At 41.6% G+C, this 229340-nt stretch overlaps 9 protein-coding genes across 18 annotated transcripts; 1 reads left to right on the top strand and 8 right to left on the bottom strand.

Annotated features, from left to right (window-relative positions):
* Window positions 1–5838: 5838 nt before the first annotated feature.
* On the bottom strand, window positions 5839–15841 carry LOC132771823 (veficolin-1-like). Its single transcript, XM_060770290.2, has 8 exons — window positions 15273–15841; window positions 14242–14379; window positions 13813–13875; window positions 13094–13129; window positions 11395–11528; window positions 9627–9756; window positions 9322–9456; window positions 5839–6114 (listed from the first exon to the last, which is right to left on the bottom strand). The coding sequence occupies exons 1-8, from the start codon at window positions 15373–15375 to the stop codon at window positions 5864–5866; spliced, it is 990 nt and encodes a 329-aa protein (XP_060626273.2). The 5' UTR covers window positions 15376–15841; the 3' UTR covers window positions 5839–5863.
* A 246-nt stretch (window positions 15842–16087) lies between these two features.
* On the bottom strand, window positions 16088–25929 carry LOC132771810 (veficolin-1-like). Its single transcript, XM_060770265.2, has 8 exons — window positions 25667–25929; window positions 25223–25360; window positions 24022–24084; window positions 23699–23734; window positions 21312–21445; window positions 18555–18684; window positions 18249–18383; window positions 16088–16797 (listed from the first exon to the last, which is right to left on the bottom strand). Exons 1-8 carry the CDS (start codon window positions 25767–25769, stop codon window positions 16547–16549), a joined length of 990 nt encoding a protein of 329 aa, XP_060626248.2. The 5' UTR covers window positions 25770–25929; the 3' UTR covers window positions 16088–16546.
* A 3694-nt stretch (window positions 25930–29623) lies between these two features.
* Window positions 29624–39434, bottom strand: LOC132771815 (veficolin-1-like). The gene is made up of 8 exons (XM_060770279.2): window positions 38932–39434; window positions 37794–37931; window positions 37378–37440; window positions 36657–36692; window positions 33685–33818; window positions 32502–32631; window positions 32176–32310; window positions 29624–29890 (listed from the first exon to the last, which is right to left on the bottom strand). Exons 1-8 carry the CDS (start codon window positions 39032–39034, stop codon window positions 29640–29642), a joined length of 990 nt encoding a protein of 329 aa, XP_060626262.2. The 5' UTR covers window positions 39035–39434; the 3' UTR covers window positions 29624–29639.
* Window positions 39435–40581: 1147 nt separating this feature from the next.
* LOC132771802 (veficolin-1-like) lies at window positions 40582–51717 on the bottom strand. Its single transcript, XM_060770252.2, has 8 exons — window positions 51604–51717; window positions 51156–51293; window positions 50450–50512; window positions 49405–49440; window positions 47292–47425; window positions 46502–46631; window positions 45674–45808; window positions 40582–42470 (listed from the first exon to the last, which is right to left on the bottom strand). The coding sequence occupies exons 1-8, from the start codon at window positions 51704–51706 to the stop codon at window positions 42220–42222; spliced, it is 990 nt and encodes a 329-aa protein (XP_060626235.2). The 5' UTR covers window positions 51707–51717; the 3' UTR covers window positions 40582–42219.
* A 3330-nt stretch (window positions 51718–55047) lies between these two features.
* LOC132771796 (NACHT, LRR and PYD domains-containing protein 12-like) lies at window positions 55048–73008 on the bottom strand. Its single transcript, XM_060770240.2, has 12 exons — window positions 72735–73008; window positions 70030–71683; window positions 68676–68762; window positions 66882–67052; window positions 64681–64854; window positions 62684–62854; window positions 61063–61233; window positions 59634–59804; window positions 58320–58490; window positions 57931–58101; window positions 57017–57187; window positions 55048–55447 (listed from the first exon to the last, which is right to left on the bottom strand). Exons 1-12 carry the CDS (start codon window positions 72742–72744, stop codon window positions 55360–55362), a joined length of 3210 nt encoding a protein of 1069 aa, XP_060626223.2. The 5' UTR covers window positions 72745–73008; the 3' UTR covers window positions 55048–55359.
* A 2366-nt stretch (window positions 73009–75374) lies between these two features.
* Window positions 75375–103306, top strand: PGGHG (protein-glucosylgalactosylhydroxylysine glucosidase). Of its 9 annotated transcripts, none has more exons than XM_067462562.1 (15): window positions 75375–75597; window positions 79389–79662; window positions 80962–81172; window positions 82667–83102; window positions 84854–84973; window positions 86186–86317; window positions 86656–86767; window positions 88111–88183; window positions 92285–92421; window positions 95038–95171; window positions 95312–95416; window positions 95533–95630; window positions 99750–99949; window positions 100431–100503; window positions 102460–103306. In XM_067462562.1, exons 2-14 carry the CDS (start codon window positions 79422–79424, stop codon window positions 100484–100486), a joined length of 2055 nt encoding a protein of 684 aa, XP_067318663.1. In that variant the 5' UTR covers window positions 75375–75597; window positions 79389–79421; the 3' UTR covers window positions 100487–100503; window positions 102460–103306. The 9 variants fall into 9 exon arrangements, 8 of the variants coding, with proteins under 8 accessions (XP_067318663.1, XP_067318664.1, XP_067318665.1 ...); XM_067462563.1 differs by having other exon boundaries at window positions 102880–103306; XM_067462564.1 differs by having other exon boundaries at window positions 103189–103306.
* Window positions 103307–114352: 11046 nt separating this feature from the next.
* Window positions 114353–120130, bottom strand: LOC132771776 (interferon-induced transmembrane protein 5). Its single transcript, XM_060770190.2, has 2 exons — window positions 118947–120130; window positions 114353–115489 (listed from the first exon to the last, which is right to left on the bottom strand). The coding sequence occupies exons 1-2, from the start codon at window positions 119130–119132 to the stop codon at window positions 115268–115270; spliced, it is 408 nt and encodes a 135-aa protein (XP_060626173.1). The 5' UTR covers window positions 119133–120130; the 3' UTR covers window positions 114353–115267.
* Window positions 120131–130420: 10290 nt separating this feature from the next.
* LOC132771767 (dispanin subfamily A member 2b-like) lies at window positions 130421–137253 on the bottom strand. Of its 2 annotated transcripts, XM_067462569.1 has the most exons (3): window positions 137012–137253; window positions 134056–134254; window positions 130942–130986 (listed from the first exon to the last, which is right to left on the bottom strand). In XM_067462569.1, exons 1-2 carry the CDS (start codon window positions 137216–137218, stop codon window positions 134078–134080), a joined length of 384 nt encoding a protein of 127 aa, XP_067318670.1. In that variant the 5' UTR covers window positions 137219–137253; the 3' UTR covers window positions 130942–130986; window positions 134056–134077. The 2 variants fall into 2 exon arrangements, with proteins under 2 accessions (XP_060626152.2, XP_067318670.1); XM_060770169.2 differs by lacking the exon at window positions 134056–134254 and having other exon boundaries at window positions 130421–130986; window positions 137012–137251.
* An 11424-nt stretch (window positions 137254–148677) lies between these two features.
* LOC132771747 (uncharacterized) lies at window positions 148678–181929 on the bottom strand. The gene is made up of 5 exons (XM_067466314.1): window positions 181092–181929; window positions 173595–173789; window positions 156046–156549; window positions 153015–153316; window positions 148678–148764 (listed from the first exon to the last, which is right to left on the bottom strand). The coding sequence occupies exons 1-4, from the start codon at window positions 181341–181343 to the stop codon at window positions 153098–153100; spliced, it is 1170 nt and encodes a 389-aa protein (XP_067322415.1). The 5' UTR covers window positions 181344–181929; the 3' UTR covers window positions 148678–148764; window positions 153015–153097.
* Between the last annotated feature and the right edge of the window lie 47411 nt (window positions 181930–229340).

Raw genomic sequence — 229340 nt, forward strand, 5'->3', positions numbered from 1 at the left:
TGTATAAGTTTCTTTTCCTTTATCTCATTGCTGTATTAGATAGAAGTTCTTCTTCCTGGATCTTATATATTATTGTTCACTCTTACTCACTTTCTGTCTATGTCTTGTTTGCCTGAGTCATAATGATGAGTGAAGCAACCTATACTGGATTTTATAGTTATTTGTTATCGTTTTTCCTCTGTAGCTATTTCTCCCCACCTCTAAGTATTATCTATAGAAGGCCATGACCTGTTTGTAGAAGCTGTGAAAAGATCCTCAGGGCTCTCAATCCCTAGAGGCTGTCGCACAGGCTATCTACCATGCCTAAATGAAGAATTGCTAAACCAGATACAGGAATATTTCAGACTATTTCAAGAGAATCCATATAGCAACAAGACTATAGCAGCAAGCCAAAACCTATCTACAGCCCTAACTAATGCTAAGAAAAACTTTTGGATAGAGCTGCTTGAGAATCTTGTTATGTCCAAGAGTAGCGAAAGAGCCTGGTAATTGCTGAGATACCTGGATAGACCCTCTGGTCAACTGTGGATATGCAAATGTAACACCAACTGCTGATGATCTCGGCCTAACAACACAAGCAAAATGCTTTGAAACAGTCGAAATCCAACTTACTAATGCCTTGAAAACAATGCCGGTGAAAACAAGACCCGAGGCTGACTGTAGCTCAGATCACGAACTTCTTATTGCCCAATTTAGAATAAAACTAAAGAGATCAGGGAAAATACACAGACCAGTTAGATATGATCTCACTAACATTCCTAGCGAATATACAGTGGAAATGAAGAACAGATTTGAAGGACTAGATTTAGTAAACAGAGTCCCAGAACTATGGGCAGAAGTCCGAGACATTGTTCAGGAGGCGGCATCAAAGTACGTCCCAAAGAAAAAGAAAACCAAGAAGGCAAAATGGTTGTCTGCTGAGACACTGGAAGTAGCCCAAGAAAGGAGGAAAGCAAAAGGAAACAGTGATAAGGGGAGATATGCCCAGTTAAATGCGCAATTCCAGAGGTTAGCCAGAAGAGATAAGGAACTATTTTTAAATAAGCAATGCATGGAAGTGGAAGAAGACAACAGAATAGGAAGGACAAGAGACCTCTTCCAGAAAATTAGAAACATTGGAGGTAAATTTCAGGCAAAAATTGGTATGATAAGAAACAAAGATGGCAGGGACCTAACAGAAGCTGAAGAGATCAAGAGAAGGTGGCGAGACTATACAGAAGATCTGTATAGGAAGGATAATAATATTGAAGATAGTTTTGACGGTGTGGTGAATGAATTAGAACCAGACATCCTGAGGAGTGAGGTTGAATGGGCCTTAAGAAGCATTGCTAACAACAAGGCAGCAGGAGACGACGGGATCCCAGCTGAACTGTTTAAAATCTTAAAAGATGATGCTGTCAAGGTGATGCATGCCATTTGCCAGCAAATATGGAAAACACAAGAATGGCCATCAGACTGGAAAAAATCAACTTATATCCCCATACCAAAAAAGGGAAATGCGAAAGACTGCTCAAACTTCCGTACAGTGGCCCTTATTTCTCATGCCAGTAAGGTAATGCTCAAGATCCTGCAAGGAAGACTCCAGCAATACATGGAGAGAGAGTTGCCAGATGTTCAAGCTGGGTTTAGAAAAGGCAGAGGAACGAGAGACCAGATTGCCAATATCCGCTGGATAATGGAGAAAGGCAGGGAGTTTCAAAAAAACATCTACTTCTGCTTCATTGACTATTCTAAAGCCTTTGACTGTGTGGATCATAATAAATTGTGGCAAGTTCTTGGTGGGATGGGCATACCAAGCCAACTTGTCTCTCTCCTGAGGAATCTGTACAAGGACCAAGTAGCAACAGTAAGAACTGACCACGGAACAACAGACTGGTTCAAGATTGGGAAAGGCGTACGGCAAGGCTGCATCCTCTCACCCAACCTCTATAACTTGTATGCAGAACACATCATGCGATGTGCGGGGCTGGATGAATGCAAAGCTGGGGTGAAAATTGCTGGAAGAAACATTAACAACCTCAGATATGCAGATGACACCACTCTGATGGCCGAAAGCGAGGAGGAGCTGAGGAGCCTTCTAATCAAAGTGAAAGAAGAAAGCGCAAAAGCCGGGTTGCAGCTAAACGTCAAAAAAACCAAGATTATGGCAACAAGAATGATTGACAACTGGAAAATAGAGTGAGAAACCGTGGAGGCCGTGACAGACTTTGTATTTCTAGGTGCAAAGATTACTGCAGATGCAGACTGTGGCCAGGAAATCAGAAGACGCTTACTTCTTGGGAGGAGAGCAATGTCCAATCTCGATAAAATAGTAAAGAGTAGAGACATCAGACTGGCAACAAAGATCCGCCTAGTCAAAGCCATGGTATTCCCTGTAGTAACCTACGGATGTGAGAGCTGGACCTTAGGGAAGGCTGAGCGAAGGAAGATCGATGCTTTTGAGCTGTGGTGCTGGAGGAAAGTTCTGAGAGTGCCTTGGACTGCGAGAAGATCCAACCAGTCCATCCTCCAGGAAATAAAGCCCGACTGCTCACTGGAGGGAAAGATACTAGAGACAAAGTTGAAGTACTTTGGCCACATCATGAGGAGACAGGAAAGCCTAGAGAAGACAATTGTGCTGGGGAAAGTGGAAGGCAAAAGGAAGAGGGGCCGACCAAGGGCAAGATGGATGGATGGCATCCTTGAAGTGACAGGACTGACCTTGAGGGAGCTGGGGGTGGTAACGGCCGACAGGGAGCTCTGGCGTGGGCTGATCCATGAGGTCACGAAGAGTCGGAGACGACTGAACGAATGAACAACAACAACAAATGCCTTGTAAGGTCTCTCCAGCTACTGCAAAGATAACCACCTGAAGCCTAACCCTGCCAAGGCACAATGTGTGCTTTTCATGTATGGAAACGTGAAGTCAACAGGAAATTGAAAGTTACCAGGGAAAGTCAAGAGCTTGAACATTGTTTCCATGCTAAATATCTCAGTGTCACCTTAGATAGAACACTAACTTAGATCGAACACTAACACTGCATGAACACCAAGCACAAAGTAGCTGCACGCAATAACACCCTGCCGAAACTTACTGGCAGCACATGGGGAGCAGACCCAAAATTAATAGGAACATCAGCCCTGGCTTTGTCTTACTCCACTGCAGAGTATGCCTGCCCTGTTTGGCACAAGTCTGCATATGCAAAGCAGGTGAACATAGCGTTGAATAAAATATGCAGAATAATCACAGGATGTCTTAAACTTACACCTGTTGATAAACTCTACAAGCTAGCTGGCATTGCCCCCCTCCCCCGATGTGCGACAGGAAATTGCTGCTAAGTGTGAGAGGAATAAGATTGAACACCGTGAAAGCCATCCACTGCATGGCTATCAGCCTCCTCCCAGTAGACTCAAATATTTTTTTGGTCATATATCTTTTATTCACATAGATTACTATCTGCTTCTTTTCTTCTTCATTAAAATTGAGAAATGTAGCCTCAGTTTCAAATTAAAAGGCAATCTCTCACCTTTTTCTTAATGTGTGTCTTTTGTAGGCACATCTTGCTTCCTGTTTTTCCAAATAGTGGAATGTCTGTCTTCATTTATGGGTCTCATTCAACCCTCGGACATTCTGGTTCAATAATGTTATATCATCATTTTGCTTTATCCATTTGTATTTATTTCACCTTGTCCACATGAGCCTGTGTCATCCCTTGCCTTTTTTGTCCACAAGCTTAATTCTCCTGTTTTTCCCCCTCTCTTTTCCTTTCATATGGACCAAAGCGATCTCTGTATATTTCCAGGAATTCTTTCACCTTTGAAATTTTTTGACTGGAGAGAAATTTTCTCTAATTTCTTCCATCTAAATGGGATGTCCTTTCCCTTCATCTTTTGTGTCATGAAGAGCTCTATCCTTAAACAAAATCAGCTACTGAGTATTAACTATCAACTTATTTAGAGAATGTTACTCTCGTACCAAATCGCAGTTCTCAGATCTAACAGAATTAACCACCATGTCTCTGGACAAAATTCTGTCTAGTCACATAGGAATTCAGTCTGTAGATCTTATCAATCTCACAACTGAAATCTTTATACAGAACATAAAAAAAAATCAGTGAGGGCTTCAGTAGTTTTTGCAGAGATATCTTCATTCTGTCATTCTGGCACACATGAACTCTTGTGGATTTCCCCCTCACTTTGAGGTATTAAAGTGGCACTCATGAAAAATACCAATCCAATCTCTGTTTAAAGACCTCCAGAGATTGAGAGTTTGTTCTGCTGTTGAATAGCTCATACAATAAAAAGAAAGTCTTAGACAGAGCAATTAGAGCTTTGGTGCACATGCAAGGCCCAGATCCTGTTGAGGGGAAATGGAGCCCTGTGGCCATCAGACTCGGTTCAGAATCCTCTTTTGGGACATTGAGATCATGGGCAACCAGGATTTTGATCAATTTGAGGGCATGAGGTCCATATTCAGGTGGCAAAGGAACCACTACATTTGACCTTTACTCACATTGAATTCTCCATGCATCACCCCAGATTTACCCAGCAAGCGGGCTGGATGAGTTGGTTGCCATTGATCATCAGGCAGATTGACTCAAACCTGGATGCAGAACCATGCTGGCCCCAACCCATTAAAATAGTCTGTTTTACACTAATGATTGTAATATGTGTCTATTTCCAGTGAGACCTCACTTGCAGCTGATTTCAGAAAGGACACAGAGAATATCTTTAACCTCAAGCAGACTACATAAATTAGATAGAGTGGATTTTGCTTTTTAGTGCTGAGGTAACACATTTTGAACAACGGACATGCCTTCTTGTTTTACTATTTCTCCTTCTCTACCCCCAGCCTGTAATCTAAGTAGCCTTGCTGCAAGAAATACTTCTTGCTTGGAGGGCAGAAACCCATTTGCCCCTTTGACAGTGCAGTTGCCAGACTAGTGACAATAGGAGACTGAAGAATAGTCACTTGAGATAGCATTTATTAATTTAATTTTTTAAATTCCATTTCTTGCCCTCTACCTAGAAATCTCAAAGAAGTGTACATTAAAAACAATTCAACAATTTTTAAACACTTAAAAAATAAGAAATGATTTTAAAAGGCTACAGAATATTAAACTATTAAGAAATTAAAAAGACAAATTGAAATAAGTTAAAAGACACAGAAATGGTTAACTGGCAGACCACCCTGAGCTCGTTTGATGATCAGGGTAGACTTGTTAAGAGAGAAGTCCTTCAGCAAAACACATCTTTCCCCATGTTTCCAATCCAAAAATGATATCAAAATGACTTCAAGTAAAAATGTCCATATATTCAAACTTAATTGCCAGTTCAAACTTATCTATGTATGTATTCACAATGTTTCCTTAGCTTTAGAGCGGGTTATTGTCTTGCTTCCCTTGCCATAACTTAAGGAATGAAGTTTTTGAAAATGGAAATTTTGTTGTTTTTTAAAAAGTAGTTACCTCAATTCTGTATAATTTTTGTTTCTGAGGTCACTATGGTATCGATATGTGTGCTTGTGTGTGTTCTAAACAAGTGGCCAACTCTAATTCATTGGAAGATTGTTTCCAGTGCAGGCCATATCTCAAGCTATGTAAAATGAAACCCAACACAAAGTACAACTGAGCAAACATCACCACCAAACCACCTTTTCCAATCAAACTACAATTGTCCCTCTGTCTCATATAGAGATTCCATGTACAAGTTAAAAAGAGAGTGCTTGCCTATATTCTCACTGTATGGGGGTGTTAAGGGCTTTGCACTCAATATTTCAAGTGGCAGATTCAATGTTTTTCTGTTCAGCGCACACTTAAAACAATTCTATGAGTAAATTTAAGGACCATGTCTATATAATAGTCTGAAGAGAGAGATATTTCATTTATTGAGGTCGCATTTTCATATCTGCATATTTGTAAGAATAATGGTGCCCCTTTCCAGCGGCCCAGTTGATGCCATCAGCATAAGAGGTGTGTTCCCCTCTGAGGTACAGGCCATTCAGGTTAGAAGAGTGGCAGACACCATACCACCAGCCTCCCTTATACGTCACAGCACAGCTTCCTGATTCATGGACATCATTGTCCCTGTCTCGTGTGGAGAATGCAAGGCCCCTGTGTCCTGAAAATGAATCACCTAAAAGAGAATGAAAAAGGGAAAATCAATATAATATATTGGACTGTTCAGAATCATATCCCTTATTTCTACCTAATGGAGATGGTGTTAGACATACATTCAATATTTGGTTCCTCCTAAACTTTCTGAGGGCCCTGTCCCTGTTCTTGTGACTAGGTGGCTATTCATTTATATCCTGCTCTTCTCCTGATAAAGGAGCCTTGGGACCAAACCCCATAGTTATGGCACTCTACGTATTGCAGTTGAAGGGAGCTGACAGGCAATCCTCCTCATAGAGATGCTTGTTATGGTTTAGCCAGATGAAGACGAGTGGATTGGTATTTCAGAGCCTGAGAGAGTGGTGGGTGGTTTTTTTCAATGAGGACATTTTAGAGCAAAATTCTGTCTATGAGAATAGGCTTGAAAATGAAACTGTGTTGGAGTTTCGCACACAGGGAGATGTAGGGATTGATAGAGACCTTTTGCTTACTGGTAGCATAGCAACCCCAGATAACAAAGTGGATGGGTGAGAAAGCTCAACGGAAAGAACACCTGTGCTCGACAGGCGTATCAAGCATGATCTTAGAGAGGAATCAATGAAACTGAAAAGATTGACCTTGACATATGCGAGTTGTAGTTACTGGGATGTATAGTTCACCTACAATCAAAGAACATTCTGAACTCCACCAATGATGGATTTGAACCAAATATGGCACACAGAACTCCTACAACGAACAGAAAATATATATCAGTGATTGGTTGGGGGTGGGGGTGCCAAAATACTGTTTGCTTACCATTGAAAATTACCTAGGGCCACCTCTGAGCATAGCAACCCCAGATAACGAAGTGGATGGGTGAGGAAACTCACCAGAAAGAACACCTGTGCTCGACAGGCGTATCAAGCATGATCTTAGAGAGGAAACAATGAAACTCAAAAGATTGCAAAGGAAGAGCGTCTAAAATCTCACAGGCAAGGGAATCAGCATCACAAGAATGCCTTCAAGTTTTGCAGTCCTTAAATCAGAGCAGCGTCTCTTTGGGAATGCTGCGAAGCAGTGAGGACCTAGTTTCCAGTTCATGTTTTGGGTTTTAGATCTTGAGAGTTTATATTCATATTTTAAGAAGTTTGCTTTTGGATTCATGTTCTTGGTAAGATTGTTGTTTTCCTGGATTATGCTCATGTTTTGCTTTTGGTTTTTCCCGTACTTTGTTATATTGAACAGATTTGACCTGTTTGGATTATTGTCTTTGGAGTATTTTCCCCTATTGCCAGTTAGGATTGCCTTATTGTTTGATGACTGCAGCCAGGAAATCAGAAGACATTTACTTCTTGGGAGGAGAGCAATAACCAACCTCGATAAAATAGTGAAGAATAGAAACATCACACTGGCAACGAACATCCGCATAGTCAAAGCAATGGTATTCCCCATAGTAACCTATGGATGTGAGAGCTGGACCATAAGGAAAGCTGAGCGAAGGAAGATAAATGCTTTTGAACTGTGGTGCTGGAGGAAAATTCCGAAAGTGCCTTGGACCACAAGGAGATCCAGCCAGCCCATACTGCTTATTGGAGGGATGGATATTAGAGGCAAAGATGAAGTACTTTGGTCACATCATGAGAAGACAGGAAAGCTTAGAGAAGGGAATGATGCTGGGGAAAATGGAAGGAAAAAGAAAGAGGAGCCGACCAAGGGCAAGATGGATGGATGATATTCTTGAAGTGGCTGGACTCTAAAGGAGCTGGGATGGTGACAGCTGACAGGGAGCTCTGGTGTGGGCTGATCCATGAGGTCATGAAGAGTCAAAAGTGACTGAATTAATTAACAACAAATTTTCCCCATCATCTATTGAATATACAGTTCTTATTTCTTATGGTGACTTTTCCGTTTTATATGTACTTTTCTTAATAAACAGTTTTATTACCACTTTTGAGATTTTATCTAGCGTTGAGGGCAAGATGAATCCTGGCTGGGATGCACCAATGCACTGTGTGCATCCCTGGCTGGGATGCACACAGTGCTTCTGTGTTTTGTTTGTGACCCGTCACATGAGGACAAGTGTGGAATTTTCCACTTGTGGCATCATGTCATGGCTCTTAAAGTTTCCATTTTTCAAACAAGAGATGATCATTCTTTAATATTGTACATCCAGTTTATGCTATAGTAAATATCAAAAAGGATGCCAGCAAATGTGTATTCATAAAACTATTGATTCTGGCCACTAGGGCTTCTTACAATGGGTTACAGACTGGAATGAAATAACAAAAGGACCAAATAAAGCACTGACTTATAACATTAGAATGTAAGAGTCACCTGATCAAATCAGCTGAAAAGCAGTACTTAGTGATCTCCAAGTAAGTGAGTGGTGGAACCACTTCAGATTGTGTTCTTATAATAAAAACCCAATTCTTATATGCCCTAGCATTCTGTTTGGGGCACATCTGGGCTCCTGGGGATTTCTTCAGCACATCCAGAGGATACGCTTACAAGATCAATCTCCAGACATTGTGTTTCTATTGTTACCAGGGCACAACCTCATAAGGTTATCCAGGTTTCCCTGGGGAAAGGGAAGCTTCTAAAGTCAGGTCTCCTTCTCAGCAGACACTTTTCTCAGTACAATTGCAACTAAAAAGAAACTCTACAGTACGTTATTATGTTTGAGCTAGTCAACCATCACTAATGGTAGAGGTTTCCTGACAAGATTTGATCAAAGGAGAGTGGATATTGCCTTCCTCTTGGGCTGAGAATGTGACTTGCCCAAGATCATCCAGTGAGTTTCCACAAGGATCCAAATCCTGATCTCCCAAAATCCTAATCCAACATTCAAACCATGAAACCACACTGACACACATTTCCATATGCAAAATGTAATGATTGAATTCACAATACATGATATTTGAAGAAATATTTATACAGGATGCTTGCCATTCCTTTCCTCTGAGGCTGAGAAAGCGTGACTCACCCAGTGGGTTTCCATGATGATCCAAACCCTGGTCCAACAGTTAAGCCACAAAATCACTCATACACATTTCTATATACAAAATGCAATTATAGAGTTCACTAAGCATGATGTTTTAATAAAAGTTTGGGCAAATTTATGTAGGATAGAGAGTACACATCCACCAATGGCAGTAATACTTGAATAAGCTGAACTAAAATTACACATTTCTCTCCATATCCTTATCGGTAGATATAATACAGATCCTCCATGCTCAAAAGAGTAACTTACCCATATTGCCATCTACATAAGAACCCACTGACAGGGTATAATTTTCTTCCTCACTTGAGATTTTGAAACTAGTGTACTTTGCATAAGTTCTAGTATCATTCATGTCCTTCACATCAATCCGCAGCTGCTGTGTTCCTGGTAAAAAATGTCAAAGAGTAAGTATTGTCTGCAAAAGAAACCCCTGGACCATGCTTATAATCATTTTGCATACAGAGAAATCTCTCTCCGGGTTTCACGTTAGGTTAAGTGTGTAATTTCAATCCAAAAATATGGGGATTTTTTTAGCAGTCTAAGAATATTGTTACCTGAACTTGTGAGAAGATGGATTTTATCATTGCCCAACCAAAATTCTGATGCTTGGTTTCCAAACCCAGTTTTGTAGGACTGCCAGTCACGATAGAAATCTACTGATCCATCCTGTCGCCTCTGGAAAACCTGGATGGGGAAAGAGGGAATTTATATTTTAGCATTTTTACCGATAATCGATTGAGATTTTTTTATTATTCAGAGCTAGATGGGTTATCTTAGGCTGGCTTAATGACTTTGAAGAGGCTTCTCTTAGAAAAATGAGGCATTATGGGCACTAGCTAACAAAAAGAACCACACGGTGTAGTGGTATAAGCATTACGTAGATTATCCTTAACAAGTCATTCTTTCAGCCTAATTCATCTCATAAATTGGTTGTGCTGATCCAAGGAGTAGAGGAAATAATCTTGATTTCTTACTTTTAGTCCAACTAAGGAACAGAAGAATAAAAACAAAATGAGGCTTTAATGAGATTAAGGCAGAGGCTGAACACCAACCCAACCGTGTCTATTTGACACTAGGAGCACAATCTACACAAGCCTCAAAGAGCGATGCTGGGGTACTCCAGCCTTGCTCTTTGAAGCCATAGTCTGCATGGCCAGCCACCAAGCAGCCTTGGGGGTTGGATGGCAGCTGCACTGCACTCCTCCAAGCTTGCCTGGTGGCTGGATGGTGTCTAGGTAGCCTAACTTACCTGGAATTGGTTCACCATCACTGGATTGCTACCCTTACCTTGCCCCATCATTTTGGATTTTGCAGTACCCACTAAGCACAAAAATCGTAGAATCATCGAATTGGAAGAGACCACACAGGTCATCCAGTCTAACCCGCTGCCATACCTGAAAAGCACAATCAAAGTAACTCTGACAGGTGGCCATCCAGCCTTTGTTTTAAAAGCCTCCAAGGAAGGAGCTTCCACAACACTCCAAGGCAGAGAGTTCCACTGCTGAACAGCTCTTACAGTCAGGAAGTTCTTCCTAATATTCGGGTGGAATCTCCTTTCCTGTCATTTGAACTTAATACTACAGGTCCTAGTGTCCCGTGTAGCAGAAAACAAGCCTGCTCCCTCATGACATCCTTTCAAATATTTTAACATAGCTATCATGTCCTCTCTCAATCTTCTCTACAGCAGGCTAAACATACCCAGCTCTTTAAGTCGCTCCTCATAGGTTGTGGTCTCCAGACCTTTGATCATTTTAGTTACCTTCTTCTGAACAAGTTCCAGCTTGTCAATATCCCTCTTGAATTGTTGCCCAGAATTAGACACAGTATTATTCCAGGTGAAGTCTGACCAAAGCAGAATATTGGGGCACCATTATGGTGTTCATTGCTTGGCACTTGCAGTGATGATAACTGGAGCAATTAAACAATATGACAGAAGGGAGAAGCAAAGGAGGAATCACTCTGTCTTTTTGGTCCTTCCTTCTTTGATTACTTTTTTTGCTCTGGCTAACATCACTCCAAGCCCCAAGCAACAAACACAGATTAAATTACTGGCAACACTGGCAATTACGTGAGCAAAATAATTCAATTGGCAATGATGTTAAAAGGATTGTAAAAGAGAAATTTGCACATACCCTCATGGCCCCCTTCTTCTCACTCATATGACAATTGATTCAGGTGAACTGTTTTGGGATTCAGGCAGTATGCACCATATTTTCCTTTGGGAAACTTCAGTGAATTTTACTCCTCCTTACATATTTGTCAGTGTAGATTGTGGGCACATCTATGACACATAGCAGTTTTGCACCATTTGTTCAAGCTTACCAGCCAGCCTCCTCCATCAGTCTCCATGTCACAGAAGACGCTCATTGCTTTCCCAGTGGCAGGATAGATTGTATACCAACCACTCAGTGTCTCTCCACGCTCCAGAAGCTCTTTGCAGTCTTTGGCTCCTGCCTCTAGATGAAATATCATGGAGGAAAGTCTGAACTTTAAGAAAAACTGAGACTTTGTTCAATATTTTTTCACCACAACAAATGGGGCATCTGTCAACTGTAGGGTTTATGAATTAGTGGAATATTCGTATGCTTGCTTTACTACCATCAGATCTTCTGAAGATTCCAGCCACAGATGCAGGTGAAACATCAGGAGAAAATGCTGCTAGAACACAGCCATACAACCTGGAAACCACACAACACCTTTAGAATATTGCTAAAAGTAAAGGTGTGACTCCATAATATCATTTAAGGGGAATAGACTACTGCAACTAATGACAATAAGCATCAGATAGAGTGGGGAGTCTGTAGATTCTTTTAAAAACCTGTGGGGTTTTTTGTTTTTGTATTTATGTATGTGCATGCGTGTTTTGTGTATTTTTTCTGTTTTGTTATTTGCAATAGTAACTTGGTTGTAGTGTTATAATAATAGATAGTATGTACTTGTGTCATTTTTTAGTTTTAAATACCTAACAATCACTTGCGTGTGTTTATCTTTCTTTTTCTTGAATAGCAGTTACTTTTAATTTTTTAAAAAAAATCATATCTCACAATCCTCTGAAACTGTGTAGGAGATCAGTTAAGATGGAGTGTTTGCTCAAAGGAGTGAAAGCTTGAAAACTTTTGCCTTATAGTATCAGTGTTACTTTCCTATTCATGAACCTCTATCTGTGACCTTAGCATCACTTTTGACATGGCCAAAGAGCTGCATATTTAATACCTTGCATGTGGTTGAACAATGAGAGAACAAAATGTGTTATGTGCAGAGGATCCTGATAAGCATGCTCTCAAGCTTGTTTGGTGCGAACAAGAGAGAGGGCCTTCTCAGTTGCTGCTCCCAGACTTTGGTACTCCCTCCCTAGAGAGTTCAGGATAGACTCATCCCTGCACACCTTATATATATACACACACACATACATCTGTACATATACATATACATACGCATTCTCTGCCATCAGTTATGTACACATTTCCAAGTGACTGAGATTTTAAGTGTTTTAAATTTATTTTTTAAATGTTATTTGTTTTGTTAATGTTTTATATTTATATCCTTGTATTGCTTTTAGTTATCATTGTTTTACATTCATTGTTATCTGCCACGAGCTCCTATATTGGGAGAAGAGCAGGATATGAAATAAATAGCAATAATAATAATAATAATAATAATAATGGGTTGTTGTAGGTTTTTTCGGGGTATATGGCCATGTTCTAGAGGCATTCTCAGGAGAGAGAATTTTTTCAGCCATATAGCCCGAAAAAATCTACAACAACCCAGTGATTCCGGCCATGAAAGCTTTCGACAATAATAATAATAATAATAATAATAATAATAATAATAATAATAATAATGGTCCACATGAATTCCTAATGAGTTTCATCTGCTTTGATCTTGGTGGTGCAATATGCCTGATTATTTGTGAAAGAAGCTCATAACCCTCATCCTTGTCTATAGGAAGCACACCCATACAAACCGTGCACCCACCCAAGGTTGGGTTCATGATGAAGATGGTAATGAAGACAAGACATACCTTGGTGTTGACAGCTAGCAAGACTGCATGCCTCTCCTGTAGGAAGAAAAAGCCATTTCTGAATGAGCAAATGTGGTTCCTGTGTCAGAACTAAAATGAAAATGAGAGCAGTTTCAAGTGCTCTGTATAGTGGTACAGTATTTTATTTTATTTAACCTGGAGAAGTAGAGGTAAGCAAAAGTGTTTTTTTTTCTACTCTGGCCCCGTTTTTCTTGACAAATTTAATAAACTAAAGCCTGAAGGCAAATATAGGTGATGGTTTCATTGAAAATTGCTCTGAAATTGGCCAGTTCCTTGGGCTGGTCAGTGCATGAACAGAGGGTGCTTTTTGCCTGACATCCCATTTAGGAAACAGGAAGCTATACAAACTGAATCCATGAATGCCCTCTGGCCATATATGTTGCGGAGAAAAAGCTATAAAATTCTCATTAACCAGCTAGGGCATGAGATAATGCTAGCTGCTAGAGATAAGGTGAACTATCAAACCATTTGTTCCTCCTACAACTAGGCTAGGCAACCACACACATGTGAGCTTTTCATTTTTTCTTTTCTTTTCTGCAAGCCTGAATCAACCCTAATCTTGATCCAAACACCTGGTTCTTTTGGCAATTCTTGAAGCTTCTGAACCTGTTCATTCCTGGCCTGATGGTGACGACATGGGCCAAGTTTCACCTGTGAGCCCTCTTCCACTTCTTCAAATGAGGTTGTGTGGGACTCACCTTGATCTCCTTTCTCTCCTTTGGGTCCAGCTTTCCCAGGTGCTCCAGCAGAGCCTCTCTCACCTGAGAAGAAGAGATCAGTGGCCTTTCAGAGAACATTTGAAACACCTCTAGAAGACATTCATTCCCCTTTTTTTGTAAGCAGTCCACCCCACCCCTCCCCACCACCTTTCCTGTAATGGAGTACATTAGAGAAAACAGGGAGTTGAATTTTCTCCATTCAAATCACTCTGCTACTTTGTATGTGTGCCAAAAAGAATGCAATTCCAATTGTAATTTATATTTTAAGTGCTAATAACCTCCCCCCTTATAGAAACACCTTATATCTGATGTTAATATTAATCTGTTAGTGATGAAACATAGAAAAGAAAAGAAAACTGCAGCCTCTGGTTTGCAACAGATCTGTGGTCCAGATGGTCCTTGTCTCACCTGGGGGTCCCTGGGGGCCGAGGTCTCCCTTCATGCCGGGCAACCCATTTGTTCCTGGGATGCCGGGTATTCCTGGGGTGCCTGGCTGGCCTTGGAAAAAGACCTTGTCCGTTCCACACTGCGATGAGCCCTTCAGCTCTGCAACAAGGTGAGAAAACACAAACAAAATTGTACATCATAAACCTGAGTGAGGTATAGCAAACAATGATGGGTTTGCACTACTAGCTCTATGCTATCCATTTCTCACATTCTTTCTAAGAATGAAAATCCTTGTCCTCAGTAGTTGGAGGCATAAGAAAGAGTTCTTGTGAAATTGCTACAGCAGTTTGAGCAATGCCCACATTCTCTTTCTGCACAAACGATTCCAGCCCAGCTTATCTGTCCAAATGTATCTCCCTCTATGAACCATCATGGAGGTGAAGATCATCTGGGGAGGTCCCACTCTCGGTCCTGACTCCTTCGTGAGCATGGTTGGTGGGGACGAGAGACAGGGCTTTCTCAGTTGTGGCCCCTCGACTCTGGAACTCCCTCCCCAGCAGGATTCGATCAGATTCGATCAGATTAGATTAGACCCTCCTGACCTTTAGAAAGAGAAAAAAATGTGGTTGTGGGATCAAATCTTTAGCTAATAAATAATGCAGGACAAAGAATAATTTAAGGAACGTGTGCAATGACAATTTGGAATGGCTATAGTATATGATTTCTAGATCACGTGATTTAAACGTTTATACTTTGTCTGAATGTTTAAATTTTATGTATGTCTTATGTTTAATGTTTTTAATTGATTAAAAGTTCATAGTTATATGTAGTAATTCGTTATTATGATTTCTTTGAGTACTGTATGTTGGCATTGAATTTTGCCATTAGTATGTTGTAAACTGACTTGAGTCCCCTCAGGGATGAGAAAGGTGGTATATAAATACAGTAAATAAATAAATACTTGAAAGTTATTAGAGCCCTCTCCTCCAGTAACCTGACTCCAATCCATGAGAAACAACCATCATTTTCCCATCTCTCCCAGTTTGACTCACGTGCACAGCAGCTGACTTCTGTTTCTTCTCCAAAGCTTCCTCTCCCCATAGACATGAGAGCAAAGCAGGTCACAGCCAGGTGAAAGCCCACCCATCCAGCCATCTTGTCTTGCGGCACTGACTTGGCCACTTACAGGGATTGGTTTCTGCATCTAGGTTTTTGTGCCCCTTATATAGAGAGCAAAAAGTTCTGTAGATAAGGGCATGAGGAAGTGCTTTTATCTGTTGGCAGAGGGGGACTGTCTTGAAACCTGTATTGAAACAATTGCTGACATTTCACTTTCTACAGCAACATTTGAAACCCCTGAATTGTGCAACCTTCTATTCAGGAGGGATTTCCTCTTGCTGAATAATGTGAACCTTTGAGCTTTGGACCATCAGCAAGAATTTCAGTTCCTGGAGTCTTTTGGATTTCCAGATAAGAGAGATTTATGCTCCTTCTATACTGTCAAGTAAAATCCAGTTTATCTGTTTTCAACCAGTATTATGGCACTGTAGACTCAGATAATCCAGTTCAGAGATAATGTGGATTATATGGCAGTGAAGAAGAAGCCTTAGCCTGTGTTGTTACCACATATCATAGGCGTCTTCTACACTGCCATATAATTAAGATTATCAAATCAGATAATCCCTATTTGAACTGGATTATCTTAGTCTACACTGTCACATAATCCGGTTCAAAGCAGATAATCTGGATGTTATATGGCAGTGTAGAAGGGGCCTTAGATAAGAATTCTTGGGGATTTTTTTCTTCTATTAGATTTAATGAGGCAAGAATCATGTTGATTGTAGACCGCTAGTTCAATTGGCTCGCGTTTACATTTTTAAATGATTTTATTCTTGATACAAACAATTTACAATCAAAGTAATATACATTCAAAAATTAAAGAGACAGAAAGAAAAAAGAGAGAGACAGATTGAGAGAGAGAGAAAGAAGATCTATAACTATGACATAGTAAGGCTCTGATATCCCATCCCCACCCTGAATGTAATGAATGTAAAAGTAAAAGGGGGGGAAGCAATTGTTATTCCACCATTACAGATCTAGCTAAATAATTCTATTAACATTTCTTAAAACCATGACTACAGATCATGATGTTAATTTATAATGACTCAAAATCCATAAATCATTTCCAGTCTTTCAAAACTGGTTTATTCTTTAAGACCTACATTAATTTGGTAGTTTGGATTAGCCCTGCACACTTAAAAACAAAATCTACCAGTAAATTTAAGGACCATGCCTATAGAATAGTCTGAAGAGAGAGATATTTCATTTACTGGGGTCGAATTTTCATGTCCACATATTGGTAAGAATAGTGGTATCCCTTTCCAGCGGCCCAGTTGATGCCATCAGCAAAAGTGGTGTGTTCCCCTTTGAGGTACAGGCCATTCAGGTTGGAAGAGTGGCATTCACCATACCACCAGCTTCCCTTATACAACACAGCACAGTTGTCTGTTTGAAGGATATCATTGTCCCTGTCTCGTGTGGAGAATGCAAGGCCCTTGTGTCCTGAAAGTGAATCACCTAAACGAGAATGAAAAAGGGAAAATCAAATACAATCTCTCAGACTGCTCGGAATCTTATCCTTTATTTCAACCTAATGGACACAAAGATAGCCATACATTCAATATTTGGTTCCTCCTAAGCTTTCTGAGGACTCTATTCCTATTTTTGTTACCAGGGTGGCTATTCATTTATATCCTGCTCTTCTCCTGATAAAGGAGCCTCGTGACAAAACCCTATAGGCACGCAAGGCTCACTCGACAAATTGCAGTTGAAGACACCTGATAAGCACTCTTCCCTATGGAGATGCTGTATAAACTTTCTGTTGTGCACCAATGTTTTGTTTGTGAGCCGTCACAAGTGTGGAATTTTCCACTGGTGGCATCATGCCAGGGCTCTTAAAGTTTCAGATTGTGGAATATTTCTGTTTTTCAACCAAGGGTTGATCATCCTATAATATTGTACATCCAGATTATTATATTGTAAGCATTGAAAAGGATGCCAATCAATGTGTATTCATAAAACTATTGATTATGGCAACTAGGGCTACTTACAATGGATTGGAGTGAAATAACAAAAGGACCAAATAAAGCACTGACTTAAAACATTAGAACCTGAGAGTCATCTGATCATATTAACTGAACAGCAGTAGCCAGTGATCTCCATGTAAGTGAGTGGTGGAACCACTTCAGATGGCATTCTTATAATAAAAACCCAATTGTTATATGCCCTAGTACTCTGTTGGGGGCACATATGGGCTCCTGGGGATTTCTTCAGCACATCTAGAGGATACGCCTACAAGATCAATCTCCAGACATTGTGATTCTACTGTTATCAGGACACAACCTGAGAAGGTTCTCCAGGGGAGCTTCTTAAGTCAGGTCCCCTCCTCAGTGGGCACATTTCTCAGTACAACTGCAGCTAAAAATAAACTTTACAGTGTTTTATTATGTGTGAGCTAGTCAACTCTGACTTTCCCCACAAGATCTGATCAGAGGAGAGTGGATATTGCCTTCCTCTTAGGCTGGGAGTGTGACTTGCCCAAGATCATCCAGTGAGTTTCCACAAAGTTCCAAATCTTGATCTCCCAAAATCCTAATCCAACATTCAAACCATGAAACCACACTGACACACATTTCCATATGCAAAATGTAATGATTGAATTCACTATACATCAGTGGTTCTCAACCTGGGGTCCCCAGATGTTTTTGGCCTACAACTCCCCGAAATCCCAGCCAGTTTACCAGCTGTTAGGATTTCTGGGAGTTGAAGGCCAAAAGCACCTGGGGACCCCAGGTTGAGAACCACTGCTATACATGATATTTTAAGAAATATTTTTGCAAATTTACGCAAGATATGACACCTTTATCAAGGGCAACGACACATGAAGTTGACTAAAATTACAGCCTCCTCTCCACATTGTTATTGTTATCTGCTATACAGATCCTCTATGTTCCAAAAATGTAACTCACCCATATTGCCATCTATATAAGAGGCCACTGAAAGTGTATACTTTTCTTCTTCGCTTGAGATTTTGAAACCATTGTATGTTGCATAAGTTCTGGTGTTACTGAAGTCCTTCGCATCAATCCGCAGCTGCTGTGTTCCTGATGAAACATGTCATAGAGTAAGCATTGTTTGAAAGAGAAACCCATTGACTTATTTACAATCACATTAGAGATAGAGTACTCCATAATCCCATTGAAGACCTCATTTTGTTTTTCAGCAATCTAGGAATACTGTTGTATCTGCAACAAGCAGCAGCAACATGGGATTACCTGAGTTTGTGAGAAGATGGATTTTATCATTGCCCAACCAAAATTCTGATGCTTGGTTTCCAAACCCATTTTTGTAGGACTGCCAGTCACGGTAGAAATCCACTGATCCATCCTGTCTCCTCTGGAAAACCTATATGTGGGCAGAGGGGAGTGATATTTCAGTGTTTCTACTGAGAGGCAAACTGTTTTCTGATTCAGTGCTAAATGGACTCTTTTAGGCTGGCCTAATGCTCTGAAGAGGCATCTCCTGGTACAAGGAGGAATTAGGCACACTATCTAGGACAGAGATCCCCAAACGAAAGCCTGCCAGCCAAATGAGGCCCTCCTAGGTCACTTACTAGCCCCTGCCCTAAATTTTAGACTTAGGGTTGCCCAAAGTCTGAAATGACTTGAAGACACACAACAACAATAATCCCAATTAACTTGACTATCTCATCAGCCAAAAGCAGGCCCACATTTCCTATTGAAATACTGGTAAGTTTATGTTGGCTAAAATTGTTCTTCATTTGAAATATTGTATTGTTCTTTCATATTTTTTGCTCTACAAATAAGATATGAGAAGTGTACTTGTGCAGGTACAGCTGTACCAGGAGCTCCAATTTTGTTTGCTTTGCATTGAATGTTTTTTGTAGTCCTAAGTTTCAGGGACTCTGCAGATAGGTGGCTTCTTTTGGATGCAATCATAGGGCAAGCCACCTGTCAATTATAGCTAGGTTCCTTGGTCCTGCCCCCTTTGGGTTTTTGGAGGGAATAGGAGCCTTTTTGGGTTCAGTCCACACAGAGCAGCTTTCTATGCAGGACATAATACCAAGAGCTCCTGTAGAAAGCTTCGTCTTCTACAACTTGGCCAAGGTTATACAGCCCATAGCTTGGCTGAGGATCATACAGCATTACAGCTCCTTTGCTGAGGGAATCCGGTCCCACAGCACTTCAGCCAGCCATCATGGAAACCTGAATTCTTTTTCCCCTGGAAGTCTACAAAGCTCTGCTTGGTAAGGGTCGCACGCGGAAGCCAGACGCGGGTGGTACCGGGTGCAGGGGGTCCACGCCAACAGAGGCAAGTACAGACTGCCCAGATTAGAAGTTGGGGATTTCCCCATTAGTTAGTATACAGTTATGAAAATAGTGCCTGTTCCCTGTGGACAAGATTGAAAGAGAGCCAATAGACTGTTAAGAAAGCTTTAAAGTCCTGTTTATTTTCAACAATAAAGAACTTTGTTGAACCTTTAAGAAATCTAAAGACTCTGTTTTAAGGAAATCCAAGGGCCTTTAATCTGAGGCAGCCCCAGCGTCCCATTGGGCACACAGAATTTATGTTCTTTCTACAGTCTTATGCACAGGTCCAGCGTGCGACAGCACAGTACTTAGTAATTTGTTCATTTTCCCCCAAACTTTTATCTGCCCCCCCCCCACCTAGCAGTCTGAGGGATTGTGAATTGACCCTCTGCGTTAAAAGTTTGAGGACCCCTGGTCTAGGAGAACGAACCATGTGGTATAATTATTAGAATGTTCTTCAGTAGATGATTGCTACTTTTAGTCCATTGAAAGAACAGAGAAATAAAAAGAAAATACATTATTGATGAGAACATAGTCTGAACACAAGCCAGACTTCCTCTATTTGACACTTGGGGGGACTTTTCCACAGGCCACAAATGGTAATGCTGGGGTACTCTGTATGGACATCTGTCTGTATGGACAGCCACTGAAAAGGCTGAAAGTCTGGATGGAAGCTGCATGGCCCCAAGCTTGTCTGGTGGTGGGATTGTGTTCATGCTGTCCAGCAGTGCCCCATCATTTTGGATTTTAGAGTGCACATCAAGCACAAAAATTGTGTTCATCACTTGGTGCCTGGAGTGATGATAAATGGAGCAAGTAAGCAACACGAGAAGGTCAAAAGCTTCCCCCTTTTGTCCTTTTCTACTCTGATGGTGTTGTTGTTCCAGCCACTCCTTGCCCAAAGCAACATACACTGCCACTTTTCTGCCAGGTGGACACTACAAAGTCCAAACTAGATGCTATTCCTGTCCAGGGAAAACTGGAAGGTGCTATAAAAAGCTAAAGCAGCTTCCTGAATGGAAGTGGTACAAAACGTTGAAAAAGTGATGGAGCATCACATGACTTTAATTAATGAGGTTCAAGACTACATTGATCCAAATCAACCCTATACATCACACAGTCACCATAAAGCTGATTTGCAACCCTTTCAGGATAAAGGGTCCCTTGTAGATGTGCCCTAGGTCTAAGGCCATGCTGTCTGCTTACTGAGTAACACTGGTTACCAGGAGGATGGCAGCAGCCAGCAGCAGCCAGAATAATGGTGTCAGGATCTTCTGGTATCCCCAGAGCAGGCTGGGTGCTTTTGGTGCTTTTGGTGTCCTGCTCTCAATCAATGATTGCTTCTCTTGTCTCCTGGTGTATGTGTAGGGTGATAGAAGAGGTATTTCTGATCAACATGAAGACTAGGGCAAGTGTGCAAGGTGTAAGAAGATTAAATTACTGGTCACCACTGTCAATTATGCGAGCATAATGATCCAATTGGCAATGATTTTAAAAGGGTTACAAAAGAGAGATTTGCACATACCCTCATGGCCCCCTTCTTCTCATTCACATGACCATTGATTCAGGTGAGTAGTTCTGGGATTCAGGCAGTAAGTACCATGTTTTCCTTTGGGAAAGTTCAGTGATCTTCCCTCCATTTTACATGGTTGCCAGTTCAGATCATGGGACAGCAATTTTGCATCATTTGTTAAAGCTTACCAGCCAGCCTCCTCCATCAGTCTCCATGTCACAGAAGACGCTCATTGCTTTCCCAATGGCAGGATAGATTGTATACCAACCACTCAGTGTCTCTCCACGCTCCAAAAGCTCTTTGCAGTCTTTGGCTCCTGCCTCTAGATGAAATATCATGGAGAAAAATCTGAACTTTAAGAAAAACTGAGACTTTGTTCAATATTTTTGGAGTTGAGAGTAAAGGCTTATGCACATAATCCTCTATTGCAAGGATGGACAAGTGGTGAGGATGCACCATCTCTAGAAAGACATGTGCTTATCCGATGCTCCACCACTCTCTACCAGCCATGGAAAGGCTCCTGGGTGGCGTGGGGGTTCTATTTAGGAAGAGAACCACTCCCATGTTGTGGTAGCTCCACTGGCTGCCGGTATGCTTCTGAGCTAAAAACAAAGTGCTGGTTATTATCTTTAAAGCCATAAATGGTTTGGGCCCAGACTATTTTGCAAATCACATCTGCTCATACAAACCAACTCAGGCATTACGGTCAACGGAGGAGGCCCTGCTCTCGGTCCCACCCCTATCTCAAGCGCAGCTAGTGGGAACAAGAGAGGGGGCCTCCTCTGTGATTGCCCCCCCCCCCAACTCTGGAACTCTCTCCCCAAAGAACTAAAATGGTTCCCTCCTTATTCTCTTTTGAAAACCCCCCTGATAAAACACATTTATGTTCCTTAGCATTTAGAGAGAAGGAGGTTTAGAATATCATGTATAATTACCCCAGACTGGAAATGACATTTCATTCTAGCTTGACTGGCTGTATAAAATTCTTAATAATTTTAAATGGATTTAGATTTGCTTACATTTCTGTTGTGTTTTAATGTTAGATATGCAGTGGTTGATTGGTTATGTTATTACTTAATTATTGTTTGTTATAATCTTAATTTTGTTATAGTTGTAATTTTTCTTTTGGGACTGGGGGGGGGGGAGGTGTTTATTTCTCTTTATTAGTGTATTCTGGCATTGAATATTTGCCATTTTTTGTTGGAAACCTCCCTGAGTCCCTTTGGGAAGCTAGCGTGGTATATAAAGAAAGTTTGATTGTTGTTGTTGTTGTTATTATTATTATTATTATTATTATTATTATTATTATTATTATCTTCTGCATTTTCACTTCAGTGAAGGGAGGGAAAGGCATGTCTGATACATAGCTGACAATAAAAATCTATGATTCTCAGGGCTTCATCACATGGGACCCCCCCCCCCCCCCCAAATGCTGTTTTGCCAGCCTTCATCACACAGTAGAAACTGCACAGAAACCTCCCATGTTGCAAGGGAAGCATTATACAACACTTCAATTCCGGTTGTGGACAGGGCATCCGCCAAAAATCCAGTTACGTCATGTGACAGGTGACATGACCACCCATTGCTGGATTGGCTGGGAAGCATCCTAGGATGCTAAAAAGCCCTGTGTGATGAAGCCATCTTGCTCCTCTAAGTGTTTGGAAGCCTGAAGAAGTGAGATGGGAAACTCACCCCCGGGTAGTTCCTTGTAGTCCTCGAACAACCCATGGGTGAAACTCCGCAGACCCAATACGCCATTAGTCCAGGGCCTTTCAGGAAGGCCTGGAACTAATGGGGTATCAAATTAATTTGGGACGAGCAGGGTTTACCTGCTTTGACCTGAATGACCTGAATGACCTGAATGACCTGGGACGTCATTTGGATGCCTCAGGTAGAAGTCTGACAAGCCCTGCATTTTGGGATCAGTCTGGAAGAACCCTGAGATTTTACTATAGTAACAGTAATACTAATACTAATATTCCACGATCAGTTGCAGATCTGTTTTGTGTATGTGTATGCTTCATCATTAAATACATTTTTAATGTATAAGTCCTTGGACCTCTTCACACGGCCCAAAATTTTGTGGTGGTGATAGGTGTTTCTCAGTTCTGCCATGGAGCCCGATGTCTCCCATCACACCCTGGAAAATTGCTTCCGTGGTGGCTCCATGGAGTAACTATTGGCCAAACCCTGTTGCCACTGAAAAAGGCTTCCCGTTTTTCAATGGCAATCTATGGAGACAGCTGGCTTCTTCATGCAGGGCTTGTCAGACTTCTACCTGAGGCATCCAAATGACATCCCAGGTAAAAGCAAATTAATTCAGGTCAAAGCAGGTAAACCCTGCTCATCCCAAATTAATTTGATACCCCATTAGTTCCAGGCCTTCCTGAAAGGCCCACTTCATGCTTCCCTGAGATCACAGCAATCCACGGTGATTCCAGCAGCACGCGTGGCAAGGTCCCTAATGAGTCTCATCTGCTTTGACTTTGATGGTGCAATATGCCTGATTATGCCTTTCACCATTGTTGAAAGAGGGCTCAACCATATTGTCTGTGGTAGTGATGACAAAACGTACCTTGATGCTGACACCTAGCAAGAGTGCATGCCTCTCCTGTAGGAAGAAGAAAGCAATTTCTGAATTTCACAAAGATAGTGTTCATGTGGGAATTAAAATGAGAATGAGAGCAGTTTTGGCAGCCCTGTATATTGGTACTGCATTTTTAAAAAAAATAATACAAATTTATTTTATCTGGACAATCAAAAGTAAGCAAAAGTTTTTTCACTCTAGCCCCATTTTTGCAAACACATCTAATCAGCTAAATCATAAAGTCTAGTGCAGCTTGTGATGTTTGCTTGGGCTATGTTTCACCTGCAATCCCCTGCTATAGGGGAACTTACCTTGCTTTCCTTTCTCTCCCTTGGGTCCAGCTTTCCCAGGTGCCCCAGCAGAGCCTCCCTCACCTGAGGGGAAGAGATCAGAGAACATTTGAAACTTCTCAAGACACCATATTTTCACGTCATCCAATGTAATGGTAAAATGCAGGTATCAGTAGAGATTAGCCTGAGTAATGAACAAGGAACTGGAGTTGGTTGGTTTTCAGAACCTGGATTAGGGGCCTCGTCACAGTGAGATTGTAATTCATTGGACAGTGGTGGGATTTGCCATGCAGCACGGCAAATCCATGGAGCAGTGGGGAGAAACCGTTGCCTCACGACCTTCATCACCTGCTGCACCCCATGGTGGGTAGCGTCACTGCCTGGCTTCCAGTTTCTCTCTTTCTCTCTCTTCTTTCTATGGTTTTGTTTCCTCTCTTTTCACTTCCTGTCCTCTTTTTATTTTCCCCCTTTCCCTCAATCTGGGATCTGAGATCTGGGCTCAGATCTGTTCAGGTCCGATTGGTCTTAACTCCTCCTCTTACCTTTTTGCATTCTTATAGAAGAGAGTCTTTTCCCCTTCACCTTCTGATACTCTTTCGTTGCTATGTTTCTGGTATTTCCTCCTCTTCTTCAAAATTAAAATGTGCAAGGCCGGAGATTTGCAGGTATGTATCCTGCGCTCTTCTGATGTGGCCTGCTGTGCCTCAGGGGTCGGATACCAGATTCTTTTGGTGGCCCCCTCTTGAGGAGAGGGCCCCTGTTTGGACCATCGGCTGACCCCCTTTTGGTTCCGCAGTTTCTCCCAACTCTGTCCATGAGAGAAAGGGAGCTTTGCTCTACTCAGCCACAGTTCAGAGCTGGCATGCTCTCAGAGAGCTCTAATTGTCCATCTCTCCACCATACCTGCACACCCGGAAGTCTCAAGCTTGCAGGGATTCTAACACCCCCTTTAATCTGCTGCTTGAATAGGTCTGTACTTTATTATAGAAAATGGGGAGTTGAACATTATCTAGACAATTATATCCTGATCTGTTAAATTGTGCATGTGTTAAACACAATTAAAATTGTAATTTACATTTTAAATAATTATGCTAATAACCTCCCTCCTTCTAGATGCACCTTCATCTGATGATAATATTAATCTGTTAGTGATGAAACACAGAAAGAAAACTGTTGCCTCTGGTTTTCAACAGATTTGCAGTTCAGAAGGTCCTTGTCTCACCTGGGGGGCCCTGGAGTCCAGGATCTCCCTTCATTCCGGGCAACCCATTTGTTCCTGGGATGCCAGGTATTCCTGGGGTACCTGGCTGACCTTGGAAAAAGACCTTGTTCATTCCACACTGCGATAAGCCCTTCAGCTCTGCAACAAGATGGGAAAGCACAAACAAAATGGTAGATCAGAAACCTAAATGAGTCAATACAGTGCAGCAAACATTACTGGGTTTGCACCAGCTCTACACTACCCATTTCTTACATGTAATCTAGGAATGGAGTTGGATGCAGAAGTTCAGCCAGCATCTCTTGTGAAATTGCTACAGCAATGTGAGCAATGCTCAAATTCTCTTTCTGCACATGCTAGAAAGGCACAGGAGTCCTCTCCTCCAGTGACCTGAGTCCTGCCCAGAAAAACAAATACTATTTGTCCTTCCCTCCCGGTTTGACTCACGTTCACAGCAGTTGGCGTCTGTCTCTTCTCCAAAGATTTCTCTCTCCATAGACATGACAGCAAAGCAGGCCACAGCCAGGTGAAAGCCCATCCGGCCAGCCATCTTGCCTTATAGAACTGACCTGGCCACCTTTCTGGATTTGTCTCCAAACGGAACTACAATGAATGGCCTACTACATCATATTTAGAGAGCAAATAGTTTTGCAAAGAATGGCATGAGGAAGTGGTCATATTTATTGTCTGAGTGGTGCCGGGCTGAAAACCTGTTTTGAAATGGCAGCTTTCACAAGAGTTGGTATACTTGATGCTATGTTATTGAAATATATGTTCCCTTTCTACAGCAAACATTCAAAGTCCCTGAATTGTGCAACCCCTTTATTCAGCAAGTATTTCCTCTTGTTGAACAGCATGCATCTTTGAGTTTTGATCCCTTTGCTTAGTCATAAAGGTTTCCTTTGTTTTGCCTCAGTGCAATATTAGATAGAAGTGCTTCCTGGAGCCCACATATTGTTCTTCACTCTTATTCACTTTCTGTCTATCTCGTGGTTGCCTGTGTAATTAGTAAGTTGACCATTACTACATTAATGTTGTTATTCTTATTAATCTCAGTAATTGGATCTCCACTGTTTTATGCTAATAACTGTTAAGGTAAAGGTTTTCCCCTGACATTAAGTCCGGTCATGTCCAACTCTGGAAGTTGGTGCTCATCTCCATTTCTAAGCCGAAGAGCCGGCATTGTCCATAGACACCTCCAAAGTCATGTGGCTGGCATAACTGCATGGAGCACTGTTAACTTCCCACCAGAGTGATACCTATTGATCGATTCACATTTGTATTTTTTCGAACTGCTAGGTTGGCAGAAGCTTCAGCCCTCCCCCCCCCCAAATTCCCAGGGCGGTCCGCGAGAAGGCCTTACTGGTACATTATTTAAACTGTTATGTTTATTCATATCATGATCTGATCACCATGCTCAATATATCCCATATGCATGGGGATATTGGGTTAACAATACAAAAGGTTTGCTAGGGCAGATCCTCTCTCACTCAGACTCAGCCCTCTCCCCCCAATCAAAATCCTGGCTATGGGTCTGGATAGAGGGCAATCTGTTATTTTTAGTGCTATGATTCTATATTTTGAATACTAAAGTGCAAGTATTCAAGGCTGCATAACTATTGCATAAAACAACTAGGGACTAGGCAGTCTTAAAAACTTGTTTAAACAGCCAGGTCTTCAGGTCCCTATGGAAGGAGAAGAGTGTGGGGGTCTACCTAATCTCCCTGGGGAGGGTGTTCCAAAGCCAGGGGGCCATCACCGAGAAGGCCTTTTCTCTCGTCCCGATCAACTGCGCTTGTGACAGTGGCAGGACCGGGAGAAGGGCCCCTCTGGTTGATCTTAGAACCTGCACCAGTTTATGGGGGTGGGGGATGTAATCACAAAGATAGCCAGGACCCGAATCATTTAGGTTTTTATAGGCAATAAGCTATAAAGTATTAGGGGAAATCCAGCCCCGAATAGGGAAACAAATCATCCAGGAATACCTGGCTGCTCTAAACAAATTCAAGTCCCCAGAGCCAAATCAATGACATCCAAGGAGTGCGACTAAAATGATCAAGGGTCTGGAAAACAAGCCCAATGAGGAGGGCCTTTTTGGCAGTGGCCCCGTGGCTCTGGAACACACTCCCCAAAGAAGTGCCTTTCAATCCCCTTGTTATTGGCCTTTCGCTCTCAGGTTAAACCTTTTTATGGAAGCAGGCCTTCCCCGACAACCCAAAATAAGCAGACCATCTCTGTCAGGCAAGGCTCATGTGGCCAAAGATTAGGAGCTTCGAAACTTCTTAGTACAATGTTTTCAGGACAACTTCAGTGGCTGAAGGCCCAGGGATTTTGAATGACAATGATAAATGTTGTCCGCTTTATGCTTATTTTATATTTTATATCTAAATGAATCCAAGTCCTCAGGGCCATATCAACTACATCCAAGAGTATTAAAGGAACTAGAGGAAGTCATTTCGGAACCACTGTCAATCATCTTTCAGAGTTCTTGGAGAACGGGACAAATTCCAGCAAACTGGAAGAGAGCAAATGTGGTCCTTATCTTCAGTAATGGGAAAAAGGACAACCCAAACAATTAGCATCCGGTCAGCCTCATGTCAATACCAAGCAAGATTCTGGAAAAGATTGTTAAGGAAGTGGACTGCAAACACTTAGAAAAAAATGCAGTCATCACTAATAGTCAACACAGATTTATCAAAAACAAGTCATGCCAGACTAAACTGATCTCTTTTTTCAATAGAGTTACAAGCTGGGTAGATGCAGGGAATGCCACGGATGTGGCATATCTGGTCTTCAGTAAGGCCTTCGACGAGGTCCCCCATGACCTTCTAGCAAACTAGTCAAGTGTGGGCTAGGCAAAAAAGGAAAATCAAATGTTAGATGGATCTGTGATTGGTTAAGTGAATGAACCCAGAGGGTGCTCATCCCATAACTTCCTCTTCATCCTGGAAAGAAGTGACAAGTGGAGTGTCGCAGGGTTCCATCCTGGAGCAGCCTGGTCCTGTTCAACATCTTTATTAATGATCAAGGGCCTGGAGAACAAGCCCAATTAAGAGCAGCTTAAAGAGCTGGGCATGTTTAGCCTGCAGAAGAGAAGGCTGAGAGGAGACATGATGTCCATGTATAAATATGTGAGGGGAAGTCATAGGGAGGAGGGAGCAAGCTTGTTTTCTGCTGTCCTGAAGACTAGGACGCAAACAATGGCTTTAAACTACAGGAAAGGAGATTCCACCTGAACATTAGAAAGAACTTCCCGACCATGAGGGCTGTTGAGCAGTGGAACTCTCTCTCTTCTCCGGAGTGTGGTGGAGGCTCCTTCATTGGAGGCTTTTAAGCAGAGGCTGGATAGCCATCTGTCGGGGGTGCTTTGAATATGATATTCCTGCTTCTTGGCAGGGGGTGAGACTGGATGGCCCATGAGATCTCTTCCAATGCTATGATTCTGTGAATAATGAACATGCCTTCTTGTTTTATTATTTCTCCCTCCCTAACTCCACCTTCCAGATTGTGATCCTGGAATTTTAGTAGCAAAAAAAAGACCTTCCTTGGCGGGCAGAAATGTATTCGCCCTTTAGTTCTGCAATTGCCCAGACCTGATGCCAGTAGGAGCTGGGAATAACTCACTTCAAATAGCATTTATTTATTATTATTTTCTTTCTTGTACTGTGCCTAGACATCTCAAGGAGGTGTACAGTAAAACCAGTCCAACAAATTTCAAACTGTTTCAATAAATAAAAATGCTTTCAAGGGATTAAAGGCATATTAAACAATTTAAGGAGTTAGAAAGACAAATTGGAAAAAGTTCAAAATTTTAAAACACTTTAAAACCTTAAGCATGAATGCACATGCATGCAAACTAGTTTGCCAATTCAAATTGATATTTCTGTGTTTTCCAAAATGTTTCCTTAAGCTAAGCTTTGACTCGGTCATAGCCTTGCTTCTCTTGCATTAGCTTGAGGAATGATTTCTTAAAAATAGTCATTATTTTGTTGTTATTTTAAAAAGCAGTTGCACCAATACAATATGATTTTTGTATCCAAGGCCACTACAGTATTGGTATGTGTGTTTGTGTGTGACTCAAACAACTGACAATCTCTAATTCATTGGAAGCCAGCTTTCATGACATTATAGAAGGTTGTATCTCAAACCAGACAAAAGGAAATGCAACTCAAGGGACAATTGGGCAAACATCACCATCAAATTGCCTTTCCCCAATAATTATATTGGGACTATGAATGTCTCCTCTGTCTTTTATGTGCAGGAGGGTTCACCTACATGCACAATGTGTGGGGATGTTAAAGCCCTTGCACCCAGTATTTTTAAGGCCCAGCATTCAACATTTGTAATATCAGGTGACACTTTAAAAATTATTTGCTTTTAAATTTAATGACAGAACAGTCTGGATAGAAACAGATTTCATTTATTGAGGTCGAATTTTCATGTCTGTATATTTGTAAGAATAATGGTGGCCCTTTCCAGCAGCCCAGTTGATGCCATCAGCATAAGAGGTGTGCTCTCCTCTGAGGTACAGGCCATTCAGGTTGGATGAGTGGCAAGCACCGTACCACCAGCCTCCCTTAAACATGACTGCACAGCTTGCTGTTTCGTGGCTATCATTGTCCTTGTCTCGTGTGGAGAATACAAAGCCCCGATGTCCTGAAAATGAATCACCTGAAAGAGAAAGGGGAGCGGGGGGGAGGGGGGGGGGAGGAAAATCAAATGTAAACCCTTGAATGGCTCAGAACTAACACAATATGTGCCATGGATGTGATGAAAATGCACCAGAACAATATTATACCCAAAGCAAACCAAAACTTGTAGTTTCAGTTCCCGGCCTCTCTCATCAGTGAGGGAAATACTCCCTTTCTTGAACCAGAAAGAACCGCTGCCACTCAATGTAGACTTGGGTGTGGGCATCTTTTGAGGGGTGAGAATGGGATCCCATATCCCTCACTTCAACCTATGGGGGGGGGGGCAGATATACATGAACATTTGGTTACTCCAAAGCTTTCTGGGGGTCCTATTTCTTTTCTAATTCATATATATCCTGGTCTTCTCCTGATAATGGGACTCAGAACCCATGATGGTGGGTCCACTTCAAAGTTGAAGGGAGCTTATTGGCAGGGGATTGGACTGAATGGCCCACGAAGTCTCTTCCAATAATAAACTTTATTTATTGCCTCACCACCATCTCCCCAATGGGGACTTGGAGTGGCTTACATTTGGGCCAAGCCCAAATGACAATTACAATAAAGAAAAACCAAAAACAAAACTGAAAACGCGAACAATAAACAATAACATCATAGTTACATAAAACACATGAATACATAACAATATATAATAAATAAATAAATTTAAAAAATAAAATAAATATACACAGACACAATAATAATGGGCGGGCTACATGTAGTGATTAAAAGGACAAACTGATTAAAACTAATTAAAAACTCGGGCGAGTTAAAAGAGGGAAGCAGGTAATTTGATTCTATGAGAAGGACTTTTCCCCCTTAGAGATGCAGAATAAACTTTCTTTTGTATGCCCATGTTTTGTCTGTGGCCTGTCCAATGATGACAGGTATGGGATTTTCCACTCGTGGCATCATGTCAGCATTCACAAAGTTTTGAATTGTGGAATTTTTCAGATTTTCAAAAAAGAGATGCTCATCCTATAATATTGTAAATCCAGTTTATGCTGCTGTAAATAGTGAACAAGATATCATTTATTCACCAGAGTATTGTTTCTGACCATTTTGGCCCCTTATGGTGTCTTATGGAGTGGAGTGAAACATCTAGGGGACCAAATAAAGTACTGACTTATAAGAACTTGAGAGTCATCTCAGCTGAAAAACAGTGTTCAGTGGCGTCCATGTAAATGAGCTGTGAAACTACTGTAGATCTGAATCTGATAAACCCAAACTTGTATATACCATAGCAATCTGTTGGACGGATATCTTGGCTCCCGAAAATTTAATCAGCACCCACAAGGACTATTAGGCCTGGGTAACAACGGAAAAATTTGTTTCTAAAATTGATTCATTTTTTGGGGTTTTTTGCGTTTCGATATTTAAAAGAATTCTGAAATTTTCCTTAAAAAAAGTTCGATATTTATGAAATTTCGTAAATGGTAAAAAAATTACAAAACAATAACGAAACAATAACGAATCGATTCGTCAATGGCGGCCGCGATCGCACAATACGCTAAAAAAACTTCTGAAGCTTCCCTCTCCCTCTGTTGTTGACTGTTGGTGTGATATTATAATTTTTTTTCACTAATTAAACAAAAAACTATAAAACTTGCCCCAGACATGCGGAAATAATAACGAAACGACCTCAAACCAATAACGAAACGAATACATAACGAAATACGAAGCATTTACGAAATGAATTGAAAAATTCGTTTCGTTTTTAAGTTGCTCCAGAGTGGTTCGTTATCGCTTCGTTAACAAAAAAAAATAACGAATTTCTAACGAATTACGAATTAACGAAACGAAACCGCCCAGCCCTACAGACTATTACAAGAGCTACAGCATTGGGAGGCATAACCTGAGAGATTTCTCCAGGCTACCTGGGGGAGGGGGAGCATTTAAGTTAAGGTCTCCCCTTAACTGTCACTGATGAAAATCCCATTATAGAGCTTTCTTTGAAAGATTTGGTCACAGGATGCTTGCCTTTGCCTTCCTCTGACCCACCCAGCGGGTTTCCATGATGATCCAAACCCTGGTCTAACAGTTAAGACACAAAACCTCTCACAAACATTTCTACATACCAAATGCAATAATAGAGTTCATTATGCATGATGTTTTAATAAAAGTTCAAACAAATTTATGTAGGATCGATAGCACACTTTCATCAAGGGCAATCATACCTGAATAAGCTGTACTAAAATTACACATTTCTCTCCATATCCTTATTGGTAGCTATTATACAGATCCTCCATGCTAAAAAGAGTAACTTACCCATGTTGCCATCTACATAAGAACCCACTGACAGGGTGTAATTTTCTTCCTCACTTGAGATTTTGAAACTAGTGTACTTTGCATATGTTCTAGTGTCATTCATGTCCTTCACATCAATCCGCAGCTGCTGTGTTCCTGGAAAAAAATGTCATAGAGTGAGTATTGTCTGCAAGAGAAACCCCTGGACCATGCTTATAATCATTTTGCATACAGAGAAATCTCTCGTCAGAGTTCAAATTAGGTTAAGTGTGTAATTTCAATCCAAAATTATGGGGAATGAAAGATTAAAGTGGTGATTTTTTTTAGCAGTCTAAGAATATTGTTACCTGAATTTGTGAGAAGATGGATTTTATCATTGCCCAACCAAAATTCTGATGCTTGGTTTCCAAATCCAGTTTTGTAGGACTGCCAGTCACGATAGAAATCTACTGATCCATCCTGTCGCCTCTGGAAAACCTGGATGGGGAAAGAGGGAGTTTATATTTTAGTGTTGTTACTGAGAATCAATAGTTTTTTTTATTCAGTGCTAGATGGGTTATTTTAAGCTGGCTTAATGACTTCGAAGAGGCCTCTCTTAGAACAATGAGGCATCATGGGCACTCTCTAGGAAAAAGAACCATGTGATGTAGTAGTATAAGTATTATGTAGATGATCCTTAACAAGTCACTCTTTCAGCCTAATTCATCTCATAAATTGGTTGTGCTGATCCAAGAAGTAGAGGAAATAATCTTGATTTTTTAAAACTTTTAATCCATTCAAGGAACGGAAGAATAAAAACAAAATGGGGCATTAATGAGATTAAGGCAGAGACTGAACACCAACCCAACCGTGTCTATTTGATACTAAGAGCACAATCTACATGGGCCACAAAGAGTGATGCTGGGATACTCCAGCCTTGCTCTTTGAAGCACGATCTGCATGACTGGCCACTAAGCAGCTTTAAGGGTTGGATGGCAGCCACACTGCACTCCAAGCTTGCCTGGTGTCTGGATAGTGTCTAGGTGGCCCAACATATTTGGAACTGGTTCACCATCACTGGATTGCTACCCTTATCTTGCCCCATCATTCTGGATTTTGCAGTACCCACTAAGAATGAAAATCATAGAATCATCGAGTTGGAATGAAGGGGCAAAGATTCAAAATACTCCTTAAATTCAAACCCAAAAAGCAGGAGCCATCTTTCCAGGGGGGGGGGGGGCAGGCACCACGGAAGTTGAATCTTCCAACTGCAAAAAATATTTTATTATGTGGCCATAGCAAGATGACAAATATGCATACAGGAATGCAATCAAAGGTTCTGTCGCACCCCCAATGGAGCTGCAGAGCTTTTATCACTTTGGCGGTAAATTGAATAGACATTCTCATTGGTGTCCAAAGATCAATCATTTCATTGGTCTATGCTAGCTATACAGATGCTCATTGGTTCTTTATGATTTTGACTGGCATGAAAGCACACGTTGTCAGTGCAGATTGTCATTTAGCAGTCTTGCATCATTTGTTAAAACTTACCAGCCAGCCTCCTCCATCAGTCTCCATGTCACAGAAGACGCTCATTGCTTTCCCTGTGGCAGGATAGATTGTATACCAACCACTCAGTGTCTCTCCACGCTCCAGAAGCTCTTTGCAGTCTTTGGCTCCTGCCTCTAGATAAAATATCATGGAGTAATTCTGAATTGGTAAGTGCAATCTCCCTTCTGGTAATATAGTATGCATGAGGAGAACAACAGGTTTCTCATAGGGGTGAACAATTTCTAGAAGTGGTGTAGCTACACAGCTCTCTGCTTGAACTACTGGGGGTTGCACCCTCTCTAGGAAAAGGTCTACTGCTCTGACATCATCACACACCCAGCCACCCCATCCTGCCCCCCAGCAGTCTCCATTCTAGTAATATAATTTGCATGTTTACACAGGTAAACTTTGACTGGAGAAGTTGATGATTTCTAGAAGTTGTTGCAGCAACATAGTGAGTCCTGTGGTTGGCTACAGGGAAATTGTATCAGTGTTCTGCATGCCAGATTGTACAGGCATGCAAAATCTCAGCCTACATGTGCATGCACAGAATTTTTAATGCAATGATTTGAAACTGATATCGTGGACTATGCTCATTTTTTAAAAAACCAGTGGCAATTTAATTGAAAAGTGACAATGGGTAAACAAATGGACAATGGGTAAACAAATGTGTATCAGTCAGTTGTAACCTATGGTATATATCAGCTTTACTTCCAAATCAGTGTCCTCCTGACTGAAAGAGTGAGAGGGAAGGTCTGGTTGATGCATCACTGACAGTCTGTGACTCTCAGGGACCTCCAACAGCTTTCACAGACCATCCGAACAAATAGTTTATAGAGCCTAAGTTGTTGGCTGATGTTTTTGTTTAAGGTTTAACTTCCTGGAATTTTAAAGAGAAGAAATGAATGGCAAGGAAGATACAGGCCCAAATGGATGAGGTGAAATGAAGATGCTCCCTGATAATACCTAGTGAAGATTTATCATTTAGCCAAGATGGACAAATTGACTATGGCTACATCTGCACTGACCACTTAATGCAGAAGGGCCACAGCGAAGGACCACATGGATTTGATTGGGATAATGTTGGGTGATCCACATTAACCAAACTCAGGGGATAGCCCAAATTCTGATCCCAATTTGGGGTCTGTGTAAATAGTTGGGCCAGTTTTGAAATGGAACCAAACACAACTGTTTTCCCTGCCATCCCATGTCTCCCAAGCTTCAGCAGTTAAGAGACACAGGATGGCACTTGCAATCCCATCCTATTCTGCATGTCACGGTGGTCTGCAGCTACAACGTGGGTCCTACCAGTCGGCTGTCCCCTGCAGTGATGTCAATCAGAGAGATGGGGAAATCATGGCAGGGAGATGAAGGAGCTATTCTTCCTCTCCCCTCCCCTCCGCACCGCTCATTGCCCCAACAGATTTCAGTGCAGATGATGGCCAACTGGTAAGACCCATGTCACAGCCAGAGATGACCACAAAATGGAGAATGGAAGGGGAGAGTAAGAGTGGCTGTCCAGCAGCACCAAAATGAGTTCAGCACTCCTGAGCGATTAGGACTCCCTTCTGACCCTGCAATAGCTAGTATGGGTTGATGGCAGCAGCTGTGGTAACCATCCTAGAACCAGTCTAATGTTTACCTCAGGATAGCAGATCACTGCTGGTCCACCCTATGTTGACTAAGGAGAAAATTATGACTAACTTTAAGAAAAATTGAAACTTGTTCATTTTTTTTTACCACAACAAATGGGGCACCTGTCAACTGTAGGGTTTATGAATTAGTAGAATCTTAGTAGACTTGCTTTACTACCATCAGATATTCTGAAGATGCCCAGCCACAGATGCAGATGAAACATCAGGAGAAAATGCTGCTAGAACACAGCCATACAACCCAGAAACCATATAAAACCCTTAGTAGAATTTTGCTAAAAATAGAGGTGTGACTATATCGTATCATTTAAAGGGAGTAGGCTAGTGACAATTACCATCAGATAGAGAGTGGGAAATCTGTAGATTCTTTAAAAAAATCTGTTTGTTTGTTTTCATATTTATGCACGTGCAAGTGTGTTTGTTTATTGTTTTCTGTTTTGTTGTTTGCAATAGCCCTTGGTTGTAGTATTGTAATAATAGATAGTAAGAAAGCTTTTGCCTTATTTGCTACTTTCCTATTAATGAACTTCCACCTGTGACATAAGCATCAGTTTTGATATGGTCAAAGAGCTGCATTTTTAATATCTTGCATGTGGTTGAACAATGAAAGAACTAAAGGTCTTTGAAAGACTCATCTGCTATATGCAGAGGGATCCTGATAAACATGTTCTCGAGCTTGTTTGGTGCGAACAAGAGAGAGGGCCTTCTCAGTGGCTGCTCCCAGACTTTGATGCTCTCTCCCTAGGATAGCCCCATTGCTGCGCACATTTCATTTGAATATATATATAAAAAACATTTCTCTGCCATCTGTTATTTACAAATTTTCAAGTATTGGACTTATAATACTGAATGACTCAGATTTTAAGTTTTTCTCAAGTATTTTAATTTTTTTAATCTTCAGTGGTTTTAACAGTAAAAAATTGTTTTGTTAATGCTTTACATTTATTTTATATTTATGATTTATATCCTTGTATTGTTTTTAGTTATCATTGTTTTACATTCATTGTTAACTGCCATGAGCTCCTATACTGGGAGAAGAGCAGGATATGAAAGAAATATTAGTAGTAGTTATAATAATAATGGTCCACATGAAGTGGCAAGTCTATTTTGCATATGTGCATCCTTGATCACTTAATACATTTTAAATTGATAATTCCTAATGAGTCTTATCTGCTTTGATCTTGGTGGTGCAATATGTCTGACTATTTGTGAAAAAAGGTTATAACCCTCAGCCTTGTCTATGAGGAGCACAACCATACAAACCGTGCACCCACCCAATGTTGGGTTCATGCTGAAGATGGTAGCGATGACAAAACATACCTTGGTGTTGACAGCTTACAATACTGCATGCTTCTCCTGTAGGAAGAGAAAAACCATTTCTGAATGAGCAAATGTGGTTTCTGTGTCAGAATTAAAATGAGATAAGAGCACTTTCAAGTGCTCTGTATAATGGTACAGTATTTTATTTTATTTAACCTGAGGAAGTTGAGGTAAGCAAAAGTTTTTTTCCCACTCTGGCCCCGTTTTTTTCCTGACAAATTTAATAAACTAAAGCCTGAAGGCAAATATAGGCAATGGTTTCATTGAAAATTGCTCTGAAATTGGCCAGTTCCTTGGGCTGGTCAGTGCATGGATAGAGGGTGCTTTTTGCATGACATCCTATTTAGGAAACAGGAAACTATACAAACTGAGTCCATGAATGCTCTTTGACCATATATATTGCAGGAAAAAAAGCTGTAAATTTCTCATTAGCCAGCTAGGCCATGAGATGATGTTAGCTGCTAGAAATAAGGTGAACTATCAAACCATTTGTTCCTCCTACAACTAGGCTAGGCAACCACACACATGTGAGTTTTTGGTTTTTCTTTTCTTTTTTGTAATTCTGAATCAACCCTAATCTTGATCCAAGAAACATCTGGTCCTTTTCCCAATTCTTGAAGCTTCTGAAGTTGTTCATTCCTGGCCTGATGGTGACCGCATGGGCCAAGCTTCACCTGTGAGCCCTCTTCCACTTCTTCAAATGAGGTTGTGTGGGACTCACCTTGATCTCCTTTCTCTCCTTTGGGTCCAGCTTTCCCAGGTGCTCCAGCAGAGCCTCTCTCACCTGAGAAGAAGAGATCAGTGGCCTTTCAGAGAACATTTGAAACACCGCTAGAAGACATTCATTCCCCCTTTTTTGTAAGAAGTCCACCCAACCCCTCCCCACCACCTTTCCTGTAATGGAGTACATTAGAGAAAATGGGGAGTTGAGTTTTCTCCATTCAAAGCACTCTGCTACTTTGTATGTGTGTCAAAAACAATGTAATTTTCATTTTAAGTGCTAATAATCTCCCCTTTACAGAAGCACCTTATGTCTGATGTTAATATTAATCTCTTAGTGATGACATATAGAAAAGAAAAGAAAACTGCAACCTCTGGTGTGCAACAGATCTGTGGTCCAGAAGGTCCTTGTCTCACCTGGGGGCCCCTGGGGGCCGGGGTCTCCCTTCATGCCGGTCAACCCATTTGTTCCTGGGATGCCAGGTATTCCTGGGGTGCCTGGCTGGCCTTGGAAAAAGACCTTGTCCGCTCCACACTGCGATAAGCCCTTCAGCTCTGCAACAAGGTGAGAAAACACAAAACAAAATTGTACATCATAAACTTGAGTGAGGTATAGCAAACAATGATGGGTTTGTACTAGCTCTATGCTATCCATTTCTCACATATATTCTAAGAATGAAAACCATTGTCCTCAGTAGTTGGAGGCATAAGAAAGAGTTCTTGTGAAATTGCTACAGCAGTTTGAGCAATGCCCACATTCTCTTTCTGCACAAATGATTCCAGCCCAGCTTATCTGTCCAAATGTATCTCCCCCTATGAACCATCATGGAGGTTAAGATCATCTGGGGAGACCCTGCTCTCGGTCCCGACTCCTTCGTAAGCGTGGTTGGTGGGGAAGAGAGACAGGGCCTTCTCAGTAGTGCCCCCTCGGCTGTGGAACTCCATCCCCAGTGAAATTAGATCAGCAGCCTCCCTCCTGACCTTTAGAAAGAGAACAAAGATGTGGTCATGGGATCAAGCCTTTGGCTAATAAATAATGCAGGAGAAAGGATAATTTAAGGAATGTGTGCAATGACAATTTGGAATGGCTATAGTATACGATTTCTGGGTCATGGGATTTAAATGTTCATACTAGGATGATTTTATGCTTTGTCTGAATGTTTAAATTTTATGTATGCCTTATGTTTAATGTTTTTAATTGATTTAAAGTTCATAGTTATATGTAGTAATTCATTATTATGATTTCTTTGTGTACAGTATGTTGGCATTGAATTTTTGCCATTAGTATATTGTAAACCGCCTTGAGTCCCCCCCAGGGATTAGAAAGGCTGTATAAAAATATAGTAAATAAATAAATAAATAAATACCTGAAAAGTATGAGAACCCTCTCCTCCAGTAACCTGACTCCTATCCATGAGAAACAAAGCAGTTTGTGCAATGTCCATATTCCCTTTCTGCACATACCTGAAAGGTATGAGAGCCCTCTCCTCCAGTGATCTGACTCCTATCCGTGAGAAACAACCATCATTTCCCCATCTCTCCCAGTTTGACTCACGTGCACAGCAGCTGACTTCTGTTTCTTCTCCAAAGCTTCCTCTCCCCATAGACATGAGAGTGAAGCAGGTCACAGCCAGGTGAAAGCCCACCCATCCAGCCATCTTGTCTTGCGGCACTGACCTGGCTACTTACAGGGATTGGTTTCTGCATCTAGGTTTTTGTGCCCTTATATAGAGAGCAAAAAGTTCTGTAGATAAGGGCATGAGGAAGTGCTTTTATTTGTTGGCAGAGGGGGACTGTCTTGAAACATGTCTTGAAACAATTGCTGACATTTCACTTTTTACAGCAACACTTGAAACCCCTGAATTGCGTAACCCTCTATTCAGGAGGGATTTCCTCTTGCTGAGTAATGTGTGGACCAGTAGCAAAAAGTTTCAGTTCCTGGAGTCTTTTGGATTTCCATATAATAGAGATTTATACCCCTTCTATACTGTCAAATAAAATCCAGATTATCCGACTGAAACCAGGATTATGGCAATGTAGACTCAGATAATCCAGTTCAAAGGAGATAATGTGGATAATTTGGATTATATGGCAGTAAAGAAGGAGCCTTAGCCTGTGTTGTTACAATATATCATAGGCTCCTTCTACACTGTCATATAATCCAGATTATCCAATCAGATAATCCATATCTGAACTGGATTATCTGAGTCTACACTGTCATAATCCGGTTCAAAGCAGATAATCTGGATGTTATATGGCAGTGTAGAAGGGGCCTTAGATAAGAATTCTTGGGGAATTTTTCTTCTATTGGATTTAATGAGGCAAGAATCATGTTGATTGTAGATCGCTAGTTCAATTGGCTCGAGTTTACATTTTTACATGATTTTATTAATTCGTGATACAAATAATTTACCATCAAAGTAATATACATTCAAAAATTAAAGAGACAGAAAGAAAAGAGAGAGAGAGACGAAGAATGAAGATATATAACTATGACATAGTAAGGCTCTGGCATCCCACCCCCACCCTGAATGTAATGAATGTAAAAGTAAAAGGGGGGAAAGCAATTATTATTCCACCATTACAGATCTAGCTAAATAATTCTATTAAATTTCTTAAAACGATTACATATCATTATGTTACTTTATAATTACTTAAAATCCATACATGGTTTCCAGTCTTTCAAAACTGGTTTATTCTTTAAAACCCACATTAATTTGGTTGTTTGGATTAGCCCTGCAATCTTAACAATCCATTCAACTTCCATTAGTACTTCAATCTCTTTACAAATTTGAGCAACCAATATTCTGGCTGCTGTCTCATGATTCAAGTTTACTTTTGATTTAATCCGACTGCATAGGTTTCCCAGTAACAAATAAGTTTTCATCCTATACATTCCTGTCTCTTCTCATCTCTTATAGTTAGGTCAGTGTAGAAGGGGGCTCAGTGTGCATGAATTAAATGCAAGGGCCATACTTGAGTTTGATACTCCAGAGGAACTGAGACTGTATTATTACTAGAAGGTTTGTGTTGAAGTTGCTGTTTTTTCCGTGAATTCTGCTGCACAAGAGTAAAGTTTAAGTTTTGCATTTCTTCTACATGTGTTACTCTTTTTTGAATATACAAAGGACTCATGTTCTGCTGGTCTGTATGCATCGTCATACCGTAACAACCTATTTCTGTATTTTATAGTTCTTTGTTATTGTTTCCCCCTGTAGTTATACCTCTCCACCCTTAAGAGATTGTCCATCATCATACTGGAAAATCTTTTTGGTCACATATCTCTTATTCACATACCACTTCATGACATTGACTAAATTTCACTGAGTTCTGCACTTAAAATTTGGGAAGCCCCTGTTCCCATCACATTAGTTTGGCCTCAAGTGTAGGCGAGAGCATTCTTTGCGTAGTTTTAAGCGTGGAGGCCAGCAATATTTTACAATGTTTCAGGAGGTGACCCTCAACTATCAATTTGTTTTTAGAATGTTACTGTAGAACCAAATCACAGGTCTGAGATCTAAAAAATAATAACCACAATGTCTCTGGACAAATTTCTGTCTAGTCACATAGGATCTTATCAGTATCACAGTTGAAATCTGTGTACAGAACATCAAAAACTTAGTGAGGGCTTCAGTAATGTTTGCAGAGAGATCTTCATCCTGTCATTCTAGCAAACATGAACTCTTGTGGATTTTCCCCTTACTTTGAGGTGCTGATGTACCATATTTTGAATAACGGACATGCCTTCTTGTTTTACTATTTCTCTTTCTCTACCCACAGCCCCACATTGTGAGCCTGTAATCTGAGTAGCCTTGCTGCAAGAAATAGTCCTTGCTAGAAGGGCAGAAACCCATTTGCCCCTTTGGCAGTGCAGTTGCCCAGACCAGTGTCAATAGGAGGCTGGGGAATAGTCACTTCAGACAGCATTCATTAATTTAATTTTTAAAATTCCATTTCTTGTCCTTTACCTAGAAATTTCAAAGAAATGTACATTAAACACATTTCAACAATTTTAAACACTTGAAATTAAAAAAATGAAAGGCTACAGAATATTAAACTATTAAGAAATTTTAAAAAAACCAAATTGAAACAAGTTGAAAGACCCAGAAATGGTTAACTGCCAGGTCATCCTGAGCTCGCTTGATGATCAGGGTAGCTTTGTTAAGAGAGAAGTCCTTCAGCAAAACACATCTTTCCCCACGTCTCCAATCCAAAATTGACAAAATGATATCAAAATGACTTCAAGTACAAATGTACATATATTCAAACTTAATTACCAATTCAAACTTAACTATGTATGCGTTCACAATGTTTCCTTAATTTAAGCTTTAGACCCAGTCATAGTCTTGCTTCTCCTGCCATAAATTAAGGAATGGGGTTTTTGAAAAATTGAAATTTTGTTGTTTTTAAAAAGCAGTTGCCCCAATTCTATATAATTCTTGTGTCCAAGCTCTCTACAGTATTGGATATATGTGTTTGTGTGTATTCTAAGCAAGTGGCCAACTCATATTCATTGGAAGATAGCTTCCAGTGCAGGCAGTGTCTCAAGCTGGGCAAAATGAAACCCAACACAAGGTACAACTGAGCAAACATAACCATCAAATAACCCCTTTTCAATCAAACTATGGTTGCCCCTTTGTCTCATATAGAGATTCCATGTAAAAGTTAAAAAGAGAGTGCTCACCTACATTCTCACTGTATGGGGATATTAAAGGCTTTGCATCCAATATTTCAAGTGGCAGGATTCAACATTAGCTCTGTTAGGCACACACTTAAAAATAAAATCTACCAGTAAATTTAAGGACCATATCTATAGAATAGTCTGAAAAGGGAGATATTTCATTTACTGAGGTCGAATTTTCATGTCCCCATATTGGTAAGAATAGCGGTATCCCTTTCCAGCGGCCCAGTTGATGCCATCAGCAAAAGAGGTGTGTTCCCCTCTGAGGTACAGGCCATTCAGGTTGGAAGAGTGGCATTTACCATACCACCAGCCTCCCTTATACAACACAGCACAGCTTCCTGATTCGCGGACATCATTGTCCCTGTCTCGTGTGGAGAATGCAAGGCCCCTGTGTCCTGAAAATGAATCACCTAAAAGAGAATGAAAAAAGGGAAAATCAAATATAATGTCTTGGGCTGCTCAGAATCATATCCCTTATTTCAACCTAATGGAGATGGTGTTAGATATGCATTCAATATTTAGTTCCTCCTAAGCTTTCTTAGGGCCCCATCCCTGTTCTTGTGGCTAGGTGGCTATTCATTTATAGGGTTGTTGTAGGTTTTTTCAGGCTTTATGGTCATGGTCTAGACTAGAGGCATTCTCTCCTGACGTTTCGCCTGCATCTATGGCAAGCATCCTCAGAGGTAGTGAGGTCTGTTAGAACTAGACAAAAGGGTTTATACATCTGTGGAATGACCAGGGTGAGACAGACCAACAGACCTCACTACTTCTGAGGGTGCTTGCCATAGATGCAGGCAAAACGTTAGGAGAGAATGCCTCTAGACCATGGCCATATAGCCCGAAAAAAACCTACAACAACCCAGTGATTCCGGCCATGAAAGCCTTCGACAATACATATTCATTTATATCCTGCTCTTCTCCTGATAAAGGAGCCTTGGGACCAAACCCCATAGGTATGGCACTCTACATATTGCAGTTGAAGGGAGCTGAGAGGCAATCCTCCTCATGGAGATGCTTGTTGTGGTTTAGCCAGATGAAGATGAGGGGATTGGTATTTCAGAGCTTGAGAGAGTGGGTGATAGTTTTTTCAATGAGGGGATTTTAGATCAAGATTCTGAAAGTGAAACTGTGTTGGAGTTCAGCACACAGGGAGATGTAGGGATTGATAGAGACCCTTTGCTTACTGGTAGCATAGCAACCCCAGATAACAAAGTGGATGGGTGAGAAAGCTCACCGGAAAGAACACCTGTGTTCGACAGGCCTATCAAGCATGATCTTAGAGAGGAATCAATGAAACTGAAAAGATTGCAAAGACTCTGTGAGAAGGAAGAGCATCTAAAATCTCACAGGCAAGGGAGTCAATGTCACAAGAATGCCTTCAGGTTTTGAGGTCCTTAAATCAGAAAAGTGTCTCTTTGAGAATTCAGATCAGGCAATGCTGCAAAGCAGTGAGGATCTCAAACCTAGTAGTTTCCAGTTCATGTTTTGGGTTTTAGATCATGAGAGTTTATATTCATATGTTAAGAAGTTTGCTTTTGGATTCATGTTCGTGTTCATGGTGAGATTTTTGTTTTCCTGGATTATGCTCATGTTTTGCTCCTGGTTTTTTCCTGTATTTTGTTATATTGAACAGATTTGACCTGTTTGGATTATTGTCTTTGGAGTATTTTCCCCTATTGCCAGTTTGGATTGCCTTATTGTTTGATGACTGCAGCCAGGAAATCAGAAGACATTTACTTCTTGGAAGGAGAGCAATGACCAACCTCGATAAAATAGTGAAGAGTAGAGACATCACACTGGCAATGAAGATCCGCATAGTCAAAGCAATGGTATTCCCTGTAGTCACCTATGGATGTGAGAGCTGGAACATAAGGAAAGCTGAGCGAAGGAAGATAGATGCTGTTGAAGTGTGGTGCTGGAGGAAAATTCTGAGAGTGCCTTGGACCACAAGAAGGTCCAACCAGTCCATACCTCAGGAAATATAGCCCAACTGTTTATTGAAGGGAAGGATATTAGAGGCAAAGATGAAGTACTTTGGCCACATCATGAGCAGACAGGAAAGCTTAGGGAAGACAATGATGCTGGGGAAAATGGAAGGAAAAAGAGGGGCCGACCAAGGGCAAGATGGATGGATGTTATCCTTGAAGTGACTGGCTCGACTCTGAAGGAGCTGGGGGTGGTGACAGCTGACAGGGAGCTCTTGCATGTGCTGATCCATGAGGTCATGAAGAGTCAGAAGCGACTGAATGAATAAACAACACATTTTCTCCATCATCTATTGCATGTACAGCTCTTATTTCTTATGGTGAGTTTATATGTACTTTTCTTAATACACAGTTTTACTACCACTTTAGAGATTTTATCTAGAGATTTTGAGGGCAAGGTGAATCCTGGCTGGGGTGCAACAATGTTGAATAAACTTTCTGTTGTACACCTTGTGACATCATGTCAGGGCTCCTAAAGTTTCAGATTGTGGAATATTTCAGTTTTTCAAACAAAAGATGATCATTCTTTAATATTGTACATGCAGTTTATGCTATAGTAAATATTGAAAAGGATGCCAGCCAATGTGTATTCATACAACTATTGATTCTGGCCACTAGGGCTTCTTACGATGGGTTACAGACTGGAATGAAATAACAAAAGGACCAAATAAAGCACTGACTTATAACATTAGAACTTAAGCGTCACCTGATCAAATCAGCTGAAAAGCAGTACTTAGTGATCTCCAAGTAAGTAAGTGAGTGGTGGAACCACTTCAGATTGTGTTCTTATAATAAAAACCCAATTGTTATATGCCCTAGCATTCTGTTGGGGGCACATCTGGGCTCCTGGGGATTTCTTCAGCACATCCAGAGGATACGTCTACAACATCAATCTCCAGACATTGTGCTTCTACTGTTAGCAGGGCACAACCTCATAAGGTTCTCCAGTTTTCGCTGGAGAGAGGGAAGCTTCTAAAGTTAGGTCTCCTTCTCAGTGGACACTTTTCTCATACAATTGCAGCTAAAAAGAAACTCTACAGTATGTTATTATGTTTGAGCTAGTCAACCCTCACTAATGGTAAAGCCATTGCAGAAATTTCCTCACAAGATTTGATCAAAGGAGAGTGGATATTGCCTTCCTCTTGGGCTGAGAATGTGACTTGCCCAAGATCATCCTGTGAGTTTCCACAAGGAACCAAATCCTGATCTCCCAAAATCCTAATCCAACATTCAAGCCATGAAACCACACTGACACACATTTCCATATGCAAAATGTAATGATTGAATTCACAATACATGATATTTTAAGAAATATTTATGCAGGATGCTTGCCATTGCCTTCCTCTGAGGCTGAGAAAGCATGACCCGCCCAGTGGGTTTTTATGACGATCCAAACCCTGGTCTAACAGTTAAGCCACAAAATCACTCATACACATTTCTATATACAAATGCAATTATAGAGTTCACTATACATGATGTTTTAATAAAAGTTCGGGCAAATTTATGTAGGATAGATAGCACACATCCATCAAGGGCAATGATACCTGAATAAGCTGCACTAAAATTTCTCTCCATATCCTTATTGGTAGCTATTATACAGATCCTCCATGCTCAAAAGTGTAACTTACCCATGTTGCCATCTACATAAGAACCCACTGACAGGGTGTAATTTTCTTCCTCACTTGAGATTTTGAAACTAGTGTACTTTGCATAAGTTCTAGTGTCATTCATGTCCTTGACATCGATCCGCAGCTGCTGTGTTCCTGGTCAGAAATGTCATAGAGTAAGTATTGTCTGCAAGAGAAACCCCTGGACCGTGTTTATGATCATTTTGCATACAGAGAATCTCTCTCCAGGCTTCACATTAGGTTAAGTGTGTAATTTAAATCTGAAAATATGGCAAATGAAAGCTTAATGTAGTGACATTTAGTCGTCCAGAGGAGGGCGACTAAAATGATCAAGGGTCTGGAGAACAAGCCCTATGAGGAGCGGCTTAGGGAACTGGGCATGTTTAGCCTGAAGAAGAGAAGGCTGAGAGGAGATATGATAGCCATGTATAAATATGTGAGAGGAAGCCACAGGGAGGAGGGAGCAAGCTTGTTTTCTGCTTCCTTGGAGACTAGGACACGGAACAATGGCTTCAAACTACAAGAAAGGAGATTCCATCTGAACATTAGGAAGAACTTCCTGACTGTGAGAGCCGTTCAGCAGTGGAACTCTCTGCCCCGGAGTGTGGTGGAGGCTCCTTCCTTGGAAGCTTTTAAACAGAGGCTGGATGGCCATCTGTCAGGGGTGATTTGAATGCAATATTCCTGCTTCTTGGCAGGGGGTTGGACTGGATGGCCCATGAGGTCTCTTCCAACTCTTTGATTCTATGATTCTATGATTCTATGATATTAAGCAGCCTAAGAATACTGTTCTATTTGCCACAAGCAGCAACAACAACATGGGATTACCTGAACTTGTGAGTAGATGGATTTTATCATTGCCCAACCAAAATTCTGATGCTTGGTTTCCAAACCCATTTTTGTAGGACTGCCAGTCACGATAGAAATCTACTGATCCATCCTGTCGCCTCTGGAAAACCTGGATGGGGAAAGAGAAAATGTATATTTTAGCATTTTTACTGAGAATCAATCGTTTGGTTTTTTTTTTTAATTCAGTGCTAGATGGGTTATCTTAGGCTGGCTTAATGACTTTGAGGAGACCTCTCTTAGAACAATGAGGCATTATGGGCACTATCTAGGAAAAAGAAGCATGTGATGCAGTGGTATAAGTGTTACCTAGATGATCTTTAACAAGTGACTCTTTCAGCCTAATAAATTGGTGGTGCTGATCAGAGGAGAAGAGGAAATAATCTTGATTTTTTTTTTACTTTTAGACCAATCAAGGAACAGAAGAACAGAAACAAAAATGAGACATTGATGAGATTAAGGCAGAGGCTGAACATCAGCCCAACACCCTCCATTTGACACTAGGAGCACAATGTACATGGGTCACAAAGAGTGATGCTGGAGTACTCCAGCCTTGCTCTTTGTAGCCATGGTCTGCACATACCCTCATGGCTCCCTTCTTCTCACTCATATGACAATTGATTCAGGTGAATATTCTGGGATTCAGGCAGTATACACCATATTTTCCTTTGGGAATCTTAAGTGAATTTTCCTCCTCCTTACATGTTTGTCAGTGTAGATGGTGGCCATATCTATGACACATAGCAGTTTTGCAACATATGTTCAAGCTTACCAGCCAGCCTCCTCCATCAGTCTCCATGTCACAGAAGATGCTCATTGCTTTCCCAATGGCAGGATAGATTGTATACCAACCACTCAGTGTTTCTCCATGCTCCAGAAGCTCTTTGCAATCTTTGGGTCCTGCCTCTAGATGAAATATCATGGAGGAAAGTCTGAACTGGTAAATGCAATCTCCCAGTATACATAAGGAAAGCAACAGGTTTCCCATAGGGGTGAACAATTTCTAGAAGTGGTGTAGCTCTCTGCTTAAACTACTGAGGGCTGCATCCTCTCTAGGAATTAAGCTGCTTCTCTGACCGAAATGAGTTCTGCACTCCTGAGCAATCAGAACTCCCTTTTGCCTCTGCAATAGCTGGTGTGGATTGGTGGCAGTGGCTGTGGTAACCATTCTCGAACCAGTCTGATGTTTGCTCCCAGAATAGTGGGTTCACCCTACATTGACTAAGGGAAAATAATGACTAACTTTAAGAAAAATTGAGACGTGTTCAATATTTGTTCACCAGAACAAATGGGGCATCTGTCAACTGTAGGTTTTATGAATATTAGTAGACTTGCTTTACTACCATCAGATTTTCTGAAGATGCCAGCCACAGATGCAGGTGAAACATCAGGAGAAAATGCTGCTAGAACACAGCCATACAACCTGGAAACCACACAACACCCTTAGTAGAATATTGCTAAAAGCAGAGGTGTGATTCCATAATATTGTTTAAAGGGAGTAGACTACTGCAATTAGTGACAATAACCATCAGATAGAGGGGGGAGTCTGTAGATTCTTTTAAAAATCGGTGGGGGTTTTTTTGTATTTATGCATGTGCATGCATGTTTTATGTATTTTTTCTGTTTTGTTATTTGCAATAGTCACTTGGTTGTAGTGTTATAATAATAGATAGTATGTACTTGTGTAGTTTTTGTAGTTTTAAATACCTAAAATCACTTGTGTGTGTTTATCTTTCTTTTTCTTGAATAGCAGTTACTTTTAATTTTTTAATCATATCTCAAATTCTGTGATATTGTTTAGGAGATCAGTTAAAATGGAGTGTTTTCTCAAAGGAATGAAAGCTTAAAAACTTTTGCCTTATGGTGTCAGTGTTACTTTCCTATTCATAAACCTCCACCTGTGACCTAAGCATCACTTTTGACATGGACAAAGAGCTGCATTTTTAATATCTTGCATGTGGCTGAACAATGAAAGAACAAAATGTCTTTGAAAGACTAATCTGCTATATGCAGAGGGATCCTGGAAAACATGCTCTCGAGCTTGTTTGATGCAAACAAGAGAGAGGGCCTTCTCAGCGGCTGCTCCCAGACTTCGATACCTAGAGAGTTCAGGATAGCCGCACCTTTCACTCACACACACACACACACACACATATATATATATATTCTCTGCCATCAGTTATTTACAAATTTCCAAGTGTTGGGCTTATAATACTGAGTGACTGAGATTTTAAATTTTTCTTAAGTGTTTTTAATGTAATGTTTCAATGTTCAGTGGTTTTAATAGTAAAAATTATTTGTTTTGTTAATGTTTTATATTTATATTTTATATCCTTGTATTGTTTTTAGTTATCATTGTTTTACATTAGTTGTTAACTGCCATGAGCTCCTATACTGGGAGAAGAGCAGGATATGAAATAAATACATAAATAAATAAATAATGGTCCACATGAATTCCTAATGAATCTCATCTGCTTCTTTTTAATAATAATTTTTATTATTTTATCGTGGTTTAATACATTTGTTATACATTATTTGTTTTACAGCAGATACATATTATTATATACAACCTACCATACTTTTGGTATCTAGTGTTATTTTTCTGCTTATACATATTTTCTCCCCCGCTCCCAAGCCACAGCTTTTACATGTCATCTGTCCAAAATTTCAATTCTTCTTGTGGAGGTAACTTTCCTTCTTTATTTTTTTAATCCTTTTTCAATAAATTTTCTCATTTGCTTTGAACTTGGTGGTGCAATATGCCTGATTATTTGTGAAAAAAGGTTATAACCCTCAGCCTTGCCTATGGGGAGCACAGCCATACAATCCGTGCACCCACCCAAGGTTGGGTTCATGCTGAAGATGGCAGTGGTGACAAGACATACCTTGATGTTGACAGGTAGCAAGACTGCATGCTTCTCCTGTAGGAAGAGAAAAGCCATTACTGAATGAATAAATGTGGTTCCTGTGTCAGAATTAAAATAAGAATGAGAGCAGTTTCAAGTGCTCTGTATAGTGGTATAGTAAGGTAAAGGTTCCCCCTTGACATTACAGCTAGTCGGGTCCGACTCTGGGGGTGGTGCTCATCTCCATTTCTAAGCCAAAGAGCTGACATTGTTTGTAGACGCCTCCAAGGTCATGTGGCCTGCATGACTGCATGGAGTGCCGTTACCTTCTCACTGAAGTAATACCTATGGATCTGCTCACATTTACATGTTTTCAAACTGCTAGGTTGGCAGCTCCTAAGAACAGGAGCTGACTTCGTCCCATGGAGTCGAACTGCCAACCTTCCAGTCAGCAAGTTCTGCAGCTTAGAAGTTTAACCCACTGTGCCACTGCTACCCCCTAGTGGTACAGTGCTTTATTTTATTTAACCTGAGGAAGTAGAGGTAAACATAAGCAAAACTTTTCCACTCTGGCCCTGTTTTCCTGATAAATTTAATAAACTAAAGTATAAAGTCGAATATAGGTTTGCATTGAACATTGCTCTGAGATTGGCCAGTTCCTTGGGCTGGTCAGTGCATGGACAGAGGGTGTTTTTTGTGAGAGATCTCCTGATTTAGGCAATAGGGAACTATTCAAACTGAGTCCATTAATGACCTTTGACCATATATGTTGCAAAGAGTTGTAAATTTCTCATTAGTCAGCTAGGCCATGAGATGATGTTAGCTGCTAGAGATAAGGTGAACTATCAAAACATTTGTTCCTCCTACAACTAGGCTACGCAACCCCACACATGTGAGCTTTTGATTTCTTTTCTTTTCTGTAAGCCTGAATAAACCCTAATCTTGAACCAAGAAATATCTGGTCCTTTTCCCAATTCTTGAAGCTTCTGAAGTTGTTCATTCCTGGCCTGATGGTGACGGCATGGGCCAAGCTTCACCTGTGAGCCCTCTTCCACTTCTTCAAATGAGATTGTGCAGGACTCACCTTGATCTCCTTTCTCTCTTTTGGGTCCAGCTTTCCCAGGTGCTCCAGCAGAGCCTCTCTCACCTGAGATGAAGAATCATAGAATCATAGAATCAAAGAGTTGGAAGAGACCTCATGGGCCATCCAGTCCAACCCCCTGCCAAGAAGCAGGAATATTGCATTCAAATCACCCCTGACAAATGGCCATCCAGCCTCTGCTTAAAAGCTTCCAAAGAAGGAGCCTCCACCACACTCTGGGGCAGAGAGTTCCACTGCTGAATGGCTCTCACAGTCAGGAAGTTCTTCCTAATGTTCAGATGGAAGAATCCTAATGTTCAGATGGAACAAGAGATCATTGGCCTTTCAGAGAACATTTGAAACACCTCTAGAAGACATTCATTCCCCTTTTTTGTAAGCAGTCCACCCCACCCCTCCCCACCACCTTTTCTGTAATGGAGTACATTAGAAAATATTGGGAGTTGAGTTTTCTCTATTCAAATCACTGTTACTTTATATGTGTGTCAAAAACAATGCAATTCCAACTGTAATTTACATTTTTTTAAAGTGCACCTTATGTTTTCATTTTAAGTGCTAATAACCTCTCCCTTACAGAAGTACTTTATGTCTGATGTTAATATTAATCTGTTAGTGATGAAACATAGAAAAGAAAAAAAAATGCTGCCTCTGGTTTGCATCAGATCTGTGGTCCAGAAGGTCCTTGTCTCACCTGGGGGCCCCTGGGGGCCGAGGTCTCCCTTCACACCAGGCAACCCATTTGTTCCTGGGATGCCGGGTATTCCTGGGGTGCCTGGCTGGCCTTGGAAAAAGACCTTGTCCGTTCCACACTGCGATAAGCCCTTCAGCTCTGCAACGAGGTGAGAAAGCACAAACAAAATTGTACATGATGAACTTAAGTGAAGTGCAGCAAACAATGATGGGTTTGCATCAGTTCTATACTATCCATTTCTCACAGGTATTGTAGGAATGAAAAACATTGTCCTCAGTAGTTGGAGGCATAAGAAAGCATTCTTGCGAAATTGCTACAGCAGTTTGAGCAATGTCCATATTCCCTTTCTGCACATATCTGAAAGGTATGAGAGCCCTCTCCTCCAGTGATCTGACTCCTATCCATGAGAAACAACCATCATTTTCCCATCTCTCCCAGTCTGACTCACGTGCACAGCAGCTGACTTCTGTGTCTTCTCCAAAACTTCCTCTCCCCATAGACATGAGAGTGAAGCAGGTCACAGCCAGGTGAAAGCCCATCCAGCCAGCCATGTTGTCTTGCAGCGCTGAGGGATTAGTTTCTGAATCAAGGTTTTTGTGCCCCTTATATAGAGAGCAAAAAGTTCTGTAAATAAGGCCATGAGGAAGTGCTTTTATTTTTTTGCAGAGGGGGACTGTCTTGAAACCTGTCTTGAAACAATTGCTGACATTTCACTTTCTACAACAACATTTGGAACCCCTGAATTGTGCAACCCCTTATTCAGCAAGAATTTCTTGCTGAATAATGTGAACCTTTGAGTTTTGGACAAGCAGCAAAAAGTTTCAGTTCCTGGAGTCTTTTAGATTTCTAGGTAAGAGAGATGTATGCTCCTTCTATACTGTAAAATAAAACCAGATTATCTGCTTTGAACCAGATTATATGGCAGTGTAGACTCAGCTAATCCAGTCCAAAGGAGATCGTGTAGATTATCTGTTTTGATAAACTGGATTATATGGCAGTGTAGAAGGGTGCTTAGCCTGTGTTGTTACAATTTTTTCATAGGCCCATTCTTCATATCCATATAATCCAGATTATCAAAGCAGATATTCCACATTATCTGTTTTGAACGGGATTATCCAAGTCTACACTGCCATATTATCCAATTCAAAGCAGATAATCTGGTTTTCATATGGCAGTGTAGAATTGGCCTTAGATAAGAATTCTTGGGGGATTTTTCTTCTATTGGATTTAATGAGGCAAAAATTGTGTTAATTGTAGACAGCCAGTTCAATTGGCTCAAGTTCAAACTTTTAAATGATTTTTTACTAATTCTTGATACAAATAATGTAATTTACAATCAAAGTAATATGCATTCAAAAGTAAAAGAGACAAAGAGAGAGAGAGAGAGAATGTGTATAACTAGGATATAGTAAGGCTCTGACACCCCACCCCCACCATGACTGTAATTAATATAAAAGTAAATGGGGAAGGGGGAAGCCATTATTATTCCACCATTACAGATCTAGCTAAATAATTCTATTATATTTTTTAAAAATCATGACCACAGATTATTACATTAATTTATAATTACTCAAAATCCATAAATTGTTTCCAGACTTTCAAAACTGTCTTATTTTTTAAGACCCACATTAATTTGGTAGTTTGGACTAGCTTTGCAATCTTAACAATCTATTCCACTGTCATTAGTGATTCAATCCATATACAAATTTGAGCAACCAATATTCTGGCTGTTGTCTTATGGTTCAAACATACTTTTGAGTGAATCAGACTGCATTTGTTTCCCTATAACAAATAGGTTTTCATCCTTTCTCTTCTCATCCCTTATAGTTATTGTTTTTAAAAACTTTTTGTTTAGAGAAAACCCTTAAAAACAGGCAGAAGTAATGGACCGAGTTTTCATACATTTAAGCCCTATATGAAATATCTCTTCATTAAAAGGGGTTGGTTATTTTCTTACGTTGTTCTTTAATTTGGATGTCAACCTCATGTAGTACTTATTCAGCCTCTCTTTCCTATGGTATTAATTGTTAGATTGTAGCAATTTATCTATTTAACTCAAGGTGAATGTCTCATGCTCTATATTGAGATTAGATACAGCTGTATCCCTTCATGATGTGAGATTTTACTTAGTATTATTAATACATCGGTTGCTTTACTTATTTCAAGAAATGTCTGCTATATATTCAGCTTTGCATTGGTGAGCTAGATTTCAGCAAAAGAATGTCACTATCCAAAAACTGTCATAAACAGCATGAAGACCATATAGCAAAGATACTTGTTTTATAAAAAGGAAGAGATAAGTGTATAATCCTCATACAACAATTCGAGTGAACATCATTTTACGTAGATGATAAAAACTGTATTATGGACAGTAGACTAGATAGCCCAGTATTTACTTATTTATTTTATACTTGTGACGATGGTTGGACCATGAGAAGGGCCTCTCCTGGTGATGCTAGGGCTTGTGCGGACTGATAGGAGGAGATGCGGCTCCTCAGGTAGACTGGGTCTGAACCATGTAGGGATTTATAGGCTAAAGCCAGCACCTTGAATTGCACCTGGAAACTAATTGAAAGCCAGTGTAGCCGTTTGAAGAGTGGGGTAGCTTTTTCCCTATATCCCGCTTCCGTAAGCAGTATAGCTGCTGACCTTTGTAAAACAAGTTCCCTTTTGTTGGCTGATTTTATTTTGTAACTGTATAAAATGTTCTTGTGTCCATCAACTCTGAAATGCTACCGTGGAATGTATAAATGATTGTTGCTTCATTACCTTGCTTCCCTCATTTTGAAAGAACAGTGGCTTGTTTTAGAGATCATTTGGCACATCTCATAAAAGTATCTTGGTGATATTAATGATTATTTTTGTATTGCAAGCTTATTTTTCACTTTACATTTCACCAGCACTCTATGGATCTGCATCTGTTCTGTCATCTCCAGTGCTTATTGATTCATTGTTCACCCTGAAAAGGAAGAAGTAATTTGGTTTTGAAAGGCAACACAATATCAACAAAGCCCTTAATCACATTTTTCATTGCATGAACTGCTACATGGCTGAAAGCAACAGGTAGAGAACTTAGGCTGGATCTACACTGCCCTATGTCCCAGGATCTGATCCCAGATTATCTTCTTTGAACAGGATTATATGAGTCCCCACTGCTATATAATCTGGGTTAAGGAGATAATTTGGGGTCAGATCCTGGGATATAGGGCAGTGTAGAAGGGGACTTAGTGTAAAAAGATTGCCGAATAATTCAAGATTTTTAGAAGGCTGCTATTTCCAACATCATCTAGTATGTTCCAAGCACTTGGAACCAGTCTCCTGGGGATGAAAGTAACACAGGACTGGGTGGTAGGGGAGCTTTACACTGACTGTTAGAGATAATGAGCCAAAAAAAGTAAGATGATGAGCCAATGAAAAGGGATCCTATACACCCACCATACCATGAAATAAAGAGGATTTGGATCCCCTTTCATTGGTATTGTATAAGTGAGGCATGACATATTCATTCTAAGAATGAGCTCCAATCAAGGATGGGCCATTGTCAGCCGATGGGAACGTTTGCCATGGGATTCAGGTTGGCCTTACATGCCCATTTTCACACAAGCAAACCCATGTGTCTTTCCCACATTTGTTGGGGGGGGAGGGTACAGCTCTTCTTCAAAATCGGTTCCCCCCCCCCCATATGTTTTCATACAATTAGTGGTAGGATCCAGCCACTAAAGTTGGGGGGGTGGGGGTGGAGAAAGCCCAGCATGGGTCCTGAAGTAGGAAGTCTGACCTCTGGGCTCCTGGAGTTTCCCTCTTCCTTATTTAAAAGCCAAGAACAACCCATCATCAGTGAAAATGAATGTGATTCACCCACAACATAAATCAAACCACACAGAACAAAAGGTTGAATAAAAAGTATTTAGATTTATTATTTGCTTAGCAAACAAAGGACAATTAGTTCCTATATCAATAAGGAAACCTGCAAAAATGAAAGAAAGAAGTCTTATGAAGAGGTACAAGGGATAGAATTTATGAAGATCCAAAAGAGCTTTGCTTTCCAAGTTTGGCTTTTTATTCAGATGCTCATTACAAGGTTAGTCTGAATGTTGGTTTCTTCCTTATTCATCCCTGTCAGTAGCTGACATGCTTCAGCAAAGGTGCTCTGGACCTCTGTAGTTGTCCACATCTCAGCCTTCCAGCATCACGACTGCCCCATCTATGTGTCTATGATCAGTTCAGGTTTCATCCGTTTCAGATACCTAAGCTCTTGCATTGTGTCTTCACTCAGTTCTTCTATATCAAGTCTGTAAACATGAGAAAAAAGACAAATGCTTATGCCTGTCAGTTGCAACAGGGAGCCTATACAATGTAAGGATCTTTTTTAATATACAGTACTATAAAATGTATGTGACGTAAAATCAAAAATAGGGAACCTTTTCAGTCCAAGGGCCCAGTTCAATTTAAGGAAACTTATTTTACATGTGTGGTGTGTGTATTTGTTTTGTGCCTTCAAGTTGTTTCTGACTTAGGGTAAGATTTGCCATTGCCTTGCTCTGAGGCTGAGTGAGTATGACTTGCCCAAGGTCAACAAGTGAATTTCCATAGCTTATAACCTGAGGAGATCTGAGTGGAGTGGACTGGCAAACAATAAGTTTGAATCTCATGACTCAAACTCATAGGCTAGCTGGGGATAAGCTGTTTGGGGGTGGATGTGTGTAAAAATCAGATGTTGTGAACCTCTCCAGGCAATCACTTTCCAGCTTGCTATCTACCCACCCACCTCTAATGTGACATGCTGCATAATGCTGTTCATGGCTGTTTATCTTTGTCATAACTTTAGGGGAGTGGTAGGGCCCTTGATCTGGAATAAAGCTGAAAGGGGAGTCCCAACCAGCGACGGGACAAGTGCCTCTGCAGTACTCCCTGATGGCAGGAAAAGAAGACCAAGCAAGTACGTATCACCTGGACTTTCCCTATCTCATTTCATGGGTTCTGTCACCGTCCAGAGAACCAGGAACATCAATCAGCAGGTGGGTTGGTTGATGCCAACATGTTGGGTCAGCCAACAGTTATTGTCAGTAGTAACCAATAAAGCTGTGGTCTTTTTTGTTATTCCAAATGTACATATTGTGTACGTGTGGTTATTCTAAAAGGACCAATCTTGCCTTGGGCACACAATATAGAAAAAGACAGAAGTGCAAACAGCCTTATCTGGCTATTTGTGATCTTTCATAGCCAAGGAGATGGGAATCCCTGGCCCCTATCTTATAGGGGAAGGAAGTGGAGAGTCTCATCCAAATCACCAGTCTCTCCTGTTCTCTGACAAGGAAAACCTCTTATTTCCATTTAGAGAGAAAAGATTCCTGTGGTCTATCACAACTGCCTTTAGGCTTTCAAAAAACCTCTAGTTTTCATTTTGGAAGTGTGTCTGTGTATACAGGTTTGGATAAGACAATCACATGCTGTTTTGTTTTGTTTTTTTGTGTCAGGAGCAACTTGCAAAACTGCAAGTTGCTTCAAGTGTGAGAGAATTAGTGGCCCAGGGGACACCTGGATGTTTGATGTTTTTACCATCCTTGTGGGAGACTTCTCTCATGTCCCCACATGGGGAGCTGGAGCTGACAGAGGGAGCTCAACTCACTCTGCCTGGATTTGAATCACTGACCTGTTGATCAGCAATTCTGCCAGCACAAGGGTTTAACCCATTGTGCCACTGGGAGCTCCATCACATGCTGTTGATAGCATAGATCTCCCAATGTCCTTGCTTGAATCTAATTCCTTCATCCTGTTTCCTATGGCAAGGCATTTTCATTATCTAGCATGAGTTCCCCAAAGGAAGGTTGAGTGTCAAGGAAACTTGCAGGAAAACTCACCCTATTAACTTCAGTCTACAGTTGGGGTGCTTTAGTCCTTCACACAGCAACATCACCCCTAAATCTCCCAGTTTGTTATTCTCCAGCTGCAGCTTCTTCAGGCTCTGGTTGGTGCTGAGAACACACTGAAGGTCCCCACAGGAAGCTGCTGTGAACTTACAGCCCCACATCCTGTGAAAGGACAAGAACAATGAATGGCTGCTATTTGTTAAAGATTTCTCTTTAAACTGCAGGGTATGGCACCCATTTTGGGGAACTCCATTACTTCTTAATTTTGGTGGATTTCTTATGCTTTCTTTCCTACATTTCTTTCTATCTCCACATTTCTGCTATCTTCCATTCATATCAGGCCCGTAGCCAGGATTTTTTTTGGGGGGGGGGGGCTGAGTTTGGTTTGGGGGGGGTGAGTCTGAGTGAAAGAGGGTCTACCCTAGCAAACTTTTTGTATCATTACCCCAATACCCCCATGCATATGGAATATATTGAGCATGGTGATCAGATCATGATATGAATAAACATAACAGTTTAAATAATGTACCAGTAAGGCCTTCTCGCAGACCATCATGAGAATTGGGGGGGGGGGGGGGCTCAAGCCCCCCAAGCCCCCCCCCCCCCCCCCGGCTACATGCCTGATTCATATATTAATGGAATGAAATGGAGGAGAATTTCAAGTTTATGTTATGTTTGTGGGAGGGACAGGAGAACAGATCAATATTTCTGGATCTTTTCAATTGAAGTGAATTTTAATCCAATCATTCCCAGTATTGCTTTTTATTGCTGGTTTATTAAGCACAACATTTTGGATTTTTTTTTTTACAATTATTTGTGATTCAGGGAGACATTGAGGAAATGATATCTGTGGTGATTGATAAAACTGATGTTGCAAATATGCTTCACATCATGCATGTACTTACGACAAAACTTCCAGCTTGCAGTCTGGGTGTTTGAGCCCCTCACACAGCAACCTTAGTCCTGAGTCCTCCAGTGTGTTCTGCCATAAATCAATGTCTTCCATCACCTGGCTTGTGCTGAAGACAGAAGAGAGCTCCACACAACCAGCTGCTGTGATTCCAGAGTTGCACAAGCTGCAATGTACAAGAGAAAACCTGTTTGGACTGTTCTGGCTATGGTGATGTGTTTTTTTGAGGAGTGGGGATGGGAAGCAACCCGAGTGCCAGAGAAGGAAGACAAGTAGGGTGACAATTAGCTCTTCCTCAGGAAAACTGTACGGTTCTTGAACATGTCACAAAACACAATGTCAGTGCTCACAATTAGAATCAGAAGGACTCTGACTCTCACTTACCACAGTTTTTTAATCTTGCATTGGGAGTGTTTCAGTCCCTCACACAGCTGCTTCACACCCAAATCCCCAAGTGTGTTACCCCCTAGGAACAGTTCTGCAAGGGTCTGGTTGCAGCAAAGGAAGGAGGCAAGATCCTTAGTGCAAGTAGCTGTAAGATCACAAGTGAACAAGCTGCAGGAGACAGAAAGGCTGAGTTATGACCATGCAAAATCTAGAAAGAATTTCTGAGTGTTCCCCCACCATCTCTTTTTCATTCTACACTTTTGCACCGACACCAGTTTCTCCAGAACATGGGTGAACAACCTTAGCAATTTAGTGGACCAGTCCGTCATCCCAGAAGTTACCTGTTTCCATTCTACACTTTCCAAATTCAGTAGCATTTCATTCTAAGCAAGATATACATTTTGGGGCAAGTTACTAAATACATAAACCCTTTTTCCTAGTTCCAACAGACCTCACTACCTCTGAGGATGCTTGCCATACATGCAGGCGAAACGTCAGGAGAGAATGCCTCCAGACCATGGCCATATAGCCTGAAAAAACCTACAACAACTGAGTTACTAGAAATCACTTAATGCAAGCAACAAGTTCCTTGAAATGGGATTTCTTTAGTTGCTATCAATATCTGGTAGTACATTTTATCATTGAGTTGCAGCAACACTGTTTGTGGTGATGCCTTGGAGGGCACTAGTTGCTTACCCATCCCATAGAGAACATAATTCCTTACGGCATGACAGAACAGTGTTGAAAGAGCTTGATTAGTATTGCAGGCCAATCTATTATCTATTATTTATTATCTATTATCACAGCTTGATTGAGTTTGAGCTGATGTTTCTATATGTGCATGAGTTTAATTTTGTTGTATTTTATATTGTGTTCACTTTTATGTTTGTTTTTAGACACTTTGTGCCATCTGTAAGCCATCCCAAGTCCCTTTGGGGAGATGGTGGCAGGATATATAAATAAAGTTGTAGTTGTTGTTGTTGTTGTTTTCTGGAATTCTGAAATGCTCCAAAATTGTCTAGATGGTTGGTTGAAATAGTGATGCTTTTGATTTAGTGTACACACAAATTGTGTTTCACGCAAAACATGATTTGTTTTACATAAAACACAATTTTTCACGCAAGTGGGGGGGGGGATGGAATGAGGAGAAAGAAACGGTGATGGTTTAAAAAGTGAGAAGACTGATAATTAATTGTGACAATCCCTGCCAAATTTGGACAGATGGAGAGTGTGAGTACTGAAAATTGTGCCAGAACATAGGCCTTGGTTGTGCCATCTACCCATGAGAAACAAACCAAGTTTGCTACTTGCTTTAATGTCTCCATCCTGCAATGCGGGTGCTTCAACCCTTCACACAGCAGCTTCACTCCTGAGTCACCAAGTTTGTTATATTCAATATCAAGATGTTTCAAAGTCCATTTGACTGCCAGGACACATGCGAGATCCTCACAAGAGGCTGCTGTAATGCCACATCCTGCCAACCTGAGGAAAACAGAAAAAGCTCACTAAAGGGTGCTTCCAGACAGGGCCAAAATCCTGGGACCTGTCAGCAGGTCCACACACATAACTATCAGTTCCAGGAAATGGTCCTCCTGCTGTCCTTCCTGCCATCCTTATATCTTCCTTTGAAGGGCGGATGGGGGGGACGGGGGACATTTACATAAAATAAACATTTCTCTATAAATTCTAGTCCCAAAAAAGAGGGTTGAGGGAAATACTGATCTTCTTACTCTCATAGAAAGGCCCAAATCTTGTGGTTATCAACAATTGGTTTTCTATTAGGGGTTTGACCCTGTCAAAACACGTTCTCATCAAGAATTAAGAAAGGGGAAATTGGTGACTTTTCTTTCCCTAGAGGCTATAGTGACACGATTCTTTGAAGTTTTAGCAACTTCAGTCATATTTTTTCATACTGAAAGAAAAAAATGTTGAGTGATTCATCAAGACAACTTGATCTGCCACTAAGAGCCAAAATCTATATAGTTAATCAGGATACACAAATGCTGAACAATTTATTCCTGTTCGCTTTCATGCTATTTTCTTGTTCTTCCTTTGTCTTTTCTTTCTATAATTTCTCTCAATGTGCTTATTAAAACTGTTGTCTCTTTGGTGCAAAATAAGTCAGTCCTCCACATTTGTGAGTTTAACTTTTGCAAATTTGATTATCTGCAGATTTGCTTAATATGTTCTCCCTAGGAAATTTTTGGTCCTCTGGCATGACTCTGTAGTCAGCTTCCTGTAGACCTAAACATTAACACTACAGAGAAAAAAATCCATTTTAAATCTCGTTTCTGCCTCCTGCAGAATTCTGGGGTTTGTAGTTTAGTGAGATTGTTAAAGGCTCCTCCCTAAACTACAAACCCTTGAATTCTGCAGGAGGCAGAAACCAAATCTAAAGTGGATTCATTCTCTAGTGTGATGAAGTAGCTAGAGAGGTGTTCTCTCAGGTAAAAAAGAGTGGCTTTTTAATTCATTTTTTTCCCATTTTTGTGGAGGTGCTGCAGCCCTAACTCTCTTGAGCTAAAGTTATCTTTCAAGATTTTTTTTTTACAAACCGCAGTTCTGCATGCAAATATACTTAACTGAAATTGCCTTATGCGATCAATTCATTTCTATAATTTCCCTTACAGGCATTCTTGTTTTGCAGCTCTCTGTATTCTTTATTGGAACACACCAAATCGTGACAACACCATAACAATAAGTTGAGATGGAGGTTGAAAGAAGCCAGCTCTTTGCTCACCCTAATTTTTCCAGTTTGCATTTGGGCTGCTTCAGTCCCTCACAGAGTAGTCTTAGTCCAGTATCTTCCAGTTTGTTATACTCCAGTTCTAGCTCTGTCAGTGTCTCACTGATGCTGAGAACAGAGGAGAGATCTCCACAGCAAGCTGAGCTGAGCTCACATGTAGCCAGTCTGTAAGATAAAATGGAGTGACACAGTGACATCCAGCACTTGTTGGTTTCCCTAAGCCAGTGGTTCTCATCCAGTGGGTTGTCCCCAGATGTTCTGGCCTTCAACTCCCAGAAATCCTAACAGCTGGTAAACTGACTGGGATTTCTGGGAGTTGTAGGCCAAAACAATTGGGGACCCACTGGTTGAGAACCACTACTCTAAGCCCTTAACATTTCTTCCTCTGATGTTAAAGAGCCATTTAATCAGCATCAACACAAAACAAAAGTCTTTCCCTCTGACATTTTCAAAAAGATCATCAAATATTTTTCACAAAAAAACAAAATTGGGTAGCTTTCCCAATCTATGAGGCAAGTGATGCACAAAAAATGTAGGGAAGGAAGGAGGAAAATCAATCATTTTCATGTTTCAAATTTTCAAACTGTTTAAATTGTATGATCTTTTCTCTTGTTTAGGAAGGAACTTTAAATGTTGATCTTATCAACCTACTGTTCTGAAGAAAAACTACCCATCTCCAAGGACATGGTTCAGCAGTTCCGTATTGTTCTAGGATGGAGAAGACCAAATGAGACCTATTTGCCATGTTGATGCAAAAAGATGGGAAGTCTCTCCAAGAAAGTGTAAGGATGGGAGATGAATCCAATCCAAATTTCCAACTGAACTTTAAAATAGCCCTCTAAGGTGCGGAGCTTATTTGAGGAACTAGAGCACCTTGGGACATTCCATTAAAGTTCAGTCTAAAATCTGAATGAATTCACAGCTTCACTGTCCTCCTCAGAGCCATCAGCTTCCACAAATTACATTACCACCGCAAATACAACTGAATACACCAAGAGGCAAACCCAGCCATTTATGAGCCAAACATTCAAAATATTTTACCTGGAAAAACAAAACATTCAGTTTTACATCCTCCACACTCATTAAGAACAATCTCAGTGTTTTCATCCTATTTACAAGGAAATTGGCAAATTTGGGTAAGTTCTTCAATAAACAAACCAAATAAAAAGTCCCACTCATTACTTTGCAGGAACGTCTGCCTGCCTTGTACTTGTATTGCATTTCTATCTATATATAATATTATGATATCTACTTAATTCAAGCATTGCATTTGTCTCCCATATACTCTAGCATATGCAACTGCCACTTTCTGTTCTGGTTCCAGAAAACTCCCATGTGTGAGAAATTATTGTATTCGAATAATATTATGCCAGTGATAAATTCAGCAGTTCTGCTATATGACAAAGAAGAAAATAGTGATGATTTCCCGGCATTGAGGGCTGATTTAAACATGTAGCACAGTCTCCATCCATCACACCGCAACAATTGCAGTTCAATTCTGCAGCAGTTAAACACTGGAAATTTAAGGTATGATCTGCAAAGCTGTTGAGCTGCACAGGTTGCTCTAGAGAAAGCTTTTTAATGATTTTAGGTAGAAAGGAACCAACTCTCTTACGATAAATTTTCCAGTTGGCACTGTGGATGTTTCAGGCCCTCACACAGCACTTTCACTCCCACATCTCCCAGTTTGTTGCTGTCCAAGATGAGCTTCCTTAGTATCTGGCTGGTGCTGAGGACAGGGATGAAATGCTGGCAGCCAGCTGAATTGAGATCACATTCATCTAGCCTAGATGTGAAGAGGGTGTGAAATGAATTATCCCTCCTTTTTAAGACCCTGGTTGAATCAGTTTTAGACTGTCAGCTGCAGTCACAATGAGCCACCTTCAGCTTGATTTATGCCACAGGAGGGACAGTTGTTAATACCCACCATTTTCTTTTCTGACAAGAATATGATGATTCCCTCTGTATAGAACCTGAAATGAACAAATCCCTTCTATGTATGACCGGTCAGGGTTGTCTTTGAGCAGATATAAATCCCTTTCCTTCTTCTCACTGAATCTGCACTCATATGAACAAATGTCATCACTGTTTTTGTGAGGGCGATTAAGATGTGGCTTTTGTGCTGACTACACACTTTATCTGCTGCGCTTTCTGCTCACCCACATAGAGTTCCCTGGCTAATGAGGGCATGTGTGGAAACCTGCTATGACCCTTTTTCTGTAATCCTTAAGAGTTACATTGGTATAACCTTGGTGTGAAATCCTTAACAGGCATCTCTAGGAAGGGAGTTCAACTAGGCGGGCACTCCCATTGAACATGTCCTTTATTTCAGCACCTGCTTCACCTCTTTGGGCACGTGCATCTGGAAGAGGGCCTCAGAGGGTTATCTTATCAGCTGGGATACAAATATAGGCATCTTTTTTCTTTACATCAGTGGTTCTATAGATCAATGATTCTCAAACTCTAGTCCTTTGAGGGTGGTTCCAGACAGTGGAAAAGTCTGGTCCGACCCAGGTTTAAAAAACCCGGGTCAGGCTGGACTTCTGTCCCCACACCAGGAAAAAATCCCAAGCTTTCCTGTGCTGGTATCCAGATGCCCTGTCAGATCTTCTGGCAGGACACCTGGACACCAACAAAATCCCCCCTCCGAAAAGCTTTAAAAAGTAAAAACTATATACCCAGATGGCATTTCCCTGCTGCCCGCCCTCTCCCGCTATGTAGAAATGACACACCAGGAAAAGGGGGAGGGTCAGGAGCTTTTTTCCTACACCCCCGCTTCTCCTGGTGCATCATTTCTACATGCCAAGAGAGGGCTGGCAGCAGGGAAATGCCAGCAGGGTAAGTAATTTTTTTTTCTTTTTAAGGCTTTTCTGGGGCGGGGGGGGGGGGGTTGTGGAGGGCTTTGTCCAGGACTTCCAAGGGGGCAGTCCAGAAACTGGTCATACTAGAGTAGACTTGATTAGACCCAAGTTTTCCAGGACTTGGGTTTAATCCAGTATCAAATTAATTCCCCACAAAGCATGATTTTCCTGCTTTGTAGCAAATTAATGCATTTTGATGTGAGGCATCGTTTGGATGCCCCATGTAAAAATCCAGGAGGGCACACGTTTTCCACCCTGTGTGGATGTGTCCTGAGTGTTTTGGACTTCAACTCCCAAAAACTTCGGCCAATAATCAGTTATTATTGGAGTTGAAAAACATCTATTTTGAGTATTAGCTTTAAAACAGCAATTCTCTTCACTTGGATAGTCCTAAACTACTATAATTCTATGACTGCTTGGGTTATTAGGGGGCATATTTGGATGATAGACATATTTGATTATTTTTAATTGAGAGACGGAGAGACTTTATGTGTCTCAAGACAAAGCCACAAATGGTTCACCTTCTGCGCTATGACACCCCCATTGTTAAGTCGCCATAGTTAGTCCTGGTCTCAACTTCTGCATACTTAGAAGAGAAAAAAATATCTAAGCCCAATTAAAAGTTTTGGCCTTTCTTTTATTTAAAAGCCTATCCCTTTAAAGAGCTCCCTTCCTTATAAGCAACATTTTGTCCTCCAAGCAACATACTTTGGCTGTTTGTTTATCCAGAAGAAGGCCTCCTCCTACTCACCACAGGCTCTGTAGCTTGCAATCTTGGTGTTTTAGACCTTCACAGAGCTGCTGAACTCCTTGGATTCCCAAGGAAGAATTGCAACCCAGCTTGAGCTCCATCAATGTCTGACTGTGGCTGAGAACAGTGAAAAGGTCATCACTGCAAGCATGAGTCAGATTACATCCCCACAACCTGAGAGAAAGACAGAAGTTCAATGAGGAGAATATAAAGCAATATGACTTTTTAATATTCTTTTGAGGCTCATGAAAGAAAAGAAGCAAATGCATCATAAAAGGATCTTACATCATTGCAACCCTTTTAACAGTACAGGGCAACTTCATACTGATTTTAATCCCCAAAGGATGTGCTGACAGCTGTGAGAGGACAGGACAATATTATACAACTTTTGTGCTCTGGAAACCTTCTAAGGCAAGCCTTAGATGTGTGTGGGGTGTGGGGTAACTCCCAGAGCAAAATGCATAATAAAAAATGATCTGGAAGAGAAGGGGCTGCAACTTTTAACCCTTGCCTGGACACCAAAGAGAGGGGTTAGGAAAAGAGACTCCAACAGGGAGTTCAAAACTGCCTTTTGAAGTGGAATCTCATTACAGTGGGTGCATGCATCTACACCAGTGTTTTCCCCAACTCTAGTCTTCCAGGTGTTTTGGACTTCAGCTCCCAGATCATGGGCACTGCAAACCCTGGTTATCAGGTTCACATCCAAAATTGAAGACTTGTATTCCAAAATGCGAACTATTCTGAAGATAAAACACTGCAGAACTGGAACTGCCAGTTTCCTTGTTGCAGATTGTGAAATGAACAAAAGACCTATTATGCATCACAGATCACATACTAACAGTCTACATTAAAAAAATAGTTTTGTTGAACTGTACAGTGTGGTGGTGAGAACACTTGAAGAACTAAAAGAGAGTCCTCTATACAACAGTGAGATGTTTTCCCAAGCTGGACACCTTCTTTTAGCTGTTCTGAATGCTGAATTTGTAGTAACCATACACATCCTAAGAAAGTTTATGTCACCATCCCTTCAGCTTAGCAAAATATTACAAAGAGTAGATATGGACATTTTATGTAGATTTTATGTCAACAGTCTCTTAGAAAAAGCTAGGGAGATGCACAGTATCTGTGAAAGAATTTCAGCAGATCTTTGACACAGCAGGATCAGTGGTGGAGAAGTTAGCATTCCTCACATCTGTTCAAGGCAGATTTGTAAAAGCAACATGCAGACAACTTCACCAATACCAATGGAATATTGTAGGCTAAATGTGTACATCACATTTCTGGACTTTTTCTGCTGTCAGCTTCAAAAAAGATTTAAAAGGCACAGGAAAGTAATTCATGAACCTCCCTATTAACTATGGCCATTTAAAATCCAACTTGAACAAGTGCAGAAAAGTGTACAATGAATACCTTCAAGATTCTGACACACTGATGGAAGACTTTGACCTGAGATGAATAAAATGGAAAAAGAGTACACCTGCAGAAAAACAATCAATAGCACTGGAAGCACATCTTGTTTATGATAGACAGTTTTTTTTCCGAATGTGAAGAAACTTCTTCAGACTTCTGTGATATTGCCAGCTTCAACAGCTACAAATAAAAAGTCATTTTGAACTCTAAAGCATTTGAAAACATACATAAGAAGCACAATGGAGCAAAAAAAAAGACTGACTGGACTTATACTCTTGAGTATCTATTGAAGTTTATCGATGGAGCCTGATTTCTGTCGAAGTGTATTGACACAGTTGTCAAGTATTTCCAACAGGTGTTGTAGTATTTTTTAACCACTAATTATCAATTAAGAATCATTTTCAGTTTTTTTACTTGAAATTTTGTAGCTAAAATAGAAATATGATTTAATTAATTCTATATAAAATATAGAATGACTCATACAATTTAAATTATTTTGTGTTCTGGACCTTCTCTTCATGATTCGCTAAAATAAATAAACATTGTTCCAACACTCCTCCTTTAAAATGATAGTAGCACAAAGTTGTGACAAAGAAGCACAAAGCACAAAGTGAAGTGAGGAGTACATATTGGCAGTGATAAATACCAAATAATAGTGAAGGGGAAAAATAACTCCAAATCATGAGTGTCTAGAAGTCCACTTCTGTTTGCCTCTACTTTGCACATTTTGCATACACAAAGCAATATAATTACAGTATGTTGAAAGCATGGTGGGTGTTTTTAGTGCTCACCCCAGTTTGTTTAGTTTGCAATTTGGATGAATCAGTCCTTCACGCAGAAACCTGACTCCAGAGTCCTTCAGATTAGTCCACTGCAAATCAAGCTCCGCCAGCACCATGTTTGTTGAGAGAACAACAGACAGATCTTCCCAGAATTTGTCTGTGAACTGGCATCCATCAAGCCTGCACAGTGAGACAGAAACAGTTCTATTAGCCCAGCCCTTTCTCTGAACATCAAATACACAAATTCCTTTAAATATTCTATTCTATAAAGGACATCTGCTTGCATGACAATCTCTTTCTATCTCTCCCAGTTCTTTGTCTTCTGTATTTTGTTTCTGAAAAGGTGCAAATGCCTACAAGATTTTACTTAGAATTAAAGAATTTTAGAACTGAAAGAGATCACAAGGGTCATCTAGTTTAACACCTAGTCTTGCAGGTCTAAGGTGCAAATACACATCTAAGGTGCTCCCCAAAGACACCTATTCTCTAACTAAAGAGATTTACATATGGAGAGTCCTCCAATCACCAAGATAATCTATTTCACTATTGAACTGCTCCCACACTAAAAAAAAAAGTTATTCCTAATGTCCTTATCATTTGAATCTGTTTGATCATGTTCAAGAGGCTCTGTGTTCCACATGACATTCGCCCAAGATATTCAAATCTCTTTCCTCTGGCTTCAAATTTCATTTTTTCCTATGGATTAACCAAACATGTTTCCTTTAGACTTTGTTATTCTTGTGTGCTTTCAAATTGTTTCTGATTTGTGGCAACCCTAAGACAAACCTGTCAAAACGGTATTTTGGCAAGATTTCTTTAGATACATTATTTGAGTATACCATGCCCAAAGTCACCCAGTGGGTTTTCAAGGCTGAATGGGAATTCTTCCTCTGGTCTCCACAGTTGCAGTTCAATGCACAAATCACTATATCACACTGGCTCTCTGGGATTAAGGGCCCCTCCACACAGCCCTATATCCCAGAATATCAAGGCAGAAAATCCCACATTATATGGGTGTGGACTCAGATAACCCAGTTCAAAGCAGATATTCTGGGATATAGGGCTGTGTGGAAGGGTTCTAAGAGATTGTATACATAGTATGAAATATAAGAGAATTGGCCAAGACAAATAAGGCCCTTCTACACCCCCATATAATACAGATTGTCAAAGCAGATAATCCACATTATCTGCTCTGAACTGGATTATATGAATCTACACTGTCATATAATCCAGTTCAAAGAAGATAATCTGGACTGTATATGGAAGTGTAGAAGAAGCCTAAGAAACACTTGAAATGCTCACCATGGGTAAGTTTGCATTATAAAATTTAACTCATACATATGGAATTGATTTATCAACCTGCCCCTAAATCTTAACAAAGAAAATGTGAGATGAGGAGAAATCCCTAGAAGCTGGTGACTCTAATGTGAGTGAAACACTGCATACATGCAGAGTCTCAGTCCATTTTTTTTTAAAAGCAATCCTAGTGCTGAATGCTATTTTCTAAAACATATTCAGAACACTGGATAGCTATTTTAAAATTTCAACTTAAATCTGGAAACTGACAGCTTCACATGTAATCTTTATTGACAGCTTGTTGCCTATCATGGAATCATCTATGCTGATCCATCTTTGGACCTGCACTTCTCCCCTGTAACACCGCACTGTTTAAATTGGTTTTAATAGAACTGACATAGCAATGAAGTGGAATAATCTGGCCAGATGTGGTGGGTATTTCAGCTCTGGAATCACCAAACTGGCACATCACTTTGGAAAAGTAACCAAATTGGTTCAGTGACTTACTCCACTTTCTTTATTTTACCATCTGGATCCTTCAGTGTTTGACAGAGTAGGTTAATTGCTGAATGCTTCTCTGTCTTCTGAAGTTGCCTGGAAATGCAGAAATGATTAGTTTGACTCGCCTCTGCTGAATAGCAAGAAAAACATGGAATTTGTGAGTTCCGTATTTCACGACAGGAAATCTCTCTTCGGCTGTGGCAGGCTTACTCTGAGGTTCACGCCATCGCAGTAGGAAGGTGCAAGCCCCTACTCTCACTCAGATCATAGGTTGTCAGTACTCTTGGTGTTTCTCTATAGTGCACACTTCAATGTCCTTTGAAAAAAGTTTTACTATCACTGATTCTTTGGAAACCAAAAAGCAAAACACTTACAGGGATTTTAGTCTGCAAGGAGGCTTGCTTCATGTTCCCTTGGTAGGTGGCCTTACTATTTCCTCCAATCTAGAGTTTACAAAGCTTTTTGGCTGAAAGATCCATCATGAAGAACATGTTTGGCATAAGATCTAGACTAAGTTCCCACTTCTCAGACTAAAACTAAACTAGTTTTATTCCCTAGACTACGTTCTTACATCTTACTTCCACTGAAATCAGTGGGGTTAACGTTAACTATAACTGATCTGAGCTATGGATTTAAATATGACTAAAGCACAATTGATTTGCCTGGCTCATGCTTTGACTCATACTGATGTCCATGCTTGCTTGGTAGATCCCTGCAAGTTTTCTCATGGGGTGCCCATATACACTTTCCAGTTCTCTATGCATTCATACACCTGGTGTATGCCAGGACATACAGTGGTGCCAGGACATACAGAGACAGTTATGACTTATCTTCTGAATAAAGATATGCTTTAAGATCTCCCCAGAAAGACAACTATATAAATATGGTTTAGGACTAAGCTGAGCAGCTTTTCTTGATGGTATTCCCAAAAAGTTGCTATACCAAATAGGGCAGAAAAAGTCTAGCACATGCATGGGCAAACTTCAGCTCTCCAGCTGTTTTGGACTGGCTATTAGGAATTGTGGGAGTTGGAGTCCAAAATATCTGAAGGGCTGAAGTTTTCTCCTGCCTGGTCTAGCAGGTGATTATGCCTAATGCCCACAATGTCAGAGTCATCTATGTGAGAAAACCCTGAAGCTCAGCATAATGACATCATCCAACTATGGAGAGAAGAAGCATGGAAAAGATCATTGTACAGTCCAAAGAAATATAAAAGGAACCAAAGAAAAGTTTTCCTGTTTTGCAAACTGCAGTTGTAATTTGCAGAATTGTTCCTCAACAAAATAACTATCAGAAAGTCAGAAAAGTAATATTACTTCTGCTAAATGTTCATAAATGGAAAAACTTCAACACTACTTACTGATGTGGATAACTTGGGAGCCTTTGAAGTACTTCTGCTTCACGTTCTTCCAACAGAAACAAACATCTATACAGGGAAAGAGTTTCTAAATTCATACAATTATTTATGCAATAACAGAGAACCACTTGATCCATTTGCGTAAAAGTCAAGTCTTGTAAAGTTAGTTCAGTTAAGTGATTTAGTGCATGCTTAACAAATTCTTCTTCTTTGATCTCATACAAAGAATGAAAGCGCTCTAGTTGCCCATAATCTGGACGAATGAACTGAATCTGTGTGTCTAATTGAAACCACTCTATTAAGTCAGTCTTAATTTTAGGTGAAATGCTCCACTCAAATTGTTCTTTTAAATATTTCATTATTTCTTTGTTTAAAAGGCCAAAGACAAACTGTATTGTTAACGTTAAATCTCCTCGAACTTCGTTACAAGCATCCAAGAAATATTTGATGCTTTTCTTAGTAGTCTCAGTATCTCTGGATACGTCTTCAGAAACATAGAACAAAGCTGCAAGAAACTCTTGTATACTGGGGTGGAAGAAACTGTAGATGCCTTCACAATCAGGATCTTTCCGAAAGAGAGTTCCATGGAAAGCCAGCTGCTTTTGAATGTCCTGTTCCTTCAACAAGGTTTTCTTTTCCCAGATTCTATCAGCAGCCAATGAACAGAGTCCTATCAGATTTAATTGCTCAGAGCCAGTGCAAAGAGACTTAGACAAATGGGAAAGATAAAGTGCATACACTCCTGTGAGTGTGTCTGAAAGTAGCATCAGATCTTCCTCAGCTCTGTCCAGCTGCTGTTTCAATGCCATGCAGATGATCCAGCATACATTAGGGACAAAGGAGATAGCAAGGAGTGCTTCATTCTTTTTAATGTAGCTCAAAGCCTGTGCTGCTAATTTTTCCTCCCCAAAGAACTTGCAGAAATATTCTTTTTTGCCTTCTTCAGAAAATCCCAGGTGCCTGGCATAGCGTGGTGACTGCAAACAATCCTCAAGGCTCTCCAGAGCATTTGGCCTAGTAGTGATGATTAAGCAGGACTCAGGAAGGAGGGTCTTGCAAAACAAACTGCTCAGGAGCAGCTCCACCGGCTTCTTCTCAAAGGGATTGATGCTCAGGTTATTCTCCTGTTGTTTAATGGAACAATTCAGTTCCTCAAAACCATCAATAATGAAAAGGCATTTGCCTGGATTCATGAGGAGTTTGTTAATTGCTTCTCCAAGTCTAGGTTCAGAGTGATTATTTAAAATAAGTTCAGCTAAATTAGCCTCTACCACAATGAAATTCATTTGACGACAACTCAAGTAGAAAATAGAATCAAATCTTTCTGGAGATTGTCTTCCAGTTGCCCAGTCTTGCATGATCTTTCTAGCCATCACAGTTTTCCCAACCCCAGCCATGCCAAAGAGCACAACCGTCTGCGGTCCATCATTCTCAGTATCAAAGAGCGCATCTATGGTTGTCACAGGCATTTGCTCAGACAGCGATTGTGTGTGTCTCCATGGCCTATTCAGTATTTCACATTCTTTTTCTTTTCCACTGGCAACAACCACTTTAGTGTATTTCTCATTTGGAGGTATCTGGACCATCAAGCAAGGGTTCCCATCTTCAGGTGAACAATATTTTTTTCTAATGTGTTCTCTGTATCTTTCCCTGTAATCTAATTCAAACAATACTTATTGTTATTTATCATTCCTTATTTAAGAAACAATCAAGCTATTGAGATATCTAAAAATATGCCAAAGATCTAAAAATGACTGGTGAAAGCAAAAGATGATGATGATGATGATGATGATGATGATGATAACAAACATTATTTATACCCCGCCCCATCTCCCCAAGTGGACTTGGAACAGCTCACAACAATGTAAATAACACAACAATAATCAAAATAAAATAATGATAATAAACCAATAAACTAATAACCAATTTAAATAGAATCAATGCAAGTAATTGGACAATCCATAAAAGTGAAAAAAGCAAACTAAATATATAAATTAACAGACATCATCCTTTAAAACCAGAATTATATGGTATAAAACACTTTATACCATTATCCGTTATTGTTCCCATTCCTCCACAACCAATTAATTTCCATGCCTGTTTTTGAAAACGACTCATGGGAGGACTAAAATTGCAAAAATTACACATTACTTCCTTCATGAAGAAAATTAAGAATTACCTCCCTAGCTAGAAAGAGCAGCGTCTTTCACATAATTTCTATGGAGGTGGTGGTGGGGTATTCCTATCTGAACTAGTATGAGTTTAGAATCAGTTGTCTTTAAAGAACAGTGGTAAATAGCTAGCTGCCCCTCTCTGCCCAGAAGCAGAACTATAATCTTACCAGTCCCCTCCCAAAATCAATGCATGCATGCCAGCTCACACTGGTCCAAAGGAAAATCTCTGTGCAGGAAGGGAAGCTAACACAATTTGCATGGAATGACTTGTCCTTCTTTTCAATCTACTTTTCTCTTTCTAATATCTCCAATTCCAAGTAATATCAATGACAACATCCTTCTCCCATTTCAACTTTGATTTTTTTCAGTAGCTACTCCCCTTCACACACACACACATTTTTGTAATGTTCAACCTCTTATAGCTACAAAGAACATCACAATCTCATTATTTGCATATTACAGCAATATATTGAAACAGGACTAAGGTAAGCAGCATACCCTTCCTATAAGTAACCCCTCCATTCCCTCACTTACCTGGTGACATATCTGGGTTTGGAATTTAAACCCACAAGGTGGAGTCCTTTGGTGTACAGAAATATAATAACTTCAATTAACTGAAATACAGAAAAGTGTTTCTTTTAGATCTGTCAGATAAACACTTTTATCTGCTTTTCCCTTTGACGTTTTTGACCCAGAGCCTGAAGCCTAGTTCCCTTAATTTCTTCAACGTCTGTGTTAACAAGTAAGGACGGCATTCAGCAACCAGGAAGTGGATTTTCATAACAGGAGGGAGGATCAGTACTGCAAAGTTTCCAGTAACGCTACAACAAAACAGCAGCATCTAGTGGCAGAAGTAAAACCTTGGTGATGACAAGACCAAGACCATAGTTCAAGGATATTGGCAAGCTGGGATATGTTCAGAGAAAAGTGACTAAAATGATCAGAGGTCTGTAGACCATACTCTATGAGGAGCATAAAGAGATGGGTATGTTTTGCCTGCAGAAGAGAAGGTTGAGAGGAGACATGACAGCCAATATGTATAAATATATGAAAGGATGTCATAGGGATGAGGGAACAGGCTTGTTTTCTGCTGCCTAGGAGACTAGGACTTGGAGCAATGGGTTCAAATTACAGGAAAGTAGACTCCAACTGAACATTAGGAAGAACTTCCTGACTGTAAGAGCTGTTCAACAGTGGAACTCTCTGCCTTGGAGTCTGGAGGAGGCTCCTTCTTTGGAGGCTTTTAAAGAGAGGCTGGATGGCCATCTGTCAGGGGCACTTTGATTGCATATTTCCTGCATGGCAGGGGGTTGTACTGGTAAGGTAACAGTCCTACCTTTCTGCTATCCATGCTACCTAGTGGTGAGCAGCCAAGCAATTACTCTATGTAATTGAGTTATAAAGTTTTGTGAGGTGTCCCAAGTCCCTTCAGGGAGATGGTGGCAGAATATAAATATACTATTATTATTAATAATAATAATAATAATAATAATAATAAGCAATAAAGAGTTTAAAATATAAAACTGTCAGTGTAAGGCTCCAAAAAAGTAACAACAAAACCTAACAAGAAAATCAAACAAACTGCAGTGGTCCTGGCAGATCTACCATTTCCATTGCCATGTTGGATCTACCTCCAGATGTCCGATTGCATTTAAGAGTGGCAAGAATTCAGTAGGAAATATTCTTCTCCAAGAACAGTGGGAGATTCATTGTTGCAAAATGTTTCTGATTTGCATATTTTAGGCTGTTGCAATCAGACCAGAGGAAAAGGCAATCAGTGTTTGCTAGCAACATAATAACAAGGAGAAGATTCTGGGTGTAAGATCTGTGTCCTATTTACTGCTCCAATAAAAAGTATGAGTATGTAACAGAATAGTAGGAGTGATGATGGTAATACAATCAAAATATCAAAATAGTGTTTATTAGACACTTCGTAGTCTAAACCAGTACTACTTCAGGTGGTAGTCTGTAAACCATTGCTTGTCAATGAGCCATCTGCTACTGGTCCCTGGAGGCATTCCAAGAAAGATGGATCTGGATTCGAACTGCCGACCTTTTGGTCAGCAAGTTCAGCAGCTCAGCAGCTTAACCCGCTGCGCCTCCAGGGGGCCCATGTTGTTGTTGTTTATTCATTCACTTCCAACTCTTCATGACCTCATGGACCAGTCCACACCAGAACTCCCTGTTGGTTGTCACCATGCCCAGCTCCTTCAAGGTCAATCCAGTCACTTCAAGGATATCACCCATCCATCTTGCCCTTGGTCATCTTGCCCATCTTACCTTTGGTTGGCCCTTCTTCCTTTTGCCTTCCATTTTCCCCACGTTACAGGTTTAAGGTAAAGGTAAAGGTTTTCCCCTGACATTAAGTCCAGTCATGTCCGACTCTGGGGTGTGGTGCTCATCTCCATTTCTAAGCCAAAGAGCTGGCATTTGTCCATAGACACCCCCAAGGTCATGTTATTTTCCTGCTGGAGCAGTACCTATTGATCTACTCACATTTGCATGTTTCCGAACTTCTAGGTTGGCTGGGGCTGACAGCGGAAGCTCACACCGCTCTCTGGATTTGAGCCTGTGAACTTTCGGTCAACAAGCTTAGCACTGCGACTGTGGCGCAACTGGCTGGGAGTCAGCTACATTAAGATCACTACTGACTGAAAGGTCATGAATTCGAAGTGAGCCTGGGTTGGAGTGAGCTTCCGACTAAAATTGTGTAGCTTGTCGTCGACATTTGCAGCCTGAAAGACAGTTGCATCTGTCAAGCAGGAAATTTAGGTACTGCTTATGCAGGGAGGCGAATTTAACTAATTTACGACACCATAAAAATCTCCAGCAAGCATTCAAAGAATGAGGAAGTACTCCATTGTTGTCACTAACAGACAGTGAAGCGACAGCACCCCTGGTGGCCAGAATACCCTCATGAAGCTGGAATGTTAAATAGCTTCTGTGTGTCTGTCTATATCTGTTGTGTGTCTATAGCACTGAATGTTTGCCCTGTATATGTGAATTGTAATCCTCCCTGAGTCCCCTGTGGGGTGAGAAGGACGGAATATAAATACTGTAAATAAATAAATAGATAAATAAATAAATATGCATCTAAACTCAGCATGACTGTGATTACAGCTGCACTTGAACCAGGAGGGCGGGGGTGGCGCCGAGGGGCTGGCCAAGGCGAAAGGCGAGGCGGAGCCCAAGGGCCGACTTGGTCCAAAGTCTGCGCTCCCCTCCCCGCAGGAGCGGGCCACCCCTTCGAAGCCCTTCCCCGAGGGACTCCCACGCCGAGGGCCCAGCCATTGGAGGCGGCGCTGCTCTGCCAGGGCCCCAACTCCCCGCTGCCTCGCCCTGGTTCTCGAAAGCGGCGACGGAGGAGGAGGAGAGAAAGGGGTCGCTCTCGTCGGAGGTGAAGGCAGAGGAGAGGCGGGCGGAGTTTTGGAGGCTGCCAGCGTGGCGGGAGGAGCGCGAGAAGCGAGAAGCAAGGGCTGCTGGCGCTCAGCTTTCAAAGTCGTTTGCTCAGAGTCCCGAGACAAGAGGAAAGAGCGTCTTAGGGGGCAATTCGACCCCACTTTTCCTGCCCTGGCTCACGGGAGCTGTAGTTTGACAAGGTCTTGCGCCTTGCACCAAACTCCAGCTCCCGGGATTCTGTGGCATTGAGTCAGGGCAGGAAAAGTGGGGTCAAACGGGACTAACTCCATACTTTAGGTGCCCCCTGGGTCAGTGCAGAAATGCAGGCCCTCGTTGGGAATGTCCTTGCACCAAAGTGGCTCCAGATCAACAAACCCATTGCGCCTTTCTTTCTCTCCACTCGAAGCAGCTCCTTTGTCTGGCCGAGGAATTTGGCTCACCCGTTCAGGACTCAGGCTGGATCTTCACTCCATATAAAATCCAGATTATCTGCTTTGAACGGGAGATATGGCAGTGTAGACTCATCTAATCCACTACAAATGTGGATTATCTGATAATCTGGATTTTACATGGCAATGTAGAAAGGGCCTCAGAAGTCCTTCATACTAGGTATTTCTAACACTATAGTTCCACTTTAAATGCCATGGTTCCATTCTAAGGGATGCTGGGATTTGTGTTTTCGAGAAGGGTCTAAATGACTTCTCAGACATAGAGCTCTAGTCCTTCAAGGCACTGCAAACGCCAAGATTCCCTAGGGTGGGACTATGGCAGTTAAAGTGGAACCATACTGCATATTTTTTGCACATGGGTGCATTATATAATTGCACCTTGTTTATAGTGAGAATAGCCAACCCATGCAGGTAAACTCAGGGCCCTTCCAAACAGGCACAATATCCCAGGATCTGATCCCAGGTTTTCTGCTTTATTATTTATTTATTTATTTATTTATTTCTTGCATTTATTGACCGCCCCTCTCAGCCCGAGGGCGACTCGGGGCGGTGAACAGCGACAAAGAAAGACAGTGTACAGTGAATCACGACAATACAAACCAGACAAATACAACATAACATATACTATACTAAAAATCCGCTTCGTCAAGTCCTGGGGTCATAGCCGAAATTCGTAGTCCTAGTTCATTCCAGTGTCATTCCCAGATACACTCAGTTGAAGGCCTGCTCGAAGAGCCATGTTTTCAGGCCCCTACGAAAGGCCATCAAGGAGGGCGCCTGTCTAACTTCAGCAGGGAGGGTGTTCCACAGCCGGGGGGCCACCACCGAGAAGGCCCGCTCCCTCGTCCCCGCCAGACGTGCCTGTGAGGCAGGCGGGACCGAGAGAAGGGCCTCCCCGGATGATCTCAAGGCCCTCGTGGGCTCGTAGGCCGAGATGCGGTCTGCAAGGTATTTTGGGCCGGAACCGTTTAGGGCTTTGTAGGATAACACCAGCACCTTAAATTGGGCCCGGTAGCAAATCGGCAGCCAGTGGAGCTGGGACAGCAGGGGCGTTGTATGCTCTCTGCGTCCTGGATTATATGAGCCCACACAGCTAGATAATCTGGGGAAAACAGAAAAACTGGGATTAGATCCTGGGATACAGGGCCTGTCTGGAAGGGCCCTCAGAAGATAAGCAGAATACAAGTAAGCTCACAAGAAAAGCATATTTGGGGAGAGGGAGCAGGTAGCAGATATGTTCATGATTATGATGTCCTGGCATTCCAACTCAGGCTGGATCTACACTGCTCTATATCCCAGGATCTGGTCCCAGTTTATCTGCTTATTCCAGATTATTTGGCAGTGTAGACTCATATTGTTTATTCATTCAGTTGTTTCCGACTCTTCGTGACCTCATGGACCAGCCCATGCCAGAGCTCTCTATCCACCCTCGCCGCCCCCAGCTCCTTCAAGGTCAAGCCAGTCATTTCAAGGATAACATCCATCCAGACCCATATAATCCAGTTCAAAGTAGATAATCAGGAATCAGATCCTGGGATATAGTGCAATGTAGATCCAGCCTGACAGAGACTGTCTGACTCCATAGAAAGCACCCCTTTGCCACCAGAAACTATTGTTGCCTGGTGCACTTCATCCACATCTGGTGATACAACTTTATAAGTCTTTTTAGCAGTGTTGCTTCCAACTGGTCCTTAAACGAATGTCATCTTTCTTACTTAATTGAGCTCCCTTCTACACTGTCATATAAAATCCCAATGAACTGGATTGTATGACAGTGTAAACTCATACAATCCAGTTCAAAGCAAACTCATACAATCCAGTTCAAAGATAATATGGATCATCTGCTTTGAAAATCCAATGGTGTAGAAGGGGACTAGTAGAGGCATCATGGATGCTCCTCAGTGTTGTAACAAGAAGGGAGGCAAAAATGAGCACATTCACCCTCAAGTAAATAGTCTCTCCCGCCCCACATGACATTTTCATCCAGTTCCCAAACTTTTAGCACCACAGTAATTTATAATTTCAGCTAAGAAATAGTTTAGGCATTCAAAGAAACAGGCAGGCACATTTATCAAGGGAATACGATTGCTGCAAACATATTAATTATAGATGATAGTGAGTGATTTTCAGTGTCTCTCATCTATACTGGAAATTTGGGGACTGAAGGAAAATATTGGGGAAAGGGACAGAATTAATGTTTTGGTGGGGGGAGGAGTATCCTCATTCTCCCTTTCTCCTGCACCTATGCCTATTATTATTATTATTATTATTATTATTATTACTATTACTATTAGTAGTAGTATTATTATTCTGATTTTTCTCTCCACAAGATGATCTAAAGCAGCCAAGGAACCTCAAAGCCCGCAAGACTCACCCATCTTGTCTCTGACCTCCTTTCCAGCCCAGTTTAGTACTGGGGAACAAAAAAATCTCATGAATATATATCTTTGCAGCAAAAACTATACTTGTTTTATTTTATTCAAAACAACGGCAAAATGAACTAAATTTTTGCTCCCCCTTCATGACATTTAAATCTGCTGCCTCGCTTTGTCTTTCTACCAAATGGGAGGGCCAACCCTGATGATTTGATTTCAATCTATTTTATCTCCTGTAAGAAACCAGGGAAAGAAGCAGGGTTATTAGGGGAGAGACCGGCTAGGCTGCTGGTTTTAGATGTTGCCATAAGGAAACAATGGCCATACAGCTTGACACAGGAGGAATCATGGAATCCTAGAATCATAGAGTTGGAAGAGACCTTGTGGGCCACCCAGTCCAACCCTCTGCCAAGAAGCAGGAAAATTGCATTCAAAGGAATCAGGCAGCATGCTAGATTTCAACATGACCAATGTAAAAACATACATTCATCCTTTTACATTTGTGGTTTTGACATCTGTGGATTAGATCATTCATGGATTTTATTTAAAATGTTATCTCTAGGTCCTTCAGTGTGACTCTATGGTCAACCTCCTTCAGCCATGCTGAAGGAACTAGAGATTTCTAGGGAGAAGTCCTCACTAGGAATCTGTAGGTCCTCCAGTGCAATTCTATGGTCAGATTCCAGCCGATATTGACCATAGAGCAATGCTGAATTCCTGGACGGTGTTCTCTCAAGTAAAAAGAAAAAGCTATATAATTATTTCTGTTTTTTCACTTTAATGGGGCCCCTTTGCCCCTAAGCCCAGTTAATGTAGTCTGTTGTTTATTTTATCTCTCTTTTCTTAGCATAATTTCCATTCAGCTTCATAGCTGCTTTCCAGCATGCAAACATTAGTTGTTTATTATGACAGTATCAGTATTTCACCTGACAGAATAATCACTGTTTGCATTGTACTGCTTTCAGCTGGAGAGACAAGCATTCCTTCTTCCCAGGCTCATGGAAGACCCCACAGTGTTTTCATGTAGCGTCCTGCCCTCTGATCCCCGTCTTCTTGCAACGGTGACCAATGCCTACCTGGGCACTCGTGTCTATCGGAATATCCTCCATGTGAATGGTGTATATAATGGAGCAGCTGGAGACACACACCGTGCAGATATCCCTAGCCCTGTTAATGTCAAAATGAGTGTGGCTGCTGGAAACAGCCTGAGTGAGACTTTCTCTTTGGTCACTAAGACAGGTAAGTGGCTACAATGGCTTCATTCATGGCCTCATAGTGTTTATGACAAATACAACAGTGCCATTGTAGCGGGTCTAATTTATTAAACAGATACACTGGGACTAATCTTTTGGAAAGATATTTCAGGTTCTTTCTCTTGAAGAAACAAAAGGGTCTTTTGGACTTAGACTGTTGGACTTGGGATGGGGTGTTCCTGGGTTCAAATGGTGATTTAATCTTGGGTGATCACTTATTCTGAGTCCAGCCAATTTATAGAGAATGAACTTTAAGAGAGCATACAACTTTGCAGGAATATTTTCACGGTGGGGATAGAGTTTTAGTTACTTGCCAAAGTGGTTCAGACTTTGGTAATACTTTTGTGTTTTCAGTAACTCATGGGAAAATTTCCAGTTCTGAGGAAAACAGCACAAAATTCTTCTTCCCGGAACCATTATTAAGTTCTGTAATTTGCCCTATATGAATAGTAAGAAAAGAGATAATAAGAGGCACTTTTTCTCTTTGGGCTCTCCCACACAGTAAAATAACTCAGAATATCAAGGCAGAAAATTCCACAATGTTTGCTTTGAACTGGGATTTCTGAGTACACACTGCCATATATTCTAGTTCAAAGCAGATAATGTGAGATTTTATTCAGCTGTTTGAAAGGAGCTTTCAACACTATTGTCTCACTGAACCATTGATGATCTGGTCAAGGATATAAATTGGATATAGACCATTTTTAATAAATAATAATGTGAACAATTATTAACATTATGAACATTCACTAGGGTTAGGGACTCAGAACACTGTGAATTTTTTAAAAATGTATTACAACATTTCTGTTTTTTGTTTTTTTTTTACTGTGAGAACACCTGTCTTGGAATCTCTAGGTCCTCCAGTAAACTTTATAATTAACTTCCATCAGATGTTTATCATAAAATTGCATTGGAAGGTATAATGAAGATATCTAGGGAAGTCTTTTGTTTAGGAATCTCTAGGTCCTCCGGTGTGACTCCACGAGAAGTTCACCATATAGTCACAATGTAGGACCTAAAGATTTTAAGAGAGAACATTTTAATCAAATCTGCAAATAATCAAATCTGCAAAAGTCAAACCTGAAAATATGGAGAGCTGAGTGAAGTTCGTTAATAATGTAATACAGACCATATTTCAGTGTCCTTGTTACACCAATAAACGTCAATCCAAATGAACTATCTTTTAATACTTTGCATGGTTAGACTGGTTGACAACACAATCAAATGAAAGACATTTGACAATATGATTAAGATAAATCTCTTTCTTTTTATCTCTTGACTGCAGGAACATATACCCATACCATCAAGTCCTCCGATTATACAGCCACTCACAGAATCTATGCTCACCACTCTCTTACTCACCTTGTGGCTTTCAGTATAACCATCCAGAGGTCAACTCTCAATGCTCAGCCCATCACAGTGAACCTCCAGGCACAATTCACACCAGAGAGTCCAGACCTGGACTTGCATAGAGGGCCAGATTTCCAGGGCGCTCAGTGAGTACTATCATGTGAGGGCTTGCCCAGTCTTTTGTTGGAAGGAGCTTTCTTTCCAAGGAGCTTTTAAAAAATAGTAGCAGGAGGAAGTGGATATTTTCTTCCCTGTGGTTTGGAATGCCATCCTCAGCTGTGCCCAATATATGGGCTGCAGTCCTGTTCAGAAAATGAGGACAGGCTGAGTGACAATACCAAGAACCACAAGCAGGAAGAGAATTTGGATATGCTTTGGAATGGTATCTGTAATCTTGGTATTCTAGGAGAACTGCCACTGAATCTCTTTTAACTTTCATCCTTTGGTGTTTTCTGTTCTTCTCTTTCTTGGTGGTGTTCAAAGGGCTTTGTGTATAAATAGCTCTCAGCTTAGCTTGCTTCAAATTTCTTGCTTCCATGTTTTGCCATGACTGAGAAGTAAATGCCATTTTTTCAGGATCCTTCCACACAGTCATATAACCCAGAATATCAAGGCAGAACATCTAAGTCCACACTGCCATATATTCCAATTCAAAGTAGATAATGTGGGGTTTTATTCAGCTGTGTGGAGGGGGCCTCAGCTCCCATTCAGATGCAATCATGTTTTCAGTTGATGAAAGTCGGGAGGGAATTATGTATTTCTTCGACAACGAAGACTTGATATTTCCCCCCATATCCAATTGATGTAAACATTATGACTGCATATAGAATGTTAAAATATTTGATTAGATATCATAGCACTGAGGCTTAATTACATTACATAACAGTGTACCCCTACAGTACAATTATTAACAGATGCTTCTGAACACAATTCTTGTTTTCTCTAATATCTATTTATATTCAGTTTGAAATGAGTCAGGAAATGCATTGCCTTTTGTTGCAATCAACATCTGTGGGGTCATGATGATAAGGAGAGTGGGGAAGGAATGGGAATGAAATGTAACACTAGCACAAATTAATGTACACAGTGGATAATATAGAATGTTCGATGAGTGAAGGTTGAATAAGCGAGACTCTACTATATGTCCATGTGCATGTTTTCAAGTTGTCTGTCAACCTATGGTGACCTCGCAAATTTCAAAAGGGTTTTCCTAAGCAAGGAAACTCAGGTGTGGTTTTGCCACTTCTCTTGGTTATAGGCTACAGCACGGTATTTGTTGGTGGACTCCCATCCAAGTACTAATGATAGCTGACCCTGCTTCGCTTTCGCTTTAAGACGGCATCTGGCACATTTAGAGTATGTAAGGTTCCCCACAAATTATTATCTGGAGCATAATCAGGTGTTCTCGACATAATTCTGAGTATAAGGGAAAGCAACATTTAATATTAGGGATGAAAAAGCACAAAAAGAACAGAAAATGGGAGAGAATTTCAGATGGCAGAATAGTCCAGGACTTCACACTGGATGGGAATGATAGGAAGCCAGTGGATGGTTTAATGGTGGGGAGCAAAGATGGGATTATTTCCTTTGTGGTCAGTTGACAGAAACCTAAGCTTTCATTTTTCCTCTCCCTCTGTCAGCTATCTCTATGGAAAGACATTGGTCCCTGAAGTGGAAGGTGGTCCTCAGCCTACTGTACACATGATCTGGACCTCTGTGCCACATACAATGACACTCTCTGAGAAGGAAGAGGAGAAATGCTGGGACTTCCTCACTGCCATTGCAGAGACTGAAGAAGATGCCAAAAGGAGCTTTGTAGAAGGGATGTCACTGATTGGCTCTGGATCCTTATATTTGTCTCACACCGAAGCTTGGGCAGCCCTCTGGCAAGGATGCTGTGTGGAGGTTGATGGACCTCTTTCACTCAGCCAGACCCTCTATGGCTGCCTTTATTACCTGCTAAGTGCCATCCCGCCTCTGGGTGCCCCTGATGTCTTGTTCTCTGGGATCAGCCCTGGAGGCCTTTCTAATGGCACTCAAGATGAAGATTACTGGGGTCATGTCTTCTGGGACCAGGTGAGCCAAAAATCACAAGAGTCTCTCCAGTTGTTCCCTACCATATAGAGCAATGTCCACATGAGTTGGAGAAGCCATGACAATCCAGGAGGAGTTACCCATCTTGTTTGGAGTGTACTCTTTTGTTACTTCAGAAGTTTTTGATGTTTGGGTGTGTATAAAATTGCCAGAATTAAAACTAGACAGGGCTTCCTTTAATGGGACCTAGTCATGCAATCAGGTAACATATCTGCTCCTGCTGAAGTTGCCTCCTCTTGGTGGTTGTCTGCCTTCAAGTCTTTCTGACATATGGTGATTCTAAGGCAACCCTATTGTAAGATTTTCTGGGAATGAGAGTGTGTGACTTGTCCAAGGTCACCCAATGGGTTTCCATGGCCAAACAAGGAAACAAGTGTTGGCCTCCAGAGCTCTACACAGGCTGCTGTTTCTACATAACTATTAAAAATATAGCAGCTCTCTCCAACTTTATCTGGCAACCTTAGAGATGACTAATTATAGCACACTAGAAATAGGATGTGGCTTGGATTTTGGAGAATTTTACATCAACTACTTGTTCCAAGATAATCATGGTATTCTACTTACCTTGTGTCACCTTTTAAATGCAATGAAATTTCATAAATGGTTTTGTTTATGAGCATCTGAATCTGCTCTGCACCCAATTTCTTGCTTTGTTTCTCCCAGTGTTCTGGAAGTTTTATGACACACAAGGTGATTACTAATAGTCATAATAACAATAATATTTTAAAACAACAGTAATATAAATAATTGGAGAGATACTACAACAAATATATTTAATTTGTAGAAATGTGCTATGCATGTGATAGTGAAGTAGTTTGAGCATTGGACTACGATATTGGAGATCAGATTTCAAATCCCCCTCTGCTATGGAAACCTATGATGACAAAGCCAAACTCCCTCTGAAGAAATGTTGCCAAAAAAACCCTGTGATAGATTTGCCTTAAAGGTAAAGATTTCCCTCTGACATAAAGTCTAGTTGTTTCCACCTTTGGGAGGTGGTACTCATCTCCATTTCTAAGCCAAAGAGCCGGCGTTGTCTGTATGCCTTCAAGGTCATATGGCAGCATGACTGCATAGAGTGCTGTTACTTTCCCGCTGGAGCGATACCTATTGATCTACCCACATTTGCATGTTTTCGGACTGCTAGATTGGCAGAAGCTGGGGCTAGCAGCAGGAGCTCACTCCACTCCCTAGATTTGAACCATCAACCTTTCAGCCAGCAAGTTCAGCAGCTCAGCGGTTTAACCCACTACACCACCAGGGGCTCCTTAGAGTTGGCATAAGTTGGGAGATATCTTAAAGGCACACAACAATAATAACACTGTCCTTATGCTTATGGGTACATGTTAATGTTTCAGGACTGAGTCCTGGCATGAGGGAGAGCTGGGCCTATTGAACTGACAGAAGAGCCCTGTTCCTCCATAAGTTGGTAGGGAAGGTTGTTTGCCTTGTTTCCAACCAACCAAGCACCTTCCAAATACATTTACTGTGTTATCATTATTTCCAGGCATAATGGGTCTGGTGGATATGGTCAATTGTATCTGATGGGCAGCTACTTGAGGAAGGCTAATACAGATTCAGGGATTCGGGCATTGTGCACAGACACAAACACAATTTTTTCAAGCTCTGAGTCCAAATGCTTCCTGCTCTTAACTCGTGCCAGCATTTTATTTCACTTATTGACCACATATTCATATAATAGTATTTATGTGTGCTCTTCTTGTTAAACTCAGGATACCTGGATGTACCCAAACATCTTACTTTTCTACCCTGAAGCAGCTCGTGCTATTCTGAAATATCGGATCAAAACACTAGAGGGAGCTCTGTTCAATGCGCAGAAAGGAGGATACAAGGTAGGGGCAGCAGGTGGTGCAGAATGACAAAAAGTGATTTCAGCTATAGATGTACCCAGGTTTTATTAATGCTGCTTAATAAAGTTGTTATGTATCTGATTTGAAAGTGGCCTGATGATTTTTCATATCACCTATTTAGCATTGTTTAAAAACAAGCAGTAAAAATTCACTGCCATCAGAAGGCATTTTGAAACATGCATGCATATGACTGAATTTCTGTGACATTGGAAGGGGCTGATGGCATATTTTGCACATTAAAGTGGCAGTTATTCAATGTGGGGAAAAGGATGCATCAAAGTTGCATTTGCTAAGTAGTAGCATTAGTCTTTAGGTTTGCCTGGAAAATGTTCTCACCCATTTAAACACTATTCTATAGGGAGGAAATTCCACTCCATTTCTGGTTAAGCCTGGAGAGCCAGAAGAGGAAATTCTCAACATAAGTTTCAGCAGAAACAACTTTTAAAAGAAGGACTAGAAATGAGCCGCAGAAGGATTAATGGGAATTTTGCATCTGGAATTTATCTGGAACTCCTTAACTATCATGACTTGGTTCAGGGGTCAGTAACATGTGACAAGTTTGTGACCTTCTTGGGATTCACTTGGGATTCACTTGGAATAACTAATCAGCTCCAAGTTATGGGGTTAGAGTTGAAACTATAGTGACTGTTTCCTTAAAATAGTGATTATGTAATTTCAATGGTTCATCTCTATTATACCTCTATTATGCTATTAGATATTATTGTTTCCAAGCAGACCTTATGATTTTACAGATCTTAACTTTTGAGTACCCTCTGATATACATATCTGTATATTTACTTATCCAGAAGAGCTGGAATCCTAGTGGTAATTGCAGAAATTAAAATGCTGAAGTTCTGCAATCTGGTATTCATTGCTGATCTTGAGTGTCACTTATTAATTTAAACCTTAACAAATGTGTTTGTCTAGATTTGAGCAAATGAAGGCCTAAATAAACTGTGACCCTGTAGTATTCCCATTTCAATAATTTTAGGAGTCTCATGCATGCATAATATATAGTTTAGAGTAGGATACAAGTCCAACCTTGACTTTCACACAGTGGAAAACATTTCATTCCTTGGTTTTGAAGCTCCTATGGAAACAAAAAACCCCTTAATTTTGACTTGTTAGTTCTATGTGAGCTGTTGAGTACAAATTGTGTTTTTTCTCCCTTGGATTGGGTTTTGCTTGTGGCAGGGTGCAAAGTTCCCCTGGGAGAGTGCAGCAACAGGCCAAGAGGTCTGCCCCGAGGAGGTTTATGGAGCTGAGGAAATTCATATCAATGGGGATATTATGCTGGCATTTGAACAATATTACTACATCACACAGGTAATATTGGCATTGTCTTCTCTTGATTTACAGCTTTGCAGTGACATTTCTTTTGGCTTCAAGCATTTGTGCTGGAAATTTAAGAAAGGCTTGGCATTCAAGTGCCACTTTTATTGTCATATTTCCCTCTCATATTGCTCATTTCTTTCTCCCTTTTCTTAAAAAAAGTTGGGGGGGGGGGATATTTGGGACTCTGTTGGTGTTGAAAAACCACTATTCTCCCTGGGCAGTATAGCTGGGGGCAGTGGAAAGTGTAGCACAAAAACAAGTTCTCTGTCTTGTCCTAATCCCTGCTCTAAGGCAGGAGATGGAGCTATTTTCTTTCTATGTGATTCCAGGACTTGATTCTCTTTCAAGAGGAAGGTGGCTGGGATGTGGTCTGGGCTGTTGCTCAGTACTGGTGCAGTCGAGTGGAGTGGAATTCAGAAGAGCAGAATTATCACATCAATGGTAAATTGGGGGGCAAGGATTCCTTAGAAAGTGGAAATCCTCCAACTCTTTGTTGAAACTTTGTAATCCTCCATGGATACCACCCCCTGGACTGAATAGAGAAACTTGTGTGTGACAGAGTCTTTCCAAGTGATGGAAGCCACCAGGTGTGGGAGATGGGTCACATGCCTAGCATTTTCATCCTGCATCCGGAGTAACTAGTTTCTGAACACCTGAATGTTACTAAGTATGTATATCCATTGATTAAAATAAATTTCTTGGCTCAGGAAGAAGCTTAGAACTGCACTGAATTGGCAAAATCTTCAAAACTATCTAGTTACCTGTGAAATCTAAGGACCTATCCACACAGGGCCCAAAATGCATGAGTTCGCTCACTTTTACCTGAGGCTTCCAAACAACACCTCAGGTAACAGCAAATTAGTTTGGGACAAAGCAGACAAGCCCTGCTTTGTCCTGAATTAATTAATTACTGAAAAACCCAGGTCTAATTGAGTATGGGCCCTGTGTGGACCTCCCCCTCAGAAATCCTGGGACTTCTGAGTGGGCAGTTCACACAGCCCTCTCACGTTTTCTGGGCTGGATCAGCCCAGAAAACCCAGAGGGCTGTAACTCTCTCCCCAAAACCCCTTAAAAACCCCTTTAAAAATAAAATAACTTCTCCAGCTGCCATTCCCCCTTTTTGGAGTTCTCCTGGCATGTAGAAATGATGTGCCAGGAGAAAGGGGGTGAGGAGGAAAATTGCTCCTCCCCCCTTTCTCCTGGCATGTCATTTTTATGTGCCATGAGATCTCCGAAGAAGGGGAAATGGCAACCGGGTAAGTTATTTTATTTTGTAAGGGGTTTTAAGGTTCTGGGTGGGCACCCAGACACCCAGCAGCAAAAGCGTGGGTTTTTCAGGCTGGTGTGAGGAAAGAAGTCCACCCAACCCGGGTTTTAAACCCAGGTTGGAACACACTTTTTCGTTGTGTGGAATCGGCTTCAGTAACAATCAAGAGGCTGACTGTGAGGAGCTATATTTACAGGTATGCCTCTGTACCTCACCTAACAGTGGAACAAATAGTGCTAGATTGGTGTATGTATGGAAATTAGGCTCAACCTACACACAATTTAATCTCATCACAGAATTTAGTTTTTCATGGCTTGGACTTGGCTGGCTTGGGTCAGATTTTGAATATGTGTTTCTTTTTAGCTTCTTCCTTATTATTATTATTATTATTATTATTATTATTATTATATTTTATTGATACCTCACTTTATTTACCCCCAAGGGGACTCCACGTGGCTATTCATAGTAAAAAGATGGAGGAAGTCTCATATATTCTGAATTGTTTGCTTTCTCCTAGGTATCATGCCCCCAGATGAATATCATCATGCTGTAAATAACTCTGTTTATACTAATGTTGTTGCCCAAAAGAGGTGAGAGACTTCATAGAAACATAATGGCATTTGCTTGTCAAGCTCTTCTGATGTTGGCCTTCATCTATATATATAAATTTGTTAGGGGCATCCAACGAGGAAACAAAACTCAAAAACCCCCCAACGAAACTTAACCAAAATTCCCATGCCCATAACACAACCCACAAGGTACAAACATATCTACTCAAAATGAAAAACAACACAACAACACACTCACAAAACGACAAAACAACAAAACTCAAAAATCCCCCAACGAAACTTAACCAAAATTCCCATGCCCATAACACAACCCACAAGGTACAAACATATCTACGCAAAATGAAAAACAGCACAACAACACACTCACAAAACGGCAAAACAACAAAACTCAAAAATCCCCCAACGAAACTTAACCAAAATTCCCATGCCCATAACACAACCCACAAGGTACAAACATATCTACTCAAAATGAAAAACAACACAACAACACACTCACAAAACGGCAAAAGAATAAAACTCAAAAAAACCCCAACGAAACTTAACCAAAATTCCCATGCTCATAACACAACCCACAAGGTACAAACATATCTACTCAAAATGAAAAACAACACAACAACACACTCACAAAACAGCAAAACAAGAAAACTCAAAAATCCCCCAACGAGACTTAACCAAAATTCCCATGCCTATAACACAATCCACAAGGTACAAACATATCTACTCAAAATGAAAAACAACACAACAACACACTCACAAAACAGCAAAACAACAAAACTCAAAAATCCCCCAACGAAACTTAACCAAATTTCCCATGCCCATAACACAACCCACAAGGTACAAACATATCTACTCAAAATGAAAAACAACACAACAACACACTCGCAAAACAACAAAACTCAAAAATCCCCCAACGAAACTTAACCAAAAATCCCATGCCCATAACACAACCCACAAGGTACAAACATATTACTCAAAATGAAAAACAACACAACAACACACTCAAAACGGCAAAAAAACAAAACTCAAAAAAACCCCAACGAAACTTAACCAAAATTCCCATGCCCATAACACAACCCACAAGGTACAAACGTATCTACTCAAAATGAAAAACAACACAACAACACACTCACAAAACGGCAAAACAACTGAGCATGTGCATTGGCGCCCAGCCGCAAGTTCCCTGGCGCGCGCACATGCCCTTCCGACCAACGTTCCCTCTGCGGAAACCATGCCCACTCCAAGCCCCGCCGCGCCGCTTCCCGCACACACACACACCCCTGCCGCACACACACACACAACCCCACACTCCATCACTCCCCCCGCCGCCGCACACACACACGCAACCCCACGCTCCATCACTCCCCCCGCCGCTGCACACACACACGCAACCCCACGCTCCATCACTCCCCCACCCCAATCTTACCTCCTTTTACTTCACGCCCCCTCCAAACCCCACCCCGCCCCTTCCCACCCTGTCAAAATCTAGGAAAGACAGGAAGGAAGGAAAGAAGGAAGAAAGAGAAAGGGAGGTAAAGAAAAAGGGTGAAGGAAGGAAAGTTAGAGAAAGAAGGAAGAAGAAAAGGAAAGAAAAGGAAAGATGGAAGGAAAGGAAAGAGAGACAGCAGAAAAGAAAGAAAAAGGGGGAAGGAAGGAAAGAGATAGAGAAAGAAGAGGAGAAGGAAAGATGGGAGGGAAGGAAGGAAGGAAGGAAGGAGGGAAAGAAGGAGAGAAAGAGGGAAGATTGGCCACAGCAACACGTGGCGGGTAAAGGTTGTTATTTCTATTATTATTATTATTATTATTATTATTATTATTATGCTATTGTTCCTCTGAGACCCTTTTAGGGGGAATGGGAGAGGTGTCAGGTCCCAGAGGTAATGCATTGCATTATTGTTATTGTTATGATGGTGGTAAAATAAAAGGGAATAAAAAGTGAAAGAAGGAAGCAAACAGGGAGGGAAGAAAGGCAAAGGAAGAAAGGGGGAGGGAATGAAGGAAAGAGAGAAGGATGAAACCAAGTAGTGAAAGAAAGAAAGAGGTAGAGAAGGAAGAAAGGAGAGAAAGGGGGAGGAAAAGGGGGAAGGAATAGGTAGGTACCTCTCTTTCATAATAGTCCAGATAGTTACCTCAACTTTGATAAGTTTTACTATAGGCCACAGCAACGCGTGGCAGGGCACAGCTAGTTTTTATATAAACAGAGATGAATACAAACAAAGATTGATCTCTAACTTATATTTAAGTGTTTTTAAATAAAAAACACAGAAATCAACATAGCAATTCAATTACAATATAGCATATATTACACTGTACAGAATGTCAAAATAAATGAAGACACACTTAAATAATTATCTTGTAATAAAATAATTAATGCAGTTCCAGAAAATGAGACAAAATATTTGGGGGGGGGGGGGACAATGCACATGAAGAAACATCAAAAATTTATAATGGAATCTCCGTAAGACTCAGAAGATTAGTTGTTGAGTTCAGCTCTGAATGGCTGGTTTATGTACGGTCAGTCCTCTACATTTACTGAGATTAGGAGCTAGAAGACATTTAAAATCTGGGAGGCTCCTGTTGGAAAGACAAGAATTTGGTGTGGGGGAGGGGATGAGGCAATCCATGAATAATCAAATACATGGAGGAGGAAGCCGTAATGTGGATGATCAAAAATGGAATAACTCCACTAGACTTTCTGTTCCAAATGCTGTTAAGCTAATTGCCTTAAAAGAAGCATCCAATATTGTGCCTTGTTGCACTTGGCTAAGTGAAAGAGGAAAGAGCACTTGCTACTATTTGCAATGCTCCCATTAGTTCTAACCAATGGAACAAGCTGTAGTAGATTATGGGAGTTGCAGTCCAGCTGAGGAGTTGCAGTCCAGTTGAGTAGCCACAAGTTCCCTTTCCCTGTAATATGACTTCTGCTTTTTCTCTCAGTTGTCAGATCCTTTCAGATAGCAAGTGCCTGGTTTGAGGTATTGACAGTTAAGATTGGTTTTTCACCTTAATTTGGAGGAGAAATTGCTGGCTCAGCCATCTTAACTGAGCTATTTAAAACCCATATTTGAATTATGGTACTTCCAGATGGAGGAGTTTCTGAGCACTGAGTGTGCTAATTGAATTGTCCTGTTTATCTAACAAGAACCAAGCTTGCATTTTCATAAAATGTTTGTTGATTTTCCAGGGTATGAAGAATTCATCTCCTGGTTTTCAGGAAAATATGTAATTTGGCATAAGATACAACAAGGAAAGGAAGTAGACTTTCAGTAGACAATTTCCCTAGCATTTCTTGAGAGTTATACAACCCCAACATTGTGTTGCCATGTGCCAATGTGCAAATCCTGATTTGTTTATTTTTTTCTGTCTTCCTCCCAAAATGAGACTCAAAGCAAAATACATATGCTGTTTCGAAAAAAGATGAACCCAAAAAGGTGATATTTTCAACACTTTCCCTGTATCTCCTTAAGTGGAAATCTCTTACTAACAACAATTTAAAAAGCACTGTAAAGCTATTTTGCCTTTTTCCCAAGTGCATGTAGAGTGGATGCAGGGCACTGTGAAGAGAGTATCATTTCACTTGGACCACCCATAACATTTTGTTAGGGAGGCAATTGCAAGAGAAAAGCCTCACTTGGAAGGGAGCTCTCTGGGGAAATGGTGGGTGGGCAGTTAAAAATATTATTTAGATGGAAACCATCTGTTCCCAGGGAAACACAAGCAAAATAGTACATCTTGCACATGCATTCTGATTGAGCTCTTGTTGCTACACATGAAACCTGTCTGCCACAACGAGTGATTTTAGTGTTCAGAACTGTGTTTAGAGACATGCATGGAATCACTGTCACACAGTCAGCAACTGCACTTAAATTGTACCATAGTTTAAAAGGGATGAAAACAAAGCCTGATGTTTGATTACTGCAGCATCCTAAGTGAGCCCCGGAGAAAAATATTCAAGGAGCCCTTTAAAAACTGGTCTGTGGGACAGTTGTACCTGTTGTGGAACTACTGTGAATTCTGACTTCTTCTTCTTTTTTTTTTAAAGGATTCTATCATCTTTTTTCGTTTGTTCTTTTTTATGCTTTGTTAACCTAGCCTAAGTTTCCATTTTCTCTGCTCTTTTTCCAGTTTGAATTTTGCAAGTTACTTGGCCTCCCAGTTGCATATTCCTATCCCTAAAGAGTGGAAAGAAGTTGGAGAGAAAATTAAAGTGCCTTTTGATAACAACAGGCACTACCACCCAGAGTATGATGGGTACTGCCCAGGTGAGTGGATGTAGGCCAAAAAAGCAGGCAATACAACCTGTCCTTTTAGTGCCACCTGCAGTGGAGGTCAAATCATATAATGACAGTGATGCAACAATAACTCATTCTAGTAATATAATTGAGCTATAAATGCAGGTTCTACTGCATTTTAGGAATTTTATAATTTTTTATAATTTTATAAATGAGTTTTTTATGCACTGTTGATTATACTTATGTCATTGTATTTATACTTATGCATTATTGTCTGCATGTGGCACTTGGAGTGCTTCTGTGAGCCACCCCAAGTCCCTTTGAGGAGATGGTAGCAGGGTACAAATAATAATAATAATAATAATAATAATAATAATAATAATTATTATTATTATTATTATTATTGTGGGTGAATATGTAGCTTGAATAATGCATGCTGAGGAAGACCACGTATACATTCAGGAACAGTTTGTATTTTGTTTTAAAAAGACCCCACTATGTATAAAACCACAACATAATGGGGGCTGATGTGTGTGTGTGGGGGGTGGTGGGGAGGAGCTGTGACACAACAAGTGAGACGGTAGATTCATCTAGCTCACAGTTGTCTACAGTGTCTCTTTAGGGTTTCAGACATGAATCTTTCACAGGTCTGTCTGGAGACACAGAGACTAGCAAAACAAATAAACAAACACACGAGCTTCTAAACTACCAAAGTGGTATTTAGCTATAGTTTTCTTGTGCCTGAAAAGGAAATGTGGAAGGAATTCAGATCAGAAGAGGCACACAGTCAGCTGCACCACTTGATTCCAGTTCTAAAATTGTTTTAAACTGCAAAAAGGACCATACTTTCAGGATTATGTGGAGAGTGGGTGACAAAGTGAATTGATCACAGAGTGCAGAGCCTAAAAGAGGTTTAGTTTCCCCTTTATAAATACTAGAACCACGGGATCGTTAGCTTGTGACATTTTTTTAGAGAATGTGCTCCAAGCCAATTTTCCTTGCTTCTATAACAAAGGTCTTTGGAGGTCCAGAATGTTTCAGTCTTGGGGTGGTTCCAGACAGCGGGGGGAAAAACGTGTTGGGGCAAACTGTAGTCCACACACTGCCCCAAAAGCCTACGCTTTTTGTGGGCATTGCCTACATGTCCTCCTGTTACCTTCTGAGAGAACAGGGAGACACTCCCCCCCCCCCAACCTTTTAAAAATAAAAGAACGTACCCGGCTGCCATTAAAGTGCTGTCGGCCTTCTCCAGGTGCTTAGGAATGATGCCTCAGGAGAACAGGGGAAGGCGAACAGGAGCAATTTTCCTTCTCTCCCCTCCCTTCTCCTGGCATGTCATTCCTAAGCACCAGGAGAGGGCCAGCAGCACTGTAATGGTGGCCAGGTAATTTTTTATTTTTTAAAGGGGTTGGGGGGGGGGGGCTTGGAGAGGGGGTTGGTGCCCTTGCAGTTTTGCAGGCTCATTCAGCCCAGAAAAACATGAGATTGCTGACTGGACTGCCCTCTCACAAGTTAAGGACTTCTGAGGGGGCAGTCCAGATAGCATCCATAGTAGGTTCAACCCACACCTTTCAATAAGGCGCAGATCAAACCCACTATCAAATAATCAAGGCACAAAGCAGAGTTTTCCTGCCAAAAGCATTTACGATTTCATGTCAGCTGGAAGCCCCCCACAAATATTTTTTGCCCTGTCTGGATGTGCCCTTGGTTAACGATGAGTTTGTTTGCAAAGCACTCATTACGCTAACTTTAATATGTAGCCATTTAATCTTCTTTTGTTCATGTGATGGGGAATATGATTTTATCTTCTCAGGCCACCTTATAAGGAGTGTATTAAAGAGGAAAAGCATTGCTTTACCATCGGCTGGTTTGCAAGTTGGAAACTTTCTTCTAGTTGCTTTTAGGCAGGGCAACTGCAGGAGCAGGACAATGTGGCATCTGCTGAATCTTCACTGCTTATGCATAAAACTTCCTGACCTTTTAAATCTGAAAATATTGCAGTCTTTCTACACTGTTTTCTTGCCACCCAAGAGAAATTGGCCTTGAGCAATGAAAGGATATTTCTTGTAGCAGTCACTGCCAAGAAATTTCTCTTGTGCAATACTTCTTGGATATTTTCTCTCTTTTTGGTAATGTTTTTATGGAGGAGAAAAGAAAGAAAACCATAAAGAGACAAAGGAGAAAAGACACTCACAAACCAAGCAAACATAACGTAACCCAATTAAACAATACATAATACAAAGACACTAGTTCCTTTCCTCGCTTTGTGGTAGAGGTCCTTCCTAAATCTTCTGGCATTCAATTTGGTAAAAAGAGAAATGCGAATACCCAATGCTTACTTTTGTTTACAGAGAAACTTGATTTGTTGTTGTTTATTCATTCAGTCGCTTCTGACTCTTCGTGACCTCATGGACCAGCCCACACCAGAGCTCCCTGTCAACCATCACTGCCCCCAGCTCCTTCAAGGTTAAGCTAGTCACTTCAAAGATACCATCCATCCATCTTGCCCTTGGTCACCCCCTCTTCATTTTTCCTTCCATTTTACCCAGCATCATTATCTTCTCCAAGCTAGACAACTTACTCTTTAAAATACTTCCCTACTTTCTCCCACTCTTTCCATACTTTACTTCCTTGATATTTTCATAGGTGAACCGGTGAAACAGGCTGATGTTGTCTTGCTCGGATTCCCTGTCATGCATCCCATGGACCCAGAAGTCAGAAGGAATGACCTGGAGATATACGAACCTGTGACAGACCCTCAGGGGCCAGCCATGACCTGGGTAAAGAGCTGACCATGAGCAAGAAGGGGAAAACATATGGGTTTTGATGTGTGGAGAGCATTTGAATGGATTCTCTGCAGAGATTCATCTCCTAGTATGGGGTACAGTGACAGTAGTGCCATTCCTTCACCTCTTTTCAGAGCATGTTTGCTGTTGGATGGCTGGAACTGAAAGAGACTGAAAGAGCACAACACCAGCTGAACAAGTGCTTCAGCAACATCACCGAGCCATTCAAGGTCAGGCAGGTAGCAAGTATCTCTTTCTCCCCTGCGCCCAACTTTTCCTTTATATTGCTTGTATCACAGACACCTCTTTTCCTCACATCATCTTTTAATAATTCCTTATTGTTTAACTCCCTCAGATCTGGGTAGAAAATTCTGATGGTTCGGGAGCGGTGAACTTCCTGACAGGGATGGGTGGATTTCTGCAAGCCATTCTTTTTGGATACACTGGGTTCAGGTACAAAATGTATATAGATTTATGAAACCAGTATTTGTTGGAATCATGAAGATGGCAGATCATATCTGAAATAGTTATTAGAACACTGAATACAGATAAATACTAGAACTGACCAGACTGGCACACAACAGGCATCACTTGTCACATTATATCACATTTCTAGCAGGGAGAAGATAAATTTTAAAAAGCATTTCACAAAACATCAATTGACCATTTCCATATGATATCAGTATAAGTCTCCTCTAACACCACATTTCAAATGCATTATTTTCTTCCTGCATAGCTTTCAAAACATTCATAGAAATCAGAAATACTATGGCATGGATACCCCTTATTTGGTATTAAATAATGTATCCTTACCCTTGAGTATCTTATCTAGTTCCTTCATAGCAGCCCTTCCAAAATTGTTCTTGTGATTCCTTGAGTACTATCTAAATTTTGATTTAGAAATTAGGCACAGTATAGAAAGTCTTTGTTTACTTGGATGTCTTCACCACCCACTTTAAAACTGCTAGACTAATTCTATTTCTTTCTTTTTTTTTGATAGAATTACAAGCTTGGTAGATGCAGGGAATGTTGTGGATGTAGTATATCTTGATTTCAGTAAGGCCTTTGACAGAGTTCCCCATGAACTTCTTTCAAGCAAACTAATCAAATGTAGGCTAGGCAATGGGACTATTAGGTGGATCTTTAATTGGTTAAGCAACAGAGGGTACTCACCAATAGTTCCTCCCCATCTTGGAAAGAAGTGACTAGAGGAGTGCTGCAGGAGTCGGTCCTTCATTAATAACTTAGACTTTAGAGAGCATAAATTTGCAAATGACACCAAATTAGGAGGGATAGCTAATATTCCAGAGGACAGGATCAGAATTCAAAATGACCTTAACAGATTAGAGAGCTGGACCAAAGCTAACAAAATTAATTTCAACAAGGACAAATGTGAGATACTACACTTAGGCAGAACAAATAAAATGCAAAATATAGAATGGGTGATGCCTGGCTCGACACCAGTACATGTGAAAAAGATTTTGGAGTCTTGGTGAAAAACAAATTGAATCTGAGCCAACAGTGTGGTACAGCAACTAAAAAAGCCAATGGAATTTTGGGCTACATCAAAAGGAGTATAGTATCTAGATCGAGGAAAGTCATGGTGCCTCTCTATTTTGTTTTGGTCAGATCCCTATAAGGAGTGGCTTAAAGAGCTGGGCATGTTTAGCCTTCAGAAGAGAAGGCTGAGAAGAGACATGATAGCCATGTATAAATATGTGAAATGATGTCATAAGGAAGAGGGAGAAGGCTTGTTTTCAGCTGCCCTGAAAACTAGGACTTGGAGCAATGGTTTCTAATTACAAGAAAGGAGATTCCACCTGAACATTGGGAAGAAGTGGAACTTTCTGCCTTGGAGTGTGGTGGAGGCTCCTTCTTTGAAGGATTTTAAACAAAGGCTGGGTGGCCACTTGTCAGGGGTACTTTGATTGTGCTTTTCCTACATTGCAGGGGGTTGGACTAGATGACCCATGTAGTCTCTTCCAACTCTATGAATCTATGATTCTATGAGAACTGTAAATCATCTGTGGTTGCAATGTTTGTGTCTTAATGCTAACAGCAAGCCTGCTTTAGTACTTTCTTCTTTGACTATTTCCTCAATAGTAATTTCAGGGGTTTTTTTTGCTTTTTTTCAGCTGTTATCATGGTATTATCTGAATATCTCAAATTGCTGGTGCTCCTTCCTCCAATTTTCATGCCACCTTGCTCTACGGACCTCTTCACATGGGCTAAAAATCAGCAGCATTTTTTTTTTTGCACTTTCTCCACAAAGTCTGCCAGCTCCCATCACACATTGGAAAAGTACTTCAGTGGCAAAAGTGCCAAAAATCCCTGCTACCCCCAAAAATGAGCCGATGGTGCATGTTGGGAGGCTTCCTGTCTTTCTATGGGGAAAGATGGGTTGAGCCGACTAACTGAGACTTCCCACTGCGCGATGAGGGTATCCAGGATAATGTGGGGCAACAGATTCCCACGCCCCCTTGGTGGGTGCCGCCAAAATCACTGCAATCTGCAGCAATACTTTTACCGCGTGCGTGAAGAGGTCCTCAGTCTAATCCAGGTTTATATATTATAGCTTCAGTAAACAGGCAGAGTGATAAAGTGTAGCCTTGACCAACCCTCTGCCAGTTTTATTTTATTCCTTCATATTTTCGCATGGTGGTGGCCTCTTGTCCCATGTATAGATTATACATCAGGAAACAAAATGTTGTGCCGCACCCATTTCTTTTATAGCGACCCATAATTTTAATGATCTACACAATCAAAGGCTTTGCTAGACTATAAAGCACAAACTGATTGCCCTCTCCTGAATTTTTTTTGTTGCATTCCATTATCCAATGCATGTTTGTAATATGAGCCTTAGTGCCTCTTCCTTTTTCTGAACCTATCTTGGGCAACGTGTCAGGGGATTTGAGAAGTTGTAATCCTAAAAAAGGAAATTGTTTAATCTCTGGGTTAGTAATCCTGTTTTTTCCAGTATGATTTGCATCCTGAACAAAATGTCATGATTGAATCACCTACATTTTAGACTAGGACCAAAAATATGCCTGCAAAAAGGCATTACAGGGAAGAACTATTGTCCCTGGAATGGTGTAGGTTTGGTTTCAGCTGGCCAAAGTTAGAATGGAGTCCTGTTTCCTCTATGATTGTTTCTCATTTGTTTGCAATCTTGATATTTGGGGAGCACAGTTAAAGCTACCACGTTTGTCCTCAACAGCTGAGTCAATACTGGAGGGGCATTGAGCCTCTGACACCACAAGTAAAATTAACACTACTGACATCCCTGTAGCAAAGGAAGTAGATCCGAAAACAACTAAAGCATCTTAAAATAAATCCAGTGCAGAGAGCCCTTCATTGTGATGCGTGAGTAGGTGGGGAAACTGGGTCTGACTTCCTTGTTTATTTTTTCAGCTGTGCCCAGAATGCTCCAGTATTAATGCCAAATAACTATTATGCTTATGCATTTATACATATATTAGAAACCCAGGAGGTAGTTGTCATAACAGATGAATATTTTTAGAGGCAGTATTGACAAACTAGCACATATGTTGTAGCTATGCTGGGGCATTTGCCAGATGGTTGTAATTATGCTTTTAATATCTCCCATCCATTTGGCTGATTCTGACTTTTCCTGGCCCTTGCAACTGGTAAGAACTGGCTTTAATTGTCCGGTCTGTGTATTTGACTTCCCACAGTGGGGACTAAACTACACATTGTGCTAACTGTTATGTAGCTTACGGCATAAGAGCTCTTTTATGTTTGCTCTCAAATTTGTGTGCCCCCAGTTCATATCAGGACTGTTGCATGCAGATGGGAGGCTTTCTTCCACAGCTTGTTTTTTTTTTTTTTAATCTCAGAATTCCTTTCACCTTCCCTGGCAAAAATATGGAGACTAAAATAAAACCTCTCCTTTGGTGCCAAATGGAACACTTTTTTCTCTGTTTTTTAACTACTAATAGAGAAAGGGGTGTTTGACATTTTTTAAAAAAGCAGCTATGGAGAGGCATAAACCTCCCCTGGTCAGATACAGTGGTTCTGATTCAGATTGGGCCTGTGAACACATGTGAATAAAGGTTATACTTGCCTTCAGCACAGCGTGTTGTTTAGGTCTATAGATGAATACCTTCCTGTCTTTACTGGGGAAGATCCCCTATAGTTATTTGTCCATGGTAACATTCAGGACCAACAAAAATGTAGACTTGAGGATTACAATCCCAAGTATCCCTTGAGTCACCACAGGGAGATGGGGTGGGATATAAATAAAGTGTTTTTGGTGTTTTTGTTGTTGTATTTAGACTCATTGGAGGAAAGGTAGAATACAAATTTTGAACACAAACAAATCAATATATGGTAGCTGTCAAGACATCAAATTGTGCCGACTTGTTCGCTGCCCTGAGTCGCCTTCGGGCTGATATGGGCGGGGTAGAAATAGTGTAAATAAATAAATAAATAATACTGTGTGGCAAGTGCCTTTAATTTGTTTCATGTTTCTTTTTTACTTAGAGCTTCATTTGTTATGATCTGTAATAATTTATAGGATTTAGTACTGTGTCTCATTTCTACCTGTTCCAGGATCACAAAGAGGCATCTGTACTTTGACCCTGTTTGTCCTGATAATATGGAGGAGTTAAAGATCACTGGAGTATGCTACTTAGGAAGCAAGCTGAATTTCACCTTGACCAAAAAAATGATCACCATCAAAGTGACAAAGTCCTCATCGATGCTGGAGGCTGTATTGCCAAGAGAAGGCATATGCCGTGCCCTCAATGAAGGTAGGACATCTTCATTTCTTCCAACAGAATCTTCATTCCAGGTTGCTGGTCTCTACCACCAAGAAATCCACATCTGCTTTAAAATTTTATGGGAAGGCTTAGCCATTTAGGATTGAAACAGGACTCGTCATAAGCTCAAGCTGCACGTGCTTGTTGAAGATGGCACTGGGCCTGTCTGGAAGCTGACAATTCAGCCCTCTTTTCCCATTCTCTCTAACAGAAACCAGTTGGATCATTCAGCCTGGAAATATGTTTTATTTTCACTGAAGGAAAACTGGCTTGACAAAAACCTAGCTGGATGTATTATGTAGACATCCTTAACTGGATGAGGGCAACTTTTGTTTGTTGAGATCTTGTTGGATATAAACCCCATCAGTTCTAGCTGTGGTACATCAAAAAGAAAAAACCCAAGAATAATAAAAATCATAGGAAGGTTTATTGCTGTGTAATGACCACAACAATTGCTTGCCTTTCTTTTCAGAAGAAAGCGTCTCCTTCCCTGTAGCTGATGGCTGGATCCAGAAAAGGACCTCTTGACCCATTTTGCATGCCTGGTATGTGATGGCAGAGAGATATAGTCTGAGCCTTCCAAGACCCTAAATATCCGGCCTCACAATGGGGTCTGAATGTTTACTGTCTTCTGGGTATATAAACAACCTGCCTTATGAGTGATCATTTGGAAATTGCCACTACTGCCATTATATTGGAGAATTATTTTACTGCCCCAGAGAGGGCAGTAAAATAATAATAATAACAACAACAACAATAACAACACCTTCATTTTTGTACCCTGCCTCCATCTCCCCGAAAGGACTTGGGGCGGCTTACATGGAGCCAAGCCCAATCAACAGTTAAAAACGTAGCACATTAGAATGCATAACATCCATTTAAAACAATGTAAACAGCATTATAGGGGCCCCCGGTGGTGCAGTGGGTTAAAGCACTGAGCTGCTGAGCTTGTTGATCGAAAGGTCGCAGGTTCGATTCCAGGGAGCGGTGTGAGCTTCTGCTGTCAGCCCTAGCTTCTGCCAACCTAGCAGTTCGAAAACATGCAAATGTGAGTAGATCAATAGGTACTGCTCCGGTGGGAAGGTAACGGCACTCCATGCAGTCATGCTGGCCACATGACCTTGGAGGTGTCTACGGACAACGCTGGCTCTTCGGCTTAGAAATGGAGATGAGCACCACACCCCAGAGTCAGACATGACTGGACTTAAAGTCAGGGGACTACCTTTACCTTTACCTTTAAACAGCATTATAACAAAATATAAAACAATCATCAAAACAAAAAAAAACAATAGGATAATTCAAGTCTCAATATGGGTGGGCAGACTGGTGCATAACAATTCAAAGGATAGGGCTAGTGAGTAAAGTGCATAGGCCGTGTAGCAGCATTAAGAATAAGACCAATATAACTGGGTCATTCTAACTTTGGATACAGCAGTAGAAAAGTGCGTGGCCAAGATTTTAGATCCTAGCTGGGGCCAGTTATCAAGGGAATTATCGTAATAGGATGAGATAGTCTGAGTAGCCCACAATGTCCCCCATTCTTGCTACCTATGACATTTTCCAACTCTTCTCTTCCTGCCTGTTCTCTCTCTGTTCTCTCTTAACACGAAGCTAGATTAATACTCTGAGTAATATTCCTATCTGAGAATAGGATTTCTATAACAAAGCCTTTAGTTTTCTTCTCGAAGCCACCCATGTCTTTGCTCCTTCATTAGGGTCTCTAACTGCTGCATACACTCTGTTACATAGATCAGTGAGATATGTGCAGGATAGTTTTCCTCTCCCACCATTTGCACTTCCTCTGAAAACGAGGCTATTCTGTATTTCTTTTACAAAATTAGAAGGGACCCAACATTCACTGCTGGCTTTTCACAAAGACTGATAAACTCCATGGTATCAGCGGTAGCACACATGTCCACAGTACAAAAATAGGCAGGAGTCTTCATACTGGCCAGCCCTATCCTGGCTGGAGAGTTCATAGTGATGTTGGAAAATCCCTGTCGTAAAACCAAAGTATGTTAGCTTGAATATTAGTGTTATCAAAAGTAGTCTCACCAATAATTTTTGCTTGCCTGGCTTTATTGAGTTAAGCCTGTGCCAGTGTTGTTGAAAACAGAAACACCCCCGGCCGGGGGGGGGGGGGATATTATATTGGTACAGTTGGCACCACAGTGGGGAGTTCTGCAAGTGATGAGTGTCTTTTGAATTTAAAAGATATACTTATGTAGACATCCAGTGGTCTGTAGGAATCCAGCAGCAGCTACCTGCACACAAGAGGCTCATTGATCCCCCATATATAGTTTTCAGTTCCTAAATAAAAGGGTTATCCTTAACTTTTGCTCTCTGGTGTTTTTTCTCTCCATTTCCGCATTTTGCCACTGGCCCGCATGGCTTATCCATCCTAGAGAACAGTGCTTTTCTTCTCATTTCCCCCTGCATGTACCCTGTACCTGCCTAACCCATGCTCCAATAACCCTGGGAATGCCCTCCTTGTTCCACAGATACCAAAACCTGATTTTTCGCCCCAGTATCCATGGATCTATCTTCTATGTCTCCTTCTCACCTCTGCAGTCCCTGTTGCCAACTCTCCACCTCCGTGGGTGTCCTGGTTTCTCCAAAGGAAGCCCCAAGTCCACAGAACTTTTCCCCTCTCTTTTTTGTATATCCTACCCTATCTCATTATCTCACTGCACACATCTCACTCTAAGCCCCATAACTCAGCATTGACTCCAATCTTCATGGATACTGAAACCCATTGGGGTCCCCCAGTATTCACAGATCTCATGTGTATGTTTTCCCACTTTTCCCATGGATATCAATCTATCTATTAGCTAAGTTTCCTCAATATCCATGGACCCTTGCGTATGTTTTAACCTGTCATGTTTTGTATTTTACTGTAAAAAAAAAATCCTTTGGAGAAGTTTGCCACCGACCAAGTCTTGTGATGACCTTTTGCCCTCACCTACTGACCCGGGAAGGCCAGCCAGCTATCTTCCTGAGCTTCATCAACATGAAACAGGAATCAATCACCCATCATCTTTGGATCAGTCCATCTCTACTGGTCCCATAGACCCCCCAACTGGGCAAATGACAACAGAATCCATCTGCTGGGTTGCCTGTCTTTTGTTCCTGTCATCTGGACATATAATCCACTCATCACCCAGTATGACCATCCAGGACACCAGGGGATCATGCCCCATTCTCACACAATATGATTTCCCCTTTCCCAGGAACTTGCCACTTAATCCCATCAGCATGGACTTTATGGACATCAGCACCAGAACTGTTGCATCCATTCAGTGGGGACTCAGATTGCAATCAACTTAACAATAAAAGACTTGGTCCCTTTGTTTGTCTTTTGGTGGCACTTGATAATCAATTCATAACTCATTTCAGCATCTTTGTCTTCTGGACCTGCCGGCCCCTCGTCAGCTATTGGAGAGCAGGAATCTACATCAAGAGCAGGGGACGCTTTCCCATTGGCTGGCAGGTTCCGCAGTCTTACCCCACAAGGGAATCCCTGTCCAGCTAATCGTGATGTCAACTAGGATTAGCCAATCATTGTGAAGCCATCTTCAGCTGGGGAGGCATGGGTAATTCAAAGAATTTTATTATATAAAAATGCATGCTTTGTACGATATGGTATCTCATCTTATTTTGGCAGATTACCACAGGTTGGTATCACTTCAGCTGATTTAATAAACTACTTTGGTGGCTTCTTCTTCAACTTGGAATATTGGGCTTCTTTGCTCACCATGTGCATGAACCTACAGGAAGGCCTGACACAGGTACTGGTTGCCACATATCAGGTCTTGGTAACCACAGCTCAGGTTCCGGTATCCATGGCTTGCATCTCACTGTCTGCAGCCATTTTAAATTGCTCTATTTCACCAGCATGCTCAAAATTATAAAGATCAGCAGCATGCTAGGACAGGTCTCTTTACAAGAAGCACACTAGTTCAGCTGAGTTCATATACTGGGGCTCTGAAAAACAACTATTTTGTGTATATTTTGGTTTCCTTGCTAGGGGTGTTTAATTTCTAAAAGGAGATGCGGGGGTTTATTCCTGCCTCCAAAAATCACATCCTCTCATATAGAAGCCCTACCTCTTAATCCTAGATGTGTGAAGGCAGGTTTGTGGTTAGGGGAAAATTTTCTTTGCTCATGTTCTGAGGCTTAATCACATTTATTATTTGGATCTAATTCCAACTCTGGTTATAAAGGGTTCCCTTGTCTTCACAGGGTTTGGAAAAAGTCATTGTCGTGTCATTTCGTAATGAGCTCCTGGGGTTCCTTTGGGTAGAGGAGGGAAATCTGTGAATTTCAGGGTCAACGTGGATCCATCGCTGAGATGAAGAAAGCTATTCATTCTGTCCAAATAGTGGAACAGTGTCTGAGACACAGCCAGCCGCTATAGAGCTGTATATGAATGGGAGTTGGTGAAGGCAGATAATTATTTAAAGGAATTTGAGGGTCATAACTTGTTTCCACTTTTAGCCTTTGAAAAGTCAACAGAACAACCACAAGATGGCATCAAAACCAGAAATTCAGGGTGGGGGGGGGGCACTCCATGGGGGAAAACATCTAAAGGGGAAAGGCTGCTTGTGTCATGGCTTTGCCCTCTGGTCACTCTAACCAGGATTACATAAACTGTCCTTCGCAACCTTTGGCTCTTAAATGCTGTTAGACTAGAGCTCCCAGCAATTCGTTTCTAAAATGTTTTAACTTTACTTTAATTTTTTTAGTTACATTAAAAGTAAAAAAAGAATCAAGAAAAGAAATATAGAGTGGAAACACAAAAAAGGCCAAAAATAAAAAAGAAAGAAAAGAAAACGTAGATTGCCTTCCATCTATCCTCACCTAGCCAAAAGGAACAACATAAGCTTCACCCCCTAGACCTCCCAATGTTGACTTCTTTCTCAAAAAAGAACACCCCCCCCCCAATTATTCTTCAAAACTCAAAATTGCCAAGTCCTTCGCTTCCTCATGCAAAAAGTGAATAAAAGGTTTCCAGTTTTTCATCCCCCCCCCCCCCCCCCCAGTATCCCTTCTTTTAGTAAACAGGTGAATTTGTCCATCTCAGCCAATGCCATCATCCAATCGTCCATTGGTGGTGCTACTGAATTCTTCAATTTCTGCGTACAGAGAAATCTGGCTACTGTGATAATATATTGCAACAGTCTATCATAGTCATTTATATTAGTCAGAGAAAGTAGAATAATCTCTGGTTTTGACTGGATATCTTCTCCAAAATATTGGATACCCTTATGTATTTGAGTCCAGTGTTTCCTGGCAGACAAGTGCACCACATATGGTAGAGATAGACCCCACTTTCTGTTTACATTTCTGAGCTCCCATCAATTCCTGATCATCATCCCTGGTGGCTGGGGATAATTCCATCCAAGGCATTAAAATCCAAGCCCTTTGCTATCATAGCTACTGTTGTTGTTTTATTAAGTTCCAAGCAAAGTTGCAAACTCCCCAGCCAGCCTTGGCAGAGGCGTTTCTGTGTATGTGTGTGCATTTTATGTGTATACTACATATATAAAACCTTTTCCAGATCCCCTGTAAGCTTCAACTCCGCATGTGGAAATGTTTAAGCAGTGAGAGCAATTGGGCTCCTTGCCTTCTAATTAGAATGACTGAGGCCCAGGACTCGCCTTTTTAAAAGAAAAGAAAAGTGCCCAGCTTCTAATCACCAGGGGGCCATAATGCTTGGGTGGCTCCGTGGAAGGGGTATTGCCCTTAGTATTGCCCCCTTCCACTTTATAACAGATTTCATTTTTCACTGAGAATAAATCTTCATGCATATTATTGTTAGTAGGACCCTTTGAGACCAGAACTTTGGGAATCATAGGAAATTATGGGACAGAGGTCAGGGCACTTCCACACAGACATATAACCCAGAATATCAAGGTAGAAAACCCCACGGTATGTGCTTTGAACTGGGTTATTTGAGTCCACACTGTCGTATATTCCTGTTCAAAGCAGAAAATGTGGGATTTTATTTAGCTGTGTGGAAGGGGACTCAGTTTCAACCTCACTTCGGTTTAATCAGTTGTTGCTTGGACTGATTCAGGACAAGTCTGCTTCAAACTCAGTCCTAACCCAGGGCCCATCCAGACAGGGCTTTTATTGTGGGAACTCCTGCAATAAAGGAGGGGCTGTCCAAACAACGTTCTGGACAGTCCCGCATTAATTTGCTACAAACTAGGAAAACCTTGGTTTGTTGCAAATTAATTTGATTGTGCATTTATTCTGTGCTTTTTGGAAGGTGCAGGATGAATGCACTATTTCCGGGTCTGGACTGCAGAATACTGCAGTCCAGACAGTATTCCCACAGTTTACTGGACTAAATAAGCCCGGTAAACTGTGGGAATACCCACCCACCCCCTCCTCCCAAAACCCAAGACCCCTTAGAAAACAAAGAAAAACGTATGTGCCCTCCATTAGAAGCCCTGGTGAGCTCTCCTGGCATGTAGAAATAACATGACAGGAGAGCGGGGAGGGGGGAGGGAGGAAAATCACTCCCCCCTCCGCTCTCCTGGTGCATCATTTCTACGTGCTGGGAGAGCTCGCCAGGGCTTCTAATGGAGGGCACATAGGTTTTTCTTCATTTTCTAAGGGGTCTGGGGGCTTGGGGGGAAGTGGGGGGGCCTCCACACGTTCTCTCAGGCTAGTCCCGAGAGAACATGTGGACAAGGTATGGACAAGCCCCCAGAAACATCTGCATTTTTAAACACAGGTGCTTCTGGGACAAGGGCCTGTCTGGATTTGGCCCCAGAGACTTATCTGGAAATCTGTGGAGTTAATATGGCAAGGTCCCTCCCATTAATTATGAGGGGATGTGAGCACTAATACACATGTGCAAAGATCCATGAGGTTTAACAATGGTGCAGTGTTATGTAGATTCAAGTAGTGACCATTGTGTAAATTTGCATAATAAAATGTATAAATAGCTATCTTCTTTATGCTGGCTTTGTGCTAGCTTTGAAAAATATTCCCTAGCATCTTTCTTCTGTGCAGAGAGAAATAAAAGAGAGTTGGATCTCCACTCTGGTCTATTTTTCATTGAGCTAGCTGCATCAGGCCTGAGAGCAACAAGTGATTTTTGACATCAGAGTTGATGTTTCCTGTTTAGATTATGGGAAATACAAAAGTGGTAATACTTATCCTGCTGGAGGATCTACTGATTTTGTTTGTTTGTTTGTTTGTTTGTTGTGCTCCTTCAAGTCATATCTGAATGATGGTGATCCTGGTCTCTAGAGCCATAATGCAGTGCTCAAACCACTACATCACATTGGTTCTCATTCCTGATCTAGGAGGAGTTAACTTGGATCAAGATAATCTCCATTCCCAGCAGAAAAAAAACCCACACTCTTTCGAAATTACCAATACTCCAGCTTGATTGCCTCACTGTTGTTGTTCCTGTGTGCCTTCAAATTATTTCCTAAAGTAAACTTTTCACAGTGTTTTCTAAGCAAGGGTTATCCAAGGAGGTTTGCCATTATTTTCTTCTGAGGCTGAGGGAGTACTAGTGAATATCATAGCCAAATGTGGATTCCAACCCTGGTCTCCAGAATTGTGGTCCAGTGCTCAAACTACTGCATCACCCACGTTATAAATAGGTGCAAGGGATTTTTCATAGGAGCAAACTTTTCTTCTGCATATTATCTTTAAAAAGGACATTTAGTGCCCCCCCCCTCCACCCTATTCCATGTAGACCATTGCTATGAAAACAATAAATAGCCTAGAGATGGCCCTAAGTATCAAGGTTGCAGAATTTCAGGAAAGCTGTGTCAGTTGAAGTGGAGGGGGAATTCTCAATGTTTGGGGGGATTATATGTATTCCCTTCCCATTCCCATTATTTCAGAAATATTTTGTGTGGAAATGACTGATCTCAAAGAGACTAAAAAGAAGAAGTTGCAGAAGGACAGAGGAATACTGAGTATTGATGTTTGAAAACTAATTTAAGGTTTTTTAAAAAGTGAAAAATGGTGGCATGAGGAAAGAAGAACCTACTATCACTTCCTCAAAGAAATTTGACAGTTCCACATTGAACATAGTCAAGTATTAGAAAATGTATCTGACAATCATTTGATCTCATTTTCTTCCTTTCTCACCTTGAATGTAGCCAGGACATTTTACTGTATTCAGCTGTCTATCTTTCTAAAACAGAAACTCTGTTGAGATTTCAATTTGGGTTTGGCTCTGTTAGCTATAACACGGTATTAAAAAAGTCCACTATCTCAGTGTGAAAAAAGCCTTGGAAATCCATAACAGGGCACCCTATGTAACCAACAAAGTTTGATTATGCCCAGAAGAGATGTGTAAAACAGCTGAAATCTGATTAGTAATTCGGTTTGGAGATTCGGATGTCCCCCACTTCAGTTAATAAAGTTTGAAGGGGGTCCCGTTTCAATTCGTAATACAAATTTCCGAAGCTTCATAATTGCCTCATCAAGATTTGTGAAGTCTCGGCCTAGTTTTTACTCCCCTCTGTTTGCTCCCTGGAGTTGAACTGTTCCATTCTGCTAAGTTTTAGAGTGGGAGCTTAGGTTCCCCCTATAGGCCCACTCTTTTGGTTCAGCCCATTCTGGCTCATAGCCTGGTGGAAGGACCTTTTGGACATAGTTTTTAGTAGTTAGCCAGAACGTGTCTGGTCTGGCTTAGCAGTCTGAACAGGCCATCCTTAGCACATATATGCCATAGAATTGACCAATATTTGCCTTAGAGTTTATATCATTATAGTTATATTTGCCTCATAGATTAGAATGTATTTGCCTTAGAGTCTATAGTATATGTTATAAAGAATTCATCTGTATTTGTCATAGAAAATATAGTTGTTGTTACCTCAAAGCACATACCACCATTATACCTCATAGCCTCCTGTTATCTATATTTACCTCAGTTATACCTTATACCTGTTCCTTACTATTCTGATTCTATACCATCAAGAATCATACTACACTTTTTTATACCTTGTTTTGATTTACCTTGATTATTCAGTAAACTTAATTGGTTGAATTTAGTCTTGTCTGTAGAGTTTTATTTTGGAGGTATTAAAGTACATATAGGGCATACTGATGGTCACTGGGAAAATAGCCAGACACATATAGTTCTCCTTATCTTCCCAATGTGCTATCATAAGATTTGTTCCATTAGCGGCAATGGGGAAAAATTAGGGGCTTATTTCTGTCATATTTATGGCTATCAGGATGACACTCAGCATACATATAGGCCACATTTACAAGTTTAAGCCTGCCAAGTTTCTGAAGTTTCAAGTTTTAGGAAATTCTTAAAGTTTTTGCAAATATGTTTTTTTATTATTATAAAAGGTATCCTCTTGAATTTCTGTACAATAAGACAACATATGCAGGGCATCAATCCTGCAAAGTCTCAGAGAGATTAATTAATCTAGTGATTTCTAAGAATTCTTTTTTTAAAAAATCATTTAAAAATTACCAGAGGTATCTACTCAAATTGTTGCACAGTGAGACAACATGATCAGGGCAGCAAGCCTGCCAAGTTTCAAAACAATCAGTCTATCCACTGATTTTTAAGGTTTTTTTTTTCAATTTAAGCACATATGATTAACCTACACTGGGGCTTTAATGTGGACAGCCCCGTTCTTTTGGCAAGAGCAGAATTCTGGGAAATTTATTTATTTATTTATTATTTAAACTTATATGCCGCCACTCCCCTGGGGCTCGAGCGGCTTACAAGAATAGCTAAAATCTAACAAAATTTAAAAGCAATTTAAAACAATTTAAAAACAACAATATCAAACATTAAAAGCCTGTCGAAACAGGTATGTCTTACATGCCCTGCGGAAAGCTGGTAAGTCCCACAAGGCATGGACTTGGCAGAGTATTCCAGAGTGATGGTGCCACTGCTGCGAAGGCTCTGCGTCTGGTTGCTGTTAGTTTAGTTTAGGGTGAGGCCTTTTGAATACTCTGTTACAGAAGTCCTAGCCTCCTCAAACTACCGGTAAATTTCCCCAAATTCTGTTCATGTCAGAAGAATAAGGCTACAGTTTTAAGAGAACTAAGGGGAAGGTAAGGTCTGTAAAGTTTGGAGAGAGTGTGGGAATTTGGAAAATATATGTTTTGGGTATGACACACAGACACTAGTAGCCCCCCCCCCCCACTACCACCACCATAGTATCCCCCCATGGCCCCATCCATTCAGGCTTGTTGCTTTGGACACATCCATTTTTACCTCAGAGGGGAGCCTCAGCTCTGGGAGAAACCACCGAGAAGGAGGGGGCGAGGTCCTCCACTTGCCTCAGAAAGCAGGAGCCACTGCCAGCAATGCCGGCCTTGCTCCAAATCAACAAATCTTTTGTGAATCTCTCAGAAAATTTCAGAGGCCAGTGTTTTGATTCATAAATGTTTTGGAGGGGTCCTTTCCAATTTGTAATTTAGAGGTTTGTGTTTCCGGAGCTCCAAAGCTTTGCACACCCCTAATGCTCAAGAGTCAAAGCCACCTCATTCTCTTATTGGTCAAAGGGAGTCTACTCCTTTGCCCAAATTGTTTTAGCAACTTTTACCAAACCTGAATTCAATTTTTATATTTAATTAGAATATTTTTATAATAAAGCTTGGCATAATAGACAGCAATCCCCTTGAGCAGATTAGCTAAACCTGATATGAGAAATGTTAATATGTTGGACTACGTTTCTTCTAATGCTGGCTGGGGAATTCTAGAAGTTGTAGTCCAAATTTCCCATCTGTGTTCCCAGTCTAAGAAACCTCTATCCCAAAGCTCCACGTGTTTGCCAAGGGGCAAATCCCATTGCATTCAATGGGCTTTACTAAATATACCCATAGTTGTTTCCTCAGTCCAATACCGTAAACAGAAGCCCAACTGCTCTGCTTGACAGATGGGAAACAAAAGTTTCAAAAGCTAGAAATGTTGCAATCTCAGTGAAATTTGGGTGTCAGTGTTCTGACTGATGTTTAAGGAGTGGTTCTTTGGGTATTCTATTTTGCTCAGTCAAGATTGTCAGCAAAGGGTTTCTGTTAATGGATTGACACGTCCCATAGGTTTCCCAAAGCCACAGGCTGCAATATTTAGCTGATAATAACAACATGATTGCTATCCCGAGGCTTCCAAAGGTGCCTAGTATTTTTTGCCACCATCCAGCAAAATAGTTGAAAACATAGAGCACGATGTTCAAGCAATGCCACAAAGTACTTCGCCCCAAAGGCTTCAAAGAACAGAACCTCACTGCTATTATCTTAGATCAAAATAACTTTGTTCTGTGGGAAACCTGCAGTCCCAACAGGCAGAGAATGCGTGGCTAGGAAAGACGACTGCCGTATGTGCAAGTATGACCAAGATGAAAGTTGCCTTTTTCTACAAGGGAACTATTTTAGAGCAATATACACTTGTCAGGGACAGGGGGTGGGGATGCAAAACCAATAAATTACAGGGCTGTGTCTACACCACAATCCTGGCCTTTAAATGTAACCGGGACTATAATGATGGGCCAGCCTCAGAGGAATGTTAACTAGGGCTTGTGAACCAATAGGCATTTAGTAGAACATCGTCCGAGAAATCCCAAATGGCAAAGCAAGCTGGAACAGCCCCTGAATGTGTGATATTTGGGTGATTTTCTACCATGTCAGAAATAAAGGCATTTCTGTGATAATACAATCAGACCTATCTTATGTTTCCTGTTTCCTGGGGGTGAAAATGATGCATTCACAAATTGCAGTGACAATGTGATTAATGTAAATAAACTCTGAGTGATAATATTTGAATGTATGGAAGTAGTGGCCACCAGTGTCTATGTAGCAAATTATTACAAATCATCCCTTTCCAAATCTTGACACCTTCCAGATGTGTTAGTCTACAAATGCCAGCATAGCCAATGGCTAAGGTGTCTGGAGATCATGGAAGATGAACACCAGGTTGGGAAAATCACATAAGCCAGAGCCCTGTTTGTGCTGTCTCTCCTTGCTCCATTGTGGGAAGAGTTTGTTTATTGGGGACTGATAAACAGGAAGAACATGTTCTGAGTTGACCCAGTTAAAAGACTGCAGCGTGAATACCAAATTATGCTAAAATGATAATTTTTTAGGTTTGTCTAAACTGTTGAATTAATACGGTTGAACACCACTATAATTGCCTTGTCTATGGACCAGCACATCATGAGGAAAGCCTAGAGAAGACAATTATGCTGGGGAAAGTGGAAGGCAAAAGGAAGAGGGGCCGACCAAGGGCAAGATGGATGGATGGCATCCTTGAAGTGACTGGACTGACCTTGAGGGAGCTGGGGGTGGTAACGGCTGACAGGGAGCTCTGGCGTGGGCTGGTCCATGAAGTCACGAAGAGTCGGAGACGACTGAACGAATGAACAACAACAATGGACCAGCACACTAGCAGAAAAGGTTACAGATCTCATAAAACTACCACACTCATGATTCTGTAGCTTTGAGCCATGACAGTTAAAATGGTGTCAAAGTACATTCCTTCTACAATGTAAAATGCTTCCTTTGTTATGTGGATTTTTGCCATCTTTTTGAGTAATGGCAGCAAGCTGGTACAACCTAACTCACAAAAATATGTTGGAGTTTAGTTTATTCATCCTATTGCCTTCCCAAAATGGAAACCAAGTGTAAAGAAGATGAAAAACCCTCTCAATCCCTGGTGATGCATTTTGTAAGAGTGTATACCAGGCATAGGCAAACCTCGACCCTCCAGGTGTTTTGGACTTCAACTCCCACAATTCCTAACAGCTGGTAGTTTGCTCATGCTTGTTATATACTATGGGTCCTTCCACTCAGCCATATAACCCAGAATTTCAAGGCAGATAATGCGCAATATCTGCTTTGAACTGGGCTATCTTAGCCTACACTGCCATATAATCTAGTTCAATGTGGATTTTATACAACTGTATTGAAGGGGCTTATTTGTTGCTTGAGCTTGTTGTGGGATAGGTTTTACACTAGTAAAACTGGTGGTGATAAATTTATTCAGACAGGTTCTGCTCAAGAGTATAGCTAACTCAGGACTTACTTATATTTGTAGATAATTTAGAGCAGGCATGGGCAAACTTCAGCCTCCTGGTGTTTTGGACTTCCAGGAATCCCAAGCAGCTTACCAGCGGTTTGAATTGTGAGAGTTGAAGTCCAAAACACCTGAAGAGCCGAAGTTTGCCCATGCCTGGTTTAGAGAGATCCATCCAGTGAAGCCTGCATGCACATCTGGAACAAATCCTCCAACTTTTCAGAGATGACAACTTAAATAAATGTTGTCAAGCAGCATCAGAATATGGTCAGGACAGATGGCAGATGTTATTAATGAGGAAGAATACAGAGGCTAGAAGAAGACACAGCAGTTTGCTTTGGCCTGAATCTTTATGGAAGGACACAATTCTGTATTATCTGCCCCTCACTTTTTCATTATGAATTCAGTTTGCAGCAATTGAAATAATATGATGATAGAAGAAAATGAAAGAAATTTAAATATTTTGAAGTGGATTGATAGAGGATCAATTGGTATTGACCTTGCCAAATTGGGACAGTTGAAGGGTATGCAAACTTCTCCAGATTATTGTCATAATTCCATTCATATTAGATCAAGGCAGGGGACTCTGTGGCCCTGCTTAAATTGTTGATCTAAAATTCCTGTAATCCCTTGCACTTGGCTGTGATGTCTAGGATTATTAGCAATTGCTGGGAGAGCCACTTGTTCCCAGACCTGCATCTCACAATCACTTTTTAAAGCAAATTGAGATTATAATTCCCCATATATGGTTACTCTGGAGTAAGCCTTTCTGACTAAAACAGAAAACATTAGTGAGGGAGCACACATAGGAATGCACTGTAGGCTACATGCAAACTCATTTCTCTGTGTATGACCATGTCTCATCTTGGGCCTACAGGTGAGTTCCACACAAAATTTCAATAAACTCTCATAATCACATGTTTATATTCTGAGGCACGATCTTCTAGGATTTGTGGGCTTGTGAGCAGGGCCTGCAAAAACTATGATTTAGCTTTTTTCATGTCAGGAGTGACTTGAGAAACTGCAAGTCACTTATGGTGTGAGAGAATTGGCACCTGCAAGGACGTTGCCCAGGGGTCACCCAGATGTTTGATGTTTTACCATCCTTGTGTAAGGCTTCTCTCATGTCTCCTCATGTGAAGCTGGAGCTGAGAGAGGGAGCTCAACCCACTCTCTCCAGATTTGAACCTCTGACCTGTCAGTCAGCTGTTTGGCTGACACAAGGGTTTACCCATTACATTACCAGGGCTCCAATATGATTTAGCTAGAAAAGAGGTAAACAGGGACTTTATGCTGTGGGCTGTTGACTTTGTTACAGATGAAAATAAGTGATGAATTCTTATTGTTATTAAACACAGATTGAAAACATGAGCCAATTGAAAAGAAATAGTATTATTTTATTATCACGGTCATGTATACAAGACAAATGAGTTACAAAAGTATGCAATCACTTAAATAGTAACAATCAAGACAGTCTGGGGTCAATGCTTAAGGAAGAAACAACAAGGTTTGGAGGAAGATTCTAAGGTTTTTTTTTCAGATTTGATGGTTTGGATGCATGAGGTGTGGCATTTCAGACACTGGGCTGCAACCTTCAATGCTCTTTATCATTAGCTATAGCTAAGGCTGTTGGTACTTGCATTCCAACAATACTTGGACACTCATTCTAAAAAGGATATTGGCTTGATCATGCCCTGCCCTGGTTAATAGATTAAACATGTTTCTACAGACAAACCACTCCATCAACACTGAACTTAACATCACTTAGCATTACCTTGTTCTTGAATCCAGCCAATTTATGACAAATCATTTTGGGACTAGAAACAAACTGACAGTGTTTTTAAAAGATGCAACGCAAAGTTTGTATATTTGTGAATATGATGAGGGATTCCACAAACATATTTAATATTCCTATTTGTGTATAAGATTTCTGTGTAGATGTTACATGTTGTCAGCCAGTAGAGGAAACGCAGAAATTGAGAACAGTGGGTAGCAATGGAGAAGAAAACAATATAGCGCAGCAGGTTCAAAACACTGCTGCTGATAGCCCAGCATTGAGACTATCCCAACCATCAAGTACGAATGTCTATATCAGCTGCAGCTCTAGTCAAAGGTGAGCTGTGAAACTGAATCCACATGAAGGCAATAGTGAAATGAACCAGAGGACCTGAGTTTGAATGAGCAGAGATTTTGCATTGTGCAGTGGTCAGAGGCAGACAGTTGGAGGTTACATCAGTTGACAGTCTCTTGGTGTCAAAAAGACACTTCCAGGAAAGTTAAAGTTATTCCGCTCACTTCTTATCTTCGTCTTCATTAGGGAAGAGCCTGAAAGCCAAGTAGTCCATGGACTCTTGAGCCAGCTTGGACAGGTGGAGCACCCCAGTGACTACCAGGGCAATGAGCACTAATGGCACCACCACATTCCACAAGGTTGCAAGGACATTGTAGCATTTGGCTTTGGAGCCATAGCGACGAGCAGCTTCCAGGTCACCAGCCACCTTCTGATCCCTTGCCTTTAAGAGAAAAAGAGAAAACATTCGTGAAGAAAGGGCCTGAGGAGAGACTGGAATTGAGAAGTCAAACTTTCAATATAGATAAAAAAACAGATCAAAAGTGTTTTGAAGAGCAACACACTGGTAAACCTCAGACACTGAAGCTGCAAAGTTAGAAGCATATCATAGTGAGAAATCAGGAGATACCACACAGGAGTGTGTGACAGAGATTGTGTGTATATGGACCTCATCAAATTAAGTGCCTTAATGCAGGTGGCAGCAAGGGGATTTGCTGGGCATTGCGGCAAATCTGTGGAGCAGATGGGGAATCCGTCAACTCATGCACTGCCTTGCCCACCACACTGCCTTCCCATCACACAGGGAAAGCATTGTTGCCAGGTTTCTCCCTATGCTGTCCCCACACTGTGCCCAAATTATCCTGTGTTCTCTTTGCTCTATCATAGGATGCTTCCAGTACAGTTTGGGGATGGAGTCTTGCCAGAAGTAGTTGAGCCTTGTGTGAAGGGATCTGGTGAAAGTATGTGTGATGAAATTGTATGGGTTAGCAAATTTGGTCTATATAATCCACATGGTGGCTACAACACCGATGTGAGAACTGAAAATTATTTGGTGTGCATGGAGAAATGTTATACAAGTCCAAGCAGGTCAGCATTTCCTCAGGAATATAGGAGTCCCCACTGCCAGATAACCTGGGAAAACAGATAATCTGGGATCAGATCCTGGGATATAGAATCTCCACTCCTGCAGTTTATGCCATTTACTTTAAATGTTAAAGTCTTAAAGTGGAAGCATAAGAAACTCCTGTGTAGTCATGCATCCAAAGCTAGTGGATGCATGATCTGGAAGCATAACAAGAACAGAAATGTGATATAGCCTAGTTTGATAGAAAAACCCCTACCAATTATATTTTGGGGGGCAATATCATTCTCTTATCTCTGAGCAGGATGTCTGCTATTGCCAGCAGGGAGAGGGCACCTCACTAGGAGAACAGTTTTTCATTCAAAGTAGTTTTACAAGGAGTGGCAGTGGGGTTCTTCTACCTGTACAGGGGATCTCCTGCCCCTGTGCTGAATCTACCCCTACTCTATGCAGTAGTAGATACAACAAGTGGTCCTTATGTTGCCCAGAATCCATGCATGGTCCCTTAAGGCTGCTTGTGCAGTCCCAAAATATACCAAATACAAACACCACAATTAATTTGTTTCTAGCAAAAATCAATAAACAGTGAGTTGGTTCTCTGTAGCAGGTATTTTTTTATTTAGGGTTCATTACCTGAAGAAGGTGTTTTCATCACCAACACCAAAACAAAGAACTACAACCGGGATACCTTGTTGTAACTGGTCACCATGTACAACCTTGGATGCCATGAATAGTCCTTTGAAAAGATCTATAAGTGACTCTAAATCATCAGACAGATTGGCCTATTATGTTTATGTTTATCTAAATGAATATGGACATTTATCCATGACTAAGATAAGTTATTCCTCTTTATTGTGTTTTAAGGATAAATCTGTCATATGACATCATATTTGAAGTTTCAACAACAGCATAATACTTTGTGTATCTTAGTAATAGATGTCTGTGTTCTATATAGTATTACCTTTTCTATAGGCCAAGACCTTCCTTATGGCTTCATTTTTGTTATTAGTGTGGATGTTTGTGTGGTCCCTTCAGATGGTGACCCACAAAAATTACCCACCTCGATGTAGAGATAGAGAACAACAACAGTCTTTTGCACATTTTAACTCTCTAGAAAAGCCAAAGTGGGGTTTTTGTTGTTTTTTTTGTAATTTGGCACTCCATGCAGTCATGCTGGCCACATGACCTTGGAAGTATCTACAGACAATGCTGGCTCTTCGGCTTAGAAGTGGAGATGAGCACCAACCCCCGGAGTTGGACACGACTGGACTTAATGTGGAAAACCTTTACTTTTACCTTAGATATTCTTAGAATGAACAGCTAACTGCCTATAGTTAATGATATCCTTTATATTTTATCAGATTTTCTTTGTCATATTTGGCATCCAAGTAGTGATTCTTGCAATCACTAATAAGTACTGTGTACATTTTCCCCTCTGTATCATCCTTATTGTATTTCTTTTTCCTCTTTTCCAGCTTTTAATTTCTAAGCACTTTACATTACTAAGATTTGAAAAATATTAGTTATTGAAATTTACCTGCTCAAAATTCTTGGCCAGAAATTACATTTAATTTCAGCTCTGTTCATTATTTTTTTACAGGAAAACCATAGAAAGAAATCATCACCTGATTCTAGCACAGAAATCGTGAAATATAGATGTCTGAGTTCCACAGAATTCTTCAACAGTTCCTATGTTTCTAGTACACCCAACTGCTACAGATTTCTGGTGCCTGACCACTTTGTTTTGCCTTAAAGTAATTTCCAACATTTGACAAACTTAATGTGAATCTATCACATGGTTTTCTTAGCAAGATTTTGGTGGGAGGGTGCATTGGCTTTCCTCTGAAATTGAGAGTGTGTAACTTGCCCAAGGTCACCCTGGTGGTTTCCAAAGCCAAGCAGGGATTTGAACCCGATTCTCCAGAGCATAGTCAAATGCACAAGCCATGCTGTATCTCTGCCAGAGGTCTAAATGCCCCTCCCTGAACTGTAAATCCCAGGATTCCTTAGAATGGAGAGCCATTGCAATTAAAGTGATACCCACCCGCTATATGTGTGTAGTACAGATACAGCCTAATTATTTTTCCTGTTTCTAAGATTTGGTTGCATAGAATCATAGAGTTGGAAGAGACATTGTGGGCCATCCAGTCCAACCCCCTGCCAAGAAGCAGAAAAATCGCATTCAAAGCACCCCCAACAGATGACCACCCAGACTCTGTTTAAAAGCCTCCAAAGTAGGACCCTCCACCACACTTCAGGGCAGAGAGTTCCACTGCTGAACAGCTCTTACAGTCACTTCTTCCTAATGTTCTGGTGAATCTCCTTTCCTGTAGTTTGAAGCCATTGCTTGCATCCCAGTCTCCAGAGCAGCAGAAAACAAGCTTGCTCCCTCCTTCTTATGACTTCCTCACCTATTTATACATGGCCCTCATCATGTCTCCTCTCAGTCTTCTCTTCTTCAGGCTAAGCATGCCCAGCTCTTTAAGCTGCTTCTCAACGGGCTTTTTCTCCAGTCCCTTGATCATTTTAGTCGCCCTCCTCTGGACACATTCCAGCTTGTCAACATCTCCCTTCAGTTGTGGTGCCCAGAATTGGACACAGTATTTTTGGTGGTTTGATCAAGGCAGAATAGAAGGGTAGCATGACTTCCCTGGATTTAGACCCTCTATTCCTATTGCAGTTTCTTTTGAGCTGATCCTGCTACAGAATAGCCAGAGTACTGTTTGGCAATAGCTGCCTAGTAATATTACTTGAAGGCTGTTCCCTTGTAAATCTAAAATTCTGCAGAAGAAATAAAGGTTGCTCAGAAATGTCCTACCTTGACAGAATAGGAAAGGGCCACAAAGCCGAGGCAGCAGAGGTTCATATAGATGGTGTTGAAGATAGACCAGATCATGTAGTCTCGTGGGACCACCGGAGGCCTGACGGTGATGACTGTGGGGGACGGTTCCTGCTTTTGGGATGTCATGGGCAGGTAGTCTTCACGCGGGTAAGATGTGTCCATAATTCTAGTTGGAGAGAAATGCACCTTTTCCCAGCAAATGACAGCCTGTGAGAGAGCCAGGCGGGGACAACCCTTTTATATGCTGTGGTGCTGAGGCACACATTCATCTCTGTCTATATATAAACTAGGGAAATTACAGCTGTAGTTTGACTGTGGTTATCAGAAATGCCTTGCTGGGGCTAAGAGAAATATTTGGTTTCCAATCTTGCCCTAACCCCCTTGGACAAGGCATGCTTTTTATAACCAAGCAGTTGGCTTTGGCCTACTCCCCAACCCACAGAACTGGTTAGTAATTCAGGCACATGCGGCTTCAAAGGCAGCCAAGGCAGATGCAATGTTCAGCAAGTGGCAAGGTGCTACTTATGCATTTATGCTACAAGTGCTCTCATATGTGAGAGACCCTTAGATCAGTGGGCAGCAAGGCATATCTTGTAGTTGATTGTACCTTACAGCAGGAGAAATGTCTCCTGGTTATCATTCTTTCTGCTGAATTGTCTCTCCTGAACACTTAGCCTGTTTGCCTGGGCTATGGCACCATCCTTCATGTAAATTGAAGAGTATAGCTGAGGCCACTGGCTATGTCAGATATGCTGATGACAATTTGCAATTAGAGCTCTTCAAATACATTAATGCCTTTGATCAAAGTTGCAGTGCTGAGACTTTGTCCAACTCCTGGATTATATTGTTTATTGTACCTGCTTCACTTCTAGTACTGCACAATGTTCCTCAGAGATCGTAAGGTCTTGGTTCAGTTCCAAGAAAGCAATGAAAACAAATCATAAATCAAAGGAGGTAAAGAATAAGTTATTCTTAATATTTATGAGTCGTAGCCTCCTCTTAGAATTGGAAAAAAGCTATTTCCACTATCCCTAGAAGAAATAACATATAAACATAGGCTATAATCCTGTTAGTGGCTTACAAAGATATAAATCCAAATTACACCTGCACAACTTACTTGTCCAGTATTTGCAGAAGACAGCAATCAAACTTCCTCACACAAACACCTGTGGGAGGAATCTACTGCAATCCTCACCAATACTGTCCAGTAAAGAGTGAGTAGGAAAAAATGGAGCATCTTCCAGATACATGCCTATAGTTAGGTACAAAGTATCAGATATTCTCTTGTGGTCTATGTTGTGAACACTTAGAACCTTATCACACCAGTATGTTGTCCCATGGCATTTGCATTATTGAAACAAATGTTGAGGCCTGTGGAGCCTCTGAGGATGAGGATGAAGGTTTTCTGATTGAGTCTGGTGTTTCTGTGGTGATACAATAGACTCCTGTGTAGATTTAATTTACTAACAAAACTCCGTAACCAACATATCATATTTTTCTTTATCTCGCGTCTTTTTTTCTTTCTTCCTCCCTTTTTAATGTTATAAAACTATGAAAATAAAATTAAAAACTTGTAAAGACTGGCTTTAGCACCACAGGTTAAACACCAGCTATAGTCAATCTTGTCAATTGAAAGGCTGCCAGTTCAAAGCCAGATCAGGGTGAACTCCTGGCCTTAGCCCAGTTTCTGCCCACCTAGCGGTTTGAAAGCAAAAAATGTGATTAGATAAATAGGTGCCACTCATTAAAAAGCAGGGAGATATTCTGAGGCACCCAGAAGGAATGCCAGTGATTCAATCCAAAGGAGAAAAGTTACGAAGTAGCTCTTCAACGGGGAGATGAAGCAACAGCACCCCCCCCCCACATGGCCGGAATCGAGCATAACACCTTCCAAGATGCCAGAAAGATGGGGAAAGCTGATATATGTATAGGTAAAGGTAGTCCCCTGACATTAAGTCCAGTCATGTCTGACTCTGGGGTGTGGTGCTCATCTCTATTTCTAAGCCGAAGAGCCAGCGTTGTCCGGAGACACCTCCAAGGTCATGTGGCCGGCATGACTGCATGGAGCGCCGTTACCTTCCCGCTGGAGCGGTACCTATTGATCTACTCACATTTGCATGTTTTCGAACTGCTAGGTTGGCAGAAGCTAGGGCTGACAGCGGAAGCTCACGCTGCTCCCCGGAATCGAACCTGTGACCTTTCGATCAACAAGCTCAGCAGCTCAGTGCTTTAACCCACTGCGCCACCGGGGGCTCCAGATATATGTATATGTATATGTGTATATAATCTATGTATAATTGTCTGTCTAGTTGTGTATAAAACAGCATTGAATGTTTGCCACATATCTATGTTCTGTGATCCGCCCTGAGTCCCCTTCAGAGTGAGAAGGGTAGAATATAAATACTGTAAATCAATCAATCAATAAATAAAAATAAAAGAAAACACATGATTTCTTTCCTTCTGAGCCCCCTGTGTCGATTGCTCCAGCACACATGCACGTTTTAAAAGCCCAAAACAGTTGATCAGGCTGTTAAAAAATGGAGTCACAGACACACAGATGGCACAATCTAAGCACAGTTGGAAAGCAATTAGAACTCTCTGCAACCATTCCTTTGTTCTGATCTTTATTACATTAAACAGAGCTTGAATTTAGAATTAGATGAAGAGCGAAGCTAAGAACTCTGCTTGTGTGTACATTAGGATCTCCGCAGGAATGCATTTGAGGTCCAGCGCATCTCAGAGAGAATTTTAAAAAAATCTGCAGAGTGTTGTCCTCCCTTCCTGCCCCATCTTGTGGGTCTGTAAAATCTGCTTCAAAGGAAGATGTGAGAATGGTCGAGGAGCATTACCTGAGACTGACAGATCTGTGTGTGGACTTGCTGTCAGGTCCTGGGATTTTTTGCCGCAATTTTTAAACCTGCATTTTGGTGCTGTCTGGAAGCGTCCTGAGAAGACCCTAATTTCAACAGCCCTACTCATGACTTGCACACTCAGGGCTATGGGAATGCAATTTTCTTTTACTGTCTTCTTCCTTACCAATCATTGCTGTCTCTGAGAGGGTTTTCATGGTTGAACAAGGATCTCAACCTGGGTTTCCCAGAGTCCAATTCAAACTATGACATTATCCTGGAACCTATATTTCTATTATCTTCTTATAGAACAATGAGGCCATATAGACACAGATTCACCTATAAAAACAATCTGAGAAAGAATGCCTATAAACCAGAGCAGACATTGAAGATTCAGATTCATGCTTCCCTTTTCTTTAGTTCTAACTCCACCAAGTGGCTTTTTGAAGAAATACAAGAAAGATGGTCAAAAGAAAGAATGTGGTAACATCTAAAGCAGAGGTGGGGAAAGTGTACACACCAGGTGCAAAGTGTGCCCCCCCCCCCAAGTGTCTGAGTCCCATCTTCATTCCATGTAAAAGCAGAGACACCCTCACTACTTGACATAACCAGTATCAGTTGCCACCAATTGGAGTAAACAATGTTCTGCTTGCTGTGACAACCAAGATGCTCTTATCATAATTTCATTCCTTCCATTCCTGGCAGCAATCTTGTTGGTCCCTTTAAATGCTCCCACCCTCTTTCCACCTCTTCTGGTCTGATTCTCTGCTTACACATCTCTTTTGCTCAACTCCATTCAAAATAAATCTTGTTGGTCATTGCACCCCACTGCCACCCCTCCTTTCATTCTCCTTTGCTGGAATCTCTGCTTTAAAGCATCTTTGCCCAACAACCTTTAACAGAAAATTTGACAATCCCTCCAAATGTTGGCACCCTTTTTTCCTGAAAAGATAATACAGTCAGCACTCCACATTCTATGAGGTTATGGGCACAAACCTCTATGAAAGTGGAATTTTTGCACATCAAGCTGCAAACCCAGCCTCGAGCTGCAAGAATGAGCAATAAATTAATAAATGTTATTATTTAAAAATGCAAATAAAGAAATTGCTATTTTATTACCTGAGAGAACACCTCTCTGGGTATTTCTAGGTCTTCCAGGACGACTTGATGGACAGCTTATTTTTTTATGTATAATGGCAAAAAGAAGAAGGCAAAAGTTACTGGTCGAAGATGTATACATTTATTTATTTTATTTATTTACCATATTTCAACCCTACCCTTCTTAACCCCAAAGGAGACTCAAGATGGCTTTACACATTGGCAACTATTCAATGCCATAAAACAACATACAATTAAAACAAACATTTAAATAAAAATTAAAACCAGAAATTGCAGTGTACTAAAAAAAATCAGTTGGGTGTTATGGATAAAGAACTGAATAGTAAATACGGGTGAGTTCTTCAATAAATGACAACAACAAGAATATTGTTTGCTCAAACCTGGCGCAGAATTAATGCAGTTCAATACCACTTCAATGCTATGGAATTGAAAGATTTGTAATACTGTGGGGTATCACAGCACTCTTTTCTTGAGACAACCTAAAGTTGTAAAACTACAAGTCCAGTTATTTCATAGGTACTTACTTACTTAGGCGATCCCTTGTAGTCCGAGGATGATGGTCCTCCAAGTGTGGTGTCCTGGCGGTGGGTCCGTAGGTGACTGTGGAGCCCTATTCTTGATTTGCATCTTTCCCACAATGAAGGCATCGGTTCCCAGGTGGAAGGCGGTCCCAGTCGGGGTTGGCTTGACGCGCCTTCCTCTTGGCACGTTTCTCTCTTTCGCCCTCCATTCCTGCCTCTTTAAATTCTACAGCACTGCTGGTCACAGCTGACCTCCAACTGGAGCACTCAAGGGCCAGGGCTTCCCAGTTCTCAGTGTCTATGCCAGAGTTTTTAAGGTTGGCTCTGAGCCCGTCTTTAAATCTCTTTTCCTGTCCACCAACATTCTGCTTTCCGCTCTTGAGTTTGGAGTAGAGCAACTGCTTTAGGAGATGGTGGTCGGGCATTCAGACAACGTGGTCGGTCCAGCGGAGTTGGTGGCAGAGGACCATTGCTTCAGTGCTGGTGGTCTTTGCTTCTTCCAGCACGCTAACATTTGTCAGCTTGTCTTCCCAAGAGATTTGCAGGATTTTTCGGAGGTAGAGCCGTGACAACTAAAATGAATTCAAACTCACTTTCACTGCAGATGTACCTTTGAAATGGACTAAAGCACTGTGGAAGAATGCATTGTTACTTTTGTGTTTTTGCAAATGGCCCAATAAACATGGGTTCTGAAGAATAATTCAATACATATTTTTTAAAGATTGAAAACGATTTGTGGACGTTTTAAAGTTTTAAATTTTCTGTGATAAGAAATTTAATAATGTAATAATCTGGGGCTAAGGCTATTAGTAATTTCAGTAAGATTATTTAGTTACATCTGCCATGGTAGATTTTTTTTCCTTTTTATTTTTCATTTCATTGCAATCAATATTTGGAGGAGCTCAGTGCCATATTGTTGTTTAGTTTTCTCTACTCTCTCTTCTTTTTTCCACTGTTTCTTTGTCGTTGTCCCCCCAAGTTTATATTATTTTGATGATAAATTAAATTATTTGTCTTAAAAATCTATAAATAAATTGAGGAGGGAACAGAAGAGCCAATATGAGAACAGGTTAAAGGTCATGTAGAGCTTATCTAGATAGACCAAACCGTCTCAGTATTCTCTGCAAATGCACCACAAGCAGTTTTCAAAACATATAGCAGTTTCGGGTATGTATATTGGGTGTTGGGGGTTTTTTTTGGTTTTTTTGCTTTAATCCACCTTTGCTCCACTTTAGGCCCAATCAGGAGATACTACAAAGTTTATTTGAAACTCTTTGTGCATATACGTGTCAAGCGCAAGGTCCACAGGCCAAATCTGGCCTGCCACATCATTTCACATGGCTTTCAATGACAAGGCAACATACAGGCAGCCTTGAGTTACAAACATCCAACTTTCAAATGACTCATAGTTACAAACAGGGGTGAGACAACAGAAAGTGAAATAAATCTATCCCTCAGAAGGGAAATTCACTCCTGAAAGAGTTATCATGGGAAAGGGGTGTCTCCACAGAAGCTTTACTATCGATCCTTGTTTCCACAACAAGCCAATTTTTACAAAATCCAATTATCACAGGGACAAAAAATAGATAGAAAAATTCTGAACAGGGGCACAGACACCAGAAAAAATCACTGCAGGGGTGTTAACTCTTTTTTGTTGTTGTCAAAACCTTATATTTAGATATAGATATAAATTAGATATAGTTATATATATATATATTAGGCCTGGGCGGTTTCGTTTCGTTAATTCGTAATTCGTTAATAATTCGTTAATTTTTCCAATTACAAAACGATAACGAACCATTCTGGAGCAATCATTAAAAAAACGAATTTTTAAACACGTTTTGTAAATGCTTCGTATTTCGTTATTGTATTCGTTTCGTTATTGTTCTGAGGTCGTTTCGTTATTATTTCCGCATGTTTGGGCCAGTTTTATGGTTTAATTAGTGAAAAAAATTATAATATCACACCAACAGTCAAGAACAGAGGGAGAGGGAAGCTTCAGAAGGTTTTGGAGGTTTTTTAGCGTATTTCGTGGTCGCGTCCGCCATTAACGAATCGATTCGTTATTGTTTCGGAAATCGATTCGTTAATGTTTTGAATTTTTTTTCACATTTACGAAATTTCGTAAATATCGAACTTTTTAAAAGGAAAATTTTGTAATTATTTTAAATATCAAAACAAAAAAAAACCCCAAATACAAATCGATTTTAGAAACAATTTTTTGCGTTGTTACCCAGGCCTAATATATATATATATATATATATATATATATATATATATATAGTGTTACATTTAAAATGTAACTGTTCCAACTTACAAAAAAAATCAGCTTAAGAACAAACCTACATAACCTATCTTGCTCATAACTTAGGGACTCTGTAGTTACATTTATACAGTCTTAGGATTGTATAAGGCAACTATGAGGCTGACGTGGCCCTTAGTAATAACGAGTTTATCACCCCTGCTCCAGAGTGTCCTGGGCCTTTGGGACAGTCTGGACAGCTGGGTTGGGTCTGTTTCCGAATGATCTGTCGCCCAGATGATACCACCACCATCACTCCTTCCCTGTACTGATCTGCACAGGGAAAAGGGATGGCTGTTCTTCAACTCACCACTGCCACAACTTCCTACTGGAGCTCCGTCCAAACACCTGGCCACCAAGGATGTGTTTGGGGATATCATAATAAGCCATCCGCAAAACTAGAAAGGAGGGCAAATCAGTGGGATCTTCTCTCTAATATCATAGCCATGCTCAGGGGAGATGGTCACATCGACACCCTGTTGTGATACCAGCAGATGTGACTATGATGGCCAGGTGCTTGGACGGTCGCGTAGGAGTGGCAACACAGAGGATTACATGAAAATCCACCAGAGTCACTACAGTTCTGACCTATCTGAATAACAGCCTCAGATTCAGCATGTAGATTTCCACTGAAATAAGGTTAAATGGCAAACAGTATAGGGAACATAACATGGTTAAAATATTACCAAATAAGGGAAACATTTAAACAAGACCAAAAGAAGGGATTTGAGAACAAAGATACAATATGGGATAAAATATTAAAATTGTAAAAAAGACCATAACAAAAATATACAGCCAGCTGCTGGATTGGGAGGTGGAAACAGAGGGGGTCAATAATTGTATGGTACTGTGGGCCAAAAACATCAGTGGGGAAATAAGATTCAGAGAATGGCAGCATATCTGGCAAAAAAACCTAAAATACACTTACTCAATTTCATTAAAGGAAAATTGGCTCAAGAACTTCCACCGTTGGTATATGACGCCACAAAAACTAAGCCTGATGTACAAAGAATACAAGAACACATGTTGGAAGTGTAAGAAGCAAGTTGGCAGCTACTTCTTCCACATGTGGTGGTCATGTGGTCATGTCCAGCGTCATCCAAATACTGGAAAGATATAAAAGAAGAATAGCAGAAAATCCTAAAGAAAAAGATATCCTTGAAACCGGAAATCTTCCTTCTAGGGTTAACAGAAGAAGACCTACAGCTAGAAAGAAACGAGGACATCATACTCACATATATAACCACAGTGGCGAGAATCATGTTCGCAAAAGTCTGGAAAGAAGATCAGACGCCCACAGTTGAACAATGGTTTGACAAACTTACAGATATTAAGGACATGGACATGGACAAGCTTTCATTTTACTTGAAAAGAAGCTCCGGGAACCCAATAAGACAAACAGACTGGGAAGCGGTGGAGGAATATGAGAAAAGGAGAGTGGAGGAAAGAACTGCCTAAGGATTGCAATGAAGAGAACAAAAAGATAATGCACGAAAAATAAGGGTCAAAAGGTCACTGGGACCCCAATCTCAAATAAAGAGACAATGGGGGGTTACTATTAGCTACTTATAATAATACCGAAGGGACACAAAAAGGAAGTCTTTTTTAAACTTGTGTTGGAAACTTGTCGTTTTGTAAGTATGTATTTCTATGCACATAGCGCACTTCTACCCTATGTGCTTCCCCCCTCCCCCCTTCTCCTCTTCTCTTCTTTTCTTCTATCTCCTTCTTCCATCTTCCCCTACCCACTCTTCTATCTTCTCTTCTTCTATCTTTTTCTGTCTTTTCCCCTTCCCCCCCCCTTCCTTTTTCCGAGCCCACCCAACCCCCTCTCTCTGTTAATGTGTGTTAGCATGTTGTGATAGTATATCTGTTTTTAATATCTGGAAAATTTAATAAAGATTATTATTTTAAAAAAGGTTAAATGTAGACGTATCTATAGTCTAGCATTCTGTTCAAATAAGGGACAAGCATTTCCTTACAGGAAGTTTACAAGCAAGAAAAGCTATATTTGTGAGTGGATGGATAGGAGGCAGGAAAGGGGGGGGGGGGGTAGGCAAAGATAAAGAAATTGGAGTGCATTGAAAAATAAACTCTCCATCTTTCCCCTTTCCTTGGCCCCTCTGGCTTACTGCTTTATTAGTACGTAAGAGCAGACAAAAATAGTTTGGAGTATGTTGGTTGCTTCCCACGATTTCTCCAGCTCATTGCCAGTAAATAACATCCTTGATTATACTGCTGATCAAAAACAGAAGGTGTGGAGTTCTGTTACTGCTTTTCCTAAAGTCAAAAGTGCATAAAAGGATAAATCTGATTGCAGTCGGAGAAGAAGGAGGAGCTCTCTCTTGTTCTTGGCTGGGAGCGGAAAAGGATCAAGTAGAAAAGCTATTCAGCTGCCAAGAAATTGTCACTATTTAAGGCAGGGCCTGGAAAAACATCTCCATCTGTGCCCTTTATTGTTTCCATTATTTATTTACTTTACAAACCATGCTGTAAAGTAGGTTGTTTTGTTTGACATGGGAGTATTATATTGATAATAGCCCATGCCATGTGAGATATGGGAGACTGTTATCTTATATCCAATAAATATAAGCTGTGAGCAAGAGTTTAGGTAGGTAGTTGCCTCTTGACAGAGTCTGAATTAATTGCAAAAGGCATTCTGGCACAGTAGGCAGTTATATTCAGGACTCCTGACTATCTTGGAAGAAGTCCAGCCTTAAAATATAAACTGGAATTTCCCTTCAAAAACCCTCCCTCTGTAGGCAAGGAAATGGTCTCATTGCGTTCAGGAATTGTTTGATTGTCATGTTGGCTTCTACTGAATAGAGACCCTGCCAAGCTGGCTCAGACTGTTACATACACTCCTTTCTAAGATATTTTGCAGTTTCCAGTGGTTAGGCAACCCTGTTTACACTTGAAAGAGAGCAATGTAAGTCCATGGTTTCATCTTCGCAGACCACTTAAGAGTTATTCCTAGGGCCCAAAGGATCATAGTCAAAGGTTATATTTATACCTGCCCTTTGCACAGCCCCTTTTTGCACATGAGGCACAAGCTTTATGCATGTCACTTTAAGCACAAACAGTATTTTTAAAACTGCCTATAGAATAATATTTAGGTCATGTTTTGCCCCACACAGATATGTCTTCTTTACACCAAATGAGAAATTGTTCACAGTCTCCAAAGGATCTTAATAAAGTCTTCTTTATCAATATTTTGCTTCCCAGCCTTCTTAGGCCCCTTTTGCGTTGTCCTTATATCCCAGGATCTGATCCCAGGTTATCTGCTTTGAACTGGATTATATGAGTCTCCACTGCCATACAGGCCCATAGCCAGGATTTTGTTTCGGGGGGGGGGGGTGAGTTTGGTTCAGGGGGGCTGAGTCTGAGTGAAAGAGGGTCTACCCTAACAAACCTTTTGTATCATTACCCCCATACCCCCATGCATATGGGATATATTGAGCATAGTGATCAGATCATGATATGAATAAACATAACAGTTTAAATAATGTACCAGTAAGGCCTTCTCATGGACCACCATGAGAATTTCGGGGGGAGGGCTGAAGCCCCCCAAGACCCCCCCCCCCCCGGCTACATACCTGCTGCCATATAATCTGGCATAAGCAGATAATCTGGTATCGGATCCTGGGATATAAGCACAGTGTAGAAGGGGCTCATTTGATAGTGGTGCTGCTGCTGCATCTTCAGCCATCCACCTTACCTGCACTTCTCTTCACATCATATGTGTTGTAGGGTGCATTTACTTTACAATGAATGCCGTTTGATATCACTTTAACTGCCATGGTAGAATATTATGGAATTCTAGGGGTTCTAGCTTGTTGAGGTGCCAGCATTCTTTTACAATGAAAGCTAAAGGTCTTGTAAAACTACAATTCCTAAGATCCCATAGCATTGTTTCATGGCAGTGAATGTGGTGTCAAACCACATTAATTCTACCATGTGGATGCACCCTCTGTCTGTAATTACTTAAGTTGAGCTGCACCCCATAGAGTTCTTAGACTGGTCAGGAGTAGGACTTTTCTCACTGTCCTTGTATTCTGAAAAACAACTTGTATTGACACCAACTATTTTGTTGAGTTTCTCTTGCTATCTTTTCAGTTATGGAGCCCCCGGTGGTGCAGTGGGTTAAACCCCTGTGCTGGCAGGACTGAAGACCGATAGGTCGCAGGTTCGAATCCGGGGAGAGGCGGGTGAGCTCCCTCTATCAGCTCCAGCTTCTAATACGGGGACATGAGAGAAGCCTCCCACAAGGATGATAAAAACATCAAATCATCCGGGCATCCCCTGGGCAATGTCCTTGCAGGTGACCAATTCTCTCACACCAGTTTCTCATGTCACTCCTGACACGACCAAAAAAAAAAAAAAACCTTTTCAGTCTTCTTAATAAATAAATAATCTTTTTTTTCTTCAATATGAGTTTGTTCTCAACCTGATTCCTCTCCCATTTTGGAGCTGCTCTGGTAAATTGCCGTAAGATCCTGGAATTCCCTGTATGATCTTATAGTGCTTGAAAAAGCTCCTTCCTCAAATCAGTCAATCCATCAAACTGCTGTTATCGACGAAATTCTGCAGAATGATTGTTACTTCCTTGAAGAGTTTAAATGTATTTTTTAATCAAAAAGAAAGCTGCTGACATTTGAATTAAAAGAATATGCATTTATTTGGTTAGATTTTGCCACACACTTCATATCTGTATAGAAAAAAACGTAATAAATTGAATAAAAGGCTTATCAAAACATTGAAAATAAGATAGAACACAGTCAACAGGCACTGGCAAGGCCATAAACCCAGATTGTGGGACAGAAAGGGCATAATTCATACAAACAGGGCATGATTCAAATTTCCTGTCAGTATTGATAAGGCAAATAGCGGCTACAGAGCTCTAGATAAGAATATACTTCTGCCATTTCTAGCTTGCAAGTACTGCTAGCTGGTTTGCATGCAGAAGACACGGTTCTCTCTGCGAAGCATGGGTATGATGCCAGGGAGATGATTCTGGGTGCAAGATTTGTATCTCTTTGTGACTACTGCCCTTTCTGGCGCTTTTGCAACTCTTCCATTATAGTAGTTGAACTGGCGTAAATTATGATGATGAAGACGACTATGAAAATGAGGCTTAGTATCAGAGCAAAGATATTCAGCCATCTGGCTGTCTTGGCGTGGCGAGCTGCACCTTCAGGATCACCAACAACTTTACAGTCCCTTGACTGAAAGAAAGAAAGAAAAATAGAGAGTTAAAATTGGGAGAAGAAACATCTGTATACATGCTTTAGGTTGCTCATTGTTCAAGTGCACCATTCATGGCTCAACATCACAACTAACTTTTCCTGTACACTGCTCTCAGTGCCCACAGACCAGTGGAAAATGAAAAATCATGCTCTCTTCAGCAGTTGTAGTCTGCTCAAAATTGATGTTTTAATTATTTATGTTAACTGCTTGGATTTTAATGTATTCGTTTATAATATATAAATGTATGGCATCAAATTGTTGCCTGTTGTAAGGCCTCTCTGAGTCCCCTTCGGAGTGAGAAAGGCAGGGCACAAATACAGTAAATAAATAATAAATAGTCTAGCCATAATTTGATTTTTTTCACAAACTTTGCTTAATGCAAAGCCCACTTTATTGTGACTCTTTTTGAAGTTATTTATTTGTTTATTTTTTTAATGATTTTTATTAAGTATTTTATAAAACAAAACAACGAAAGAGGGGGAACAATGAAAAGGAGATAGAAAAGTAGGGAAAAAAAGAAAAAAGAACACACAAACAAAACAAAAAAGGAGACTAAACTAACCTAAACTATTCTAAAATGACTTCCACTCCAACATCAGGATCTTTTCCATCAACTTCTTCTACTCTTGTATATTCTTATCCTCTAATATTTTTCTAAATTTCTTTTCATAGTCATAAAAAGAAGTCCAATCTGTTCTCTTTAGTGGTTTCCCGGTATTTCTTCTCATTAAAAATGTCAGTTCGTCCATGTCTCTAATTTCTTTAACTTTCTCCAGCCATTCTTCAGCAGTAGGTATCTGTTCATTTTTCCAAAATTTGGCAAAAGTAATTCTTGCCGCAGTAGTAAAGTACGTGAATAGTTTATCTTCATTTCCCTCTACTTTAAGATCAGAGTCCGTAAATCCTAGTAAATAATATTCAGGTTTCTTTTTAAAACTTCTCTTCAATATCTTTTGTATTTCTTCATGTATAGATGCCCAGAACTTAATTGTTTCTTTACACGTCCACCACATGTGGAAGAATGTGCCCGTTTGTTCTCCACATTTCCAACACTTGTTTATTTTTATTTATTTACTATATTTATACCCCACCCTTCTCACCCTGAAGGGGACTCAGAGCAGCTGTCAGTTTCCTATGAAATGTACACCACTTCAGCATCCTTATTGCAAAAACTCAAGAATTACAAAGCAATTCTATTTTGAAAATCATGCTTTTCCAGACTACTACTAATAATAATAATAATAATAACAATACTTTATTTATACCCTGCCCTATCTCCCCAAGAGAACTTGGGGCGGATCACAGTACACATACGCGGCAAACATTCAATGCCATTTTGCACAGACAGGACAAGAGACAGACAGAACAGAGACAGATAGAACAGAAAGGAGGCATGTTGTGTCGATGTCCAGCTTTTTTGGCACCTTGGGGGTTGTGCTTGAATCCAGCCACAGGGGGGTGCTGTTGCTCCATTCTCTATGACAAAGAGCCATCAAGACTTCCTCCTTCCTTTTGGTTGCCGGGCATTTTATTATCTTTTTTTATGGTGTCCTAAAATACCTCCCCTGCTTGTTTTAGCAGTATCTAATTTCTCTACTTACCGCTCAAGCTGTTTTTGAACTGCTTAGGTAAACAGTGAGCTGGGCTGAGAGTCGTGTGCTCAGGCTGACATGGGGCTTCGAACTGGCAACCTTTCAGTTGCTATGTCTTATCATTGCTGATGATTTACCAGCTGTGCTAAAACCCGGCCCTTAAGGGAACACATGAAGATCAAGGTGTGTTGCCTATATCTCCAGTCATTCTTATCTTAGCCCTAAGAGATTTCAAGCAAAACAGTTCATGTATCTCTGTACACATAATACATTTTTGTAGAAAAATCATTAAAAAATAACCAACTGTGTTAGTCAAAGTTACTATTCAGATTACATCATTTATTTATTTATTTATTTATTTATTTATTTATTTACGGTATTTCTATCCTGCCTTTCTCAAGGTGGCTTCAGGCTTGAGAATTCATTCATATTTCACAATATCAGCAGAACAAAGTTAGAAACAGTACTGCAAGGATTACAAAACAGTGGGTTCAACACAGGGACCAAGAGATATACATTTACATTAATCAAACAAATAGATAAAATAATTCATCACCCATGCTGTACACTGGATGGATACAATGAGATGATCAGGATTTTGGCGCAGCTGGCTGAGTGTCAGCTGCATTAAGATCACTCTGACCAAAAGGTCATGAGTTCGAAGCCAGCCCGGGTTGGAGTGGGTTTCCAACCAATTGTGTGTAGCCTGTTGTCGACCTTTGCAACCCGAAAGACAGTTGCATCTGTCAAGTAGGAAAATAAGGTACCACCTTAAAGTGTGGGGAGGCTAAATTAACTGATTTATGAGGCCATAAAGAAGACTCCAGCAAAGTATTCCAGCGGGGAAGCATGCGGGAATGCGGAAGTGCTTCATCAGCGTCGCAGATGGACGATTAAAGCGACAGCTCTCCTGGCGGCCAGAAAAAGTTAAATAGCCTCTGTGTATGTCTGTATATGTTGTATGCTAAAATTGGCATTGAATATTTGCCATATATGTGTACACTGTAATCCGCCCTGAGTCCCCTGCGGGGTGAGAAGGGCGGAATATAAAAGCTGCAAATAAATAAATAAATAAATAAATAAATAAATGATCAAGCAACATGCTACAAGGAGCAATAGTTACCCCCTCACCTTCAAGGGCATATTAATATTGAAGTTATAAAGTTGTTTTGGCAAACATTAAAATATTATAAACCAATAACCATCTAGTCATGGGATACATAGAGTAACAAGTAGGAAATGTAGGGAAACTGCTACAAGAGAGGAAATTTCCCTCCATGAATCAGGACCTACTCAAATGATATTCATACAGTACTAGGTGCAATATGGATGGTTGAGAAACTCAATGTGTGCTTTTCAAGAGGATTTAGCACACAGGTCTTCAAACTTTTTAAGCAGAGGGTGGATCTGTGGTGGCGCAATTGGTTAAACCCTTGTGCTGACTGAACTGCTGACCTGAAGATCTGAAGGTCGGCGGTTAAAACTTGGGGAGTGGGGTGAGCTTCCATCTGTCAGCCCCAGCTTCCAATGCGGGGACATGCGAGAGGCCTCCCACAGGATTGGTAACACATCCGGGCATTCTCTGGGAAGCATCCTTGCAGACGGTCAGTTCTCTCACACCAGAAGTGACTTGCAGTATATTCTCAAGTTGCTTCTGACATGATAAAAAAGCAGAGGGCCAGTTCATGGTCCCTCAGACTGTTGGGAGGGGGGTGGGGGACAATGACTATAGTTTTTAAAAAATGAACAAATTGCACCTACGCACGCTGCACATATCTTATTTGTAGTGCAAAAAACCATGAAAGACTTACAATATTTACAACGAAGAACCATTTTAACCAACATAAACTTCCCGCCCAAGTGTGGGCCAGCTTTTGGCTGATGAAATAGTCAAGTTCATTAGGATTTTTGTTGTTGCTTGCCTTCAAGTTGTTTCAGATTTAGGGCAAGCTGGGGACCCCTGATCTAGCCAGTAGCCAGCATGTAGAAAGTCATGAAGAATGTGAGGCAGGATCCATTTGCACTTATGGCACAGAAAAACAAGATCGAGGGAGGGAGGGAGGAACATTATGCAACGGCATGGCAAGCTTACAAGAAAGGCAAGCACTGCCTCTGAGAAACTATGGCAGCATGTCTCCCTAGAGAACTTTGAGGAAACTGTGCTCCAGCTTCTCTACTGTGGACAATTGCGAGAGATAATTTGAACAAACCACATCTGATACAGACTTACACCCTTTGGCCCACATCAGGCTTTCTTCCTTTTGTCACCCTTTCATGTCATTACCTGAGTAACTCTAAGGAGGAAGACACTGAATTATGTGCCATAGGTTGCTGTGGCTGCCCTTCTTCTTTCGAAATACAAACACATGCACAATTATATACATACTCCTTGGGAACTGAGAGGGACACCGAATGTAGCATTAGATATGAGGCAGGTGGAGAGGCAGGCCTTTGAAAGAGCTGCAGGTTGTGCAAAAAGTACGGGTAACAGTTTTCCAGCATAAAGAACAGGGAGAAGAATCTTCCTCAGTCTGATTTTGATTTGTCTGCTAGGAAAGGCATTTAGGCAGCCTGGAAAGAGAGCAGCAATCTGGTGCCTTTGGTATTTCCAAAAGCACCAGATCCCCAAACGGATTTTGGAAACAAAGCAGGATCACTGGGTTGCTGTGAGTTTTCCAGGCTGTACGACCAAGTTCCAGAAGCATTCTCTCCTGAGGTTTTGCCCACATCCATGGCAGGCATCCTCAGAGGTTGATGGATCTGTTGGAAATGAGACTGTAGTAAATGGTGGGAGTTGCAGTCCGGCTGAGGAGCTGCAGTCCAGCTGAGGAGCCACAAGTGCCCCATCCCTGTAATATGACTTCTGCTTTTTCTCTCAGCTGTCAGATCCTTTCAGATAGCGAGTGCCTGGTGCTTCCAGATGGAGGAGTTTCTGAGTACTAAGTACATTGATTGAATTGTCCTGCTTCTCTAACAAGACTCAAGCATGCGTTTTTATAAAACATTGGCCCATTTCCCAGGGTATGAGGAATGACCATGTTCCAGAAGCATTCTCTCCTGATGTTTCACCCACATCTTCAGAGGTTGTGAGGTCTGTTGGAAACTAGGCAAGGGAGGTTTATGTATCTGTGGAATGAGGGGTCTGAGGATGCTTGCCATAGATGTGGGCAAAACGTCAGGAGAAAATGATTCTGGTACGTGGCCATACAGCCTGAGAAACTCACAGCAACCCAGTGATTCTGGCCATGAAAGCCTTCGACAGCACATGGCACAGGATCAACTGTGGACAGCGCTTGGATGAGAGGCTGCTTATGTATGTAGACCAGGAGGTGGGGATCAGGGCGCCTTACGCCTTTTCCACTCAAGACCCCTTTCTGCCTGAGAAAGGGGTATCAAATAGGTATAAAAACCAAACATTTACTGAAAAGAAATCAGCATTTGCAAGGCTTGTGCAAAGGGCTGACAGGTTGACCCTTTTGTGGAGAACAGCGGCCGCGTTTCCTTCGCGTGGAAAATGGAATGTTGGAGGGCAGGAAAAGAGATTTCCAGGTGGGCTCTCCTTTTCACAGATATGTTTGCTTTTTATATTACATTGTAAATGCTGAATTGTTTTTATAATTGTTTAACTGGATTTTGATATTTGTTATGGCATCGAATTGCTGCCGACTGTGAACTGCCTTGAGTCGCCTCTGGCTGAGAAAGGCAGTATACAAATGCGGTAAATAAATGAAATAAATAAATCTTTAAAACTGTGGCATAGACACCGAGAACTGGGAAGCCCTGGCCCTTGAGCACTCTAGCTGGAGGTCAGTTGTGACCAGCAATGCTGTAGAATTTGAAAAGGTCCGAATGGAGGGCAAAAGAGAGAAACGTGCCAAGAGGAAGGCGTGTCAAACCAACCCCGACCGTCTGGAAACCGATATTCTCACTGCGGGAGAACATGCAGGTCAAGAAGAGGGCTCCACAGTCACCTGTGTAGCCACCGCCAGGACACCACACTTGGAGGGCAATCTTACTCGGACAAGGAGGGATCGGCTAAGTAAGAGGTCGCTCATCGACGGGTGTAAACAGGTGGCCTTCGGAAACTTTTTAGGGTTGCCAAATATTTCGCGACCCCAACATTGAGCGGATGGGGTGGGGACCCACAGTTTAAGATGCGGCGCTACTCTAGGCTGCTGCGAGTGTCAGGGGGCAGAAGGGTCTGGCAAACCCCGCTCTTGCCTGGAAAGCCACCACAAGCTCAGGCTGGCCCAAGTCGGGAGGCGGCTCGAAGGCAGCGCCCAGGAGCCATCATGCCATTGGAGTCCCAAGGGCTGGCGAGGCTGGCCCGAGAGGCAGCCCCCCCATCCCCCATCCCCCCATCCCCCCATCGCCGAGGGGAGCCCGAGCCCCGCTCCCCGGGCGCGCTCACCTTGACGGAGAAGACCAGGGCGATGAAACCGAGGCAGCAGGTATTGAAGAAGCCGAAGTTGAAGATCGACCAGAGGAAGTAGTCGTTGGGCTGGGCGGCGGCGGAGCCCCGCGCCTGAGTCAAGAAGGGCCGGTTGGGGTCCTTCTCGTAGCCGCTGCTGTAGGGCTGCATGTTGAGGCAGACGGCGGGGTCGGAGGGGTGCTGCATGCTCTTCGGGCGGCGCGCGCGGAATGGGCGGCAGCGAGGGCGAGGCCGCCAAGGGGAGGGAGGCGGGGGCAGGGAGGGAGGGAGGGAGGGAGGGAGGAGGGGTCCTCGGCCTCTGATTGGACGGGGAGGGCCTCGCTCTCTTACCCCCCCCCCCCACAGCCCGCTCTCTTTCGGGAAAGGAAAGAGCCCCGAGCCCCGAAAGAGGGGAAACGAAAGCCCCGGAGGAGGGGGAGGCACCTGGGGTTAGTCGGGGAAACGAGGCTGGTTGAAGCTGGTTGAACCCTTTCCCATCCCTGCCCCAATTTCGAACTGACGCCACTAAGAACCGCTTTCAATTTGGAAGAAGTGCCTGGAAACAAGTGTGTTTTGCCTTCCCTTTTGAAGCACATTCGTTCGAGATGTCCCCGACCCATTTCCGTTTACCGACACTGTACGTGTGTATTGATTTAAGTCTCTATAAACCCAGTGCTTCTCCTTTTGCCGCCACCCTTTCATACAGTTCCTCGTGTTGTGGTGACCCCGCAATCATACAATTATTTTCCTTGCTACATCATAACTCTAATTTGCTACTGTTATATGAATCGTAATGTAAAAGTGATATGCAGGATGTATTTTCATTCACTGGACCAAATTTGGCACAAATACCAGATACGACCAAATTTTAATACAGGTGGGGTGGGGGTGATTTTGTCATTTGGGACTTGTAGTTACTGGGATGGATAGTTCACCTACAATTAAAGAGCATCCTGAGTTCCACCAACGATGGAATTGAAACAAACTTGGCACACAGAGCTCCCATGACCAACAGAAAATACTGGAAGGGTTTGGTGGGCATTGATCTTGAGTTTTGGAGTTGTAGTTCACTTATTATTTATTTATTAACCACATTTTTATACCACCTTTCTCAGCCCAAAGGCTACTCAGCACGGTTTACAAACGGCACAATTCGATGCCTACAAAACAAAGAACAATTAAAACATTTAGCATAAATAACATTTGATACTGATAAAACTGATAAAAAATATAAATCCACAGCATCTCATTACTAAAACCATTACCCAATCACATTGTCCAGTCATTCCAAAGATCAGAGTTTGTCTGCTACACTGCATTTGGGAAAGCTTGCTCAAAAAGCCAGGTTTTACCTTTTTTAAAAAAAATATTAGGAGGGTGGGGGCCAATCTGATATCCCTAGGGAAAGTGTTCCATACCCGAGGGGCCACCACTGAGAAGGCCCTGTCCCTCATTCCCATCAATCAAGAAGGTGGGACCAAGAGCAGGGCCTCCCCAGATCTTAGAGTCCTAGATGGTTCATAAGGAGAGATACGTTCAGACAGGTAAGCTGGGCCAGAACCATTTAGGGCTTTATAGGCTAAAGCCAGCACTTTGAATTGTGCTTGGTAGCAATTTGGCAGCCAGTGGAGCTGACACAACAGAAGAGTTGTGTGCTCCCTGAGCGCCGCTCCTGTTAACAACCTGGCTGCTGCCCGTTGGACCATTTGAAGCTTCCAAACAGTCTTAAAAGAGGTTTATGGTGAGGATTTCCCATCATATGATGCAGTCAAGAACTGGCAGCATCAATTCAAATGTGGTTGGACTTTGGTGGTAACAGCTCCAGTTCCCGGGCAACCCCACTCTGCTATTGAAGAACACACTATCCCGCAAGTGGAGGTTGCCATTTTGGAAAATAGCCTCATAACAATTCACCACCTAGCTCAAAATGTTAAAAAAATCATCCAAGACATCTTCACATGCATAAGGTATCCACTCACTGGGTCCCCTGGCTGGTCACACCTTTCCAGAAGCAGGAACAAGTCGAATGCTCTCAGGTTCTATTGATGATTTGACATGGAAACCAGGAGGACTTTTTCAACAGACTGATCACACAGGATGAAAGCTGGGTCCCTCACTAAGATCCTGAGACTAAAGTCCAATCAATGCAATGGAAGCATCATGGCTCACCGCCTCCAAAGAAGGCACGTGCCCAACTCTCGGCAGGCAAGGTCACACTCACAGTATTTTGGTACCAGCATGAAGTAGTATTGATGGATTTCCTAGCAAAGGGTACCATGATCATTGGGACATACTGTGCTTCACTGTTGCAGAAATTGCAGGAGGGCATCAAAACCAAGAGATGTGGCATGTTCCCAAAGGTGTCCACCTTCTGCCAGACAGTGCACCAGTTCACAACTCACCTGTTGCCCAAATGGAAGCATGCTCCTGTGGCATTGAAATTCTACCACACTTCCCTTATTCACCCGACCTCACATCATCGGACTTTTGCCTCTTTCCAACAATGAAGTTATTTTTGAAGGGCAAGAATTTTTCAAGTGGTAAGACTCTGATCACAGCGTGGCTTTTGGAGCAAACTGTCAACTTCTACAAGCGAGGTGTTTACAGTTGCTTAAAAAGATGGGGAAACTGCGTGTCCCTAGGTGCCACCTATGTAGAGAAGAACTACGAGTTTCATTGCTCTCAGTCCACAGGAAATGGACTGAGAGCATGTACTAAGCATGTACTTAGCACAGATTGGGTATTCTGTATCCAAAATGCATGGGCTCCTTAGTTGTTTTGTATTATTTGAAGACCTGAAACTGATGATGACTGTTACTGCTTCTCTTTTCCATTTCCGTTTTTGAAACTGTTCAGCAACCTAGGTTTTGAATCAGTGCCACGAAATAAGTGTTTTGCAAGCCCTCTTCCTGCCATCTAGGTTCTGGAGAGGCCTTCAGGCACTGAGGAATAAGTCTCATCACTAAGATCTCCAGGCTGTGTTTTTATTTGATCAGAATTGAACAGGCAATTCACAATTGGGGGATCTTAATATATTGAATACGTTGAAAATCAGGTTATGAAAATCAAGTTATGATGGCATTGATATCAGTTAGAAGGACAGCAATGGCTCCCAGAGTCAACAGATACTTGGACAGCCACAAAACTAGATCCTGGGACAGATAAGACCACACTCTTACAAATGCCTGGATTGTCTGGTTTTTTTCCTCAAACCAGACAATCCAGCAAACTTTCATCTAATCTGCAGGATGATTGTTGTCAGAAATATTACAAATTAACTAGGTATTTTTTATTATAAAAGTGAGGAGCCCCCAGTGGGTCAATGGGTTAAACCTTTGTGTTTATTATAATGTTATTTTGTTACTGTATTCATGTGCTTTTTAAAATGTAATTTTGATGCTGTTGCTTGTTCCTTATGTTTTGGTTTTATTTTTGCTGTAATATGTTGTCCGGGCTTGGCCCCATGTAAGCCGCTCCGAGTCCCTGTTGGAGAGATGGTGGCGGGGTATAAATAATAATAATAATAATAATAATAATTATTATTATTATTATTATTATTATTATTATTATTATGCTGGCAGGACTGGAGACCGACAGGTTGGAGATTCAAATCCGGGGAGATTCTGGATGAGCTCCCTCTGTCAGCTCCAGTTCCTCATGCGGGGACATGAGAGAAGCCTCCCACAAGGATGGTAAAACATCAAAAAACATCCAGGCATCCCCTGGGCAATGTCCTTACAGATGGTCAATTCTCTTACACTAGAAGCGACTTGGAGTTTCTCAAGTCACTCCTGACATGAAAACACACACACACACATACACACGCAAAAGTGTGAGTCAAGAACTGAAAGTGTTAGTAGGCCATAGCCTGTTAGAGTTAATGGGCCAAAGCTAGTGTCATCCTGAGGAGAGTGAGTGGGTCAAAGCCTGTTAGTGTTAGTGGGCCAAAGCTAGTGTTGTCTTGAGGAGTGTGAGGTAAACCTCTGCATGAGAGAAAGCCATCGCATGTGAAGCTCTATATAAAGGCTGCTGTGTGTAAAAAGCTACTGTGTGAAGCTCCTGTGTAACTTCGGTGTGAGAAGAGGCTCCGTGAGAGGAAGCTGTTTATCTGCATGAGAAAGAAGCCCAGCATGGAAGCAAATAAGGAAGTATAAAGAGCTTTGTTCATGTTATGGAAACCTTGTTCTTGTACATAGAGCAACCATATTATTTTGCAATAAAGAAAAGCCTCCTATGGAAGATATAGCATTGGTATGTGCATTTTTGTTATCACTTTGGGCTACTGATGCTGGGTCATACTGCTGGAAATAAGTTACTCTGCTCTACATTTATGAGGAGGGTCTTTTGTTAATAAGCCCACTCACCCAACAATTGTTTCTGCCCCAAAGTGTTTAAATTGATTTATTTTATTAAAAAGAAAACTGCTGACACTGGACTGAAAGGGATATATGTTTATTTTGGTAAGAATTCATCACACGTTGGTATAGGAATAACATAACATATTGAATGAGAAACTGATCAAAATATGGAAAAAGAAGGTACATGAACGTAGAAAGAAAAGGCATCACTCACACAAAGGGCATGATTAAAATCTCCTGTTAGAATTGGGAAGGCAAATCATGGCTGCAGAGATCTTGATAAGCGTATACACCTCTGCTGAATAATGTGCAAGTGAAAACATGCAGCAGAAGGCAGTGCTGAGTGTGGCAATAATAATAATAATAATAATAATAATAATAATACACTTTATTTATCTCCCCAAGGGGACTCAGAGCGGTTTACAACATACACAGATAGGCAAACATCCAATGCCTTTAATACAGTGAGATAACAATGACATACAAATACACAGAACAAAGGTAAAGGCTTCCCATTTCATTTCCGGCTTCTGGAGGTGGTGCTCACCTCCGGCCATGGGGAGGTGCTCTTTCTCCATTTTCAAGCTGAGGAGCCTGTTGTTCATAGGCATCTCTTGGTCATGTTAGCAGCATGTCTGCATGGGCACTTTTTATTACTTTCTCACTGAGGTAGTACCTATTGATCTACTCACATTTGCATGTTTTCAAACTGCTAGGTTGGCAGGAGCTAGGGCTAACTGCCAACTTTTAGGTCAGCAAATTGAACACTTCAAAATAAACCAACGTTGAAGACCAAATTATAACATACAACCTAAAATTAAATAATCAGTTAAACTATATCTAATATAAAAACATGAGTGAAATCATCAAACGTTCAATTAAATAACTTTTATGATTTTTAGTAGATTAAATAATCATTTTACTAAGTTACTATATAAAAGAACCCTGGTGATATTTCAATAGCTGTTAAAATACAGGAAATTCTGTTTAATGAGATAAACGGCTGTAGAGTGACTCCCAACCCGCAACATCTCTAATACCATTAACATGTTTAATAATTAGTATAATGCCAGGGAGATGATCCTGGAGGCAAAATCTATATCCCATTGATCCAGGCCCAAATACTGATGTTTCTTCAAAATTTCCTTGAGTTGTTCAGCAAAAGCAAGGTAAATGGTGACCATGGTGATGATGAAGGAAAATGCCAAACTGAAGACTACTATCAGAGCAGCCATATTCAGCCATTTGGCTTTCTTGCCATATCTAGCTGCAACAATTTGAACTGCTCATTGCTTGAGGTAAACATTCATGACTTTACATCACAGACAACATTTCCTCTGCACTGTTCTCAGACCAGTGAAAAATGAAAATTCATGTTTTTCTGCGCAGGTGTAGCCTAGCCTAGCATTAGTTTCACCATTTTTCTTTCATATTTTTACAATAGCCTTTCTCACAAAATTTGCTCAAGGTAAGGTTCACTTAATGTTATTACTCATCCTTCTGAAGTTTCTTATCAGTTTCTTATATACTGCATTATTACTAAGGTAAAGGTTTTCCCTTGACATTAAGTCTAGTTGTGTCCCACTCTGAGGGGTGGCACTCATTTCCACTTCTAAGCCGAAGAGCGGACATTGTCCATAGACACCTCCAAGGTCATGTGGCCAGCATGACTTCATGGAGCGCCATTACCTTCCCACAGGAGCGGTACCTATTGAACTATTCACATTTGCATGTTTTCAAACTGCTAGGTTGGCAGAACCTGGGACTAACACCGGGAGCTCACCTTGCTCCCTGGATTCAAACCACTGACTTTTCGGTCAGCAAGTTCAGCAACTCAGTGGTTTATCCCAATGTGCCACTGGGGGCTCCCATACTACCTCTAGATAATCCCTATTATAACTCTCTTGGTCAAATTATCATATGTTGCAAAGCAATTATACTCTGAAAAACCATGCTTTTTGAGGCCACGGGGAACATGAGATTAAATAATGTTTGAGCCCCAGTCATTCATACCTTGGCCCTCAGAGCTTTCAAGCAAAGCAAGTCATATACCTCTGCATGGATTTTAATTATTATTATTTATTTTGGACATTTATATCCCGTCCTATCTTGACTTCTGAAGCTAACAACTGACACACCATAGTGCCCATAGCCAAAAGCATAAATATACAATTTAAATAAAACAATATAAAACAGTATAAAAACATTCCAACAGTCAAACAGTCATTGATTTAAGTCATCATCCTAAAAGCACATTTTAGGAGCCAAATCATACAAAATGACCATCTATGTTAGTCTTCTCAGCAGATTACACAATTTGTTCATATGTCAAGATACCAGCAAAACAAAAAGTGAAGCAAAGCACTTTGTGGCAGGTATTGTAAACATGAGGTTATTTGGGCCTTACATAGGGGCAAAGGAATATAAATCTACATTAATATAAATAAATATATCAATAAAAGAATTGGCCACCAATCCTGTATACTGGACACATTGAGATGATGTGGCAACATGTTATTTGGAAAGACTTTCAAGAACATAGTAACTACTGTCATTAAGATCTCCAGTCAGTTTGGTCATATTGAAGGTACAGACAAAAAAGGACAGGTCAGAACCAGTTCCTTGCAAATGTTAAAAACAGTGTGATTCATCATCCGTTCTGGAAAACAAGAAAAACAGGGAAACTGCAATAGAAGCATGTGCTTAGTACAGATTAAGTATCCGTTATCTAAAACGCTTGAAGCCACAAGTGTTTTGCACCTTTTGGAGAAGTGAAAGTGACTGTGTCTGTTACTGTTACCAGACTGGTATTTTTTAGTAAATTTTCATTGTGTTGATTTAATGTTTTAACTATATATAATTATTGGTTCTGCTATGTATTTTATTATGTGTACATAGAGGCATCGACTCAGCCGCCCTGAGTCCCCCCCTCAGGGGGTTGAAAAAGGTGGGGCACAAATATTTGAAATAAATAAATAAATAAATACTGTCTCTTTTGATTGCATACTGAAAGTCGTGTGGGAAGAACAAACCACAGACCACTTACTACAATGCAACTTGAACTCTACTACATGCACAATGGGAGACCTTCTTACAGCGACACCAGAGGAACGCAAAGTGGCCAGCTTCTGGTCAAAGGAAATTTAACATAATATCAAGTTTTTAACTTTATTTGTGGTTTTTTAAATGTATTATAATTGTATTTTCAATTCAGTTCTGACACGATAAATAAATAAATACTGTCTCTTTTTTTCTTTTCTTGCCACAACTTTGAAACTGCTCAGCTAGCAACCAACCTAAGTTTTGAATAAGTGGCAGAAAATGTGTTTTGTCAACCCTGGTCCTGGATGCTGTCTTTGGAGCCTGCTCGTACAGCAGTGTCCTAGGGGTTAGGACTATAGGACTATCACCTCAATTTTCTAGCCAAAACAGAAAAAATGCAATATCAGCCGTTATAAAAAAAAAGCAACAAAACCACCAATGCATGCTGACAAAATCGTGATTCAAAGCCTCATAGTGGTTGAATAATGATGGGCATCAGAGGGCATGCATACCATTACAATTGAGTACAGAGTGTTATAGCCTTGTAGGTATAGTGCAGTGGTTCTCAACCTGTGGGTCCCCAGGTGTTTTGGCCTTCAACTCCCAGAAATCCTAACATCTGGTAAACTGGCTGGGATTTCTGGGAGTTGTGGGCCAAAACACCTGGGGACCCACAGGTTGAGAACCACTGGATAGTGATACAGTACATGTCAGATAGAGTAAGAAAAATCTGTCTGTGATTATGCCTAACAAAAGGAATATTTTAAAAATAAGAATAATTCATTTCATAGTATTACAGCATTGGAAAATATTACAATAATTATCCTGTGGAGCCATGGTGGCATAATGGGTTAAACACTCATGCTGGCTGAACTGCTGACCTAAAGGTCAGCGGTTTAATCCAGGAGACAGGGTGAGCTCCCATCTGTCAGCCCCAGCTTCCCTTGCAGGGACACGAGAGAAGCCTCCCACAAGGATGGTAAAACATCAGAGTGTCCGCTGGGTTATGTCCTTGCAGATGGCCAATTCTCTCACACCAGAAGTGACTTGCAGTTTCTTAAGTCGCTTCTGACATGATAAAAAAAATCCTAACTTGCTGCCATGTTGAAATACTGCACTAAAAATTTGTACTCATTTTGAAGTCACCCCCTTTAAGACTGTCACCTGGTGTGGTCCTCACCTCCTGCACCCTCTTAGTGACACTACTGCCATCATCATCTCCTCTGCTCAAGTACTACTTTATGTTCAAGGCATGTGAAGAAAGAGAACAGTAGACAGTAGGAAATAGACAGTGTGTGCCTCATACTAAGGATCACCTTAAAACCTATTAAGAATTAACAAGGACAGGACCACATCAGGTTGACCATATTCAGTGTCAGCATAGATGTTCCCAACAATACCTTCATCTCAAAACATGCCTTTATGGGAGGTTTCCCTTTAGGAGACGTCAAGCAGTTGCAGTTTTCAGGTCCACTCCATCCCTTGAACTCAAGAAACACCAGGAGATTTGTGCTTGGTCAGGTCACTATATCAGTGCAAATGGAGTTGCATTTTTTTTTTTTACCTTTTCTTGCTTTGTCCCTGGCCTCCACATGGCCAAGAAGGGAAATGGCCTCTGCTAACACTGAGATATGTCCAGACTATAAATGTGACTCGAACACAGGCATGGGCAAACTTGGGCCCTCCAGGTGTTTTGGACTTCAACTCCCACAATTCCTAACAGCCTCAAGCCTTTTCCTGAGGAGGAAAAGGAAGGGGCCTGAGGATGTTAGGAATTGTGGGAGTTGAAGTCCAAAACACCTGGAGAGCCCAAGTTTGCCCATGTCTACTCTAACATGATCACTTCTCTTCAGTATGATTTTTAACATTGCCTCCTGGTGAAGATTTGAAAGCTTGTAGTAAGTACTGTATTTTGTGTTCTTGGAGATCCGCTATCACTGTTTTGTGGATTTTTACCCTCACTGTGGCCCTCCCTTTAAGTCATTTTTTGAGCTGTGCTTCCTGGCTCTAACCAGCTTTGCCCATCTTTTCTCTTTACACCACACCACTTTTTAGACAGGTTCTTGTGTTTTGAATAGCTGTGCACTATGCTTATGGTGGCGCAGTAGGTTAAACCACTGAGCTGCTGAACTTGGAGACATAGTGAGCTCCCACTGTTAGGCCCAGCTTCTGCCAACCGAGCAGTTTGAAAACATGCAAATATGAGTAGTTCAATAGGTACCGCTCTGGCAGGGAGGTAATGGTGCTCCATGCAATCATGCTGGTCACATGATGTTGGGGGCGTCTATGAACAAGGCTGGCTCTTCGGCTTTGAAATTGCGATTAGCACCACCCCCCAGAGTCAGACATGACTAGACTTAATGTCAGGGGAAACATTTACTTTTACCTTTTATACTTTCTTTTCTACAGCCATAAGTGATGATGCACAGAAGATACTTGACATCAGAAAGCTATTTTAAGATGTATAAGGACAGTTACAACAAATATTGGAAATGTGGGCACAATGTTAGGATTTTAGCCTATGTAGTGGTCTTGTGAAAATGGCCATATAGGACATATAGGATAAAATGTCTCAGGTGATTTTCTGTAAAATACCATTTGTACATTTTATGCAATTAACAATCTTATGTACAAAGAAACTATTGCATTTCTACAGCAGTAAATAAGTACTTTTTAAAATGTTGTTAAAAGCATGAGGAATGCAGATTTCACTTAAATTATTGTGCTCACAGGAAAAAAAAAACCAGCTCCAGCTGTGGCATCATCTCTTAAGCCAGTGTTTCTCAACCAGGGGGGTTGGGATCCATGGTGGGGGTCATGAGGGGGGTGCCAGAGGGGTCGCCAAAACCATCAGAAAACACAGTATTTTCTGTTGGTCATGGGGGTTCTGTGTGGGAAGTTTGGCCCAATTCCATCATTGGTGGGGTTCAGAATGCACTTTAGTTGCAGATGAACTATAAATCCCAGCAACTACAACTCCCAGATATCAAGGTCTATTTTCCCCCAAACTCCACCGGTGTTCACACTTGGGCATATTGAGTATTCATGCCAAGTTTGCTCCATCATTGTTTGAGTCCACAGTGCTCTCTGGAGGTAGGTGAACTACAACTCCAGAACTCAAGGTCAATCCCTACCAAATCCTTCCAGTATTTTCTGTTGGTCATGGAAGTTCTGTGTGTCAGTTTTCATTCAATTCCATCATTGGAGTTCAGAATGCTCTTTGTTTATAGGTGAACTATAAATCCCAGAAATTAAAACTCCCAAATGGCAAAATCAATCCCCCCCCCAACCCCATCAGTATTGAAATTTGGACTTATCAGGTATTTGTGCCAAATTTGGTCCAGTGAATGAAAATACATCCTGCATATTAGATATTTACATTACGATTCACAGCAGTAGCAAAATTAAAGTTATAAAGTAGCAACAAAAATAATGTTATGGTTGGGGGTCACCACAACATGAGGAACTATATTGAGAGATTGCAGCATTAGAAAGGTTGAGAACCACTATCTTAAGCAAACCGGCTCATATACCCATTGCATTGCTGGACAAGGCCATGCATATAAAGGTACACAGGCAGAAATAATAGTGGAACCAAAATAAACACCATTTTAAAAAGTAGCAAGTCACTGGAGCTTTCGCCTATTTATTCTTAACTGTTCTTTACTAAAATAAATTGACACAGAATCAAAGGGATTTTTTTTACTTGAACAAAATACACACCAGACCTCATATTGCAATATATTATGTGTTCGTGACACATATGGTACAACAAGCTTATCAACATACTAAAAAACAAAACAAAACAGAAAACTAACTTTAATGAGTAACATGGATTCACTAGCCCACAAACTAAAAGCCTGGTGGGACACAGAAAAAATAGCTCATATACACACTGTGCTGTTCAATAAACATCTCAGACTGGATGGGCATCCAAATCGCCATTCAGTATTGGTAAGCAAGCAATGGCTACAGAGCTGTTGGAGGGAGGATATATTTCCACATTCCCAGAAGTGTATCTTGGATTAAACAATCTGTAAAAGGTTGTATTCCTTGCAAACAAAGGGAAAATGCAGGTACAACCACAGCAAAGGTAGAATGTGATGCTGGAGAAAATCATTCCAGGTGACTGATTTAGTTCCTGCTGACAGGTTTATGGGTGCCGTGCTCATGGGCATCAACCATTGCATCCATGAATCTGCTAAAGATGAATGCCATAGTCGTGGCCAACACAATGATGGAAACGATGAGGGACACAATGGCCATGGAAACTGCAAAAACGTTCAGGCACCTGGCTGTCCTGCCATGCTCTTCTGCACCTTCAGCATCTCCTATCACTTTAGCATCCCTTGACTGAAGGAAGGGGAGAGAAGGAGAAAAAAATAGTATTTAACAAATTTAAAAGAGCAGAGGAAACATATTTACCCATCTTATTTTACAAAACAGAACAAGTAAGAAAAACAGGTAAACAGGTTGAGCATTCCTTATCCAAAATACTTAGGATCAGACGTGCTTTGGGATCTGGATTTTCCTCCAGGATTTTGGAGTGCCTCTATTTGCATATATGGGACATAATGAGATATCTTGAAGATGAACCCAAGTTTAATGACTCTTTTCCTTTATGATTCATCTATATCTTACGCACGCAACCTGAAGTTGATTTGGGGCAGTAGTTTTGTGCAAGAAATAAAGTTTGTTTTGTTTCAGAAAGCAAAGGCAACCTATCTCTGGCACCCATGTGAACAAATCTGGATTTTGAAGGTTTCGGGACACTCAACCTGTACCATCACTTATGGCTGCTTCTACACTGTAAAATTAACATTGTTTGACACCAATTTGGTGACCATGTCTCAATGCAATTGAATCATGGGAGTTGCAGTTTGGTAAGGCAACAGCTAATTTTGACAGAGGTGGCTAAAGGTCTTGCAAAACTACGACTCCTGCAATTCTTTAGCATTGAGGCTAGACAGTTCAAGTGGTGTCAAATTGCATTGATTCTACAGAGTAAATGCACATTGTTACCTAATTTCTTTTGAACTTTTGCAAACTACCTTGCATTCCATTTTTGGGCAAAAGGTTAGCAATGCATTCAACTAAGTCAATAAAATAAAGGGCTATGTGTAACCACCATTCTTTGGCTGTAAGGGGAGGGGAAGGGAGCATCTACACTGTAGAATGAATGTGGCTTGACCCCACTTTATCTGCCATGGCTCAGTACTGTGGAATCCTGGGAGTTTCAGTTTTACAAGACCTTTAGTGTTGTGTTTTATAAGGTGTACGGCCTTCTCTGCGCAAGAGTGTGTGTGCCTCACCTAACTACAAATCCCATGATTCCATTGCCTTGTCCCTCATTTGGACTACCTTAAGTCATAAACGTATTGAGTTGGAAGAGACCTCGTGGGCCATCCAGTTCCACCCTCTGCTAAGAAGCAGGAAAATTGCATTCAAAGCGACCCTAACAGATAGCCACCCAACCTCTGTTTAAAAGCCTCCAAAGAAGGAGCCTCCACCACACTCCAGGGCAGAGAGTTCCACTGCTGAACAGTTCTCACAGTCTGGAAGTTCTTCCTCATATTCAGGTGGAATCTCCTTTCCTGTAGTTTGAAGCCATTGTTCCATTGCGTCTTAGTCTCCAGGGCAGCAGAAAACAAGACTGCTTCCCCCTCTCTATGACTTCCCCTCACATATTTATACATGGCTCTCATCATGTCTCCTCTCAGCCTTCTCTTCTCAAGGCCAAACATGCCCAGCTCTTTCAGCCACTCCTCATAGGGCTTGTTCTCCAGGCCCCTGATCACCCTCCTCTGGACACATTCCCAGCTTGTCAACACCTCTCTTAAACTGTGATACCCAGAACTGGACACAGTATTCCAGGTGTGGTCTGACCGAGGCAGAGTAGATGGCTTCCCTGGATCTAGACACTATACTCCTATTTATGCAGGCCAAAATCCCATTAGCTTTTTTAGCTGCTGCATGACATTCCTGGATCATGTTTAACTTGTTGTCTATGAGGACTCTAAGATCGTTTTCACAGATACTACTGTCAAGCCAGGCATCCCTCATTCTGTAGCTTTGCATTTCATTTTTAATGCCTAAGTGGAGTATCTTGCATTTGTCCCTGTTGAACTTCATTTTGTTAGTCTAATCCAGCATTTCTCAACCTGGGGTGTTGTGAGGGGGGTGTCAGAAGGGTCGCCAAAGATGCACCCTGATAGCCTGATTCCTTGTTGAACTTTCCCACCCCACGTTTGGGAGGAAGGGGGGCTGGACATCCCATGAGGCCAAGAGAAGGAAGTGCTAGGGGTGCGAGGAGGGGGCCAGGAGAGGCTGCTTCCACGGGCGAGAGGGGCGCTGGCTCACCTTGATGGAGAAGACCAGGGCGGCCAGGCCGAGGCAGCAGCAGTTGGCGTAGGAGAAGGTGATGAAGGAGCAGACCAGGTAGTCTCGGGGCATCCGGTGGACGGGCAAGAGGGCGGCCCCGGGGTAGCGGTAGTAAGGCCCATCCCCGCCCACGACCTCCGGCCCCGGCCCCTTGCCCTCCGGCCCCTTGCCCTCCGGCCCCTTGCCCTCCGGCCCCTTGCCCTCCGGCGCCTTGGCCTCGGGCCCCTTGCCCTCCGGCCCCTTGCCCTGCGGCGCCTTGGCCTCCGGCCCCTTGCCCTCCGGCCCCTTGCCCTCGGGCCCCTTGCCCTCCGGCCCCTTGCCCTCGGGCCCCTTGGCCTCCGGCCCCTTGGCCTCGGCGGGCGGCTTCCTTTCGGCCTGGGCTTGCATCTTTCCCCGACCTTTCTTCCGGACGCGAGCCAGGCGCCAACCGACCCAACGGTCGGGGACCCTCCGCGGGCGCCCCTTCTCTTCTGTTCTGTCCCTTCGGGAGCCAAGGGAGCGGCCCATCCCTTTCACTGGGGCTGAGGAAAGAGGGCCGCTCCCTTCCCGGACTCCTCTCCCCCCCGAAAGCGGCCCCTTTTCCAAACCCTCATCTAGAATGAAGGCCCCGCTGGAACTCGCCCTGGCTCCATACTGTGCACAGGCTCCTCGGAGTTGTGGTTTGGGGAGGCGTGGCCACCCTTGGGACACAACTCCCAGGATACCATACATTGAGCCAGAGCTACCTCATCACACTGGAGCATGGATCCACTTTGAATCCGGTTGCTGCCTCCTCCCGCAGAATTCTGGGGTTTGTAGTTTAGGGGGGGGGCGCCTTTAACAGCCCCATTACACTACAAATCCCAGAATTCTGCAGGAGGCAGAAACTGGAATTAAAGCGGATCCATGCCGTAGTGCCGTGGTTCTCAACCTTCTTAATGTCGCGACCCCTTAATACACTTCCTCATCTTGTGGAGAGCCCCCCAACCATAAAGTTATTTTCGTTGCTACTTCATAACTAACTGCCATTTTGCAGCTGTTATGAATCCTAATGTAAATATCTGATTTGCACAATGTATTTTCATTCACTGGACCAAATTTGGCACAATACACGATACACCCAAATTAAAATACTGGTGGGGGTGATTTTGTCATTTCAGAGTGGTAATTACTGGGATTTATAGTTCACCTACAATCAAAGAGTATTCTGAACTCCACCAACGATGGAATTGAACCAAACTTGGCACACAGAACACCCATGACCAACAGAAAACAAAACTGGAAAGGTTTGGTGGGCATTGACCTTGAGTTTGGGAGTTGTGGTTCACCTACATCCAGAGAGCACTGTGGACTCAAACAATGATGGATCTGGACCAAACTTGGCACAAATACTCAATATGTCCAAATATGAACACTGGTGGAGTTGGGGGAAAATAGACCTTTGGGAGTTGTAGTTGCTGGGATTTATAGTTCACCTACAACCAAAGAGCACTCTGAACCCAGCCCACAATGGATCTACACCAAACTTGGCACACTACCTACATGGCCAACATTGAATACTGGTGGGGTTGGAGGCTGTTTCTGAATTCTGAGAGTTGTAGTTCACCAACGCCAAAAAGGAAGAGAAGGTCAGGCAGAGAGATCTTCAGCTTTCTCTGCCAAAGAAGTTCGTAAGACCATCAGAAATGTGTGTTTTCTGATGGCCTTTGGAGACCCCTCTGAAACCCCCCTCACGACCTCCCGAGGGATCCCGACCCCCAGGTTGAGAAACAATCGGCTAGAACCCTTGAGCTGCAACTCCCAGGATACCATTGAGCCAGGTCTACCTCATCCCACTAAAGCATGGATCCACTTCAAATCCGCTTGCTGCCTTCTGCAGATTTCTGGAGTTTGTAGTTTAGGGAGGAGACTTTAACAGCCTCATTAAACTACAAACTCCAGAATTCTGCAGGAGACAGAGACTGGATTTAAAGTGGATCCATGCTGTAGTGCAGTGGTTCTCAACCTGTGGGTCCCCAGATGTTTTGGCCTACAACTTCCAGAAATCCCAGCCAATTGACCAGATGTTAGGATTTCTGGGAGTTGAAGGCCAAAACATCTGGGGACCCACAGGTTGAGAACCACTGTGAGTCTAGTGTGATGAGGAAAGTTAAATTATCAAATACTTCACCAATCTGACTTTTTCCATTTTTTTTTTATCATAACGTTAAATTATAAAACTCTGTAAAAAAAAGGTTGCATACCTTGCAAACAAAGGGAAAGTGCAGGTACGTCCACAGCACAAGGAAGAATGGGATGCTGGGAAAAATCATTCCAGGTGACTGATTTAGTTGCTGCTGAAAGATTTCCGGGAACTTTGCTCGTGGGCGTCAGCCATTACTTCCTGGAATCTGTTGTAGACGTATGCCATGCTAGTGGCCAACACAATGATGGAAATGACAATGGACAAAATGCCCAGGGTCAGCGCCAGAACATTCAGGCACCGGGCTGTCTTGCCATGCTCTTCTGCAGTTTCCACATCTCCTAGCACTTTAGCGTCCCTTGACTTCAGGGGAGACGGGGAGAGAAAAGAGTATTGGACAAAGAAATTATAGGAGTCAAGGAAACAGCTTTATCCATCTTTGAACACCTAACTCTCAAACTGATTAATTCAGAGCTCTGCTAGTATGGTGTTTGCTGAATTCACAAGGTATATATAAAAAGAACAAGAAGCAGAGCCTGCCATGGCAAGCATTACAAAGATATGTAGATCACCCCACTCCTGTAAAACAGAGAAACAAAGCCTCTGCAGATGCCTGCCATAGATATGCGTGAAACGTCAGGAGAGAATGCTTCTGGAACATGGCCATACAGCCCAGAAAACTCACAGCAACCCAGTGATTCCGGCCATGAAAGCCTACAACAATACAGATAAACAGAACACTTTAAATCCAGTTTCTGCCTCCTGCAGAATTCTGGGGTTTGAAGGTTAGAGAGGAGCCTTTAACAGCCTCACTAAACTACAAACCCCAGAATTCTGCAATAAGCAGAAACTGGATCTAAAGTGGATTCATTCCCTAGTGTGATGAGGTCCTACGAATGTCAGGGGAACAGGCAGAACAGCATTCCTTGTCCGAAATGCTTAGGACCAGAACTATTTTGGAACTTGGGTTTTCCCTCCTGGATATTGGAGTGTCTCTATTTGCATATATGGACATTGTTTATTTATTTATTTATTTATCGTATCAGAAGCAAACCGAGGGTACAGTTGTACTGTATTTAAAAAACCCACAAAGTTTACCAAACTTGGCATTATACTAAATGTCCTTTGACCAATAGCTGACCACTTGGAGTGCCTCTGGTGTTGCTGTGAGAAGGTCCTCTATTGTGCATGTGGCAGGGCTCAGGCTGCATTGTAATAGGTGGTCTGTGGTTTGCTCTTCTCCACACTCGCATGTTGTGGACTCCACTTTGTGGTCCCATTTTTAAAGGTTGGCTTTGCATCTTGTGGAGTGCCTCCATTTGCATATATGGACAGAATTTATTTTGGAGTGGCTCTATTTGCATATATGGACATTATTTATTTGTGGACATAATGAGATCTCTTGAAGATAAATCCCAGGTTAATGACAAATTTCATTTATCTTCCATCTATATCAGGCATTGCAAACTTGGGCCCTCCAGGTGTTTTGGATTTTGACTCCCACAATTCCTAACAGACTCAAGCCCTTTCCTTTTCCCCTTTTCTGCTTAAGTGGCTGAGGGGGAAAAAAAAAGAAAGGGCCTGAGGTTGCTAGGAATGGTGCAAGTTGGAGTCCAAGACACCTGGAGGGCCCAGGTTTGCCCATGCCTGATCTGTTTACAACTCCTCTGCTGCGCCAGCTCCACTGGCTGCCAGTTTGCTACTGGGCACAATTCAAAGTGCTGGCTTTATCCTATAAAGCCCTAAACCAAGGGTCCTCAAACTAAGGCCCGAGGGCCGGATATGGCCCTCCAAGGTCATTTATCCGGCCCTCACTCAGGGTCAACCTTAGTCTGAAATGACTTGAAAGCACAGAACAATATCAACAATCTTATCTCATCAGCCAAAAACAAGTCCAAAAACAACAACACTTCCAATTGAAATACTAATAAGTTTATATTTGTTTAAATTGTTCTTCATTTTAATTATTGTATTGTTTTAAAGTATTTTTTGCACTATAAATATGTGCAGTGTGCATAGGAATTAATTCGTATTTTTTCAAATTATAATCCAGCCAGGCCCGTAGCCAGGATTTCATTTCGGGGGGGGGGGGGGGGGTAAAATTTTTTTCAGGGAGGGTTTCGGGGGGGCTGAGGTTCAGGGGGGGCTGAGTCTGAGTGAAAGAGGGTCTAGCCTAGCAAACCTTTTGTATCATTACCCCAATACCCCCATGCATATGGGATATATTGAGTATGGTGATCAGATCATGATATGAATAAACATAACAGTTTAAATAATGCACCAATAAGGCCTTTTCGCGAACCACCATGAAAATTTCGGGGGGGGGGGGCTGAAGCCCCCCCGAGCCCCCCCCCCCTGGCTACATGCCTGAATCCAGCCCTCCAATAGTTTGAAGGACTATGACCTGGCTCTCTGTTTAAAGAGTTTGAAAACCTGTGCCCTAAGCAGTTCTGGCTCAACTTATCTGTCCGAAAGCTTCTCTCCTTATGAACTTTCCAGGACTTTAAGATCGTCTGGGGAGGTCCTGCTTTCGATCCGCCTTTGTCACAAGTACAGCTGGCAGGGACGAGAGACAGGGCCTTCTCAGTGGTGGCCCCTGGGCTATGGAACACCCTCCCGAGGGATATCAGCCCCCTCCCTTTTAACATTCTGGAAAAAAGTCAAGACTTGGCTTTTTGAGTAAGCGTTTGCAAATACAATGTAACATAGGAAAATGGAACGACTGGAGGGTGTGATTGGACAATGTTTTTAACAAGGAACTTTTGCAAGCTAAGGGGAGATTCTGGCACACCACGTTTGAGAGAAAGGGTGGTTGTGCATCCAATGAAGCCCAGAAAAGAAAGGGCTAAGTCAGTGGCTCTCATCCTGTGGGTCCCCAGATGTTTTGGCCTTCAACTCCCAGAAATCCCAACAATAGCTGGGATTTCTGGAAGTTGAACAATGTTTTTAACACGGAACTTTTGCAAGCTGGGATTTCTGGGAGTTGTAGGCCAAAACCCCTGGTGACCCACAGGTCGAGACCCACTGGAAGCGAAGGGAGCCTCCCTTCCCAGGGTGCGAGGAGTGGAGGGGGCCCAGGGGCGCTCCTTGACCTTGATGGAGAAGACCAGGGCGGCCAGGCCGAGGCAGCAGCAGTTGGCGTAGGAGAAGGAGACGAGGGACCAGAGCAGGTAGTCCGGGGGCAGCCTGCGGACGGACACCAGGGCGGCCCTCGGGTAAGGGTAGTAAGGCCCCACGCCCTCCGGCCCCTTGCCCTCGATGGGCGGCATCCCGTAGCCGTGGGAGTGCATCTTTCCCCGACCAAGGAGGCGGCGCCGCTCCTCCCGACGCGAGACAGGCTGTGAGACAGGCGCAAACTGACCCAACGGTCGGGGACCCGTCTCTTCTGTTCTGTTGCCTCCGAAGCGGAGGGAGGGGCCCGTCCCCCTGAAGCGGGGAAGGAGGGCTGCTTCCCTCCCGGACCCCTCGCCTCCCCGAAAGCCGCCCTCCTTCCAAACCGCGAACTTGTGCGGCATCCAGAAGCGGGGGCAGCTTGCCCTCCTTTGAGCTTGCACATACTGTACGCAGGAGTTGTAGTTTGGGGAGGCACTCGCAGCCTTGAGCAAGGACAAAGATAAATTAGAAAATAACAACAACAACAACAACAATAATGATGGGTTGTTGTAGGTTTTTCGGGCTGTATAGCCATGTTCTAGAAGCATTCTCTCCTGACGTTTTGCCTGCATCTGTGGCAAGCATCGTCAGAGGTTGAGCAGTCTGTTGGAAACTAGGAAAATTGGGTTTATAAATCTGTGAAAAGTCTAGGGTGGGAAAAAGAACTCTTGTCTGTTGAAGCTAGGTGTGAATGTTTCAACTGGCCACCTTGATCAGCATTTGATGGCCTGACAGTTTTTAGGTGTGGCTTGTTACTGCCTGAGAGGTGATTGGGTGTTCCTGATTGTTTCTTCTCTGGAATTCCCGTGTTTGGGTTTTTTTATTTACTGTTATAATTTTAGAGGGGTTTTTTTAGTACTGATAGCCAGATTTTGTTCATTTTCATGGTTTCTTCCTTTCTGTTGAAATTGTCCTCACGCTTGTGGATTTCAATGGCTTCTCTGTGTAGTCTGACATGGTGGTTGTGAGAGTGGTCCAGCATTTCTGTGTTCTCAAATAAAATGCTGTGTCCAGGTTTGTTCATCAGGTGCTCTGCTATGGCTGATTTCTCTGGTTGGAGTAGTCTGCAGTGCCTTTCATGTTCCTGGATTCGTGTTTGGGCAACGCTGCGTTTGGTGGTCCTTATGTAGACTTGGTGGTCCTTATGTAGACTTGTCCACAGCTGCATGGTACACGGTAGACTCCTGCAGAAGTGAGAGGATCCCTCTTGTCCTTTGCTGAACGTAGCATTTGTTGGATTTTCTTGGTGGGTCTGTAGATAGTTTGTAGGTTGTGTTTCCTCATCAGCTTCCCTATGCGGTCAGTGGTTCCCTTGATGTATGGCAAGAACACTTTTCCTCTGGGTGGATCTTCGTCTTTATTCTCGTGGCTTGTTCTTGGTCTTGCAGTTCTTCTGGTCTGAGGTGGAGTATCCATTGGCCTGTGGAGCCCAGTTGAGGTGGTTCAGTTCACCTTGGAGGAGGTGGGGTTAGCAGATTCTTTTTGCATGGTCTGCCAAGGCTTTAATTGTGCTTCTTTTTTGACTTGGGTGATGGTTGGAGTCTTTATGTAGGTATCTATCTCTGTGTGTGGGTTTTCTGTAAACTGTGTGACCCAATTGTTGATCACTGGTTTGTGGAGGATTAAGACATCTAGAAATTGTAATTTTCCTTTATTTTCTTTTTCCACGATGAATTGGATGCTTGGGAGGATGCTGTTAAGGTGGTCCAGGAACTTGTGTAGTTCTTCTTCTCCATGGCTCCAAATGGTGAAGGTGTCATCCACATATCTGAACCATATAATGGACTTTTTGTAGCTGTTTCCAGGGCTTGTTTTTCAAAGTGTTCCATGTAGAAATTTGCTATGACTGGGCTGAGAAGTGGCCAATTGAAACATTCACACCTAGCTCCAACAGACAAGAGTTCTTTCTCCCACCTTGGACCTTCCACAGATATATAAACTCAATTTTCCTAGTTTCCAGCAGACTCACAAACTCTGAGGATGTCTGCCATAGATGCAGGCAAAACATCAGGAGAGAATGCTTCTAGAACATGGCCATACAGCCCGAAAAACCTACAATAACCCAGTGATTCCAGCCATGAAAGCCTTTGCCAATACATTAAATAATAATAGTAATAATAATAATAATAATAATAATAATAATAATACCTTATTTATAGACCGCCTTTTCTCCCCGAGATGACGTCAGAATGAAAAACATGATTCAAATAATCACATAGAAGCAGGTTGCATTAATTACATACTCTACGTTAAAACATCTCAAATGATAAAACAATTACAATAAATGGAAACTGGCTGATTAGAGTTGTTTTTAAAGTGTGCCCAAGTGATCATGAGGTACAAGTAGGTCAATAAACATTCCAATTGATCTAGAGCAGTGGTTCTCAACCTGTGGGCCCCAGGTGTTTTGTCCTTCAACTCCCAGAAATCTTAACAGCTGGGATTTCTGGGAGTTGTAGGCCAAAATATCTGGGGACCCACAGGTTGAGAACTACTGCTATAGAGGGTCTTTATATGGCACCATTGTGTGATTTGTGAGCTGCCACAAATCCCCACAGGAGATGGTGGTGGGGTATAAATAATGTTTATTATTAAGTTTATTATTGAAGGCTAACATAAGGGTGATGTGGCTCTCAGTGCAAATGAGTTTGATACCCCTGATCTAATTTATGGTGGGTTTTTTTTCATGTCTGGTGTGAGAGAATTGGCCGTTTGCAAGGACGTTGCCCAGGGATGCCTGGATGTTTGATGTTTTACCATCCTTGTGGGAAGCTTCTCTCATATCCCCGCATGGGGAGCTGGAGCTGACAGAGGGAGCTCAACCCGCTCTTCCTGTATTCACACCACTGACCTGTCAGTCAGCAGTCCTGCCAGCACAAGGGTTTAACCCATTGCGAAATAATACATCATAATAATACAACATATAATAATACACTATTATTACATACATTAAGAAATAATATATCAATCTCCCTTTTTCCAAAGTTCAGCTCCCAGGATATCATATCATTGAGCCATGGCCATTAAAGTTAAATTATAAAATACAAGCAGTCCCCAAGTTACAAACAAGATCAGGGGTTTGTTCTTAAGTTGAATTTGTTTGTAAGTCCAGGACTATTCCATTATCTGGGCAGAGGCCAAAAGTGGGTGCTAGGCAGAGAAGGGAAGTCCATTTTATGGGCCGGGGGTGGGGGGGGGGGAGTTGAAGGAGGAAAACAATTTCCCTGTTTTCGCTGGTTATTCCTGGAGCCCCTGGTGGTGCAATGGGTTAAATCCTTGTGCTGGCAGGCCTGCTGACTGAAAGGCTGGCGTTTCAAATCGGGAGAGAGAGGTGAGCTCCTGTCTGCCAGCTCCAGCTTCCCATGCGAGGACATGAGAGAAGCCTCCCACAGGATGGTAAAACATCTGGGCATTCCTTGGGCAACATCATTGCAAACAGCCAATTCTCTCACAGCAGAAGCAACTTGCAGTTTCTCTTCACTCTCACCATCCTTTTCTGTCTAGCACTCCCTTTTGCTTCCACCAGATAATGGAACAGTATCACAAGGCGGAACAGGTACATTTTTGAAGTGTAATTCCAGCCCTATATATATTTGTAGAGTTGAGAGAAAGAGCAGGCTTTGGATAGCATAGGGAAGGGGTAACATGCCTATGATGTTTATTTTGCTCTCTGTGTCCCTGTTCAAAAGATTTTCCCTCCTTTTCTGTCCCTGTAATCACTGGATTTTGAAAATGGCTTGTTCTGTAAACAAGGATTGGTGAGAAAGCTTCAATGAAGATACCTTTTCCCCATGATAATAACTCTTCCAGGAGTGAATTTGTCTTTTGAGGGGAAGATTTCTTTCACTTTCTGTTGCCTCATCCCGTTCTTAACTATGAATCATATCTGTAACTCAAGGACTGCCTGTACATCAGTCTGATTTTTTCCAAAGTTAAGCTCCCACGATATCATTAAGTCATGGATGTTGAAGTTAGGTTATAAAATCACATTTGACTGGCTTTTCCAAAGTTCAAAGCTACTTTGAAAAGGATAATTAAAAACATCATGCAAATAATAAAACAGATTTTACAGCATTCATGGATTTCATTAAACACTTAACATTACTAGGCAGCTGAACCAAATACAGTCTGAATTTGATACGCTTTAATGTCCCTTCTGAAAATAGTTTAAGGATGCATCTACACCCCCTTAAACCTGGGATTTGTAGTTTGGTGAGACACCAGCACTCTCTGGTAGAGAAGTCTAAAACACGGCTTCTTTAACTGAGGGACCAGACCCTAAATGGCATTTCCTTAGCTCAAAAAAGGCATAAAAAATTGACAATAGCAAAATGTTTCTGAACGTCACTCCATTTACACAAATCCGTGAGCAACGTGCAGTGTTTACAGTGGACTCTGCAGAAGATGCTTCAGATAAATCAGCATGTTTAGCAGGCCCGTAGCCAGGAATTTGTTTCGGGGGGGGGGGGGGGGGGGGCTGAGTCTGAGTGAAAGAGGGTCTACCCTAGCAAACCTTTTGTTTCATTACCCCAATACCCCCATGCATATGGGATATATTGAGCATGGTGATCAGATCATGATATGAATAAACATAAGTTTAAATAATACACCAGGAAGGCCTTCTCGCAGAAACCTTGAAAATACTGATTTATTATCAATAAGTGGTTTTCACATCTACTACATCTATTTTATATACCTATATACCTAGTGTCACATAACAGGGTCATATGCAGAAAAAGTTTAAGAAGCCCCGGTGTAAAAAAACAAACAATAAAACTACAGCTTCCATTTTATCATAGCATTGAGCCATGGCACTTCAAATGGTGTCAAAGTGCATTCATTCTACAATGTGGATTCATGGATGAAAGCTGCTACTTTTGTTACAGCAATATCGTTTCTGATCTAGACTCCCCATAAATAAAAAGATAAATATACATATATGACAGGGACATAAACTTGCATAAACATTAAATAGGACTCAAGATTTACCTTCTGTTTATTTGCTCCAGGAATCCAAGCAAGATATATTTTTAAGACACTATTTTAAAAACTGTTAATATAGAAGTTCAAACTAAGTGACTAATTAAAACAAACACAAGCTACAAACAATTAAAACCAGCATGGAAGGAGTCTTAAATATATAGTAAAACAAAACCATAGCATCCCTCATTAGAAGTTTTTTTGGTTGCATACACTAAAAAACAAAAATCTTCTACAAATAAAAGCAAAAGCAGGGCGGCGGTGAACCAAATTTCCTGAGGAAGGAAGCTCTACAACTTGAGAAAAGCCAACAAGAAAACTCTTATTCTTAGCATGAAATAACTGATTTAAACTGATGGGGCAATTTGTTTATTTATTAACAAGTTAAATATGAGTCAACAATGTGATGAAGCGGCTAAAAGGCCAATAGGATTTTGGCCTGCATAAATAGGAGAATAGTGTCTAGATCCAGGAAAGTCATGCTACCCCTCCATTCTGCTTTGGTCAGACCACACCATTTCCCAGACTTCTGTTAATGCAGAGTAAAATTGGGTTGACTAGTTTACTCCATGTTAGGGCCCAGAAATCTGTGAATGTCATGAGGAAGTTCAGGAGCGACTTCTGGCCTGACCAAGAAAATACAGTGCAACCCCCTAATCCTAAACCTGCTCAATCTTGAAGGGGAAGGATAAAAGGAATCCCAGATTGATTGATTGATAGGGCAGGATAGAAATACTTTAATAAATAAACAAATTGCCCCATCAGTTTAAATCAGTTATTTCGTGCTAAGAATAAGAGTTTTCTTGTTGGCTTTTCTTAAGTTGTAGAGCTTACTTCCTTCCTCGGGAAATTTGGTTAGCAGCTGCCCTGCTTTTGCTTTTATTTGTAGAAGATTTTTGTTTTTTAATGTATGTAACCAAGAAAACTTCTAATGGGGGATGCAATTTAAGACTCCGTCCATGCTGGCTTTAATTGTAGCTTGTGTTTGTTTTAATTAGACACTTAGTTTGAACTTTTGTATTAACAGTTTTTAAAATAGTTTTTAAAAAATATATATATCTTGCTTTGGATTCCTTGAGCAAACAAACAGAAGGTAAATCTTGAGTCCTATATAACGTTTATCCAAGTTTATGTCACATGTAGTATATATTTATCTTTTTATTTATGGGGAATCTAGGTCAGAAACAACATTGCTGTAACAAAAGTAGCATCTTTAATTCATGAATCTACATCGTAGAATGAATGCACTTTGACACCACTTGAAGTGCAATGGTTCAATGCAGCAGCTAAAAAAGCCAATCGGATTTTGGCCTGCATAAATAGGAGTATCGTCTAGATCCAGGGAAGGCATGCTACCCCTCCATTCTGCCTTGGTCAGACCACACCTGGAATCACACTGTGTCCAATTCTGGGCACTGCAATTGAAGGGAGATGTTGACAAGCTTAAATGTGTCCAGAGGAGGGCGACTGAAATGATCAAGGGTCTGGAGAACAAGCCCTATGAGGAGTGGCTTAAAGAGCTGGGTATGTATAGCCTTGAGAAGAGAAGATAGAGAGGAGACTTAATGATGGCCATATATAACTATGTGAGGGCAAGTCATAGGGAGGAGGGAACAGGCTTGTTTTCTGCTGCCCTAGAGACTAGGATGTAGAACAATGGCTTCAAACTACAGGAAAGGAGATTCCACCTGAACATGAGGAAGAACTTCCTAACTGTGAGAGCTGTTCAACAGTGGAACAGGGATTGAAAGATGCCAGACAAATGTAGTTTCTGGTTGCTTGATAATTCCAATTAAAAAGAGACTTCATACTATATCCCATACTATATCATACCTTAACCTCTGTGACTTGATATTAATATTGAAATACAGTAATTAAACGCAAATTAAGAGAAATAAAGCCAAACTTAACTTAATCTGACACAGTTTTATTGTTTTATAAAAACAGCTTTGTGACCATAGTTTCCCCAGTTGCTTGAGAGTTCTGGCTGCTTGAGTTCCAGTTAACTGAGTGTCTCCTGTAATCCAGATATGCAAGATTAAACCAAAATTTCTAAAGCTTTAGGAAACAATAAAGTTTTAATGAAGATTTAAAAATAACAAGGGAAGCAGCAGTCAGCAAACATTTAGGGAGGCAATTCCAAGAGTATGGAGCAGCAAATTAAAGAAAGGATGATGTCTGCAGGCTGACAGAATGGGGGGGGGGGGGATCATTGTTGAGTGTGCCACTGGAGATGACTGAATGGAGGATCTGTCATACTGTTTTGCATGTTGCAGATATTGTGGTTCAAGTGGGATAGCAAGTGTCCTGGATGTGGTAAGTGAATTTACATGTCTCCTTAGCCACCTAATGCTTGGTTGCCTTGCAAAAAAGTCCTGAACTGATAACCCTTGACAATGTTTTCCCTGATGTGGAGGAATGGTCTATAATTCCCTACTGTTACTTGTTTAGGATTTGTTAGTTGTTTAGCAAGCTAAAATTAAAATAAATAATATTGAAGTGTCAGTATATTGACAGACCCAGCATAGATACATATAGCTTTGTGTCTAGAATAGTGCATATATTTGATCTCTCCAAAACCTGCCCAGAAACAGAGGTATATATACTTTGTGCTTTGGCTAAAAATTAAAAATAAATGCATTGCATTCAGTGAAATCAATAAGATTCCTGGCCTCAAAGGCAACACTTGTTCTCTGGATTACTGAGAAATCATGGGAAACTTAGAGACCTTCTTTCTGAGAGTACGGAAAGGCTGCCCTTTTGCATCCGAACTTATGACAACACCCTGAATGGCATGCCTCTGACTTGATATTTTCAGTTTCAAGAGCTTGGAAAATAGACCCCTTTGTTGAAGCCCAACTCTGCATTGGAAGCAGCTGTACAGGCTGCTTTCAAACATCCTGCTGTTGCTTTTTCTTAGCCTGATTTCATGGGAAAAATTTTAAGGGGAATGTAAACAAGAGTAGGCCATGATAATTTGATCCATCTTAAAAGATGACATCAGTGTTTCCAGAACACTGTGTATACGATTAGTGTTAATGTCTTTTAAAGGGTCCTGTTAGAGTGAGAATTAGCAAATAAATTCAACAAGCAAACAGACAAACATATGTATATTTGCAATAAATACATAGCGGAATTAATATGAGAATACATGTCTGTGGTGTGATTTTGTTAGTGAATGCCAATAAAGGCTTCTTGTTGTTGTTGTTGTTGTTGTTGTTGTTGTATGAAAATAATTGTGTGTGGAAGTACAATTGATAACTAAACTGAAATTCTAACTTATATCCATTTGTCTGAGTCTTCCATCTATATAAATAAAATGTAATGTTTGTTTGTGGGATTAACATAACTCAAAAACCACTGGACGAATTGACACCAAATTTGGACACAAGACACCTATCAGGCCAACAAGTGACCATCACTCATAAAACACAGCGGAAGGGACTTAAAAAGCTGAAAAGCAAAAAGACACTACAGCGTATGTGCAAAAATGACTCCCTTGGCAAACAAAACACACAATAGCATGTCCACACTCTCATTAGGACTACAGCTCCCAGCATTCCATAGACCAGGTCCTTTTGGAGAGGAGGATGATCCAAATGCACTGCTTCCAAGCTGCAAGCTTTCTTCTCTTTGGATTTGTTTGAGAGCATCCCAATCCTTGCATATTTCCAATTTCCTATTCTTGGACTGCAACTCCCAGCAATCCTCTAGAGATAGATAGGTAGGTAGGTAGATAGATAGATTGATCAGGAGGACTGCTGGGAGTTGCAGTCCAAGAATAGGTAGAGAAGAAAGGGGAGAAAGAGGAAGGGAAAGAAAGGGAAGGAAGGGAAGAGGAAGAAAAGGAAGGAAGGAGAGAATGAAAGAAAAAAAAGGGGAGGAAGGAAAGAGGAATGAGAGAAAGAAAGGAGAGAAAGGGGAGGAGGTACAGCTAGTCCTTGCATAATTAATCATTTAAATATATTAATTGATATATTAAATAAAATAATATATAAATAAATAATACACAAGTCAAAGTTCACTTGGGTAGTTACAAATTATTATAGAGTATAGGGAGCCCCTGGTGGCACAATGGGTTAAAGCCTTGTGCTGGCAGGACTGAAGGAGGTTTGAATCCGGGGAGAGCGTGGTTGAGCTCCCTCTGTCAGCTCCAGCTCCCCATGTGGCAACATGAGAGAAGCCTCCTACAAGGATGGTAAAACATTTAAAAAAACATTCGGGCTTCCCCTGGGCAACGTCCTTGCAGATGGCCAATTCTCTCACACCTGACATGACTTGCAGTTTCTCAAGTCACTTCTGACATGGAAAATAATTATAGAGTGTAATGCCATTATGAAGAAGGCATCTCAGAATGTGAAGGCCAAGTGGAATCTTATTAATGACATGAAGCTGTAGTTGGTGTTTGTCAGCTTTCACATAAAAGGGAGGGGTCATGTCATTTTATTGGGCTGGAATGAAAGATTTGTTGGGAATATCATGAAACAAAATGTTAGCAGGCCCACTGCAAGTTTGATCACAATTGCAAAGTCTGCCTGGACTCCATTCCCAGACTCAGTTGCACAGAACACGAGTCCACAATGCTAGAACAGACTGATGTGAGTATGTTAGCTCCAAATCCATGAGGCTGCTTAAGCTCAGAGGAGCTTGTTCCTAGTCGTATTCTTAAACCATCTGGAGGAGTCAAGACTTCTCTAGGGAAAGTGCAATTGCATCCAGACATCATATCCAAATAGTCAATGAAGTCAGTTCTTGTGGGTTTTTTCGGGCTATATGGCCATGTTGGGCTGGGTGTGGATCTTTCAGCTGACCACCTTGATTAGCATACAATGGGCTGACTGTGCCTGGAGCAAACTCTTCTTGAAGGGTGATTAGATGTCCCTGCCTGTTTTTCTCCCTGCTGTTTTTGCTGTTGCAATTTTAGAATTTTTTAATACTGGTAGCCAGATTTTGTTCATTTTCATGGTTTCTTCCTTTCTGTTGAAATTGTCCACATGTTTGTGGATTTCAATGGCTTCTCTGTGTAGTCTGACATGGTGGTTGTGAGAGTGGTCCAGCATTTTTGTGTTCTCAAATAAAATGCTGTGTCCAGGTTGGTTCATCAGGTGCTCTGCTATGGCTGATTTCTCTGGTTGGAGTAGTCTGCAGTGCCTTTCATGTTCCTGGATTCTTGTTTGGGCGCTGCGTTTGGTGGTCCCTATGTAGACTTGTCCACAGCTGCATGGTATACGGTAGACTCCTGCAGAGGTGAGAGGATCCCTCTTGTCCTTTGCTGAACGTAGCATTTGTTGGATTTTCTTGGTGGGTTTGTAGATTGTTTGTATGTTGTGTTTCCTCATCAGCTTCCCTATGCGGTCATTCTACAAACCCACCAAGAAAGAAAGAAAGAAAGAAAGACTCATAGATCCTTGAGACAAGGTTTTTGGAGCATATACCTTGTCTCTGATTACAGATGAGATTTCTCAGACATTCTTCCCTCTATTGCAGGCCCTTGTTCTGTGCAAATGAGTCTGAAAAAGGGGCCCAGGCAGACTTTGCAACTTTGCTCCATGCACAGTCAGCCCATTGTATGCTAATCAAGGTGGTCAGCTGAAAGATCCACACCCAGCCCAACTTACAAAAGCCCTTTGTCTCACCCTGGTCTTTCCACAGATATATAAACCCCTTTTTTCCCAGCTCCAGCAGACCTCACCTGTGAGGAAGCTTGCCATAGATGCAGGCGAAACGTCAGGAGAAATGCCTCTAGAACATGGCCATATAGCCCGAAAAAACCCACAAGAACTGAGTGATTCCGGCCATGAAAGCCTTCGACAATACAGTCAATGAAGTGCTAGGAATACTTCAAAATATTGTCAGAACTGAGCATTTTTGGTCTTTACTTAGTCCATGTTGATCCCAGAAATTGGCTTAGCACCTCCTCATCTGATTCAGAGATTAAAGAAAAATCTGTTCTCTTTATCAGTCTGATGACAAAACCTCATCTTATGACCTCATCAGAAATTTCAGATAGATATCAAAACCATGCGAGATAAGCTCAAATCCTAAAGCACAGAAGCCATAAAGAGTTAGGCAATAGAAAACAATCATGCTAAATAGGCAAGACTTCTAGAATTAGCACTTCTAATAGGAGTGGAATGAGTCAAGTATGTATCTCTCTTCCACAGCTCAGTGCAGACTGAAGTCCACCATGTCACTTGTTGCCTTTCTAGTCACAAGCTGTGATATTCATAAAATCAGCTCAGTCAGCCAGAGTCACATAAAAATCCACTTCAGATCTCTACTATGTTATGTAAAACTTACATATGAAGCAGCTTTTCATTGCATCAGCTACACTACAAATATGTGCAGTATTCCATGTCATAGATTGTTGGAAGAAAATTCACTTCCTTATGATTAAGGGCCCATCCAGACAGGCCTTTAACCCGAGACCTGTCACAGTTTTACTGGAGGCATCCAAATGACCTCTCTGGTAAAACTGAATTAATTCGGGACAAAGCAAGTAAACCCTGCTTTGTCCTGAATTAATTAGATTCCTGGTAAAATTGAAATCTTTGATAAGACATGGGTCTTTCCAGGTCTGGGCCCAGTGTGGATTGGGCCTGGGAACCGGGATTTAAATGCGTGATCAAAGGGGTTTCTTAAACCCATTTCGGTGCATGTTTAATTCAAGTCTAGAAGCACCCTAATGTAGAAGTCACAAGGCTCAGTTGGTCATGGATTATTAGTAGGAGCACTAGTAAATTCAGATTGGCTTGTGATTGTGACCTCACAAGAATTACTCACAAAGCAAAAGCAATGGAGGTAAGGAAGAAGATCACATTGCAAGTTTTATCACAGTTGAAAAGTCTGCCTGGGCCCCTTTTTCAGACTCATTTGCACAGAACAAGGGCCTGCAATAGAGGGAAGAATGTCTGAGAAATCTCATCTGTAATCAGAGACAAAGTATATGCTCCAAAAACCTTGTCTCAAGGATCTATGAGTCTTTCTTTCTTTCTTTTTTTTTTCTAACCAGAGTGTATCTTATACACAGAAAAACCTAATAAATATTAGGGTGTGCAAATCTTTATTTTTAAATAGTAAGTCATATCTAATTTGTAATTTTTGTATATGTGAACAGATATTACGAAACACAGTGGAGTGGAGTGGGGAACTTGAGAATCAAAACTCACCCAATACTTTTTCATTTGAAAACTGTGAAGTCAGTTTCATTTTCAATGCAAGCAAGGTGAAACTGAAAAGGATGCCATTCCTCTTTAAATTAAGAAGAGATGGGCTGCCTCTCACCATGAGGAGAGGAAAGCAGCAGGGTGGGGCGAACTGAGTGAGCTGGGAAAGAGACCAAGAGAGCACAGAATTCTGGGAAATGTAGTTTGGGAAACTGAGGTGTCCTATGTCAGAAAATTCAAAAGGCCCTGCCCTAAACTATATTTCTCAGAATTCTGCTCAGCATCAGGAAGCCCCAATTAGGATAGGGGAGAGATTTGTCCCTCTGTAGGAGTAGCCAGCTAGAGTTCTAATAAATTGTTGAACTGCAAAGAGGAGGACTGACTGATATTTTAATACTTGTAAGTAAATCTGTGCTGGGTTGGGAAGAAATCCCTAAATTGTTCTGTTGGTTGAAGATATTCAATGAGATAGCTGTCATGGCTTTAAAAATGTTTTTGTCAAAACTTTAAAAAAAAATCCCCAAAATCTGTAGTTGTATGAATATTTCTGAAACTTGGAGGAAATGATCTCCTGTTATCTTCTGTCAATGTATAGAAAATTCAAGGAAATAGCTCTTATAGTTTTTTAAATGTTGTTTGCTGAAACTTTGAAAATTCTCTAAAAATCCATGGATGAGTGAAACGTTCTGAAACTTGATGGGCTAACAGTGGTAAATGAGTTCTGTACCGTTGCAAGTTTCATGCCAATAGCTCTAACAATGAGGGAGAAAGCAGCCCTGAAGTTTCCCCATTGGCACAATTACTTAATAAAAAGTCATTAACTCATTTTAGTTATGATATGAACCCTATCTAATTTCAGAAATACTTTAGAAATGATTCCCTTGCACCATTCCCTCATTTCGTAATGGGTATGGAAACATTTTTTTTCAATGATTGCACAGGCCTAAAAAAATATTATATCTTTTAGCTACATGTGTGAACACAAGTTCAGGTTTAGCTTCATATACAGCTGCTGGCAAAGGCATAAAAGATATTGTTCATCACCAACAGTAATAATTCACTTAGTTCCTTCCTGGTTAGCTTTGCATTTGCTTGGTTTCACTCTTCTTCAGCCATTTGTTGTTATAACTTGTTTGCACATGTAAACCAACATACAGTTGTTCCTGGAATTTAGTGAGTCAGAATAGTGGCTTTATAAAAGAGAAATCCCCAAATAACAGAGATGGGAATGAAGAAGGGCCAATTTAGTTCTCAATTTGACTTTTGTAACCAGTTTGCAATCTGGTGACTGAGGCCCCTTCTACACTGCCATATAATCCAGATTATCAAACCAGATAATCTGGATTTTATATGGTAGTGTCGATGGGGCCTCAGTCAGGAGTTGCCCCTGATCCTCCTTATTCTTCTCAGGTCAAATGTTTAAAATATTCTGGTATTGATTTTTGTTTTCTTTTCAGTTTGGCAGAGCTGTGTTGTATAGAAAGGAAATGATTCTGCACCTTTCTCTCCATTATGTGAAGGTACGTTTGACACAAAAGGGATTGCCTTAAGAAACAAATACATGTTGAAAAATAACTTTCATCAGCTGGCTCTGACTCAGTTACAGTTAATGGTTTCATAACCATATTTTGTCCATATCAGGAAGCCTGGAAGGCTTTCACTGATTTACAGAATCAGGATGCGTAGGAGAATGTGGGTCTAATTCTTTTTCTCACTCACTCAGAAACACCCAGGTCTGTAGGGAAGGGAAGTGCTTGATAGGAGCCATGTGCATTGTATCCTGAACAGTAACTTCCCTCTTGTGTTGAACTTGTGTTGCACTGGTTTCTGTTGTGTATTCTGGTATAATGTTCACATATGCAATATTTGGGACCCTTTCAGAAAGATCTTTTAGCCCAAAAGGCAGCTCCCATCCCCCAATCTATATGAAATAAAAATATTTGGAATCTTTCTGAGGGATTGAAGTGTACTCCCTTCAGTAACTTTCCCTTCCTCACTGGTTATATTTTGGATTGATTTCTATTATATATTATTCCACAACATAGTTTTGAAATGGTATTATTTGGGCCAAGTTGCAAGTAACCCATTTGCAGTTCTTTAGTGTATTAGGCTATTAGATTATTAAGCCCTTCACATTTCTTTCTCTTTTGCCTTTCACTTTGTTACAGATATTTTTTGAATTAAATAAAACCATCAAAATATGGGAAATCATTCAGCCTTTAATGTTAGCATTCTGCATAATGGAGAAAAGAAGCCCTTGAAAAAAGTTGGACTTCAACACACTATGGTGTGGATCCACTTTAAATCCAGTTTCTGCCTCCTGCAGAATTTTGGGGGTTGTAGTTCAGGGTGGGGCCTTTAAACTGCTCAGCCAGACAGTTCCTGGGCTTCACTAAACTACAAACCCCAGAATTCTGCAGGAGGCAGAAACCTGATTTAAAGTGGATCCATGCTCTGGTATGATGAGGCAGGTCGGTGGCTTTTTTTCTAAACTACAGCAATATGAACAGTAATTTATAACCTTATGTATTTACATAAAAGCCCTGTTGATTGGCTACAGCAAATAGCATTATACGGCAGCCTTACACAAAACTAAAAAACATTTTCCATATGAGCCTTTCAGTGTATTACAATGAGGGTGTTGAGACTTTGAAATTTCAGGGAATATTATTTTGTTCTTTTTCTGCCGTCTTTCCACTGGGTGATATAAACCTTTTCTGTTCCAACTGGCCATTGATCTTCTGTACTAGTTTCTATTGCAGCATTGTAGGGGTAATACATTTTTGGATGCCACCATGTATCTGTCCAAACCAGCATAGCTGTTGATCAGGAAATATAAAGGCATCTGAAATCTGAATGTAAACAAAACTCACAAATTCTGGTCCTCAATTTAAAAAACCTACATTGATACCATTTGAAAAATAAATTGTCGACTTCTAAGATTTTGGGGTCAGGGAAATGCATTTCTGGATTTCTTGTGAAAAGTGTCTATGAGAAGATAGAGAAGGTAGAGAAGATTGGGATAAAAGAGTTTTAAATAAATAAATAAATATGTACAGGCAGAGAACTCACTTCTATAAAATCCTGTTTTTGTGGAAAATACAGTTTAGATGAAATAAATTTTCCCCAAAAGATCTAAACTGAGGGGGAGAGAGAAGGGGAGAATGAAAAATATGCAAAACTCCCAACCTCATTCAAGTGGGAAGAAAATATTTGAAATTCTTTATTGTTATGTGCAAGATGAAATTAAGATTTATGCCTGTAAACTAAGGCTAATGGTTCCTCATAGGTGATCTACTAAAGTATTTATGTTTATAATCTGGTGGCAGCACTTAGCCTTTAAAACAGGGGTCCACAAACTTTTTAAACAGAGGGCCAGGTCACAGTCCCTCAAACTGTTGGCGGGCCAGATTATAATTTGAAAAACACACAAATGAATTCCTATGCACACTGCACATATCTTATTTATAGTTCAAAAACATTTTAAAACAATACAATAATTAAAATTAAGAACAATTTTAACAAATATAAACTTATTAGTATTTCAATGGAAAGTGTGGGCCTGCTTTTGGCTGATGAAATAGGATTGTTGTTGTTATTCTGTGCTTTCAAATAGTTTCATACTTAGGTTGACCCTGAGCGAGGGCCGGATAAATGACTTTGGAGGGCCGCATCCGGCCCCCGGGCCTTAGTTTGAGGACCCCTGCTTTAAAACATGAAGTTATTGATATGTCTTCAAGACCTTAAAAGCAGCTCCCATTTGATTATGGAAACGAAGCAGAGTCAACTCTAAGTACTTGAATGGAAGACTGCCAATGAATACCAAATGCTGTAGTACACTATATTTCAGAGGAAGGGATTGACAAAACCACCTCTGAATCCTGGAAAAACCTTTGCGGTATGAAATAGCAGATCTTTTGTCTCTACTGTTGGATATCTCTTTTGGTTGAGTTCTCATGTTTGGAACAACAGGAAAAAATATTTCTTTTCTTTTTTGTACAATATGCAATTTTTTGTCAATTTCCTTCAATCTTTCCCTCTCTGTACCACACTTATAGAAAAAGTGCTGTAACCCCAGAACCAGTTGGAGTACCTATAATCTGCCTATTTGCACTGTGATTTCCACTTGTAGAGTTGGAAGAGATCTTGCAGGCAATCTAGTCTACAAGGGATTGGAAAGGGTCTTGCAGGCCATTTGACCCCCTGCTTGATGCAAAAGCCCATCCACTAGCATCCACAACCAGCAGTTCTTCAGTCTTGGAAGCAAGGGAAATCCGACTATCATTGCTGCTTCCCTCTAGAGCAGTGGTTCTCAACCTGTGGGTCTCCAGGTGTTTTAGCCTACAACTCCCAGAAATCCCAGTTTACCAGCTGTTAGGATTTCAGGGAGTTAAAGGCCAAAACATCTGGGGAGCCACAGGTTGATTATCACTGCTCTAGAACCATGATTTTGGTGTATATGATGTTTAGGACTGTTGCTCAAGAAATATTTGGCCCACCAGCCAAGAAATAAAGCAAGAACACACATTGTTTTTCTACAAATGTATTAAAGACTATTAATGTTAACCAAACCAGGCTTTACAAACATCTCTTATTACAAAAGTCATAGGAAAAAAGATGACAAGTGGAGGATCTTGCAAAAAAGGGAGGAGCTAGAAAGCCCTCGTTTCCACCCACTCATGACTTTATTTGATCAGAACAGAGTGGATTCTCACATGCAACTTCACCCTCAAAACACATCATTGCTTTTGAGGTTGTCTACATTCAATAGAAAAGGTGGTTGGTTAAACACAGTAGAACACTAATTCAAGAGTGTAGAAAAGGCACCAGGATCATATGGAGTGAGAAAAAGCAGTCTGGAACAACACACTCCCACTGTATAACTGTGCATGAAATGGAAACCTATCCACCTCCATCTTGGCAAAGCTAAGAGTGACACAACTGCAGATGCCATGCTACGCTCTCAAAGCATACTAGACTTTCAAGCCACTCTTTTTGGCAAATTACACATTGGTATCTGACTAAATGATATGACACACTATATGAGGTTACCTTGTGAAGTAAAAGGAAGGTTGGGAAAAGATTATAAAAGAGGTTTTTCAAAATAGAAGCCACTCTGCAGCACAGCCTAACAGGGCTTCTTAAGCCTTTCCACCTGAGAAATTTTTATGTGAACCCAGGTATCTGAAGGCACATTCAGAAAAGAAGGGAAGACAAAAACACATGTGTGTGTATGTGCAGGGGAAAAGGAAAGGCAGAGAGACATGAGTGAGAGAGGGGAAGGCAGAGAAATGCACGTGTTCATGTGGGAGAGAAGGGAGGGCAAGCCCAAGTTACAGTTATGGCGAACCCACTTCGGGTCCTGACTCAAAGTTTACGGAGCTCTGCTTTAGCTGTGCAGTAAGGGCGAAAACGGCAGCAAAGAACACGAGGATCAAAGCGATGCTTGCTAGGAGACTCAGGATGTTCAGGCGCTTGGCAATAGTACCATATCTGCTAGCTCCAATGTGGTTACCAACCACTTTACAATCTCTTGCCTGTTGAGAGAGGAGAGGAGAGAAATGATCTTTTAAAGGTGAAATGAAAAAAGCACTGCTGATCAATAGCACCAAATGACACTCACCTCAAACCCTCAGCAAAGAGAGTATCTCATGTACAAAAACCCTGTGCTAGTCATAAAAACCCGTCAGAAAATAAGGCAAGTCCCATTTTCTCCCCTGAGAGGGAGGCCAAAGCAAACCCCCTCTGACAAATCTTACTAGGAAAGCCCCATGATAAGGGGGATTTACCCTAAGACAGAAACAATCTAAAGGCACAAAACTACTACTACTACTACTACTACTACTACTACTGTAAAAAGAAACCAACTTCTAACACTTAGAAAGGGCTGTGGCAATTTAGATGGAGGAAAGTCATTCTGGATTAATCGCTGTACTTTTTGTTATAAAAAACCTGCTTGATGTGTCTTTTTAAAACAGCCCATTTTTGCTTATGGATAGAACAGATTTTATATTCCCGTTTTATACATATCTAGTCAGAAATAAAGGTGTATTGCATTGCATCATGAACGAAGGACTTTCAGAATGGATATTCGCAAATCCTTACTTTCTGTCCCTGTGATAATTGGATTTTGAAAAAATTGGCTTGTTGTGAAAACAAGAATTGGTGATAAAGCTTTTATAGAGGAATCTTTTCCCCATGATAACTCTTCCAGGAGTGAATTTCCCTTCCTAGGGGTCGATTTCTCTCACTTCCTGTTGTGTCAAATTTTTGTACCTCAGGAACTGCCTGTATATACAGTTGTGTGAGTGAAATAGAACGTAACGGGATCCAGAAAGAAACAAACTATGATTCTCACCTTAAATCTTCAAATCTTTACAGTGGTTAGTTAGTATTTATAGAATCACTGAATCATAGAAACATTGTGTTTGGAAGAGATCTTGTGGGCCATCCAGTCCAACCCCTGCCAAGAAGCAGGAAAATCGCATTCAAAACACTCCCGACAGATGGCCATCCAGCCTCTGCTTAAAAGCCTCCAGGGAAGGAGTCTCCACCACACTCTGGGGCAGAGAATTCCACTGCTGAACAAGTTCTTCCTAATGTTTAGGTGGAATCTCCTTTCCTGTGGTTTGAAGCCATTGCTCTGCCTCCTAGTCCCCAGGGCAGCAGAAAACAAGCATGCTTCCTCCTTCCTATGACTTCCTTTCACATGGCTATCATGTCTCCTCTCAATCTTCTCTTCTGCAGGCTAAACATGCCCAGCTCTTTAAGCCACTCCTCATAGTGCTTGTTCTCCCGACTTTTGATCACTATTGTCACCCTCCTCTGGATACATTCCAGCTTGTCAGCATCTCCCTTCAACTGCGGTGCCCAGAACTGGATACAGTATTCCAAGTGTGGTCTGATCAAGGCAGAATAGAGGGGTAGCATGACTTCCATGGATCTAGACCAGGGGTCCTCAAACTTTTTAAACAGAGGGCCAGGTCACAGTCCGTCAAACTGTTGGAGGGCCAGATTATAATTTGAAAAAAATGAATGAATTCCTATGCACAGTGCACATATCTTATTTGTAGTACAAAAAACACTTAATGCAATACAATAATTAAAATGAAGGACAATTTTAACAAATATAAACTTATTAGTATTTCAATGGGAAGTGTGGGCCTGCTTTTAGCTGATGAGATAGGATTGTTGTTGTGCTTTCAAGTCGATCCAGACTTAGCTTGACCCTGAGCGAGGGCCAGGTAAATGACCTTGGAGGGCCGCATCCGCCCCCCGGGCCTTAGTTTGAGGACCCCTGATCTAGACACTAGACTATTTATGCAGGCCAAAATCCCATTGGCTTTTTAAACCGCCGCATCACACTGTTGGCTCATGTTTAACTTGTTGTCCATGAGGACTCCAAGATCTTTTTCACAAGTTCACATTTTGTATCTATCCACTATGTTTGAAAGCAATCAATCTGCTAAGCAACCATTAGCTGCCAAAGAGTTGAACCTTCCTCTGAGGATATTCCCTTTGCTATATGTGTATGTAATGTATTCGGGCACCATTAAGTCATTATCTTTATTCCTTTCTCTGCGAATGGGTTGTAATTTGTGAATATGATTCAATGCAGATGTTATTTTCTACTCTTTGTTATTTCTTGCTTGTATTGTTGTTATTTGTTCACTCGCTTCCGACTCTTCGTGACCTCATGGAACAGCCCCAACTCCTTCAAAGTCAAGCCTGTCACTTCAAAGATAACATCTATCCATTGTGCCCTTGGTTGATCCCTTTTCCTTTTTCCTTCCATTTCTCCCAGCATCATTGTCTTCTCCAAGCTTTCCTGTCTTCTCATTATGTGGCCAAAGTACTTCATCTTGCAGTACTTGCTTGTATTGAATATCCAGAAATATTGAAATGCTCTCCAACTAGCTTTTAATTCCAATCTCAGATTTGTGTACATTTTTCCTTTTGTATTCCTGCACAAGGTTTTTAAATTAAGTATTTGTGAATTTGTAGCAAGGACCAGCTATACAAAAGCAGATGTTTGTCAGTTTGTAGTAAAATCATTGTGCGTTTAATATACAAAGCCTCAAGCCTCTCTTCTTTAGTCTTTACTTTTTTTAAAATCTGTTTGTCAGTATATCTTCAGCCTGAATTCCAAGGGAATGAGGTAAAGGGCAGGATGCGAGAATAACACAGGGCAAAATATATTTTGCAGTCTAATCCAACTAGGATGGCTCAGGAGTGTGAATTGTGTAGATAAAATTGAGTGTGTGAGGATACTGGTTTTGTTTTTAATGGAAATTATAAGGGTAGTCACAGGAGGGGTCGCTCTAAATTACTTCAATATCACTCCTGTAAATAAAACCTTGTTTAAGAGCTGCTTCTGTTGCGCATTCAAGATCTGGCAACAGAAGCCTCAGGATTTGTATGTTATGAATTGTCTGTAGCAGACCAAAAACCATGGATACGGTCTTTGAACCTACATGCAGTTCTTTTAGTTTGCGCAACTGCCTTGCAACAGATTTTTCCATTGCAAAGCAATGTTTGTGCAGATGTAAACAAAGGAAGAGGGGAGGGGGGCTTTCGGAGAAACCTGACTCCTCTTCCGAGAACAGAAAGAGTCATGCTGCAAAGTTATTAGCTGAACTGTTCTATGTGTTCATAGAATCATAGAATCAAAGAGTTGGAAGAGACCTCATGGGCCATCCAATCCAACCCCCTGCCAAGAAGCAGGAATATTGCATTTAAATCACCCCTGACAGATGGCCATCCAGCCTCTGTTTAAAAGCTTCCAAAGAAGGAGCCTCCACCACGCTCCAGGGCAGAGAGTTCTACTGCTGAATGGCTCTCACAGTCAGGAAGTTCTTCCTCATGTTCAGATGGAATCTCCTTTCTTGTAGTTTGAAGCCATTGTTCTGCGTCCTAGTCTCCAAGGAAGCAGAAAACAAGCTTGCTCCCTCCTCCCTGTGGCTTCCTCTCACATATTTATACATGGCTACCATATCTCCTCTCAGCCTTCTCTTCTTCAGGCTAAACATGCCCAGCTCCTTAAGCCGCTCCTAATAGGGCTTGTTCTTCAGACCCTTTATCATTTTAGTCGCTCTCCTCTGGACACATTCCAGCTTGTCAACATCTCTCCTGATTTGTGGTGCCCAGAATTGGACACAATATTCCAGGTGTGGTCTAACCAAAGCGGAATAGAGGGGTAGCATTACTTCCCTGGACCTAGACACTATGCTCCTATTGATGCAGGCCAAAATCCCATTGGCTTTTTTTGCCGCCACATCACATTGTTGGCTCATGTTTAACTTGTTGTCCACGAGGACTCCAAGATCTTTTTCACACGTACTGCTCTCGAGCCAGGCATTGTCCTCCATTCTGTATCTTTGCATTTCGTTTTTCCTGCCAAAGTGGAGTATCTTGCATTTGTCACTATTGAACTTCATTTTGTTAGTTTTGGCCCATCTCTCTAATCTGTCAAGATCGTTTTGAATCCTGCTCCTGTCCTCTGGAGTATTGGCTATCCCTCCCAATTTGGTGTCGTCTGCAAACTTGATGATCATGCCTTCTAGCCCTTCATCTAAGTCATTAATAAAGATGTTGAACAGGACCGGGCCCAGGACGGAACCCTGCGGCACTCCACTTGTCACTTCTTTCCAAGATGAAGAGGAAGCATTGGTGAGCACCCTCTGGGTTCATCCGTTTAACCAATTACAGATCCACCTCACTGTAGTTTTGCCTAGCCCACATTGGACTAGTTTGTTTGCCAGAAGGTAATGAGCGACCTTGTCGAAGGCCTTACTGAAATCCAGGTACGCTACATCCACGGCATTCCCTGCATCTATCCAGCTTGTAACTCTATTGAAAAAAGAGATCAGATTAGTCTGGCATGACCTGTTTTTGATAAATCCATGTTGACTATTAGCGATGACCGCATTTGTTTCGAAGTGTTTGCAGACCACTTCCTTGACAATCTTTTCCAGAATCTTGCCTGGTATCGACGTGAGGCTGACCGGACAGTAGTTGTTTGGGTCATCCTTTTTTCCCTTCTTGAAGATTGGGACCACATTGGCCCTCCTCCAATCTGCTGGAACTTCTCCCGTTCTCCAAGAACTCTCAAAGATGGTTCCGAGATGACTTCCACTAGTTCCTTCAGTACTCTTGGGTGTAGTTGATCTGGCCCTGAGGACTTGAACTCATTTAGAGCGGCCAGGTATTCCTGGACGACTTGTTTCCCAATTTGGGGTTGAATGTCCTCTAATCCCTCATCATGTTGTCGAAGGCTTTCATGGCTGGATTCACTGGATTGATGTGAGTTTTCCAGGCTGTATGGCCATGTTCCAAAAGCATTCCTTCCTGAGATTTCACCCACATCTATGGCAGGCATCCTCAGAGGTTGTGAGATCTGTTGGAAACTAGTCAAGAGAGGTTTACAAATCTGTGGAATGTCCAGGGTAGGTGAAAGAACACTTGTCTGCTTGAAGCAAGTGTGAATGCTGCAATTGTCCACATTGATTATTATCTAATGTCCTTGTAGCTTCAAAGCCTGGCTGCCTGCTGCCTGGGGGAATCCTTTGTTGGGAGGTATTGGCTGGATCTAATTGTTTCTTGTTTGGAATTCCCATTTTTTGAGTGTTGCTCTTTATTTACTGTCCTGATTTTAGAGGTTTTTTAAATACAGGTAGCCAGATTTTGTTCATTTAAATGGTTTCCTCCTTTCTGTTGAAATTGCTCACATGCTTGTGGTTTTCAATGGCTTCTCTGTGTAGTTTGACATGGTGGTTGTGAGAGTGGTCCAGCATTTCTGTGTTCTCAAATAATATGCTGTGTCCAGGTTGGTTCATCAGGTACTCTGCTATGGCTGACTTCTCAAATTCAGTTAGTCTAAAGTGCCTTTCATGTTCCTTGATTCATGTGGTGAACTGTTTTGTTGGCGATTGGGTGTCTTCACATCCTTTCTGACCCTATGGAAAATTTATCACTGGGGAAGGGGAGATGCTGAGAATAGGTGATGCCCCCAAAACCACCCAGTGGGTTTCCATGGCTGAGCAGGAAACTGAATCTTGTTCTCTGGATTCATAATCCAATGCTCAAACTGCTATGCCAGACTGGTATACAGCTGTGAGTTAAGCACCTCACTCCTTAAGGTTGCTCAGGCCTGCTATATCACATAAGATAACTTTATATCACTAAACTGAAGCCACATGGATGCTTGTCTGCTTTCCATATTAAGCAGGGATGAATGCTTTCTTGCCAGAGGCACTGATAGCAACAGAAAAGCCTATGCAGTTTTCTTTTGCTCTCCATTTCTAGAAGGACTTTCTTTCCTGCACTGCTAGAAGGATGCCAATTGTGTTTAAAGTCCTTGAAGATAACCTTACACGGCAATGCAAAAATGGGGGAATATTTTGCTCCTCCTCCATCTCCATCTCCATGGCTCCTTTCCTTGCAAAACAAACAATCCCAAGACATTCCATTTTGCACTGGAACTAGGCTTTAGTTTGGCTCTGAACCATAAGGGTGCTTCTACACCAGGCCTGCACAACCTGGATTTTCAACCTTCTTAATGCCACAACCCCTTAATACAGTTTCTTATGTTGTGATGACCCCCAAGCACAAAATTATTTTAATTGTTACTTCATAACTTTAATTTTGCTACTGTTATGAATCGTCATGTAAATATCTGATATGCAGAATGTATTTTCATTCACTGGACCAAATTTAGCATAAATACCCAATATGCCCACATTTGAATATTGGTGGGGTTGAGTGGGGATTGATTTTGTCATTTGGGAGTTGTAGTTGCTGGGATTTATAGTTCACCTACAATCAAAAGGCATTCTTAACTCCACCAATGATGGAATTGAACCAAATTTGGCACACAGAACTCCCATGGCCAACAGAAAATACTGGAAGGATTTGGTGGGCATTGACCTTGAGTTTTGGAGTTGGAGTTCACCTACATCCAGAGAGCACTGTGGACTCAAACAATGATGGATCTGGACCAAACTTGGCACGGATACTCAATATGCCCAAGTGTGAATAACTATGGAATTTGGGGAAAATAGATCTTAACATTTGGGAGTTGTAGCTGCTGAGATTTATGGTTCGCTTACAAATCAAATAGCATTCTAAACCCCACCAACAATAGAATTGGGCCAAACTTCCCACACAGAACCCCCTTGACCAACAGAAAATACTGTGTTTTCTGATGGTCTTTAGTGACTCCTCTGACACCCTCTCATGATCATGACCCCCCCCCCCCATGTGTCCCGACCCTCAGGTGGGAGCCTCTCATTTGGTATCAGCCATTGATTGAGGTTCTGGGTTTGACCCTGCCACTTTTGGACTCTTGCTTGCTGAAGTGTTCCAGCGAGTGTCTCTGTAGATCTTAGAAAACTATTTCTTGATTTAAGTCGTTGGTGTGCTGGCTGACACCCAAACAGGGTGTGGGCCAGAGATGTCACCGCCTTGGTCCTTGGTTGCTACTTCCTGCCGGATGTCAGGTGGTGCAATACTGGCAAACGAAAGGTCAGGAGAGAATGCTTCTAGAACATGGCCATACAGTCTGGAAAACCTACAACAACCCAAGTGATTCTGGCCATGAAAGCCTTGGACAATACATTATTATTATTATTATTATTATTATTATTATTAAGCTGCATTCATTCTACAGTGTAGACCAGGCATGGGCAAACTTCGGCCTTCGGGACTTCAGCTCCCACCATTCCTAACAGACGGCTGTTAGGAATGGTGGGAGCTGAAGTCCAAAACACCCGGCGGGAAGGCCGCAGTTTGCCCATGCCACACAGACACACACCCCTAACCTCGTCCTCACTCCTCCTCACCTTGACGGAAAAGACCAAAGCGACGAAGCCCAGGCAGCAGAAGTTCAGGTAGAAGGTGTTGAAGAGGGACCAGGCGAGGTGGTCTCGGGCGGGCGGCATGAGGACGACGGTGGCGCCTGTGGCGGAGGCCTCCCGAGGCGCCCCCGACGGGGCGACGGCCAGCTCCACGTCCCGCTCGTCCTTCAGCGTCTGGTAAGGGGGCAGCCCACCCAGGCCTTGGTGGGGGAACGGGAAGTGGGCGCCGGCGGACATCTTCGGGCACAGTGGAAGCGAGAAGGAGGCGCGGACTCTCGGGTCTCCCTCTCAGGAGCGCGTGGGATCGGAGAAGGAGGAGGAGGAGGAGGAGGAGGAGGAGGAGAACAGCGCCTGGGGCCAAGCGAGGCAATGCCTGGCCTTGGAGGACTGGAAGGATGCGGGCGGGGGGGGGGGGGGAGGCCCGGCCTTTTGCGGGAAAAGGGGAGGGGGAAAAAACCACCTCTTCTGCGCGGCGAGATAGCTAAAGAGCTTCCCCCTTCTGCCTGGATGGCCGGAGCCACGCCTCTTCACGGAATCCTCGAACGGGAAGAGCCCTCAAAAGGCCTCCAGCCCATAATATCCTCGCTGCTAGGGAGGAAGGCTCAATCCAATGGCCACCCATCCAGCCCCTGCTTCAATTCCTCCCAAGGAAGAGAGACTCCACCACACGCCTTGGCCGCACAGGCCACTGCCAAACACTTCTCAACCTCATCTCTTTGCCTGCAATTTGAATCTTCAAAAGGCTACAGGAAAAGAGATTCCATCGGAACATTAGGCTCTATGAGGAGCGGCTTAAAGAGCTGAGCATGTTTAACCTTCAGAAGAGAAGGCTGAGAGGAGGCATGGTGACCATGTATAAATACGTGAGGCAGGTCCGTAGCCAGGATTTTGATTCGGGGGGGTGGGGGGTGAGTTTGATGTGGGGGGGGGGGGGACCCTAGCAAACCTTTTGTATTGTTACCCCAATACCTCCATGCATATGGGATATATTGAGCATGGTAACCAGATCATGATATGAATAAACATAACAGTTTAAAGAATGTACCAGTAAGGCCTTCTCGGGGACCACCCTGAGAATTTCGGGGAGGGCTGAAGCCCCTCAAACACCCCAACACCCCCCCCCCCCCTCTACATGTCCAATGTGAAGGGAAGTCATAGAGAGGAGGGAGCAAGCTTGTTTTCTGCTGCCCTGGAGACTAGGATGCGGAACTATGGCTTCAAACTACAGGAAAGGAGATTCCACCAGAACATGAGGAAGAACTTCCAGACTGTGGGAGCTGTTCAGCAGTGGAACTCTCTGCCCCAGAGTGTGGTGGGGGCTCCGTCTTTTAAAGAGGCTGGATGACCATTTGTTGGGAGTGCTTTGAATGTGATTCCTGCTTCTTGGCAGGGGGTTGGACTGGGTGGCCCATGAAGTCTCTTCCAACTTTATGATTCTATGACTGCTGCGAGGTGCCTTTACACCAGTGGTTCCCATCCTTTGGTCCTCCAGGTGTTTTGGACTTCACCTCCCAGAAATCCCAGCCAGTTTACCAGCTGTTAGGAAGTGTGGGAGCTGAAGTCCAAAACATCTGGAAGACCAAAGGTTGGGAACAACTGCTTTACAATGTAGACCAGGCATGCGCAAACCTGGGACCTCTGGGTGTTTTGGAGTTCAACTTCCACAATTCCTAACAGCCTCAGGCCCTTTCCTTTCCCCCCCTCAGCAGCTTAAGCAAAGGGAAGGGGCCTGAGGCTGTTAGGAATTGTGGAACTCCAAAATACCTGGAGGCCCCAAGTTTGCCTGCTGTAGAAAGAATGATGCTTCATACCACTTGAACTACTCTGGCTAAGTACTGTGGGATCATGGGAGCTACCTTCTGGACTCTCATTGAGCAAGCAAGAGTCCAAAAGTGGCAGGCTAAAACCTGGAATCTCAAGCCATGGCTGATGCCAAATGAGAGACCCCTCCTGGGCACACAGAAGACTGGGCGACTTGGAAGGTACTGAACAGACTGCGATCTGGCACCACAAGATGCAGAGCCAACTTTGAGAAATGGGGCCACAAAGTGGAGTCCACGATAAGCGAGTGTGGAGAAGAGCAAACCACAGACCACTTATTACAATGCAATCTGAGCCCTGCCACATGCACAATGGAGGACCTTCTCATAGCGACACCTGAGGCACTCCAAGTAGCCAGCTACCAGTCAAAGGACATTTAGTATAATGCCAAGTTTTTAAACTTTGTTTTTGAAATACATTACAACTGTACCCTGGGGGTTCACTTCTGATACGATAAAACATTGAGCCCTTGTGAAGGTAGATGAATTCAGTGGATGCCAATCCTCTCGGGGGGAAAACACACAGTAACTACAGGATATAGCTACACTGTAATATTAGTGCAGTTTTGCAACACTTCAGTTTGTGTGTGTGCGTGTGTGTGTGTTGAGAAACTGCAAATCACTTCTGGGTGAGAGAATTGCCTGTCTGCAAGGATGTTGCCCAGGGGACGTATGGGTGTTTGATGTTTTACCATCCTTGTGGGAGGCTTCTCTCCTGTCCCTGCATAGAGAGCTGGAGCTGACAGAGGAAGCTCAACCTACTCTCCCCGGATTCGAACCTCTGACTTGTTGACTTGTTGTCATGGCATCATGGGAGATTTACAAGGTCTTTACAAGGTGTTTTGTCTTCTCTACCAAAGAGTGCTCATGCCCACCAAACTATAACTCTCAGATGTCAATAGCATTGAGCCCTAGCAGTTCAAGTGGTGTCAAACCTCATTAATAAAACAGCATGGCTGTGCCCAGAGAGGAAGCAGTTTTCCTTTTGAGGATACACAACACAAAGGAAAGTCACCAATCCATTCTGCAAGTGGGGTTGTGGAGAAGCTGTAATGAAGGCAGAAGCCAAATGTGGAGCAAAGTCTTCTTTCCTTCTCAAGAAAAAGTTGGGAAATTGGGAGCAGTAGTTCAAACAGATGCAAAAAAAAAAAAAGATGAGTTCATACATTGTCACAGTTGTGTAACAAAGGAAATTTCAGTGTGCATTTGAAGGATTAAGGGAGATTTCCTGCCTCCCATAAATGCTCCGTTGGACCCTCCCACTTTAAAAATAAAAGCTCTCTTTGCTCTTTTGTATCCATCAATGTCAGAGTCTGTCACAAGAAGAAGGTGGCAGGGCTCTTGAACCTTTCATTGTACAAAAGTGGGAATTTCCCTCTTAAATGTTTAAGAGCCTCTATCCACGTATACAGTGACAATTCATTTGTGTAAAAGCCTTAGTTCAATAAAAGCAGCCTACATGGTGTTGTGGTTTGAGCGTTAGACTTGGGCCCTTTCTACATTGCCAGTTAATCCAGGTTATCAAAGCAGAAAATCCACATTACCATATTATCTTAGGCCCCTTCTACACAGCTGTATAAAATTCACTTTATCTACTTTGAAATGGATTACATGGCAGTGTGAACTCAAATAACCCAGTTCAAAGCAGATATTGTGGATTATCTGCCTTGATATTCTGGGTTATATGGCTGTGTGGAAGGGTCCTAAAATAATCCAGTTCAAATAAGATAATGTGGATTTTCTTCTTAAATAACCTGGATTATCTGGCAGTATAGCAGGGGGTTTAGTCTATACTGCCATATAATCCAGTTCAAAGCAGATAATGTGGATTTTATACAGCTGTGTAGAAGGGGCCCTTCCACACAGCCCTATATCCCAGAATATCAAGGCAGAAACTCCCATAATATCTGCTTTGAACTGGGTTATCTGAGTCCACACTCAGATAATGTGGGATTTTCTGCCTTTATATTTTGGGATATAGGGCTGTGTGGAAGGGCCCTAGGATTCTGGCAGACCAGGGTTTCAATCCTCACTCAGCTGTGAAAACTCATTGGATGACCTTGGGCAAGTCACACACTCTCAGAGGAAGGCAACGGGCTTACTCTTTGAACCAACTGCAGCTGGAAAATAGGGCTGGGCGGTTTCGTTTCGTTAATTCGTAATTCGTTAAAAATTCGTTAATTTTTTAATAACGAAGCGATAACGAATCATTCTGTAGCAACTTAAAAACGAAACGAATTTTTAAATACGTTTTGTAAATGCTTCGTATTTCATTATGTATTTGTTTCGTTATTGGTTTGGGGTCGTTTCGTTATTATTTCCGCATGTCTGGGGCAAGTTTTATAGTTGTTTTTTGTTTAATTAGTGAAAAAAAATTATAATATCACACCAACAGTCAACAACAGAGGGAGAGGGAAGCTTCAGAAGTTTTTTTAGCATATTGCGCGATCGCGGCCGCCATTAACGAATCGATTCGTTATTGTTTCGTTATTGTTTTGTAATTTTTTTACCATTTACGAAATTTTGTAAATATCGAACTTTTTTAAGGAAAATTTTGTAATTATTTTAAATAACGAAACGCAAACCCCCCCAAAAAACGAATCGATTTTAGAAACAAATTTTTCCGTTGTTACCCAGGCCTACTGGAAAACTCTGTGATAGGGTCACTTTAAAGCACACTACCAGAACAACTTAGTTTAATAAGAAAAGTAATTAATTTATTATTCTTGACTTATCAAAGTTGTGCTGCCAGAACTTCTACTTCTCACACCCTCCCCATGTTTTCCAATAATTCTTGAATGTTTTTAACGCATCCGCTAGGTAAGACTGATGATATTTGCAAGACAACAATATTGTCCACCTCTGTTTTAAAAGCTCTGCAAGCATTTTCCACATGCTCATACTGTTGCAATTTTCTTGCCCATGCCCTATCTCAAATTCATAAAGTGTTTGTCTTCTTTCATTATTCTGACTTTCTGATTTTTTTTCCTACATAGTTTGCGTCCAGCTGTGAGCTTCCATTTTTTAAAAGAACAAACTCAAATTTCATAAAGTCTAGTTTGAATGGCAAGTGGCTAAAATTTAAAGGTCCTATTTAAATGCTGACAGTCTAAGGGCCCTTCCACACATAAAAACCCACATTATCTGTTTTGAACTGGGGTATATGACAGTGTGGACTCAGATAAAGCATATATTGTGGGCTGTTCTCCTTGATATTCTGGGCTATATGGCTGTGTGGAAGGGCCCTAACTCAGTCAATTGCCACTGAGCTTCATCTGCCGCCATGGATTAAGCAATTCTATTAAGTCAGTGGCTAACAGGACAGCCTGGGCACCACTGAACTGCAAAAACCGGAACAGTCATTGACCGGAACATTTCAGTGACCCTGAGGATGATGGCTGTTCCTTTTTCCTAAATTGTGCAACTGCAACCGAATGTGTTGCCTAAGAGCCCTCATTGATTGTAAGCATTCTGGTGCTTTTCCCGTTAGTCTAATGAATTTCGATGAAACTAGAAGTTGCAACCACAAATGATTTTGGTTGCAACTTCTAGCTAATCTGCTTCCAACCACACTTTCCTCTGTCCCACAGTTACTTCCTCTGTCCCAATTGGTGTAGATTCTAGCACAAACACATCACAGGAAACAAAGGTTCTGACAATGGAGCTCCTTTTTGCCAAGTTATTTTAAGCCCACCCAGTTCCCTTCTACCTTTTTGTCTCCTGGCTCACCTGGACATTTTTAGTAACATTGGCATTGGGAGTATGGCAAAGGAGAAACACATATGGTACTTTTCCCAGTATGGTGTACAGTATGTAATCAATGCAATAAAGTTAGAGTTGGGAAAATGGCATTCTCCTTTAGCCAATTAGATTGGCCCCTCCCTCTTAACCTTCTGTAAAAAAGTGAAAATGTGGCTATTTGAACAAACCTTTGAAATGTAGATAAAACGGAGTTATGTGAAATTGAATATTGGAACAGCTCAGATGATGATTTTGGACAACGAGGCTAATAGTGAAGGTATTGGTTTTATAAGTGTTTTAAAGGTCTTATTGTATGTACTTTTTAATTCTGTTTTAAATGTGGTTTTAAGTGTGTATTGTTAAGGCAGCAAATGGCTGCCTGGTTGTAAGCCATCTTGAGTCACCTTGGGGTTCAAGAAAGGCAAGATAGAAATATCGGAAAGAAAGAAAGAAATCCATTGTAGCTGCCTCTGTCTACTTATAACAGGCAAAGTAAGCAGCAGCTATCTCCAAAATACCTTTACAAAGCATGCTTTAACATAAAAATGGAGAAAAGGTGTGAAAGAAAACCAGCTTTGCTTACCAACTGTGGCCAGCCTCTTTTTTGCTAAGTACTGATATATACATTTGGTCATCAAAATGAAAATGATAAAAAGTGGATGATGGTGAAAGAAAAAAAAATGCACAAAACCTTAACATAGGCCACTTCCAGACAGCAATTTGTCACGGGAGAAAATGGGTTAAAGTAACTTGTTTGCTCCTGTGTTGCTGTCCAAACTGGCACTCAAAAGAAGGGGGCTTTGCCATGTGTTGTCCCTATTGTAGCATGGTAATAGCCCTAAAACCTTAGAATAAAAGAAAAACTTACTGGGCTGCCATTAGGCCTTTTGGCATGCTTTTTTGAATGTACTAATGTAGCGCTAAGGGGGGGAGGAACGATCACCCAGTGTCTTAGCGCTACATTGGTATGTTCCAAAAAGCATACCTAAAGGCCTAATGGTGGCCTGGTAAGTTTTTATTTTATTTTAAAGGTTTTAGGGGAGATTTGGGTTGTCCCCTTTGTAGTGTGGCTATTACCGTGTAGTGTGGCTATTACCGTTTTAGGGGGGATTTGGGGAGGGGTGGGTTCCCTCTTTGCTTCTCCAAACCCGTGGTTAATTGGGTTGTTCAGTCCCCACAGGGCACATACTCCATTAGACTCAGGTCTTTCAGGAAGACCCAGATCTAATGGAGTATCAAATTAATTTGGGACAAAGCTAGGTTTTCCTTCTTTGTTCTGAGTTAATTCGGTTTTAGTGGAGATGTTGTTTGGACGCCTCATGAGTCCTGTCTACATGGGTTTGTAATCTCTAGAAGTCTCAAAATATTGTTCTTTACTTATGCAAATTTCACCCAACCTAATTGTTACATCCCATATATTCATATTGCTTGCTTTGAACACAAAGGCTGGTGAAATATGTTGAACTTTTCATTTATGATGTCAGTCGCAAAGCTGAACAGGGCATAGGGTTACAGCCCGTGTTGGACGGGGTCACACTCCCCCTGAAGACGCAGGTTCGCAGCTTGAGTGTGATCTTGGACTCATCGCTGAGCCTGGAACCCCAGGTTTCAGTGGTGACCAGGGGAGCATTCGCACAGTTAAAACTAGTGCGCCAGCTGTGCCCATACCTTGGGAAGCCTGACTTGGCCATGGTAGTCCATACTCCAGTCACATCCCGTTTAGACTACTGCAATGCTCTGTACATGGGGTTGCCTCTGAAGACTGCTCAGAAGCTTCAAATGGTCCAACGATCAGCAGCCAGGATGCTAACAGGAGTGGCACTCAGGGAGCACACCACTCCACTGCTGTCCCAGCTCCACTGGCTGCCAATTTGCTACCGGGCACAATTCAAAGTGCTGGCTTTAGCCTTTAAAGCCCTAAACGGTTCTGGCCCGACCTACCTGTCCGAACGCGTCTCCTCCTATGAACCAGTTAGGACATTAAGATCGTCTGGGGAGGCGCTGTTCTCGATCCCGCCGGCTTCACAAGCACGCCTGGTGGGGACGAGAGACAGGGCCTTCTCAGTGGTGGCCCCTCGGCTGTGGAACGCCCTTCCTGCAGATATTAGATCGACCCCCCTCCTTGCTGGCATTCCGGAGGAAAGTAAAGACCTGGCTGTTTGAACAGGCATTCGACTAAGCAGTGTGATTGATTGACTGACTGTCAGATCACGGAATATCGGATAACGAGTTTGGATTCTGATTTCATTGATGAGACCTGATGGATTTGTTATGTTGATGTAGTGATGTATTGATATTGATATTTAATGATTTGTGATGCTATTGCTTTAAAATTCTTAATGATTTTGTATTGTGTATACCTAAATTGTTGTAAACCGCTTTGAGTCACCTAAGGGCTGAGAAGAGCGGTATACAAATAAAGTAAGTAAGTAAATAAATAAATAAACCTATCTCAATTATTTCCATATTATTTCTGGCTCTAGTACCATATTTTCTGTTAAAGAAGTATTGCCCAGACATACACCCACTTCAATAACATAGGCATACTTGTAACCTTTACAAAAGGAGGAAACATACAATTAAAACTTTTTTTTCCACCAGACTGTACTTATCCTATGTGTAATAATGATGGTAGTTTTAAGTGAAAAGATGGGCAGATGATGGATAATGTTAGCTATATTATAGATATATAAAGGTCAATTCCACACAGCCATATAACCCAGAAAATCCCACAATATCTGCTTTGAAGTGGGTTATCTGAGTCCACACTGCCATATATTCCAGTTCAAAGCAGATAATGTGGAATTTTATTCAACTGTGTGGACGGGGCCTATATCAAAAGAAAGAAAAGTAGAAAGGGAAAGGAGGGAGTTTTTGGTTTCACATGTTGTGTTACGGGGTTTTCATATTTATTCAGGTTCCAAAGCACTTGGAAGATACACCTATGAAGGCCAAAGTATTTAGTCAATAGGGATATAGCTGTGGGTAGTTCCAGCCTCATCACAACTTTGGTGCTGCAGAGAAGCCAACGGTGGACATCAGATTTAGGTTTGTATAGTAATTGAAAACGATATGTGTATCTATGCAGTATGGAATACTTATTTTGTGGACAACTCCCATAATCCTCCAGACAGAATGGGATTCTGGAAGTTCTAATACAAAGGAACTGGTAGTTTCATCATACTCTGATGAAGCTACCATTCCATTGCAGAAGCACCAACAGATGTCTGCCTTGAATGCATTATGTAAAACTGAAGTTTTTAAAAAGCCTAACGTCTGGCCACATTTTTTTTTAAAAAAACAACAACCTTGAATTCTAGTCACATCTGTTCCTCTTTGAACTCACGCTGGCTTTTCATTGAAACATGTACTGGTAAAATATCCCTGACGTATTTGTATTGTTGGCCAACAAACCTTGCAACATATTCTATCATGGGGCTGGCAGCCTGCGCCTTGCCTGCAAAATGCCATCCAGGTCTATTAGAAGGGGTTCAGTCCTGGAGCATTTTTGTGTTCCTCTCGGGTACAAATGAATTGGCAGCACTGGTGTCATTCATTGGGTATGGTGGTCCCAAAGTATGTGCGTTCAAAGTGCACCCTGATGTTTGAATTTTGCAAACAACACTTGTAGACTTTCTCTAAACACTGGGTTAATGTGTAAACCACACAAAACCAAACCACGAAGCTGTTTGTTCCCTGTTTCTGATCTATTCAGATAACACGTGTTGAAACACATGGACAACATAGTCAAACACATTACGAAAAAGGCGCAAGCAATGTTGTGGATGTACTTTGCTTCTGGTGTAGCAGAACCTTTGAAGATTAGGGAAAGGCTAAGGTAGCCAGCTGGGAAAACCCATGATGCCCATTCAGCTCTTGTGTATTTATCGTCATTTTGCTAATCCACAATTAGCCAGTGAACTTCTGCCCTGTCCAAAGAGATGAGCACTTTCACTGAATAATGTCCAAGCACAAAGCATCTGTTCAAAGACAGCAGAATCAGTGCTATTATGAACATGACAAACATATTAATAACACATAGAGATAGAACTGGTAAGCAAAAGGCGAATGGAATTAATAAGATTGGCAAGTTCTTTAAAGATACCATATCACATTTAGGAGGAAAAAAACCCACAACATCAACAGAATGTTTAGAAAATTGTGGCTAGTTGCCAAACAACACATCCCACACCATTCCATGTATATTTCCTTCCCAACCTTCCCTCCCTCCTTCCCTCTTAATGAAAAACAGATGCGTGAAGCTGACGTAGAAGTAGAATCAGTAGAGAAGGAATGCAGAATTTCCAAGTGGAGAAATAAATACATAAATAAATAAATTAGCCCATTTTCATGTTTTAACTTCATAGCAGCTTGCTATGCGTGAATGACAAGGGTAAACATTTCATGTAATATTATTACCAGAATCAGCAGTAGTTAAAGGCTTGACAGGACAGGGAGGGACAAAGGGAACAGCTTCAAAACTCAAGACTGTCAGTCCTATGCTTTCATATGCTTTCCCTACCTGGTGCAGGTCCTTGTCCCTCACAACACAATATCACTGGATTTTAAAGTCCTATCCTCTTTCTGACCTTTCTGATGAGTGAGAAGGTGCTTGTGAGGACTGTTTCCTAGAGAAGAAAGGTTTAAATGCTCCCTTCCACCAACTTTGCTAGAAATCTGAGACCACTTCTTGCTGGTTGGCTGTTTTCCATTATATAACAACCCCTGTCTTTATTTGAATCTGCCAAACCTCATATGTATTTTAATGATTTTTTTTTAAGGAAATCAAAAGATTTCAGTCTTTGGCTGGATCTACACTCTCCTATATTCCAGGATCTGCTCCTAGATTGTCTACTTTAAACTGGAGTATACGATTCTACAGTGCCAGATAGTCTGGGATAAGTAGACAATCTAGGATCAGATCCTGGGGTATAGAGCAGTGTAGATCCAGCTTCAGTTCTGCTGGTTGGGGGGGGGGGGGTTCACCAGAAATATTTTGTATGCAACAGTGAGTAAGAGCAAGAGGTAGCAAGAGGTAGGCATTATAATGTTTCCCAGGGTCCTTCCACACAGCCATATAAACCAGAATATCAAGGCAGAAAATCCTACAACATCACTTCGAACTGGGGACCCTTCCACACAGCTCTATATCCCAGGATATCAAGGCAAAAATTCCCACAATATCTGTTTTGACCTGGGTTATCTGAGTCCACACTCAAATAATGTGAGACTTTCTGCCTTTTTTTTTTTTTGTCATGTCAGGAGTGACTGCAAGTCGCTCCTGGTGTGAGAGAATTGGCCGTGTGCAAGGACGTTGCCCAGGGGATGCCTGGATGATTTGATGATTTTATCATCCTTGTGGGAGGCTTCTCTCATGTCCCCGCATGAGGAGCTGGAGCTGATAGAGGGAGCTCATCCGCCTCTCCTGGATTCGAACCTGCAACCTGTCGGTCTTCAGTCCTGCCGGCACAGGGGTTTAACCCACTGCGCCACCAGGGGCTCCACTTTCTGCCTTGATATCCTGGGAAATAGGGCTGTGTGGAAGGTCCCTGGGTTATCTGAGTCCACACTGCTATATATTCCAGTTGTATGGCTATGTGGTAGGGCCCTGAGTCCAAATGTCCATATATTCCATTTCAAAGCAGAAAATGTGGGATTTTATTCAGCCGCGTGGAAGGGGTCCCAGTTGTGAGTCTATCACTGCCACCATTTGAATGACTGTGTTTCATATGAAATCAGTAGAAATGTGGTTGATTGAACTCCACCTAGCACAGAGATGAATGATGGGAAATATTTCAGTTGTTTTATTGTCATCAGTCTGATTACAGGCAAAAAAAACCCAGTGGGAAGTGATTAGAAAGTAGCAGACTTCCTAGTTCCTAGTAAGGTACTAGACAAGATCCATCACTGCATGCTAAAGTTAGGATTGTCCATGCCATCATATGTCTCCTGTATGGTTATAAAGTGAGAAACGCAGGAAGAAATCTGATTAATTTGAAATGTATTGCTGGAGAAGATTTCTGCAGATACCATGGACTTCTAGAAACACCAATGGGGCCCTTAAATCAAGCCTGAAGTGTCTCTTGCAGTCAAGGTTATCAAACTGAGGCTATTTTACTTTGGCCATATCATGAGAAGAGATGACTCATTAGTAATGGAATTTATTAATAATTTTGACAGGGGGTGGGTTCTGTGTTCAACATCAGAACCCACCCCCTGGGAAACCAGCTTGAAATCATCTGGATAAGAATCAAGGGAACTGGGACTCAAAAAGATGTCGTTGTAGGCGTCTACTACAGACCCCCAAGCCAGGAGGAAGATCTTGATGAAGTCTTCTGCCAACAGTTGACCAAACAGGCACAGAAAAGAGATGTAGTAGTCATGGGCGATTTCAACTATCCCGATATTTGCTGGAAAACAAACTCGGCCAAGAGTACAAGGTCCAACAAATTCCTCGCTTGCCTTGCAGACAATTTCATGGTCCAGAAGGTAGAAGAGGCAACAAGGGGATTGGCTACTCTTGATCTCATCCTAACAAATGCGGAGGACCTGATCGATGCGGTCGAAGTGGTAGGATCCTTAGGGGCAAGTGACCATGTGCTCCTGCAATTTGAGGTACAAAGGAAGGCCGAAACTAAGACAAGTCAAACCCGCATTTTGGACTTTAGGAGAGCTGATTTCCAAAAAATGAAGGAAACGCTGAGCAGCATTCCGTGGACACAGATACTAAAAGACAAGGGAGCTACGGATGGATGGGAACTTCTCAAGAGTGAAATACTCAAGGCGCAATTGCAAACCGTGCCAACAAAGAGAAAAAATAGGACAAGTGCAAAGAAGCCAGAATGGATGTCCAAAGAACTTCTAACTGTGCTAAGACACAAAAGAGACATGCACAAGAAGTGGAAAAAGGGAGAAATCACCAAAGAAGAATTCAAACAAATGGCCAACACCTGTAGGGAAAAGGTCCGCAAAGCTAAAGCAAAAAACGAGCTCAGACTTGCCAGGGACATTAAAAACAATAAAAAGGGCTTCTATTCTTATGTCAGTAGAAAAAGGAAAAACAAGGAGGCGATAGGACCTCTTCGAGGAGAAGATGGGGCAATGCTGACAGGGGATAGGGAAAAGGCAGAACTACTTAATGCCTTCTTTGCCTCGGTCTTCTCACAAAAAGAGAGTCTTCAACCTCAGCAAGATGGAGTGGATGAGGGATTGGAGGACATCCAACCCCAAATTGGGAAAGAAGTCGTCCAGGAATACCTGGCCGCTCTTAATGAGTTCAAGTCCCCAGGACCAGATCAACTACACCCAAGAGTATTGAAGGAACTAGCGGAAGTCATTTCGGAACCATTGGCAACCATCTTTGAGAGTTCTTGGAGAACGGGAGAAGTTCCAGCAGATTGGAGGAGGGCCAATGTGGTCCCAATCTTCAAGAAGGGAAAAAAGGACGACCCAAACAACTACCGTCCGGTCAGCCTCACGTCGATACCGGGCAAGATTCTGGAAAAGATTGTTAAGGAAGTGGTCTGCAAACACTTAGAAACAAATGCAGTCATCGCTAATAGTCAACATGGATTTATCAAAAACAAGTCATGCCAGACTAATCTGATCTCTTTCTTCGATAGAGCTACAAGCTGGGTAGATGCGGGGAATGCCGTGGATGTAGCGTACCTGGATTTCAGTAAGGCCTTCGACAAGGTCCCCCATGACCTTCTGGCAAGGAAACTAGTCCAATGTGGGCTAGGCAAAACTACGGTGAGGTGGATCTGTAATTGGTTAAGTGGACGAACACAGAGGGTGCTCACTAATGTTTCCTCTTCATCTTGGAAAGAAGTGACAAGTGGAGTGCCGCAGGGTTCCGTCCTGGGCCCGGTCCTGTTCAACATCTTTATTAATGACTTAGATGAAGGGCTAGAAGGCATGATCATCAAGTTTGCAGACGACACCAAATTGGGAGGGATAGCCAATAGTCCAGAGGACAGGAGCAGAATTCAAAACGATCTTGACAGATTAGAGAGATGGGCCAAAACTAACAAAATGAAGTTCAACAGTGACAAATGCAAGATACTCCACTTTGGCAGAAAAAATGAGATGCAAAGATACAGAATGGGGGACGCCTGGCTCAAGAGCAGTACGTGTGAAAAAGATCTTGGAGTCCTCGTGGACAACAAGTTAAACATGAGCCAACAATGTGATGTGGCGGCAAAAAAAGCCAATGGGATTTTGGCCTGCATCAATAGGAGCATAGTGTCTAGATCTAAGGAAGTAATGCTACCCCTCTATTCTGCTTTGGTTAGACCACATCTGGAATACTGTGTCCAATTCTGGGCACCACAATTCAAGAGAGATATTGACAAGCTGGAAAGTGTCCAGAGGAGGGCGACTAAAATGATCAAGGGTCTGGAGAACAAGCCCTATGAGGAGCGGCTTAGGGAACTGGGCATGTTTAGCCTGAAGAAGAGAAGGCTGAGAGGAGATATGATAGCCATGTATAAATATGTGAGAGGAAGCCACAGGGAGGAGGGAGCTAGCTTGTTTTCTGCTTCCTTGGAGACTAGGACACGGAACAATGGCTTCAAACTACAAGAAAGGAGATTCCATCTGAACATTAGGAAGAACTTCCTGACTGTGAGAGCCGTTCAGCAGTGGAACTCTCTGCCCCGGAGTGTGGTGGAGGCTCCTTCTTTGGATGCTTTTAAACAGAGGCTGGATGGCCATCTGTCAGGGGTGATTTGAATGCAATATTCCTGCTTCTTGGCAGGGGGTTGGACTGGATGGCCCATGAGGTCTCTTCCAACTCTTTGATTCTATGATTCTATGATTCTATGATCAGCGGCATCCAATTTAACTCTATATTCATATTGCTCTCAGTTATATTATTTGCTCAGTAACCTTCACTGAGTTCTGTGCTTGCTATTAAGAGTCCGGACAAACAGGGAAAGAGTGGGACTGGTGAGTATGGAACACAGTTGTAGATTCAGCTGTTTGCTGCTTCCTTGTTTTTCAAAAATATATTTGAGCATTTAAAGGTGTGAATTTCTGTTCTGTGAACATTTACTCAGAAGCAAGTCTTACTGCATTTAGATATGAAATTGACAGACCTCAGGCTCATGTTATGATACTGCATTTATCCTACCTCATCCCCTCTTTTCATCAGATGTCAACATCAGTCACTCCTTCAGCCATCAGTACTAGGACTGGCAATTAGCAGAGTAATTGCTACTTAATTGCTTCACTTTGAACTCACTGAAGTGTTTTATTTTGCTTTTGTTTGGGGTGAATGGAGCTCTGCTGTCTAGCCAGGCAAATGCCAATTTTTGTCACAAAAGTGATGTCAGCTTTCCAGGGTTCAGCGAGTTCAGAAGACATCATCGACTTTGTTCACTGTTTCTTGGTTTCAGTCACTTCTATAGTTCACATGGGAGCGTTTTTATTAAGAACTATTTAATCATCTGAAACAGCTAGCTATTCTCCCTGGGCTTGTTGCTTTGTTACATGTTTAAGCCATTGTTCTGTATTTGTAGAGAACAGAAATCAGCATTAACTGATAAGCTAATTCCTAATTGCCTAATTAGCTGCACTGAGAGCCAAGAGAAATTTGAAAGAGAAGGAAGCACAGAGGTGCCCTAGCAAAACAAATGGTTTTCATTCTCAGTATATTTTTCCCTATCTATCTATTAGGCCTGGGTAACAACGGAAAAATTTGTTTCTAAAATCGATTCGTTTTTTGGGGGTTTTTGCGTTTCGATATTTAAAAGAATTCCGAAATTTTTCTTTTAAAAAGTTCGATATTTACGAAATTTCGTAAATGTTAAAAAAATTACAAAACATTAACGAAACAAATACGAAACAATAACGAATCTATTCGTTAATGGCGGACGCGACCATGCAATACGCTAAAAAACCTCCAAATGGGACAGGGGGAACTTCTGAAGCTTCCCTCTCCCTCTGTTGTTGACTGTTGGTGTGATATTATATTTTTTTTCACTAATTAAACAAAAAACAACTATAAAACTTGCCCCAGACATGCGGAAATAATAACGAAACGACCTCAAACCGATAACGAAACGAATACATAACAAATCCGAAGCATTTACGAGACGAATTTAAAAATTCGTTTCGTTTTTAAGTTGCTCCAGAATGGTTCGTTATCGCTTCGTTATCAAAAAAATAACGAATTTTTAACGAATTACGAATTAACGAAACGAAACCGCCCAGCCCTACTATATCTATCTTACTTTTCATAACTGTGTTCAGAGGAGCTCATCATTTTAAATAGGTTTGTTAGTAGTCACAATTTGGAGCTCCCAGTGGTGCAGCAGGTTAAACCGTTGAGCTGCGGAACTTGCTGACTGAAAGATCAGTGGTTTGAATCTGGGATGCAGGTGAGCTCCTGCTGTTAGCCCCAGCTTCTGCCAACCTAGCAGTTCAAAAACATGCAAATGTGAGTAGATCAATAAGTACCGTTTCTGTGGGAAGATGATGACACTCCATGCTGTCATGCTGGCCATATGACCTTGGAGGTGTCTATGGACAATGCTGGCTCTTTTAAGGCAGAAAGGTACAGCTATAGAAAAGGTAAAAAGCACAGCTTTAGTTTTACTAAAGCTGCCGGGGTTTGCATGTAGGAAAAGAGAACGGATGGACTTGACCATATATGGGAGACAAAGACAGACTCAAGATGAGTTTTTCGTGAAAGGGTGAAAAATCGGTCATGAGACTTGCCAACTTTGCAGAAAGGAAATAGCCAAGGCTAAAGTTAGAACTTGCCAAGATCAGCAGATGTTTTCAGCTGTATTTTGCATGTCGGCATCTTGAGATGTTTCCAAGAAGGGGCTTGCTTATTGCGAAGCGAAACTTAAAAATATATGAGCTAATTGCTTAATATAATTATAATATTGACAGCTTTCTTAACCAATGATTTAATCTTCGGGGCGGCTCTTAAAGCCGAACCCCTTTTGATGTATAAAAGGAACACTACCTTTGATGCTCGGGGGCTTTCCCAGAGACGCCATTTGTTGTGTCGGAGAGCCACTAGCAGCTGCTATAAATAAACTTTGATATTCTTGCTGAACCCAGTTGGCTGTCTTTCCTGACTCATCTGCGTCCGCAATTTGAACTGAAACGAAGCATTTTGGCTGAGCCTCTGAGCAATTGCTCAGGGAAAGAAAAAGCCTGCTTCATTTTGGCTTAGAAATGGAGATGAGCACCAACCCACAGAGTCGGACACAACTAGACTTAATGTCAAGGGAAAACCTTTACCTTATTAGTCACAATGAGTGCATCTACACTGTAGACTTAATGCAGTTTGACATCTCTTTAACTGCCATGGGTCCATACTATGGAATCCTGGGTGTTGTAGTTTAGTGGGCTTAACTAGCTTGCACAATCATATCTAGAAATTAGAAATACTATGGCAGAGATGGTTCTATGCCAAAGGAGGGCTCAACCATACTGCCTTAATATGCCCCTGTGATTCCAGATACATAGAAACAACTGAGCTTGTGCTTCTTCAATGTATGTTCTACAGAGACCTTAGAACTAGTCTCATTATACTATGGCTTCTAAAATATCTATGGCACACTGAAAAATATTACTCTACCTTGCTGATTTTGGACTCTAGCACTACAATAACATACAATGTTGCTAAGTTTTGTGCTGCAGCACTTAAAATTAGATGGATGGTGATCAACCCCACAAGGCAACACCCTGTTGGGTATGTAGTTACAGCAATATGTTACAGCTGAAATGCTACTAGACTTGTAATGTGCTCCTCCTATCCCCTCTAGTGCCCCCCCCCCCCCCAGTGCTTTGATCTCTCCTATCAGTCTTCTCCCCCTTGGTTATATACCTGTTACATCAGTGTTTCTCAACCTTCCTAATACAGCCCCTCACTTTGTGGTGACCCCCAACCATAAAAATATTTTTATTGGTACTTCATAACTGCAATTTTGATACTGTAATGAATCGTAATGTAAATATCTGATATGCAGGATGTATTTTCATGCACTGGACCACATTTGGCACAAATACCTGATACGCCCAATTTTGAATATTTCTGGGGTTGCGGGGAATTGATTTTGTCATTTGGGAGTTGTAGTTGCTGGGATTTATAGTTCACCTGCAATCAAAGAGCATTCTGAACGCCACCAATGAGGGAATTGAACCAAACTTGGCACACAGAACTCCCATGACCAAGATAAAATACTGGAAGAGTTTGGTGGGCACTGACCATGAGTTTTGGAGTTGTAGTTCACCTACACCCAGCAGCACTGTGGACTCAAACAATGATGGATATGGACCAAACTTGGCATGAAAACTCAATATGCCCAAATATGAACACTGGTGGAATTTGAGGGAAATAGACTTGACATTCGGGAGTTGTCGTTGCTGAGATTTATAGTTCACCTACAATCAAAGAGCCCCCTGAACCCCACCAACGATAGAATTGGGCCAAACTTCCCACACAGAATCCCCATGATCAACAGAAAATCTTGTGTTTTTTGATGGTCTTTTTTACTATGTTATACCACCATCTAGCGTTCTTAGGAATGTATTACACATATCAAAACACTGCAGTCACCCCTCCACATTTGCGGTTTGACATTTGGGGATCAGATTTGATTTAAAATATTATCTCTAGCAATTTCAGATCCTCGGGGATGACTTCATGGTCCACTTCCTTCAGTCATGCTGAAGGACCTAGACATTTCTGGAGAGAACACCTACCTAGGAACCTCCAAGACCTCCATTGCAATTGTCAGTTTCCAGCAGAAGTTAACTATGGACTCATACTGGAAGGCTTAGACGGGTGTCTACCAGGTTAAAAAAACCCACTTTCTTTATTTGCATTTTTTCACTTTCATGGGGGTCTTCTGCTCCAAAGCCCAGCATATATAGAGGGCTAAATTTACTTTCTTTGCTGATGCGAGCTTTGCCAGGGGGGAAAAATCCTGCCCTCTCAAAGAGAAAAGGAATAAGAGCAATTGAGCATTATAACAAAGTAGTTAGTATCCCAGGAGAGAACATGTCAAGATGCAAAACTTTGGACAGTTGCCAATAGTAAGAAACTAGTGTATATACCCGACATTGCCTAGGTTAGGGATTTTGTAATGCTATCTCTTAGAAATACTCATTGTTTGGTTTCTGATTTTATGAATGCTCCCATTCAAAAAAGCATATTCATATAACGGGATATTTATAAAATTATACAGCTAACGGTTGCTTTGAGTCCCCTTCGGGGGAGATAAAGCGGGATATAAATAAATATAATAATAACAGTCTGCCATCCCCACAGCTCCAAATTTGGCTGTGCAGCAACTGATGGCATTCATCCTAACCGAATGGATCAGCCTTCATGTCAGGCTTCAACTCCCAACATCTCCAGCCTGTCTAGAGAAATGTTGGGATTCATCCCTGGACTGCACAAGTCTCCAGTCCTCAATGAGTAGCTAAACTTAGATACAACGTTAGAGTGAGTGATTCCTTCCCCTACATTCCTATGCATGCTTCTCTCAGAAGGGGCTTTGCCTTTATTCTTCTTGCTTGCCATTATCTCCTCCCCCTTTGAAGATATAGCAATGGAATCTCTGTGAGGGATGAGGTAACTTCCTTTTTAAAGGTATTTGTATTGTCCTGATTTGGCCGGGTGGTGATTCTCCATTGCCCTCTCTCTGTCTTTGTCTTCCTTCTTGTGAGGACACATTTTGCCTTTTTCCGGGTAAAATGTAACTACATTACTATTTTGACTTTTTATTCTTTTACCTTTCTTAGAATATGAGCTTAGTAAGCTAGTTAGCTCCAAGACCTTTTCTATCAAGAATGGATTTCTTTTTTACTTCAGTAAATATTTTGAACCTAAAGCTCTGTCTCTGCAATTCTGTACCACCCTGTTCAATGGAAGCTAATCCTGACTCGCCACACGTACATTTCTATTTATTATTTATTTATTTCTGGTATTTGTACGCCGTCTCTCCTCTACCCTTGAAGGGGGACTCAGGATGGCTTACATTAGTAATGGTGCAAGACCGCTACATCACTATTACAATAATATAACACAATCAAATACAAAACAATCATTAAAACCAATACATATAGCATTAATTAAAACAATAAAACAAATGTCATCTGCTGCAATGCCATTCCAGCAGTGTCCATTATGGTGCAAATTACGTCTGTTGCCCAAAGGCCTGGTCCCAAAACCATGATTTTAATATTTTTTCTGAAGGCCAGGAGGGATGGAGTCAATCCTATTTCATTTGGGAGTGCATTCCATAGGCAGGGGGGCACAGCTGAGAAGGCCCTGTTTCCCATCCCCACCAAACGCATTTGTGATGTTGATGGAAGTTAGAGCAGGGCCTCCCCGGATGATCTTAGGTTGCGAGATGGGATGTAGAGGCAGATGCTTTCGGACAAGTAAGCTGGGCAAGAACCGTATATGAAATTTGCTTCTAGCACTTTGCTATATTTATGGTGGAATCACCCCAAATGAGGGTTATTTTTGAGCCTAGCAGCTCTGATTCCCAATAAGAAGGGGTTAGGATGTTGGGAGTTGTAGTCTGGAAAATAGGCTGAGCTATTTGACTGGTTAGTAGAAGAGCCCTGCCTTTATTTTATTATTTATTTATTTATTTACTTTACTTTACTTATGTACCGCTGTTCTCAGCCCGAAGGCGACTCACAGCAGTTCACAACAAATAAGAATAGCAAAAATTCAATGCTACAGTGTAAAAACAGTTAACAACCTAACATATTACATAATTAATAAACAATTACTACAATAACCATTCACTATTCACTATCGTCTCATCATCAAAAACATGATCCAGATTCATCATCCATTATTCCGTTCCAATGTTCATTAACCAATCATTGCACTAATTATTCGAATGCCTGCTCAAACAGCCAGGTCTTCACTTTCCTGTGGAATACCATTAGAGATGGTGCTAGTCTAATGTCCGTAGGAAGGGCGTTCCACAGCCGAGGAGCCACCACCGAGAAGGCCCTATCTCTCGTCCCCGCCAGCCGTGCTTGAGAAGCAGGCGGGATCGAGAGCAGGGCCTCCCCAGAAGATCTCAAAGTCCTGGTGGGTTCATAGGCAGAGATGCGGTCGAATAGGTAGCTTGGGCCGGAACCATTTAGGGCTTTAAAGGCCAACACCAGCACTTTGAATTGTGTCCGGTAGCAAATCGGTAGCCAGTGGAGTTGGCGCAACAGGGGGGTTGTATGCTCCCTGCGCTCCGCTCCTGTTAAAATCATGGCTGCCGAGCATTGGACTAGTTGGAGCTTCTGAGCCGTCTTCAAAGGCAACCCCATGTAGAGAGCGTTGCAGTAGTCTAAACGGGATGTAACCAGAGCGTGGACTACTGTGGCCAAGTCAGACTTCCCAAGGTACGGGCGCAGCTGGCGCACAAGCTTTAGCTGTGCAAATGCTCCCCTGGTCACCGCCGAAACCTGGGGTTCCAGGCTCAGCGATGAGTCCAGGGTCACACCCAAGCTGCGCACCTGCGTCTTCAGGGGGAGTGCGGCCCCATCCAACACAGGCTGTAACCCTATGCCCTGTTCGGCCTTGCGACTGACCAGGAGTACCTCTGTCTTGTCTGGATTCAATTTCAATTTGTTCACCCTCATCCAGACCGTCACAGCGGCCAAGCACCAGTTCAGGACCTGGACAGCCTCCTTAGTAGCAGGTGGAAAGGAGTGACAGAGTTGGACATCATCCACGTACAGATGACACCGTACCCCAAAACTCCGGATGATCTCCCCCAGCAGCTTCATGTAGATGTTAAACAACATGGGAGACAATATTGAGCCCTGAGGAACCCCACACGACAACGGTTGTGGTGTTGAACAGGTGTCTCCCAATAACACCTTCTGAGATCGACCCTCTAGGAATGACCGGAGCCACTGCAGAACAGTACCTCCGAGACCCATCCCCGCGAGGTGTCCCAGAAGGATACCATGGTCGACGGTATCGAAGGCCGCTGAGAGGTCCAACAGCACCAACAGGGACACACTCCCCCTGTCGAGCTCCCGGCGCAGATCATCCACTAAGGCAACCAAGGCTGTCTCGGTACCATGTCCCGGCCTAAAGCCAGACTGTGCCGGGTCTAGATAATTCGTGTCTACCAAGAATACCTGGAGTTGTGAGGCCACCACATGTTGCAAGACTTTGCCCAAAAACGGGAGATTGGAAACTGGCTGATAGTTGTCAAATTTGGTGGGGTCCAGTGATGGCTTTTTCAACAGCGGTTTTATTATAGCTTGTTTTAAGCTCGCTGGAATCTTGCCTTCCCAAAGGGAAGCATTAACCACCACCTTAACCCACTCAGCCAATCCCCCTCTGGCCTCCTTTAGAAGCCAGGATGGGCAGGGGTCCAGGGTGCATGTGGTTGGCCTCATTCCTCCAAGTATCTTGTCCACATCCTCGGGTTTCACCAATTGAAATGAATCCATCAAAACTGGATAAGCAAGTGCCTTTAGTACTGGATTGGATGGCTGCTAAGATTCTCTAAGGTTTATTACATGCATTTAGATATTGTTGTACTGAAATATGTGAGTGCCATTTTAGGCAAGAGGCTTTGTCTCTTTTGTCTTGGGAATGGTTTGGGCAACAGGAGCCCTAATGAACCTTCAATGTATGGGAGTACCAGGAACACAAGATTCTGGTGGAGTCACACAGAAAAGCCAAATGATGGTAAGCATACATCAGGATGGAAGTTGTGTAGCTCATGACCATATGTAGTCCTTTTGGGAGGTCCAGGACAGTCCTTGGAAAGCCACCAAATTTTCCCCAAAGCATTTAATCTCAAAAATAATTTAACCAGAAAAGAATATTTTCAGTCAAAAACCTCCATGCCTGGATTATACAAATAAGGTCAGACAATGCTGTTGGGAAGCACCCTGAAACAGCAAAGAAAACAAAACTGAAAAATTGTGCCCACACTGACTACAAGTGATGTGATGCCACATCTAGATGATTCAAATGTGATGGGGCATTGTGGTTCTCCACAGTTCAAGAGGAGTCTGAAATGGCATTATGTGGCCTTCTGGGCTGTGGAGCATATCCATCCTGAGTATAGATAGGGTACACCTGCACTGTAGAAGCGATGCAGAGTGACATCACTTTAACTGCCATGATTCAATGTTGTGAAATCGTAGGAGTTGCCTTTCCTGCCAAAGAGTGTTGGTGTCCTACCAAACTACACATCCCAGGATTCCATAACATTAAGTCATGGCAGGTAAAATAGTATCAATGTGTAATAATGCTACAGTGAAGGTACACCCTCAGCCTATATGCAAGATCCTCCACTTTGGCAGGAAAAACGAAATGGAAAGATACAGAATGGGGAGGCCAGGCTCGAGAGCAGTACGTGTGAAAAAGATATTGGAGTCCTCGTGGACAGCAAGTTAAACATGAGCCAACAATGTGATGTGGCGGCAATAAAAGCCAATGGGATTTTGGCCTGCATCAATAGGAGCATAGTGTCTAGATCTAGGGAAGTAATGCTATCCTTGGTTAGACCACACCTGGAATATTGTGTCCAATTCTGGGCACCACAATTCAAGAGAGATATTGACAAACTGGAATGTGTCCAGAGGAAGGCGACTAAAATGATCAAGGGTCTGGAGAACAAGCCCTATGAGGAGCAGCTTAAGGAGCTGGGCATGTTTAGCCTGAAGAAGAGAAGGTTGAGAGGAGATATGATAGCAATGTATAAATATGTGACAGGAAGTCACAGGGATGAGGGAGCAAGCTTGTTTTCTGCTTCCCTGGAAACTAAGACATGGAACAATAGCTTCAAACTACAAGAAAGGAGATTCCATCTGAACATTAGGAAGAACTTCCTGACTGTGAGAGCTGTTCAGCAGTGGAACTCTCTGCCCTGGAGTGTAGTGGAGGCTCCTTCTTTGGAGGCTTTTAAACAGAGGCTGGATGGCCATTTGTCAGGGGTGCTTTGAATGCAATATTCCTGCTTCTTGGCAGGGGGTTGGACTAGATGGCCCATGAGGTCTCTTCCAACTCTATGATTCTATGATTCTATTTGGTAGAAGGTTTGAATCTAGAACCTGGTTGCCTCCATATAATTTCAAAGTGGTGGGGGAATGGCATCAGTACTGTTACCAACATGAAATGTTTGGGAAGCACTGTCCTAGAACATTGAGTAGGCAGGGAAAAAGACAAGAGCTTTAGAGAATGTACAGTTACTCTTAATGGTCAGAAGGTGGCACTAACATGCTGCAACTGAGCATCAGGAAGACTCCAGAAACACATGAGATCAGAAGCAGCAAATAGGGTTCTTCACCCTAAGCTAATGGAGGAAGACAAAACATATGGATTGTACCTTCTCTGTATTGATGGCCCAGCCAATTGTTAATCCAGGCACTACCACAACTGCCCCCATCACTCTACAGACTAGCCCTACATAAACAGCTCAAGAATCTTTCTTCCCCTTTAGGTAATACAGTTGTCCCTCTACATTTGCAGTTATGACTTTTGCAGATTTGATAATTCACAGATTTGATTACAAAGGAATTTATAGATCTTCCAGTGTGACTTCCTTCAGTCATGCTGAAGAACTTAGAGATTTCTAGAAAGAACACATATCTAGGACTCTCTCTAGGCCGGTTCAGGTTGGTGAAGAAGACATGATCACGCTCTTTAAATATCTCATGGACTGCCACAAAGAGAAGGGGATAGGCTTGTTTCCTGCGGCCTCAAAGGGTAGTACTAGGTTTAGCGGCTGAAGCTACAAGAGGGTAGATTTCAATTGAACATTAGAAGGAACTTCTTGACAATGAGAACCATTTGGCAATGGAGCCAATTGCCTAGAGAGGTCTTGGGGTCTTCTTCTTCAAAAAAAACAAAAACAAAAGGACAGATGAGGATGATCTAATGGGAGATCCTGCACTGAGCAGGGGGTTGCACTAGAAGGCTCACGAAGCCCCTTCCAACTTTAGAATTCTACAATGATATGAGGATGAGAAAACTGCATGGAACAATCACCAGGATGACTCACTTGGGTCCATATCACAAGAGAGAGTTCACTTTATTGCTTTACTCAGTGATGTACCTCAGGTCTTTAAATGGAAATGGTCCTTGGGTACTTTTTGTCTCTTCATCTTGGAAAGAAATTGTGACATTTTGAGTTAGGTTATTGGCATATGCCCTACAGCATTGAAAAGGAATCATCTGAAAAATGCTGTAAAAGAGATGCCTGACTTAGCAGGAATGTACATTTCTCAGCAAAGGCAGACAAACCAAATATATATTTATGTCTTAGGTGTTTTATGCTTTAGTGGGTATCTTATCTAATTGCATTTGCTCCTGTTTTTAAAACAGGAGAAATCAAAGAGCTGAAAGAACAAAGAGTCTCATTGCACATTAAGGTGGTGGCAGCTGGGCAGGGGGCACACAATTCCCAGCACCATGTGTGACTTCTCCCCTACACATTTCAGAGGACCCATCCTCACTGCTGAACCACTAGAATACCACTGCTGGCATACAAACTGCATACCACCCATGTATGCAGTAGTATACCAGCAGCAGTGTGAAAGTGTGCTTCGAGTTTAGCGTTGCCAGATTAGATCTGGGAAAGGGTTCCTGTAGCTTTAATCTTTAGCAGATCTTTGAATAGGATGAGGTACCATAATGCAAAGTGGTGATATGCAGAAGGATGTCCCACAACTAGAGCAGATTTGGCCTTATTCAGGTCTGCAAAATAACACGGGTATTAACCCTTCTCTGTGCTATCCAAAATGGAAATGTATATCTTTGGCTGCTCTTAAAAATGTACCTGCTTTATCTGACATACCAATTCAACTTAAGAACAAGCCTATAGTGAGGAAGAAAGGGAAGAAAGGGGGAGGCTGACAGTGCCCATGATGCCCACCCCTACTTATCTCAGATCAGTAGGGGTGAGTATCTAGACAACCAGGGTTTAGGCCAGCTGTGTGGCCTCCATCCCAAGAGCAACTGGGATTTAAAATCCCCGTTCCTATCAGACCTTTTGCCTGTCTGGAACCACCCCAGATGTCACAGTACAGAAACTACTGAGAAATTCAGTGTTCTCTAATGGCCCTTCCAGAAAGGACCAATATCCCAGGATCTGATCCCAGGTTTTCTGCTTTAAACTGGATTGTATGAGTCTGCACTGCCAGATAATCTGGAATAAACAGAAAACCTGGGATCAGATCCTGGGATATAGGGCCTGTCTGGAAGGGCCTAAGAAAGGAGCAGTTAGCTTTGCACATTGCAGGGACATCTAGATCTCCAGAGAAGTTATTATTCTGTTATTAGTGGAAGTTGAAATTATATTACCGGTGCCTGGTTTCTCTTATTCTTTGTCTCTAGTCCTCATATAGCCAATAAGGAGAATGACCCCTGCCTGTATTGCAATCTCAACTGCAACATCTCAGGTACAATGTAAGCCTGTGATTCTAATATTGTCACCATTGTATCCTGCATGATTTGTAACATATTTGCCTGATGAAGAAGCTGGTGAAATTTCAAAATCTTACATATTGTATTTTATGCTTTGAAGCTGGCCCCAAAAAGGTTTAAGTAGCTGCGTGTGTATTTTGTATTTTGTATATTCATGACCAAGCGTGATCCCTGGGGAAGGCAATGGCAAACCACTCCAGTATCCTTGCCAAGAAAACTAAATGGACCAGTACAACAAGAGATATGTCGGTATGCCATTGGAAGATGGGACTCCCAGGTCGGAAGATGGCCAAAATGCTACTGGGGAGGAGCAGAGGATAAGTTCAACTAGCCCCAGATGTGATGACGCAGCTAGCTCAAAGCCGAAAGGAAGGCTAGCGGCCGACGGTACTGGAGGCGAACGACGAATCCGATGCTCTAAAGATCAACACACCATAGGAACCTGGAATGTAAGATCTATGAGCCAGGGCAAATTGGATGTTGTTATTGGTGAGATGTCAAGACTAAAGATAGACATTCTGGGGGTCAGCGAACTGAAATGGACTGGAATGGGCCACTTCACATCAGATGACCACCAGATCTACTACTGTGGACAAGAGGAACATCGAAGAAATGGAGTAGCCTTCATAATTAATAAGAAATTCGCGAAAGCGGTGCTTGGATATAACCCAAAAAATGACAGAATGATCTCAATTCGAGTGCAAGGAAAGCCTTTCAACATCACAGTGATCCAAATATACGCCCCAACCACAGCTGCTGAAGAAGCAGAAGTAGATCAGTTCTATGAGGATCTGCAGGAACTACTGGATAATACACCAAAAAGAGACATTATTTTCATTACAGGAGACTGGAATGCCAAGGTGGGAAGTCAAATGACAACAGGGATCACAGGCAAGCATGGTCTGGGAGAACAAAATGAAGCGGGACGCAGGCTGTTAGAATTTTGCCAGGAAAACTCACTGTGTATAACAAACACTCTCTTCCAACAACCTAAAAGACGGCTTTATACATGGACCTCACCAGATGGTCAACACCGAAATCAGATTGACTACATCCTTTGCAGCCAAAGGTGGCGGACATCTATCCAGTCGGTGAAAACAAGACCTGGGGCTGACTGTAGCTCAGATCACGAACTTCTTATTGCCCAATTTAGAATAAAACTAAAGAGATCAGGGGAAATACACAGACCAGTTAGATATGATCTCACTAACATTCCTAGCGAATATACAGTGGAAGTGAAGAACAGATTTGATGGACTAGATTTAGTAAACAGAGTCCCAGAAGAACTATGGACAGAAGTCCGAGACATTGTTCAGGAGGCGGCAACAAAGTACGTCCCGAAGAAAAAGAAAACCAAGAAGGCAAAATGGTTGTCTGCTGAGACACTGGAAGTAGCCCAAGAAAGGAGGAAAGCAAAAGGAAACAGGGATAAGGGGAGATATGCCCAGTTAAATGCGCAATTCCAGAGGTTAGCCAGAAGAGATAAGGAACTATTTTTAAATAAGCAATGCATGGAAGTGGAAGAAGACAACAGAATAGGAAGGACAAGAGACCTCTTCCAGAAAATTAGAAACATTGGAGGTAAATTTCAGGCAAAAATTGGTATGATAAGAAACAAAGATGGCAGGGACCTAACAGAAGCTGAAGAGATCAAGAGAAGGTGGCGAGACTACACAGAAGATCTGTATAGGAAGGATAATAATATTGAGGATAGTTTTGACGGTGTGGTGAATGAATTAGAACCAGACATCCTGAGGAGTGAGGTTGAATGGGCCTTAAGAAGCATTGCTAACAACAAGGCAGCAGGAGACGATGGGATCCCAGCTGAACTGTTTAAAATCTTAAAAGATGATGCTGTCAAGGTGATGCATGCCATTTGCCAGCAAATATGGAAAACACAAGAATGGCCATCAGACTGGAAAAAATCAACTTATATCCCCATACCAAAAAAGGGAAATGCGAAAGACTGCTCAAACTTCCGTACAGTGGCCCTTATTTCTCATGCCAGTAAGGTAATGCTCAAGATCCTGCAAGGAAGACTCCAGCAATACATGGAGCGAGAGTTGCCAGATGTTCAAGCTGGGTTTAGAAAAGGTAGAGGAACGAGAAACCAGATTGCCAATATCCGCTGGATAATGGAGAAAGGCAGGGAGTTTCAGAAAAACATCTACTTCTGCTTCATTGACTATTCTAAAGCCTTTGACTGTGTGGATCATAATAAATTGTGGCAAGTTCTTAGTGAGATGGGCATCCCAAGCCACCTTGTCTCTCTCCTGAGGAATCTGTACAAGGACCAAGAAGCAACAGTCAGAACTGACCAAGGAACAACAGACTGGTTCAAGATTGGGAAAGGCGTCCGGCAAGGCTGCATCCTCTCACCCAACCTTTTTAACTTGTATGCAGAACACATCATGCGATGTGCGGGGCTTGATGAATGCAAAGCTGGGGTGAAAATTGCTGGAAGAAACATTAACAACCTCATATATGCAGATGACACCACCCTGATGGCCGAAAGCGAGGAGGAGCTGAGGAGCCTTCTAATCAAGGTGAAAGAAGAAAGCGCAAAAGCCGGGTTGCAGCTAAACGTCAAAAAAACCAAGATTATGGCAACAAGAATGATTGACAACTGGAAAATAGAGGGAGAAACCGTGGAGGCCGTGACAGACTTTGTATTTCTAGGCGCAAAGATTACTGCAGATGCAGACTGTGGCCAGGAAATCAGAAGACGCTTACTTCTTGGGAGGAGAGCAATGTCCAGTCTCGATAAAATAGTAAAGAGTAGAGACATCAGACTGGCAACAAAGATCCGCATAGTCAAAGCCATGGTATTCCCTGTAGTAACCTACGGATGTGAGAGCTGGACCTTAGGGAAGGCTGAGCGAAGGAAGATCGATGCTTTTGAGCTGTGGTGTTGGAGGAAAGTGCTGAGAGTGCCTTGGACTGCGAGAAGATCCAACCAGTCCATCCTCCAGGAAATAAAGCCCGACTGCTCACTGGAGGGAAAGATACTAGAAACAAAGTTGAAGTTCTTTGGCCACATCATGAGGAGACAGCAAAGCCTAGAGAAGACAATTATGCTGGGGAAAGTGGAAGGCAAAAGGAAGAGGGGCCGACCAAGGGCAAGATGGATGGATGGCATCCTTGAAGTGACTGGACTGACCTTGAGGGAGCTGGGGGTGGTAACGGCCGACAGGGAGCTCTGGCGTGGGCTGGTCCATGAGGTCACGAAGAGTCGGAGACGACTGAACGAATGAACAACAACAACATATTCATGACAGTTACACGATGGCTGATACTTTGTTGGTTATTAGAGTATCTCTGTTAAAGCAATTGTTGAATTCAACAGCTCTGTTCTATTTAGGACTAACAATAGAATAGGCCTATATTTTTAAGTGAAACGTTAGCTACAGTTATGTGATCCATTTCTCCTTCCAATTTTGCACAACAATGTTTGTGAGTCCCTAGAATTGCATGTTTTCATTTCAGTTGCTTCTTGTAGGACCACTACTTTTGATGCTTCACCTGAATGTACTTATCAGTTTGCTTACAAAACGAGGCAAAATACAATTTCTTTCGGAATATAAAATCCTATTAAGCAAGGATGTCAGAGGGAAAGCCATGCAATTCTAATGGTTATGTTTGGGATAATCAAAGGTTAATGCCTTCTTTGCTCCTTCCAGGAAATATAGTATCAAGACTAGATAGAAATGAATTGTGTTCACTGAGAACACTGCATCAGAATGGTGTTGTCTGCTGAAAGCAAGGGGATAGGGGAGGCAGAAAGAGAAGTCAGTTGTAGAAACAAGGCAGCGTAATGTGGAAGTATTGCAGTGAATGTTCAATACTAGTGTCACATGCACATTTATTTCATTTTATAAAAATTGCTTCAGGCTTCCCTTAAGGGTAAAACCCTCTCAGCATATGAATGATGTCTACATCAGATAAATGTGGCAAATGCTCAAAAACAAATGAAGTGCTCGTTGATCTCCTTGCTGCCATCACCAAAACACAGCTGAAAAATATCCCTGTGCAATATCACACTGAAAGTCAAGAGCTCAAAAAAAATAGGAAAAAAGCTTGGCCATTTATTTATAGCAAGACAAACAAAGCAAAGGGATATAAAGATTCACTTCTTTCATTCAGACATGCAAGGACAGATGATTTCAGAAGCTGAAGTTACAAGAGCATTGACACATTATTGGGTGTTTCTTTCCCCCTCATACTGGGACTTTTCTGTCAAAAGCAACTGTAAACAATACATATTAAAAGAAACCGTAAAAAGGACTGCAATATTATATGTTCTGTTTTCTTTATAAAATATATTTTACCATATATACTCAAATATAAGCTGAGTTTTTGAGTCCTTTTTTAGGCTGAAAAAGCCCCCCTCAGCTTATACTCAAGTCAAAGTAATTTATTATTTTACTCTGTTATTATTATTGTTATTACATATATTATTTTACTCTGTTATTATAACAGTTACATTATTTTACTCTATTATTATTATTATTATTATTATTATTACAGTTATTATTTTACTCTATTTACTATTATTCTTACATGTATTATTTTACTCTATTATTATTGCATTTATTATTTTACTTTATTTAGTATTGTTATTACATTATTTTACTCTATTATTGTTGCATTTATCATTTTACTTTATTATTGTTATTATTACATTTATTATTTTACTCTATTACTATAATTACATTTATTATTTTACTCTATTATCATTGGAAGGATACATAAGCACATTTATATTGAAGAAGGTTAGAATAATGGTTTAATCAGAGTTGGACAGTCTTATCTCAAATTACACTTTTATGTAAATATTCAAAAACATTTAACCTACTGCTGCCTGAATTAATATAATTTTGTTGGTATCTATTTTTATTTTGAAATTTACCAGTAGCTGCTCCATTTTCCACTACTGGCTTATATTCAAGTCAATATGTTTTCCCAGTTTTTTTGTGGAGAAATTAGGTGCCTCATCTTATATTTGGGTCAGCTTATATGTCTACATCAGATAAATGTGGCAAATGTTCAAAAACAAATGAAGTGCCAAAACCCAAGCCGTATGATTCTGCACGTGAGGCATAGCTACAACACATTCCATCTCCTGATCCACCTTTGAAACCTACCTTAAAATCCAGTCAGTTGTCCCAAGCAACATTCTGCTAAGCAGGGCACTCAACGATGATGTCCTGAGAGCCTGCAAAGGTTCTGCTTCTGCACCTCAAACCATTATGCACAGAATGCCAATGTTTAGAATAGCTGGCTGGCTATTAATTCGGGTTTAGGAGCATTCATGATCATGGCAATAGAATCCTGCTAGTAAAAGATAATGTCTTAAGCTAGGCTTATGGCCGCACAACTGTTACTATTCACATGCAGAAGTTATGTAGCTGTAAGTCTAGCTTGAGGCATTTTTTTCTCACAGGATGCCAGCCAAGCCCCCTCCCCCCCCCCCTCATTTTTTCATAATTTTAAAAACTTGCAGCCATTGATCATTTCTTTGATAGGATGTCTTGATGTGTTGAAACACCCTTTCTTATCAGGGTAGAACTACAAGTATTTTTGACATTTTTTTCATGAAGTAACTATAAAAAATGACAGCTCTGTGGTAAGGCTATGGCACGAACTTGGATCTGGATTGTCATAATACAACTTGTTGGAAATGTGGTGCAGGTTAATTTTGAATCCACATCCAACCCAATGGTAGTCACAGAGTTAACCATATACCTTGGAGGGGACTTCCTGCTAAGAGAACATATATATTATTGTAACCTCAGACAAGGAATGTGGAGCATTAATGACTAAAGGGAGCAGTAATTAACCAGACATGCAGCTGTATGCCTGACTCATATAAGGTGAGGGCTTATTTAGTCACTGAGGTGATGAAATCACTCCAGTTTTTAATCTGAACATGAAAGCAGTTATCCAATTTTGGAGGGATTAAAGGATAGCTCCTTTAAATTTCAAACTAAGGGAATATCTATGCTATGTAATTACTGTTGGCCCTTCATATTTGCAGGTTTGACTTTTGTGGATTAGATTCTTCGTGTTAGTAAAGTCAAAGTATCAAAATGAAAACAAGCATTACTGATCCTACTGGAGAGTTAGGTGCCATTTAGGGTTTTGTGCACTATGCAATTATAACAACATGATTCTGTTTTTTTTTCCCCCATAGCTGTATCCTGGCTGATACTTCTAAACGTTCTTCCCTAAACTGCAAATCCTAGGAATTCAGAGGATGGAACAATATTCACTAAAATGGAATCATAACTCTATAACTGTGTAATATGAAAAGACTCATTTATCCTGGGAACATTTGTGTTTAAAAAACGTAAATGTTCCCGGGGCCCATCCACATACACTCCAGAAAGCCCATGCTTTCTGGGATGGGTGTCCAGATGTTCTCCCAGAACTTTCCAGGAGAATACCTAGACACTCTAACTCCCTCCCCAAAAGTCCCCCAAAGCACTGAAAAAAAGCAAAATAACCTACCTAGCCTTCATTAGAGGACTGCTAGAGCTTTCTTGGCATGTAAAAATGATGTGCCAAGAGAAAAAGGGGGGGGGGGAAGCAATTTTCCTCCCCCCCCTCTCCTGGCGAGTCATTTCTACAGTCCTGACTAAATTTGACTTCAGTGGAAACACTGAGAAACTTCTTGTTAATGAAATTTTGATTCAAATCATGTTGTTCCGCTTTTAAGCAGAGATTTAATCTGCAACAAGCAAGAAACCTATGGGTAGACGACAAGAGCTCTTGTGCTTTTCCCAGAGCTGCCTTGTGCTGCAAGAGAAGGCAAACAAAAGCCACAATCCTGTAAAGCTCCATGTAGTGCAATAGGTCCTTGTGTGATCCTACATAACACTGAGTAATATGCCATCCCTAACAAAGCAAGGAATTGCTAGGCATGGGGCCTCGGGGAATATTTATGTCAGAGAAGGTTTGGGGCGTTGCAAAGAAAGCAAGGGAATACCAATTCCCCATAGCATCCCAAAATGGGCATGTTCTTCACATAAGGGAAACTTACATACCATATGTCCCTATTTGGATGTTAGCCAAAATCTGTAGCCTTTGAGAAACTGTTTGCACAAAGACATTTCCCTATACAGATGTACCTGTGGCTTTTCCCCTCTTGCTACTACAACTTACAGTGGTATAGTGTTAGTGTAGTGCACTAACAGAGTTCCATGCGGTAAGCAGTAAGGACTAGCACCCTATTAGTGAATTATGATAGTGAAAATGGGATTTACAGTGTTCCCTCACTTATCACGGAGGTTACATTCCAGGACCACCCATGATAAGTGAAAAACCGTGATGTAGGGACACTATACTGTTTATTTACAGTATAGCTCCACCCACTCCTCTCCCCACCCCTCACTCAATCAATCCCCCTTTTCTCTCCTCTTTCCCCCTCCCTTCCTCCTTCCCTCCCCCCTCCCCTTGCTGGAGCCACCCTCCTCCCTCCCTCCCTGCTTCCCCACTGGCATGAGGAAGAAGCCCTGTTGGAAGCCGCCTTGGTGGCCCTCGCCACACCCCTCACTGGTGCCAGACAGGACTCTTCGCCAGCCATACGCACGTCTCCCTCACAGCCCACTGCCTCCGCCAGCCAGAGTGATGCTTCCGGCTTCTGGGAAGCACTGCAAGGGGTTCCTGGCTTGCCCCCTCCCCAGGGCAGCGTGAGAGCCGTTCTTCTGCTCCATAACTCTAGTCTGTGAGTAGCTCTGCATTTCAAGTCTGTGGCAGCATCTATGCTGAAGAAACAACACACTTTGATAATGGGTATACAGTGTTCCCACACTTCATTTTTTTTTGAAAACCCACAAAACAACGAGTCTGCATGAAGTGAACCTCGGAACAACAAGGAAAATCTGTACTGTTATAGTTGTTGCATAGGACACAATATTTTTCTGTTCTGATCAACAACAATCAACCTCCCACAGAGCTCCTGGGGAGTTAGTAACCCTATAATTAACAGGAAATTCTGACTCAACACCTCTGTATCTCAAAGTACACTCAGAAACATGTAACATAAGTGGCATGAATATTCTGAATTTCAGCCTGGAATAATTATGAAGAATTGAATGGGTACTCATCCTCTGCAGAAAAAAAAAACCCCAACTCACAGTAACTGTAGAGGTGGTGACACCAAAATAACTGTTAAAAATGTAGTGTTTCAGCAAAAAAATATTATTATTTTAAGAAAAAATAATATCAATCACATTGGATAGCTCAATTATTATTTTTTCAAATCCCCATAGTTAGATAGAAGAACACAACCTTTTTGTAAGCACAGATTACATGTCCTCTACACCTTCAAAGCTAAAATGCTGTCCTGATTTACTTTTTTTTAACCTTCTGATAATGCACATGCATTCCAGGTAGAACTGTCATTATTACCCAATTACAAGGATACTTTGAATCAAGTTGTTTCATTTGCACGCACTACAAACATGTGCTATTTTCATTATTACTGATTTTTTTAAGAGTTGCTGATTTTATCAAGTTTTCTGGTAATTTAGCTATGGTACTGTGAAATGGTCTGTATGGGAGGGGTTTACAGCACATGTTATTGCACTGGGTAACCCCAAACCTAATGACACTCCTGAGTCCAAGATACCATCATGATTAACTAAATGATCTCTCTAAAAAGTGTAAAGTAGAAAAAACCACTGGGGAAACACCTCCCCAAAAGTCTAGCTTCATATATATCAGAGTTAGGGAACCTGTGGCTGTCTACATGGATCTCAGCTTCCATCAGTTGCAACCAGTAAGGCATATGGCAGAAGTGTGCAAATTTCAGCCTAAAACATGGCCCCTAAGGACCCCAAGGCCATTTTGGTCCCAGCAGGGCCTCCACGTCACTTCCCATTGCAAAAAAAAAAAAAAGGTCTCTTCTGGGCCTGAAATGTTTTGTGGCTCCAACAGCATGGCTAAAATTCCCACAAGTCCTCAGATATTATTTTGAGACTTTTTTTAATAAATTGCAAGAGGACTAGTGAGGAGGGCAGCCCTTCAAGAAGCCTTAGTGCTCCATCCCTGCTCCATGTGCCCATCCCTGCCCCATAACCAAGGGATAGAGATCCATAGGTTAGCAAGAGCTGGAGATCTGCAAATCTTAGGGCCTGAAGACATAACATTGATGCAAGCTGAGCTGGTGATAACCTACCAAGAAAGAGAGCTCAGGATCATGGTGAAATAGCTAAAACCTTCCTGGGTGACCATGGGGATGTCACACTTTCTCGCTTTCAGAGCAAGAAAAAGGTAAACTCCTTCTGAACAAAACTTGTCAAGAAAAACCTGCAATAAGGTTACCTTAGACTAGAGTAGAATTCAGAGGCAATTTAAAGGCATACAACAACACAACAACAACAACAACAACAACAACAACAACAACTGTTTTTAGCAGTGCTAGTTTGGGGTTTCCATGTGAGTGGGGTTGTAAAGGAACTCCTGTTTATAGTTTGAAATTTTAAAGAACTGTCTAAAGATTTTGGACCTATTGGATAGATTGGGTTCATCACCTTGGACAGCTCCTTTTTTGGAGAAGATTCACTTCCCCAACGACACAGGAAAACCATCAGTTGTCACTGTTGTGACAGCCATAAAGTTATTTTATGGATATTTATCTACTCTGTGATAGGACCATAAAATATAGAGTGGATTATGAATTTCAATAATACAGGAGTTGAGGCAGGAGACCTATTTTGATAGCCTATATACTACTTCCAAGATAGTATGCTTCTGAATGTTTCTTGCTGGGACAACAGCCGTCCGAGAGTGTCTTGTCTCCCTGGTGTGGCTAGTGGGCTTCTTAAAGTGATGAAATGGATGCTAGGCTAGAGAGCTTGAAAACTTTATTTTTCTGGATTGCAACTTCCAGAATCCCTTTGCATGGGCCTTGGTCAGGGCATTCTGGTTGTCTTCAGTTCAGAAAGACATAAGGTTCATATATATTCCTTAAGTTGTAATGTATGTATTCTTTAAGACATTCAGATGGGGAAAGACACACATTCCCAAGCAAGTATTTTTACCTTGAGTATGGACTCAGTGGAAAACCCACTTATCCTGCTGCATAATGTGTTCAATAATCTATGGGAAGTTGTGCCTGGGGTAGAAAGGGAAAGCCAAGGCTCCTCGTTACTTAATATTAAAGGTTTGACAGATTTTATGACTTGGGGCAATGGAAAATCCCAAGCCAGAACAGTGAGATTTCCTGCTTCTCATTGATCATGCTGAGGATGTAAATACAATTCAAGAATCAAGACAGAATTTAAAATGAGAACAAAAATCCACTCAGGATTGCTCATTCCCTGCCAACATCTGGTTTATACCACAGAAATCAATAGAAAAGCTGTTTAAAAAGGAGAGGGAAATTGGTGTTGCTTCCAGCAAAATCTCTAGAATGACTGAATGCAAAAGAACAATAAATCCTTCTTTAAATTGATTGATATGTAGCCTCAGCATTCTGTCTTGCTGGGTTATTCCTGTCAATGACTCTCTAAATATCCCAGTCCCATTGATTAGGCTCAGGCATCAGTGCAAAAAAAACAAAAGTTGGAAGAATGGGTCAGAAAGGAAAGGCCTGTAATATTGAAAATGGAGGGAATGTTCTCCTGCTAGCCTACCTATGTCTGGGGGAAAGAGGCAAATGCCCAGTGGAGGTATCTTATTGTACCATCTACCTTAGGCTATGTAACCATGTCACATCAAGATGGTGTTGCCACCATCATGATACAGACCTGGATTTGTAGTTACATTCACTGGGAAGTCCCAGTGAATTTGAAGGGATTTACTTTTCAGTAAACATTAATCAGGTTGCACTGCAAGGCTACCATTCTATTATTTATTTATCTATATCTATAAATTTGAAAGGGGCGTTAAACGGAGCAGCAAAACTCAAAACCCCCCCAACAGAAATTAACCAAAATTCCCATGCACCTACCACAACCCACAAGGTACAAACAAATCAAATCAAAGTAAGAAACAACACAACAACACACTCACAAAACGACAAAACAGCTGAGCATGCGCAATGGCACCCGGCCGCAACTTCCCTGGCGCGCGCACATGGCCTGCCGGCTAACGCTCCCTCCGTGCAAGCCACGCCCCCATCCTCCGTGCTCCTTCACTCCCTCCCGCCGCACACACACACACAACCCAACGCTCCTTCACTCCCCCCCCCCCCCCGCCGCACACACTCACACAACCCAACACTCCTTCACTCCTCCCCCCGCTGCACACACACACACACCTCCAAGAACCTCCGGCGGGAATCCCAAGAGGAGGAGGAATGAGAAAGCCAAAGAGGGAGCGCAGCCAAACTCTTTCCTAAGGAAGGGAGAGGTCAGTGAGGGAGCCAGGGAGGGAGGGAAAAAAAATAGAGGGGCGTATGAGCCAGAAAAAAGGAAGGAAGAGAGGAGAAAGGAGGAAGTGAGGCCAGGCAGAGACTAGAGAAGGAGGAACACAAGAAAGAGAGAAGGAGAGAGAGAGAGGGAGAGGGAGGAGAGAAAGGGGGAACACGACAGAGAGAGATAGAGAGGGGAAAGGAGGGAGTGTGTGAGAGAGTGAGAAAGAGGGAGGGAGAGAAAGAGAAGGATGGAGTGAAAAAGAGAAGGGGAGGAAGGAGGGATGAGAGAGAGAGAGAGAGAAAGAGGGGAAAGGAAGGAGTGTGTGAGAGAGAAAGAGGGAAAGAGAGCGAGAGAAGGAAGGAAGAGAGAAGAAAGGAGGAAGTGAGGCCAGGCAGAAATTTCAAAACTCTTACTATAGGCCACAGCAATGCGTGGCAGGGTACAGTTAGTTTACTATATCTGTATACTGCCCTTCTCAGCGACTCAAGGCGGTTTACAGAGACAACAATTCAATGCCCAACAACACCATAAAAACATTTAAAACTTTTAAAAACATTAACATATAATACAAAACCATAACAAGATAAATAAGAACCATAAAAATATTTAAAACATTTAAAAACATTAACATATAATATAAAACGATAACAAGATCAATAGCACATAAATCATTTGCGTCTCCTAGTTAAAAGGTTATCCAATCTCATCATCCAGTTGTTCTATATTCTTATGTCTGTTACACTGCATTTTGAAATGCGTGCTCAAAAAGCCAAGTCTTGACTTTTTTCTGGAATGTCTAATGTCCCTAGGAAGGGCATTTCATAGCTAAGGGGCCACCACTGAGAAGGCCCTGTCTCTCGTCCCCGCCAAATGTATTTGTGATGCAGGCGGGATCAAGAGCAGGGCCTCCCTAGATGATCTTAACGTCCTAGATGGTTCATAAGGGGAGATGTGTTCAGACAGGTAAGTTGGGCCAGAACTGTTCTATGCATGCTAAAAACAAAAAACTGTCCTTTTGAGTTAGCTGTGCAACTGGTCATAGCTAACATTTGATTGGGTAAATGCCAGATTTTTAAATATACAGTATATACTCGAGTATAAGCCAACCCAAATATAAGCTGAGGCACCTAATTTTACCACACAAAACTGGGGAAATGGATTGACTCAAGTATAAGCTGAGGGTGGGAAATGCAGCAGCTACTGGTAAATTTCAAAATAAAAATATATACCAATACAATTACATAAAATGATGCATCAATAGGTTAAATATTTTTTAATATTTATATAAAACTGTAATTTAAGATAAGTCTGTCCAGCTCTGATTAAACCATTATTCTAACCTTCAGTGTAAATGTACAAATGTATCCTTCCAATAATAATAGAGTAAAATAATAAATGTAATAATAATAGTAGTAATAATAATAAAATAGTAAAATAATGGAAATGTAACAATAACATTAATAATAGAGTAAAATAATAAATGTACTAATAACAATAATAACAAAGTAAAATAATAAATGTTATAATAATAAGTAAAATAATAATTATAATAAAATAATAATAACAGAGTAAAATAATAAATAACCTTGACTTGAGTATAAGCTGAAGAGGACTTTTTCAGCCTAAAAAAGGGCTGAAAAACTAGGCTTATACTCGAGTATATAGAGTACTTCTTTACACTGAATTAAAGCTTTCTTGTAATGGCTAATTCTGGGGATTTTTTACTTGAAAATAAGTGCCCCCCCCTTTTTTGGATCATTTAACTATGCATGATCTCATGTAATCTTTTATATTGGTGAATCTCTATGCCAGATGCACCGAAGTGCCTCTTGAAAAGCAATAGCCTGATTCCTAATGTCTCAGGACGGAAAAAAAAAAGATCCAGGAAATTTTATACTGGCTGTGTTTCTCCTCCTCTCCTCCCCTCCCACTTTGTGCGAGAGGAAGAGGGAGGGCAGGTAAGAACGCACCTCAATGCCTGCTTCTTTTTTGCAATTCAGAACAGATGTGTTCTGCAAAATGAGGGAAGGAATTCACAAGCCTCCAAGGACAAAATGAAAGCAAAAAGTCCCCCGAAAGAAATGTTACTGTGTTGATATTACATTATGTACATTGCCTCGGGTATTTTAATAGACCAGAAAGTTATAAATATTGGTATTGATTTAAATAAAGAATAGTGCGTGCCTATGCAGGATAGGAGTAGCCTTGATGATGTTCCTCTCTCAAAAAAGAAGGTGGCATATTGATTTAATTCATGCATTTGCCTGTCTGCTATCAATATTTCAATATGAGTTTATAATAATTTGGATTGGCAGAGCAGCAGCAAATAGCAAAAATAAACCAGGCAATAGATCAAAAGTTTGGTTATTATATTGAGATTAGCTAATAGTAAAAAAAAACCCTGCATAAAACAACAAATAGTACTGCACCTCTACAAACATTTGGCACTCCTATATATGTATATACTATAACATACATCCCTTTGTATTTCATAGGGCTTATGCCCAAACAAGGGCTTTAGGATGTAGCCTTAAAGTCACAAAATGGTATTGGAACAGAGGGAAAGAAGTTTACTTTAGTTATTGCCTTATGACTTAAGCCAACCTCCCCCAAACCACTGCCATACAGATGTTTGGAGTCTAACTTCCATTGGCTTTAGCCAGCATGAAAAATGGTCAGGAATTTTAGAAGGTAGTTAGCAATATCCATAGAAAGCAGGAGCTTAGGAAAGGGTTGCTGTAAGTTTTTCGGGCTGTATGGCCATGTTCCAGAAGCATTCTCTCCTGCCTTTTTGCCTGCATCTATTGCCGGCATTCTCAAAGGTTGTGAGGTTAGGAAAAGCTGTCACAATGCTCAAGGTGAACTATCTCAGGGTTTTCTTGATAAGATTTGTTCAGAAGGGGATTGCTTTTGCCTTCCTCTGAGGCTGAGAGAGTGTGACTTGCCCAAGGACATCCAGAGGGTTCCATGGTCAATCTGGGATTCATGTCCTGGTCTTACAGTGTCCTGGTCCAATATTCACATCCCTATACCATGCTAGCTCTCATTACAATTTCTTCTTGGCAGAAAATGGCATTTTCTAAGGAATCGCATGTAAATTGTAGAACCAATGTTCAACAGGAACACAGCAGAAATATGTGTAACAAAACAGTGACAAGAAAGACCATGATCTGGTTGCTCTAAAATATACTTGTAGTCTGCTTGGCTTGGTTTTTGTTTCAGGATTCAACTTCTCAATGTTCACTTCACAGCTTTAATTGCCTCCTCCTCCAACTGCGGTTACCACTAGCACAGGCTTAGTGTACCAAAATGCTTCCAAATGGAGTCTGAAAATAAATTATAGTAACAGGATAGCTTCAACTACATCATTTCTTCCATCACCCTTAAGAGTCTCATCTGTAGAGATGGAATGAGTGTTGAAAAAGTATTGTGAATATCCTACCAAGTAGACATTGGATTCCTTCAACATCCTTAAACATCTAAACTGTTGTGAGCAAATGTTTCATGTTTAGCAGCTGGAAGGAGCCCAATATTTTCATTTATCCTTGTACAGGATTATCTGAGGAGAGGTGAAGTGAAAAGTTGAGGAAGGCTATGGACATCCCATGCATTCGGAGGCCTTTTTCTAGCTTTTTGGAAGGGAAGTGTGTTAAGCTTGTTCTCAATAGGCTCCTCTCCCCCAGTCCACAAACAATGCCTCCTATAGCTGGGGTCCTGCTATTGGGTCAGCCTTTACGCTATGTGGAGGAAATGGCCTGCATCTCTTTCTTATTTGCAAGCAACTTTGCCTAAGGATGATCCCGCAATGAGTAATCAACATCAGCAGGCAAGCCCATTAATCTGAGAGCCCAGAGGGAAAGGCTGGCCCTGCAGGAGCAACAGGAGAAGGTCTGGAGTTGGGCATGGGATTGGCTTCTACTGTGGAGTCAGAAACTGATCCAGGATGATACTTGGTGGTACCAGACCTCAATTATTATTATTATTATTATTATTATTATTAAACTTTATTTGTACCCCGCTAGCATCTCCCGAAAGACTCGATGCAGCTTACATAGGCCAAGGCCTCAAAACACAACACAACAATACAACACCTAAAGCAAATTAAAAACAGTTAAGCAATATTAACAACAAGCAATAAACAATACATCAAGACACTATAAAACTGGGTCGGGCCAGAGTAATGGGTACAAGATTTAAAGTGCTGATGTGGCAGGAAGTATGTAGGATTATAAGGTAAGTGCAGTGTGCGGTGTGCAGCAATCTTAGTTCTACTAAAGTGTTTCTAGGACTTGGTATTGGAGATTCCTAATCTGGGAAGGCACATCGGAATAGCCAGGTCTTCAAGTTCTTTCTAAAGACTGCCAATGTAGGGGCCTGTCTAAGATTTTTTGGGAGGGTGTTCCAGAGTCGGGGGGCCACCACAGAAAAGGCCCTGTCTCGAGTCCCCACCAAGCGCGCCTGCGACGCAGGCGGAATCACGAGCAGGGCCTCCCCGGATGAACAAAGTGAACGTGTGGGTTCATAGACGGAGATGCGGTCACGCAGGTAGGATGGTCCCAAACCGTTTAGGGCTTTGAAGGTAAGCACCTGCATCTTAAACTGGGCTCAGAAAATAAACGGCAGCCAGTGGAGCTCCTTGAACAGGAGAGTTCATCCATATATTAAGAAAGTGGGTAATAAGTAGCAGGAAAAGTTAGAACAGTGGTTCTCAACCTGTGGTCCCCATGTGTTTTGGCCTTCAACTCTCAGAAATCCCAGCCAGTTTACCTGCTGTTAGGATTTCTAGGAGTTGAAGGCCAAAACATCTGGGGACCCACAGGTTGAGAACCACTGAGATAGAAGGTAGGTGCTAATTGTAGATAGCATCATCACATTCCCATCCTCCTCCCAGTGTCTGTTTATACACAACCGACACCTTAACTATAGGAAAATTCCAGCATTCTCTTCCCCAACTTGCCCCATCTCTTGCTGTTAGAACGATTGCAGTTTTAGACAGGACAGGATTTCTTGCATGTGAAACTTCTGGTTTCTCCCCTCTTCTAAAGCCTCCCATTTGATCTTTCTATCCTTTGAAATTTCAAAATCCTTTGAAATACCTTTTTTTGACTATTCAAGTAACTAGACCATATGACCCTTGAAAGTTCCTAAGATCATTGGTCATATAAAGATTCCCTCTCTCTTTGTCTCTGTGATGTGAGGTGATTTTCTCGCTTCAATCAGATTTCTTCTTTTTCCTCTCTTCAGTCATGCTTTGATTCTCCATCAAAAGATAGTGAGTTAAGAAAAAAGCGACTAACTTTTACCTAATATTTTCATTAGTTAGTTAGAAGGTTGGGAATCATGTGCCTGTAATATAAAAGTAATTAGTAAATTGCATTATATGGCAGTGTAGACAGCACCTAAATTTGTAACATGAAACTGCCTACTTTGTTTATATATATATATATATTTAGTCAGTTTTAGTTCAGAGAAGCAATGTGGGTTCGAGGTATGCTTTAGCTTCTAAAAGAAGGTTGATTCCTAACCAGGAGAATACAGAGGTGCAAACCACATCAAGTGTCACCATCAGAGGGTGTGACATCAAATTGACTGTCGATAAAATATTACAGCGTTACAGCAGATATATATAATCTGTAGATATAACAAAAGAATTTCCTAAGTGTGCTTATGCTTACATGTTTCATATCAGTTATCCCTACAAAGCTATTTTTCCATGCTAATTTGCTTTTTGAATCTTTTAGTGCAGGGGTCCTCAAACTTTTTAAACTGAGGGCCAGGTCACAGTCCCTCAAACTGTTGGAGGGCCGGATTATAATTTGAAAAAATCATGAATGAATTCCTATGCACACTGTGCATATCTTATTTGTAGTTCAAAAATACTTAAAAACAATACAATAAGTAAAATGAAGAACAATTTTAACAAATATAAATGTATTAGTATTTCAATGGGAAGTGTGGACCTGCTTTTGGCTGATGAGATAGGGTTGTTGTTGTTGTTGTTGTTGTTGTGTTCTTTCAAGTCATTTCAGACTTAGGTTGACCCTGAGCGAGGGCCAGGTAAATGACCTTGGAGAGCTGTATCCGCCCCCCGAGCAATAGTTTGAGAACCCCTGTTCTAGTGCATGTGTGTTTTGTTTGGAAGGATCATTATTACCCAATTATTTTATCACATAGTTTTGTCTGCATGTGCTTCAACATGGGCTGTTGTTTTGGTTGCTGCTGGTTCTTTATAGTCATTGATTTGTCAATTTCTCTAGTATTTTAGCTATAATATTGTGTATGGACGAGTATGGGAGGAGGCCCATGGCAGTGACACTATGAGTTACCACACCAGGTGACACCAAACCTAGTGATGCTAAAACTGTTGGCTTTCACGGAATTTTCCAAAAAGGGCTTTTTTTTTCTTGTCAAGAACGACTTGAGAAACTGCAAGTCACTTCTGGTGTGAGAGAATTGGCTGTCTGCAAGGGCATTGCCCAGGGGATGCCTGGATGTTTTACCATCCTGTGGGAGGCTTCTCTCATGTCCCCACATGGAAAGCTGGAGCTGACAGACGGGAGCTCACCTCACCCCCCAGATTTGAACTGCCGATTGGCTGAGAAAGGAGGTATACAAATACAGTAAATAAATAACGTTTCGGTCAGCAGTCCTGACAGCACAAGAGTTTAACCCATTGCGCCTCTAGGGTGTCCCCAGAAAGGGCTAACATCCTGGGAAACTAATTCCCAACAGTAACCACTGATGTTAGGTCTCATGTCTCAGGAGCTCTTTATGTCTAAATAAACCTCTTGGTGACTTTTCTCCATTGTAACTTAAACCCCTTTCCTCAGTGTGAGGCTGCCCATATTAGGGACCCAGGTTGGTACTATATTCTTCTTATTCTTCACATACATTCCACAGCTACAAAGGTGCTGCCACTTTGCTTTTCAGAAACGATTTATGAGTACAAGAATGTGATCAAGAATCGGCCTTCTCTGGGATTCCATAACTTTTAGGTTAGGGTTTTGGATTGCTGAACTTGTCTGAACAGCTGGAGAGATTTAAATTGGCTTACTCCTTTGCTAAGCAAATTCAGATGCTATATGTCTTTGGACCTAATGGGAAGCTATCTTCCTGAATATCTGAGGCCTAGCTGCTGGGAATGTACTAAAGAGAAAAAACCTACCACAAAAGAACTAAGACTTTCTCCTTTTCTCACAGCAAAGAATATTTGTGGCCATTTATTTATTTATTTATTTGTAGTATTTGTATACCACCCTTCTCAACCCTGAGGAGACTCAGGGCAGTTCACAGTGTTGGCAGCAATTCAATGTCATCAATAAAAAACAGTATAAAACAACAGAATTGACCCTCCCCTGATAAAACATAAAACAGAAGCTGAGTAGCTGAGAAAGAGATAATGGGTTTGGTAAAAGGATCTTAGGGTGCCATCAGTCTCACTCCTCACCCCCACCACATGCCCTCCACATGGATTTTGGAGAATTTAACTTGTATGCTGCATGTTCAATCTAGATTCATAAATGCAAATACAGTGTTCCCTCACTTATCACGGGTATTACGTTCCAGGACCACCTGCGAAAAGTGAAAATCCGCGAAGTAGGGACGTTATATATATACATCACATTCCGAGGGTGAGGCAGAAGCAAGGAGAGATTTAAAGGCACTGCACACTTTTTTTTGCTAGCTATAGGGAAGGGGCTATAAGGTCATAATTTACATACTGCTTTGTATCTCCCCTTTTTCCTTTTTTTATGATTGGCTGCCTCTCTCCCGAGAGGGAGGGTGAAACCCCCTTCTATACTCCATCATTGCCAGGAGGCAAAAACCTGCAAAACAGTGAGTCCATGAAAAGCGAACCGCGAAGTAGTGAGGGAACACTGTACAGTCAGCACTCCATTTCCATTAAGGTTAGGGCACAGAATCCCTATGAATGTGAAATCACAAATTAAAAACACACTATTACCTAAGAGAGAACACCTCTCTTGGAATCTTTCCTCTGGAGGACCTAGGACTTATCTACAAAACTTCTAATGCACAATGACTTCCAATGAATATCCTGAGTTGTTTTGGTTTAAACTGGGTTTGGCCCATTTTGGGCAAAGTTGGTGAATACTCCAGAGTTTGCTCGAAAGTCTGAACAGATAGATTCTGATTCAGCCTAATCTGCTGTCCACAAGGGCTACTGGCACTATCACCATTTCCCCAGCCATGTGACCATGTGTAAAGCAGCCCACAGATTTGATATGAATGTGTCAGATCTTGAGATGTTACAGGACATATTTACACTGGGCCAAATTACCTGTAGATGAGCCTGTAGAGACTCCTAGAAGGACTGTATTAATCAAATAAATAATCAAATCTGCAAATATAGAGGGCCAAATGTATTTAAAAAAAACATTTGGGGACTAGGCTTCACTTTCCTGAACCTAGATGAACCTTGTAGCTGCAGAGCCTTTTACTGCCCAGAGAAATGGAATAACCCTCCAGCCATAGCCATCACAAGCCAGAAAGCTGAGAGTTGCAGTTCAACATCTACAGCAGGGCTTCTTAAACATTTTCTACTCATTAGCCCTTTTTGCTCAAGTAGAACAACAAAAGGAGTGTGGCTTTCTGTGATCCCAGGTACATAACATAGGTATAAAATCAAATATTTACTGGTAATAAATATGCATTTATGAGGCTTGCTAAACAAGGGGACTTCCCCTATTTATGAAGTACAGGTGAAGCATTTTCCGCAAAGTCCACTTTAAACACTACACATTGTTGCTAACAGGTTTACTATTGTCAAATCTTTGCAACCCCAACATTGAGCTAATGGGGTCCCATAAGAAGCAGGAGTCCAGAGAACTGTCTGGTTTTCACTCCTGCATTGTGGCATGTCGACTTTGGAGACTATCGGCCACAAAATGATTGGGAAATAAATTTATCTTACTTTGGAAACAAAAAGGTTAGTCTTAGCTATCTTTTTGTAAAAACAAGAAACAGGCCACAGTGCTTTCCTAGATTACGTACAATTCACATGTTCAAATTACATACAATACAATTGTTCAAGATTTATAGAAAGGTCACAGAAACCTGCATCCCTTTTGTTGTTCTCCACTGCAAGGCTTACAGAGAGACAGAAAGAGAGAGGGAGCTGGCCTCAAGGCCAGGCAGTTTATATATGGAACAGACTCTGGAGAAATGGCTGTTCGATCAATTAAGCAGCTTAAAATGTCAACAGAAAAGAAAAGCAACAGGGAAAAAAGGAGGCAGCAATAGTTCTCAGCATCTATCCAGGGCATTGATTTCTAGAAGCAGATGAGTGCCAATTGAGAGTCATTTCATCTGATCAGGGGGACCAGTTTTCACTTGGTTAAATGAAATCTCAGCAAGTGTCGGCTGGGGAGCTGACAGTACTCAGAGAGAGAGAAGGACAATCTGTTTTCTGCCGGGGATGCTACAAGCCTGATTGGAAGCACAGGTTGTGTTCAGACAGCAATGAAAGCTAAAGAGAACTGTTGTCACCAGTCCCTCAACGCAACTTTCACCAAGTGGTTGGCTTTTAAAAATCAGAGATAGGGAAATATTAATTTCTGCGGCTCCAGCTCCCAGAATCAGCATGAATTTTATGGGCTCAGCTCCAAAACAGCAACTTTTCCAACATTGCATATTTTATCTACAACAGTTATTTTCAGTCATACATCTGCTGATGAAATATTCACACATAATACAAAAATGCCAACCCCCCCCCTTTGCTTCTCAAATCACTCCCTTCACAAAAAATATAGTTTGTGTTGTTTTAAATAGAATAAACAATTATCAACAAGAAAATAAAAAAAACATACTATATAGCCACAGCCTTTACCTTTATCAGGATAGTTTGCAGTGTTTTCACTGGTCTTTTTATTTTCATGTCTAGTGTGATGGAATTGACCATCTGCAAAGACATTGCCCAGGGGAGGGGATGCCCAGATGTTTTGATGTTTTACCATCCTTGTGGGAGGCTTCTCTCATGTAGTGCATGGGGAGCTGGAGCTGACAAAGGGAGCTCATCTATGCTCTCCACGGATTCAAACCTCTGACCTGTCGATCTTCAGTCCTGCCAACACAAGGATTTAACCCATTGCACCATATTAACAACCAGTGTGACTTTTGAATGCTGTACATGACAATATGTGACCCAAAGTTATTTTCAGTTAATGTTTTTTCTTGTGCAACTCTTATCTGTTGACTGTATTTGTCACCAAAGAGTTACAGAATTTGATTTTTAGGTGTTATATTTAGTTTTTTTAATTAAAAGTAAAAAACAGTTTAAGTAAAAGTAATTTTTGATTAAAATGTTGTTCTTCATTTTTAGTTTTCAGGAGAGGAGAGCATCAACTTTTGAAAATCAAGTTAATTAAATATACACGTAGACCTAGTCTTAAAAATAAAGTGGGCTCTCAGAAGTCACAGGAGTTTGGTTCCAGAAGCCCTCGTGGATTCCAAATTCTCATTATATATAACAGTGAGTAGCTCAAACAAATGATGGAAGGAGTCCGAGGATCTGTGAAATGGTAGGAGAATATAGCTGGATATGTCTGCACATCTGTATAGTAAGTAAGTAGTACATGGCAAAATCAAGCTTTGTTTTGGCATTTTTCTTTGAATATTTTCAGATGGTGGTTGGTTGAATCCATGGATGCAGAACCCTTGGATACTGATGGCCAACTATAGTTGCAACTAAAGTGGATTCATCGAATCAATTGCTGAACGGTGAGCCAACACATAGATGAATCCCATTAATGCAATGGGTCTACAAGCAGCATTCATGTCATGGTCTTGCACTGATTGTGAGGCGTATAAGATTCATTGAACACCTACATAAACTAGCTATGTGCTATATATG

This window comes from Anolis sagrei, chromosome 1 (genome assembly GCF_037176765.1).
Source record: "Anolis sagrei isolate rAnoSag1 chromosome 1, rAnoSag1.mat, whole genome shotgun sequence".
NCBI classification, from domain to species: domain Eukaryota; kingdom Metazoa; phylum Chordata; class Lepidosauria; order Squamata; family Dactyloidae; genus Anolis; species Anolis sagrei.

Excerpts from the sequence above, each read along its gene's own strand:
- LOC132771823 (XM_060770290.2), bottom strand. The coding sequence starts at position 15,375 with ATGGCTGGATGGGTGGGCTTTCACCTGGCTGTGACCTGCTTTGCTCTC. Across the intron at positions 9,457-9,626 it reads CCATCTTCTCACAAGTTCAG|GAACACAGCAGCTGCGGATT; the intron begins GTAACAATATTC and ends ATTTTTTACCAG. Across the intron at positions 6,115-9,321 it reads TTATGTAGATGGCAATATGG|GTGATTCATTTTCAGGACAC; the intron begins GTAAGTTACTCT and ends ATTCTCTTTTAG.
- LOC132771810 (XM_060770265.2), bottom strand. The coding sequence starts at position 25,769 with ATGGCTGGCCGGATGGGCTTTCACCTGGCTGTGGCCTGCTTTGCTGTC. Across the intron at positions 23,735-24,021 it reads GGGAGAGAAAGGAAAGCAAG|GAGAGGCATGCACTCTTGCT; the intron begins GTAAGTTCCCCT and ends TTCTTCCTACAG. Across the intron at positions 18,685-21,311 it reads CTGATGGAGGAGGCTGGCTG|GTTTTCCAGAGGAGACAGGA; the intron begins GTAAGCTTTAAC and ends GCCCACATATAG.
- LOC132771815 (XM_060770279.2), bottom strand. The coding sequence starts at position 39,034 with ATGGCTGGATGGGTGGGCTTTCACCTGGCTGTGACCTGCTTCACTCTC. Across the intron at positions 37,932-38,931 it reads AGAAGTCAGCTGCTGTGCAC|AGCTGAAGGGCTTATCGCAG; the intron begins GTGAGTCAAACT and ends ACCTTGTTGCAG. Across the intron at positions 37,441-37,793 it reads CGGCCCCCAGGGGCCCCCAG|GTGAGAGAGGCTCTGCTGGA; the intron begins GTGAGACAAGGA and ends TCTTCTTCTCAG.
- LOC132771802 (XM_060770252.2), bottom strand. The coding sequence starts at position 51,706 with ATGGCTGGCTGGATGGGCTTTCACCTGGCTGTGACCTGCTTCACTCTC. Across the intron at positions 50,513-51,155 it reads CGGCCCCCAGGGGCCCCCAG|GTGAGAGAGGCTCTGCTGGA; the intron begins GTGAGACAAGGA and ends TCTTCATCTCAG. Across the intron at positions 46,632-47,291 it reads CTGATGGAGGAGGCTGGCTG|GTTTTCCAGAGGCGACAGGA; the intron begins GTAAGCTTGAAC and ends TTCCCCATCCAG.
- LOC132771796 (XM_060770240.2), bottom strand. Across the intron at positions 59,805-61,062 it reads TGCAAACTGGAAAAATTAGG|GTTGGCAGGATGTGGCATTA; the intron begins GTGAGCAAAGAG and ends TGTTTTCCTCAG. Across the intron at positions 58,491-59,633 it reads TGCAGGATGGAGACATTAAA|CTTGTTCACTTGTGATCTTA; the intron begins GCAAGTAGCAAA and ends TGTCTCCTGCAG.
- PGGHG (XM_067462560.1), top strand. The coding sequence starts at position 79,422 with ATGGAAGACCCCACAGTGTTTTCATGTAGCGTCCTGCCCTCTGATCCC. Across the intron at positions 79,663-80,961 it reads CTCTTTGGTCACTAAGACAG|GAACATATACCCATACCATC; the intron begins GTAAGTGGCTAC and ends TCTTGACTGCAG. Across the intron at positions 95,631-99,749 it reads TTTGGATACACTGGGTTCAG|GATCACAAAGAGGCATCTGT; the intron begins GTACAAAATGTA and ends TACCTGTTCCAG.
- LOC132771776 (XM_060770190.2), bottom strand. The coding sequence starts at position 119,132 with ATGGACACATCTTACCCGCGTGAAGACTACCTGCCCATGACATCCCAA. Across the intron at positions 115,490-118,946 it reads CCCTTTCCTATTCTGTCAAG|GCAAGGGATCAGAAGGTGGC; the intron begins GTAGGACATTTC and ends TTTCTCTTAAAG.
- LOC132771767 (XM_060770169.2), bottom strand. The coding sequence starts at position 137,218 with ATGCAGCACCCCTCCGACCCCGCCGTCTGCCTCAACATGCAGCCCTAC. Across the intron at positions 130,987-137,011 it reads CCCTGGTCTTCTCCGTCAAG|TCAAGGGACTGTAAAGTTGT; the intron begins GTGAGCGCGCCC and ends TCTTTCTTTCAG.
- LOC132771747 (XM_067466314.1), bottom strand. The coding sequence starts at position 181,343 with ATGTCCGCCGGCGCCCACTTCCCGTTCCCCCACCAAGGCCTGGGTGGG. Across the intron at positions 156,550-173,594 it reads GACCCGAAGTGGGTTCGCCA|GCTGCGAGTGCCTCCCCAAA; the intron begins TAACTGTAACTT and ends TCCTTGCTCAAG. Across the intron at positions 153,317-156,045 it reads CCCTGGTCTTCTCCATCAAG|TCAAGGGACGCTAAAGTGCT; the intron begins GTCAAGGAGCGC and ends TCTCCCCTGAAG.